Source organism: Scyliorhinus canicula, chromosome 12, assembly GCF_902713615.1.
Source record: "Scyliorhinus canicula chromosome 12, sScyCan1.1, whole genome shotgun sequence".
In the NCBI taxonomy this organism is placed as follows: Eukaryota; Metazoa; Chordata; class Chondrichthyes; order Carcharhiniformes; family Scyliorhinidae; genus Scyliorhinus; species Scyliorhinus canicula.
Genome location: NC_052157.1, coordinates 101,640,109 through 101,928,466, shown reverse-complemented (window position 1 = coordinate 101,928,466; position 288,358 = coordinate 101,640,109). Strand labels below are relative to the sequence as shown.

The 288,358-nt window shown below is 48.4% G+C and overlaps 3 protein-coding genes across 4 annotated transcripts; 2 read left to right on the top strand and 1 right to left on the bottom strand.

Moving 5' to 3' along the window:
• Positions 1-102,263: 102,263 nt before the first annotated feature.
• LOC119974605 (complement component 1, q subcomponent binding protein) lies at positions 102,264-128,693 on the top strand. Of its 2 annotated transcripts, XM_038813637.1 has the most exons (7): positions 102,264-102,543; positions 103,340-103,490; positions 113,978-114,065; positions 118,276-118,341; positions 121,485-121,580; positions 127,251-127,373; positions 128,201-128,693. In XM_038813637.1, exons 1-7 carry the CDS (start codon positions 102,297-102,299, stop codon positions 128,345-128,347), a joined length of 918 nt encoding a protein of 305 aa, XP_038669565.1. In that variant the 5' UTR covers positions 102,264-102,296; the 3' UTR covers positions 128,348-128,693. The 2 variants fall into 2 exon arrangements, with proteins under 2 accessions (XP_038669565.1, XP_038669566.1); XM_038813638.1 differs by lacking the exon at positions 118,276-118,341 and having other exon boundaries at positions 102,266-102,543.
• A 26,052-nt stretch (positions 128,694-154,745) lies between these two features.
• rpain (RPA interacting protein) lies at positions 154,746-192,781 on the bottom strand. The gene is made up of 7 exons (XM_038813619.1): positions 192,600-192,781; positions 183,582-183,770; positions 180,229-180,301; positions 161,106-161,220; positions 158,627-158,690; positions 156,778-156,912; positions 154,746-155,007 (listed from the first exon to the last, which is right to left on the bottom strand). Exons 1-7 carry the CDS (start codon positions 192,669-192,671, stop codon positions 154,978-154,980), a joined length of 678 nt encoding a protein of 225 aa, XP_038669547.1. The 5' UTR covers positions 192,672-192,781; the 3' UTR covers positions 154,746-154,977.
• A 53-nt stretch (positions 192,782-192,834) lies between these two features.
• Positions 192,835-269,542, top strand: nup88 (nucleoporin 88). The gene is made up of 17 exons (XM_038813604.1): positions 192,835-193,062; positions 205,727-205,896; positions 207,006-207,131; positions 207,957-208,043; positions 209,683-209,847; positions 221,182-221,368; positions 224,094-224,244; positions 224,511-224,609; positions 226,074-226,164; positions 226,502-226,606; positions 229,305-229,457; positions 237,782-237,907; positions 238,699-238,764; positions 241,464-241,544; positions 241,658-241,784; positions 248,269-248,387; positions 267,769-269,542. Exons 1-17 carry the CDS (start codon positions 192,856-192,858, stop codon positions 267,830-267,832), a joined length of 2,124 nt encoding a protein of 707 aa, XP_038669532.1. The 5' UTR covers positions 192,835-192,855; the 3' UTR covers positions 267,833-269,542.
• Positions 269,543-288,358: the final 18,816 nt, after the last annotated feature.

Here is a 288,358-nt window from a genome sequence, read left to right as displayed (position 1 = left end):
TCAAAGTTCTTTACTTTACTCGGTGTGGACTCCCTGTGTCCTTATTAAACAAATGTAACTTGTCGTCTATCAGCCCAAGCCTTAATGTTGCCCAGGTCTTACTGCTTATGGATAGAGACTGCTTCAGTATCGGTGGAATTACATATGGTGCTGAACCAAATCAGCCATGGTTTTATTGAATGGCGGATCAGGCTTGAAGGGCTGAATGGCCTACTTCTGCTCCTATGTTCTATAATCTTACATTGCGCAAACATCCCTACTACTTACTTTTTACTGGAAGGAAGGTCATTGAGTTGTATCGGATGGTCTGATTTATATTACAAGAACACTTGTAGCTAAAGCTATAAACAATTGATCAATCAGTTGTAATTTTTATGGATAATAAGATATGCTGGTCCAATGTGACCAGATAGCCCTTGACTTGTAATTAGTACCAACAGGAATAAAGAATGCCTCTTCCCGAAAGGGAACAAAGTCCCCGAGCGCGCACGTTTAGCCGCGTGTTTCCTGGTACTCGCAGTGCTGAGAAACACATGGCTATTCAATGCGGCTTGTGTTGAATAAGGGGCCTGAACAGGGAACGCACAGCCGAGGCTGCACATAGCCCCCTTTTATACAATGGGGAGCTCCACTCGCCGGAACTCCCCGTCGTACCGAGAGATCAGGATACCAGGTTTAAATCGTATCCCCAATCTCCGAGGCCTCCAAAAGTGTCCCCAACCTCCCGCCCAGCCCAAACACAATATGGGACAGTACCCCTGGCATTCTCCACCCCCCCCCCCCTCGCCCAACACGCATGCCAGGCAACCTCAGCCCGATTGTGCGCGTGCACAAGATGCCAGCTTGACACCACCCATGCCAGCTGGCCTTGTTCTGTATCACAAACCAGCTGTCTAGCCCACTGAGCTAAACCAGCCCCCTATGTGCTATGATCCAGCACAGATGTCTCACGGTCTCCCTGCTCAGCCACAATCAATCCGGCAGATCCTCGTACGACAGGTGTTGCCGGTAAACACAAGGCCTGATGCAAAGCCTCCGTCCCACCTCCTCCTTGGCCTGTTGGGTGGATGGCTTTCCATCCTCAATGGCTGGCACCTGCTCCTCTGGGGCAGGCTCCTGTTCTGCAGGGTCCTCACTGAGCAGTTTCTGCTCGTGCTGCCTCAGTGCATCCGCTAGGGCCACGGCAGCCAGGCAGATAGCAACCACTCCTTTCTCTGCAGAGGGTAAAAGGCAGCCATGTCAGCATGGTGAGTACTCCTGTGACCAACCAGGTCCAACGGGCTACATGTATGTTAACTCCCCCCTTTCTACCTCTACCCCCGGCCATTCCCCCTGACACTTTTCCCTCCGCACCACATCCTAGCCCCCTTTGGTGCCGGGCACCGGGGAGCCTCTCAGCCCTCAACCCATCCCTGCTGGCAGGGGTACCAGGGGTTGGTGCTACGCATGAATGAAAATGAACTGAAATGAAAATCGCTTCTTGTCACGCGTAGGCTTCAAATGAAGTTATTGTGAAAAGCCCCTAGTTGCCACATTCCGATGCCTGTTCGGGGAGGCTGGTACGGGGAATTGAACCGTGCTGATGGTCTGCCTTGGTCTGCTTTAAAATCCAGCTCTTTAGCCCTGTGCTAAACGAGTGCCAAATACCAGCATGCCAGTGGGATGCTCTGTGGTCTCCTGTGGGGTCTACTGTCCGGGTCCTTCTTGATTTGGCTGTGTGATATCCCGCCAACAGGGTGGTGCCAGGTTGTGGAGGGGGTTGGGCGCAGTGCGCCACCAACCAGCACTATGCAGGCAGGACCCGTGGATGGAGCTACCCAGGGGAGTGGGAACATATTGGGACCGTAGCTGCGGTGTGTTGTGGGTCCTTTGTACAGGATACCGGTTGTGCCTACCTGTCTGGGGGCAGGATAGATGGGGGCAGGATGCAGTGGGCTGGCACCCTCATGCGGGGTGGGCTAACTGTCACTAGCGGGACGTCTGCCTTGCGAGGGGCAGTGTGCCAGGGTGGGTGCCAGTGGCCACGGTACATGCATCCACCGGCCGGGTAACGTTCCACGTCTCCCCTCCTGCCGCTGCAGTGGGGCAGTGCCTCGGATGGTGGGTGCACTGGAGTGTGGCAGCACTTTCTGGGCCACGGGCTGTGCTGAACCACACCCATCCCGATGATGCAGGTCTGGGGTCTGTGGGCTTCCGGGGGGGGGGTTTGGCCGAGGGGTTGAGGGGGCACCCATACAGCCGGTGATGCTCTGCAGATCTACAGGCCACAGTGGGCAGCCAGTGGGGTGCGCAGCTCGATGGCTGCCGTGCAGCCGCAGAAGTGGCAGTCGGTGCCCAGTCTACACGGTCCCCCCATAGCCCATCTCCTGGACCCCCCCCCCCCCCCTCCCCCCCTCCGGCCCCTGGCAGGCAGCCCACCGTTGTGCCTTTGGTAACTTGGCTTGCCTCCTCTCTCTCCCTCAACAGCCACAGCACCTGTTACCCGAATTTAAATACAAGTGAACATGCACCGTCATCACTCCGCCTGGCGGCGGCGGAGAATCGCGGGAGGCCGGAGAATACCAGGCCGGGCCCATCAATGTTATGCTAACAGCCGTTACTTGCATGCCCAGGCCAGCACACGGCAAGGACCGCATTCACGCTGCTACTGAGGCAGCGGAGCATGGTGGTCTGTTAGGCCCACGGCTCCCGCCTCGATTTTCGGCTGTCACACCAGTCTCCACCCAATAGCAATTGCAGCGTTGCTGGACGGAGAATACCGCCCGTAGAATTCCGGAAGCACTGGGAGAAGTAGTGAGGAGCGGCCAAGCTAACAGGAAATGAATCCTTAAACTGCCGTGAACAGCTGAGGCATGCAGCAGAGCCTAAAGTTTGTATGAGAGGGACCAGATGACGGGCCAGTTATTGTTGGTTGGTCTGTTGGAAAAGAACTCTGGAATGTCACGCCATCGAAACTGAGAGAGTTTGTAGAGGAATGTAGAGGAGTCCTGGGGGGGGGGCTCGGCGCAATCTGGACCCGGGGAGTGCCCCCACAGTGGCCTGGCCCGCGATCGGGGCCCACCGATCTGCGGGCGGGCCTGTGCCATGGGGGCACTCTTTTGCTACGCGTGGGCCGTGTCAGCCTCTGCAATGGCCGACGCGTAGGTGAACCCCCCCCGTGCATGTGCGGGGATAATGTCAGCAGAAGTCCCTTCGGCCCCGGCTGGCGTGGCGCCAAAGGCCTTCCACGCCGGCTGGCAGGGCGCATACCACTCCGGAGCCGACGTAGGATTCTGCACCTTTGGGGCGGGCCGACCCCGGAGTGGTTCACGTCACTCCGTCCCGCCGGGACACCTCCCCCCTCCCCCCCCCCCCCCCCCCCCCACCCCCAGCCGGGTACGGGAGAATCCCGCCCCTCATTTCTGCTCATTGGTTCTTCCAATGTCAATCCTTGTTCTCCAATCCCATTCTCATCAGACCTCAGGAAGCCCCACAGAGCTTCACAGTCAATGACGAACTTGCTGAAGTGTAATTACTGTTGTAAATAGGGAAATGAAGGCGGCATGTGGCACCGTGGTTAGCACTGGGACTGCAGCGCTGAGGACCCGGGTTCGAATCCCGGCCCTGGGTCACTGTCCGTGTGGAGTTTGCACATTCTCCCCGTGTCTGTGTGAGTTTCACCCCCACAATCCAAAAATGTGCAGGTTAGGTGGATTGACCACGCTAAATTGCCCCTTAATTGGAAAAAAATTATAAATGGGTACTTAAATTTATTTAAAAATAAATAAATAAATACGGAAATGCAGAAGCCAATACAGGCACAGGAAGATTCCACAAGCAAACATTCAGTTCATCTCTTTGTCTGCTGTTTCTTTGAGAGTTACAAGTTGATAGAGCTCCCTCCCTTGCTGTTCTCAGTATTGCATGAAATACCAGCACTGTTACATACACAGGCCTCTGGAGTTGAACTTGAACCTACAACCTTCAGACACAGAGATTAAAATGTTGTCCAGTGAGTCAAAGCTGAGAACCAGGGCCGGAATAGCACAGTGCATCATCGGACAAAGAACAAAGGAAATTACAGCACAGGAACAGGCCCTTCGGCCCTCGCAGCCTGCGCCGATCCAGATCCTTTGTCTAAACCTGTCGCCTATTTTCCAAGGATCTACTTCCCTCTGTTCCCCGCCCATTCATATATCTGTCCAGATGCATCTTAAATGATGCTATCGAGCCCGCCTCTACCACCTCCGCTAGCAAAACATTCCAGGCACCCACTACCCTCTGCGTAAAAAACTTTCCACACACATCTCCCTTAAACTTTCCCCCTCTCACCTCTAAATCGTGAACCCGATGCAGTTGATTGAGGATTAAATATCGATCCAGATGCTCTGGAGAACTACCCCACTCTTATGTGAAATAATGTTCAAAAATGTTTACCTCTACCAGAAAAATAAAACAGGCACATCTCAACCGAAAGACTGCACCTCCAACTGCAGGTGTGTGAAATGATGAACAAAGAACAAAGAAAAGTACAGCACAGGAACAGGCCCTTCGGCCCTCCAAGCCTGCGCCAACCATGCTGCCCATCTAAACTAAAATCTTCTACACTTCCGGGGTCTGTATCCCTCCATTCCCATCCTATTCATATATTTGGAGTGGACTTGAACCCAGAAGCTCTTACTCAGAGGGAAGAATGCTACCCCACGGCACAGCTAATTGTGGCACTCACCATACCAGGAGCAGAATATATCCATGTAACAATTACCTTAAAGTGATGAATGAACGCTAACAGGCAAAACTAACCAGTAGGAAGAGCCATTCAATTTCAACACAGCAGGATTTAGTGTGTTGTCTCCCTAATTATTAATGATTATTTTTCTCTTTGCTACACTATGTTGCTCATACAATATTGGGGAAACATAGTGCGCGATTCAGCGGAACAAAGTTAAAGTCCGGTTTTGGACGAGTTTGGCGGGTAGGGAGTTTTGCGATGGCAGCATTGGCGAGATCGCGGCCCCTATTCAATGGCATTTGACGGCCAAAAATGAGCAGCTCCCACGAGATTCTTGCCATTACTAGCTGTTCCGCCATCTGATTCACCCGACCTCAGCGTCTCGCCGTTAACAAAATGGGGAGCTGCTTTTAAACACTCTCTCACCACTCACTCCCAGTCAATGCACAGCATTGGCAGCGCGCAGACCTGTTCCTCGCTTTGGTGATGCCGACCTGGCCAGGCTTCCTGATGCTGTGGATGAGAGGTGGGCCAACCCCTCCCAACACCAGCGCATCTCAAGGGCAGCAGGAAAAACAGGGTGGCACGGCAACACCAGAGGCCAGTAAGTCGGCCTTGCCCCCCCCCCCCCCCCCCCTCCCCCCAGGGTCCAGGCCCTCCAAAAGACGTCCACCAAGGGCATCAAGGGCCATGGGTACAGAAGGCACCAGGCTGCCTGCACCTGAGATTTGCATTCTGGAGACACAACTACATGCAGCAGTAGAGTAAGGAGCACGGCGGCTGGGCCGCACCCCTGCCCCCTGTTGCCCTCTGCTCCTCCCATCTCCTGCCCCCTTGGCATAGTGGTCCAAGAGCAAAAGCCCCCAATGCAGACCCCATTCAGAGGATGGGTATGAGCGCACTGTCAGCAGAAAGACAGGAGTCAGACTTTAGCAGAAACTGAGGAGCACCAGGGCTTCCCTCACCGTGAGTTTTCATCACTCCTCTGCCTTATATATTGACCCAATTACAGTGCTCACACAGGCCCATCATCCTGGGGCGATCTTACACAGACCCTTGGGGGGGGGGGGGGGGGGGTGGACAGGGTGGTCAGGGAGGGGGCAGTATGATGGGTGGACAGGGAATGGGGGAAATAGGGGTCCAGGGGAATGGGAGGGGCAGGGGGACATTGGGGGAGGACAGGAGGGTGGGGGGAGGTAAATGGGAAAGGGGAGAAATAAGGATGGAGGGGGGATTGGGGGTGGAGGGAGGGAAGTGCAGGAGGGGGGAGAGTGCTGAGCTGACGGACAAAGTCTCGTCCAAGGAAAATCTGAAGATATAGAGGGCCTCTCTGGTTCTTCTGACATGTCAGATCCTTGCCACCGCATGTCCTCCAGCCTCCAGCCCATCCTACAGCCCCTCCTGGGGCATCTCATCCTTCTCAGATGAGGCCTCCTCCTGCTCCTCTTCCTCCTCTTCCAGCATATTGCCCCACTGCTGTGTCACGTTGTGGAGGGCACAGCAGATCACCACAAAGCGGGCAACCCTCTGGGGGGTGTACTGCAGGGTACCACCAGAGCAGTCAAGGCACCAGAACCACATCTTGAGCTACCCGATGCAACGCTCATGACAGCCCTGGTGGCAACGTAGACCTTATTATAACGGGTCTCTGCCTCGGTCTCAAGCCTCCACATTGGCGTCACCAGCCATGGCCTCAGCGGGTGTACCTTATCCCCCACGAGTCAACCCTTCATCCTGGGATAGTTCTCGAAGACACCTGGAATCTCTGAGTGCCCCAGGATGTATCTGTCATGCATGCTCCCTGGGTAGCGGGCATACACATGCATGATTCGAATGTAGTGGTCATCCACGATCTGAATATTCAGGGAGTGGAACCCCTTCCTATTAATAAAGGGCACTCCCTGATGCCTTGGCGCTCACAGAGCGACATGTGTGCCATCGACACTCCACACAGACAGTCACCTGAAGCCGGAGTTGAACCTTGATCCCCGGCAATGTGAGGCAATAGTGCTAACCACTGTGCCACCATGCCCCCATTGAACGGCCAACGACGCCTGTACACCTTCAGCTGTCACTGGACTCCCCTTCTCGACTTCCTCAGCCTGATGGGCGGCCGGGTCTTCAGGGTGTGAGGCGGCCCCGTGCACATGGGGTGCTGTCTCCAGCCTGCATTGTCACTGCTGCCTTCTACGGCATCTGCCCGCCTCGGCTGCCAAAAACAATGTGAGGGCAGCTTCGGCATGAACCACACCAGCAAACATAGTTTCATCTGGAAGGAATTGCAGAAGGTGTTGCCTTTTTTTCTTCTTTTACTCTTTTTCACTGTCCTTTCTGTGGCTCTGTTCCAATTATGGCAATCAGTGGGTTTGCCCTCCTTTCTATGTTATCTATATTCTAATGCTTAGAGTTGGCAGGTATTAAATGATACCACCACAAGGTTCAACTGGCTATCGATCAAAGAGCCAAACACCAGTTAGTTAGTTCAAGGTTAAAGGTACTTTATTTACACACAATTAGTCATGCAACGTAAACACTACTAGTTAACTACACCTATCGACTAAGACAACCTGTACTTAACTTCGGGCACTCAGCTTAGGTCAGAGAAACAGTGGCCGCTGTTCAATTCTGGATCTATCGAGTCCGAAGGAGTAACTGCTGCTCAGCTAAGCTCATCCATCTGGTCGCGAGCGTTGAACTTGGACTTGTTTCTGGTGTTGCTGCAATTGGAGATGGTCCAAGAGAGGGCAAACATGTGACAAACTCTTCTTCTTATACTTAGGGGCTTTCGCGCTCTTTTGGGCCATCCTTCGGTTTGGGCCCCACTAATTGGGTGATCCCTGATCACTCTGATTGATTCCTAACCAATGAGTGTGCGGGGACCTGGATGGCTGGGTGTGTCCCAAGTGGTCACTGACCCCGTTGTTTGCGTTTCCCTTGAACAGGGAGTGGCACCGAAATGTCTGGGACTGTCCTGGTTGCTCGAGTACCAGTCCTTTGTCTCGGTGAAGATGGCTAATCGGCCCCATCAAAATGCTGATTGGTCGGAGTTTCGATACCGTCTGGACTTCTTGCTGACAAATATACATTTCAGGCTCTGAGCCTGCCTGAGTCTTGGCTTGTCCATTTTACCCACTAGGCTTTGCGAGTTTCTCTGTACCTAGTTGGTAGTGGCCATCCCAGATGGCTACAAAGGAAAGAGACCAACAATCCGTTAGGGCTTCCATCCCAGGACCCTCAAATCAACAAGTCCCCCTCACCCTTACCTTGACTGTCCCACCTTCTCTCAGAGTGCTATCCAGCGAGCAGTTGTGCTGGCAAACCTTGCTCTGCACACTCACCCTCTGCCATATCAGGAGCCCAGACCTCTGCCGGGAACATTAGGGGTGGTAGATGGTGGCTGATTTGCAAAGAGAGTTGCCCATTGGGTGTTCCATCACCATCAGAGGATACCAGGTCAGAGATAGCGGGCACATTGAATGGTAGGGATGGTGTATGCACCTACCTTAGCATGCAAGAAACATCTTCTGCTCTGTTAAAACATACTCTCTTCAGCACCCTCTCTGTCACCTCAACATCTTTCCAAATGTATTGTAAGCAAAATTGTACTTAATATTCTAATTGCAGCCTAACCAATGATTTGTATAAGTTGGACTGGGGTGAGCACAGTAAGAAGTCTTGCAACACCAGGTTAAAGTCCAACATGAAACAAACATGTTGGACTTTAACCTGGTGTTGGAAGACTTCTTATTGTAGAAGCTTAGCATAACCACTTCCTCCCGAAGTCTCCTTGCTCCTCTATTCCTTTTAAGGCGTTATCATTTGGTGTTTATTTCCTTTCTTTATTCTTCCTTCCAAAATATGTCCCCTCGTCTTACTTCGACTAATCTGTCCATGGTCTCCTGATGCCACTTACTCTCATCATAACTCTTCATAATTAACCACCAGAACAGGTCAGGAGACCCGAGAAGGTGAACCAAAATGGCGGCTTATTTCCAACCAAGAGAAAAGGCCGCAACATGGCGGACAGCACATAGGTCCCAACCGGGACTACTGATCATGCCGGTCTCAAGCCGGGCTGGCTTTTAAACGTTGATTCTAAGAGGCCCAGCTGATACGTCTCCGCTCCTCGTGTTCCATGAGCACCATGGGGAGATCAATCGAGCCTTCCCCATGTGTCTCGTGAGGGTCATTCCAACCACGCTCCTCAGTCTTGTTGCATCTGAAAATGTTTATATTTTTCCCTGATAATCACATCCAGATCATTTCGAAAAGGAATTTTCCCAAACCCTCGCTTCTGAAATAAAATACAATGAGCATCCGATAACCACAGCATTCTGCTTCGTGCGCGACAAGACCAATCTCATCTGTGTTATCCTCTGAAACCACTCCATTCCAAAAGGAACGGTAGAAAAGCTTAAACAAACATTGCTGGTTATTTGTTTTCCTCAGGATAATGCATGAAGTTTGAAAAGAATAAATTAATCCCTTGTGGAGAGTTTATAGAGCTTGAAACTTATCGCTGGTGTTACAATAAATACCTGTGTTATTCATGTGTTAAGCTTCAGTAATGTCTTGTACGTGCTCAGTGCTAAGTCACTGTGGGGTGGAAGGGGGGAGCATTTCATCACTAGAGTATTGGTATTGAAACTGTGCCCAAGACACGTTGAGCTTTTGGTTAATGCAGCTGTAATTGGTGCTTGAATCCCGACTGAATCATTTCCTTTCTTGTATTACAGTTTGTTCACCACTCGCATTTCCCGCGGGTTTCAGAGCAGACTCTGTAAAATCCTCAGATGCCTTTGACAGGTAGAGGGGGGGGATTGTCTCTCACAATCCCACCGGGAATTGCCTCTCTAACGAGATGGGATAGCAGACTATAGAGTGGAGGGAGAGGCGGCACGGTAGCACAGTGTTTAGCACAGTTGCTTCACAGCTCCAGGGTCCCAGGTTCGATTCCCAGCTTGGCTCACTGTCTGTGCGGAGTCCACACGTTATCTCGGTTATGTTATTCTCTAAGTCTGAATAAAGATTGTAGACTTCCAGTTAACACAAATACTTTATGCAATGGGTTCATTCTGTTTCCAGAGCTTAACTAGATATAATAGTCAAGAGGTATGACCAGTGAAGCTAAGGTAAGCTGCCTATGCTGAGCTATCTCTGTCTGCTGCTGCTCACTAGTGTTGTGCTTCTGAAACAGGCGGATCCTCCCTTGGGCTGGACCCGTCTCTGATGCTGCCCTCTAGTGATGCTGCGGCTGTTACAACTGTCTGTAGTCCCTGGTGTATGTGCAGATGTATGTACAGATGTACAGGTCACTCCACCAGTGTCTGTGTGGGTTTCCTCCGGGTGCTCCGGTTTCCTCGCACAGTCCAAAGATGTGCAGGTTAGGTGGATTGACCATGCTAAATTGCCCTTAGGCTAGGTGGGTTTACTGGGCTACGGGGTTGTGTGGGCTTGTGGGGGGGCTCTTTCCAACAGCCGGTGCAGACTCGATGGGCCAAATGGCCTCCTTCTGCACTGTAAATTCTGTGAACAATTCTTTAATAATAAAATCTTGATTTCATGGGGAAGGGTTTCTTCTGCTCTGTTGCCCGAGAAGAGACACTCACTATGATAATTTTCCTTTAATGACCCTTGAATACTCCAGTCATAAGTAAATGGGGGATTGAGCATGGAGAGAGGTTTCAGCATGGGGGAGGGGGGGGGGGGGGGGGGGGGGGGGGGGGGTGTTGAGCATGGAGAGGATGTTTGATCATAGCTAAAAACTGCCAATAGCAAGGCCCACCTATACACCCTGGCTGAAACAATAGGTGGAATTGGTTTATCCTCGCAGAGTAACCCTAGTAATGGCTTGTGGTCAGTTACAATGGAGAACCTGCGGCCGTAGCCGTATTGATGGAATTGTTTGACGTTGTATAGGCCCTGTTTCTCAAATTGTGTATACTTTTGTTCTGTGTTGGTGAGTGTTCAGGAGGTGAAAGCAACAGACCTGTCAGTTCCGTCCTCCATCTTTGTGGGACAGGAACACTCCGATCTTATAGGGCAAAGTGTCGTAGGTCAAAAGTATTGGTTAATCTGGATCAAAATGGAAGAATAACCTGGATGACAGTAGGCCTGTTTGACTTGATGGAAAGCGTGTTTTTGGTGGAACTTTCCAACACCAGTGTTGGTGTTTCTTTGAAAGGAGGTGCAGCGGCATTAATGTAGCTGTCAAATTAGGGATGAACTGGCCATGGTAATTTACCATGCCCAGAAACTATTTATTATGTGACATTCTTCAGCGCAGGAACTTCTTTAATGACCTTTACCTTGTCCTCGAAATAGTTCAAGCCTTTTGAGTCCACCTTCAAGCCAAAATATGTGACGACACTGCCTGAAATGTGTACTTCTTGCCTTTTAATCTAATGCCAGTATCTCTGAAACTATTAAGAATTTCTTCCAAGCTGGCCAGATGTTCTTCGTGTGAAGTTCCCGTCACTAATACGCCATCTACTTTTAAGATTCCGCAGAACAGCTTTTCTATCATCTTCTGAAATATTGCCCATCCAGATGCTATCCCAAAAGGTCTTCTGGTATATTGGAAAAGTCCCTTGTGCACATTGATGGTCACGAATTTCCTGGAGTCCTCGTCCAGTTCAAGTTATAAATCAGCATGACATAAGTCAAGCTTTGCATATGTGAGGCTCTCTGCCAACTTTGCATGGAGGTCTTCTATCCAAAGGATTAAACACTTGTCGATTTGGGCCGTTTGGTTAATGGTGAGTTTGTAATCACCACAGATACTAACAGAGCGTTCAGGTTTAAGACAGGGACGATAGGGGCCGCCCATTCAGAGAACTGGACTGGCTTATGATCCCTCGTTCTTCCAAGCGTGTCAACTCGGCTTCGACTTTCTGGGGCAGAGCATTTGGGATGGGCCGAACTCTGAAGAATTTTGGTGTGGATTTGGGGTTCACAGAAATGTTGGGCTTTACCCCTCATATTCGGCCAAGCTGGTTTTGAAACACATCTTCGTGCTTGCACAGGATTTCTTGGAAAATGGCATCTGATTTGAAATGGTGGCACAGTGGTAGCACTGCTGCCTCAAAGCATCAGGGACGCAGGTTTGATTCCGACCTCGGGCAACTGCCTGTGTGAAGTTTGCATGTTCTCCCTGTGTCTGCGTGGGTTGCCTCTGGGTGCTCCGGTTTCCTCCTGCAGTCCAAAGATGTGCAGGTTAGGTGGATTGGCCATGATAAATGCCTGTTAGTGTCCAAAAGATTCCCGTACCAGCCTCCCAGAACAGGTGCCGGAATGTGGCGACTAGGGGCTTTTCACAGTAACTTCATTGAAGCCTACTTGTGACAATAAGCGATTTTCATTTTCAATATTCATTTTCAAGATTAGGTGGGGTTACTGGGTTACAGGGATAGGGTAGAGGCATGGGATTAAGTAGGGTGCTCTTTCCAAGGGCCAGTGCAAACGCAATGGGCCAAATGGCCTCTTTTTGCACTGTACATTCTATGATTCTATGATATCCTGAAAATTTCTAGCCAGCCTAGCTTTATTTGAGATAGCCAATCTGGACCCATGGGGCTTGACCCTTGTCCTTTCACAACGACCATGGGTAATTGAGCAGGATGTTGTTGGTACGACACCAGTGACTTGGGGGTGCCTAAAATCTTTAAGGTTTCCCCTGTATACATTACTAACTTTGCAGTCATGCTACTTAAACTCAGGAGTAGAACTCCTCCACAAAGGTACTTGTTTGTTTTTTACTCACCGCTGTGGCCTACGCCCCTAGGCTCACTGGCCGCCCGTTGACCATAAAGACTATTTCTGTGAGAGCCGCCTTGCATACTTTAACCGTATTTATGATGCGGAAATGCCAGCGTTGGACTGGGGTGGGCACAGTAAGAAGTATTACAACACCAGGTTAAAGTCCAACAGGTTTGTTTCAAATCACTAGCTTTCGGAGCACTGCTCCTGCCTCAGGTGAGTGATATAGGAGCTGCACTCCAAAAGCTCGTGATTCCAAACAAACCTGTTGGACTTTAACATTTGTTGCAAAACTTCTTACTGTAACCATATTTAACCTGTAAATCTCAGATTCACCTTCCGGAATTCTTCTCTACTTTATGCACTGGAGACGTTGTGTGTATCTTTTAAAAACTGGATGCTCTCTATCTGGTGTGGCAACATGCTTAAATGTGGCCCTTCCCGGACTTCCGGTTGCGGTGATGCGGAGCTAAGCCGCACGTTCGGTAGCTCCCGCTATTTTCGGTCTTTTGGGCTCTTTTAAGGGCCCGTAGCGGTGCTGGCTGGACTTTTCCCGGTGTGGGAACACATCCACTGCGCTTATCTGCCGGTGGATGGACTGGACCAGGAGCGGAGCGGTTAAAAAATCGGCTTTGGAGCAGAGAAAGGTGCGAGGCAGGAGAAACAAGGTGGCGGCGGGTGGAGAACCTGCAGCGTGGCAGCAGTGGGCGCAGGAGCAGCAGGAGCTGCTTCAGCGCTGCTTTAGAGAGCTGAAAGCTAAGATCCTGGATCCGTTTAAGGCCTCACTGGACAAGCTCATGGCGACTCAGACGGCTCAGGGTGCGGAGATCTGAGAGCTACGGCAAAAGGCCTCGGAGAGTGAGGACGAACTCCTAGGCCTGGCAGTGAAGGTGGAGTCGCACGAGGCGCTCCACAAGAAATGGCTAGCGAGGATGGAGGAGATGGAGAACCGCTCCCGTCGGAAGAACTTGCGGATCCTGGGCCTCCCGGAGGGGCTGGAAGGCTCAGACCTGGGGGCCTATGTGGCCGTGATGTTGAATTAGTTAATGGGCACGGGGTCGTTCCAGGGGCCCTTGGAGCTGGAGGGTGCCCATCGAGCGCTGTTGAGGAAGCCCAAGCCGAACGGGCCGCCTAGGGCGGTGCTGGTCCGTTTTCACCGCTTCGTTGACCGTGAGTGTGTGCTGAGATGGGCGAAGAAGGAGAGGAGCAGCAAGTGGGAGAATGCACAGATCAGAATTTATCAGGATTGGAGCGCGGAGGTGGCGAAGAGAAGGGCTGGTTTTACTCGGACGAAGGTGGTGCTTCACAAGAAGGGGGTGAAGTTTGGCCTGTTACAGCTGGCTCGCCTCTGGGTCACTTATAAAGATCACCAGCTTTACTTCGATTCCCCGGAGGATGCCTGGGCCTTCGTCCAGGCAGAGAAGTTGGACTCGAACTGAGGACTGGGGGGCTGGGGACTGATGTACATAGTCCGGAGGCCTTGTCCTCCTGGGTATCCTTTCGTTTTTCTGGTTGTGTTTGTTAATGCCTTTTTGCTTTTTTTGCTTTTTCGCTTTTTGGGGCTGTTATTTATTTATTCTGGTGCTTTCTTGTTTTTCACTGGTGGAGGGCTGGGGAGCTGGTCGCGGTCCCGTTGGGTCACGCGCACTTCTTTTTCCCGCGTGTTGGGTTGTGGGGGCGGGGTCTGAGATGGAAGCGCGGGCTTTCTTCCCGCGTTGGAGGCGCAGTGGGTGGGACCGGCACTGGGTGGGGGAGTGGTGGTTGTGTTACACCGGGGGGGGGGGTCATTGGGGTGGTGGGAGCAGCCGGGGTCAGCAGGAGTCGGCTGACTTACGGAAGTACGATGGAAGTGATTACGCAGCTGGGTGGGCCCTAACTAGGGGAGGGGAGGGGGGGGGGGAATAAGGGGGGGGGGGGTACCGGGTTGCTGCTGGAGGGCCCGTAGGGGAACTTCTGGGGATGGGGGGGGGGGGGGGTCTGCCACCGTGGGGAACGGGCCTGGGGGGTCCTGCGGGCACGTGGTGAGCCGAGGGAGAGCTATGGCTGACCGGCGCAGAGGGAGGGGGAAGACCACCCAGATTCGGCTGGACACATGGAACGTGAGGGGGCTGAATGGACCGGTGAAGCGGTCTCGGGTCTTGCCGCATTTGAAGGGGCTGGGAGCGGGCGTGGCTATGGTCTAGGAGACGCACCTTAAGGTGGAGCATCAGGTGAGGCTGAGAAGAGGCTGGGTTGGACAGGTGTTTCACTCGGGGCTAGATGCGAAGAATCGAGGGGTGGAGATTTTAGTTTGTAAGAGTCGAGTGTGGTGGTGGACAGCTGTGGTAGATACGTAATAACGACTGGTAGGCTTCAAGGGGAGTGGGTGGTTCTGGTTAATGTGTACGTCCCCAACTGGGACGATGCGGGTTTGATGCGGCGAATGTTGAGCCGGATTCCGGACCTGGAGACGGGGGGGGGCTTGATCTTGGGAGGGGATTTTAATACTGTGTTGGACCCAGCTCTGCATCGTTCGAGGTCTAAGACGGGCAAGAGGCCGACGGCGGCCACAGTGCTGAGGGGGTTTATGGATCAGATGGGAGGGGTAGACCCTTGGAGGTTTTTGAGGCCGGGTGGTAGGGAGTTTTCCTTTTTCTCCCATGTCCACAAGGCTTATTCCCGGGTTGATTTTTTTGACCTCAGCAGGGCGCTAATCCCGAGAGTGGTGGGGGCAGAGTATTCGGCGATAGCCATATCTGACCACGCTCCGCATTCAGTGGACCTGGAGCTGGGGGAGGGGAAGGATCCCGCTGTGGAGGTTAGATGTGGGGCTTCTGTCAGAGGAGGAAGTAGGTGCATAGAGAGGTATTTGGAAGCTAATGACAATGGGGAGGTGCAAGTTGGGGTGGTCTGGGAAGCGTTGAAGGCGGTGGTTATCTATTTGGGCGCACAGGGAGAGGGGGGAGAGGGTTGAGAGGGAGAGGCTGGTGGAAGAAATGGTAAGGGTGGACAGGAGGTATGCGGATGTCCCGGAAGAGGGGCTTATGAGGAACCGTCGCAGTCTCCAAGCGGAGTTCGATATACTGACCACCCGGAAGGCGGAGGCGCAGTGGAGGAGGGCGCAGGGGGCGGTATATGAGTACGAGGAGAAGGCAAGTCGGATGCTGGCCCACCAGCTCCGGAAGCGGGAGGCAGCGAGAGAGATAGGGGGAGTCACAGATGCAGGAGGGAACCTGGTGCAGAGTGGGAGGGACATTAATGGGGTGTTCAGATCCTTTTACGAGGGCTGTACCGGTCAGTGCCCCCCTAGGGAGGTGGGCAGGATGGACCGCTTTCTGGATAAGCTGGAGTTCCCAAGAGTGGAGGAGGAGCAGGTGGAGGGTCTGGGAGCCCCAATCGAGTTGGAGGAGCTGATGGAGGCGCTGGGGAGCATGCAGACAGGGAAAGCACCGGGACCTGACGGGTTCCCGGTGGAGTTTTATAAGAAGTTCTCAGACCTGTTGGGCCCACTGCTAGTGAGGACCCTGAATGAGGAGAGGGAGGGGGGGGGGCCTTGCCCCCGACGATGTCTAGAGCAATAATCTCACTGATCCTGAAGCGGGATAAGGACCCCCTCCAGTGTGGGTCTTACAGGCCGATCTCGCTCCTCAACGTGGAATCAAAGTTGTTGGCTAAGATACTGTCCAGGAGGGTGGAAGATGTGGTCCCGATGGTTATCCATGAGGACCAAATGGGGTTTGTGAAGGGGAGGCAGCTGAATGTTAATGTTCGGTGGCTTCTTAATGTCATGATGATGGCGTCGGCGGATGGAGATGCGGAAATAGTAGCATTGATGGATGCGGAGAAAGCTTTCGATAGGGTGGAGTGGAGCTACCTGTGGGAGGTGTTGAGGAGAGTTTGGTGAGGGATTCATTAGGTGGGTGAGACTGCTGTATAGTGCCCCGGTAGCGAGCGTGGTGACGAATGGGAGGAGGTCGGAGGACTTTCGGCTGTCCCGGGGGATGAGGCAGGGGTGCCCACTGTCTCCCCTGCTCTTCGCGTTAGCAATTGAACCCCTGGCCATGGCGCTGAGGGATTCGAAGAACTGGAGGGGGATTGTGCGGGGTGGTGGGGGGGGGGGGGGGGGGGGGGGGAGGAGCACCGGTTGTCGCTGTACGCGGATGATTTACTGTTGTACATCGGGGATCCGGCGGGGGGGGGGGGGGGGGGGGGATGCCAGAGGTGTTGAGGATACTTGGGGAGTTTGGGGACTTTTCGGGCTATAAGCTCAACGTGGGGAAGGGTGAGCTGTTTGTGCTGCACTTGGGGGACCAGGAGAGGGAGATGGGGAGCTCCCGTTGAAGAGGGCGGAGAGGAGCTTTAGATATTTTGGCATCCAGATAGCTAGGAGCTGGGGGGCCCTACATAGGCTAAACTTTTCGAGGCTGGTGGAACAGATGGAGGAGGAGTTTAGGAGGTGGGATGTGCTGCCGCTCTCCTTGGCGGGCAGGGTCCAGTCGGTTAAGATTACGGTGCTCCCGAGATTTTTGTTTCTCTTCCAGTGTCTCCCCATCTTGATTCCGAAGGCTTTCTTTAGGAGGGTTAATAAGAGTATTCTGGGGTTCGTGTGGGCGCGGAAGACCCCGAGAGTGAGGAGGGTATTCCTGGATCGAGGCAGGGAGGTAGGTGGTTTGCCGTTTCCCAACCTGTGTGGGTACTACTGGGCTGCGAATGTGGCAATGATTCGTAGGTGGGTGATGGAGGGTGAGGGTGCCGCATGGAAGAGGTTGGAGGTGACGTCCTGTGTGGGCACGAGTTTGGAGACACTGCCCCGCTCCCACTCCCCCCGGCAAGGTATTCTACGAGTCCAGTAGTGGTGGTGGCTTCCCTCAAAATTTGGGGGCAGTGGAGGCGCCATAGGGGGGAAGTGAAGGCCTCAGTTTGGGCCCCGATACGGGGCAACCACCGGTTTGCACCAGGGAGAATAGATGGTGGGTTTTTGAGTTGGCATAGGGCAGGCATCAGGCGGATGGGGGACCTTTTCCTCGACGGGAAGTTTGCGACCTTAGAGGAGTTGGAGGGGAAGTGGGGTCTGCCCCCGGGAATACTTTCAGGTATATGCAGATTAGGGCGTTTGTTAAGCGGCAGGTAGCGGAGTTTCCGCTATTGCCGCCAATGGGGGTGCAGGATAGGGTGCTCTCGGGGACGTGGGTTGGTGAGGGTAGGATCTCGGCAATTTATCAGGTAATGCAGGAGGGGGAGGAGGCCTCGGTGGAGGAGCTGAAAGCGAAGTGGGAGGAGGAGCTCGGGGAGGAGATCGACGAGGGGACGTGGGCGGACGCCCTGGGGAGGGTGAATTTGTCCTCTTCTTGCGCACGGCTCAGCTTAATTCAGCTGAAGGTGTTGCATAGGGCGCACATGACTGGGGCCAGGCTGATCTGGTTCTTTGGGGGTGAGGACAGGTGTGGGAGGTGTTCGGGTGGCCTGGCCATTCACACCCACATGTTCTGGGCGTGTCCGGCATTGGAGGGGTTCTGGAAGGGGGTGGCTGAGACCTTGTCCAAGGTGGTCCAGGGTGGAACCGGGCTGGGGGCTCGCTATCTTCGGGGTAGCATCGGAGCCGGGAGTGCAGGAGGTGAGAGAGGCCGGTATCCTGGCCTTTGCGTCTCTAGTAGCCCGGCGTAGGATTCTTTTACAGTGGAGGGACGCGAAGCCCCCGAGCCCGGATTCCTGGATTAACGACATGGCTGGGTTCATCAGGCTGGAGAAGGTCAAGTTTGCCCTGAGGGGGTCGGTATGGGCGTTGGCAGCCTTTTCTTGATCTCCTGGCGGAGTGTTAGAGGGTGGCCAATCTCAGCAGCAACCCGGGGTGGGGGGGTCTGTTAAGGGGGTTTGTTTCTGCGACTGTATGTTTGCTACTTTCTTTTTTGTTATTAATGTATTGCTTTGTATTGGGGTGGGGGGGGGGGGGGGGGGGGCTTTTCTTTCTGTTTTCTCTATGCCTTGTTTATTTTATTGTTGGGAGAAAATTTGAATAAAACTCATTTTAAAAAATTAAAAAATGTGGCCCTTCCCGTTATACTCACAGCAAACAAAATCTCTGCAATGGTACATTAGTTGGGGGTGTTCTCCGCGCATCTGTGACACTCATCTTGCTGACATCTCACTTTTCTTCCTTGCCTCTGAACCACAACCCTGCTCCTGGGATCTCCATTCAGCCACTGTGCCTGTCACCTGGGCTACTTACCTTAACAGCCATTCCACTCCTCACCTACCTGTATATCAGAACTGCTCTTTTTTGGCACATTCAGTGGCTTGAACTATTTCTATCACTGTGTCTGGAGTAATTTTAATTTTGGTTAACAATTTCCTTTGTACATTGATATTGTTGATGCCACATACCAGACAGCCACGTAGCACATTGCTTAATGCCAAGCCGAATTCACAGTGTTCAGCCATTTGATGAAATATGGCAACAAAACCCACAATTGTGTCCCCGGGACCCTGATGGCTGAATTATTTTTATACCACTGCAGTACAATGGAAGGTCTGAGCTTGAAGTGCTCCTTCACAAGTGTCATCAATTGGTCAAATGATTTTGTGTCTGGAGCCTCCGGGGACTTAAATTGTGCTGTATTGGACAGTGGCTGCACATCTACTGTGTGGGGGAGTGACTGGTTAAAATGTTACCTGGACTCCTTGAATGCTGAAAATCGTAACAAGGTTAAGGAATTTGAAAGTTCCACAAGTTTCAGGTTTGGGGATGATAATACTCTGAAGTCGCTGAAAAGAGTGGCGATCCCTTGCAATATTGCCGGAGTGAATCATTTCATTAGCACGGATGATGTTTCAAGTGAGATACCTTTGCTTCTGAGCAGACCATCGATGAAGAAAGCACACATGAAACTGGATATGGAACAGGATAAGGCAACAGATTTTGGAAAGACAGTGGACTTACAATTTACACAATTCCATTATTGACGAATAATATTTCAAGTACAGTTGTTAAGGATGTGTTAATGGCAGTTGAAAATGGGACTTTAGCTGATAAAAAGCTTGTTGTATTAAAACTGCACCGTCTCCTCGGAGGCTGAAATATTTATTAAAGGATGCAGGAGTGAGGGATGAAGACTATACTAAGCTAATAGAGCAGGTTAGTGATCGCTGTGAAGTTTGTACAGAAGGACACCAGCACAACCGATAGTAACCCTACCTTTGGCCAGAGATATTAACGACACTGTGGCCATGGACCTTAAGATCTGGGATAAAGCCAATAATATATTTATTTTGCATTTTGTAGATTTAGCAACCAGATTTAGTCAATCAATGATTGTACAAAGTAAAGAAAAGAGAGTAATTCTGGATCAAACTGTGGAAAAATGGATAGGGACAGGAATGGGCCCAATGGCAAAATTCCTTACAGACAATGGGGGAGAATTTGCTAATGATGAGTTTAGGGATGTGTGTGAAAACGTGAATATCACAGTTCTGAAATTGGCTGCAAAAATCCCATTTAGTAATGGTGTGTGTGAAAGAAACCATGCGGTAATAGATGACATGCTTCGGAAAATTTTGGCAGATAGACCAAACTGCAAGCTAAATTCAGCTTTAGCATGGGTGGGACATGCAAAGATTTCATTGCAGATGGTTGGGGGCTATAGTCCCTATCAATTAGTGTTTGGTAGGAATCCTAAAATTCCGTCCATTTTGGATGACCAGCCTCCAGCTTGGGAAGGGACTACAATTAGATCTGCCTATGCTGAGCTTTTAAATGCATTACATAGCAGTAGACAAGCTTTTTTGGAAGCAGAAGTCTCTGAAAGAATTCGCAGAGCTTTAAGGCATAATGTGTGGCCATCAAATACCGTTTTTCAGCAAGGAGACATTGTATACTATAAGAGAGGCATTTTTAATGAATGGAAAGGCCCAGGGAAGATCATAGGCAAAGATGGCAAAACAATTATTGAGCAACATCGCAATAAAACTGTTAGGGTACATTCGTCAAGGATAATGGGTACAGATTACAAATTTTCTAATTTAGACAGAGCAGACAGACATGACGAGGAACCAGGGTCATCTGGTACGCACATGTTACAGAACTATGAGGACAAGTTAACTGATACAGACAGGGTTTCTGTAGAGGAACACAACACTTCTGATGATTTAGAACAGGCCATTTTTCCAAAAGGAAAAAGTTTGTACAAAAGTGACATACTTGCCTGAAGGGTCTAGTCAATGGAAGGATGTTATTAGTAGAGCAGGGAAGGCCACTGGGAAGTATAAACATTGGTTGAATGTGCAGCATTCAGGGGAGGGAGTCAAGACAATGGATTGGGAACACAAAGTTCAAAAATGGAGGGCACAGAAACGCAGTGCCAGGTCAGATAGCACATCAGATAGTGAACAGGTCCGGAGGAAAAAGTCGAGAACTATTGAAAGGACATCCCACAGCAGAAGGGAAAGATCAAGCAGTAGCAGTACAGAACGAGATACCAGGCGGGAAAGGGGACGTAGTTTATCAAGGTCTCGGAACATGAGTAAGACAACAATTACTAATAGGAGTAGATGCCCACATGCATGGGAGATTTTGGTGGCTTCCAATCAGTTAGATGAAAAAGTTATCAAAGGTGCCAAACAGCAAGAACTGCATAGTTGGAGTGAATTTGGGGTATGCACGGAAGTACCGGATAGGGGACAAAAAGCTCTATCCCACAGATGGATTTGAATGGAAAAGGTTCTTCTGGATGGGACTTATAAGGCAAAGGCCAGGCTTGTAGCGAGGGGATTTGAAGAAAACTTAGAAGATCAGGACTTAAGGGTAGATTCACCTATGGCAGGAAAGGTTATTTTAAAGATCTTCTTGGCTCTATTAGCCACAAAGGCATGGGAATGCAAATCTATCGGCTGCCTTCTTGCAGGGGCATCAGCTCCAGTGAGGCATTTTTCTCCATCCTCCTAAAGAGGCAACTAACACAGAAGGAGTACTGTGGAAGTTGAACAAATGTGTATATGGGTTAAATGATGCATCTAGAGTCTGGTATTGTTCGGTCAGGTCAGTTTTGTTCAAGTTAAGCTTTTGCCACTTGAAAGCAGATCCGACAATGTTTTACTGGCACTATAAAGGAAATCTTTCTGGCATATTTATGATGCATGTCGATGATTTTTTGGGGGGCGTGACTAGTGATTTTGAAGCTATTGTAATCTCTGGTTTGAGGAAAGAATTCAGGGTTGGAAGTCAGGCTTCTGGTGCATTTAAATATATTGGACTGGAAATCGGACAGACTAAGTTAGGGGCAACTTTACGTCAGCAATCTTATTTGGAAAGCATTAGTCCAATAGCAATTAGCCATGGCCAGGTTTCACAAAAAGATGCAATGGTTTCAAAGATGGAAAAAGAGCAACTGCAAAGTTTAATTGGGCAACTGAACTGGTTAGGTAGACAGACTGGACCGGACGTGAGTTTTGATGTCTTGGAGTTAAGTACAAACATGAATGATCCCAAATTGGAAGACATAATAAGAGCAAATAAAGCGTTGGCCAAACTAAAAATGCAGGAGTGTGTTTTGAGGTTCCCGGTTTTAGGTGACCTTAGGCACTTGAAACTCATCGTTTATAGTGATGCATCCTATGCAAATTTATGTGATGGAGTTTCAAGCGCAGGAGGCTTTATAATTTTCCTTTTGGGAAACAATGGTAAATGTTGCCCTCTTGTGTGGGAAACAAAGAAAATAAAGAGAGTGGGAAAAAGCACTTTGGCTGCTGAGACATTAAGCCTTGTAGAGGCGGTGGATATGGCCTTTTATATATCTCAGATATTGACAGAAATTTTGGGATGAGGGGATTTGGGTGATATACCTATTGAATGTCAAATTGACAATAAATCTCTGTGGGAAAATGTGCATTCTGCAAAAAGTGTCAATGAAAAAAGGTTAAGGATAGACATCGCAAGTTTGAAGCAGGTGTTGGACAGAGGGGAAATAGCAAAAATTAAATGGGTTGACAGTAGCTATCAATTGTCCAACTGTTTTACAAAAAGAGGGGCTAGCTCACAGAAACTTTTTGGATATTGTTAATGAAGGATGCCTGTTCCTGTGACTGTTTTATTCTTCCAAAAACAAATGGAAAAAAAAGAAGGGGAGAAATTGCGTGTGTGTTTTTGAGCTTCTTGTAATTTTGTTTTCACCGAATTATTTTTTTCTCCAAGGAAGGGGAGATTGTTAAGTTATGGGTAAAGAGACATTCCATTTAGTTGTCTCACTTATGTTAAGCACCCAATAATTGACACTGATTTGTAAAGGGGCTTCAGGTGGCCTTTGTGTCAGGTGATGTGATGTTAGAGTTTGTGCAGAGTCTGTTGAAGTAAATTAAAAGTGTTTGAGGAAAAGGAGCAGAACCTTTGACCCTTTATACAACAGCAGCTAAACATCACAGAATCATTGAATTGTTACGGTGCAGAAGGAGGCCATTCAGCCCATCGGGTCTGTGCTAGATCTCCAAATGAACATTATGACTTAGTGTTATTCTTCTGCCTTTTCCCTGTACCCCTCCACATTTTTCTACTCTGTTGCCTCAAGCCTGGAAGTGGCATGCTAATTCCTCATTAGGGTGAGTCAGGCAGTCATGAGGCACTCGCTTACAGGGGGAGTTCTGAGGTGCCAGACAAGCCCCATTTTGATGGCAAAGTTGTGGTGAACCACGTTCCCCTGTTACTCACTGCTATGTATATATATATATATATATATATATTCACTGTTATTGTTTGTTCCGTTGTTACTTACTGTTGTTGTTGTTGTTGTTGTTGCTACTGTTGGCTCCGCCTGTTGCTCCGCCCCTCGGGCTTTGTATATAGTTGGCTGATCTGTGGCCCTGCCCCCAGTGAGGGATCAGCAGCAGGCAGGCACACTGCCCAAGGCCCTGAAGAGATGCCTGGGGTTTTTTCTCTTATTATGCCCAGTGGGTCCCCAATTACGCGGACAAGGCCCACCCACTTATCAAATCCACCATTCGCCCCCTGATGGCTGAGGCCCGCCTGGCCTTCAACCGTATCAAGGCATACATTATCAAGGCCACGATGTACGAGGTGGACGAGTCCATCCCGTTCCAGGTGGAGAGCGATGCATCTGACTTTGACCTGGCCGCCACCCTCAACCAGGCGGGCAGGCCCGTGGCTTTCTTCTCCCATACCCCCCATGCCTCCGAAATTCAGCACTCCTCTGTCAAAAAGGAACCACAAGCCATTGTGGAAGCTGTGCGACATTGGAGACATTACCTGGCCGGCAGGCGATTCACTCTCCTCACTGACCAACGGTCGATTGCCTTCATGTTCAATAACACGCAGCGGGGCAAGATCAAGAACGACAAGATCTTGAAGTGGAGGATCGAACTCTCCACTTATAACTACGACATTTTGTATCGGCCTGGGAAACTCAATGAGCCTCCAGATGCCCTATCCCACGGTACATGTGCCAGTACACAAGTAGACCGACTTCGGGCCCTCCACAATAACCTTTGTCATCCGGAGGTCACCATGTTCCACTGTTACTCACTGTCGTATATATATATTCACTGTTATTGTTTGTTCCGTTGTTACTTATTGTTGTTGTTGTTGTTCTGTTGACTCTGCCTGTGGCTCCGCCCCTCGGGCTTTGTATATAGTTGGCTGATCTGTGGCCCTGCTCCCAGTGAGGGATCAGCAGCAAGCACACATCTCAGTGTATTAAAGCCACAATTTAGTTCTATAACTCGCTTTGTCTATTATTGATGGTCCATCAAAAGTCTACCCCATGAAGGCGTTGTTCCTCTTTTGGAAGATCCCTGTACGTTGTGTCTCACTTAAGGCAGCAATGCCAAGGTACCTGAGGTCCTGAGCTATATGGCAGTGCGGCACTGTGATCTGTCACTGTTTGGGTTGTCCATGAGGATCCTGGCATTCCAGATCCCAATAAATGCAATTCCATTTTCTTTTCAATTAGGCTCCTAATTCTGGGTTAACTCTCAACACTTGACAGTATGCTTCCTATAGGAAATCAAGGTTGTTCATCTATTGCACAGCACAAGGGATCTTTGGCATCATCCTCCAAGCACTGAGCTGCCCAAGAGACAAGAATATTTGGGGAGGAAAGCAATGGCCTCTCATCCATGGGAGATATTGAGGTGATACTTCCTGAGCCTGTGAGAAAATGTTCACCAAACTGCAGATATTTGATCGTCGGGCTGAAAACATCATTTTCATCCATGATAGACATCACACGCAAGCAATCTTATTCATGCAACAACAGTGTGAGAGAGCAAATCCAGGCTGGCCGAAAAACCATTGCCAAGTCATTTTTAAGTTTTGATTTTATCTTCTGCTGTGCACCAACCACCAGGGACCCCCATCACTTAGCAACAGATGTAACAAGCACGTTATGTTCTGGGCTTTGTTACAAATCCATTCTCCTCCCAAACAGAAGCTCCCAGCGAACAAATTGACTTTTCGCAGTATAATTGCCTGGATGCTGAACCTTCTGAATAGCCGCTGATGTGAAATTCTGGAAAAAATATTTGCCTTCCCTCAATCACTGATCGGGTGAGCAGACTGGAGATCAGAGATACAGAGAGCAGGAGGGCCATATTCAGTGCCTGCCCTGCGGGCTTGGTTGAACTCAGGAGGTCACAGTCAGCAGCCAGTCGGGTTGCTTTCTTTTATTTAAATTAATTTATGAGATGTGGGTGGTGCCTGTAATTTATCAGACACTTTGACCAGTTTATTCCAAAAACTGTGAAGCAACACTCATGCCTCATACCATCATATTATGAATTCCCCCGTTTCTGACTGTAAGGGGCCTAATTCCAATTAATATAATCATAACCGAATTGGTCTCTCATCATATGTCAGTCCCACCATCCCAGGAATCAGCCTGGTAAACCTTTGCTGCACTCCCTCCATAGCAAGAACATCCTTCCTCAGATAAGGACATCAAAACTGCACACGATACTCCAGGTGTGGCCTCACCAATGCCCTATACAATTGCAGTAAATCATCTCTATTCCTATACTCAAATCCTCTCGCTATGAAGGCCAAAATATAATTTACCTTCGTTACTCCCTGCTGTACCTATGCGCTTACTTTCAGTGATTGTTACACGAGGACACCAAGGTCTCGCTGAGTATCCACCTCTCTCAATTTACACCCATTCAGTAACAATCTGCCTTCCACTATTTGCTCCAAAGAGGTTTGACCCTGGATCCAACCAACGCTAGTTACTGCTAGTCACTCTCCTAAAGAAGGCCCTGGGGATAAAGATGGGCAGGCACTGAAAGAGGAACAAGAACCTCGGAAGCACCGTCATTTTGACGGACTGTACCCTCCCCGCCAACGATAACGGCAACATGTCCCACCTCTTGAACTCCTCCTCCATCTGATCTACAAGTCTGGTGAAATTATGCTTGTGAAGAGTCCCCCAGTCCCTGACCACCTGCACCCCCAGGTACCTAAAGTTCTCCCCTGCCTGCCTAAGCAGGGAGCCTACCAATTCCTTCCTCCTGGTCTCCAGGGTGCACCACAAACACCTCACTCTTGCCTAAATTTAATTTATAACCTGAAAAGGTGTGGTTTTCTTTTTTTAAATGCATTCATGGGGAATTGGCATCCCTGGCTCTGCCTGCATTTACTGCTCATCCCTATTTGCCCTGAGAAGGTGTTGGTGAGCTGCCTTCTTGAACCGCTGCAGTCCCTGAGGTATAGGTACACCTACTGTGCGGTTAGGGAGGGAGTTCCAGGATTTTGACCCAGCAACATTGAAGGAACGGCGATATATTTTCAAGTCAGATTTATGGGAGGATTTTGGAAGACTGTCGAACTATTGGGTCCAAGGTTAAGGACCGCCCCAAAGAGCGCGAAATCCCAGAGGGATAAAAGGGGACACGGACATGTGTTCTGCCTCTTTTGGACCCGGCCTGTGCCAGCCTCCTTTGAATCCAACCTGTGCCAGCCCGACTGCAGCATAATGACCAGGCAGCCAAGTTCAAGACCAACAATCGCTACCTGACGGATGAGCCCAGCAGAGACAGAGGCATTTCTTCAAACCAGCCATGTGAGATCAAGACAAAGGCCTTATCCACTTGCACAGTGCCAGTCGCCTGAAGTTAAGTACAGGTTATTGTAGTTGATAGGTGTTGTTTAACTTGTAGTATATTGTGCTTGCATGTCAAAGTAAACCTTGTGTGTAAATAAACCATCTTTGAACTTGAACTGACTAACTGGTTGTGTGGTCGTTTGACCGATATACAGGACACCTTGTGGTTCAGTAACAGAAACAGAAACACCCACAGTATTGGCGATGCTGTTGGGATAGTATTCCATTAAATTGGCAACAGCATGCCGGCGATCTTGCATGAGGATTTAGAACCCTGTCTCCTGGGGGTCATATTCGGGGTGTCAGGCTTGCTGGATTGCAGCGGGAGCGGGCAGATATTTTAATTTTTCCCTCGCTGATCACTCACAGGCAGGTTCTATTGGGTGGAGGTCAGCTTCTCCACCCTGGCATGGCTGGGGGATCTAATGGAGTTTCTGCATTTAGAGAAGGTGAAGTTTGCCCTAAGAGGGGTAAATGAGGGGTACCACAAAAGATGGGGCTTGTTTATTCTGCATCTCGGGGAGCTAGTTATCATCAACTGTTGGTGGTGGTGGTGGTGGGGGGTGGTGGGAGGTTGATTGGGGGACATGGGCGCGGGGTGGGGTTTGTGCTGGGTTTATCTAATTTTCTGCTGTAATGTTTTGTAAATGTTATAATGTTAAAATTCTGAATAAAAATACTTGATAAAATATATATTTCCAAGACAGAATGGTGGGTGACCTGGAGGGGAACTTCCAGGTGGTGATGTTCTCATGTATCTGCTACCCTTGTCCTTCGAGATCATAGTGGTTGTAGATTTGCAAGGTGCTGCCTAAGGAGCCTTGGTGAGTTCCTGCAGTGAATCTTAGAGATGGTACACACTGCTGATACTGTTCGTCAGTGGTGGAATTAGAGAATTAGAGAAATACAGCACAGAACAGGCCCTTCGGCCCACGATGTTGCGCCGAACTTTTGTCCTAGGTTAATCATAGAATTTTGGACAATTTTTCATGGCCAATCCACCCAACCTGCACATCTTTGGACTGTGGGAGGAAACCGGAGTACCCGGGGGAAACCCACGCAGTCACGGGGAGGATGTGCAGACTCCACACAGACAGTGACCCAAGTCGAAATCGAACTTGGGACCCTGGAGCTGTGAAGCAATTGTGCTATCCACAATGCTACCGTGCTGCCCTTAAGAAGTTAACCTACACTCCATTATTCTACCCTAATCCAAGTACCTATCCAATAGCCGCTTGAAGGTCCCTAACTTTTCCGATTCAACTACTACCACAGGCAGTGCATTCCATGCCCCCACTACTCTCTGGGTAAAGAACCTACCTCTGACATCCCCTCTATATCTTCCACCATTTATGTCAATGGAGTGCCGATCAAGCGGGCAAGTTTGTCCTGGGTGGTGTTGTGCTTCTTGAGTGTTGGTGGAGCTGCACTCACCGAGGCAAGTGGAGAGTACTCCATCATACTCCTGAGTTATGCCTTATAGACGGCTTTGGGGAGTCAGGAGGTGAGTTACTCGGTGCAGGATTCCGATGCATCTGACCTGCTCTTGTTACCACAGTATTTATTTGGCTGGTCCAGTCCAGTTTCTGGTCAATTATAGTGGGGGATTCAGTGATGGTAATGCCATTGAATGTCATGGGGTGATGATTAAATCCTCTCTTGTAGGAGATGGTCATTGCCTGGCACTTGTGAATGTAACTTGCCAGTTGTCAGCCTAAGCCTAGATATTGTCCCGGTCTTGCTGCATTTGGACATGGAATTCTTCTGTCCATAAGGAACAGGAGGTTCAACATCATCCAATTGAATGGATGTTCTACATAACATGGCCAGATCCATCCTTCACTATGGACAGGTAGAACCTCAGCACATGGTGGCATTTGATGTCTGCGCACTGAGGGCATACGGGCAACTTCATGGAGGCCATCAGGATGAGGGTACATTTGTTCGGTACATTTCTCGTTTTCATTCTCCAGACAAAGCGGAAGAAGGTTCAGGTCAACACCACAGCGCATGATCAGACTATCGACCAGACCTGCACCTCATAGAGCATCACCGTGAGTGCCTCGCACCTCAACACCAGTTTCTCACCCAGAATGGAGAGAAAACGTCACTGCTTCATGCCCAGTTTTTCTTTCAGCATAGCTACTTGCTCTATCCAGGTTTTTCGCACCTGCCACGATCGCCCACTAGCGGGGAAGCTTGTAGTCCACGAGTCCCATGGGGAGATCAATTGGGGTGACCCTATGGGTCCCGTGAGGGTTATTACAGCCAATGACACCCTGTTACAGGAGGGAGTGATCTAAATATTTTAGCAAACTGTTAATGTAAAATAATTGTAAGTGAGTCGAGAGAGCTTTACTTTGCATCTGACTGCTATGCCTGTGCTATAACTCTCCTGTCAGCACTTAACATGTGACTGGAATGAAAAGCCTTCCATTCCCAAGTCTTCGATAATTAAAATGAAAGGATAAGGAATTTGAATGCGCAGCTCCAAGGATTTGAAATTGCTGCATTTATTGAACAGCACCAGTCATCAGAATAATTTTTCCTTCCCCTGAGGATCATTCTTGACTTCCACGAATTTCTGTTTAACGATTTGAACAGATGCTGCACAGGAAACTAATTTGTGTTTCTCTGCCGAAAATTATCTATCAGATCTCAAACGGTTTGAACGACCTCCTTTATTTGAAACTTGTCTCCATGACAACCTCACAACATCCAAGATTTTCCTGCTTTCTCCCTGGATCCACTAGCTCGGTGAGAGAGCTGACATGGTCACTCCCAGTCTCGATCTTGGTGGATAAGAAATTACCTTTCGCATAGTTGAGCTGAAGGTTTCAAAGCTCAGGCAGCCAAAAGCTCAAAGTCAAAACCATCATATTATTTCAGTGTTTGGCTTTTCGTTGACGTACAACGGAAATATTTCAGTGACAGCAAATGGGACTGCAATCAGCTCCTGCTAATATTAAATATTAGTATATCGCATGGGTAAAAGATTGTGATTAATAGGAGTGAAACTAACAGAAGATTAAGAAGAATTTTGTTGGCCAGCTGTAATGTGCCAAGAGACTATGCTGATTTGAATGCAGTGGTATGTTGATGATGAGATAATAAGGAATGAGCTCCTATTTTACCATTGTGACAGATTGATATGGAAAGTTACCGAACCCATCAGTACATTAATAATAGTGTGCCCTCTGACTCAGCCTACACTGAAAAGTGAACAAACAACACAATCGGTGAAGATGAAAAGTGAGTCATGGTTGTATATGATGCACAACTCTGAGACAGGTGTTCTTTCTTTATTTAATACACATGCACACTCCACACTCACATACAGACACTGACATGGCACACACACACGCACACACAGGCATGACACAAACACAGACACAGGCACGACACAATTGCACAAACTTCCCTGCTCTTAAGCCATCTGTCAGGATCGAGGATGGCATCTTCCACTCCTGTTCAATGGGCTCTGAGATGGCTGATAAGTCCAAGGGATGATCTGCAGACTCTGCCACGTACAGGACAGGTGATGATGGAAGGGTCAGTCAGATTGTTTTTTTGGAGATTTGTGCGTCTCCTCCGACACCTCAAATTTGCCCCTGCATATTCGCGATTAAGTCTCTCAATATATTTGGTGCTTTTCCAAATAAGTCTTCTTCATTGTGGGGCGGCACGGTGGCACAGTGGTTACATAGATACATAGAAGATAGGAGCAGGAGGAGGCCTTTTGGCCCTTCGAGCCTACTCCGCCATTCATCACGATCATCACGGCTGATCATCCAACTCAATAGCCTAATTCTGCTTTCTCCCCATAGCCTTTGATCCCATTCTCCCCAAGTGCTATATCCAGCTGCCTCTTGAATATTTCAAAGTTTTAGCATCAACTACTTCCTGTGGTAATGAATTCCACAGGTTCGCCACTCTTTGTTTGAAGAAATGTCTCCTTATCTCTGTCCGAAATGGTTTGCCCTGAATCCTCAGGCTGACCCCTGGATTTGGACACACCCATCATTGGGTGTGCATCTTCTTCCCTGCATCTACCCTGTCTAGTCCTGTTAGAATTTTATGAGTCTCTGGTGGTTTGTAAGTCTCAGTTAGCACTGCTGCCTCACAGTGCCAGGGATCCGGGCTCGATTCCGACCTCGGGTGACTGTGTTGATTTTGCACTTCTCCCCGTGTCTGAGCGGGTTTCCTCCGGGTGCTCCGGTTTCCTCCAACAGTCCAAAAATGTGCAGGATAGGTTGATTGGATATATTAAATTGTCCCTCGATGTTGGTTACAAGGATAGGCTGGGAGAATTGGGCATAGATTAGGGCGCTCTTTCAGAGGGTCAGTGCAGACCCGGTGGCCGAATGGTGTTCACATTGTGGCAAATCAAAGAAAAATGCAAGGAACACCGATTGACATACACGTCATTTTTCATCTTCACAAAAAACGATGATCCTGTCAAATTTGGTCACCCTCACCAATTTGTCACCATCCTTTGCCAAACCCACGATGATGATATGAAGCCATGTCCCTCACTGACGCAACAACCTGTGACAATCCCCATAGAGACTGATAACTTTTTTAATGATATTTGAATTCCCAGTGACCAATTTAAAGGCACTGTTCAAAATTTCAAGTTATACGATTTTTACTGTAACAAATAAATTGAAAACAATATTGATTAAACATTCACTGAAAACTACAGAAAAGATTTATGGCGGGCAGCACGGTGGCACAGTGGTTAACATTGCTGCCTCTCAGCGCCGAGGTCCCAGGTTCGATCCCGGCTCTGGGTCACTGTCCGTGTGGAGTTTGCACATTCTCCCCGTGTTTGCGTGGGTTTTGCCCCCACAACCCAAAGATGTGCAGGGTAGGTGAAATGGCCACGCTAAATTGCCCTTTAATTGGAAAAAATGAATTGAGCACTCTAAATTTATGAAAAACAAATTGTGTCTTAACATGACCAATAGCCCCACACTGCCTACATGTACATTATTCCAGTTGGCTGGATGGCTGGTTCATAATGCAGAGCAACAAAAACAGCAATTCCTGTACTGGCTGAGATTAGCCATGATGGCCTTGCTTTCTCAACCTTGCCCTTCGACTGAGGTGTGGTCAGCCTCAAGTAAAATCACCACCCCTCAGCTCTCAAAGGAGAGAGCACTGTCCTCTGGGACGGTGGCAACATTTACATTACTCTCTCACATGCTGTCTGTAAATTATAAGACACTTCGACCAGTTTATTATTCAAATGTTTTACCCAGGTGCGCTCATTTGCGAGATGAACAAATGACAGACACAGGTTCACAATTCAACCCACGTTTATTTTCAAACACAGAAGAGTTAGACCCCAAATTATCCCAACTATAATATGCCCAAGATTCTAATGCTACCCGTGCCAATGAACTGGATCAAGCTGTGGGTCCAATCCTCTGAGCCTCAGTCATCTCAGGGCCATCGTCTGCAAAGGTGGGCCTCACACTCCTCTTCCGTCCATTCTCTGGTCTGCTTTTGAGTCTTCTCCGTTGCCTTTGCGTCGAGTCTTCGCTGGGGAGGGTCTCTGGGTGTCCTGTTCTTATCCTCCTCTTTGCACTCTTCCAGAAGTTTCTCTGGCCCTCAGCCAATGATGTCACTGGGCGGGGGTCGCAACACCCAGTGGAGTTGCCATTGCAACTCCACAGGATACCAGGAACTTCCCTTCAGGGGTCCATCCTCAGGTGCATTGTCTTCACATATCCTTATCCCATATAAGGTAATGACGGGAAATAGCTGCCAGAAAGTCTGGCCTCATCTGGGCAATCCAAACCATTGATTTATTTGAATGGGACCGATTAGCTTCCAATCTCCTATTTACTGGACAGGCCCAGACTTGCCCCAGCTGTATGTCTCAGCCCAGTGTATTTGAGTTTGGCTGTTTGACTTCCCATCAGGCCTGTCTGTGGTTTCAATTTAAAGTGTCCAGTTCTGTATTGGGCCTAAAATTTAGGCCATTGGCCATTTTACCACAAACAGGATGACAGTCTTCATAGGAAACAGTCTACAGTCACACCAAGCTACCAGTGGGTTCACGACTCCCTGTTTCAATGAGTCATAACACCAAGTGGCCATTGACAGGAACTTCCCTCAGTTTTCAGAAAATTTCCAAACGCAACGGAGTAGGGTCCACTCCAGCAATTTCTCCTCCCAGCCCCACCAGGGTAGTCTCCCACAGTAGCTAGTTTGCCATAGGATGTGTCCTTTTGACAAGAGGCCACCCTCCCTCCTGCATTCTGCCTGGTAGCTCTCAGAAGACTCACAGCCATCTCCACACCAGTTGTAACCTTTCTCCACTGAGACCTCACTCTCTCTGCCCAAAAACACAGAGACTGAAAGCCTCTCAATAGTTAGGTAACCTCCTCCTGCCTTTGTTCATAGGTGTGAACATTTTACACAGCGCTTCTAGTAAATATCAACATGGGCCCTATTGACCTCGTGGTAATCAAGCCACCCAGACTGAGGTAGAATTCAAAGCCAATCACATGACCCTTTTCATACCTTGAAATGAATTGAAGAGACGTCCAAAATATTGTAATCTTATAAAAACTTGCATTCACAATGCCACAGATCGTACCTCAATGAAGACTGGGGTCTCCCAAGGTCTCCCATTGCACCAACATTCTTCTCTATTTTCCTCATGACAATTCTGCATCTCAACCATTGCAATACAGCAAAACCTACAAGAAGAGATAACCTACAAGAAAGACATAAAACGGGCAGCAAGGTGGCACAGTGGTTAGCACTGCTGCCTCACGCCGCCGAGGTCCCAGGTTCGATCCCGGCTCTGGGTCACTGCCCTTGTGGAGTTTGCACATTCTCCCCGTGTTTGCTTGGGTTTTGCCCCCCCCCCAAACCCAAAGATGTGCAGGGTAGGCGGATCGGCTATGCTCAATTGCCCCTTAATTGAAAAAAATGAATTGGGTACGTTAAATTTATATAAAAAAAGAAAGACATGAAACTGTTCAATCTACACTGCCTTGATTCCAAAACCAACATCACTCCAACCTCAGCCAGTGAGCTTCAGTATGCACATGACACAGACATCAGATATACACATGCACTCACACACAAACATACACACACACACCCATATACACATACACTTAAACACTCACATACACGCACACTCATTAAAACACAGACAAGCACTCACGCACACACACTCACACACAAACACCCATGTATGCACACACACACACAATCAAACACCCACACACAAGTACTCATACATACACTCACACACACAAATACACACACATACAAACATACTCACACACACTCAAACATTCACATTTATACACACGCACACACAAACACTCACATATACACACACACACATGACATTATCATAAATGTAAAGAACTGTCAGGGTTAATGTTATGTCCAAATCAACCACTAGAGGGAGCTAGATGTAGAACAATAAAAGGCATTGATGCTAAGCCTTGTGGGTGAGGGGTTGAGAAGAAAGCTAGAGGACAGACTGTAGGAAAGATAGTGTGAGTGAGAGCAGATCATAGTTATTGTATTAGTGTAGATAGTAGTAGATGAGTGTAGATTGTATTTTTTTTATCAACTGTTTATTATATAAGAGTAAGTGTTGAATCCAATTAAGTAGTGTAAATAAATCTATAACTTTGTTCAATATAAAAGCTATTTTTCATTCATTTCATTTTCATTTTATTTTCATTCTGGTCTTTGTGAACACAACGCCAACCACCCTAGAACTAGCAACACAAAGAACACCACAACACACTCAATTACATACAGGCACACAAGCATTCACACACACACTCAAACACTCACATATACACACACAAACACATACAAGCACTCAAACACAAACACCCAAACATTCAAACACCCACATATACACACACAAGCACTCACACAAACACACACAACAGAAAGACAAGCACTCAAACACACACGTACATTCAAACACCCACATATACACACAAACACACAAACACTCATACTCAAACACACACTTGCATACAAACACACACTCAAACACACTCAACAGCTCATTAAATGGAGATCAGACAGGAGACATATCTCAGGAAGTTTCCCCGATCACTGGCTGTAACTTCATCGGATGATTGATTGAAAGCTTAGAGAAAGGAAGAAAAGGCTGTTTACTTGATTTGTCTGGGTCCTTGTTTAAGTAACGGTGGAAGGTTGGAAGAAATACCAGGCTCAGTGCACCACAACCTGGCCTCTGACTTTGTGGGTTTGAGGCCCACTCCACAGACCTTTAAACATAAAACCAATAGGCTGAGGCTCCAGTGCAGTCCAGAGGGAATGTCGGACTGTCAAGGATGTTAAACTGAAGCCTCTCAGGTGTACATAGCTCTATTTCTAAAATGAACACCCTGTTCTGGCCAATATTTATCCCTTAAGGAACACCATTAAAGACTGATTGTACAGTCATTTTCCCAAAAAAGCCCCCACCACTTACAGAGGCACATTTACGCATCTAGAATTTTCTCATGAAATACAATGGAGATAATAACATGGCAGCATTAATAATTGAATGGCTGCGGAACAGAATTTGTATTTTACAGTTTTACAGATTGCCGTAGAGAGAGAGAGACAGTTAACATTCACACCGCAGCATGTGCTAAATCCTCAAACACTGGTACAAAATACTGTGAATGCTGGAAAAACAGAAAATCCTGGAGAAAGGCTGCAGTCCTGGGAGCACCTGCAGAGAGAGAGAGAGGCAGAGTTAATAAAGAACAAAGAAAAGTACAGCACAGGAACAGGCCCTTCGGCCCTCTAAGCCTGTGCCAACCATGCTGCCCGTCTAAACTAAAACCTTTTACAATTCAAGGGCCGTACTCCTTTCTTCCCATCCGATTCACGTATTTGTCAAGATGCCCCTTGATGTGACCATCAATTCAACAGAGACACGAGTTGGAGTAAACTGTGGCTTTAATCGGCTTACAACTGAGCCTGCCTGCGACTATGCTGAACTTAAGGCGGACTCGCAGGACCGCAGCACTTATACTTCCTGAAGGGGGTGGAGCAGAGGGCGGAGCCCTGTACATGCTCCTCATCTTCCCCTGTGGGCAGAGCCGCGCAACGGCTTACAGACAGCCCACAGGGACACAGTAATGTACAGTGTGAATTATAGTGGTTACACATTCACCACATTCACCCCCTGTTAAAAAATAAAGTCCGGCAGGGGTGACGGGTCTACAAGTTCAGTCGGTCTGGCGCCCTAATCGTACGTTGCGACCGACGAAGCACCGGTGTTGCAGCCATCTCGGATGGCTGTGGAAGGATGTTCAGTGTGGGTCCGGGGGTGGACTCCAGGGATGGCTCTTCCTGAGCTTCGTTCCTGCGAACCGGTGTGTCGGGTGGAAGGGAGCGCGGGAAGCAAATAGGCGCAGGGGCGCAGGGCATGGGAAGTCAGGTGGGGTGTAGTGTGGGAGGTACATCGGCGGTAGTGGTAGTAGAGCCTGCGGGTGCCAGGTCCCGGAGGGAAACGGTGTCCTGTCGGCCATCGGCCATTCAACGAACGCGTAGTGGGGGTTCGAGTGCAGCAGTTGGACCCTCTCTACCAGGGGGTCGGTCTTATGTGTCCGAACGTGTTTTCAGAGGAGGACAGGGCCCGGTGTCCTCAACCAGGGCGGAAGCGAGACCCCCGTAGTAGTTCCCCTAGGGAAGGCAAATAGGCGATCATGAGGAGTCTGATTCGTGGCCGTACAAAGGAGGGACCTAATAGCATGGAGCACATCGGGGAGGACCTCCTGCTAGTGGGAGGTTGGGAGAGTCCTGGACCGTTAGGGTCAGTAGGACGGTCTTCCAGACCGTCGCGTTCTCCCTCTCCACCTGCCCGTTCCCCCTGGGGTTATAGCTGGTAGTCCTGCTCGAGGCGATGCCCTTGTCGAGCAGGTACTGACACAGTTCGTCGCTCATGAAGGACGAACCCCTGTCACTGTGGACATAGTTGGGGAAACCAAACAGGGTGAAGACACTGTGCAGGGCTCTGATAACTGTGTGGGAGGTCATATCGGGGCACGGGATCGCAAACGGGAAACGGGAGAATTCATCTATAACGTTGAGGAAATAAATGTTGCGATTAGTTGATGGGAGGGGCCTTTTGAAATCGATGCCAAGGAATTCAAAGGGCCGGATGCCTTTACCAGGTGTGCCTTGTCTGGTCTATTGCAGTGCGGTTTACACTCCGCGCAGATCGAGCAATTCCTGGTGACAGCTTTAACCTCCTCAGTGGAGAAGGGCAGGTGGGCCTTGATGTAATGGGCGAGCCGGGTGACCCCCGGATGGCAGAGGTCATTGTGGATCGCCTGAAGACGGTCGTCTTGCGCGCTGGCGCATGTGCCGTGGGACAGGTCATCTGGGGGCTCATTGAGCTTCCCAGGACGATATACGATATCGTAATTGTAGTTGGAGAGTTCGATCCTCCACCTCAAGATCTTGTCATTTTTGATCTTGCCCCGCTGCAAATTGTCAAACATGAAGGCAACCGATCTTTGGTCGGTGATGAGCGTAAACCTCCTACCTGCGAGGTAGTGCCTCCAGTGCCGCACGGCTTCCACAATGGCTTGGGCTTCTTTTTCGACTCAGGAGTGTCGAAGTTCGGAAAAGGAGAGGGTTCGGGAAAAGAACGCTACTGACCTGCCTGGTTCAGAGTGGCAGCGAGAGCAACCTCTGAGGCGTCGCTCTCCACCTGGAACGGGACAGACTCGTCTATTGCACTCATGGCGGCCTTAGTGATGTCCGCCTTGATGCAGTTGAAGGCCTGGCGAGCTCGGCTGACAGTGGGAAGAGGGTGGCCTTAAATAGTGGGCGGGCTTTATCCGCATACTGGGGGACCCACTGGTCATAGTACGAAAAAAATCCAAGGCACCTCTTGAGGGCCTTGGGATAGTGGGGGAGAGGGAGTTGTAAGAGGCGGCGCATCCGTTCAGGGTCGGGTCCTAGGACTCCGTTTTCCACGACGTAGCCAAGGATGGCTAGCCTGGTGGTGCGGAAAATGCATTTCTCCTTATTATAGGTGAGGTTGAGCTTTTCGGCGGTCTGGAGAAATCGGTGGAGATTGGCGTCGTGGTCCTGCTGATCATGGCCGCAGATGGTGACATTATCCAATACGGGAAAGTAGCCCGCAGCCCGTACTGGTCCACCATTCGGTCCATTGCTCGGAACACCGAAACCCCATTTGTGACGCCAAAGGCGACCTGGAGGAAGTGGAAAAGGCGGCCGTCTGCCTCAAAAGCCGTGTAGTGGCGGTCCTCCGGGCGGATTGGGAGCTGATGGTATACGGACTTCAGATCCACCGTGGAGAACATGCGATACTGTGCGATCTGGTTTACCATGTCCGCAATCCGGGGGAGGAGTTGAATCGGTTAATAGTCTGGTTGTAATCAACCACCATCCGGAGCTTTTCCCCAGTTTTGACGACCACTACCTGAGCTCTCCAGGGGCTGTTACTGGCCTTTATGAATCGTTCACGCAATGGGCGCGGACTTCAGATCTGATGAAGACCCTGTCCTGCAGAATATACCTCCTGCTACGAGTGGCCACTGGCTTGCAGTTGGCGGTGGCATTAGCGAAGAATGACGGGGGGGGTCGACTTTCAGGGTTGCTCGGCTGCATATAGTAATTGGGGGCAGGGGCCCGCCGAAGCTGAGTGTGAGGCTCCTGAGGTTACACTAGAAATCCAGTCCAAGGAGGAGTGGGGCGCAGAGGTCTGGGAGCACGAACAATTTGAAATTTGTGTAATTGGCGCCTTGTATCGTTAGAGTCGCTGAGGTGCGCCCTTGTATTTGGACTGAGTGCGACCCCGAGGCGAGAGAGATTGTTTGCCGCGTTGGGAATACCGGGAGCGAACAGCGCCTTACCAGGTCTGGGTGAAAGAAGCTCTCGGTGCTCCCGGAGTTGAAGAGGCACGGTGTCTCGTGGCTGTTGATCCAGACGGCCACCATGGAGCTGTTGAGGTGCTTGGGCCGCGACTGGTCCAAGGTGACGGTGCTGAGTTGAGGGTAGACGGCGGCGTGGTCGGCGGTGCTGGAGTGACCCCGCGATGACTGCTCGAGTTGGGTGGCGGGTGATGTCCAAGATGGTGGCCCCCGTTGATCGCACGTGGCGGGCGGCAAGGAAGATTACGTCCAAGATGGCCGCCCCATGGATCGCACGTGGCGGGCGGCGAAGAAGGTGGCGTCCAAGATGGCCGCCCCAATGGATCGCCCGCAGCTGCTGCAGTTCGCATTGCGGGCCGGGCATTGCCGTCAAGGGTGTTGGGGCTGGCCACAAAACTGGCACGATAGTCCTCCGTGGTGGGCGGGTGGCCGCGCGGCGCAGGCCTGGGGCAGCCTTTGGTCGGGGGTCCATGATGGGGTCGCGTGATCGGCCGGGAACGCAGTTAGGCTTTGGAAAGCGACCTCCAGCGAGGTTGCCAGTTTTACCGTGTCCTCCAGGTCCTGGGCCTCTTTCTCAAGAAGACGCTGCCGCACATAATTTGATCGGACCCCCGCAACGTACACGTCTCGGATGGCGAGTTCAATGTGCTGAGAGGCTGTCACGGCCTGGAAGTTACAGTCGCGTGCTAGTGCTTTGAGGTAGCGTAGATAGTCCTCTAGCGACTCCCCAGTGCGCTGGAGACGAGTCGTGAAGATGTGTCGCGCGTAGACTTCATTCACGGGCTGCACGTACAGGCGGTCGAGCATCGCGAGGGCCTCAGTATAAGAGTCAGCTTCATTAAGTTGAGTAGAAATACGATGGCTCACCCGTGCGTGGAGGAGACTTAGTTTCTGTTCATCTGTAACAGAGGAGGTCGTCGACGCAGCCAGGTAGGCCTTGAAGCACCGAAGCCAATGCAAAAAAATTTCCTTTGCTTCCGCGGCCTGTGGATCGAGTTCCAGCCGATCAGGTTTGAGGGCTGATTCCATATAGTTCTTTAAGCCGATTAAATTGATGCGACCATCAATTCAACCAGAGACACGAGTAGGAGTAAACAAGCTTTACAACTGAGCCTGCCTGCGACTATGCTGAACTGAAGGCGGACTCGCAGGACCGCAGCACTTATACTTCCTGAAGGGGGTGGAGCCGAGGGCGGAGCCCTATACATGCTCCTCATCGCCCCCTCTGTGGGCAGAGCCGCGCAACGGCTCACAAATGGAGCCCACAGGGACGCAGTAATGTACAGTGTGAATTATAGTGGTTACACATTCACCACACCCCTTAAACATCACTATCGTCCCTGCTTCCACCACCTCCTCTGGCAGCGAGTTCCAGGCAACTACTACCCTCTCAAGATACTTGCGATGGAGTGCCTCAAGAAACCCAACACAATCTTGCATCTCACCCTCATTGGCTCAAATAAGTCGGCACTTGGTTATCCCAAGGCCGGGGATCTAACGCCGTGCCTGGGAGACTGTGTCATGGCGTTGTTTAGCAATGGTCCACACACACGTGGACCAGGCTTAGCGGCTCCTTGGGGGTCTCCCAGGTCATTGGCAGCTACCGGGTTGTTGGGCACTGGGTAGAGTGGTACCTTGGCACTCTCACTGCCACCTGGGCAATTTGCCACTGCCAGCCTGAACCCAAGGGGGGGAGACACCCAGGCAACCAGGCAGTGCCATCCGGGCATACTGGCAGTACCACCCTGGTACTGGGTACCTGGGTGCCAAGTTTCCCATGCCAAGGATTGGGCCCAGGGCTGCCCTGCCCTTAAGAGGTGGGGTGAGGGTGGGGCTCGAAGACTTCCTGAGAGGTAAGTTGGGACAGTGGGAGCGGGGTCCACAGGTTGCGGTGGGGATGCCGGCGATGTGGGGGGGGGGGGGGGGGTCAAAAGATCAGGGCATCGTTTACTGGTGCCCCGATATCTGGATGAGGTAAGTGTGGCCTTGGAAGGGCAGAGGCCCCAAAAAACAAAGTCCCATTTGGTCACGGGGTTGTACTCAGTGCTGCAGGCACCGAGAAACATTCCGTTATTCGTGACAAAACAGGACAAAACTCTCTCATGAACAAAGAACAAAGAAAAGTACGGCACAGGAACAGGCCCTTCGGCCCTCCAAGCCCGTGCCAGCCATCCTGCCCATCTAAACTAAAATATTCTACACTTCCTGGGTCCTTATCCCTCTCTTCCCATCCTATTCGTGTATTTGTCAAGATGCCCCTTAAATGTCACTATCGTCCCTGCTTCCACCACCTCCTCCGGCAGCGAGTTCCAGGCATCCACTACCCTCAGTGTAAAAAACTTGCCTCGTACATCTCTTCTAAACCTTGCCCCTCGCACCTTAAATCTATGCCCCCTGGTAATTGACCCCTCTACTGTGGGGAAAAGCCTCTGACTATCCACTCTGTCTATGCCCCTTATAATCTTGTAGACCTCTATCAGGTCACCCCTCAACCACCGTCGTTCCAGTGAGAACAAACCGAGTTTATTCAACAGCTCTTCATAGCTAATGCCCTCCATACCAGGCAACATCCTGGTAAATCTCTTCTGCACCCTCTCTAAAGCCTGCACATCCTTCTGGTAGTGTGGCAACCAGAATTGAACACTATACTCCAAGTGTGGCCGAACTAAGGTTCTGTACAGCTGCAACTAGACTTGCCAATTCTTATACTCAATGCCTCAGCCAATGAAGGCAAGTATGCCGTATGCCTTCTTGACTACCTTCTCCACCTGTGTTGCCCCTTTCAGTGACCTGTGGACCTGTACACCTAGATCTCTCTGACTTTAAATACTCCTGAGGGATCTACCATTCATTGTATATTCCCTACCTGCATTAGACCTTCCAAAATGCATTACCTCACATTTGTCCGGATTTAACTCCATCTGCCATCTCTCCGCCCAAGTCTCCAAATGATCTAAATCCTGCTGTATCCTCTGACAGTCGTCATCGCTATCTGCAATTTCACCTACCTTGGTGTCATCTGCAAACTAACTAATCTGACCAGTTACGTTTTCCTCCAAATCATTTATCTATACTACGAACAGCAAAGGTCCCAGCACTGATCCCTGCGGAACACCACTAGTCACAGCCCTCCAATTAGAAAAGCACCCCTCCATTGCTACTCTCTGCCTTCTATGACTGAGCCAGTTCTGTATCCACCTTGCCAGCTCACCCATGATCTCGTGTGACTTCACCTTTTGTACCAGTCTACCATGAGGGACCTTGTCAAAGGCCTTACTGAAGTCCATATAGACAACATCCACTGCCCAACCTGCATCAATCATCTCTGTGACCTCTTCGGAAAACTCTATCAAGTTAGTGAGACACGACCTCCCCTTCACAAAACCATGCTGCCTCTCACTTATATGTCCATTTGCTTCCAAATGGGAGTAGATCCTGTCTCGAAGAATTCTCTCCAGTAATTTCCCTACCACTGACGTAAGGCTCACCGGCCTATAGTTCCCTGGATTATCCTTGCTACCCTTCTTAAACAAAGGCTATTCTCCTGTCCTCCAGGACATCACCTGAAGACAGTGAGGTTCCAAAGATTTCTGTCAAGGCCTCAGCAATTTCCTCTCTAGCATCCTTCAGTATTCTGGAGTAGATACCATCAGGCCCTGGGGACTTATCTACTTTAATATTTTTCAAGACGCCCAACACCTCGTCTTTTTGGATCTCAGTGTGACCCAGGCTGTCTACACACCCTTCTCCAAACTCAACATCCATCAATTCCTTCTCTTTGGTGAATATGCTGGGGAGCAATCTAAGTGAATGTTGAGTACACTGCCTTTGAGGTAAGTATATTTAACAAGGACACGGGGAGTCCAAACCGAGTAAGAACAAAGAACCTTGGCTTATTTACAGATATGTTATATACAGCTCCTGCTAGACACCTATCGGGTTTCCTCTGTCGGTACCTTACTGGCCGACCTTTTATACATAGCTGGACAGAGTTCCCCCTCCCCTCAGCGGGGGAGCTCGTACTCTGCGAGAGACACGGAGAAGATAATCATTCCCACTCCGTAAGTCCTGTGTGGGCTATGACATTCCTCCACCCCAAAGTCCGGAGACACCCTCAATGGCTGACGAGGAGAAGAAGGAGGAGCTGTGGAGGATGTTGCATCCTCTTCAGCTCCTGTGAAACGTTGAGCCCCCGACGTGCCAGATCAGGCGGCATTTACCTCCAAGTGGAATGTCGTCTGCAATCAGAACGCCGCGGTGGACGATCGGCAGGAGGCGGCTGAACCGTTGAATCTACATCCAAGATGTCAGACGTCTACGTCTCCATGTCTGAATCTGAATATACAATGTCGGACATGTCATTGTCGGTCGGTCAAGGCAACCGTGAGGAGGAGTTTATAGAATGTATCCGCGATAGTTTCCTAGAACAGTATGTAATGGAACCTACGAGGGAACAAGCGGTCCTAGATCTTGTCCTGTGTAATGAGACAGGATTGATTCATGATCTCATAGTTAGGGATCCTCTCGGAAGGAGCGATCACAATATGGTGGAATTTAAAATACAGATGGAGGGTGAGAAAGTAAAATCAAATACTAGTGTTTTGTGTTTAAACAAAGGAGATTACAAGGGGATGAGAGAAGAACTAGCTAAGGTAGACTGGGAGCTAAGACTTTATGGTGGAACAGTTGAGGAACAGTGGAGAACCTTCCAAGCGATTTTTCACAGTGCTCAGCAAAGGTTTATACCAACAAAAAGGAAGGACGGAAGAAAGAGGGAAAATCGACCGTGGATATCTAAGGAAATAAGGGAGAGTATCAAATTGAAGGAAAAAGCATATAAAGTGGCAAAGATTGCTGGGAGATTAGAGGACTGGGAAATCTTTAGGGGGCAACAGAAAGCTACTAAAAAAGCTATAAAGAAGAGTAAGATAGAGTATGAGAGTAAACTTGCTCAGAATATAAAAACAGACAGTAAAAGTTTTTATAAATATATAAGACAAAAAAGAGTGGCTAAGGTAAATATTGGTCCTTTAGAGGATGAGAAGGGAGTTTTAATAATGGGAAATGAGGAAATGGCTGAGGAACTGAACAGGTTTTTTGGGTCGGTCTTCACAGTGGAAGACACAAATAACATGCCAGCGACTGATAGAAATGAGGCTATGACAGGTGAGGACCTTGAGAGGATTGTTATCACTAAGGAGGGAGTGATGGGCAAGCTAATGGGGCTAAAGGTAGACAAGTCTCCTGGCCCTGATGGAATGCATCCCAGAGTGCTAAAAGAGATGGCTAGGGAAATTGCAGATGCACTAGTGATAATTTACCGAAATTCACTAGACTCTGGGGTGGTTCCGGTGGATTGGAAATTAGCAAACGTGACGCCACTGTTTAAAAAAGGAGGTAGGCAGAAAGCAGGAAATTATAGGCCAGTGAGTTTAACTTCGGTAATAGGGAAGATGCTGGAATCAATCATCAAGGAAGAAATTGCGAGGCATCTGGATAGAAATTGTCCCATTGGGCAGACGCAGCATGGGTTCGTAAAAGGCAGGTCATGCCTAACTAATTTAGTGGAATTTTTTGAGGACATTACCAGTGCAGTAGATAACGGGGAGCTGATGGATGTGGTATATCTGGATTTCCAGAAAGCCTTTGACAAGGTGCCACACAAAAGGTTGCTGCATAAGATAAAGATGCATGGCATTAAGGGTAAAGTAGTAGCATGGATAGAGGATTGGTTAATTAATAGAAAGCAAAGAGTTGGGATAAATGGGTGTTTCTCTGGTTGGCAATCAGTAGCTAGTGGTGTCCCTCAGGGATCCGTGTTGGGCCCACAATTGTTCACAATTTACATAGATGATTTAGAGTTGGGGACCAAGGGCAATGTGTCCAAGTTTGCAGATGACACTAAGATGAGTGGTAAAGCGAAAAGTGCAGAGGATACTGGAAGTCTGCAGAGGGATTTGGATAGGTTAAGTGAATGGGCTCGGGTCTGGCAGATGGAATACAATGTTGACAAATGTGAGGTTATCCATTTTGGTAGGAATAACAGCAAACGGGATTATTATTTAAACAATAAAATATTAAAGCATGCCGCTGTTCAGAGAGACTTGGGTGTGCTAGTGCATGAGTCACAGAAGGTTGGTTTACAAGTGCAACAGGTGATTAAGAAGGCAAATGGAATGTTGTCCTTCATTGCTAGAGGGATGGAGTTTAAGACTAGGGAGGTTATGTTGCAATTGTATAAGGTGTTAGTGCGGCCACACCTGGAGTATTGTGTTCAGTTTTGGTCTCCTTACTTGAGAAAGGACGTACTGGCGCTGGAGGGTGTGCAGAGGAGATTCACTAGGTTAATCCCAGAGCTGAAGGGGTTGGATTATGAGGAGAGGTTGAGTAGACTGGGACTGTACTCGTTGGAATTTAGAAGGATGAGGGGGGATCTTATAGAAACATTTAAAATTATGAAGGGAATAGATAGGATAGATGCGGGCAGGTTGTTTCCACTGGCGGGTGACAGCAGAACTAGGGGGCATAGCCTCAAAATAAGGGGAAGTAGATTTAGAACTGAGTTTAGGAGGAACTTCTTCACCCAAAGGGTTGTGAATCTATGGAATTCCTTGCCCAGTGAAGCAGTTGAGGCTCCTTCATTACATGTTTTTAAGGTAAAGATAGATAGTTTTTTGAAGAATAAAGGGATTAAGGGTTATGGTGTTCGGGCCGGAAAGTGGAGCTGAGTCCACAAAAGATCAGCCATGATCTAATTGAATGGCGGAGCAGGCTCGAGGGGCCAGATGGCCTACTCCTGCTCCTAGTTCTTATGTTCTTATGTTCTTATGTCGGCGTCGACACAGATTGGAGGCGTCACAGCAGCCTGGCTCGGCAATAAAGTTGGAGGATCCAGGACAGGATCCTTCCGAGGACCCTCATGAAGAACCAACCTCTGCGAGCCAATATGATCCAATTTCATCTCATCAGTTGCCCCCAGATCTGAACTTGGTAAGAGACGGGTCCCATTTGTAGGGGCTTAATCCCAGAGAGCCAGAGAGCACCTTCGGTGAAGTTACGAGTGACCACTGCGTTGTCAAGTGCGATGCTTTGGAGAGGTCATCGTTGAACCGGGGAATGCAATTGCAACTCCTGGTTACAGTGCTTCTTCACACCAATGTCTCGGAGGAGCAAATTGAGTCGGGTACAAAGCTGACAATCCATGAGCATCTCAGCAGGGGCCATCCCAGTTACGGCACCGGAGTCCTGTTCGAGAACAAAAAACACACCAGCCTGGTGACCATCGAGCCTGAAGTCTGATTCCCCATGCTTAACCGTCTGCACATCCCTCTCTGCCAAGCCATTTAATGGTGGATGGTATGGGCAGTGGGGACATGCCCTTCATGAAAGCGTCAAATTCGTGAAAGAGGCCCCATTATCTCTAAGGAGACTTCAGGATTCCATAGGTCGAGAAAGAAATCTGCAATCGTTCGACGGTCACCTGCAAGTGATCCTCGCCATCTTGTGGACTTCCAGCGAATGTCAAGCAGCCAATAAAAGCCCCAGTGCTGAATCCTTGAGGAAGCAATTAGTGGAAGCTCCTTGGCCGGGATTCTCCCCTACCCGGCGGGACGGGGGGCCCCAGCGTGTCAGAGTGGCGTGAACCACACCAGCGTCGGGCCACCCCAAAGGTGAGGGCCAAGCCCTCACATTGAGGGGCTAGGCCCGCGCCAGAGTGGTTCCCACTCCACCGGCTGGCGTGAACGGCCTTTGGCGTCACATCAGCCGGGGCCGGAAGGACTTCGCTGGCCGGCGTAAGTCCGCGCATGCGCCGGAGCGTCAGCGGCTGCTGAAGTCATACCGCACATGCGCAGGGGAGGGGGTCTCTTCTGCCTCCACCATGGTAAAGGCCATGGCGGAGGCGGAAGACAAAGAGTGCCCCTACGGCAGAGCCCAGCCCGCCGATTGGTGGGCCCCGATCGTGTGCCAGGCCACCGTGGGGGCACCCCCCGGGGTCAGATCGCCCCGCGCCCCCCCCCCCCAGAACCCCGGAGCCCGCCCGCGCCGCCAACCTCGCCGGTCAGGTAGGTGGTTTAATCCACGCCGGCGGGAGAGGCCTGTCAGCGGTGGGACTTCGGCCCATCGCAGGCCGGAGAATCGCCAACCGGCGCGGGGGGCCCGCCGACCGGCGCGCCGCGATTTCCGCCCCCGCCGAATTTCAGGACACGGACAATTCGGGACACGGCGGGGGCGACATTGACGCCGGCCCCGGATGATTCTCTGTCACTCCGGAAAGTCGGAGAATCCCGCCCCTGGTCTTCGCAGAAGAGGTCCAGCAACGGCTTGTAATCCGTGACAATTAAGAAATGGCGGCAGTAAATATAATGATGAAATATCTACCCCAAACACGACCGGCAGACCCTCTTTTACTATTTGAGCGTACTTAAGCTCAGCCGCAGCCAGCGTCTGGGAGGCAAAGGTGATCAGACATTTACAGTCATCGTTCATCCGATGAGACAGGACTGCCCCAATCCCATACAACGATGCATCACCTGTGATGAATAATGGCTTTGAAGGATTGAAATGCTTCAACACCCTCAAAGAGGACAACCATGTTTCACTTTTTCGAATGCCTCATCCTGGGCCTTGCTCCACTCCCAAGGCTGGTGCTTCTTGAGGAGTAAATGAAGGGGGGCCAGGACGGTCACCAAATTCGGAATGAATCTGCCATAATAATCGACCAATCCAAGAAGAGAGCGAAGCTCTGTGATGTCTCAGAGGGCGGGGCCAGTTGGATGGCTCTCACTTTCTCGGTGACCAGGTGCAGGCCGTCTCGATCTGCCTGACACCCCAAGTAGACAACTTCTTTTGTGTGTCCGTATGACGCAGGCAGCCCCCATATATCAGGAAAACGTTGCAACACCGCTTCGAGGTTCTGTCAATGCCCCTGGTCCGTGGTTCCCGTGACTAGCACGTTATCTACGTAAATCCCAACGGATGACATTCCGCACCACAAGATCGTCACAGGTGGGACGCTGACTTTCTAAATGTCCATTGACCTCAGGCGGGAATTTCCGGTCGCGGGTGGGCGCGGCCGGAGAATCCCAGCCTTTCTCTTTTATATTAGGTGAGATTCTCTGCCCTCCCTGCAGTGTGTTTCTCAGCAGTGGGAGGTGCTCACTGTTGGCCGGTGGTGGCATATTCCAGTCCCATTGAATCCATCCCACTCTGCCAGGAATCCCGTTGCTGGGGCGCATCACAAGCGGGGTTGGAAGCTCTCACCAGCATGAACAACTGGAAGATCTCGCCTGTTCTTCTTCCACTCCCCCTGTACTCTGCATTCTGCTGGGTTTGTAACTGTGCTCAGCACCTTTCTTGAAAAGTGACATTTTAATTACTTTCCTTTGTCATCCAGCGAACTCCAACTTCCCTCCCCATGGAAATATGCTTGAGGTTTTCCCAGCGTAGAGACAGTCTGTCCTGGCCGCCAGTGGGGTACTCCATTCCCGTCGATATTTAAACAGAGATTTACATCCCTCGTCCATGTCACCGTCAGAGAACCCACGGCTGGATCACCTTCGGCAGGACCCGAAGATCCTGCCAGCGGAAAGGGCTGGAAAATTCCCTCCTTTATACTCAAATCACCTCAGCCTTGCGATTTGATCATTTTCCATTGGCTGTTTTCCCGTCCAATCTTTTTCCCTCCTTCCACAAAGTTGGTTTCCGTCCAGTTGGATATTTTCACATTTGTTTTTTTTTAATCCCTTTTCATAATGAGATTAAATCTGATTACTTATGTTGGCTTTTAGATAAGTGAGACGCGATTCTCCGACCCCCACGCCGGGTGGGAGAATCGTGGGAGTGCCGGGCGATTCACGCCACGCCGCCCTGGCACCCACACGCGATTCTCCCACCCTCCCCCCCCCCCCAAACGGCGTGTCGTGTTTTGCGACAGGCCGCTCGGAGAATCGGCGCTCCAGTCGAGCGGCGATTCTCCGGCCCGGATGGGCCGAGCGGCCTGTCTAATATGACCGGTTCACATCGGCGCCAACCACACCTGGTCGCTGCCGGCGTGAACAGCGCACGACCGCTGCGTGTGGGGCCTGTGGGGGGCGGAGGGAGGATTGAGCACCAGGGGGGGTGCTCAGTGGGGGTCTGGCCCGCGTTCAGTGCCCACCGATCGTCGGGCCGGCGTCTCTGAAAGACGCACTCTTTTCCCTCCACCACCCCGCAAGATCAATCCTCCATGTCTTGCGGGATGGCGGAGGGGAGGACGGCAACCTGCGCATGCGCGGGTGACGTCATTTAGGCGCCGCCGGCCGCGTCATTCAGGTGGCGCCGCTTTGACGCGGGCGCCAAGGCCTGGCGTGCGAGATTGACGCGCTGCCGCTCCTAGCCCCCTGGGGGTGGGAGAATAGGGGGCGAGGAAACACTCCGGTCGGCACTTTGTCTCCCTCTGGGAGAATTGCGGCCGTGATCTCGCAATGCAACAAACGTCCAAATCAACATCAACACACGTAGATCTAAATCCAGCTGTGCTTCCGAAGAACTGTTGGTCCAGACACACTCTTCTGAATACGGAGGTTCCCCTGTTCCTATTTTAGGAATTCTTCACCCTCCTTATCCTCTACTCTGCTTTCCCCTCACTCGATACTAGGGTAAATCGAAGCCTCCAGCTTGTTTATTTGCACATTTCTCTGAAGTTCAGATATTAATGTGTTCCTCTCTCTCTTTCACGGTTTAGAGGTTTATCATACACACCCAGCAATGTGACACCTCTTCTTCTGTCTCTTAACTCTAAAAGATTCAGTCTGATCATCCAATGAATCGACCCTTGGTAGAATTGTAATATTATCCTTTCTCTTCCCCCCCCATCCCTCCTGGATATATTGCCGCCAGGAATGTTTGATTCCCAGGTCTGAGCCAGGCCTTTGTTATGGTGACTTTCAAAATCCTGTGTGGCAACTTGCCTGTAATTTGTCAACCATATTTGTAACACTCCTCACACTAACCAACACACATTCCAGCAGCATGCGAGTCAGCCAATCTGTCTAATTGCTGCTCTTTCTATCTTTGTTCTGTTTCTGTGCACCCTGTCTCTCCTCTCTGTGGCTGTGTCCTGGTGCTCTTCCCCAGATTTGCTTTCTGCTCGATTATTTTCTTTTGTTATTCCTCCCGTTGCCTCACGCCCACGCCAGTCCCATCCCCCACTGCTTGCCTTTTTATAGCCACAAGAGTGGAGATGGTGAATGTGTGTGTGTGTGTCTGTGTGTGAGAGAGAGAGTGCACGCACTTAGAGTTAAAGGATGTTTATTGAATAATTGCAGTGTGAGGGTGGTGAGCTTTGAGCAGCCTCTAGTGGCACCAAAAGCCTACTGCACCTGGTAATCCCAGGAGGTCTCCCATCCAAGTACCAAGTGAGTCTGTTAAGTTTAGAGATCATTTTGTTTGTTCTTTCATGGGATGTGGGCATCACTGGCTATTCAATTCACTCAAAGACACAAGTAGAAGCAAACCAAGTGTGGTGATATGACTAGGAGGTTTACAGTTCCTATCTGCCATTGGTGCAGAACACTCGCTGCCCATTGGCTCAGGCCGGTCATGTGCCTCTCGGCTGGTTGGTTGAGACTAGTCATGTGACTGCACACCGATTGGTCGGGAGGTAAGTAGTCCCGCCTACGAGGCGGGGTATAAGAACCCGTAGGACCCGGCAGTCAGTCTTTCTCTGTAAGTCGACTGCCGGGCACACAACTAGATTAAAGCCTAATGTTTGGATCTTCATCTCGACTCGTGTCCAATTGATGGTACATCAATTTAATCGACGAGAAATTTAAAATGGAGCTACGGATCAAACCAGACTATCTCCGCATCAGCCCACACGCTACAAACGCGTCAGCAACTTTTAAACACTGGCTAGCATGTTTCAACAGCTACCTCTCCACCACAGACAGCCAGCCCACCAAGGAGCAGAAACTTCACATCCTCCACTCGTGCGTGGGCACCGCCGACTACTCGATGATTGAGGATGAACGAGATTATGACGCGGCCATGGACCGTCTGAAAAGACATTTCCTCAAGCCTGTTAACCAAGGCTTCGGTATCTCCTAGCTACAAGGCAACAGTTTCCCGGTGAGTCCCTTGACGAATTTTATCGGGCCCTCCTTGTCCTGGGGAGAAATTGCTCCTGCCCACAATCAGGATGGACAAAACTTTCTGTGCTCCCGGAGTCTAGTAGGCAGCTCGCTTCGTGTCCATTGAGAAGTATCTGTGTCGTTGCCGTAGAGAGCGTGCATGGTCGCGACTGGTCGAGAGTCACTGCAGCGAGTGGCAGTAGGTCTGGGCGTCTTCATTTGCAGAGTAGTCACTGGTGGGGTCTTCTGTGTTGGTCAAAAATGGCGGCGCCCGTTGGCCGCACGCGGAGTCGGGGCCCCAAGATGGCGGCGCCCAGGTCCCGCACGTGGGGTCGCGGCCCCGTGATGCCTTCGTTGCAGGCATGCAACACTCTGCAATTCGCCAGAGGTTGCTAGAGAAGGACACCTTGAGCCTCGCTGAGGTACGGACCCTCACATCCTCCCTGGAGGCTGCCGACCGAAACGCCAGCGCATATGCCCCCGGCCGCGCGGCAGCCCCTTGGGCAACGTGGCATGCACCCCATTATCCCCCGCCGACTTCGATCCCCCCCCAGGCCTGCGCTGCGGGGTGCCCCGATAAGCTCACGAGGCCCCGCTGTTATTTCTGTGGCCTAGCAAAGCACCCCCACCCCGGCGCTGTCCAGCCCGCTCCGCACTGTGTAAAAGCTGCAGGAAGAAAGGTCATTACTCGGTAGCCTGTCAGTCAAAGTCGGTCGCTGCTGTTCTGCGCATCGACCGCGGATCGCCCCCCCTGTGCTCCCCCAGGGCCCCGCGCGGCACACAGGCCCCCCTACCGCCGCTCCCAGCCACTACGAGTGACCCACAGACTTCTCTGCCCCTGACTCCAGCCCCCACGAGTGACCCACGGGCGCCGCCATTTTGGGCCCCGGACGCCACGTGTGGGTCCCGGGCGCCGCCATCTTGGGGCCGCGACCCCACGTGCGGGACCTGGGCGCCGCCATCTTGGGGCCCCGACTCCGCGTGCGGCCAACGGGCGCCGCCATTTTTGACCAACACAGAAGACCCCACCAGTGACTACTCTGCAAATGAAGGTGCCCAGACCTACTGCCACTCGCTGCAGTGACTCTCGACCAGTCGCGACCACGCACGCTCTCTATGGCAACGACACAGATACTTCTCAATGGACACGAAACGAGCTGCCTACTAGACTCCGGGAGCACAGAAAGTTTTGTCCATCCTGATACGGTAAGACGCTGCGCGCTCCCCGTTCACCCAGTCAAGCATAAGATAGCTCTACCCTCAGGTTCGCACTCCGTCCACATCACCAGGTGCTGCGTAGCGGACCTCACGGTCCAAGGGAGAGTTTTTAAAAACTACAAACTCCTCGTCCTTCCACGCCTCTGCGCACCGGCACTCTTAGGACTGGATTTCCAGTGCAACCTGCAGAGCTTTACTTTCAAATTTGGCGGCCCTATTCACCCCCTTACTGTCTGCAGCCTCGCGCCCCTCAAAGTGGACCCCCCTTCCTTATTTGCGAACCTCACCCCGGATTGCAAACCAGTTGCCACTAGGAGCAGACGACACAGTGCCCAGGACCGGACCTTCATCAGGTCTGAGGTCCAGAGGCTATTGAAGGAAGGAGTCATCGAGGCCAGCAACAGTCCCTGGCGAGCCCAAGTGTTGGTAGTTCGGATTGGGGAGAAAAACCGAATGGTCATTGACTACAGTCAGACCATCAACAGGTTTACGCAGCTGGACGCATATCCTCTCCCCCGGATCTCCGACCTGGTTAACAGGATTGTGAAGTACAAAGTCTTCTCCACGGTGGATCTTAGTCCACCTATCACCAGCTTCCCACCCGCGTGAGTGACCGCAAGTACACCGCGTTCGAGGCAGATGGGCGCCTCTATCATTTTCTTAGGGTTCCATTCGGTGTCACAAATGGAGTCTCGGTCTTCCAACGGGAGATGGACTGAATGGTTGACCAATACGACTTACGGGCGACATTTCCGTATCTTGATAATGTCACCATCTGCGGCCACGACCAGAAGGACCACGACATCAACCTCCAAAAATTCCTCCGTACCGCAAAACTCCTTAACCTCACTTACAATAAGGATAAGTGCGTGTTTAGCACCGACCGTCTAGCCATCCTCGGCTACGTAGTGCGTAACGGAGTGATAGGCCCCGATCCCGAACGCATGTGCCCCCTGATGGAACTCCCTCTCCCCAACTCCCTCAAATCCCTCAAACGCTGTCTGAGCTTCTTTTCCTATTACGCCCAGTGAGTCCCGAATTACGCTGACAAAGCCCGCCCCCTCATCCAATCGAATACTTTTCCACTGTCGATGGAGGCCCGCCAGGCCTTCAGTCGCATCAAAGCGGATATCGCAAAGGCCACGATGCGTGCTATCAATGAGTCCCTCCCATTCCAGGTTGAGAGTGACGCGTCTGATGTAGCTCTGGCGGCCACCCTGAACCAAGCAGGCAGACCCGGGGCCTTCTTCTCCCGGACCCTCCACGCTTCCAAACTCCGCCATTCCTCGGTGGAAAAGGAGGCACAGGCCATAGTTGAAGCTGTGCGATACTGGAGGCACTATTTGGCCGACAGGAAGTTTACCTTCCTCACAGACCAGCGGTCATTGGCCTTTATGTTTGATAATGCACAGAGGGGCAAGATCAAGAACGACAAGATCTTGCGGTGGCGGATCGAGTTGTCCACGTACAACTACGATATCTTGTATCGTCCTGGGAAGCTCAACGAGCCTCCTGATGCCATGTCCCGCAGTACCTGCGCCAGCGCGCAGATTGACCGCCTCCGCGCCCTCCATGCAGACCTCTGCCATCCAGGGGTTACCTGCTTCTACCACTTTATCAAGACCTGCAACCTGCCCTACTCCATCGAGGAGGTCAGGACCGTGACCAGAGACTGCCACATTTGAGCAGAGTGCAAACCGCACTTTTACCGCCCCGAGCAAACGCATTTAGTAAAGGCGTCTCGCCCTTTTGAACGTCTTGGTATGGACTTCAAGGGTCCCCTCCCCTCCAACAATCGCAACACCTACTTCTTAAGCGTGGTTGACGAGTACTCCCCCTTCCCTTTCGCCATCCCCTGCCCTGACATGACCACAACAACCGTCATTAAGGCCCTCCTCTCCATTTTCTCCCTGTTCGGTTACCCCGCGTACATCCACAGCGACCGGGGGTCCTCTTTTATGAGTGACGAACTGCGTCAATTCCTGCTCAGCAGGGGCATCGTCTCTAGCAGGACGACCAGTTATAACCCCCGGGGTAACGGGAAGGTCGAGCGGGAGAGTGGCACAGTCTGGAAGACCGTCCTACTGGCCCTATGGTCCAGAGATCTCCCTATCTCCCACTGGCAAGAAGTCATCCCCGACGCCCTCCATTCAATTTGGTCTCTCCTCTGCACTACCACAAACCAAACACCTCACGAACGTCTCCTTGTTTTCCCTAGGAAGTCGTCCGCAGGATCCCCACTCCCGACCTGGCTGGCCGCCCCCGGGCCCATCCTACGCCGGAAACATGTGCGGGTGCACAAGTCCGACCCGTTGGTTGAACGAGTCCAGTTACTCCACGCTAACCCGCAGTACGCGTACGTGGAGCATCCCGACGGTCGGCAGGACACGGCCTCCCTTCGAGACCAGGCACCCGCCGGCGTGCGGCCTCAACCCCCCACACCAACGCCCTCCTCCCAGTCCCCATTCCCCCCGGCGCCCCCAGCGCCCCCGCAACCCAGCGCACAGGAACCCGCTCCCCCAGCCAGAGTTTCACTGGCACCGACCAGGGGTACGGACACAGGATCACAACCGCCGCTCCCGGAGTCAAGGACGGCCACCGGCCCTACGTCACCGGCATCGCTGCGACGGTCCAGCAGAACATCAAGGGCGCCCGACAGACTGATCATGTCGATCTGATATTTCCACTGGACTTTTATCGGACTCCTCGTGTCATTCAGAGTTCCAATGTACATGTTGCACATTTGTTTTCTCTCGTTTTACTTGTATACTGTTCATTGTTTTGCACAGTCGCCACGAGCCAGTGGGCAGCCACCAATTACCTTGGTACACCTCCCAAGCTCTAGTCATATCACCAGTCCTACAGCCCCCCCCCCCCCCCACCTTCCTACTCCTGCCCCCCCCCCCCCCCCGGCTTCTTTCTCCACAAGGGGTGAATGTGGTAATATGACTAGGAGGTTTATGGTACCTATCTGCCATTGGTGCAGAACACTCGCTGCCCATTGGCTCAGGCCGGTCATGTGCCTCTCGGCTGGTTGGGTGAGACTAGTCAAGTGACTACTCACCGATTGGTCGGGAGGCAAGTAGTCCCGCCTACGAGGCGGGGTATAAGAACCCGTAGGACCCGGCAGTTGGCCTTTCTCTGTAAGTCGACTGCCGGGCACACAACTAGTCGATTAATGTTTGGATCTTCATCTCGACTCGTGTCCAATTGATGGTACATCACCAAGGTTTTAATCAGCTTAGAACAGAGGCTGCCTGCGACTGGTACAATACTGTGGACTGCCTACAGGTCAACTGCTCTTTATACTTCCTTTCAAGGGGAGGAGCAATGGGCGGAGCCCGTACATGCCCCAACATATCCCCCTGTGGGTGAAGCCACACAATGGCCCATATGTGGAGCCCACAAGGTTAACAACATAACATAGCTGTAACACAATGGCACAACATGATACTAATACACTGGTGAATTACTAGTACTATACATTCACCACATTTGCCGGGCCAGCTTTTAATGCACGTCCCTCACTGCCCTTCAGAAAGTAATGGTGAGCCGCATTTTTTTTTTTAAAGAATTTTTATTCAAATTTTTCAACAACAAATTTTCTCCCAACAATAAAGTAAACAAGGTGTAGAAATAAACAAAAAGAGAGATCCCCCTCAATACAAAGCAATGAATTAATAACTTAATAACAATACAAAAATGAAGAAAATAGTGAACACACTGTCGAAAAAACAAACCCCCTGAACGGACCCCGGACCCACCCCCACTTACCCTCCTCCCCCCCCGGGCCGGGTTGCTGCTGAGATTGACCACCCTCTAACCCTCCGCCAGTAAATCGAGAAAGGGCTGCCACCGCCGGAAGAACCCTTGCACCGACCCCCTCAGGGCAAACGTAACCTTCTCCAGCCTGATGAACCCAGCCATGTCGTTAATCCAGGATTCCGGGCTCGGGGGCTTCGCGTCCCTCCACTGTAACAGAATCCTACGCTGGCTACTAGAGACGCAAAGGCCAGAATACCGGCCTCTCTCGCCTCCTGTACTCCCGGCTCCGATGCTACCCCAAAGATCGCGAACCCCCAGCCCGGCTCCACCCTGGAACTGACCAGCTTGGACAGGATCCCGGCCAACCCCTTCCAGAAACCCTCCAACGCCGGACACGCCCAGAACATGTGGGTGTGGTTCGCCGGGCCTCCCGAACACCTCCCGCACCTGTCCTCCCCCCGGCTCATCCTGACCCAGTCATGTGAGCCCTATGCAGCACCTTCAGCTGAATTAAGCTGAGCCGTGCGCAAGAAGAGGACGAGTTCACCCTCCCCAGGGCGTCCGCCCATGTCCCCTCGTCGATCTCTTCCCCTAGCTCCTCCTCCCACTCCGCTTTCAGCTCCTCCACCGAGGCCTCCTCCCCTCCTGCATCCAAGGATTCTATGGGAAGCAAGAAATGAAATTGCAGAGCCTTTGGCAATGATCTTTTCGTCCTTGCTGTCAACAGGGGTGGTACCAGAGGATTGGAGAGTGGCGAATGTCGTGCCCCTGTTCAAAAAAGGGAATAGGGATAACCCTGGGAATTACAGGCCAGTTAGTCTTACTTCGGTGGTATGCAAAGTAATGGAAAGGGTACTGAGGGATAGGATTTCTGAGCATCTGGAAAGGCACTGCTTGATTAGGGATAGTCAGCACGGATTTGTGAGGGGTAGGTCTTGCCTTACAAGTCTTATTGACTTCCTTGAGGAGGTGACCAAGCAGGTGGATGAAGGTAAAGCAGTGGATGTAGTGTACATGGATTTTAGTAAGGCATTTGTTAAGGTTCCCCATTGTAGGCTTGTGCAGAAAGTAAGGAGGCATGAGATAGTGGGAAATTTGGCCAGTTGGATAACAAACTGGCTAACCGATAGAAGACAGAGAGTGGTGGTGGATGGCAAATATTCAGCCTGGAGCCCAGTTATCAGTGGTGTACCGCAGGGATCAGTTCTGGGTCCTCTGCTGTTTGTGATTTTCATTAACGACTTGGATGAGGGAGTTGAAGGGTGGGTCAGTAAATTTGCAGATGGTACGAAAATTGGTGGAGTTATGGATAGTGAGGAGGGCTGTTGTTGGTTTCAAAGAGACATAGATAGAATGCAGAGCTGGGCTGAGAAGTGGCAGATGGAGTTTAACCCTGACAAGTGTGAGGTTGTCCATTTTGGAAGGACAAATATGAATGCGGAATACAGGGTTAATGGTAGGGTTCTTGGCAATGTGGAGGAGCAGAGAGATCTTGGGGTCTATGTTCATAGATCTTTGAAAGTTGCCACTCAAGTGGATAGAGCTGTGAAGAAGGCCTATGGTGTGCTAGCGTTCATTAGCAGAGGGATTGAATTTAAGAGCCGTGAGGTGATGATGCAGCTGTACAAAACCTTGGTCAGGCCACATTTGGAGTACTGTGTGCAGTTCTGGTCGCCTCATTTTAGGAAGGATGTGGAAGCTTTGGAAAAGGTGCAAAGGAGATTTACCAGGATGTTGCCTGGAATGGAGAGTAGGTCATACGAGGAAAGGTTGAGGGTGCTAGGCCTTTTCTCATTAGAACGGAGAAGGATGAGGGGCGACTTGATAGAGATTTATAAGATGATTATGGGAATAGATAGAGTAGACAGTCAGAGACTTTTCCCCCGGGTGGAACACACCATTACAAGGGGACATAAATTTAAGATAAATGGTGGAAGATATAGAGGCGATGTCAGAGATAGGTTCTTTACCCAGAGAGTAGTGGGGGCAGGGAATGCACTGCCTGTGGAAGTAGTTGAGTCGGAAACGTTAGGGACCTTCAAGCGGCTATTGGATAGGTACATGAATTAGGGTAGAATAATGGAGTGTAGGTTAAATTCTTAAGGGCAGCACGGTAGCATTGTGGATAGCACAATTGCTTCACAGCTCCAGGGTCCCAAGTTCGATTTCGACTTGGGTCACTGTCTGTGTGGAGTCTGCACATCCTCCCCGTGACTGCGTGGGTTTCCTCCGGGTACTCCGGTTTCCTCCCACAGTCCAAAGATGTGCAGGTTGGCCATGAAAAATTGTCCAAAATTCTATGATTAATCTAGGACAAAACTTCGGCGCAACATCGTGGGCTGAAGGGCCTGTTCTGTGCTGTATTTCTCTATCTATCTACCTCTACTACACGTGTTTTACCGTAATACATATAATACTGCTAGTGGTGACTACCACACTCAGTGTCTAATTCTTTGGCCTTACAGGCCCAATGGCTACGTTTAGGTGGTTTCCCAGATGGTGCAGCAGAACTGGAGATGGACTCCTGTGATTCCTGCCCTGTGACTAGATACCCCTTTGGCGGCCGTTTCCTGGGGCGGCCCGGCCTAGATCGGCCAGGCTGCAGCTCGGGCAACTGGGATAGCGAGCTGCCAGCCTGTCCTGCCCGTTGCCCACCAGATGCATCTGGGACGGAAGGGGGGATGGGGGAGTCCGAGGTGTCGCGGTGCTCCGGGACCTCCCCTACAGAGGGACCCGGAATGGGCCCCAGCACCTCCTACTCCCTCGGGGTGTCCGATGGCCCCCGGGCCTCTACATGGGTCGGGGAAGCGAACGGACCGAGCATCCGATGCCACACCGACACTTGGCGCTGCCAGTCCTGGACGCCCGCCCTGGTATCAACAAAGGTCTGCAAGTTTACAGCCATGGAGCTCAGGGAGTTGGCCATCCCTGTCTGTGTCTGGGTGACGTGGGCCAGCACATGGGCAATGGCGCCAATGCCCTCAGCGATGGCCTGCTAAGACTGGGCCATTGCCTCCTGAGACTGGGCCATGGCCTGCAGAGACGGCACCATTGCCTGCTGAGACTGGGCCATTGCCTACTGAGACTGGGCCATGGCCTGCAGAGACTGCACCATTGCCTGCTGAGACTGGGCCATTGCCTACTGAGACTGGGCCATAGCCTGCAGAGACTGCACCATTGCCTGCTGAGACTGGGCCATTGCCTGCTGAGACTGGGCTATTGCCTGCAGAGACTGGGCCATGGCCTGCTGAGACTGGGCCACTGCCTGCTGAGACTGGGCCATTACCTGCAGAGACGGCACCATTGCCTGCTGAGACTGGGCCATTGCCTGCTGAGACTGGGCCATTGCCTGCTGAGACTGGGCCATTGCCTGCTGAGACTGGGCCATTGCCTGCAGAGACGGCACCATTGCCTGCTGAGACTGGACCATTGCCTGCTGAGACTGGGCCATTGCCTGCTGAGACTGGGCCATGGCCTGCTGAGACTGGGCCATTGCCTCCTGAGACTGGGCCATGGCCTGCAGAGACGGCACCATTGCCTGCTGAGACTGGGCCATTGCCTGCTGAGACTGGGCCATGGCCTGCTGAGACTGGGCCATTGCCTCCTGAGACTGGGCCATGGCCTGCAGAGACGGCACCATTGCCTGCTGAGACTGGGCCATTGCCTACTGAGACTGGGCCATGGCCTGCAGAGACTGCACCATTGCCTGCTGAGACTGGGCCATTGCCTGCTGAGACTGGGCTATTGCCTGCAGAGACTGGGCCATGGCCTGCTGAGACTGGGCCACTGCCTGCTGAGACTGGGCCATTACCTGCAGAGACGGCACCATTGCCTGCTGAGACTGGGCCATTGCCTGCTGAGACTGGGCCATTGCCTGCTGAGACTGGGCCATTGCCTGCTGAGACTGGGCCATTGCCTGCAGAGACGGCACCATTGCCTGCTGAGACTGGGCCATTGCCTGCTGAGACTGGGCCATTGCCTGCTGAGACTGGGCCATTGCCTGCTGAGACTGGGCCATTGCCTGTTGAGACTGGGCCATTGCCTGCTGAGACTGGGCCATTGCCTGCTGAGACTGGGCCATTGCCTGCTGAGACTGGGCCATTGCCTGCTGTGACTGGGCCATTGCCTGCAGAGACGGCACCATTGCCTGCTGAGGCTGGGCCATTGCCTGCTGAGACTGGGCCATTGCCTGCAGAGACGGCACCATTGCCTGCTGAGACTGGGCCATTGCCTGCTGAGACTGGGCCATTGCCTGCTGAGACTGGGCCATTGCCTGCTGAGACTGGGCCATTGCCTGCTGAGACTGGGCCATGGCCTGCTGAGACTGGGCCATTGCCTGCTGAGACTGGGCCATTACCTGCTGAGACTGGGCCATTGCCTGCTGAGACTGGGCCATTGCCTGCTTAGACTGGGCCATTGCCTGCTGAGACTGGGCCATTGCCTGCTGAGACTGGGCCATTGCCTGCTGAGACTGGGCCATTGCCTGCTGAGACTGGGCCATTGCCTGCTGAGACTGGGCCATTACCTGCTGAGACTGGGCCATTGCCTGCTGAGACTGGGCCATTGCCTGCTGAGACTGGGCCATTGCCTGCTGAGACTGGGCCATTGCCTGCTGAGACTGGGCCACGGCGTTGAGCGTCTCTGCGATCTGCTGCTGGCTGTGGCTCATGGCTGCCTGTGAGAGGGCAGCCATGTCCTGGGCAACGGATGCTGCGTTCATGGAAATCCCCAAGCCTTGCATACTGTGACCCATGTCTGACACCGTTGCACCCATTGCCTCCACCGCGGACGCCACCCGTGCGGTGTCAAGCTGGGTGGCACGCATGACCGACACACATGGGTAAATCCCTGCCGGCAGGCTCCGACCAGTAGGCGGCGTATAAATGTGTGTGCTCGTCGGTGCTGCAGCCATTTTGGTTCCAGCTACAGGGGGACAACATCTTTGCTCAATAAGGCCTGATCCTGCACATGGGTGGACTCCTTCACCTGCGTCTGCAGCTGCCGCAAGCTGGCCGTCACTCCCTTCGATCATCCCTTGGTCCATGCATGCATCGGGTCTATGTGTGGGTGTGGTAACTCCAGGAACCCGGGACCCGTCTGGACGGCAGATGGTTGCTTGAGCCATGCTGCCCTCCGACTGCCCAGCCCCTCGGCTGCTCCTACCTCCACCTGCTGTACTGGGACGGCTGTGTTGTGCGCACCAGTTAGTGTCCCAGATGCCTCATCGCTAAAGTGCCCAACCGAGGTGAGTGGCTCTGCGATGGTGGAGGGTGTAGGAGATAGCAGTGGCGTAATGGCGTGCTCCTCATCCGATCCGAACTCTGGGGTCCCCTGGAGTGGTGACTCCTGTCCAACCGTCCCCTTTGTGTGGGTGTCGTGTGCGTCAGTGTCCTGTGTTTTAGGGTCCAGTGTGTTAGGGTCCTGTGTTTTAGGGTCCAGTGTGTTAGGGTCCTGTGTGTTAGGGTCCTGTGTGTCGGTGTCCTGTGTGTCTGTGTCCTGTGTGTCAGTGTCCTGTGTGTTAGGGTCCTGTGTGTCGGTGTCCTGTGTGTTAGGGTCCTGTGTGTCTGTGTCCTGTGTGTTAGGGTCCTGTGTGTCGGTGTCCTGTGTGTCTGTGTCCTGTGTGTCGGTGTCCTGTGTGTTAGGGTCCTGTGTGTCGGTGTCCTGTGTGTTAGGGTCCTGTGTGTCTGTGTCCTGTGTGTTAGGGTCCTGTGTTTTAGGGTCCAGTGTGTTAGGGTCCTGTGTGTCGGTGTCCTGTGTGTCTGTGTCCTGTGTGTCGGTGTCCTGTGTGTCGGTGTCCTGTGTGTCTGTGTCCTGTGTGTCGGTGTCCTGTGTGTTAGGGTCCTGTGTGTCTGTGTCCTGTGTGTTAGGGTCCTGTGTGTTAGGGTCCTGTGTGTCGATGTCCTGTGTGTCAGTGTCCTGTGTGTCGGTGTCCTGTGTGTTAGGGTCCTGTGTGTTAGGGTCCTGTGTGTTAGGGTCCTGTGTGTCGATGTCCTGTGTGTCAGTGTCCTGTGTGTCGGTGTCCTGTGTGTCAGTGTCCTGTGTGTTAGGGTCCTGTGTGTCTGTGTCCTGTGTGTTAGGGTCCTGTGTGTTAGGGTCCTGTGTGTCAGTGTCCTGTGTGTTAGGGTCCTGTGTGTCAGTGTCCTGTGTGTCAGTGTCCTGTGTGTTAGGGTCCTGTGTGTCTGTGTCCTGTGTGTTAGGGTCCTGTGTGTCAGTGTCCTGTGTGTCAGTGTCCTGTGTGTTAGGGTCCTGTGTGTCGATGTCCTGTGTGTCAGTGTCCTGTGTGTCAGTGTCCTGTGTGTCGATGTCCTGTGTGTCAGTGTCCTGTGTGTTAGGGTCCTGTGTGTTAGGGTCCTGTGTGTCTGTGTCCTGTGTGTTAGGGTCCTGTGTGTCAGTGTCCTGTGTGTCAGTGTCCTGTGTGTCAGTGTCCTGTGTGTTAGGGTCCTGTGTGTCAGTGTCCTGTGTGTCAGTGTCCTGTGTGTTAGGGTCCTGTGTGTCTGTGTCCTGTGTGTTAGGGTCCTGTGTGTCAGTGTCCTGTGTGTCAGTGTCCTGTGTGTCGATGTCCTGTGTGTCTGTGTCCTGTGTGTTAGGGTCCTGTGTGTTAGGGTCCTGTGTGTCAGTGTCCTGTGTGTCGATGTCCTGTGTGTCTGTGTCCTGTGTGTTAGGGTCCTGTGTGTCGGTGTCCTGTGTGTCAGTGTCCTGTGTGTTAGGGTCCTGTGTGTTAGGGTCCTGTGTGTCAGTGTCCTGTGTGTTAGGGTCCTGTGTGTTAGGGTCCTGTGTGTCTGTGTCCTGTGTGTTAGGGTCCTGTGTGTCGATGTCCTGTGTGTCAGTGTCCTGTGTGTCAGTGTCCTGTGTGTCGATGTCCTGTGTGTCAGTGTCCTGTGTGTCAGTGTCCTGTGTGTCTGTGTCCTGTGCGTCGGTGTCCTGTGTGTCGGTGTCCTGTGTGTTAGGGTCCTGTGTGTTAGGGTCCTGTGTGTTAGGGTCCTGTGTGTCGATGTCCTGTGTGTCGGTGTCCTGTGTGTTAGGGTCCTGTGTGTTAGGGTCCTGTGTGTCAGTGTCCTGTGTGTTAGGGTCCTGTGTGTCGATGTCCTGTGTGTCGATGTCCTGTGTGTCAGTGTCCTGTGCGTCAGTGTCCTGGGTCGGCTGCGACGGAGGCCTGTTGCTGTGGCTGCCCTCCTCGTAACTGCGTGTGGCCCACCGGCATCACCACACTCGCACTAGATGTGGGTGGCGTCCACCTGGTGCTCCGGGTCTGTCCCTGGCTCTTGGCCACCCTGGAACGTCTGGGGACGTTGTTGCCTGATGGGCCGGGTCTGTTCCCCCTTCCCCCTTATCCCCCCTCCTCCCATATCCCCATATCCCCCCTTCCCCCATATCCCCCTGATGTGTTGGGTACTCTGGATCTGTGGAGACTGCGTTTACCTTAGCAGTAACATAGACAGGCTACCAACACTTGTAATAGTACAACACTATTTTATTAAGCTAAGAACTGTTGAACATACTTGCACTGTGGGTCGACACTATGTTAGATTAACTGAAGACCTATGCCTATCCTGACCAGTCTAGACTGTTAGCATATGGTGGATGTTTGTGCTACTAGCTGTGAGCTCTGTCCGTCTCAGAGGCTGCATCCCGAATGAACGGGAAAACTAGTGCCCTCTGGCTTTATAGTGAGCGTGCCCTAACTGGTGATTGGCTGCTGTGTTGTGTGTGTTGATTGGTCTTGCAGTGTGTGTGTCCCTGCCCCATATTCCCCTTCCCCATATCCCCTTCCCCTATATCCAACCTTCCCCCTTCCCCCATATCCCCTCTTCCCATATATCCCCTCTTCCCCGATATCCCCCTTCCCCCATATCCCCTCTTCCCCCATATCCCCCTTTCCCCCCAAATCCCCTTCTGCCATATATCCCCATCTGCCATATCCTCCATTCCCCCATATCCCCTTCCCTTTCCCCATATCCCCCCTTCCCCCATATCCCCCATATCCCACCTTCCCCCATATCCTCCATATCCCACTTTCCCCCATATCCCCCCACATCCCCACATCCCCCTTCTCCCCACATCCCCCTTCCCCCCACATTCCCCTTCCTCCCACATCACCCTTCCCCTGATGTCTTTATGTTTTAAAGTTTTTTTTAAAAGTCTTATGGATGTTAAAAGGACAGCTTAAGCATTACTTAGTGTATTCTTTGGGGGTTGTATTTGAAATGATGGTCGCTAAGATGTTCACTGGATGTTTTAAAAAGGTTAACTTGAGTTCATAGAATAAACATTGTTTTTCTTTAAAAATACTTTTCTATTTCTGCTGTACCACACCTGTAGAGTGGGCCGTGTGCTCCCCATATCACAATCTATTAAAAGTTGTGGGTCAGGTGAACTCCATGATACACTTTAGGATTCTCTAAACCCTGGCCAATAACAACATACTGTCCAGTCCCTAGGCTGTAACACGCACAGCTGTCACCTGATGAGTGACCAAACAAAAGAAGGTTAAACAGAAAAAGAAGAGGGCACACAAGTTGATCAAGAGGAATCCCTCCCATCAGAAGCCAGTGAAAAATGACATAATTGGATGTGTCTCAATTGCCTCAGGATTAGTATCGGCCACTTGAAGGCCCTCAAGCAGAAATGGAGGTACAACAAAACACCACCATGACTGTAGAAAGGAAACCTAAATGATGAAAGAATGCCCCCCGCTACTACCAGGGTCATGCAGCCTTGAAAATCTGGAGGTCTTCAATTCTCGAGTCAGAACTTGCATAGAACGGTGGTGGGGGAACGTAGAGCGACACGTCAAGAAGGTGATTTATATGGATTTCCTGGAGCAAGGTAATAAGAGGCTGTTAACTAAACTGGAAGCTCGTGGAATTGAAGGCTAATTACCTACCTGTTTCAGACAATGGAGTTCCGCTTCTGCAACTTTTATATTTATCAACTCTGATTCCTGTGGGGATCATCACAGGCAACAGAGATTGCTTTCTCTCCATGTACAAGTCTAGTCAACAGCAACAGCACTTTCAATATTGCCTTGAGAAACATTTAAACGACTGGAATTTACTCCTCTATGCTCTGCTGTCATAAGTCTCATCCATCGCAACGTCGTTTGGAATCAATTTGTTCACTGACTGAGCTACTGAGGTACAAGCAGGATCTTATCGAAGATGGGCCATCAGAGCTACTGCAGAGTCCCTTCCGACAGTCATGAGCGCCTGCACATACTCCATACCAGGGTCTTTCAAAGTGCAGGTCACGCAGAGCGATTGGTCGCGCCGTTCCCGCAGTGGTCCCAATCACGGGAGAAGCTTCCAACATTTGTATGGCGGCATTTGTATTGAGAAAGGCAGCTACTGTAGCCTTTCAAATAAGTAGGAAATGAGGCAGTGTGCAGCCTTCCAACCAGAAGCGACAGCAGTGAACGAGCGCGTCATGCGTCCTGCACGTACACTTGAACTCAAGCGACCTGTATGTACATGCTTTTGCCAACAAATCACAGAGGAGAGGTTCTTCCATTTTCTAGGTGCTGGTAAGTAGATGAGAGGACTGTGAAAATTAATCATTTTCTTACAAGAGGGCTGGTTTAGCACAGGGCTAAATCGCTGGATTTGAAAGCAGACCAAGGCAGGCCAGCAGCACGGTTCGATTCCCGTACCAGCCTCCCCGAACAGGCGCCGGAATGTGGCGACTAGGGGCTTTTCACAGTAACTTCATTTGAAGCCTACTCGTGACAATAAGCGATTTTCATTTCATTCATTTCATTTGATTTCAAATAGGCAGTGTACTGGCCAGAATCGCACAACTGAAGCTAGTGAGAGCTGCACAGAAGAGTCCAGGGCAGGACAGAGCAGTGCCAGTTTCATTCTGTACGAAGCTCCAGGGCCTCTGGTAACAGCCTACAAAGAAGGAACTTAACTTGGGAACAAAGCGCTATAACGGTGATTATGAGGTGTGGTTTTGTTAATTGTGCCAACACAACTAAGGATGCAAAGTCTATGGGTGTTATATGCAGGCAAGTACTGGCAAATGAAGGAAGCTTCAGATTTTGAAAGAGAAGTGGTGAGTGAAAATTTTCTTTTGACGTTGAGATCCCAGAGTCAGTTATTAACTTACAGCTTACGCCAAATGGAAAGACTACACTACTGTACCTGACCTGTGATGATAACACATTAAAATCATGCCAAAATCCCATGATGCTGTCAACATTCTGGAGTAGCATCTCCCAGGTGTATCCAGTGCTGAGTAAAACAAGCATTTTGTTGCGATTGTCCTTCATGATGACCTACACGTGCGAGGTTGGCTTTTTCATACTCATAATGATGAAGACGGCACAAAGGAATGGGTGGAAATCTGCACCTGATATGTGCATTGCCCTCTCCTCCTGTGAACCTGATTGGAGTGAGATCACGAGGACCAAGCCCTTTCACATTTAAAGCAAAGCGAACATGGTGTGTGTCATGAAGGTTGGCTGGCGTGGGCCCCAAAGGTCGGTCGGTTGGCAAAAGTGGGTCCCGTGGAAAAAGTTTGAAAAACACTACTCTATACAACACGTGAATCAAACTAAGCTGACATCTACTACCTTATACGAACCTGCCTAACTGGTACTTTCAGCTTGGCTCCTACACAATTAAACAGTGACAAATACAAATGATAATATAAATATGATAATATAATATAAAACTTTCGACACAAACCATGAGATTCCTGCAATAGCTTTTGGAGCATTTACCACTTCAGGACCTGTCCCCTGAAGAACTTGAGGGCATTGAGTCAGTGGATCACTGCAACACAAGTTGATAAATGAGAGTGAGCCCATAGTCCAAGCCTCACAGCTCCTGAAACGTCACCTAGAGAAGCTCCATGTTAATAATGTAGTGCCTGAAAATAACACGAGGGGCGCGATTCTCCGCTTCCCAGGCCGGGTGGGAGAATCGCGGGAGGGCTGCCCTGGCGATTCTCCCACCCCCCCCAAAATGGCGTGTCGCGTTTTAGAACATAGAACATAGAACAGTACAGCACAGAACAGGCCCTTCGGCCCTCGATGTTGTGCCGAGCAATGATCACCCTACTCAAACCCACGTATCCACCCTATACCCGTAACCCAACAACCCCCCCTTAACCTTACTTTTTAGGACACTACGGGCAATTTAGCATGGCCAATCCACCTAACCCGCACATCTTTGGACTGTGGGAGGAAACCGGAGCACCCGGAGGAAACCCACGCACACACGGGGAGGACGTGCAGACTCCACACAGACAGTGACCCAGCCGGGAATCGAACCTGGGACCCTGGAGCTGTGAAGCATTTATGCTAACCACCATGCCACCATGCTACCGTTTTGCGACACGCCGCTCGGAGAATCGCGGGTCGCCGTTTTTCACGGCGACCCACGATTCTCCAGCCCGGATGGGCCGAGCGGCCTGCCGTTCCCGACCTGTTCATGCCAGTGGCAACCCCACCTGGTCGCTGCCGGCGTGAACAGCGCGCCACTCTTTCCCCTCCGCCGCCCCGCAAGATCAAGCCTCCATGTCTTGCGGGGCAGCGGAGGGGAAGACGGCAACTGCGCATGCGCGGGTTGGAGCCGGCCAACCTGCGCATGCGCGGCTGACGTCATTAGGCTCCGCCGGCCGCGTCATTCTCAGCGCGAGTTCCCCGCAACGCCGCTCCTCGCCCCCCCCCCCCCCCCCCCCCCCCCCCCGGGGGACGAGGAGCGGCCTCCGACGCCGTCGTGAAACAGTCCGGGTTTCACGACGGCGTCGGCCGTTGCGGAGAATTCCGCCCAGGGACTCTGATGAGAAAACTGATGCTGTATCCTTGAGAATTCTGTACATAATCCTGTCCATCCAGTTATTGCATGAAGGTATCAAACTAAATCAGGAAAAAGAGCAGTCAGTTAACCCTGACACTTCAGTCCTTCTTCAAACAAACTCTCTGATCACAGAGGTGATTTCTAAAATGTCTTCCAGGTGACCAGTGCTTCACCATCATCAAAGGATTGTTCGACCCACACTCCAGCTGTTCCAGTTTGGTCGCTGTGTTCATGCAAGTCAAAAGACACGGTAGTGAACTTGGGGAGCAGGTGTCACAGAGGCCTGATATGCTCAGTCAGTTATTTCCCTTTGAAGAAGTGAGACATTCAGTATCACCATACTGTCCTCAACAACACAGTGGCAGTTGTATTCTGTCTCCTCATCTGCCTAGTCCCGTTGACAGGTACATCAGTCAAGTGTGGAGATCACTGGTTGAGGATACAGAGTACATTGGGAGAGCTCCTGGGAGAGCACATTGAACAAAGTTACAATTGGGGACTTGCAGAGCTGCCCACTCAGTGAAACTGGGACAGTATGTTTGACTAACTGCCTCTACGGGCTGCATTAAGCCCAAGGCATTTAAGGCAGTGATGACGTTATTGTCACAACTGTTCAGTGCCCTGCTCATTCATCTCAGCTGCTGAGTTAGTGTTTGTCTGCCAGCAGCACGGTTCAATTCCCATACCAGCCTCCCCGAACAGACGTCGGAATGTGGCGACTAGGGGCTTTTCACAGTAACTTCATTGAAGCCTACTCGTGACAATAAGCGATTTTCATTTTCATTTCATTGGTTTTACTCTTGATGGGCATTTACAACAGAGAGAAGTCTGGATTACGGTTCAAACATCTGAAAGCTGCCATGTGTGTGTGTGAACTGGAGCAGACATTAGGGGGCCTGCTAGCTCGGGCTTAATAATAAAGCAATGTTTTAAGGTGTGGTGGTAAACTGAGTATGGGAGCAGATGTTGGGCCTCTGCAAGTCCGATAAGGGGGATTGAGCTGTTGGTCAGAGCCCCAGTTTGCCTGTCATCAGGAAGCAGCTCGGATTCCTGCTATAGAGCACTCGCGGAAGCCCAAGCAGCCAGCGGCATGAATCCCGGCCGAGTGTGGCGACGCTGGACATAGGCCTTAGCCACCACGCTGGGTACCCTACCGTTCAGACCACACGTCAACCGCGTGGTCGAGAACCCGGCCCTTTGGGGGCAAGCTTCGCAGGAGGGCCTACCGATGGCATGCCAAGGCCGTTGCAAAGGCGTGCGGCGTGCGATGCGAGGACGCCATTTCGGAGGGGGCGGAGACTTGAAAAGCGGCGTCAGACCAGCGCTACCCCCGATTTAGGCATCGGAAGGGATTCTTCGCCTGATCGCCGATTACGATATCGGCATCGGGCAAGGGAGAATCCCACCCAATGGCTTTGGAGAGCTGTTAAAATCTCCACTGCTGAGGTTTATAGCCATCTGTTCGCCAGAGTCTAAGATATTTGCTCCACACTTATCCGTCCCACAGATTCTATATGTCAATTGTGTTATAATTGGAGCACAGAAAAGATGGTCTTGAAAAAGTATTGGACATAATGATCAATTTGTCGGGGAGCAACAATAAACAGAAGGTGAGGCTAATATTGAGGTGTTGTCCTGCCTCTAAACATTTCATTCTGTTGAAAGCGAGGACCATCCAAGTCTTTGCAGGCAAAGAACTTGCCAGAAATCAACCTGTCTTCGAGGCAGAGTGATAAACTGTGGGCTGCAACTTTCATCAGGCTGAAGGGTGGTCAAGGGAGGGACCGGAGTTCCAGACTCCTCCTGTGGGCTGTTCCATTCCAATCTACTTCACTTCTTGTCACCCTGGAGGAGGTCAGCAGGTGAAGAGGTCACCAAGTCTTGTAATTCAACATTGTGGTTGGTCATCCCACTTATTGGATCTGCAACCACTTCCTGGTTGATTGAGGAATATCTGGAGAAATCCACCAGGGGCTACATGGGCTTCCGAAAAGGCCTTTCACACTTCCCCAAACTAATCACCGCATCGAACATGGAATGCAAGTTCTCGGTGGCACAGTGGTTAGCACTGCTGCCTCACAGCGCCAAGGACCTGAGTGACTGTCTGTGTGGAGTTTGTACTTTCTCCCTGTATTTGCGTGGGTTTCCTCGGAGTGCTCCGATTTCCTCCCACTGTCCAAAGATGTGCAGATTAGGTGGATTGGCCATGATAAATTGCCCCTTAGTGTCCAAAGCTGCTGTGTAGGTTAGGTGAAATTACGGGGGTAGGTTGGGGCAGTAGGATGCTCCTTCAGAGGGTCGGTCCAGACCCGATGCACCAAATGGCCTCCTACTGCACTGTAGGGATCCTATGATTCTAACCACCTAGAGTAACTGACCAGGCACAATGGCCGGCACATGTTTACTTCATCGACACTCAGTCTGTGTTCAGGCCGCCCAGAGGATCATCGAGTGGAGTAACAACATAATTGGGTGGCACGGTGGCGCAACGGTTGCATATTCTCCTCGTGTCTGCGTGGGTCTCACCCCCACAACCCAAAGATGTGTTGGGTAGGTGGACAGGCCACACTAAATTGCCCCTTAATTGGAAAAAAATTGGGTATTTAATTTATTTTTAAAATCAATCTCAAACTAAAAACTAAACACACAGAGAACCAACCTTCTCCACCTCTTCTTAATAGCAGCAAACTAACCATTCTTGAAACGTCATTTGTAAAAACATAATTTTCTGAATTGCAAGTGTCGGATCTCTTATTTTATCTTCTAATAAGAGTCAATTGTCCGGTTGATTGGAGATTTCCAAAAATGCAACTTTATCACTAATTATTCACTTGAATACACTTGAATAAGAACTGAATCAAAATTTAGAAACGAGATATCAAACACTATATACAAGGGTCAATCATATGGCAAAAAAAGCATTAAGCATAAAAACATAAAGAAATCACTTTAACCACAAACAAAGGCAGCACGGTGGCACAGTGGTTAGCACTGCTGCTTCAAGGCAGCACGGTAGCATGGTGGTTAGCATAAATGCTTCACAGCTCCAGGGTCCCAGGTTCGATTCCCGGCTGGGTCACTGTCTGTGTGGAGTCTGCACGTCCTCCCCGTGTGTGCGTGGGTTTCCTCCGGGTGCTCCGGTTTCCTCCCACAGTCCAAAGATGTGCGGGTTAGGTGGATTGGCTATGCTAAATTGCCCTTAGTGTCCTAAAAAATAAGGTTAATGGGGGGGGTTGTTGGGTTACTGGTATAGGGTGGATACGTGGATTTGAGTAGGGTGATCATTGCTCGGCACAACATCGAGGGCCGAAGGGCCTGTTCTGTGCTGTACTGTTCTATGTTCTATGTTCTAAGGCAGCGAGATCCCAGGTTCGATCCCGGCTCTGAGTCACTATCCGTGTACAGTTTGCACATTCTCCCCATGTTTACAATTCGCCCCCACAACCCAAAGATGTGCAGGGTAGGTGCATTGGTCACGCTAAGTTGTCCCTTAATTGGAAAAATTGAATTGGGTACTCTAAATTTAAAATAAACACAAACAAATGGATAGATGAGTAAATAATTCAGGAAGGCAGGAATTAAAGAACGAGTCCTTGACCACGAGGTCTTACTTTTGAGGGAATCCTTATCTATGGTCAAATCCCTCATTTACTCTCATTGGTTTCTAATTCTTAGCTGAGACCTCCTGATTTGTTCAAATAGATATCTGTAACTTAGGGGATGATTTATTAATTAAACATTGGCCATTGTTTAAGATTGACTGGTATCCGTCAGGAATAATTCAGTGTCTATATGCGCCGCCTTACAAGGATGGGATTCTCATGGCTAGCTACCAACCTTGCTGTAACTAATTATTTGATACATTCTTATTACTAAATGCACTGGAATACAATAGTCTATTCAACATTTGTTGAAACAATGTCTGAATTTCTGCAGCCATGACCCAAAATTTGAATATTTTAATCATTAGCTGAAACAATGTCCATCTTTTCACAGTCATTGCCTTTTTGAATAGTTCCATTCTCTAGCTGTGCACTCAGTACCTAAAGAAATCAATAAATCAATAACCTATCACAAGTAAGCCCTATTTAGCCTATTGCACCTATTGGCGGATCCTCAAGCTGTGAAGGACTGTAGGCGTAAGTGACTGTGTGAGTGTAGGCGTAAGTTCTCCTGATGCACGCACGCACGCAAATTCACTCTCACAGCATCACTCACCGTCACACATGTACACATCTCACAGCCGCCTACACATTCACACCACTGATGAAATGTGATTCTGTCCCTCTTTCCATGTAATTCCTTGCTATTTTATTTATAGACACAATTTCATTTGGGCAGATCTTGAGCTTCATCACCCCAGAGCAGAGAGCTGGGTGGGGGGGGGGGGGGGGGGGGGGGGGGGGGGGGGGGGGCTACAGGTTAGTAGAAGGAAGGTTAGGTAAAGGGTAGGGAGGGAGTCAGAGATTGTTTCCTGGTGAGATGGGCGATAAATGTATTAGATATATAAGGAAATAAGAAATTGTTGACCATTGTATGCAATCCAATTGGCCTCCCAGGAGCCAGAATGGATTTTCTGTAGTTTGAAGAGGTGACCAGCATTTTCAGAACCCGGTTAGTGAAGATGGAGCAGGATAAGATGTGTACAAAAGTAGCTCAACAGAGTTTCAGAGCAGTCTTAACTGGAAAGGTGCAATTCTCGAGAAGTGAACATTTACATGGGGTTTGAGGGGATAATCAGAGGGTTCCATCTCAGGGGTTACTGCCTAATGCGGTGCATCAAGCAAGAACATACTTTTTTGAAAATGAAATGATATTGACAAGGCATTCTACTAATCCCAGTCTTGGCTCATCCGGGTGTCGAGGAGTTCACCACAACCGATATTCCTCACCATGCAGACTGAGCTGTGCTCTGGAATTGAGACCACCTGGATAAGATAACAGAGAACCAGGAAGAATATAGCAACAATTTTTTTTAATGTCCAAGAAATGTTGAATTTAACCGAACTGTGAAGGTTTTCATCATTATGTTCCTCTAGGGCTCATGAATGAGATAGCATATTAATATAGTGGGTAAGTAAGTTGGACATGAGGATGTGATTGAGGGTCTAAGATATAAACAGGGAAACTACACCCCCAAATGGGTGTCTGAGATCATCACACTAGATGATAATGGGTGAATTTCAGGATCCAACCAATGGAGTTCGGGAAAGGTGGGTGAGTGGACCCATCAGAAGTATTAATCATCTGGACAGGATTCACAGGAGTTTTTTACACTTGATGGTGGGATCAATAACCAGGGGTCACAGATTTAAGGTAAGGGGCAGGAAGTTTAGAGGGGATGTGAGGAAAAAACCTTTTCACCCAGAGGGCGGTGGGAGTTTGGAACTCGCTGCCTGAAAGGATGGTGGAGGCAGAGACCCTCATGACATTTAAGAAGTATTTAGATGTGCACATGTGATGCCAAGGCGTACAAGGCTAAGGACCAAGTGCCAAAGGACAAAGAAAATTACAGCACAGGAACAGGCCCTTCTGCCCTCACAGCCTGCGCCGATCCAGATCGTTTATCTAAACCTGTCTCCTATTTTCCAAGGTCTACTTCCCTCTGTTCCCCGCCCGTTCATATATCTGTCTAGATGCATCTTAAATGATGTTATCGTGCCCACCTCTACCACCTCCGCTGGCAAAGCATTCCAGGCACCCACCACCCTCTGCGTAAAAAACTTTCCACGCACAATGTTTACCAAAATTCACTAGACTCTGGGGTGGTCCCGGTGGATTGGAAATTAGCAAACGTGACACCACTGTTTAAAAATGGAGGTAGGCAGAGAGCAGGAAATTATAGGCCAGTGAGCTTAACTTCGGTAGTAGGGAAGATGCTGGAATCAATCATCAAGGAAGAAATTGCGAGGCATCTGGATAGAAATTGTCCCATTGGGCAGACGCAGCATGGGTTCATAAAGGGCAGGTCATGCCTAACTAATTTAGTGGAATTTTTTGAGGACATTACCCGTGCAGTAGATAATGGGGAGCCAATGGATGTGGTATATCTGGATTTCCAGAAAGCCTTTGACAAGGTGCCACACAAAAGGTTGCTGCATAAGATAAAGATGCATGGCATTAAGGGTAAAGTAGTAGCATGGATAGAGGATTGGTTAATTAATAGAAAGCAAAGAGTGGGGATTAATGGGTGTTTCTCTGGTTGGCAATCAGTAGCTAGTGTTGTCCCTCAGGGATCCGTGTTGGGCCCACAATTGTTCACAATTTACATAGATGATTTAGAGTTGGGGACCAAGGGCAATGTGTTCAAGTTTGCAGATGACACTAAGATGAGTGGTGAAGCGAAAAGTGCAGAGGATACTGGAAGTCTGCAGAGGGATTTGGATAGGTTAAGTGAATGGGCTAGGGTCTGGCAGATGGAATTCAATGTTAACAAATGTGAGGTTATCCATTTTGGTAGGAATAACAGCAAACGGGATTATTATTTAAACGATAAAATATTAAACATGCTGCTGTGCAGAGAGACCTGGGTGTGCTAGTGCATGAGTCACAGAAAGTTGGTTTACAGGTACAACAGGTGATTAAGAAGGCAAATGGAATTTTGTCCTTCATTGCTAGAGGGATGGAGTTTAAGACTAGGGAGGTTATGTTGCAATTGTATAAGGTGTTAGTGTGGCCACACCTGGAGTATTGTGTTCAGTTTTGGTCTCCTTACTTGAGAAAGGACATACTGGCACTGGAGGGTGTGCAGAGGAGATTCAGTCGGTTAATCCCAGAGCTGAAGGGGTTGGATTATGAGGAGAGGTTGAATAGACTGGGACTGTACTCGTTGGAATTTAGAAGGATGAGGGGGGATCTTATAGAAACATTTAAAATTATGAAGGGAATAGATAGGATAGATGTGGGCAGGTTGTTTCCACTGGCGGGTGAAAGCAGAACTTGGGGACATAGCCTCAAAATAAGGGGAAGTAGATTTAGGACTGCGTTTAGGAGGAACTTCTTCACCCAAAGGGTTGTGAATCTATGGAATTCCTTGCCCAGTGAAGCAGTTGAGGCTCCTTCATTACATGTTTTTAAGGTAAAGATAGATAGTTTTTTGAAGAATAAAGGGATTAAGGGCCGGAAAGTGGAGCTGAGCCCACAAAAGATCAGCCATGATCTCATTGAATGGCGGAGCAGGCTCGAGGGGCCAGATGGCTTACTCCTGCTCCTAGTTCTTATGTTCTTATGTAATCTCCCTTAAACTTTCCCCCTCTCACCTTGAAATCGTGACCCCTTGTAATTGACACCCCCACTCTTGGAAAAAGCTTGTTGCTATCCACCCTGTCCATACCTTTCATAATTTTGTAGACCTCAATCAGGTCCCTCCTCAACCTCCGTCTTTCCACCAAAAACAATCCTAATCTACTCAACCTTTCTTCATAGCTAGCACCCTCCATACCAGGCAACATCCTGGTGAACCTCCTCTGCACCCTCTCTAAAGCATCCACATCCTTCTGGTAATGTGGCGACCAGAACTGCACGCAGTATTCCAAATGTGGCCTAAACACATGGGATTAGAATAGCGAGGTGGTTGTTTTTGACCAGGGCAGATGTGATGGGCCGAAGGCCCTCTATGACTCTATGCCATTCCATTTTCAACCCTGCCCGGCAGCACTAGCAAATCTCCCCCTCACCACCCCCCCCCCCCCCCCCCCCCCCCCCACCCCCGCCCCCCCGCCCCCGCAACGAGGAATTTGGTCACGGCCCTGCCCAGATGCGGCCCATCCTAGAATCCATCAAATCTCTACAGTGCAGGAGACCATTCGATCCATCGAGTCTGCACCAACCCTCGGAAAGAGCACCCTACCTTGGCCCACTCCCCCTGCCCTATCCACTTAACCCCAGTTAACCTGCACATCTTTGGACTGCTTGTTGCAGTCACACCTTCCCCAGAACTGGTCCCAAAGTCCCAGGAATCTGATTCGCTCCCTCCCTTCCCATTTCTCCAGCCACATATTCATCTGATATATTCTGTTATTTTTACTCTCCATAGCACGTGGCACTGGTAATAATCCTGGGATTACTACCTTTGAGGTCCGACTTTTTAATTTACTTTCTAACTCCCTATATTCTGCTTGTAAGATCGCAACCCTTTATTTTCCCAATGTCATTGGTACCAATGTGTACCACAACTACTGGTTGTTCGCCTTCCTCCTTGAGAAAGTCTTGCAGCCGCTCTGAGACAGCATTGATCCTGGCACACCAGGGAGTGAACACATTCTTCTGGAGTCACTTTTGCGGCTTCAGAAGCCGGTCTGTTCCCTGATCTAGTGAATCCCCCATCACAATAGCCCTGCCTGTCTTCCTCCTCTTGTGCAGCCAAGGACTTGGCTTCTGCTGCTATCGCCTGAGAAGTCGCCCACTTCCCCAATGGTATATAAATGGTATATCTGTTAGAGAGGGGTGGGTGGCGATAGGGGTCTCCTGCACTACCTGCCTTCCTCTACTCTGCCTGGTGGTCGCGCATCCCCTTTCTGTCTGCTCAGTCTTTACCTGCGGGGTGACGACAGTCTCAGCATCACAGATGCTCCCCAGTGAGTCCACCCGCCTCTCCATCTCTGAAATGCAGTTAGCCAGTATCTGCAGTTAGATGCACTTCCTGCACATGTGGTCACCAGGGACACTGGACCATGACTTCCCACATTGCGCAGGAGGAGCATATCAAGGGTGGCAGATTTTAGTAACTTGAGGATACCAGCGGATTCCTGGACTCAGGATCTAGGTCCAACTGCAAATAAGTATGGCTCATTAAAGAACATCCTCCAACCAGTTTGGCATACAAATCCTCCATTCTAGGTTTTGGGTACCGGTCTAAGCATGAAGCTCTGTTCACCGTGAGCTTAAAAGCCCCGCAGAGTTGGATAGATTTATTGGACTCCATTACCAGCACCAAGAGTGCAGCCCATTCCACAAATGGTACAGAGCATATGTTCCCCAGCTCCTTCATGCACAGAAGCTCCGCATCAACTTTGGATCCACTTAGGTGTGGGCCTTGGCACCCCTTATCCTGCCTAGACCATCCTGGAACACTTTGGGGTATTTGCCCATCCGAAATCCCTGTTGCTACTTGAAACAGAGGATTCGCAACTAGTCATGCTCCAGCAGACTGGGTCCCGGTCCCTGTACCACAACCAAGGGGAGATGGACCGATTGCTGCCCGCACATTATCAGAGTCAAACAATGTCCAAAGGTTCATCATTATAGGTCGGAACCTTGCTTTGTGTTATGCAATATTAGTGGCATAATCCCTGTGTGGAGTCACCGAAATGTCCGATGGTCCACGACGGAGACACCAGCTCCAGTGTCCATGTCCATCACAACAGGGAGACCATTGACTTGTAACATGAACCGGATCGGCAGTACCTTTGGGGCCATGACACAGTTCAGCTGCACCAAACAGTCCTCCTCATCAGGGAGGAGGCCCACATGTAAGGCTCTAATTCACGGTGATGTTGGCGGCTGCTGTGGACGGTGTTCTCTGCACCGAAACTGGCGGCTACGGCCATCACCACACATTTGGCAATGTGTCTGGCTCTTCCCTTCATCCTTGGGGGAGGAATCCCTTCGGTCAGCGGTAGCTCCCAAGAGCTTTGTCCGGCAGTGGAATTGTCTCTGGCACTGTCTTACCGCGTTCATCAATCGCACCGTGGCATTACTTCAGAGGGGGTTTGCTTAAGCTGCTGATAAAAAGCCAAAGCTGCTCAACTTGTAAAAACCAGGTGTCTATAACACAAGGTGAACAAACTGCATACTAGAAATAGGATTGGGCAGCAGGGTGGCGCAGTGAGTTAGCCCTGTTGCCTCATGGCGCCAAGGTCCCAGGTTCGATCCCGGCTCTGGGTCGCTGTCCGTGTGGAGTTTGCACATTCTCCCCGTGTTTGCGTGGTGAAGTAAACCAACTATTTCTGATAGGTAAAAGGGATCATTAATTAGCCTTGATTATAGATTTAAAAAGCTCAGTTTAAAAGTTATTTTAAAATGGATTCTTTCATGACACTGCAAATCAGTACAAATTTACAAAGTGCATGGCTTGCAAGAATGAAGTCAAGGCAAAATCCAAGCATTTAATTGAAAAAAAAACTTTAAAATAAATAAATAGATAAAAAGAAATAGGATTGATGAAGGCGCTGTGCTCTGATAGCTAGTGATTCAAAACAAATCTGTTGGACTTTAACCTGGTGTTGTAAGACTGCTTACTAGAAATAGGATAGTCAAGGGAGTTGGGTGGACTCTGTGGGAGGGAATTTAGAGCAAACTGGACCCCTACCCTGGTCGATTCACACATGCCCATGACAAACCCTAGAGAGAGATTGAGAGGGTTATACATGGGCAGCCGTGCTGAATGGGAGGAAATCCTTATGTGTTATTTAAACAAGAAATACATTTTCACTGACTTTTGAAAAATAATTGCTTCATCAAAAATATTGCAGGTTTCATTTGTGCCTTTTTCATTGAATTATATACAGTAGTATAGCTATCTCATAGTGACTATGTCAGTAGTTTTAAAATGGTTTACTCCAGCTATTTTACATGAAATTATAACTCTCCTTTGTGACCTCAATGTGACCTAAAGTAAGTCATACTTTTATGTTCTTTAACTTTGTGTTAATCCTCATTACTTTGTGAATCAAGGTAGCACTTTAACCCAGCTGTTGCCAAACTGGGTTTGGGTTCTGTGGGACTTCTCCAAGCATCTGTGGTAGGTCCGCCCCTTTTAAATTTTAAAAATAACTTTCTTTGCAGCCTACCCTATCAAAGGCGGTTGTTTCACCTTGTTGTCTACTGATCGGTGCACTAGTTCAGCCTAGTTCCACCTATCAGCAGCCAATGAACTGAAAAGCCGACCTCTATTGGATGAGCTAGAAATACTTTAATTTAAACTCAGTTAAGTGAGATTCCATGGCAAGGGGCCTGAGAGGGGCCGGGGACAGGGTTAGGGGGACACCGAGAGAACCCGGGACGAGGGGAAGGTGGGAAGCAAGGGTAGGGTGAGAGAGGGGAAGGTGGTGAGGATGTAGGTGAGGGTGGTGTGGGTGAAGGTGGGTGTGCGAGAGCGGGAGTTCCCATTAAAATGACAAAAAGGTAAGATTTAGAAATATGTTGAATAACAGAACTTGTTTATAATAATAAATTTACACACATTCAGAACTCTTGGGAGGTCAAAAGTGTTTTGCAGTTGGAAAAGTTTGGGAACCCGTGCTTTAACCAATCTGTTCGACAAAATGCTGAAATGCAAGTACTATCGAACACTACGCAATTAAAGGTATTTGTGACCAGCATTATTTGTTCAGATTCACCATTATCCTCATCCTCTTGCGCAGAACTCTCTTTGCCATGTGTCATTTCAAGCACTCTGGATCTCCACTTTGGATAGTCCATTATATAATGTTGCTTCGAGCTGCACCTAAAGCACCTATTAATTGTTCTTTGAGTATTCCTGGGATTCAGTCACCTATTACTGTAATAGCCAGATCTGCTAAATATATTTTCATCCTCAGTCTTTTGTCATAACCTTTTCATACAAGAGAACCTTGCATCCAATATGTAAACCATTTTGAAATCCAGAAATCACTGGGTTCTCAATTCTATCACTGAAAATTGTCCCATTTTTCCATAAAAGCTAGGAAATCAGCCCCCCCCCCCCCCCCCGCCCCGCCACTGCCTCCCCCGGAAATGCTTTGAAGGCGACAGATATCTAAGAACCAGACATCAGGAAACAGACCACATGAGACACCTTAGCACAATTCGCCAATATAACTGGATCCACAGATCCCCAGACTGAATTTTGTCAATATTTTACACAATCTGCTAAAGTCCATGATATATTGCTCCATGGAATAACCATCCGGAATCCATCAATCTTTGGCCAAGCTTCATAGGCATTTAATGAATCACCTTTCTTTGTCAATTTTATCCAAGAACTCTAATAAAGGGGTCTAAACCTTCACCAATACCCAGCTGAAATGAAAAATGAACATCGCTTATTGTCACGAGTAGGCTTCAATGAAGTTACTGTGAAAAGGCAAACAATTCACAAGTTACTTTATTTCAGATTTTACATCTGGTGAAAATGCCAAGGCCGTAGCTACTTCCTCTTTGGGAGGGGCATGAGCTTTTCCATATATTCACTTCATTCTTCCACTCACCACTTCCCAAGAACATTGAAGGGAAATCATACCTCCACAATATACACTTGCCTTCTGACATTTTTCACAATGGTCCAGGTTTTTGTTTTCTTTCTGAAAGTATTTTTCTTAGTTTCCAACTTTCTCTTTTAGGTAAACATTCTTTGCTAAATATTTTAGAAAGCCAGTTATTGATAGGGAAAACTTTAGCCAATCTTTACATCCTTTTAGAATCATTGATTTACTGATTTATTCATCACAAGCATATGTTACCTAACCCAAAAGCCACATATTCAACTTGTGTCTATTTATAAAGACACAAGAAAATGCCTATTTCATGTCCACAACGTACACCACTGATGCTTGTGATTGTCCTCACAGGACTTATAGCTGATGAATATAAACATTGCAGAAATGGTACTACACGGTCTGAAACAGTTCAGTTTCAATCCCATGAGCTTCAAATTTAGCAAATCTCTTGTGAGAGAGACCAGTGATTGACAGTTCTATTCTTCCAAAGACAGGTGCATGGTGGATTGTTCATCTATCTTTCCCTTTGTGCTTGAATGCATCTCAGGTACCCTGCTTTGATGCTAACCACAATGTTTATAAACACTCTTGCTATGATTGACAGCTCTTTGCCACATCAAAGCAGCTAAGTGCTTTCCACTAGAAAAAAAGAGGAAACTAGTGCCATAAAGGGACATGACTTCATTACTTCTAACTATTCAGTCCTCGACTGAACGTCACAAATGCATGCTTCCCTGCACAGATCTCGCCCAGTTGGAGTCGGAAAGTCGGTTGAGAAAGGATCGGCTGGAATTCTAGGTAAACTAGGAGCAGAGTTGACAATTGGACTCTGTGGCAGTTCAGGCCCATCAGTCTTTAATCCATAATATACCAAACAAGGACATCACCGAAGCACATTATACAATGCAATAAGTCAACAAATAGATTAAAATAGTTGATCATCTTTGTGTTTGAACCAGCCATTGCGCACGATGTATAATGGATCAATATGTACACTTCAATTCTGTACTCTAAGACCTTTTGAGGGAAAATAAAAGTTGCTCAATTACATATAACCTACACTGGATCAGGTAATTAAGTATAAAGTTTATTTCTGACAGGTTTAGCGACTTGTCTAATAACATGGTGACATGTTCGGGCTCCTCCCTTTGAATGCACAGACTGTTTCACGTGTGAACTCTGGGAAGCTTCCTGTGTTCTGGAGAATTTCAGAAGCAGCAGGTGTCGTCAGATGGAAGAGCCTGAAATTCCGGTCTCAGGACTTGAAGAGCAACTTTGAGTCACTGCAATGCATCCACAAGGCTCAGAGATTTGTGGATAGCATATGAGCATCCCACAGCTTAAAGTTTTTTTTAAATTTCATGCAATGTTGGCTTCGCTGGCAGGGCCAATATTGCCCTTGAAAAGGTAGTTGTGAGCCACCTTCTTGAACCGCTGTAGTGTAGGTACACCCCACAGTGCTGTTAGGGAGGGAGTTCAAGGATTTTGACCCAGTGAAGGAACAGTGATATATTTCCAAGTCAGGGTGGTGAGTGACTTGGAAGGGGACTTGTAGGTGGTGAGATTTCCATGCATTTGCTGCCCTTGTCCTTTTAGATGGTGATGGTCGTGGGTTTGGAAGGTGCTGCCAAAGGAGCTTTGGCGAGTTCCTGCAGTTCATCTTGTAGATGGTACACATGGTTGCCACTGTTCATTGGTGGTGGTGGGACTGTTTGTGGATGGGTTGCCAATCAAGTGGGCTGCTTTGTCCTGGATGGTGTGGAGCTTCTTGAGTATTATTGAAGCTACACTCATCCAGGCAAGTGGAATATATTCCATCACACTCCTGATTGTGCCTTGCAGATGGTGGACAGGCTTTGGGGAGTCAGGAAGTGAGTTACTCGCTGTAGAATTCCCAGATTTACCCTGTTGTAGTTATAGTATTTACATGGCTATTCCAGTTCAGTTCTGGTTAATGTAGCCCCCAGGATGTTGGTAGTGGGAGATTCAGCGATGGTAATGCCATTGAATGTCAAGGGGCAATGATTAGATTCTCTGATTAGAAATGTTTTGCCTGGCATTTGTGTGGCATAAATGTTACTTGCCACATGTCAGCTCAACCTGGGCATTGTCCAGGCCTTGCTGCATTTGGACATGGATTGCTTCAGTGTCTGAGGAGACTCGAATGGTGCTGAACATTGTGCAGTCATCCACAAACATCCCCACTTCTGACCTTATTATGGAAGGAAGGCCGTTGGTGAAACAGCTGAAGGCGGTTGAGCGTAGGGCACTCCTGCAGTGAGGTGCTGGAGCTGAGATGATTGACCTCCAACAACCACAACCATCTTCCTTTGTGCCAGGTATGACTCCAACCAGCAGAAAGTTTCCCCCCTGATTCCCATTGACTCCAGTTTAGCGAGGGCTCCTTGATGTCGTACGCGATCAAATGCTGCCTTGATGTCAAGGGCAGTCACTCTCACCTCTGCCATTCAACTCTTGTCCATGTTTGAACTAAGGCTGTAATAAGGTCAGGAACTGAGTGATCCTGGTAGAATCCAAACTGAGCATCATTGAGCAGTTATTCCTAAGTAAGTGCTGCTTGAAAGCACTGTCAACGACCTCTTCATTTTAATAATGATCGAGAGTAAACTGATAGGGCGGTAATTGGCCAGGTTGGTGCACCGACAATGAGGGAATGCTGACCTTGTGATGGAAGGGATCTCATTGATGAAGCAGCTGAAGATGGTTGGGCCTAGGACTCTATCCTGAGGAACTCCTGCAGTGATGTCCTGGAACTGAGATGACTGACCTCCAACCATCACAGCCATCCTCCTTTGTGCCAGGTATCCAATCAGTGGAGAATTTTCTCACTGATTCCCACAGACTTCAACTTTGTCCCACACCCCAGTTCTCTTCAAATAGACATCCAACTGCCGGGGATAATTCCTTTGGTTTGACCCTACACCTGTCAGTAAAAGTTGAACATCCCGAGTCTGATCTCTCGTGAAAAGAGAAGCTAGATCTTTACAATTCTGAATGATTTTGACAGAGTGGATCCAGAGAGAATGTTTCCTCTTGTGCGGAAGAACAGAACTAGAGTCCTTCGGTATAAATAATCACCAAGAAAACCAATAGAGAATTCAGGAGAAACTTCCTTACTCAGAGAGTAGTGAGAATGTGGAGCCAACTGCCACAGGGTGCAGTTAATGTGGATAGTCTATTCACTTAAGAGGAGCTGGATGAGTTAGAGCATCGAGGGTTACACTGATGGTGTTAGATGACATCTGTAGAAGCTTGAGAGAGCCAATGCAGACATGCCAAATTTCTTTAGCTGCCATAGGAAGTAGAGACGTTGTTGGGCTTTCCTAACTTGCATCAACGTGAGTGGACCAGGACAGACTGTTGGTGATGGTGACCCCAAGGAACTTAAAGCTATCGACCATCTCCACTTCGGAGCCATTGATGTAGACGGGGGGTGGTGACGTGCTGCACTTCCTGAAGTCGATGATCAGTTCTTTGGTCTTTCCAACATTTAGAGAGAGGTTTTCGGTACACCATGCAACCAAGTGATCTATCTCCCTTCTGTCATTTGATTTGTCGTTGTTTGAAATACGACCCACCACAGTTGTATCGTCCGCAAACTTATAGACTGAGTTGGAGTTAAATCTTGCCACAGTGCAGTAGAGGACTGAGCACACATCCTTGTGGGGCCCCGGTGTTGAGGCCTATTGTGGAGGGGGTCCAGTTGCACAGGGAGGGGTCAAGTCCAAGATTACGGAGTTTGGTTATTAGTCTAGTTGGGATAATGATGTTGAAGGCGGAACTGTAGTCTATGAACAGCAGTTTCATGTAGGTGTCCTTGTTGTTGAGGTGTTCGAGTGTTGATTGTAGAGCCAGGGAGATAACATCTGCTGTGGACCGGTTGTGGTGATAGACAAACTGCAGTGGATCGAGACCGTCTGGGAGGCTGGAGTTGATCCATCTCATGACTAGCCGCTCGAAGCATTTCATGATAACAGACGTCAGGGCCACTGGTCGGTAGTTGTTGAGGCAGGCTACCTTGTTCTTCTTTGGTACTGGTATTATGGTAGTTTTCTTGAAGGAGGTGGGAACCTCGGAGCGAAGAAGTGAGGTGTTGAAGATGTCTACGCATATACTCGCCAGCTGGTCTGCGCAGGCTCTGAGTGCTCACCCAGGGACTCAGTCGAGGCCCGTCACTTTCCGCAGGTTCACTTTCAAGAAGGCAGCTCTTACCTCTGAGGCTGTAACAGTGAGTATGTCCAGGGCTGTTGACATTGATGAATTGGCTCAAAGACGGATGCCCCAGCCCCAGATATTCCACCTGGCCTTGATTGAGAGTTACACTGATGGAGTTAAATGAGGAGAGAGTCGTGGAATACACTGATGGAGTTAGATGAGGGAGAGTGTCGAGGGTTACACTGATGGAGTTAGATGAGGATGAGATCGAGGGTTACACTGATGGAGTTAGATGAGGGAGAGTGTCGAGGGTTACATTGATGGAGTTAGATGAGGGAGAGAGTAGAGGGTTACACTGAGGGAGTTAGATGAGGGAGAGTGTCGAGGGTTACACTGATGGAGTTAGATGAGGGAGAGAGTAGAGGGTTACACTGAGGGAGTTAGATGAGGATGAGACCGAGGGTTACACTGATGGAGTTAGATGAAGATGAGATCGAGGATTACACTGAGGGAGATAGATGAGGGAGAGTGTCGAGGGTTACACTGATGGAGTTAGATGAGGATGAGACCAAGGAATACACTGATGGAGTTAGATGAGGATGAGATCGAGGATTACACTGATGGAGTTAGATGAGGATGAGATTGAGGATTACACTGATGGAGTTAGATGAGGATGCGACCGAGGGTTATACTGATGGAGTTGGATGAGGATGAGATCGAGGATTACACTGATGGAGTTAGATGAGGGAGAGTGTCGAGGGTTACACAGTTGGAGTTAGATGAGGGAGAGTGTCGAGGGTTACACTGATGGTGTTAGATGAGGATGAGATTGAGGGTTACACTGATGGGGTTGGATGAGGGAGAGTGTCGAGGGTTACACTGATGGAGTTAGATGAGGATGAGATCGAGGGTTACACTGATGGGGTTGGATGAGGGAGAGTGTCGAGGGTTACACTGATGGAGTTAGATGAGGATGAGATCGAGGGTTACACTGATGGAGTTAGATGAGGGAGAGTGTCGAGGGTTACATTGATGGAGTTAGATGAGGATGAGATTGAGGGTTACACTGATGGGGTTGGATGAGGGAGAGTGTCGAGGGTTACACTGATGGAGTTAGATGAGGATGAGATTGAGGGTTACACTGATGGGGTTGGATGAGGGAGAGTGTTGAGGGTTACACTGATAGAGTTAGATGAGGATGAGATCGAGGGTTACACTGTTGGAGTTAGATGAGGGAGAGTGTCGAGGGTTACACTGATGGAGTTAGATGAGGATGAGATCGAGGGTTACACTGTTGGAGTTAGATGAGGGAGAGAATCGAGGGTTACACTGATGGAGTTAGATGAGGATGAGATCGAGGATTACACTGATGGAGTTAGATGAGGGAGAGTGTCGAGGGTTACACTGATGGAGTTAGATGAGGGAGAGTGTCGAGGGATACACTGATGGAGTTAGATGAGGATGAGATCGAGGATTACACTGATGGAGTTAGATGAGGATGAGATCGAGGATTACACTGAGGGAGTTAGATGAGGGAGAGTGTCGAGGGTTACACTGATGGACTTAGATGAGGATGAAATCGAGGATTACACTGATGGAGTTAGATGAGGGAGAGTGTCGAGGGTTACACTGATGGAGTTAGATGAGGATGAGATTGAGGATTACACTGATGGAGTTAGATGAGGGAGAGTGTCGAGGGTTACACTGATGGAGTTAGATGAGGATGAGATCGAGGATTACACTGAGGGAGTTAGATGAGGGAGAGTGTCGAGGGTTACACTGATGGAGTTAGATGAGGATGAAATCGAGGATTACACTGATGGAGTTAGATGAGGGAGAGTGTCGAGTGTTACACTGATGGAGTTAGATGAGGATGAGTTTGAGGATTACACTGATGGAGTTAGATGAGGATGAGATCGAGGATTACACTGATGGAGTTAGATGAGGGAGAGTGTCGAGGGTTACACTGATGGAGTTAGATGAGGATGAGATTGAGGATTACACTGATGGAGTTGGATGAGGGAGAGTGTCGAGGGTTACACTGATGCAGTTAGATGAGGATGAGATCGAGGATTACACTGATGGAGTTAGATGAGGGAGAGTGTCGAGGGTTACACAGTTGGAGTTAGATGAGGGAGAGTGTCGAGAGTTACACTGATGGAGTTAGATGAGGATGAGATCGAGGATTACACTGATGAAAATGAAAATCGCTTATTGTCACGAGTAGGCTTCAATGAAGTTACTGTGAAAAGCCCCTAGTCGCCACATTCCGGCGCCTGTCCGGGGAGGCTGGTACGGGAATCGAACCGTGCTGCTGACCCGCTTGGTCTGCTTTAAAAGCCAGCGATTTAGCCTTGTGAGCTAAACCATGGACTTGGATGAGGATGAGATCGAGGATTACACTGATGGATTTAGATGAGGATGTGATTGAGGATTACACTGATGGAGTTAGATGAGGGAGAGTGTCAAGGGTTACGCTGATGGAGTTAGATGAGGATGAGATCGAGGATTACACTGATGGACTTCGATGAGGATGTGATTGAGGATTACACTGATGGAGTTAGATGAGGGAGAGCTCCAGTGTTGCACTGCTGGAGCTTAAAGATATGAGCTTCAGATCCCAACTCACAATGCCTGAAGTTTTTATGCTGAGTAAAAAAGGTTTCAAATGTACTTGTAGCTCAACAACGCTGCCACCTGAATTTGGGACACTTTATAAATGAAGATCAGGCACACTCTAGTGGTTGCTTTTGAGAAAAGCAATTGATGTTTAAGGGAAATAAAGTAAAGAAGCAAAACAAATTCATGCTGGAATCAAACAGAAATGTTCGATTTCTGTTTCTGTTTCTAAAGATAATGACCGGATTCTCCATTGCGATTTGCCCCACTACCGCTGATCGTGGGAATGGTATATCTGGCACTCAGACAAATCTCCCATTGACTGCAGGCAGACCAGAGAATCCCGCCCATTCTGAGAACAGTTTATTGAACCTTGAACTCCCTCCTGACAAACTGAACGAGAGAAGATGGTAATCATTACAGATGTAACATGGCATGAATAAATGATTAAGGGTAGGAGAAGAAGTTAGGGAATAGAGGCACAACATACAAACCTTTTCAGATAGCTGCATTTAGTAATAATAATCTTTATTATTGTCACAAGTAGGCTTACATTGGGGGAGTCTGGGATGAAACGGCTCCTTGATGGACCGGACATACCAGTTGTAGGAGAGGGCATAAACAGGGCCTGGAAGCACCACTAGCTCTGGGAGAGATCATGGACAGCATTAGTTCCACGCAGGTGGGGAAGGCACCGGGACCAGACGGGTTTCCAGCAGACTTCTACAAAACATTTGCAACAGCACTGGCCCCGCACCTGCGGGAGATGTTCACAAACGCGATGGCTAAGGGCACACTGCCACCCACGCTAGCACAGGCCTCAATCTCGCTGATACTTAAGAAAGATAAAAACTCAATGGAATGTGGGTCATACAGACCCATCTCACTGCTGAACGCAGATGCCAAAATACTGGCCAAAACCCAGCCAAAAGTCTGGAAGATTGCGTACCAGAAGTGGTCGTAGAGGACCAGACAGGTTTTGTCAAAGGTAGGCAGCTAACCTCGAACATCAGGCATCTGCTAAACGTGATAATGACCCCATCCGGGGAGAGAACACTAGAAGTGATCGTCTTCCTAGACACAGAAAAGGCCTTCGACAGAATCGAATGGAAATAGCTCATCGAGGTACTAGAACGGTTCGGACTTGGAACAGGGTTTACCTCCTGGGTAAAACTCCTATACAATGCTCCCATGGCAAGCGTATGGATCAACAATACCAACTCCCAATACTTCCAGCTGCACAGGGGCACCAGACAAGGATGCCCACTGTCCCCGCTGCTGTTCGCTCCAGCGATCAAACCATTATCAATTGTTCTCAGAGCAACAAAAGGCTGGAGGGGCTTCGCGTTGGCAATTGAGCCCCTGGCCATGGCATTGAGGGAGTCAGGGAACTGGAGGGGCATGGTGCGGGGTGGGGAGGAGCATCGAGTGTCACTGTACGCGGACGACCTGCTGCTGTATGTGGCGGACCCGGTGGGGGGGGATGCCGGAGGTGATGAGGATCCTTGGGGAATTCGGGGGTTTCTCGGGGTATAAGCTGAACCTGGGCAAGAGCGAGGTGTTTGTGGTGCATCCGGGGGATCAAGAGGAGGGGATTGGTAGGATCCCACTGAAGCAGGCAGGGAAGAGCTTCAGGTACCTAGGGGTCCAGGTGGCTGGGAGTTGGGGGGCCCTGCACAAGCTCAACCTCACAAGGTTGGTGGAGCAGATGGAGGAGTTTAAGAGGTGGGATATGTTACCGCTGTCACTGGCGGGGAGGGTGCAGTCCGTTAAGATGACGGTGCTCCCGAGGTTTTTGTTCTTGTTCCAGTGCCTCCCCATCTTTATCCCAAAGGCCTTTTTCAGGAGGGTCAACAGCAGTATCACGGGTTTTGTGTGGGCGCATGGGACTCCAAGGGTTCGAAGAGTGTTCCTGGAACGAGGCATGGATAGGGGGGGGCTGGCGTTGCCCAACCTCTGTGGGTACTACTGGGCGGCCAACGCAGCGATGGTGCATAAGTGGGTAATGGACGAGGAGGGGCCAGCGTGGAAGAGGATGGAGGCGGCGTCTTGTGTGGGCACGAGCCTGGAAGCGCTAGTAACGGCGCCGTTGCCGCTCCCTCCAGCGAGGTATACCACGAGCCCGGTGGTGGCGGCTACCCTCAAAATTTGGGGGCAATGGAGATGGCACAGGGGAGAAATGGGGGGCTCGATGGAGACCCCGATACGGGGGAACCATCGGTTCGCCCCAGGGAGCATTGATGGCGGATTTCTGGGCTGGCACAGGGCAGGGGTTAGGAGGTTGAGGGACCTGTTTGTGGAGGGGAGGTTCGCGAGCTTGGGGGAGTTAGAGGGGAAGTTTGGGCTCCCCCCGGGGAACATGTTTAGGTACATCCAGGTGAGGGCGTTTGCCAGGCAGCAGGTGGAGGGGTTCCCCTTGCTGCCCCCACGAGGGGTGCGGGATAGGGTGCTCTCGGGGGTGTGGGTCGGAGGAGGGAGGATCTCGGACATATACCGGGTAATGCAGGAGGTAGACGAGGCCTCGGTGGAGGAACTGAAGGGGAAGTGGGAAGAGGAGCTGGGGGAGGAGATTGAGGAGGGGACGTGGGCGGATGCCCTGGAGAGAGTGAATTCCTCCTCTTCCTGTGCGAGGCTTAGCCTCATACAGTTCAAGGTGCTGCATAGGGCCCACATGACTGGGACAAGGATGAGTAGGTTTTTCGGGGGCGAGGACAGGTGTGCTAGGTGCTCGGGGAGCCCAGCGAACCACGCCCATATGTTTTGGGCGTGCCCAGCGTTGGGGGAGTTTTGGAAGGGGGTAGCAAAGACGGTGTCGAGGGTGGTGGGATCCAGGGTCGAGCCAGGCTGGGGACTCGCAATTTTTGGGGTTGCAGTGGAGCTGGGAGTGCAGGAGGCGATAGAGGCCGGGGTCCTGGCCTTTGCGTCCCTAGTAGCCCGGCGGAGGATCTTGCTCCAATGGAAGGATGCGAGGCCCCCAAGCGTGGAGGCCTGGATCTCGGATATGGCGGAGTTCATTAAATTGGAGAGGGTGAAATTTGCCCTGAGGGGATCAGTACAAGGGTTTTTCAGGCGGTGGCAGCCCTTTCTGGACTTCCTGGCGGAACGGTAGGGAAACAGGCCGACAGCAGCAGCAACCCGGGGGTGGGGGGGGGGGGGGGGGGGTAAGGATTGGGGGGAGGGAGAACTGTGCACAAGGGTTTGTGGAGGGTGCTATCTCTCTCCTTTGTTTGTTTTTTTTTCTTTTCTCTTTTTCTTTGTTTTTGTTTCTTCCTTTTGTTTGAAGTTGCTCTTGAAGCTGGGGGGCATTGTTTATGGGGTGTTACCCGTTGTTACCCGTTGTACGTTAATAGAGTTAAGATGTTTATATTTTGTATTTTGTAAAAATTTCAATAAAAATTATTTATTAAAAAAAAAGGTTGGAGGGGGGTCCAAAGGGGCGGCAGAGAGCACAGAGTCTCACTCTATGCAGATGACCTGCTCCTCTACATTTTGGACCCACAAAACAGCATGGACGGAATCATCAGGGTCCTGAAAGCGTTTGGCCCCTTCTCGGGCTCCAGTTCAACATGAGCAAAAGCAAGATCTTCCGGGTACACCCAGAAGGAGGGGGGGCAGCACTAACGGGGCTGCCGTTTAAACAAGCCCAACACCAATTCCGCTACCTGGGGATCCAAATAGCCCATGACTGAAAAGGGATCCACAAATGGAACCTCACCAGTCTGACGGAGGAAGTCAAAAAGGACCTTCAAAGATGGAACACACTCCCTGTGGTGATATAACCACTGTAGTGACGTGTACTTGCAGTAGGGGGATGTATGCCTGTAATACAGGTTCCTCCGGTAAGCCCCTGCCGGCTAGCTCCGCCCACAGGGAGCTTGTGTATAAATATGCGTGTGAGTCACTCAGACCCTAGTCTACAGTTGCAGAGTCTAATTGTTAGTGCCACAATTTATTGCTGTGTGATTTTCCGTTCACCATGGACATCAGAATCAAGCCTGACCATCTGCAGCTGGATCCGCATTCGCCTCACGCCAGAAAAGACTTTGTTCACTGGCTGGCAGTCTTCGAGGCCTACATCTCTTCAGCGGACCCTCCCCCGACGGAGGCTCAGAAAAAGCAACTCCTGTACTCCAGACTTAGCTCCAGTGCCTTTCCGCTAATTCGAGATGCGACTGACTACACCAGAGCTATGGAACTGCTCAAGGAGAACTATGCACAGTCGGCGAACACCTTGTTTGCGAGGCATTAACTCTCTACTCGCGTCCAGCAGCCGGGTGAGTCGATTGAGGACTTCTGGAGGGCCCTTATACCTCTGGTACGAGACTGCGATTGCCGGGCCCTCACTGCCACGGAACACTCTGACTTACTCATGCGCGATGCCTTTGTCACAGGCATTGCATCGGACCCCATCCGGCAACGACTGCTGGAAGGGGCCGCCCCCGATCTCGCGGCAGCAAAGGCTCTGGCGCTTTCCAAGACGGCCGCCTCCCATAGTGCGCGATATTACTCCGCTAGCCACTCGGCCCACTGGTCCTACCCCTCGTGGGCCCCGCAAACGGCCCCGCCAGCAACCGCCCCCGCGCACTACGCCTGCGCTGCTCGCCTCATCGCGCTCCCTGGGGGTCCCCACTGTTACTTCTGCGGTCAGCAGAAGCACCCCCGCCAGCGCTGCCTGGCCCGCACAGCGACCTGCAAAGCTTGTGGCAAGAAAGGCTACTTTGCAGCGGTGTGTCAGTCCTGGACGGTTGCCGCTATCGCGCCCCTGGTCCCCTCGCCTCAGCCGTGTGCTCAATGGGCCCCGCCGTCCGCTTCCCCCCGACCCCACGTGCGATCAGTGGGCACCGCCATCTTTCCCCGCCCCCGCCACGTGCGCTCCATGGGCGCCGCCATCTTCATCCACCACCGCGATGTGCGTTCCATGGGTGCCGCCATTTTGTCCCGACCCCACAACGTGCGCTCCATGGGCACCGCCCTTTTACCCACAGGTACTCCAGACGCCGCCATTTTGTCCTCCCCAGGACGGGGCCACGGGACACGGGTCGCTACCGCTCCTCGCCGGACTCATCTGACTCGACCGCCGATCGCCTGCTACTCGCCTCCGTTACGCTCGACCAGTCGCTTCCTCGCAACCTGGCTCCCTCTTCCACATCGGTGCTGGTTAACGGCCACGTGACCTCCTGCCTCATCGACTCCGGGAGCACCGAGAGCTTCGTCCACCTGGACACGGTAGATCGCCAACCGGCAGATCTCTCTCGCCTCCGGGTCCCACTCTGTCCCGATCCGGGGTTTCTGCCTGGTTAAACTTACTGTACAGGGCGTGGAATTCTACCGTTTCCGTCTGTACATTCTCCCCAACCTCTGCGCGTCACTCTTACTAGGCCTGGATTTCCAGTGCAATTTCCAGAGCTTCACCCTCAAATTCGGCGGACCCCGACTTCCCCTCAAGGTCGAACCTCCCTCACTCTTTGCCAATCTGACCGCAGACTGCAAGCCCGTCGCTACCAGGAGCAGACGGTACAGCACCCAGGACAAGGCCTTCATCAGGTCCGAAGTCCAGCGGCTGCTTCGGGAGGGTATCATCGAGGCCAGCAACAGCCCTTGGAGAGCCCAGGTGGTAGTGGTTAAGACCGGGGAGAAGCACAGGTTGGTCATGGACTACAGCCAGACCATCAACCGGTACACGCAGCTCGACGCGTACCCCCTCACCCGCATTTCTGATATGGTCAATCAGATTGCACAGTACCGGGTCTTCTCTACTATTGACCTGAAATCCGCCTACCACCAGCTCCCCATCCGTAAATCGGACCATCCCTACACTGCCTTTGAGGCAGACGATCGTCTGTACCAATGTCTTAGGGTTCCCTTCGGCGTCATGAATGGAGTCTCGGTATTTCAACGAGAAATGGGCCGAATGGTTGACCGGTACGGACTGCAGGCCACCTTCCCATACCTCGACAATGTCACCATCTGCGGCCATGACCAGCAGGACCATGATGCCAACCTTTCTAAATTCCTCCACACCGCATCGCTCCTTAATCTCACGTACAACAAGGAGAAGTGCGTGTTCCGCACAGACCGCTTAGCCATCCTCGGCTACGTACTCCAAAACGGACTACTGGCGCCCGACCCCGACCGCATGCGCCCCCTCATGGAGCTCCCCCTCCCCCACTGCCCCAAGGCCCTCAAACGCTGCCTTGGGTTCTTTTCTTATTACGCCCAGTGGGTCCCACAATACGCGGACAAGGCCCATGCACTTATCCAGTCCACACATTTTCCCCTCTCGGCCGAGGCACAACAGGCCTTCGCCCGTATTAGAGCAGACATAGCCAGGGCCGGGATGCACGCAATAGACGAGACACTGCCTTTCCAAGTAGAAAGCGATGCTTCAGATGTCGCCCTTGCCGCCACGCTGAATCAGGCAGGCAGACCCGTGGCATTCTTTTCATGCACCCTCCACGCCTCCGAAATTTGGCATTCCTCTGTTGAAAAGGAGGCCCAGGCAATCGTTGAAGCGGTGCGGCACTGGAGGCATTACCTGGCAGGCAGGAGATTCACTCTCCTCACTGACCAACGGTCGGTAGCCTTTGTGGTGGTATGATTAACATAGCTGCCTGCCATTGGTGCAGAACACCGGCTTACCATTGGCCCTGGTCGGTCATGTGCCTCTCGACCGATTGGGTTGAGACCAGTCATGTGACGGCTCCCCGATTGGTCGAGAGGCTGAGCTAACCCCGCCTCCAGGGCGAGGTATAAATACCCAGCACGCCCGTCGGTCGGCCATTTACTGTAGTCGGCCGTAGGGCTAACTTCTAGCTTATTAAAGCCTAACTTTTGTACAGCAACTCGTCTCGCGTTCGATTGATGGTTCATCAATTTAATAAGCTAGAATTTTGAAGATGGAGCTCTGGATCAAGCCCGAATGCTTCCGCATCAGCCCGCAAACTCAGAACGCTTCAGAAATCTTTCAACATTGGCTGGCATGTTTCGATGGTTACCTGGCGTCCGCAAACAGCCCCCCCACCATGGCATAGAAGCTTCATATCCTCCACTCCAGCGTGGGCATGGCGGCCTACGCGATGATTGCGGAGGAAAAAGATTACGACGCGGCCATGGTTAAGCTGAATGGACAGTTTCTTAAGCCGGTAAACAGAGCATTCGCCCGACATCTGCTGGCTACCAGACAACAGCTCCCCGGTGAGTCATTAGACCAATTTTACCAGGCCCTCGCTGTCCTGGGGAGGAATTACTCCTGCCTCCAAGTTTCAGCCACGGAGCACATGGAACTTCTGATCAGAGATGCTTACGTGGCTGGGATGCAGTCTGCCGCTATCCGCCAGCGGATGCTGGAGAAAGACCACCTCAGCCTAACTGAGGCACGGACTCTCTCCACCTCCCTGGAGGTCGCCGATTTAAACGCCAGCGCCTATGTCCCCAGCCACGCTGCAGCACCCTGGGCCTCCTGGCACGCTTCCCCACCGCCATCCGCCGCTCCCGACCCCCCTCAGGCCTGCGCCGCGGGACGCCCCGACAAGTCCACGGGGCCCCGCTGCTATTTCTGTGGGTTCGCAAAACACCCTCGCCTGCGCTGCCCGGCCCGCTCCGCCCTCTGTAAGAGCTGTGGGAAGAAGGGTCACTTTGCGACGGTCTGCCAGGCCAAATCAGTCGCTGCTGTACCGCACAACGACCGGGGATCCCCCCCCTCTGGGCCCTTGCACGCCCTTCCAGCACACCGCGCCAATCTCTCCCCCCGCCCCCGGGCCCCTGCGCCTGGCCCGCGTGCCTTCCCCTCTCCTCCGGGCCCTTCCGGGCCCTTCCAACGCACCGCGCAAATCTCTCCCCCCCCCGCCCCCGGGCCTCTGCGCCCGCCCTGCACGCGTCTTTGCCCCTGCTCTCAGCCGCTCCGATCGGCCCGCCGGCACCGCTAACCCCGCCCCCAGCAACCACGAGGACCCCGTGGGCGCCGCCACCTTGGGCCCCGGACGCCACGTGCGGGTCCTGGGTGCCGCCATCTTGGGGCGCCGACTCCACGTGCGGGTCCTGGGCGCCGCCATCTTGGAACCCCGACTCCATGTGCGGGTCCTGGGCGCCACCATCTTGGGGCCCCGACTCCACGTGCGGGTCCTGGGCGTCGCCATCTTGGGGCCCCGACTCCACGTGCGGATCCTGGGCACCACCATCCTGGACTGGCACGCAAGGTTCTGCCAGCATCTACTCGGCCGACGACGACTATGACGATGGTTCTTCTCCACAGCTCGCGGCCATTCAACCCAACCAGTCGCGGCCACGCACGCTCGCCAAAACAACGACGCTGATCCACCTCAACGGCCACGAGACGGGCTGCCTGCTGGACTCTGGGAGCACGGAAAGCTTCGTTCACCCTGCCACGGTAAGATGCTGCGCGCTCCCTGTCCATCCAGTAAAACACAAAATCGGGTTAGCCTCAGGTTCGCACTCCGTCCGCACCGGCTGCTGCATCGCGGACCTCACGGTCCAAGGGAAGGTTTTTAAAAATTACAAACTCCTTGTCCTCCCTGACCTTTGCACACCGGCACTCCTAGGACTGGATTTCCAGTGCAACCTGCAGAGCTTGACCTTCCAATTCGGCGGCCCTATTACCCCCCCCCCTCACTGTCTGCAGCCTCGCGTCCCTCAAAGTGGCCCCCCCCCTCCTTGTTTGCTAGTCTCACCCCCGATTGCAAACACGGAGCAGACGGTACAGTGCCCAGGACCGGACCTTCATCAGGTCCGAGGTCCAGAGGTTGCTGAAGGAAGGGGTCATCGAGGCCAGCAACAGTCCCTGGTGAGCCCATGTGCTGGTGGTCCGGACTGGGGAGAAAAACCGGATGGTCATCGACTATAGCCAGACCATCAACCGGTTTACGCAACTGGACGCGTATCCTCTCCCCCGTATTTCCGCCATGGTAAACGAGATTGCGAAATACAAAGTCTTCTACACTGTGGACCTCAGTCCGCCTATCACCAGCTCCCCATCCGTGCGAGTGACCGCAAGTACACCGCGTTCGAGGCAGATGAGCGCCTCTACCACTTCCTTAGGGTTCTATTCGGTGTCACAAATGGGGTCTCGGTCTTCCAAGGGGAAATGGACCGAATGGTCGACAAGTATGGATTACGGGCTACCTTCCCGTACCTTGATAATGTCACCATCTGCGGCCACGACCAACAGGCCCATGACACCAACCTCCGGAAATTTCTCCAAACCGCAAAACTCCTTAACCTCACTTACAATAAGGATAAGTGCGTGTTTAGCACCGACCGTCTAGCCATCCTCGGCTACGTAGTGCGTAACGGAGTGATAGGCCCCGACCCTGAACGCATGCACCCCCTGATGGAACTCCCTCTCCCCAATACCCTCAAATCCCTCAAACGCTGCCTGGGTTTCTTCGCTTACTACGCCCAATGGGTTCCCAATTACGCCGACAAGGCCCGTCCCCTCATTCAAACCACGACCTTCCCGCCGTCGACAGAGGCCTGCCAGGCCTTTAGCCGCATCAAAGCGGGCATCGCAAAGGCCACGATGCGCGCTATCGACGAGTCCCTCCTCTTCCAGGTCGAGAGCGACGCATCAGAAGTAGCTCTGACGGCCACCCTGAACCAAGCGGGCAGACCCGTGGCCTTCTTCTCCAGAACCCTCCAGGCTTCCGAACTCCGCCACTCCTCTGTGGAAAAGGAAGCCCAGGCCATAGTCGAAGCGGTGCGACATTGGAGGCACTATTTGGCCGGCAGGAGGTTTACCCTCCTCACAGACCAGCGGTCAGTGGCCTTCATGTTTAATAATGCACAAAGGGGCAAGATTAAGAATGACAAGATTTTACGGTGGCGGATCGAGTTGTCCACGTACAACTATGAGATCTTGTATCGTCCTGGGAAGCTCAATGAGCCTCCTGATGCCCTGTCCCACGGTACCTGCGCCAGCGCACAGATAGACCGCCTCCGCTCCCTCCACGCGGACCTCTGCCATCCAGGGGTGACCCGTTTCTACCATTTCATAAAGTCCCGCAACCTGCCTTTCTCCATCGAGGAAGTCAGGACAGTAACCTGTCTGCCACATTTGCGCAGAGTGCAAACCACACTTCTACCGCCCCGAGCGCGCACATCTAATCAAAGCATCCCGCCCCTTCGAACGTCTCAGCATTGACTTCAAGGGGTCCCTTCCCTCTAGCAACCGCAACATTTACTTCCTGGCAGTAATCGACGAATATTCCCGCTTCCCCTTCGCCATTCCCTGCCCCAACATGACCACATCGACCGCCATTAAGGCCCTCCTCTCCATCTTCTCCCTGTTCGGCTACCCCGCATACATACATAGCGATCGGGGGTCCTCATTTATGAGCGACGAGCTGCGTCAATTCCTGCTCAATAGGGGCATTGCCTCTAGCAGGACGACCAGCTATAACCCCGGGGTAACGGACAGGTCGAGCGGGAGAATGGTACCATCTGGAAGACCATACTACTGGCCCTCCGGTCCAGAGATCTCCCTATTTCCCGATGGCAAGAGGTTATCCCCGATGCCCTACATTCTATCCGTTCCCTCCTCTGTACCACAGCAAATCAGACACCCCATGAACGTCTTCTTGTTTTCCCCAGGAAGTCGTCCTCCGGATCCCCTCTCCCGACGTGGCTGGCCGCCCCCGGACCCATCTTGCTCTGGAAGCAAGTCCGACCCGTTGGTGGAACAAGTCCAGTTACTCCACGCTAACCCGCAGTATGCGTATGTGGAGTACCCCGACGGTCGGCAGGACACGGTCTCCCTCCGGGACCTGGCACCCGCCGGCGTGCGGCCTTCCCCCCCTTCACCACAGACCCCCCCACTGTCCTTTTTCCCACAGAGCCCCACCCAGCCCAGCCCTCCCCCATCCATGGCGTCTCCCCCACCAGCCCAGGGTACGGAGACGGTTCAAGGACCATCGCTCCCGGAGTCCAGGACATCAGCTGAACCACCACTATCGGCTGAATCAACGTCACCAACTCCACTGCGGCGGTCTGCCAGGACGTCACGGGCAACGAAAAGGCTGATCGAGTCTATTTAATTTTCAACAACACCATGGACCATTGTATGGACAATATGTACTGGGCCAGTGGGAAGCCAAAACTTTTTTTTTCTCCCTTCTCTGGCTACTACTCATACCACCAGTTCTCACCCCCCCCTCCCCCCAGCTCTCGTTGATACTCCCCCCCCCCCCGGCTTCTTTCTCCGCAAGGGGTGAATGTGGTGGTATGATTAACATAGCTGCCTGCCACTGGTGCAGAACACCGGCTTACCATTGGCCCTGGTCGGTCATGTGCCTCTCGACCGATTGGTTGAGACAAGTCATGTGACGGCTCCCCAATTGGTCGAGAGGCTGAGCTAACCCCGCCTCCAGGGCAAGTATAAATACCCAGCACGCCCGTCGGTCGGCCATTTACTGTAGTCGACCGCAGGGCTAACTTCTAGCTTATTAAAGCCTAACTTTTGTACAGAAACTCGTCTCGCGTTCGATTGATGGTTCATCAGCCTTCACGTTCAACAACACACAGCGGGGCAAGATCAAGAATGACAAAATCTTGCGGTGGAGAATCGAGCTCTCCACCTTCAACTACGGGATCTTGTATCGCCCCGGCAAGCTCAACAAGCCCCCAGACGCCCTCTCCCGAGGTACATGTGCCAGCGCACAAGTGAACCAGCTCTGTGCCTTGCACGAGAGCCTTTGCCATCCGGGGGTCACTCGCTTGTACCATCTAGTCAAAGCCCGCAATCTGCCCTACTCCATCGAGGAAGTACGGACAGTCACCAGAGACTGCCAGGTCTGTGCCGAGTGCAAGCCGCACTTCTACCAGCCAGATCGCGCGCGCCTGGTGAAAGCGTCCCGCCCCTTTGAACGCCTCAGCGTGGACTTCAAAGGGCCCCTCCCCTCCACCAACTGCAACGCCTACATTCTTAGTGTGGTCGATGAATTTTCTAGGTTCCCCTTCGCCATCCCATGCCCGGGTATGACGTCTGCCACCATCATCAAGGCCCTGGATTCCATTTTCGACCTGTTCGGTTTCCCCGACTACATCCACAGTGACAGGGGATCCTCGTTCATGAGCGATGAGCTGCGTCATTTCCTGCTCAGCATAGGCATCGCCTCCAGCAGGACGACCAGCTACAACGCCCGGGGAAAAGGGCAGGTAGAGAGGGAGAACGGGACGGTATGGAGGGCCGTCCAGCTGGCCCTACGGTCCAGGAACCTCCCAGCCGCTCGCTGGCAGCAGGTCCTCCCTGACGCGCTCCATTCCATTCGGTCGCTACTGTGCACCGCAACTAACAGTACACCCCATGAACGTGTTTTTGCCTTCCCTAGGAAGTCTACATCCGGGGTGTCGCTCCCGACGTGGCTCACGACTCCGGGCCCAGTCCTTCTCCGTAGGCATGTCCGGCACCACAACACGGAACCCCTGGTGGACAAAGTACGCCTTCTCCACGCCAACCCTCAGTATGCCTACATGGAGTTCCCCGACAGCCGCCTGGACACAGTCTCGCTCCGGGACCTGGCTCCCTCAGGTGCCGATCCCATGCCCACGCCCCCTTTTCCCCCCGCGCCACCCTCCTTTTCCCCAGCGCCCCCCTATTCGTCCCCACCAGGTCCATCCCTTGTCCCCCTGCCCACACTGGAGGACACGGAAGATTTTGGCTCGCTCTCGGAAGATTTCGGCTCGCTCTCGGAGTCATCCCGCCAGCAGCCAGCACCAACACCGCCAGCACCTGCACAGCCGTCTCCACCACAGCTACGCCAATCACAGCGGAACATTTGACCGCCGGTTCGGCTCAACCTGTGACCTGCTGACAGGATGGACTCTTGGTTTTCTTTGTTTGGACCCTCTTGTAAATAGCTCATCCTTTGTTTTATAGTTGCACGTCACCCCCGCCGGACTCATTTTTTTTACAGGGGGTGAATGTGGTGATATAACCACTGTAGTGATGTGTACTTGCAGTAGGGGGATGTATGCCTGTACCTGTAATACAGGTTCCTCCGGTAAGCCCCTGCCGGCTAGCTCCGCCCACAGGGAGCTTGTGTATAAATATGCGTGTGAGTCACTCAGACCCTAGTCTACAGTTGCAGATGGAGGAATAGCATCGCACAGCAATAAAGCCTCTATTGTACTACACTCTCGTCTTTGAGCATAATTGTTAGTGCTACACTCCCACTCTCCCTCGTGGGGAGAGTCCAGACGATCAGAATGAACGTACTGCCCAGGTAACTCTTCCTACTTAGATCCATCCCGATCTACATCCCCAAGGCCTTTTTCAAAACACTAGACAAACTAATCATGGCGTTCGTATGGTTGGGGGGGGCCTTTAAAAAGTGGGGACAGGACGGGGGGCACGGACGGCGGGATCGCAGCAATGGAAGAACTGATAAAGAAATTCCAGCTAGCCAGGGGAAACGAGCTAAGGTACCTGCAACTCAAAAACGTCCCACAAAAAGAGACGAGGATGTATCCACAACCGCCACAACAGACATTACTGGAAGAGTTACTGGACGCAAGCATCCTAGATAAAGGGAACTGTAGCGACATGTATGACCGACTGATAGAAAGGGCTGAACCGTACTGGACGCAACAAGAATGAAGTGGGAGGAGGACCTGGGGATCGAAATAGGATGGGGACTCTGGAGCGAAGCACTGCATAGGCTCAGCCTGACGCAACTAAAAGTGGTACATAGAGCCCACTTAACAAGAACAAGGTTCTTCCCGGAGGTGGAGGATAGATGTGAATGGTACCAAGGAGGCCCGGCCAACCACGCCCACATGTTCTGGTCTTGCCCCAGACTTGTGGAGTACTGGACTGCCTTCTTCGAGGCAATGTCCAAAGTGGTGGGGGTGAGGGTGGATCCATGCCCGAAAGTGGAGGTCTTCGGGGTTTCAGACCAGCTAGATCTATTCCTGGGGAGGAGGGTGGACGCCCTTGCCTTTGCCTCCCTGATCGCCCGCCGTCGAATCCTGTTCGGCTGGCGGTCAGCAGCACCACCCAAAGCTGCAGACTGGCTGTCCGACCTCTCGGAATCCCTCCAAATGGAGAAAATCAAATTTGCTGTCCGAGGGTCAGATGACGGCATCCACAGAACGTGGGAGCCATTCATCCGATTGTTCCAGGACTTGTTTGTGGCCAACAAACAAGGAGAAGAATAGCCAGGTAGCCAGGAACCAGGGAAAAGCAGCCAAAGCATGAGAGGGAAAGGTAGACCCGGGGGGGGGGGGGGGGGGGGGGGGGGAGACAACTCAATCTAAGAGGAAGGAAATGCGAACCGCAGGGGGGGGGGGGGGGGGTAGAGGAGGGAAGAGACAGGGAACAATAGAGGATAACCAGGGAGGCAGGGCAGGCAGGGAAATGTTAACCAACTTGACATCCACAGGAACAGAGAAAAAGGAGAACACAGGCGGAGGACGGGAGGGCCGGATGAAGATGCAGCGTGCACGAGAAGACAACGCCGCCGAAATCCGACCGGAAGAAGCGAGGGGCAACACCGGCACCAAACCCACTCGAGGATTGCCCTCCTGAAGTGCCTCGCCGGCACAAATGGATGCCTACTTACATGTATATAGATATATCATATCCTGTGTACATAACGGTGAAGTATACTCTGTACAAAAACCCAATAAAAAATGTTAAAATAACATGGGTGGCAACTTTGAGGGATCTATGTAAGTGGACCCCAGATCACTTTGTTCCTCCAGAATCCTGCCTTTTACCCTGTATTCAACATTCAAATTCGACCTTTCAAAATAAATCAGGTTAGAGACAAATGTGAGGTAATGCATTTTGGTGGGGGAAATATACAGTCAATGGCAAAATTCTTAGGAGTATAGAAAGACAGAGAGATCTGGGCGTGCAGGTCCATAGATCTTTGAAGGTGGCAACACAAGTGGACAAGGTAGTCAAGAAAGCATACGGAAAGCTTGCCTTCATCGGATGGGGTATCGAGTGTAAAAACTGGCAAGTTATGCTGCAGTTATGTAGAACCTTGGTAAGGCCGCACTTGGAATATTGAGCCACACTACCAGAAGGATGTGGAGGCTTTGGAGAGAGTGCAGAGGAGGTTTACCAGGATGTTGCCTGGTCTGAAAGTTGTTAGCTATGTGGAGAGGCTGAATAGACGCAGGCAGTTTTCATTAGAAAGACGGAGGTTGAGGGGTGACCTGATAGAGGTCTACAAGATTATGAGATTAAAGGACTTTAACCTGGTGTTGTAAGACTTCTTACTGTGCTTACCCCAGTCCAACTCCGGCATCTCCACATCAAGATTATGGATAGAGTGGATTGGCAGGCACTCTTTCCCAGGGTGGAAGGGTCAGTCACCAGGGGGCATAGGTTTAAGGTCCGTGGGGCAAACTTTAGAGATGTGCCAGGCAGGATTTTTACGTGGAGGGTGGTAAGTGCCTGGAACACGTTGCCAGGGGAGGTTGTGGAAACAGATACATTGGCGGCGTTCAAAAGGCATCTTGACAAACACATGGATAGAAATACAAGGAAGTGCTCAGGGTTTTGGCGAAGGTTGGTATCATAACCGGTACAGGCTTGGAGGGCTGAAGGGCCTGATCCTGTGCTGTATTGTTCTTTGTTCTTTCGGCCGACTCATTCGCCAGCCTGCTCTCTCATTATACCGGAAACATATTGCCATAGAATATGGTCCTGAACTCTTGCCCTACTATTCCTATCCCAGTCTACAGCATCTGATTGGTTCCTCAGTCCCAGCATCTGATTGGTTCGTCAGTCCCAGTAGCTGATTGGTTCCTCAGTCCCAGTAGCTGATTGGTTGCTCTTTACCAGTATCGGATTGGTTTCTCACTCCCAGCAGCTGATTGGTTCCTCAGCCGGCGATGACCCCCCCCCCCCCCCCCCCAGCTGCTGCTGATTGGTGGAGGCTGGCTGCCGGGGAGTTTCTGGTTCCGGTTCCCGTCCTCCCCATGCTGCCTGCCGCCATGCTCAGGGTCCTTTCCCGGGTCGTTTCTTCATCCTCCCGCCTGGCCTCCCGGGCCGCCCCGCCGCGGATCCACTCCACCCTGCCGGCGGCCGGTGCCAGTGCCGGAACCCCGGGGATCCGCGGCCTCACTCGCTCCATGTGGCTGCTCTGCAGCTCGGGCCGCGGACCGCTCAGCTCCAGCCGCCGCCTCAACGGCTTGTCCTGTAGCTGCGGGGCGCTGCACACCGAGGGTAAGCGGCGGAGTAAGCAATCTCCTATCCTCCTTCTACCCCAACTACCCTCCCCTCAATCCCCTGACCCCCTCCCTCAATGCCGCTCAAGGGCAGCACGGTAGCATTGTGGATAGCACAATTGCTTCACAGCACCAGGGTCCCAGGTTCGATTCTGGCTTGGGTCACTGTCTGTGCGGAGTCTGCACATCCTCCCCGTGTCTGTGTGTGTTTCCTCTGGGTGCTCCGGTTTCCTCCCACAGTCCAAAGATGTGCAGGTTAGGTGGATTGGCCATGCTAAATTGCCCTTAGTGTCCAAAATTGCCCTTCGTGTTGGGTGGGGTTACTGAATGAAATGAAAATCACTTATTGTCAAGAGTAGGCACCAATGAAGTTACTGTGAAAAGCCCCTAGTCACCACATTCCGGCGCCTGTCTGGGGAGGCTGGTACAGGGTTATGGGGATAGGGTGGAAGTGTTGACCTTGGGTCAGGTGCTCTTTCCAAGAGCTGGTGCAGATTCGATGGGCCGAATGGCCTCCTGCACTGTAAATTCTATGATAATCTATGAAATCCCCTGCCCCCTGCCCCTCAATCCCCTGCCCCTCAATCCCCTGCCCCTCAATCCCCTGCCCCCCTCCCCTCAATCCCCTCCATTTGCCCCCCAAATCTGGCTCTGATTCCAATTCTGGGGCCGCCTTGTCTTGGTCTAGTTTTGTTCTCTGTTTAATGGTTAAGCTAACAGGAGTCTTGAGGTGCTGTGTTTATGCGTGCAGAACATGCTAGTTTAATGCTACTGGTTCTACGTTCACTTTGCAGGTGACAAAGCATTTGCAGAATTCCTCACAGATGAAATCCAGGAGGAGAAGAAAATTCAGAAGAGTTCAAACCTGCCGAAGATGTCAGGAGGCTGGGAGGTTGGGCTGAATGGGACTGAAGCGAAACTTATAAGAAAAGTTGATGGTGAAAAGTAAGTAAAGTCAGTCAGGCTGCAGTGAGGGGACCAACCAGATAATACATTTTTAATGACGTTAGTTTGGGGCAATTTTGGACAGAAGTTCTCTGCTCTTCAAATAGTGCCATGGGACCGTTTAAATTTCACATGAACCTGTAGGTGTGGTCTTGGGATAGTGGCTCCACAAAACATGGCACCTCCTACTGTGCAGTACTGTACTGAAATGACAACCAGAGTTATGTAGACAAACCCCTGGAGTGAAACACGAAGCAACAACCTACTCAATCGGATAAGAGTGCTTATCACCAAGCCAACTATCTAATCCTTTCACTTAATTACCAATGAATTGAATGTTGAACAAATATATATTGTATATTGGGAAATTATTTTACCAGAAAATATTTCATTGAAGCATTTGTAATTTTCACAATTTGCAGTTTAACACTAACATTCCTTAAACAACTGCGTGGACCGACACACGCACAAAACCTAAAAACAATGTCCCCCTCGTACCCCGCCCTATTTCCTAATTACCCCATCCCCCTCTTCCCCCCCCCCCCCCCCCCCCCACTGCTGATGTTCAATTTTCCTTGAAGAAGTCGATGAATGGCTGCCACCTCCGGGTGAACCTCTGAATTAATCCTGTCAAGGCGAACTTAATCTTTTCCAGCCTGAGAAACCCTGCCATGTCGTTGACCCACACTTCTGCCATTGGAGGTTCTGGGTCCCTCCCTCCCCAGCAAAATCTGTCTCCAGGCCACCAGGGAGGAGAAGGCCAGAACATAGGCGTGCGTTTTCTCATCCCCCCCCGGATCTTCCGATACCCCAAATATTGCTGTTTCTGGACTCATGAGTCACCCTCCCTTCCCTGACATGATGTCCGCAAATCCCTGCCGGAATACCCTCAACTTCGGACATGCCCAGAACATGATTCGCCGGGCTTCCCCCACAGCGTGCACCTATCCTCCACTTCCTCAAAAAAACCTGCTAATCCGGGCTACCGTCATGTGGGTCCTATGAACCACCTTGAACTGGATCAGGCCAGTCTGGCACAAGACAAGGATGAATTAACTCTCTTCAAAGTCTTTTCCCATAATTTGATTTCCAACCCTCCCAGCTCCTCTTCCCACTTCTTCACCTCTCCAATAGGGGCTCCTTCCCACTTCATCAACTCGTATATCTCCGAGACCCTCGCCTCCCCCAACCCCTGCTTTTGACATCATCTTATCCTGTAGTCCCTTAGAGAGAGGCGAGGGAAGCTTGGAACCTGCTTCCGGACAAAGTCCCGTACCTGTAGGTACCGAAACCTGTTCCCACCCGGCAACTCAAACTCCTCCTCTAATGCCTCCAAGCTCGGGAAACCCTCCTGAATGAAGAGATTCCCAAATCTCTCAATCCTTGTCCGCTGCCATTGCCTAAAGCCCCCATCCAGCCCCCTCAGACCAAACGGTGATTGTCACAGATCGGTGACCACACTGACGCCCACTCCAATCCCGTGTGTTGTCTCCATTGTCCCCACACCCTCAGAGTTCCCATCACCACTGGGCTTGTGGAGTACCGAGCCGGCGAGAAAGGCAGGGGCGCTGTCAATAATGCCTCCATACCTGTACCCTTACAAGTTGCCGCCTCTACTTGCTCCCAAGCCGACCCCTCCCTCACTATCCACTTCCTGACCATCGATATATTGGCCGCCCAGTAATAATTGATTAAGCTCGGGAGGGCCAAGCTCCCCTCCCCGCGACCCTGTTCCAGGAGTGCCTTCTTCGCCCTCTGGATTTAACCAGCGCACACAAAACCCAAGATCGCCGCATTCATTTTCCTAAAAAAGGCCTTCGGGACAAAAAATAGGAGACATTGAAAAATAACAGCAGCCCTGAGGCTGAACCCTCCCCGCCAGTGTCAGCGGGAGCATGTCCCACCTGTGGAAATCCCTTTTCATCTGCTCGACCGCTTTACCCAGATTTAACTTGTGGAGCTGTCCCCAATCCTTAGCCACCTGGACCCCAGATACCTAAAGCTCCTCCCCACCACTTTAATAGGTAACACCCTTACTCTCCTTTCCTGCCCCCGTGCCTGAATCGCAAAAACCTCGCTCTTTCCCATGTTTAACTTGTAACCTGAAAACCACCCAAATTCTTCCAGTGTCTCCATAATTCCAGCCATCTCCCCCCAACCCACCCCCCCAAACGGGTCTGTGATATAAAGCAGTAAATCATCCGCGTAGAGCGAGAGAGACCCTGTGCTCCACCCCCCTCACTCTCCCCCGCCAAACATTCGATGACCTAAGGGCCATTGCCAGGGCAAACAGTAGTGGGGAGAGTGGGCACCCCTGTCTTGTTGCCCTACAGAGACTAAAATATTCTGACCGGACTGGTTGGTTCTTACATTCGCCACCGGAGCCTGGTATAGCAACCGGACCCAATTCGCAAATCGCTGCCCAAACCCGAACCTGTCCAGAATATCCCACAGGTACTTTTCTCCACCCGGTCAAAAGCCTTTTCTGCATCCATAGCTCCTACCACCTCAACCTCCCACCCCTCCGCTGGCATTATTATAACATTCAGGAGCTGTCTAATGTTGGATGTCAGGTGCCTGCCCTTCATAAATCCCGCCTGGCCCTCCCCGATTACCTCTGGGACATAATCCTCTATACGTGTGGCCAAGATCTTTGCCAGCAATTTAGCGTTTCATAAGGGAAATTGCCCTGTACCATCCACAACTCTCTGGGTCCTTGTCCCGCTTCAAGATGAGAGAGATCGATGCCTGTGATAGCGTTGGGGGGAAGCACTCCCAGCTCCTTAGACTTGTTAAAGGCCTTAGCCAGGAACGGACCCAGAAAACTTTTTATAAAACTCCACTGGGTATCCATCACCTTACCCGATTGTATCGCCCCAACCCATCTATCACCTCCCCGACCCAATTGGGCCCCCCAGGCATTCCACCAGCTCTTCATCTGCGTTCGGGAACTCTAGCCTCTCCAAAGATTGCTCCTCCCCGGCTGGGGGTTCCAATTCATAGAGTCGACTATAGAATTCATGAGACACATCATTTATCGCCCCCGGGTCCACCACTACCTTCCCCCTCATATCCTTTACTTTCCCAATTTCTCTCGCTGCCTCCTGCCTCTTCAGTTGATGTGCTGACATCTTACTGGCTTTCTCCCAATATTTGTATATTGCCCCTTTCACCCCCTCAACTGCCCTTCTGCCTTGGTTGTGGACAGGAGCCCAAATTCCACTTGGAGTCTCTGATGCTCCTTCAGGAGCTCCTCATCCGGAGACTCTGCATATCTCCTGTCCATCTGTTAAGATTTCACCTACCAGCCTGTCTAACTCTGCCCGTTCAGTCTTCTCCCTGTGGGCCCGAATCAAAATAAACTCCCCTCTAATAACTGCCTTCAGTACTTCCCAAACCACCCCTGCCGTGGTCTCTCCCATGTCATTTCTCTTTTATGTACCCACGAATGGCCTCCCTCAGCTGCTTACAAACCTCATCCTCTGCTAACAGCCCTACATCTAACCTCCACTGCGGATGCTGGGTTGTTGCTGTGCTCACCCGTAGGTTTGTCCAGTGTGGAGTGTGGTCTGACACCACGATTGCTGAATACTCCGTTTCCTCCACCCCCGCTAACAGCGTTTTGTCAAGTACAATAAATTCTATCCTGGAATATACCTTGTGCACATGGGAGTAGAATGAATACTCCTTGGCCTCCGAATCTCGGATCCAACCCCCCCCCCCCCTTGCGCTCCATAAACCCCGCAGTTCTCAGCCATGACCTTTACTAGGCCAGCCCTTGGCCCATGCCCCGCACCTCACCTGGCCCGCCCCTCGGCAGCTGCCGTCATCTACTCTCCTCCTCCAACCTCCTAAAAATCCCCTCCTTGTTAGCACCCCCCCCCCCCCAACTCCCCCACTACGTTAATCTTCAGCTCACCCCCCACTTTGCTTCCGTGAACTAGCCCTCCCAGCTAGCCTTGCAGCTCCCGCCCCCGGCGCCTAGCATCCTACCATCTGCTGGTTCCCCACCCCACCCACTCTTAGTATAAGTTCCCAGAACAATGGTAAAAAGCACAAAAAAAACCAATCCCTCCCAAGGTCGAAGCACAGAGGCCCACCCCTCCTCCCTTAACAAAATCTTATCTATTCTAACACCTTCAAGCAGGACCAAATAGAAAAGACCGGACAATTAGGAAATAATTTTACAGAATATAGTACAATTCTGGTCGCCACACTACCAGAAGGATGTGGAGGAGAGGGTACAGAAATGGGCAGCATGGTAGCATAGTGGTTAGCACAATTGCTTCACAGCTCCAGGGTTCCAGGTTAGATTCCTGGCTTGGGTCACTGTGCGGAGTCTGCACATTCTCCCCATGACTGTGTGGGTTTCCTCCGGGTGCTCCGGTTTCCCCCCACAGTCCAAAGATATGCAGGTTAGGTGGATTGGCCATGATAAATTGCCCTTAGTGTCCAAAATTGCCCTTAGTGTTGGGTAGGGTTACTGGGTTATGGGGATAGGGCAGAGATCTGGGCTTGGATAGGGTGCTCTTTCCAAGAGCTGGTGCAGACTCGATGGGCTGAATGGCCTCCTTCTTCACTGTAAATTCTATGAAAGTGGTTTACTAGGATGTTGCCTGGTATGGAGGGCATTAGCTATGCGGAGACGTTAGATAAACTCAGTCTGTTCACACAGGATTGAGTGGATAGACAGATGCTCTTTCCTAGGGTAGGAGAGTCAAGTACTAGGGGACATAGGTTTAAAGTGCGTGGGGAAAAGTTTAGACCAGATGTGCGAGACAAGTGTTTTTTACACAGGACTTCTGGTTGCGGCTATGCCGAGGTAGGTCACAGGTTCGGCAGCTCCCGCCAGGAACAGACTTTGGGCTCTTTTGAGGGGCCCCAACAGCATTTGTTCGACGGTTCCCAGTGTGGGAAGGTGACAGTACGGTTCCCCCAGCACTGTATGGATTGGACCAGGAGTGGAGCGGTCAAGTGATTTTAGTGCAGCGAAAAGTGCGAGGGAGGAGAAGCAAGATGGCGGCGGGTGGAGACCAAGCAGCGTGGGCGCAATGGTCACAGGAGCAGTAGGAGTTCCTCAAACGCTGTTTTGCGGAGCTGAAGGCAAAAATGCTGGCGCCAATGAAGGCGTCGATTGAGAAGCTTGTTGAGACCCAGAAAGGCCCAAGGGGTGGCGATCCGGGAGGTGCGGCAAAAAGCCTGGGAGAACGAGGACGAGATCTTGGGCCTGCCGGTGAAGGTGGATGCGCTGCATAAGAAGTGGCATGAAAAATTTGAGGAACTGGAGAATCGGTCGAGGAGGAAGAATCTTCGGATTCTGGGTCTCCCTGAGGGAGTGCAAGTGTCCGATGCCGGGGCATATGTGGTCACGATGCTCAATTCGTTGATGGGCACAGGAGCTTTCCCGATGCCCCTGGAGCTGGACGGGGCTCATCGAATCCTGGCAAGGAGACCCAAAGCCAACGAGCCGCCAAGGGCTGTAGTGGTGAGGTTCCACTGCTTCATAGACAGGGAGTGCATCCTGAGATGGCCAAAAAAGAACGGAGCAGCAGGTGGGAGAATACGGAGATCCAAATCTACCAGGACTGGAGTGCTGAGGTGGCCAAGAAGAGAGCTGGTTTCAATCGGGCTAAGGCGGTTCTCCATCAGAAGGGGGTGAAGTTCGGGATGCTGCAGCCAGCAGGATTGTGGGTCACATTTCAGGATCGACACCACTACTTTGAGACGCCAGATGAGGCGTGTACCTTTATTCAGTCTGAAAAGTTGGACTCTAACTGAGGGTTTGTTGTGGAGGGGAGCTTATGGGGTTTACTGTGTTTTGGGAATGTTCTGTTTTTGTTGGGTGCTGGGTGGGGTTAGGTGAATGGATTTGATGTGAGGGCTGTGAGAGTGTGGGCGTCTGAGTTGGAGGGGCAGGGCCCCGCGGAGGAAGAGGGGGGGTTGGAACACCCTGAACGGGTGTTCGCGCACTTAAAGGGACTGAAGGCAGATGTGGTTATGCTCCAGGAGATGCATCTGAAGGTGGCAGATCAGGTTAGGCTGAGAAAGGGGTGGGTTGGGCAGGTCTTTCACTCTGAGTTAGATGCGAAGAATAGAGGGGTGATGATTCTGGTGGGGAAGCGAGTGTCGTTCGAGACACTGAACATCGTGGCGGATAATGGAGGTCGGTATGTGATGGTGAGTGGTAGGTTTCAGGGGGTGCGGGTGGTGCTGGTGAACGTATATGCCCCGAACTGGGATGATGCCGGATTTATGAAATGCGTGTTGGGTCGGATTCCGGATCTGGAGGTAGGAAGCTTGATAATGGGGGCGGACTTCAATACGGTGCTGGACCCAGCACTGGACCGTTCTAGGTCCAGGGCGGGTAGGAGGCCGGCTGCGGCCAAGGTGCTTGGGGGGGGGGGGGGGGGTTTATGGACCAGATGGGGGGAGTGGATCCATGGAGGTTTGCTAGGCCGGTGGCCAGAGAATTTTTCTTTTTTCCCCACGTTCATAAAGCCTACTCCCGGATAGATTTTTTTCATCATGAGTAGGGCACTAATCCCGAAAGTGGAGGGAACGGAATATTCGGCCATATCCGTCTCGGATCATGCCCCGCATTGGGTGGAGCTGGAGCTGGGGGAGGAGACGGACCAGCGCCCGTTGTGGCGCCTCGATGTGGGACTGTTGGCGGATGAGGAGGTGTGCGGGCGGATTCGGGGGTGTATCGAAAGATACTTATAGAGGCCAATGACAATGGGGAGGTGCAGGTGGGGGTAGTCTGGGAGGCGTTGAAGGCGGTGGTTAGGGGAGAGCTAATTTCCATTAGGGACCATAGGGAGAAGAGGGAGAGACTGGTGGGGGAGATTTTAAGGGTGGACAGGAGCTATGCAGAGGCCCCCGAGGAGGGGCTACTTAGGGAGCGACGGAACCTCCAAACGGAATTCGACTTACTGACTACGGGGAAAGCAGAGGCGCAGTGGAGAAAAGCGCAAGGGGCGGCATATGAGTATGGGGAGAAGGCGAGTCGGATGCTTGGCACATCAGCTTCGTAAGAGGGAAGCGGCGAGGGAGATTGGTGGAGTTAGGGATAAAGGGGGGAACACGGTGCGGTGAAAATAAACGAGGTATTTAGGGACTTCTATGGGGATCTGTATAGGTCTGAGCCTCCAGTTTGGGGGGGGGGGGGGGGGGGGGGGGGGTGCGATGATTCCTAGATCAGTTGAGGTTCCCGAGGGTGGAGTAGGAGCAGGTGGTTGGGCTGGGGGCACCGATTGGACTGGAGGAGCTGGTTAAAGGATTGGAGAGCATGCAGGCGGGGTAGGCCCCGGGGCCAGATGGGTTCCCGGTTGAATTTTACAGAAAGTATGTGGACCTGCTGGGCCCGTTGCTAGTGAGAACTTTTAATGAGGCGAGGGAGATGGGGACCTTGCCCCCGACAATGCCCAGGACGCTGATTTCTTTGATTTTGAAGCAGGACAAGGACCCATTGCAATGTGGGTTGTATAGACCGATCTCGCTCCTCAATGTTGATGCTAAGTTGCTGGCGAAGGTTTTGGCCACAAGAATTGAGGGCTGTGTCCTGGGGGTGATTCATGAGGACCAGACGGGATTTGTGAAGGATAGGCAGCTGAATACTAATGTGCGGAGGCTCCTCAATGTGATTATGATGCCCTCAGTGGAGGTAGTGGCAGTCATGGACGCGGAGACGGCCTTCGATCGGGTGGAGTGGGAGTATCTTTGGGAAGTGCTGCGGAGGTTTGGGTTTGGGGAAGGGTTCATAAGTTGGGTCAGGCTACTATACAAAGCCCCTGTGGCGAGTGTGGCTACAAACCGGCGGAGGTCGGAGTACTTTCAGTTGTACCCCTTGTTGTTTGCACTGGCAATTGAGCCGTTGGCCATGGCACTGAGGGAGTCCAGGAACTGGAGGGGATTGGTCCCCTCCAGGAGGAGGAGGCCTCGGAGAGAAACACCGGGTGTCGTTGTATGCCGATAGAATAGAACAGTACAGCACAGAACAGGCCCTTCGGCCCTCAATGTTGTGCCGAGCAATGATCACCCTACTTAAACCCACGTAACCCGTATACCCATAACCCAACAATCCCCCCCTTAACCTTGCACTACGGGCAATTTAGCATGGCCAATCCACCTAACCCGCACATCTTTGGACTGTGGGAGGAAACCGGAGCACCCGGAGGAAACCCACGTGCACACGGGGAGGATGTGCAGACTCCACACAGACAGTGACCCAGCCGGGAATCGAACCTGGGACCCTGGAGCTGTGAAGCATTGATGCTAACCACCATGCTACCGTGAGGCCCCTAATGACCTGTTGTTGTAGACCCAGTGGAGGGGATGGCGGAGGTCATGTGGATCCTTGGGAAGTTTGGGGACTTTTTGGGGTATAAACTCAACGTGGGGAAGAGTGAGCTCTTTGTGGTGCATCCAGGGGACCAGGAAAGGGGGATAGACGAGCTTCCGGTGAAGAGGGCGGAAAGGAGCTTTCGGTACCAGGGGATCCAGGTAGCTAGGAGTTGGGGGGGGGCCCTGCATAAGCTCAATCTGACGCAGCTAGTGGAGCAGATGGAGGAGGATTTTAAAAGATGGGATATGTTGCCACTCTCTCTAGCGGGTAGGGTGCAGTCGATTAAAATGACGGTCCTTCCGAGGTTTCTCTGTGTTCCAGTGCCTTCCCATTTTGATCCCTAAGGCCTTTTTCAAACGTGTAAGCAGGAGCATCATGGGATTTGTGTGGGCGAATAAGACCCGAGGGTGAAGAGGGTGTTTTTGGAGCGTAGCAGGGACAGAGGGGGGCTGGCGTTGCCGAACCTATGTGGCTATTATTGGGCAGCCAATGTGGTGATGATTCGTAGATGGGTAATGGAGGGAGAGGGGGCGGCGTGGAAGAGGCTAGAGATGGCGTCGGGCAGGGATCAAAAGAATGGGGGACCTGTTCATTGATGGGGCGTTTGCGAGCCTAGGGGTGCTGGAGGAGAAATTTGGGCTACCCCCAGGGAACGCTTTCAGGTATATGCAGGTGAGGGAATTCCTGCTGCTTCCAGCACGCAGGGTTCAGGACAGGGTGATCTCGGGGGTATGGGATGGAGAGGGCAAGGTCTCGACGATTTAGCAGGAGCTGCAAGAGGAGGAGGAGGCCTCGGTGGAGGGGCTGAAGGGCAAGTGGGAGGAGGAGATCGATGAGGGGTTGTGGGCTGATGCCCTGAGTAGGGTTAATTCTTCCTCCTCTTGTGCCAGGCTCAGCCTGATGCAGTTTAAAGTTGTTCACAGAGCGCATATGACGGGCGAGTATGAGTAGGTTCTTTGGGGTGGAGGACAGATGTGTGAGGTGCTCTGGGAGTCCAGCAAATCACGTCCATATGTTCTGGACGTGCCCGGTGCTGGAGGGGCTTTGCGAGGACTATGTCCAAGGTGGTGAACACCCGGGTCAAGCCGAGCTGGGGGTAGCATTATTTGGGGTATCGGACGAGCTGGGAGTGCAGGAGGCGAAAGAGGCCGGTGTTCTGGCCTTTGCGTCCCTGGTAGCCCGGCGGAGGAGTTTGCTACTGTGGAAGGTTGCGAAGCCCCCTAGCGTGGAAGCTTGGATTAATGACATGGCTGGGTTCATCAAGCTGGAGAGGATAAAGTTTGCCTTGCGAGGGTCTGTGCGGGGGTTCTTCAGGCGGTGGCAACCATTCCTAGACTTTCTCGTGGAGCGTTAGGAGGAGGTCAGCAGCAGCAGCAACCTGGGGGGGGGGGGGGGGGGGGGCTTTCCTGTTGGGGGGGGGGGGGGGGGGGGGCTTTCCTGTTGGGGTTAGGGTGGGGTGTTTCCCGATCTGTGTTATTGTTATATGGGGGGGCTATTGTATTTTGGGGAAATCCCTATTTATAATTCTTGCGCGTTGTGTTCATGTTTTTTTTTTCTGTGGGGGGGCGGGGGGAGGGGTTCTGTTGAAAATCGGCTGAAAACTTGAATAAATATATTTTTTTTTACACAGAGGGTGGTGAATATATGGAACGTGCTGCCTGGGGAGGTGGTTGGAGCAGGTACGATAGTGGCATTTCAGGGACAGCTAGACAAATATATGACTAGGGTGGGAATGGAAGGATACGGGCTCCATGAGTGCAGACGGTTTCAGTTTAGGCAGGTACATGGCCGGCGCAGGCTTGGAGGCCCGAAGGGCCTGATCCTGTGCTGTATTGTTCTTTGTTCCTCAAAGCTCCCAGTATCAAACAGGTTACAATGCTAACCATTACAAATGAGTCCTGGTCACCTCCACCCTGTTTCTGCAGTACCAGCATTGATTGTATCCCATGCTATTCTTGATGACAACTTCAATATCGTTGGCACCTTCTCTACCAATCCCAGGTTTTAAATTAACTTGTTGCTATGAGCAGTCTGTGATCAACATGTTCTCACTCACCTTCCTGCTTTTGGTCATTCTGGGCTGCAACTTGGCCTACTTGCTGTTTATTCCTATGGTGACCATTCACATCCTTCCTGTTTGTAGGGTTACAGTCTCCTTCAATATCAACAACAGTATTCCACCAACAATGGAGGAGGAGCCGCAGGAAGGACAGAAGGGTGCAGAGAATGAGGTGAGACGGATTGGTCTTCCACAGCACACTTGGTGACTGATAGTTAAATCTGTTGTGTAATGTTCATCCTCTGTGCGGGTGGGCTTCTTTAAATGTGATTTTTGAATTGATAGGAGCTGATGCTGGAGTTTGACTGGCCATATTACAGACTATATTTAAAACACATTTTGCAATCGCTTCTTTCTGCACGACGAAGCACTGGAGATGACAACCGCATTCCTAACGCTGTCGACCCTCCAAGCCCTCCTAATCATAGATGTTTACAGCATGGAAACAGGTCCTTTGCCCAGCTGGTCCATGCTGCCCAGTTTCTATCACTAAGATAGTCCCACTTGCCCACATTTGGCCTGTATCCCTCTATACCCACCCTGCCCATGTAACTGCCTCTACCACTGCCTCTGGCAACCCATTCCCGATGCTCACCACCCTCTGTGAAGAGATTTCCCCTCTGGTCTCTTTGTATCTCTCCCCTCTTACCTTAAACCTATGCCCTCTAGTTCTAGACTCCTGTCCCTTTGGGAAAAGATGTTGACTATCTACCTTATCTATTCCCCTCATTGTTTTATAGACCTCTGTAAGATCACCCCTGAGCCTCCTACGCTTCAGGAAAAAAGTCCTTACTGACACCTGGGAACCTGTGCCAAAAATAGGAAAGCTGTCCCACAGGCCAGTCAAAACAACAGCCTGACAGAGGTATACTCATACATTCATGCTTTATAGACGAGTGCTCCACACATCACTATCACCGTACCAGGATATGTCCTGTTTCACCAGCTGACAGGCCTGTCAGAAGTGGCAGCGCATTGCACATTGGCATACAGCTGGAAGGAAGTTGTCAGTGACTCGGGACCCCATGAAGTCTAATGGCATCAGGTCAAACTTGGGTACGGGCAGCTTGTAGCCCACCCCATCCCCATGCTGATCAAACTGTGCTCCTTCGTGTTAAAAACCACTTGGAGGAAACACTGAGGGTGACCAGGGCACAGAATGTACTCTGGGTGGGGAACTTCCATGTCAATAGCACCTCTACTGACCAAGCTGGCTGAGTCCAAAAGCACATAGCTGCTAGACTGGGACTGCGACAGGTAGTGAGGGGCCAACAGGAGGGGTAAACATACTTGACCTCATCCTCACAATCTGCCTGCGGCAGATGCATCTGTGCATGACAGTATCGGTAGGAGTGACCACTGCACAGTCCTTGTGGAGACAAAGTCCTTTCTTCACGTTGAGCATACCCTCTATTGTGTTAGCACTACCACTGTGCAAAATGGGCTAGATTTTTAATCATTCTTTAATGGGACTTGATTATCGCTGGCAAGGCCGCCGTTTATATTACCCTGGTGTAGGTTGTGGTGAGCCGCTGCAATCCATGAGGTGCATCCACCGTGCTGTTAGGAAGTGAATTCCAGGATTGTGGCCTTGTGAGAGTGAAGGAATGTCGATATGTTTCCAAGTCAGAGTGGTGAGTGATTTGAAAGGGAACTTTCAGGTGGTTGTGTTCCCTTGTACCTGCAGCCCTTGTCCTTCCAAGTAGCAGAGGTTGCTGGTTTGGAAGGTGCTGTCTAAGAACCCTTGATGAATTCCTGAAGTGCACCACTGCTCTCTGTGTCGGTGGTGGAGGAACTGAATGTTTGTGGAAGGTGTGCCAATGAAGCGGGCTACATTGTCTGAATGGTGTTGATTTTCTTGAGTGTTAATGGAGCTCCACTCATCCAGGCAAGTGGAGGGTATTGCCTCTGTCCTTGTAGATGGTGGACAAGGTTCGGGGCATCAGGAGGTGAGTTACTCTGCACAGAATTTCCAGCGTCTAAACTGCAATTGTAGCCACAGTATTTTATGTGACTGGTCCAAATCTGTTTTTGGTCACTGATAACCCCCGGGATTTTGATCGTGCAGATGTTTGCTGATGATTTTGCAATGTTCACCATGCACGATTCCTCAGATACTGAAGCAGTCCATGTCCAAATGTAGTAAGTCATGGACCATATTCAGGCTTGGGCTGATACGTGGCTAGTAATATGGTGCCACACAAGTGCCATGTAATGACCATCTCCAACAAGAGACAATCTAACCATCACCCTGTGACATTCAATGCCATTACCATTACCTGAATCTGAGTTGGATTTGTTGTTTTTGTGGACTGGGTGTGCTTGGACAATCTTCCACACTGTCGGATAGACGCCTGTGTTGTGGATGTCCTGGAACAAGTTGCCTCGGGGTACTATTAGTTCTGAAGCACATGTCTTCGGTACTATTGCCAGACTGTTACCAGGGTCCATTGCCTTTGCTGTATCCAGTGCCTTTTCATTTCTTGATGTCATGTGGAATGAATCAAATTGGCTGAAGATTGACACGTGTGACCTCAGGTTGCGGCCAGGATGGACCATCCAACTGCCCATGACTCCAAACAGTCTTCTGCATCAGGCATCAAAGGTGTATTCAGCGGAATGAAAGTTAGTGAATAGGAAGCTGATAACAGTCTGTTAGAAACTTGCCCAACTTTTAATTTTCTTCTGTTTGTCTGCTACCAAAAGGTTCCAGGGCAGGGACAGCCTGCCTGCTTTTACTGGCCTCACCTCCTGCACAGAGGTAATCCAGCCCAAAAACCCTCTGCAGGGCAGTAACGGCTTCAGCACACAGCTCTCATCTAGGCCGTGTGCTGCAGGGCTGGAGGTAGCTGAAGAACCCATCTGGGAAAGGGGATATTAGGTAGATGAGCTATTCATTCGGCACCCTGAGTTGCAGTTGATACAGCCAAACAAGGAGGTGCACTCCAGCACGACTGACCATGGTACCGGGGCTCCTGTCCGCATGGGACTTGCCATCTTCTAGGGAGAAGCTCAGTTGCTGGTCGAAATCAATCCGTGCTCTTCCACCTTGAATACCACTTGGAGGAAGCACTGAGGGTGGCAAGGGCATAGAATACCCTCTGGCTGGGGGACTTCAATGTCTTATCATCAAGATGCACAGTAGCACCCCTGCTCAGGAGGAGACTCCATAAATATTCCTATTGTCTTTTATTTTATAAATGTAGAATACTCTATGCTTTTTTTTCCAATTAAGGAGTAATTTAGAGTGGCCAATTCACCTACCTGGCCCATATTTTTGGGTTGTGGGGTTGAGACCCATGCAGCCACGGGGAGAATGTGTAAACTCCACATGGACAGTGACCCAGGGCTGGGATCGAACCCGGTTCCTTGATCCCGTGAGGTAGCAGTGGTAATCACTGCACCGCCGTGCTGCCCCAAATATTCCCATTGTCAATGGTTAAGGCACCCAGTGCATCAGCACAAAAGACAAAGCTGATGCATTTACGACAGTATTCACCAAAAATGATCAGAGTGTGCATGATCCATCCGAACCTCCTCCTGGAGTCGCGTATATCAATCTTCAGCCAATTTGATTTGTTCCACGTGATATCAAGAAATGACTAATTACACTGGATACTGGCAATAGTACTGAAGACTTGAACTAACTGTGCCCCTAGGCAAGTTGTTCTAGGACAGCTACAACATGGGCATCTATCCGACAGTGTGGAAAATTGCCCAAGTATGCCCAGTCCACAAAAATGACAAAACTAGACATTAAAGTCGAAGTAGATGGTTAGGTGTTCTCTACTTGGAGATGGTCACTGCCTGGCACGCGTGGCGCAAATGTTGCTTTCCGCTTATCAGCCCAGGCATGGGTATTGGGTCTTGCTGCATTTGGACATGGACTGCGTCGGTATCTGAGGAACCACCAGTTCAGATGTAGTTATGAGATATACCTGCACTCGGGAGGGACCGTGAAGACCTTTCTTTCTCTTTTTGGCCAAGCAAACAGCAGCATTTCAAAAGTCTTGAGTTGCTCCCTTTAAATGACCGTGCATGCAGGGCAGCAAAGGAGATAGGCCAAACACTGGGGCATTGGGAAGGAATACAAGGGAACAATGCTCTCGTTTATCCTCAAATTAACTTATTCTTTTCTCATCTTATTCGGTTTTTGATGTTGTTATTCACATAGTTTTCCCCCCATTCTGTCGTCTTTGTTCTTGAATATTTTCCTTCTCCCCCCCCCCCCCCCGCCCTGATTCTGTCTGCTTTGTTCTTGAATATTTTCCTTCCATCTTCCTAACTCTTCCTCTTTATATTACCTCCTTTATCCATTTATTTCTTCCTACCCTATCTCTTTTTCAACATCTCTCGCTACAATCCCCCCCTCCCACCTGAAGGGCCATGCTGGTAAATGGAGGAAGTCTGCTGACAGTGCCCAGAAGCTGCAGGGACAGAAGGAGCAGGTAGGGGAAAGTATAAGTTACTGCATTTCCCAGGCACAAGCTTGGCCATATGCAGGCAGATTCATCAGCAAGTTCAGCTGAATTGCTCCTTGAAGGAAATGTCCATTGCGAGGGAATCTAGTCCTAATTCTCTGCAGTTGCTAGATATTTGAGGTGTGGTATTGAGGTAAATTGGAAGTTAATTAAACATAGGAGCAGGAGTAGACCATTTGGCCCCTCGAGCCAATTCGATCATGTCTGATGTCTTCTATCTCAACTCCATCTTTCCTCATAATCCTTGATGTCATTGGTATCTAGAAATCTCTCGACATCTGCTTCAAACATACTCACTGACTGACCCTCCACTGCCCTCTGGGGTAAAGAATTCCCAACAATTCCCCAACCTCTAACTGAAGAAATCCCTCCTCAGCTTGGTCCTAAATGGCCTACCTCTTATTCTGGGACTGTCTCCCCTGGTTCTAGACTCTCCAGCCAGGGGAAACAACCATCCTGTTGAGCCGTGTAAGGATTTTGTACACTGCAATGAGGTCACCTCTCATTTCTCTAAACACTATAGAGCGTACAGGTCCAGTTTCCTCCGTCTCTTCCGTGGGCAATCTCACCATCCCAAGGATCAGTCTGATGAACCTTCGCTGCATTTCCTCTATGGCCAGTAATCCTTCCTTGGGTAAGGGGACCAAAACTGTACACAATACTCCAGGTGTGGTCTCACCAAGACGACACAATTGCAGCAACACTTCTTTACTCCTGTATTCTCATCCTCTCACAGTAAAGGCTAACATACCATTTTGCCTTCCTAATTGCTTGTTGCACCTGTGTGTTGACTTGCAGTGACTCATCAACAAGGACACCCAGGTCCCTTTGGACATCAACACATCCCAATCTCTCTCCACTTAAGAAATACTCTGCATTTCTGTTCCTACCACAGTGGATTATTTCACGTTTTTTCAAATCTGCCACGTTTATGTCCACTCACTAAGCCTGTCTAAATCCTTGTGAAGCCTCTATGCATCCTCCTCAACTCACATTCCCAGAAAACCTGGCAATATTCTATTTGTTCACTTCAAATCACTGATGTGGATTATGAGTAGCTGGGGCTCAAGTACTTGCCGTACAATGCTCAAGACCCTTGCCGTACAATGCTACAGAGCTTTTTCCGCTTCAAAGATAAAGTTTCCCATGGCAGGTTGATGGAAAAAGTGAAGTCGTATGGGGTTCAGGGTGTACTAGCTAGATGGATAAAGAACTGGCTGGGCAACAGGAGACAGAGAGTAGTGGTGGAAGGGAGTGTCTCAAAATGGAGAAGGGTGACTAGTGTTCCACAGGGATCCGTGCTCGGACCAATCCAGGCAAATGCGAGGTGATGCATTTTGGAAGATCTAATTCAAGAGCGGACTATACGGTCAATGGAAGAGTCCTGGGGAAAATTGGTGTACAAAGAGATCTGGGAGTTCAGGTCCATTGTACCCTGAAGGTGGCAACTCAGGTTGATAGAGTGGTCAAAGAAGGCATACAGCATGCTTGCCTTCATCGGACGGGGTATTGAGTACAAGAGTCGGCAGGTCATGTTATAGTTGTATAGGACTTTGGTTCAGCCACATTTGGAATACTGTGTGCAGTTCTGGTCGCCCATTACCTGAAGGATGTGGATGCCTTGGAGAGGGTGCAGAGGAGGTTCACCAGGATGTTGCCTGGTGTGGAGGGTGCTAGCTATGAAGAAAGGTTGAGTAGATTAGGATTGTTTTCGTTGGAAAGGCGGAGGTTGAGGGGGGACCTGATTGAGGTCTACAAACTTATGAGTGATATGGACAGGGTGGATAGCAACAAGCTTTTACCAAGATTGGTGGTGTCAATTACAAGGGGTCGCGATTTCAAGGTGAGAGGAGGAAAGTTTAAGGGAGATGTGCGTGGAAAGTTTTTTTACGCAGAGGGTGGTGGGTGCCTGGAACGCTTTGCCAGCAGAGGTGGTAGAGACGGGCACGATAGCATCATTTAAGATGCATCTAGACAGATATATGAATGGGCGGGAACAGAGGGAAGTCGACCGTGGAAAATAGGAGACAGGTTTAGATAAAGGATCTGGATCGGCGCAGGCTGGGAGGGCCGAAAGGCCTGTTCCTGTGCTGTAATTTTCTTTGTTCCCCATTAGTAACAGTCTGCCAGCCTGAATATGACCCGATTATTCCTACCAATCCTCCATGCCAGTATATTTCCCCCAATCCCCTGAGCTCTAAATATTGTGTTTTAAAAACCTGACGGTTGGAGGAGTTGTTAAGGAATGACTTGGAGAAAGATGAGTTAAAATAGGAGGTTGCACAACAACAGTTCAACACATCTGAAATACACGGGGTAAAGTATGAATTTGAATCTTTGAAGGAAACAAAGGAAAAAGCTCTGTAGCATTGTTCCTGCTGTTAATACGGAGAACACCTCTGCTGGTCCAACACCTCTGCTGGTCCAAAGTGACATTGGAGTTAGTTACATTGGCTGCCTGCGATGGGAGCTTTTTCTAATGTTCTAACCAGGTATGCACTGCATTCCATGCTTGGACATACTTTGGCTTTTTATAGTTGTGGTGAAGCCTTGTTCACAGTTGAGTTGGTGGAAAAGCCAAAACAGTACTCTAGTGGCAATGTCAACAATGCAGAAGTTGTGCATCCCAGGAAGTAGGCCGAGAGTGCCGTAAGTAAAAGACGGTTGATCGCCCTATGAAATGGGAGGGGCAGCCCAGCTACTGTTTGAGACATTAAATTGTATCTGGACGTTCAGTACTCATTGCCGAGAGCACAATGTCGTGATTGAAGTGTACAGAAGCTCTATCTGCTAAATAGCAGAGAAAGGTGATTGACTATAAAGTGGAATTATCAGCAAAAAAGGGTTGGGCAGAGAGTGTCATTGGAAGAAAGAATACAACTGGCAGTGGGGGGTTAGGGTAAAGCAAAGAGTCTGAGAATCCATTGATTTTAGCTTTTTATTTTATTTGCTTTCCCAATTCTCTTCTCCCACCCCACTCAGAAAAGTAGGCGAATCTGGCAGGAGGTTGAGGCTAACGTGTTTAGGTGTGCACAATGCTAGGATTGCAATAAAATCAAAAGTAATGTCTAAAATGTCATGTATCTAACAAAGATGTAATTTCTTTTCAGCCGGAAATCGTCTCAACCCCAAACTTTGTGGTGGAAGTGACCAAGCTATCGAATAACCAGAGCCTGGTGTTTGACTGTCACTACCCCGAGGACGAGGTGAGTATTCATACTGGAGGTGATTAGGTTGGTCCGGCAACCATTTGCAGATTTTCACCTTGCAAAATAGATGCTCTGTGGTACTCCCAGGTCCGTTTACAGGTGGATGTTGGAATGTGTTTTGTTTAATACTTAGATTACATTGTACTACAAGTGAAAATATTTCTTAAAACACTGATCCACCCTTTCATTGATAGCCTTCAGCCAATTAGGCATCCTGTAGATAATATCACCGGGGAGCAGTATCTAATTGGAGAGTGATCACAGATAGATCCTTGTGGAATTCTGGCTGCGATGGGAGACATAAGTCAGGCTGTTAGTGGAGGTTGTCTGGCTATTTTTGGATATGTGGGATTGGAATCGAGTGAGTACAGTGTTATGGAGAAGGACGACAGGTGTTGGAAGTCCATTGAATTGAAGATCATCTTCCAGTCCATTGTGTCTATTCTGGCTCTATCCCGATAGTCCTGTATTTTCTTTTCCTTCTGTGTATTTATCCAATTCCTTTATGAAAGTTACGGCTGAATCTGCCTTCCACTGCTCTTTCAGGCAGCACGCTCCAGATTTCTTGACCACCATGTTCAACACTAGACTGAGAGGACACTGAGCGATGATGCACAGGTCAGGAGATGGTACTCATTCTACTAGGACGGCCTTGGTGCTAGGATAGTGGTGGAAGAGGTGTGCATTGCGATTACTGCATGTTCACAGATTTTGAGGAAGGATTGGGGTAGCCTTTTTTTCCTGAGGTGGGAATTGTGATTCTTTCACGGGAAGATGGGATGGTGCCTAAAGAGCTATTTCCAACGTCAACTGGTGTGGGGCCGGGCAGAGATATTGGTGGTCAGGAATTATAGGAATGGGATTGGAGTAGCCGGGGTGGATGTTATGGTGATGCAATCTTGGTGCAGGAGTTCAAGACAGAGTGAGTAAAAGACTCTGATTTGTTTGGGATGAGAGGAAGATGTGGGAGGTAACTGGCGAGACCAGCATTTGCCCTTGAGAAGGTGGTGGTGAGATGCTGCCTTGAATCCTTGCGATCCCTGAGCTGTTGCAACCTACAGTGATGTTCGGGAGGGAATCCCAGGATTTTGACCCAGCGACAATGAAAGAACAGTGATATATTCCCAAGCTGGGGTGATGAGTGACTTAGAGGGGAACTTGAAGGTGGTGGTGTTCCCATGTACCTGCGGCCCTTCTAGATGGTAATGGTCATGAGTTTGGAAGGTGCTCGGTGAGTTTCTGCAGTATATCCTGTAGGTGGCACACATGGCTGCCAGTGGTGGACGGAGTGATTGTTGAAGGTGGTGGGTCGGGTATCAGTCAAGCAGCTTCTTTATCCTGGATGGTGTTGAGCTTCTTGTGTTGTTGGAGCTGCATTCATCTAGGCAAGTGGAGCGTATTCCATTGAGGGAAGAGCTGTAGATATCATATATATGGACTTCAGTAAGACATTGGGTTCCCCATGGTAGGCTGATGGAGAAAGTGAAGTCTCATGGGGTCCAGGGTGTACAAGTTAAATAGATAAAGAACTGGCTGGGCAACAGGAGATAGAGAGTAGTAGGGGAAGGGAGTTTCTCAAAATGGAGAACTGTGACCAGTGGTGTTCCACAGGGATCCGTGCTGGGATCACTGTTGTTTGTGATATACATAAATGATCTGGAGGAAGGTATAGGTGGTCTGATTAGCAAGTATGCAGATGACACTAAGATTGGTGGAGTAGCAGATAGCGAGGAGGACTGTCAGAGAATACAGCAAAATATAGATAGATTGGAGAGTTGGGCGGAGAAATGGCAGATGGAGTTCAATCCTGGCAAATACGAGGTGATGCATTTTGGAAGATTCAATTCAAGAGCGAACTATACGGTAAATGAAAAAGCCCTGGGGAAAATTGATGTACAGAGAGATCTGGGTGTTCGGCCCCATTGTACCCTGAAGGTGGCGGCACAGGTCAATAGAGTGGTCAAGAAGGCATACGGCATGCTTTCCTTCATCGGTATTGAGTACAAGAGTTGGCAGGTCATGTTACAGTTTTATAAGACTTTGGTTCGGCCACATTTGGAATACTGCGTACAGTTCTGGTCGCCACATTACCAAAAGGATGTGGATGCTTTGGCAAGGTGCAGAGGAGATTCACCAGGATGTTGCCTGGTATGGAGGGCGCTAGCTATGAAGAGAGGTTGAGTAGATTAGGATTGTTTTCATTAGAAACAGTAAGAAGTCTTACAACACCAGGTTAAAGTCCAACAGGTTTGTTTCAAACACGAGCTTTCGGAGCACGGCTCCTTCTTCAGGTGAATGTCTCCTACATTCACCTGAAGAAGGAGCCGTGCTCCGAAAGCTCGTGTTTGAAACAAACCTGTTGGACTTTAACCTGGTGTTGTAAGACTTCTTACTGTGCTCACCCCAGTCCAACGCCGGCATCTCCACATCATGGCTTTCATTAGAAAGACAGAGGTTGAGGAGGGGCCTCATTGAGGTCTACAAAATTTCTTGTGACGATTGAAGGATTTTAGATATATATTGGATTATAAACACTTGGCAATTCAAGGCCTGCGGTTAGTGTGTGTTTAACTGCAGTAGTCATTTTTATAGAAAGAATCTTGTTTCGGAAGACTCTAAAGCTTTTGGGAGCCGAGGTGAAATTGACCAGAGTAAAATGTCTGGGCTGATGGGCTGTTGTTTAACTGGGGGAGTCCCTGGGAGTCTGTGTTTTCAACCTGGGGCAGTTGACGTGTTTTCAGCCTGGGGCAGTTGACGTGTTTTCAGCCTGGGGCAGTTGACGTGTTTTCAGCCTGGGGCAGTTGACGTGTTTTCAGCCTGGGGCAGTTGACGTGTTTTCAGCCTGGGGCAGTTGACGTGTTTTCAGCCTGGGGCAGTTGACTTGTTTTCAGCCTGGGGCAGTTGACGTGTTTTCACCCTAGGGGTGAATTGTGTTTTCAGCCTGGGGCAGTTGACGTGTTTTCAGCCTGGGGCAGTTGACGTGTTTTCAGCCTGGGGCAGTTGACGTGTTTTCAGCCTGGGGCAGTTGACGTGTTTTCAGCCTGGGGCAGTTGACGTGTTTTCAGCCTGGGGCAGTTGACCTGTTTTCAGCCTGGGGCAGTTGACGTGTTTTCACCCTAGGGGTGAATTGTGTTTTCAGGCGGGGGGGAGTTGACAGGTTTCCGGCCTCGGGGGGTTGACGGGTTTCCGGCCTCGAGGTGTTGACGGGTTTCCGGCCTCGGGGAGTTGACGGGTTTCCGGCCTCGGGGGGTTGACGGGTTTCCGGCCTCGGGGTGTTGACGGGTTTCCGGCCTCGGGGAGTTGACGGGTTTCCGGCCTCGGGGAGTTGACGGGTTTTCAGACTGGGGAAATATTGTCATTGCTGGATGGAGTTACGGTATTCATTTTGACAAAGCCTTTTGAGTTGAGTTGTGATCTGACTGACCCTTTAGACCACAAGTAGGGTATTTTGCTCCCAATAGGATAGTTGAAGAGTAAGAGTTTGCAGGGGTTCTAACAGGAGCCAAATCTGTTCTGGAAAGTCATTATTCTGAGTCATTGGGATGGGTGGAGAGCTGTAATTTTTTCTTTCCTGTTGTTTAACTGGGAACAGTGGTGGTAATTGAGGGTATTGTATTTACTGTATTGAATAGGAGTGTTTATAGGGTAATTGTAAGCTGTTTTCTGGTGTGATGTTCGAGTTTAATAGTGCGTTAATAAAGTTTTGTTTTAAAAATACCAAATCCCTATTTTCTTTATGTAACTACTCCTGGAGCAAGGTACCTGCCCTTACAGTCTTACATAATAAACTAAAATATTGGGGTTTCTGTCCAGTATAGAAGACTCTGGGATCGTAATATTCTTCAAACTTGATGTTTGATGTGGAAGTATCGGAATGGGAAGGTTTATGGAAACATATTATTCAACAACAGCCAAGCCTCGTTGCCTCTTGCCCTCTGGAAAGATTGTGCTTTAGTTTTATTTGCCATAAGGGTAACACTTCTGGTTAGAACCATAGAAATGTAACGGTACAGTGAGGCCATTCAGCCCTTTGTGACTGCGCCGGCCGAATAAGAAAGAATAGCCAACTAGCTGTGCAGTCCAATCCCACTCTCTAGCTCCTTGCAGGTTACAGCATTTCAGGCGCAGATCCAGGTATTTTAAATAAGTTGAGTATTTCAGCCTCACACCAATTCGCAGTGAGTTCCAGACTCGCACCACACTCTGGGTGAAAACGTTTTTCCTCCCCTCTAATCCTTCGACCGTAAATCTGTATGCCCTGGTATTTCACCATTTGCTCAGAGAAACTGGTCTTTCCCGTCCAGTCTATCTGGGCCCTGCAGATTTGGCAATGTGAGAGCTCAGCAGTTGAATGCAAGTAAGGGTGGCACGGTAACACAGTGGGTAGCACAGCTGCTTCTCCACTCCAGGGTCTCGGGTTTGATTCCCGGCTTGGATTACTGTTTCTGCAGACAGAGTCTGCACGTTCTCCCTGTGTGTGCATGGGTTTTCTCCGGGTGCTCCAGTTTTCTCCCACAGTCCAAAGATGTGCAGGTTAGGTGGGTTGGCTGTGCTAAATTGCCCCTTGGTGTCCAAAAAGGTTAGGTGGGGTAGCTGGGTTAGGGAGATAGGGTGGAGGTATGGGCTTGGGTAGGGTGCTCTTTCCAGTGGCCGTGCAGACGAGATAAGCTGAATGGCCTCCTTCTGCACTGTAAATTCTATGAGTAAGTTAGTTTGTATGTGACTGACTTCGGATTGTGGGGGGCTGTGAGAGTACATAGAATCCCTACAGTGCTGAAGGAGCCCATTCAGCCCATCAAGACCGTGGAAAAAGCAGCATGCTTAAGCCCACGTCTCCACCCTATCCCAGCAACCCTACCTAACCTTTATACACTAAGGGACAGTTTAGTATGGCCAATCCACCTAAACTGAACATCTGTGGATTGTGGGAGGAAACCGGAGGAAATCCACGCAGACACAGGGAGAAAGTGCAAACTCCACACAGACAGTAACCCCAGGCTGGAATTGAACTTGGGTACCTAGAGCTGTGAGACAGCAGTGCCACCCTAAGTTAAGTGAAAACTATCATAGAATGATAGTTTTCCTGGGAACAGGAAAATTGGAGAGGGATGAACAAGCGGTGAAACGGGTCAATAGTATCCTGCTGAGTTGGATGGGCAGATGAAGTTCAAAGGGACAAGAGTTTTATTTGTGTGGGGATAGTTAGATTGGTGCAGTGTTGAATAGGCGATGAGGGTGTGGACAAAGATGACCACTGGATATAAAGACTGGAAGTTGAAGCTATAAATGCTGAGGTTGAAGTAGTAGCTCGTAATGTGAGGTGGGCACTTGTTTGACCAATTCAGTGCTGTTGAGGCCTCATTCATTGACCATTTCTACTTGCCCTCAGAGGATGCAGCTGAGTCTTGAACTATTGCAATCCTTGGTTGGTGCTCTCACAATGGTGTTGGGATCATGATCAATCCATCCAACAGGTGGATTGGTGATCCTTGTGCAAGTCTTGATTGGTGAATGCAAGTTGATGATGCTAGCATGATCCTGCAGCACTCTGATATTAAGCTTGGTCAAAACCTGCATATTGAATGTACACCATCACACAGCCACTCGGTACAGTGTTTAAAGTGATAATTATTAAAGCATTATGCCTTTTCACATCCCCAATGACAGGTTGGACGTGACGATGAGGATGACAGTGACATCTTTGCCATCAGGGAAGTCAGCTTTCAGCCCACTGCTGAAGAAGATTGGAAAGACACCAGCTTTACCCTTAACACAGACTCCCTAGACTGGGTGAGTGGGGAGATATCCTGAATGTCAAAGCAAGTTCTGAATGTGGTTGGAATTCTGGAATGAGCTTCCTACACCACAACTTTCTCTCCTATGGTTATTGGTTTGATCATTGTGTTTTCTGCTCCATTTTGCTGCATGCCTTTGTCCCTCATCTGCAGTTGGGTTTCTCATGGGATTTATGTGTTTCCCCAGGGAAGATGGTAACCTTTTTTAATGTTGTCTAATTGGCTTCCTACGTGTAAACCTTCAAGGTTCTGGAATGTTACTTAACTACAAAGGACATCGTAGAACCTGATCTCCCTTGGCACCCATGTGGCTGAGTCCCATACGATTGGCACTGGTTGTCGAGGTTTTCAAATTGAAGCTAATATAGGGGAAACATGCATTAAGTTAATAAATTAACTACGTGGATTGGCCATGATCAATGTGCTGAGGGGTTATGGCGGGGAAGTGGGACTAGGTTGAATCAAAGAATCATTACAGTGCAGAAGGAGGCCACTTGGCCTATCGAGCCTACACACACGCTCTGAAAGTACATCTTGCCCAGACTCATGGCCCCACCCTATCCCAGTAACCCCACCTAAGACCCACTTTCGGGGGGTCAGTGCAGACCTGATGGGCTGAATGTCCTGCACTGTAGGGATTCTATGGATTCAAAATGGTTTTTACCATTTTCTATAAGTGCCTTGTTCTTACAGACTTGTATTTAGGGCCAAATCTTCCGTGGAGACCCGGCGATCACTGGTATCGGGGTGGGGGAGTTAGTGTCAGAGTGGCTCCTTATTGAATACACATGCAGACCTTAACTCCCCTCTTGTCTCCCACAGGCCCTCTATGACCATCTGATGGACTTTCTGGCTGACCGGGGGATTGATAACACTTTTGCTGATGAACTCGTTGAGCTGAGCACAGCCGTGGAACACCAGGAGTACATAAAGTTCCTTGAAAATTTGAGCAGTTTTATCAAGTGCTAATAATTAGTGTATATTAATTATCAGTGTCTCCCAGCTTTCTGGCAAAGATTACTTTGCGATGGTAATGTTAGTGTCAAATGGCAGAATTAGCCTGGGCTTTAAATTATTTTACAATAGATTTTGTACAAAGATATTCTCTGGTACTGAACAACTTTCTGTAATTAGCATCCATCTATGTATTATGTATAAAGTAGTTTGAGATGCTAAAATATCCAAAATGGTGTCTCTGAATTGTACACTAATTATGGAAGTGTGTGAACACGACTAGATTATGTTCACTTCATAATGCCACAAACCTCCGATGTTCCATAAAAGATGAAGTCTTGATTAAACATGTTGTCAGAAGTGAGTTCTCCTGACTTCTTTGGTTGTGTTGTGTTGGGTGGGGTGGGAGAGGGGAGGGAGACTTGGCTTCTACAGCAGCACACATTGAACAAAGAAAGGTAGATCACAGGAACAGGCCCTTTGGCTGTCCAAGCTTGCACCGATCATGCTGCCCATCTAACACTTCCGGGGCCCATAATACCTCTATTCCCATCCTATTCATGTATTTGTCAGGAAGCCCCTTAAACATCACTATCAGGGCAACACGGTGGAGCAGTGGGTAGCACTGCTGCCTCATGGCGCCGAGGTCCCAGGTTCAATCCCACCTCTGGGTCACTGTCCATGTGGCGTTTGCACATTCTCCCCATGTTTGCGTGGGTTTTGCCCCCACAATCCAAAGATGAGCAGCAGTAAATTGAAGGAGTGTAGGTTAGGTTGATCTTAGATTAGGATAAATGGTCGGCAGACATTGTGGGCTGAAGGGCCTGTACTGTGCTGTACTGTTCTATGTTCTCTGTGCAGGATGGGTGGATTGACCAAGCTTTAATTGCCCCTTAATTGGGAAAAATGAATTGGGCACTCTAAAAAAAAAAAAAAAAAAAAAAAAAAAAAAAATTTTAAACTTCACTATCGTACCTGCTTCTACCACCACCTCCATCAGTGAGTTCCAGGCACCCACTAATTACCTTTTGTGTTTAAAAAAAAACTAAATAAATAAATTTAAACCAGTGCCCCCTAGTAATTGACTCTTCCACTGTGGGGGGGGGGGAAGCTTCTGACTATCTACTCATCCATGCCCCTCAGAATTTTGTAGACTTCTATCAGGTTGCCCCTCAACCTCTGTTGTTCCAGTGAGAACAGACCAAATTAATCCAACCTCATAGTTGATGCCCTCCACACCAGGCAACATCCTGGTAAATCTCTTCTGTACCCTCTCTAAAGCCTCTACATCCTTCTGCTAGTGTGGCAACCAGAATTGAACACTGTATTCCAAATGTGGCCGAACTATGGTTCTATACAGTTACAGCATGACTTGCCAATCTTTATACTCAAATGCCCTGGCTGATGAAAGCATGTATGGATTCTTGACTACCTTCTCCACCTGCGTTGCCACTTTCAGTGACCTGTAGACCTGTACACCCAGATTCCTCTACCTAGCATTACTCTTGGAGTTCTGCCATTTCCCACCTGTATTAGACCTTTCAAAATGTCTTTGTCTATATTAAACTCCATCTGCCCGCCCAAGTCTCCAACCAATCTATATCCTGCTCTGTCCTATTAACAGTCCTCATCGCTATCTGCTATTGCACCAACCTTTGTGTTGACCATTTATGTATACGACAAACAGCACTGATCCCTGCAGAACACTACTTGTCACAACCCTCCATTTGTCAATTTGTTTTCAGTCCGTGGCAACACTGCATCATTGTGTAAAACAAAAGCAAGAAGCTTTCCAATCCTAGTTTCTACATTTCTAGAAATTACAGCTATTGGGGGGGGGGGGGGGGGGGGGGACCTTATTATGTTATAGGTGAGTTGGGACATTTGTTCTGCATCTTTGCTCAATGATTGATTCCAATGTGGCCTTTTCCATGGCATCCTTAAATTCTTCAAATGGAATTTAATGATTTGAAAAAAGTGAAAGGATATGTGGAGCATGGGACTACAGAAAGACAGGCAGACTTTTATTTATATAGAACTTGCATTTATATAGAACCTTTCAGCACTTCTGGATGCCTGAAGTGCTTTGCAGCCGATTATATTTTTTCAAAGTAGTCACCAGTACAGGAAACACATTGAGCAGAGTCTGCAATGATGTGATCCTAATTGGTTACTCTGAGCTCTGAAGAAACAGAAAATAGGAGCAGGTGGAGGCCATTTGGCCCTTTTGCCATTCTTTATGATCATGGCTGATCATCCAATTTAATGGCCTAATCTCTCCCACCCTGTATCCATTGATCCCCTTTGCCTTAAGTGCCTATCTAACTGCTTCTTAAAATCTTGCAATGTATTGGCCTCAGCCCTCTGACAATGCACCACTCCCTCAGTTCTGACCCTTTGAGAGTGCAGCTGACCCTCTGACCTGATTCTGGACACCCACTATCGGGAACATCCTGCATCTACACTGTCTAGTCCAGTTAGAATTTTCTGGATTTCTATGAGATCCTCTGCCCACCAATATTATTCTGAACTCCAGCAAATACAATCCTAATCAATTCAATCTCTCCTGTCATCTGAGGAATCAGTCTGGTAAACCTTTGCTGCGTCCCTCTACAACAAGAATACCCTTCCTCCGATAAGGAGATCAAAACTGCACACCATATTCCATGTGTGGCCTCGTATAATTGCCGTGACGTGGAGATACCAGCTTGGACTGGGGTGAGCACAGTAAGAATTCTTACAACACAAGATTAAAGTCCAAAAGGTTTGTTTTGAATCACTAGCTTTCGGAGCACAGCTCCTTCCTCAGGTGAATGAAGAGGTGGGTTCCAGAAACATCAGGGCTGAAGGGCCTGTTCTGTGCTGTACTGTTCTATGTATGAGGTAGACAACGTTGGCTGAGTCGCACGAGTATGTACCATGTAACTGGTGGGTGGTGTTCTCATGTGTAATGGTGGTACCCATGTCGATGATCTGGCACATCTTGCAGAGATTGCCATGGCAGGGTTGTGCGGTGTCGTCGCTGTTCTGAAGGCTGGGTAGTTTGCTGCAAACAATGGTCTGTGGTTGTGCAGATGTTTGAAATAGTGGGGATGACCTTGGCAAGACGTTTGTCTTCATTGATGAAGTGTTGAAGGCTGCGAAGAAGATGTCATAGTTTCTCCGCTCCGGGTAAGTACTGGATGACAAAGTTGTGTCCCGTGTTTATCGTTGGAGGAGGTCGGTGCAGTTTTTTGCTGTGGCGCGTTGGAACTGTCTATCGACTGTATAATTGCAGCAAGACATCCCTGCTCCTGTACTCGAATCCTCTCACTATGTAGGCCAACATACCATTTGCCTTCTTTACTGCCTGCTGTACCTGCGTACTTTCTTCCAGTGATTGGTGTACGAGGACACCCAGGTCTTGCTGCACGTTCCCCACCTAATTTATGGTCATCTCATTTTTTTGCTACCAAAGTGGATAGCCTTGCATTTATCCAAATTATACTGCACCTGTCATTTATTTGCCCACTCATTCAACTTGTCCAAATCACACTGAAGGATCTCTGCATCCTCATCATAGCTCACCCTCCCTCACAACATGGTATTATCTGCAAATTTGGAGATATGACATTTGTTCCCTCATCTAAATCATTAATATATATTGTGAATAGCTGGGATCCTAGCACCACCCATCCAAAGAAAAAGAAAAGCGAGCACAGGAACAGCCACTGAGACCCAGGGGCTGGTTTAGCTCACTCAGCTAAATCGCTGGCTTTTAAAGCAGGCCAGCAGCACGGTTCGATTCCCATTCCAGCCTCCCTGGACAGGCGCCGGAATGTGGCGACTAGGGGCTTTTCACAGTAACTTCATTGAAGCCTACTCGTGACAATAAGCGATTTTCATTTCATTTCAAGCCTGTGCCAATCATGATGCCCAACCGTAGAAATAAAACCTTCCCTTTGTCTGTATCCCTCTATTTCCTCCCTATTCATGTACCCATCCAGATACCTCTTAAATGTTGCTAATATGCCTGCCTCCACCACCTCTGGCAGTGCGTTCCAGGCACCCACCACTCTGTGTGCAAAACCTACCCTGCACATCTCAAACTTTGCCCCTCCCACCTTGAACCTGTGCCCCCTTGTAATTGGCACTTCCACCCTTGGAAAAAGCCTCTAAGTAACCACCCTGTCTATGCCTCTCAATTTTGTCGACCTCGATCAGGTGTCTCCTCAGCCTGTGTTTTTCCAATGAAAACAATCCTAGTTTATTCAACCTCTCCTCATAGCCAACACCCTCAAGACCAGGCAACATCCTAGCGAACCTTATTTGTACTCTCTCCAAAGCTTACACGTCCTGATAATGTGGTGATCAGTACTGCACCCAATACTCCAAATGTGGCCTAACCAACATTTTATATAGCTTCCCAAATCCTGTATTCAATGCCCCGGCTGATGAAAGAAAGCACATAATTTGCCTTCTTAATCACCTTGGCCACCTGTGTTGCCACTTTTAGGGAACTGTGGACCTGCACGCCCAGATCCCTCTGTATGTTAATGCTCCTCAGAGTTCTTCAATTTACAGTATAATTCATACCTGGATTTGATCCTCAAAAATGCATCACGTGACATTTGTCCTGATCTGGGGCAACACAGTGGTTAGCACTGCTGCCTCACAGTTCCAAGGTCCCGTGTTCAATTCCGACCTCGGGTGACTGTAGAGTTTGTACTTTCTCCTCGTGTCTGCGTGGGTTTCCTCCAGGTGCTCGGGTTTCCTCCGGGTGCTCCAGTTTCCTCCCACAGTCCAAAGATGTGAAGGTTAGGTAGATTGACCATGCTAAATTGCCCCTTAGTGTCCAAAGGATTAGGTGGGGTTTCTGGGTTATGGGGATAGGGTGGAGGCATGAGCTTAAGTAGGGTGCTCTTTCCAAGGGCCGGTGCAGATTCGATGGGCCAAATTGCCCCCTTCTGCACTGTAAATTCTATGATTCTAAACTCCATCTGCCATTTCTGTGCCCATCTCGGGGGGCATGGTGGTGCAGTGATTAGCACTGCTGCCTACAGCGCTGAGGATCGCGTTCGATGCCGGTCCTGGGTCATTGTCTGTGTGGAGTTTGCACATTCTCCTCGTGTCTGCGTGGGTTTCACCCCCACAACACAAAGATGTGCAGGTTAGGTGGATTTGTGATGTTGTACAAAATAAATAATGTCATGATGGGAAAACTGGTCAATTACTTGGTACAATGTAAGAAAAGCTGACTTCGCGTGACCTAAAGCCTGAATAAGATCAGAGAAGGTCAAGCTGATCCGAATTGCCTGAGCTCCACAAATTCTGATAAGACTAACTCGTCATAACCCAAGGCAGTCTAAATATGACAAGATAAGGTCAGGATGGAACAAGTCTCCTCCGACTTTTAAATATTCCATCAAAGGACAAAATAATGGTCTGAGTGATGAGACAAAGAGTCCTGAAAGGTCAGCAAGGTTACGCCTGTTTTATGATATTGCTTATGTTTGTACTTCTGATTGAATTCCTGACCAAGCTGACGTCACGTAATCCTGATTCTGATAATGTATAAATGATAATGTATAAATACTGAGCTAATTTTCTGTGAAAGCGTGAACTTGACAAGGAATCAGCAGTGACATTAACTGCTCTCTGACCTCAAGTTTCAGCCATAATTACAGTCTGTTCGTAAATAAAGTCTTGTTATGTTTTCTTAACGAGCATTGTTGAATCTTTCTGCCACAGTTCAGAAGCGGGAAAAATATTGACTCTACAGATTGGCCACACTAAATTGGCCCTTAATTGGAAAAAATAATTGGGTACTCTAAATTTTTTTTTTTAATTTTTGCCCATCTCCAATCTATATCCTGTTGCTCCCTCTGACAATCCTTGGCACTATCAGCAACTCCGCCAATCTTGGTGTCATCCGCAAACTTATTAATCAGACCACCCACATTTTCCTCCAGATCATTTATATATACTACAAACACCAAGGCCCCAGCATTGATCCGTGCAGAATACCATTAGCTACAGATCTCTAATCTGAAAAATACCCTTCCAACGCTACTCTCTGTCTTCTATAACCAAGCCAGTTCTGTATCCATCTCGCCAGCCCATCCTGCATCCCATGTGATTTTAGTTTTTATACAGTCTGCCATGTGGAACCTTGTCAAATGCAATACTAAAGTCCATATAAACTACATCCACAGCCCTTCCCTCATCAACTTTCTTTGTTATCTCTTCAAAAAACTCAGTCAAGTTGGTGAGACGTGACCTACCCCGTACAAAACCATGCTGCCTGTCACTAACTAGTCCATTTTCCTCCAAATGTGCATATATCCTGTCCCTCAGTATCTTTTGCAAAAGCTTCCCCAGGCCTATAATTTGCTGGATTATCCTTGCTTCCTTTCTTAAACAAGGGAACAACTTTGGCTATTCTCGAGTCTGCTGGAACCTCGCCTGTGATGAAAAAATTGTGAAGATATTTGTTAATTCTTTCTCCACTTGCTTCCCGCAATAACCTGGGTTAGATTCCATCCGGCCCTGGGGACTTGTCAACCTTAATGCTGTTTAGGATAATCAACACTTCCTCCTTTGATATACTCACATTTTCAAGAGCGTTCACACACCTATCCCTGACCTCAACATCCATCATGTCCTTCTCCCTGGTGAATACCGATACAAAATACTCATTAAGGATTTCACCCACTTCCTGTGGTTCCACGCATAACTTCACTCCATTGTGACCTACATTTGCTACTTTCTTGCTCCTAATATATGCATAAAAAGCCTTTGGATTCTCTTGACCATGTTTGCTAAAGACATTTCATGGTCCCTTTTAGCCTTCCTAATTCCATGTTTAAATTCCTTCCTACTTTCACTGTACTCCTCAAGGCCTTGTTAGTTTCTAGATGTCTGGACCTATCGTATGCTTCCTTTTTCCTTTTGACTAATCTTACGATTTCCCTTGTCATCCATGGTCCCCGAATCCTGCCATTTCTATCCTTCATTTTTGCCAAGACGCCCTTATTCCTGAGCTCCACCCATAATGCCTCACTACACGATCCTCCAATATGTCCTCCCTCAACACAGCTGTGATCTGCTCCCTAATCAGCAACAAAGCTCCCCCACCACTTTGTTTCTCTTTCTGTCCCGCCTAAAATAACGATATCCCAGAATGTTCAACTGCCAGTGCTGTCCCTCCTTTAATCATGTCTCTGTAATTGCAATTGCGTGCAGTAATCCAGGCTCTCAGTTCATCTGTTTTACCTGTTTTACTTCTTGCACTGAAGCAAACACACTCCAGACCTACAGTCCCGCTGGGCCCTGCGGGACGGCAAGTCACTGCCTGCCAATTTGAAGAAGACCCATTAATTCCTACTCTTTGTTTCCTGTCTGCCAACCAGTTTTCCGTCCATCTCAAGAGACTGCCCTTAATCCCACGCACTCTAATTTTACACACTAATCTCTTATGCAGGACTTTGTCATAAGCCTTCTGAAAGTCCAAATACACCACATCCACTGGCTCCCCCTCGTCAGCTCTGCTAGTTACATCCTCAAAGAATTCCAGTAGATTTGTCAAGCATGATTTCCCCTTCATAAATCCATGCTGACTCTGTCCGATCCTGCCACTATTTTCTAAGTGCTCTGCTATAAAATCTTTGATAATGGAATCTAGAATTTTCCACACTCCTGACGTCAGGCTTACTGGTCTATAATTCCCTGTTTTGTCTCTTCCTCCCTATTTAAACAGTGGAGTTACATTAGCTACCTTCCAATCTGCAGGAACTGTTCCAGAGTCTATAGAATCCTGGAAGATGACCGCCAATGCATCCACTATTTCTAGAACCACTTCCTTCAGTACTCTGGGATGTAGATTATCGGGCCTTGGGGATTTAGCATCCTTCAATCTCATCAATTTCCCCAACACCTTTTCTCTACTATTATTGATCTCCTTCAGTTCCTCCCTCTCACTAAACCCTATATTCCCCAACATTTCTGGTATCTGATTTGTGTCCTCATTTGTGAAGACAGAACCGAAGTATGTATTCAGTTGCTCAGCCATTTCTTTGTCCCCTATTATACATTCCCCTGTTTCTGACCGCAAGGAACCTACATTTGTCTTCACCAACTTTTCTTTCTTTGCGTACCTATAGAAACTTTTACAGTCAGCTTTATGTTCGATGCAAGCTTACGCACGTACTCTATTTTCCTCCTTGTTAATCAATCCCTTGGCCAATCCCTGTGGAATAATCATACGGACTCGAAACGTTAACTCTGTTCCTCTCTCCACAGACCTGAGGTTTCCCAGCATTTTCTGTTTTGAATTGGTGGAGGGATAAGTAATGGCTGAGATGCTGGAGACAACTCGTCTGCTCTCTCATCTCCACTTGTGGGGATTTTCACTCGGAATACAAAGTTACTCTAACTTAAAACTCCATAAATCACTGGAGCCTGATGTTCAGAGAAGCTGGGGAAGTTCTAACAAAGACACCCACTGTAAAATTCCACAAATTTTGCACAGGCAGCACGGTAGCATTGTGGATAGCACAGTTGCTTCACAGCTCCAGGATCCCAGGTTCGATTCCTGGCTTGGGTCGTTATCTGTGCGGAGTCTGCACATCCTCCCCGTGTCTGTGTGGGTTTCCTTCGGGTGCTCCGCCTTCCTCACACAGTCCAAAGATGCGCGAGTTAGGTGGATTGGCCATGCTAAATTGCCCTTAGTGTCCAAAAAGGTTAAATAGGGTGATGGGGTGGGGGTATGGGCTTGGGTGGGGTGGTCTTTCTACGTGCCGGTGTAGACTTGATGGGCCGAATGTCCTCCTTCAGCACTGTAAATTCTATGATTCTATGAAATCTTCGGGTAGGAATTGTGCCAAGAAGTGGCATAAAAAGAAAGACTTTCATTTAAAAGCACCTTTAGTGCCCTTCATGCATTCTGAGGTGAACTGAAGAGGCACTGAGGGTTGTTTGAGCCAAACTTACAAAAGAGAATTGACATATACTTGAAAAGGAATAATCTGAAAGGCTATGGGAAAAGAGCGAGGAGTGAGATGAAATATATGATGGATTGAAGGGCAGGCACTTCCTTCTCTAAATTCTCTTGGGAAAGCAAGGAAACAGATCATAGTGTCACAACTAGCTTTATCCAGAAGCGGATATATTCCTTGTTAATGTGTGTATTTAAAAGATATATTATTACAGAGAGCAGCAGGAGGATAGAAAATTAGCAAAATGTGAATGGACAGTAGCAGTAATATGACTTCCTATAAACATATCAGTAGCAAGGAGATAGTTAATAGTTAAGCGAAGTTCACTACAGACAATGGAGACAAGCTTGGAGCGGAGAATTACCAAATGAGAAGAGCTATGGTTAAAAAGCTGGGAGTGGAACCAGCTAAATTATTCTTGCAGAAAACTGGCACTCGATGGCCTGATGGGCTTGTGCTGTAACCATTCTCTGATTTACATCCTGGCTCAATTTTCACAAGGAAAACAAAATTGTAGAGGTCAGTCTGAAGTTGCTGTGGGGGTTTCCATTCCCGATTTTACTGAAGGAGTAACTCTTAACTTAAAAACGCATAAATCATTGGAGCCTGAGGTTAAGAGAAGCTAGGAAAGAGCTAGCAAAGACTTCCACAAATCTTCGGGTAGGAATTGTGCCAAGTGTCTTAAAAGTAGGTCTTTAACAGGGCTTTAACCCAAAAGTGTACACTTTATTCTTCATAGAATCCAATAGTGGATAAATGTATTGAGCAGTAAGAGATAGATACAAGGTAATTAGGGGCATGTCTTTCTACACCCACCAAAAGGAAAGGGTTCATTTGTAAAGTACTTTTCAGAACACTTGGAGGTACCAAAGCAATTTGAAGTTGATGAAATACTTAAAGTGTTGTGACTGTTGTGACATACAGCAGCCAGTTTGTGCACAATAAGGTCCCACAAACAGAAATGATAAATAATTTGTTTTCAGCAGTATTGGGTTGTGGAATTATTGGCCAGGACTCTTCTGCTCTTGTTGGAATGGTGCTATAGGTTCTTTTACTCCCACCTAAGATGATGGACGAGTCTCTGTTTAATATCTCATCTGAAGGATGGGTGACTGGTAGAGAACAGACATAGACTTGTTAGCCAAATGATTTGTTAAATAAATTGATTGCATCTGGAAATAGTGTTGAGAACAATTTTGTCTCCTGTTGTTGTGATGTTCCTTGTATAGTTTGCCAAGATAACTAAAAGTCGTAGTGTTTACCACTATTTTGAATCCCCGGAGGAGGCGTGGGCCTTTCTTCAGGCCGAAAAACTGGGCTCGGACTGAAGGTTGGGGACGAGGGGTCGCAGTGGAGGGATGGTTGGGGTTTGGTGTGTTGTGTTCCGTGGGGGGGTTCTTTGCTTTCCGGGGGTTGATTGGGCATTGTTTTGATTAGGTCCGCCGGGTGGGCTCGTGGGGGGAGGGGGGGGGGTGGCTGGGGTAGGTAAACAGCTTGGGGGGGGGGTTGATGGTCGATGGGGGTAATGGGGCCCCGCGGGGGGGGGGGGGCTGAGGTTGGGGGTAGTGGGACCGGGCCTGGAAAGGGAGCAGCGCCAGAGGAGGCGGGGCCAGGCGAGTGGAAAGCGCGGGATTTTTCCCACGCTAAGGGTTGAAGGGGGCGGGGCCGGAGCTGGGAAGCGCGGGTTATTTCCCGCGCTGGGAGTGGAATGGGGAGGATGAGAGCCTGCTGGTGGACAAGGGGGGGAGGGGAAGCTCTACACTGGGGAGGTTGGGGGCGGGGGGGGGGGGAGGTCGATGGACTGGTGGGAGTGGCTGGGGTAAGCAGGAGTCGGCTGACTTACGGGAGTGCAATGAGGGGGGAGTAACGCAGCTGGGGGGGGGACCTAGCTGGGGGGGTGGGGGGGGGGGGGGAAGTGGGGGGGAACCGTGTTGCTGCTGGAATAGCCAAGGGGGAGCTGCAGTTGGTAGAGGAGGTCGGGGCAGGGGTCTGCCGCTGTGGGGAACGGGTCGTGCGGGGGGCGCGGGCACGTGGCCCAGGAAGGGCTATGGCTAGTCGGTGGGGGACGGGGCAAGTAGCCCCCTGATCTGACTGATAACCTGGAATGTAAGGGGACTGAATGGGCCGGTCAAGCGGGCCCGGGTGTTCGCGTACCTTTAGGGGCTGAAGGGGGCCTAATAATGGGGGGGTTGTATTTCAACACGGTGCTGGACCCGGCACCTGATCGCTCCAGGTCTAGAACGGGCAGGAGGCCGGCGGCGGCCAAGGTGCTGAGGGGGTCCATGGACCAGATGGGAGGGGTGGACCCATGGAGGTTTGCGAGGCCGGGGGCCAGAGAATTTTCATTCTTCTCCTATGTCCACAAGGCCTACTCCCGGATTGACTTTTTTGTCATGAGCAGGGCGCTGATTCCGAGGGTGGAGGATACGGAGTACTCGGCGATTGCCATCTCTGAGCATGCTCCACATTGGGTGGACCTCAAGTTGGGGGAGGAGAGGGACCAGCGCCCGCTGTGGCGCTTAGAGGTGGGGCTGCTGGCGGACGAGGAGGTGAGCGGGCGGGTCCGGAGGTGTATAGAGAGGCAACTGGAGGCTAATGACAAGTAGTGCAAGTAGGGGTGGTCTGGGAGGCGCTGAAGGCGGTGGTTAGAGGGGAGCTGATCTCCATTAGGGCACACAAGGAGAGGGGGGAGAGGAGAGAGAGGGAGAGGTTGGTGGGGGAGATGGTGAGGGTGGACAGGAGGTACGCGGAGGCCCCGGAGGAGGTACTGCTTAGGGAGCGGCGTAGCCTCCAGGCTGAGTTCGATCTGTTGACCACCAGGAAGGCGGAGGCACAGTGGAGGAGGGCGCAAGGGGCGGTATATGAATATGGAGAAAAGGCGAGCCGGATGCTGGCACACCAGCTTCGGAAGCGAGAGGCAGCTAGGGAGATCGGGGGAGTTAGGGATGGAAGAGGGAGCACGGTGCGAAGTACGGTGGGTATCAATGGGGCCTTCAGGGACTTCTACGAGGAACTGTACTGGTCTGAGCCCCCAGGGGAGGAGGGAGGGATGGGTCGCTTCCTGGACCGGCTGAGGTTTCCGAGGGTGGAGGGAGGGGCAGGTGGAGGGACTGGGGGCGCCGGTTGGGCTGGAGGAGTTGGTCAAAGGGATAGGGAACATGCAGCCGGGGAAGACACCGGGGCCGGATGTATTCGGACCTGCTGGGCCCGCTGTTGGTAAGGACCTCAATGAGGCAAGGGAAGGGGGCGATGTCTAGGGCACTGATTTCCTTGAAGCGGGACAAGGATCCCCTACAGGATCCTTAGGCTGATCTCACTTCTAAATGTAGATGCAAAGTTGCTGGCAAAGATTTTGGCCATGAGGATAGAGGAGTGTGTGCCGCAGGTCATACACGAGGATCAGACGGGGTTCGTGAAAGGGAGGCAGTTGAATACTAATGTACGGAGGCTCTTGAATGTTATAGTGACGCGGTGGAAGGGGAGGCGGAGATAGTGGTGGCGATGGATGCGGAGAAGGCCTTTGATAGGGTGGAATGGGGATACCTGTGGGAGGTGCTGAAAAGGTTCGGGTTTGGGGAGGGGTTCATCAGGTGTGTGAGGTTGCTATATGAGGCCCCGGTGGCGAGTGTGGCCACGAACAGAAGGAGGTCAGAGTATTTACGGCTGCTCCGGGGGACGAGGCAGGGGTGTCCCCTGTCTCCCCTGCTCTTTGCGCTGGTGATTGAACTCCTGGCAATGGCGTTGAGGGAGTCGAGGAACTGGAGAGCGTTAGTGCGGGGTGGGGAGGAGCATCGGGTGTCGCTTTATGAGGATGATCTGCTGCTATATGTAGCGGACCCGGTGGGGGGAATGCCGAAGGTGATGAGGATTCTTAGGGAGTTTGGAGATTTCTCCGGGTGCAAGCTCAACATGGGGAAGAGCGAGTTGTTCGTGGTTCACCCAGTGGACCAGGAGAGGGGATTGGCGAGCTCCCGCTAAAAAGGGCGGAGATGAGCTTCAGGTACTTGGGGCTCCAGGTGGCTAGGAGCTGGGGGGCCTTGCATAGACTCAACTTCACGAGGCTGGTGGAGCAGATGGAGGAGGAGTTTAAGAGGTGGGACATGCTGCCACTCTCCCTGGCAGGTAGGGTGCAGCCAGTTAAAATGACGGTGCTCCCGAGGTTTTTGTTCCTGTTGCAATGCCTCCCCATCCCTAAGGCCTTCTTCAGGCGGGTTAACAGGAGCGTTATGGGGTTTGTGTGGGCGCAGGGGACCCCGAGGGTGAGAAGGGTGTTCCTGGAGCGGAGCAGGGATGGGGGGGTTGGCATTGCCTAACCTCTGTGGGTATTATTGGGCCGCCAACGTGGTGATGAAGGAGGAGGGGGCGGCATGGAAGAGGTTGGAGATGGCGTCTTGTGTGGGCACGAGCTTGAAGGCGCGGGTGACGGCGCCGTTGCCGCTTCCTCAAACCCTCAAAATTTGGGGGCAATGGAGATGGCACAGGGGGGAGGTGGGGGCCTTAGTGTGGTCCCCGATACATGGGAACCACCGGTTTGTCCTGGGGAGAATGGACGGAGGGTTCCTGAGTTGGCACAGGGCAGGTATTAGAAGAATGGGGGACCTGTTTGTGGACGGGAAGTTCGCAAGCCTGGGTGAGCTGGCGGGGTCGTTCAGCCTCCTCCCCTGGGGAACACCTTCAGATATATGCAGGTAAGGGTGTTTGTTAGGCATCAGGTAGTGGAGTTCCCACTGTTGCCGCCACAGAGGGTCCAGGACAGGGTGCTTTCGGGGATGTGGGTTGGAGAGGGGAGGATCTCGGCAACGTATCAGGTGATGCAGGAGGAGGAGGCCTCGGTGGAGGAGCTGAAGGGTAAGTGGGAGGAGGAGTTGGGTGAGGAGATCGACGAGGGGACGTTGGCGGATGCCCTGGGGAGGGTGAATTCCTCCTCCTCTTGCGCGAGGCTCAGCTTAATACAATTCAAGGTGCTGCATAGGGCGCACCTGACTGGGGCAAGGTTCTTTGGGAGAGATGTGTTAGGTGTTCAGGGAGCCCAGCAACCCACACCCACATGTTCTGAGCGTGCCCAGCGCTGGAGGACTTTTGGAGGGAGTAGCAGAGATGATGTCAAGGGTGGTTGGTTCCAGGGTTGAGCCTGGCTGGGGGCTCGCAATATTTGGGGTGGCAGTGGAGCTGGGAGTGCAGGAGGCAAAAGAGGCCGGTATTCTGGCCTTTGCGTCCCTGGTAGCCCGGCGCAGGATTCTTCTTCAGTGGAAGGATGCGAGGCCCCCAGGCGTGGAATCCTAGGTCAACGATATGGCTGGGTTCATCAAATTGGAGAGGGTCAAACTTGCCTTAAGGGGGTCGGTGCAAGGGTTCTTCAGGCAGTGGCAACCGTTTCTAGACTTCCTGGCGGAGCGTTAGGTGATGGTCAGCAACAGCAGCGACCCGGGGGGGGTGGGGGGTGGAGTTCGGGGTGGGTGGGGGGCTTGTGTGAGGGTTCGTTTGTTATTCTTGATTGGGCATGTACATTTGCCTATATGTTGATTATTTCTATTAATTTATTATTTGTGTATACGGGGAAGGGGGTTTGTTCTTATTTCTTTGTGTCTTTGTTGTTGATAATTTGTGAAAACTTGAATAAAAATTATTTATAAAAAAAAACAACTAACACTATCTCAACCTTGCACTATCCTTCTCCATAAGTTTCTCCCAGAATGCTGAGAGACGAAGCCTTTCATAAGGCTACTCAGTGATGCCATCTAGTGTTGAGATACATGAACATCATCTTGTTAACCTTCTACTCTCCTTAGATTATACATATCATTACAGGAGTCAGAGGCCACAAATGGGTAGCCTGGTAGCCTGTCAGAAATCAATAGTCTGAATGTATTTGTCCCATCTTTGGAGCATGACAGTCAATGAGAAAATGCCGTTTATCAAGAAAGCCCCACTACAAATCTTTGTTTGTCTTTAACACAAACTTCGCTCTACCTCACTCTTGATCCTATATCATACAGGAGGACTGTTCTTCTCATGGACTCCCTACAGGACAGAAGGAGGCCATTTGGCCTCTCGAGTCTGTACCGACCCTCAGAAAGAGCTATCTAGACCCACTTCCCACCATTCTATGTTCATAACCTCACCTAACCTTTGGACACTAAGGGACAATTTAGCATGGCCAATCCACCTAACCTGCACATTTTTGGACTGTTGGAGGAAACAGGAGCACCCTGAGGAAACCCACGCGGACACGGGGAGAAAATGCAAACTCTCCACAGTCACCCAAGGCTGGAATCAAACCCGGATCCCTGGCGCTGTGAGCCAGTAGTGCTAACCACTGTGCTACCATGCCGTCTTCTTTGGGCAGATCCAGATAAAGTAAGCAGCTTTTGTGACTGAAATCTTCAGTCCTCACTCCCAATGGATCCATAGAATCCCTACAGTGCAGAAGGAAGTCATTCAGCCCATTCAGTCTGCACCGACCCTCTGAAAGAGCACCCTACCTAGGCCCACTCTCCTACCCTATCCCCGTAAACCTACCTAATCTAACCTGCGCACATTTGGACACTAAGAGGCAATTTAGCATGGCCAATCCACCTAACCTGCATTGCTTTGAATGAAGGCTGATAAATCCCCAAACCAAAACTGTTCCCTGCTTTTGGGCAGGGGATTTCAGATAATTAGCTTTGTTTTCAGACTTTCAAATGTTGCGTTGTTCCTCCACTCATGGGATGAAATAAAATGCTTATTCATTTAACCCTCATTGTTACCTTTCATTATTTTGGAGATGATCCTCAAATTGCCCTCATAACGACAGTATACCTTTTCTGATAAAGTCCAATTCCCCCCATTGTGTCTGGATCAGCACCTTCTTGGGATTAAAGTTACTGCTTATGTAGAGGATAAGTACCAACAACGGTGATATACAGGAATGAAGTAACAGGAGAAAGTTAGATGGTTCTGCTGGAGGTCTAGATTACTTGTTTCTGTGCTTAAGCTAAGTGATATGTTTCCATCATAAGATCATAAGAAATACGAGCCAGAGTTGGCCATTTGGCCCCTTGAGTTTGCTGTACCATTCAATAAAATCATAGAACATAGAACAGTACAGCACAGAACAGGCCCTTCGGCCCTCGATGTTGTGCCGAGCCATGATCACCCTACTCAAACCCACGTATCCACCCTATCCCCGTAACCCAACAACCGCCCCCTTAACCTTACTTTTATTAGGACACTACGGGCAATTTAGCATGGCCAATCCACCTAACCTGCACATCTTTGGACTGTGGGAGGAAACCGGAGCACCCGGAGGAAACCCACGCACACGGGGGAGGACATGCAGACTCCACACAGACAGTGACCCAGCCGGGAATCGAACCTGGGACCCTGGAGCTGTGAAGCATTTATGCTAACCACCATGCTACCCTGCTGCCCACTCATGGCTGATCTGATTGTGACCTGACCACTACTTTCCTGCCTACCCTCCCATAACCTTTCACTCCCTTGTAGACCAAATACCTGTCTTGACATGGCCATGAATATCTCCAATGGCCCAACCTCCACTGCTCACTCGGGGAGAGGATTCCAAGAAGAAACTCCTCATCTCATTTGTAATTGGGGCACGCTTTATTTTTAAACTGTGCCCTCGATTTCCAGACTTCCCCCATGAAGGAAACATTCTCTTAACATCTACCTTGTCAAGTTTCCTCAGAATGTTGTATGTTTCAATAAGATCACCTCACGCTCTTCTAAACTCCAATGAGTATACACTCAGCCTGCTCAACCTTTCCTCATAAGGCAAACCCTTCATCCCGGAATCAGCCTAGTCAACCTTCTCTGAACTATTTCCAATGAAAGTATATTCTTCGTTAAGTAAGGAGGCCAAAATAGTCCACTTTAGGTGCAGTTTCAACAATGCCCTGCATAGTTGTCGCAAGACTTTGGGCGGTATGGCGGCACAGTGGTTAGCACTGTTGCCTCACAGCCCGGGACCCGGGTTCAATTCCGCCCTTGGGTCACTGCCTGTGTGGAGTTTGTACATTCTCAACGTGTTTGCTTGGGTTTCCTCCGGGTAATCCGGTTTCCTCCCACAATCCAAAGATGTGCAGGTTAGGTGGATTGGCCATGCCAAATTGCCCCTTGGTGTCCAGGGATGTGCAGGTTGGATTATGCGGTTACGGGGATAGGGGGGGTTGGGCTTGGGTAGTCGTGCGAAGGGTCAGTGCAGACTCTATGGGCCAAATGACCTCCTTCTGCACTGTAGTGATTCCATGATGGCTTGACTTTATATTCCATTCCCCTTGCAAGAAAGGCCAACATTCAATTTGCTTTCCTAATTACTTGCTGTACGTGCAATCCAACATCTTGTGATTCATGTACAAGAACACCCAGGTCTCTCTGTACTGCAGCGTTCTGCATTCTCTCCAGTAAAACAATATTCTGCTTTTCTATTCTTCCTGCCAAAGTGGACAACTTGCCATTTTCCCACATTATACTTTAACTGCCAAATGTTTGCCCTCTGGCTTAACCTATCAATACTCATTGTATCCTCCTCAAAAATTATATTTGTCTCAAATTAAATGCTTTGTTCATTTTGGTGATCACCGGCACTGTAGTAATATGTTGGCCAAATTAGGCAGGGCTCCTCCCAACAGTTGGTCACTATCTTGTAACACGGGTGCCCCCTGAGAACCAACATGCAGTGTCTGTTGCAAATCCTCTGACACAAGAGGCAATCCTTGAGGTTTTAATTAGCCATCCAATCATATGGTGCCTCAATTTTAAGAATGGGCTACCTAACCCAGAAGAGTTGGTCTCCACTCAATCTAACAATCCCAATGGAAGGTGGCAGGGCCGGATGGGTTTCCGGTGGAATATTATGAAAAATTCAAGAATAAGTTGGCACCCCTGATGGTGGGGATGTTTGAAGGGCAGCACAGTGGCACAGTGGTTAGCATTGCTGCCTATGGCGCTGAGGACCCGGGTTCGAATCCTGGCCCTGGGTCACTGTCTGTGTGGAGTTTGCACATTCTCCCCGTGTTTGCGTGGGTTTCACCCCCATAATCCAAAAGATATGCAGGATAGGTGGATTGGCCACGCTAAATTGCCCCTTAATTGGAAAAAACTGGGCACTCTAAATTTTTAAAAAAAAATGTTTGAAGAGGCGATAGGGAAGGGGGTGTTGCCACAAACCTTGGGGCAGGCATCGATTTCACTGTTGCTAAAAAAAGATAAGGATCCGACGGAGTGTGGGTCGTATAGGCCCATATCACTTCTGAATGTGGACGCAAAAGTATTGGCGAAGGTACTGGCGGGTAGGCTGGAGGAGTGCCTCCCGAAGGTGATAGGTGAAGATCAGATGGGATTCATGAGAGGGAGGCAGCTTTTTTGGAAAATTATGAGGGTTTTGAACGTCATTATGGCACCGGCGGAAGGGAATGAAACAGAGGTGGTTGTGGTATTGGACGGGTTTGAACGGGTAGAATGGGGGTACTTGATGGCAGTTCTGGAGCGGTTTGAGATTGGATCAAGATTTGTGAACTGGGTAAAGCTACTATATAAGGAGCTGAAGGCGAGTGTCCGCACAAACAACATCAGCTGGAGATACTTTTCTCTCCACCGTGCGATGAGGCAGGGATGTCCTATGTCCCCCCTGCTGTTTGCACTCGTGATTGAGCCGTTGGCCATCGCATTAAGAAGGTCGGGAGCATGGAAAGGAATAGTGACGGGGGGGGGGGATAGAACATAGGGTGTCCTTATATGCCGACGACTTGCTGCTGTATGTGTCGGAACTGAGTGTGTCGATAGGGGGAATATTGGAGCTACTGCGAGTATTTGGGTCTTTCTCGGGGTACAAGCTGAACCTGGACAAGAGTGAGTATTTTGTGGTGTCTCAGCCGGGGGTGGGGGCAGGGGTGGAGGGGCTGCCATTCTGTAGGGCAGGGACTCACTTTAGGTATTTGGGGGTTCAGGTTGCCCGGGAGTGGGGAAGGCTTTGCAGGTAAAATATCACTAGTTTGGTGGGGAGAGTGAAAGCGGATCTGGCAAGGTGGGATGGTCTCCCTCTGTCACTGGCGGGTCGGGTACAGGCAGTTAAAATGAATGTGTTGCCACGATTTCTGTTTATTTTTCAATGCCTACCGATTTTCCTGCCAAAGGCTTTTTTCAGGGAGTTGAGGGAAGGATTACCTCGTTTATTTGGGGAGGGAAGGTGGCCAGAGTGAGGAAGGTGCTGCTACAGAGGGGAAGGCAGGCAGGGTGTTGGGGTCTTCTGAACCTGATGTACTACTACTGGGCGGCGAATGTGGAGAAGGTGCGGAGCTGGGTCAGAGGGGTTGATTCCCAGTGGGTCAGAATGGAGGAGAGTTTGTGTAGGTTGTCGGGATAGAAAGCACTAGCAACAGCGCCACTCCCGATAGCTCTGGGGAAATACTCAGGGAGTCCGGTAATAATAGCTTCATTGAAAATCTGGAGGCAGTTTCGCCAACACTTTGGGTTGGGGCAGGGTCAAGGGAAATGCTGATTCGGGGCAACCACAGATTTGAGCCAGGGAGGTGGGATGGAAATTTTCAGAAATGGGAAGAGAAGGGGATTAAGATGCGAAAAGATTTGTTTCTTAGGGGTGGGTTTGCAGGATTGAAGGAGTTGGAAGCGAAGTATGGGCTGGAGCAGGGAGAAATGTTTAGATACATGCAGGTTTGAGATTTTGTCAGAAAGGAGATACGTAGCTTCCTAGAGGAACCGGCCTCCACATTGCTGGAGGAGGTGCTGATGACAAGGGGACTAGAGAAGGGGGTAGTGTCAGCGGTGTACGGAGCTATTTTGGAAGAGGATAAGGCACCACTGGAAGGGATCAAAGCAAAGTGGGAGGAAGAGTTGGGCGAGGTTATAGAGGGGGTCTGGTGTCCGGAGAGTAAATGCCTCCATCTCATGTGCGAGGTTGGGGCTGATACAGCTGAAGGTGGTATACAGAGCACACCTCGCGAGGATGAGCCGATTCTTTGAAGGAGTTTAAGATGGAGCATTGCGGGGGGGTGGTGGGGGGGGCACCAATCACGTTCATATGTTTTGGTCCTGTCCAAAACTAGAGGATTACTGGAAGGAGGTTTTCAGGGTCATTTCCAAGGTGGTGCATGTGAAACTGGACCTGGGTCCCCGGGAGGCCATATTCGGGGTGCCGGATCAGCCAGGGTTGGAAACGGGTGTGGAGGGAGATATCGTAGCCTTCGCCTCGTTGATCGCCCGAAGGCGGATCCTGTTGGGATGGCGAGCAGCCTCTCCACCCTGTGCCCTGGCGTGGTGGGGGGACCTGTTGGAATACTTGACCCTTGAGAAGGTTAAGTTTGAACTGAGGGGAAGGAAGGAGGGGTTATACAAGTCATGGCCATTATTCATTATGCACTTTCAGGAACTGGATAATATCGAACATTAGTTGGGAGAGATGGGTGGGAGGGTTGGGGGGGAGGGGGGGCTGTGTGTATTAAGGGTGACTGTGGGTAATCCCTGATTCCTTTTTGTCATTTGTTTATGTAAACATGCGGGCTGATGTTTGGGGGTTGGTGGGAGGATGGGATCGTTGTTATTGTTATGGGGATTGACATATTTGTTGCTGACTATTGTTTGTTGCTGGTTTGTGTAAATTTGGGAGAAAATGTGAAAAAGGAGAATAAAAATATATATTTTTTAAATCTAACAATCCCAATTGCATGTGTTAAAATAGGGCTTTTAGGTTAAAAGCCCCCTATCCTGCTTTGTATATTATACTGCTTCGTGTCCATTCAATTGTGAGACCAGAAGAAACTGCTGCCACTTTGGAGTTTTTTGTGAATATGAAGAAGTAATAAGTGGGAATTGGATGAACAGTGTGGATGGAGATCTAGGATCGCTTGTTTCTGTGACGGTTTTTTTGAGATATGGAAGAGGGAGATGGTGAAGAAAGTATTTTATAGTAAGACGTCTCACATCACCAGGTTAAAGTCCAACAGGTTTGTTTTGAATCACTAGCTTTTGGAGCACAGCTCCTTCCTCAGGTGAAGGAAGAGGTGGGTTCCATAAACATATATATATATATATGGACAAAGTCAAAGATGCAAGACGATACTTTGAATGCGAGTCTTTGCAGGGAATTAAGTCTTTACAGGTCCAGATGGAGCAACTGGGGAAAGGGATAATCAAAGGTTATGAGGTGTGAATTGTCTCAAGCCAGGACAGTTGATAGGATTTTGCAAGCCCAGGCCAGATGGTGGGGGGTGAATATAAGGTCCCGGTTGAGGCCGTACTCATGTGTGCGGAACTTGGCTATAAGTTTCTGCTCGGCAATTCTGTGCTGTCACGCGTCCTGAAGGTTTCTTTGGAGGATGCTCACTCGAAGATCAGAGGCTGAATGCCCTTGCCTGCTGAAGTGTTCCCTGACTGGAAGGGAACATTCCTGCCTGGCAATTGCCTTTATTCAAGAAAACATTAAGGACAAACCTCGCAACTACAGACCAGTCTAACATTAATCTGGGTATGGTTTTAGAACCAATAGTCAGGGCACAAATTAACAGACTCTTGAAGACGTTTGGGTTAATTAAGGAGAGCCAGCACAGATTTTCAAATCAAATTAAATATTTTGATGAAGTAACAGAGAAGGTTAATAAAGGGAGAGTAATCGATGTTGTTTGTATGGATTTTAAGAAACATGTGGCAGAGTCCCACATAAAAGACTGGTTAACAAAATTGAATGTCATGGAATATGTGGATCAGTGTCAACTTAGATTTTAAAAAATTGACTTTAGAACATAGAACAGTACAGCACAGAACAGGCACTTCTGCCCTCGATGTTGTGCCGAGCCTTTTCCGAATCCAAGATCAAGCCAACTCCCTGTCATTCGGGTGTGCTCCATGTGCCTATCCAATAACCGCTTGAAAGTTCCGAAAGTGTCCGACTCCACTATCAGAGCAGGTAGTCCATTCCACACCCTAAACACTCTCTGAGTATAGAACCTACCTCGGACATCCCTCCTATATCTCCCATCCCGAACCTTACAGTTATGCCCCCTTGTAACAGCTTCATCCACCCGAGGAAATAGTCTCTGAACGTCCACTCTATCTATCCCCCTCATCATCTTATAAACCTTTATTAAGTCACCTCTCATCCTCCTCCGCTCCAAAGAGAAAAGCCCTCGCTCCTTCAACCTTTCCTTATCAGACCCATCCTCCAAACCAGGCAGCATCCTGGTAAATCTCCTTTGCATCCTTTCCAATGCTTCCACATCCTTCCGATAGTGAGGTGACGAGAACTGCACACAATACTCCAAATGTGGTCTCACCAGGGTCATGTACAGTTGCAGCATAACTCCACGGCTCTTAAACTCAAGCCCCCTGTTAATAAACACTAACACACTATGGGCCTTCTTCACAGCTCTATCCACTTGAATGGCAACCTTCAGAGATCTGTGGACATGAACCCCAAGATCTCTCTGTTCCTCCACATTCCTCGAAACCCTGCCGTTGACCCTGTAATCCGCATTCAAACTTTTCCTTCCAAAATGAATCACCTCGCACTTATCAGGGTTAAACTCCATCTGCCATTTTTTCAGCCCAGCTCTGCATCCTATCAATGTCTCTTTGCAGCCCACAACAGCCCTCCACCTCATCCACTACTCCACCAATCATGGCATCATCAGCAAATTTACTGACCCACCCTTCAGCCCCCTCCTCCAAGTCATTGATAAAAATCACAAATAGCAGAGGACCCAACACTGATCCCTGTGGTACACCGTTGGTAACTGGCCTCCAGTCTGAAAATTTTCCATCCACCATCACCCTCTGTCTTCTATGTGATAGCCAGTTACTTATCCAATTGGCCAAATTTCCCTCTATCCCACACCTCCTTACTTTCTTCATGAGCCGACCATGGGGAACCTTATCAAACACCTCACTAAAATCCATGTATACGACATCAACTGCTTTACCTTCATCGACACACTTCATTACCTCCTCAAAGAATTCAATCAAATTTGTGAGGCAAGACTTATCCTTCACAAATCCGTGTTGACTATCCCGGATTAAGCTGCATCTTTCCAAATGGTCATAAATCCTATCTTCCAGGACCTTTTCCATTAACTTACCGACCACCGAAGTAAGACTAACCACCTATAATTACCAGGGACATTCCCACTACTATCCTTGACCGGACCTAACCTCACCCTGGTCATTCTTTTACTTCTCACATAAAAGTAAAAAGCCTTGGGGTTTTCCTTGATCCGACCCACCAAGGACTTCTCACGCCCCCTCCTAGCTCTCCTAAGCCCTTTTTTCAGCTCATTCCTTGCTACCTTGTAACCCTCAAGCAACGGAATTGAACCTTGTTTTCTCATCCTTACATACTCTTCCTTTTCCCTCTTGACAAGGCATTGAACTTCATTTGTGAACCATGGTTCCATCACACTGCAATTTCCTCCCTGCTTGCCAGGGACATACCTATCAAATGGGGCTGGTTTAGCTCACTGAGCTAAATCGCTGGCTTTTAAAGCAGACCAAGAAGGCTAGCAGCATGGTTCGATTCCTGTTCCAGCCTCCCCGGACAGGCGCTGGAATGTGGCGACTAGGGGCTTTTCACAGTAACTTCATTGAAGCCTACTCGTGACAATAAGCGATTTTCATTTTTCATTTCATCAAGGACACGCAGTATTTGTTCCTTGAACAAGCTCCACTTTTCATTTGTGCCTTTCCCTGACAGTTTCTATTCCCATCTTATGCTCCCTAATTCTTGCCGAATCACATCATAATTACCCCTCCCCCCAATTATAAACCTTGCCCGGCCGATGGCCCTATCCCTCTCCATTGCAATAGTGAAAGACACCGAATTGTGGTCACTATCTCCAAAGTGCTCTCCCACAAACAAATCTAACTTGGCCCGATTCATTACCCAGTACCAAATCCAATGTGGCCCCACCTCTTGTCGGCCTATTCACATATTATGTCAGGAAACCCTCCTGCACACACTGTACAAAAACTGCCCATTCGAACTGTTCGACCTATAGAGGTTCCAATCAATATTTGGAAAGTTAAAGTCACCCATGACAACTACCCGGAGACCTCCACACCTACCCATAATCTGTTTTGCAATTTCTTCCTCCACATCTCTATTACTATTTGTGGGCCTATAGAAAACTCCTAACAACGTGACCACTCCTTTCCTATTTCTAACTTCAGCCCATATTCCTCAGTAGGCAGCTCCCCCCCGAAATGCTTTTCTGCTGCCGTTAAATTATCCTTGATTAACAATGCTACTCCTCCACCTCTTTTACCACCTTCCCTACTCTTACTGAAACATCTATACCCCGGAACTTCCAACAACCATTCCTGTCCCTGTTCTAACCATGTCTCCGTAATGCCCACATCATAGTCCCAAGTACCAATCCACGTTATTCCGGATGCTCCTTGCGTTGAGGTAGACACACTTCAACCCACCTTCCTGTCTGCCGGTACACTCCTGCGACCTTGATGCCCTCCTCAGTACCTCACTACTCTCAACACTGGCTTCTGGACTACAGCTCGTTTTCCCATTCCCCCTGACAAATTAGTTTAAACCCCCCGAAGAGCCATAGCAAATTTCCCTCCCAGCATATTGGTGCCTCTCTGGTTCAGGTGCAAACCGTCCTGTCTGTTAAGGTCCTACCTTCCCCAGAATGTGCTCCAATTATCCATGTAACTGAAACCCTCCCTCCTACACCATTCCTGCAGCCACTTGTTTATCTGCACTCTAGCACGTTGCACTGGCTACAAACCAGAGATGATAACATGGTTTGTCCTGGCTCTCAGCTTGTTACTGAGGGGAACGACCAGAGGATCCCTGCACTAACTGCTTCCTCCCAGCCCCTCTCACCGTCAACCATCTATCTTGATTCTTCGAAGTAACTACATCCTTGAAGCTACTATCTATGACCACCTCTGCCTCCTGAATGATCCAAAGTTCATCCAGCTCCAGTTCCCTGATGCAGTTTCTGAGGAGCTGGAGATGGGTGCACTTCCCCCAGGTGAAATCAGCAGGGACACTGACGGCGTCCCTCACCCTTTGGACAAAAGTTGTGGTAAATGGATATTTTTCGGACTAAAGGATGATAGACAATGATCTTATCCAAGGGTCATTGTAAGAATCAGTTTTTTTTGGTAAATAGATTAATGACTTAGACAGTGCAAAACAGATAGATAAATTTGCCAATTATACAAAATTTAGAGGTGAGGCAGACACTGAGGATGATACCAGTCACCGGCAACTGAACAAGAGAGGCTAGCAGAATGGGCAGAGAGGCAGCAGATAGAATTTAATGTGAAATTATACATTTTGGCCAAAGGAATAGGAAGAGGGAATGTCAACTGATTGGCACAGTTGTAAAGAGTGGAGAGAGAGAGAGATCGGGTGGTGCATATGCATTGATCTTTGAAGATGGCTGGACAATTTTAAAAACATATATTTTTTATTAGGGTCTTTGAAATTTCATTGCCAGCTTCACAGGGCCAGACATGGCCAAAAAGTATTTACAGTAATTTAAATATATTGTGGGTCAGGCAGTAATTTGCCAGCAACTGTCTCTTGCAGTCGTCTTCTCTTCTGCCTGTCGCGGGTTCTTCTTGGGTGCGTTTCCCACCCTCCCTTTCCGTTTTCTTCCTTATTCCATGACTTGTCCCATCTCTCTTCCCCTTCTACTTTATTGTTTGCTGACTACGAACAGGTCTTGAAACAAGTTGGTGAATGGCTTCCACGTCCTGTGAATGCCCTCTTCTGACCCACGGCTGGCGAATGTATCTTCTCCAACCTGAGAAATTCTGCCAGGTCAGACAGCCTCTCTGCAGCCTTGGGTGGTGTGTATTAAATGTCTTTAATCTTATTGATGGGGTCAGGGTTGATGCAAATTCTCAATTTTACTCATGCAGCCCACGGACATGATGTGGGGGGGATGGTGGGGGGCACTCACGCAGCCCACTCACTAGCCTGGGTTTCCCATTACTGTTCTACCGGGTTTATAAATCATGTTTTCCTTTTAATTCTACCACCTTTACTCATGCTAGCCATTTAATATTTTTGAACCAAGTCACTAAGTTAAGTTAAAATCCAACACCCTCTTCAATTCAGACACATGGGGCAGGATTCTCCATCCCGCCAGCCGTGTTTTTCTGTGTGGCGCGCCCTCGCCGGCAGCGGGACCCTTCATTCCGGCCAATGGGATTTCCCTTTGTCGCCATCCCATGCTTTCGGGAAACCCGCGGGCGTGTGCTACCGGAGGGACAGAGGATCCCGCCGACGGAGAATCCCGCAGATGATATCTCAGTCTCCAGGGCTGGGGTTAAAATATTTCTAACACAAGGTAAGTGACCGTATACTTTACCTATTACTCTTCCTATTCCACCTCACAAACATAACCAAAATCACGCATAGTTAACTTACAAATGGAGAGTCAATTTCATCCAAAGCCTTCGCATTTTTGTCACTTTTTATTGAACAATCTTGCTGAAAACAAAACATGCAATTCCAGCAAGAACATACAGCCACTTTAAAAAAATCTTCATTGTATTAGAGGTAGAACACAGAATTCACAATAAAGTGCCATGTGACCCAGTACGGGCTAGTCTTATTGTGCTGATTTAAAATCCGACAACCAGAATTCATTGTTACTCCTGCAAGAGATCGGGAACACTCAAGCTTAACTATAGGACAACAGTCAGGTAATCACAGGCCTGAAAAGAAACAGAAAATGGTTTAACACAAGTTACAGTAAACCAAGACAAAGGTAACATCTGAAAGGGATTGATTTGAAGACATCCAGAAAGTATTTATACAATAACTCTGAAATTACATTAAACTGTGATTTACTGGCAATGTTGTTGTGAGGTTGTGTTGGAGAGTTTATGCTGAATGGATTTGAAAAGAGTTTTGAGAGATGCATTCAGAGATGGAGAGCTCTTCTCCGATTATAAGCAATGTTCACCTAATAGATAAATAAATGAGTAAATTTGTTCACTCTCACAAAGTTATGTTAAACGAATCGGTCAGAATCTCCCTGCTCATGGTGAGATGGAGGCTATGTTGTTTTACATTGTGTAACAAAGTACATCAGAGTACCTGATTTGACAGTGACTGAGCGATACTGGGTTTTCATTGCAGAGTATCAACCAGAATTTTGGATCAAAAGTGGTTCGCGGCTGGGTGGCATGGTGGCCCAGTGGCTAACACTGCTGCCTCATGGCGCCAAGGACCCAGGTTAAATCCCGGTCTGTGTGGAGTTTGCACATTCTCCCCGTCTGCGTGGGTCTCGTCCCCACAACCCAAAGATGTGCAGGGTAGGTGGATTGGCCACGCTAAAATGCTCCTTAATTGGAAAAAAAGAATTGGGTATTCTAAATTTAAAAAAAAAGCAGTTTGAGGCTATGTGGGGCTGCCCCCCTCAAGGTGAACTTAACCTTCTCCAAATACAGGAACTCCATCAGGTCCCCCAGCCATACTGAGGCACTGGGCGGAGACGCTCCCGATTGTTGGGAGAACAATCGGAGACTGATGAGTGGGAGGTTAGCAGCAACAGTAATGAGTGAGGTTGTCTTAAAATGCTTTATTTATTGTTGTCACTGAGAGACGGGTTACAGGTAGCTTTGTTATTTATCCTGAGTTGCTGAAAGTAAGACTCAATAATAAGCCAAAGAGAGATTTGAACACAATTTTAAAATCAAAGCCTTGATCAACTTTTTTTTGGGGGGGTGGGGAAGAGAGAGAGAGAGAGAATTTTGATTAGCGCGCACAGAGTTCTGGATGCATAGATCCAGGGGTGAATTTGATAGCAGAGCTTTGGATCAGCTCAGGTTTATGGAGTTGGGAAGGTGAGTAGCAGACCAGGGAAAACTGGAAGAATGTAATCTGGAAGTAAAAAAAGCCTGCAACAGCAAACAGATTAAATTGGGGGAAAGAGATGGGTTATAGAATAATTGGTCTTAGCAATGGAGAGGATGTGTGCTCAGAAAGCCAGCTGAGATTGCTTCAACCTCTAATAGTAGCCAGGAAGGGAGAATGGAATTTGGGGCTAAGAAACAGAGTTTGTGATGGGTACCAAAGACAAGAGCTCAAGTCTTTTTAGGGTTTGACTTCAGGGAACTTTGACACATCAAAGCTGAAGGTCAGAGAAGCAGTCTGACAACCTAAGGGCAGTGGAGGGCGGAGATGACGTTGAGGTAAAAAATCGACGTGTTATCAAGAGGCAGCAATGATGAGATGCTGGGTGACAAAGATTGGTCCTTGGGAGACTCCAGAGGTAGTGATACAGGCGCAGGAAGGCAAGTACCGACAAACATTTAACAGAACGGCATCTGTATGCTCAGCTACTGAATGGACAACTTTGCAAAGGGAGGCAGTTTAACGAATTCTATGAGAGAATAGCATGAAGCCCCATCCTTCCCAAAAGCTGAAATGCTGTTGCACATCATTTTTAGCACGGCCACCTAGTAAACCTTCACACTCACCTGACAACTCATGAGAAGCGTGGGTTCTGCTTCTCTACCGTTTACTACAGTGAAGCTTGGACAACTTGCACATAGAGTACTATGTTCAGCGACACTGTGCTCAAGAAGAGCTCGAAATTGCTGCACTGTCACCTCCTGTAAATAAACAGGTGAAAACCTCAAGCATTTCAACAGAGTGAAGTTACACTGGGCTGACATCATGTGCTCAACCGGAACTTAAATAGGAGAAACCCACCGGTCAGCCTGCACCCAAGTGTTATCAACAGTGCTAGCAAGCGACACATTGGCACTAACTGCCTGCTCGCTGTTACTCAGTTTGAGGTCCATCAGAATGACTCAGCTCCAGACCTCAATATAGCCATAGTTCAAAAATGGGCATAAGACTGGAATTCCAGAAGCAACATTAATCAAGTTTGTCATCAAGGAGCCGTGGCTCAGTGGGTTAGCCCTGCTGCCTCACGGCGCCGAGGTCCCAGGTTCGATCCCGGCTCTGGATCACTGTCCATGTGGAGTTTGCACATTCGCCCCATGTTTGCGTGGGTTTTGCCCCCACAACCCAAAGATGTGCAGGCTGGGTGGATTGGCTATGCTAAATTGCCACTTAATTGGAAAAAATGAATTGGCTACTCTAAATTAAAAAAAAAAGAAATAGCATCAAGGAGCCGTAGTTAAACAGGTGAATAGGGATCAGAGGAAAATATCTCCACCAGTTGGAGTCACACCTGGCACAAAGGAATTTGGCTATTGTTGTTGGATACCAATCATTCATATCCAGGACATATAGGAGCAGCAACTTGGGTTCAGACATCTTAATCCATTACATTCCCCCCCCCCCCCCACCATCTGGCCTGGGCATGCAAAATCCTACCAACTGTCCTGTCGAGACAATTCACACCTCTTTAACCTGTGATTATCCCTCTTACAGTTGCTCTGTCTGGACCTGGAACAACTTAATTACCTGCAGACTCGCATTCAAAGTATCACCTTGCATCATTGACTTTGTCTATATGTGTTTCTGGAACCCACCTCTTCATTCACCTGAGGAAGGAGCTGCACTCCGAAAGCTAGTGATTCGAAACATGGACTCTAACCTGGTGTTGTAAGACTTCTTACTGTGCCCAACCCAGTCCAACGCCAGCATCTCCATATCAAGTGCAATGAAACCTGGATAACATCTCAGCTTGATGGCTGAGTGATAACTGCATCACACACATGTTATGCAATAACTAGTTCAAACAAGAGAGCCTAACTTCCGTTGACAGGAATTACCATTAAGGCACCACCATCAACATCCTGTGGCTGCTCCTGCCCAGAAACTAAACTGGACCAGTTTTGTAAATGCCATGGCCACAAAAGCAGGTTGGGTAATCTGCATCAAGTAGCATATTTTTCAACTCCTTAAAACTTCTCCACCACCAATAGGGAACAAGTAAAGGTGTGAGGGAGTAACCATGAGTGACTGGTCTTCCAACAACACTCAAGAAGACACCTTACAAGATGGAGAAGTCCATTTGATTGGCACTTCATCCACTAGCTAAACATCAATTTACTACACCACTGGCCAGTTAGCTCAGTTGGCTGGACAGCTGGTTCGTGCAGAGCCAATCCTTCACTATTGTTAAGTCAAGCTCCAAAAACTCTCTTCCTAACAGCGAATGTACCTGCACCAGATAGATTCCAGTGGTTCAAGCAGGCGGTTCACCACCATTCTCAAGGGCAATTAGAAATGGGCAGCAAATGTTGGCATTGCTCGCGATGCCCACATCCCATGAAAGAATAAATAAAATGTGTACCAATGCGGGATACAAGCCCAGTAAGGAAGTCAGATTGCTATGTGCAAGAAACTTACCTTTGTATTAATGCACATCCCACACAAGCAAGTTATAAAGTCACCGCTCGCAATCAGGTAGTTCCTGTAAAAGGAAAGCAGTTTTTGTCAGATTATTGTTGCTTTTTCTTGAACCAAATTCTGACAAGCAGAAACCATAGTCAACATACATTGTAGTCAAAAACATGTTCTACTACTTTCAACCTCAATCTTCTCACTTTAGACCTCCTCCCTTGAATTCATGTACAGTTCTAACTTTGATCTCGGTTTATGAAGCTCTTCACCAAAAGACTTTACAAAGCCAGCTCCCAATGGGAAAGAGTTGCATAATTGACCCCTTTTTGCAATTATTTTGCACCTATGCCAATATCCGTATGCTCTGCAAAGCAGAAACCCACCCCCAAAGCTAGTCAAACTAAATTACAAAGATTCTAATTATAGAAAAGCAAACAAATTCAGCAGAATAATCAGAAGTATAATTTGTACAGTTCACATTGATTTTGAAAGTAACTATTTTTGAACATCAGAGTCCTGTCTGATTGTTTGGTTATTGCAGCCTTGGCATTTTTACGCTTTGGAGAGCTGTAGGCTGATAGAAACCGACAAAGAGGAATGGTGAAGGGTCCGCCGTATATATTCCAGGTGAAGAACCCTCTGAACAAGCAAGTAGGCACATCTCGGCCATGACATGGTTATGTTATTGTACTGGACTAATAATCCAGAGAATGCTCATTCATGTTAACCCCACCACAATGGCAGTTTGCAAACACATGTAATATTCAGGGTGTTGTCCTGGGCAGATTATGTGATTTTTAACATCTTCATTAGTGGATGGTTACACCTGTGTTGACTGTACATTGCTATTTTAGGTTTTAGCCTAAATCAATGCCTCGCGACAAGTTTTTTTTGCTTCCTAATGTCAAAGAAAATCACGTTATTAACTATCAGCTAAAATACAGCGGCGAAGATTCACAATTTAACCTCTGGGCCTAATTAAAATTCTCAAAATAATAAGGCAGGTGAAGACTCAATTTGGATTGAGGGCTCACATAAGGAGCGGTCTTGGCACCAGAGAACATATCTGGAGTTAAGTTTTAAAAAGATGGGCAAAAGATCAAACAGCACTATCATCAGCCTCACGGTGCCGAGGACCAGGTTCGATCCCGGCCCCGTGCCACTGTCCGTGTGGAGTTTGCATTCTCCCCGTGTCTGCATGTGCCTCACCCCCAGAATGTAGTAGGGTAGGTGGATTGGCCATGCTAAATTGCCCCCTATTTGGAATTTTCTTTCTTTTTAAAAGTCTCAAAAAGATGCAAAATTTAGCTCCACTTCCATCACGTTCCTCTCTAGAATTCATGCTGGATTTTAGTTTTTCTCTCACTGGCAATCAGCCTAAGTAACCATTCACCACGTATAAATAGTGGGTGTCTAAAGGCTATCACACTCAGTGCAGTCTCTACCCAGAATTTATAGAACAGTCAATGGGAATATGACTAGATATTAAACAGGAGTTGAAATGCTTGGGCACTTCATTTTGTTGAAACAAGGAATACAAATACCTCACCGTATCAGCTAATCATACAAAGACCCGAGATGGCACGTTGGCACAGTTGCTAGCACTACTGCCTCACAGCTTTAAGGTTCAATTCGGCCTCGGGTAACTGTCTGTGTGGAGTTTGAACTTCCTCCCCGTGTCTGCGTGGGTTTTCCCCAGTTTCCTCCCATAGTCCAAAGATGCGCAGGCTAAGTGGATTGGCTATGCTAAATTACCCCTTAGTGTCCAAAAGGTTAGGTGGGGTTATGGAGTTGGGGTGGAGGTGTAGGGTTTCTCCCCAAGGGCTGGTGCAGACTCGATGGGCCGAATGGCCTTCTTCTGCACTGTAAATTCTATGATCTATGATAAAACTGGGACCCCACAGGAGTGCCATGTAGGCTCCAAAGTCACACAGCTTCAAACCAGCAATGCATTGGTTGTAATGTTTCCTATTTGAAAACTATACATTTACTTTTCTCTCCTGTTCCTCTACTACAATCTTTTATAAGCTTTAAAACTGTTAAATTAGGAAAGCAATAAAAAGTAGATTGTTCACCCCCCCCCCCCCAGTCTTTTCCATCATTCAATGGTTGATCTCTATTGTATCTACATCCACCCACAATTCTGTAAACCTTAATACCCTTATCTAACAAAAAAATATTAGTCTCAGTTTTGAAATTTCCAATTGACCCCCAACCACAACAGCTTTTTGAGGAAGGGTTCAAGATTCCCACTATCCTTTGTATGAAGAATTGCTTTCTGACATTTCCTGAAGGTCAATATATCCTGCCCACGGTGCAGTGCCCAAATTAGAACAGTTATTTTAAACAGGGCTCATCAGAACTTTATATAACTCTAACATAACTTTCATCCCTTTGTACTCCAGTCCCCTTGAGACAAATAGCTTTCAAGAGAGTCAGAATTCAGCTAGGAATCCAATTCATGGCCGGATGTCAGCATACTCACCTGTTACAAACAGGGCATATGAGCCTGTCAGGAACATCAAAACCATCAAGAATGGCATTCAAACAGGCTTCATCGAAACACAAGCTTGCCTCGTACTCCTCTATGATGGCCTGTTCTACAAGAAATATAGCAGGCATAATTTAGTACTAAAATTTAAAAAAAAATGCCTATGATACAAATGAATAATGCGGTACATGAACTTCAGTGCCAGTGTGATGTCAGGTACATAGGCTACATGGTCCAACAACTAGTGGATCGTATCAAATCGTATCTCTTCAGCAATTTGCAACAGGCAAACTACAGACTGTACCCAACCAGCTTATGCTTGAAAAACTCAGACATAGGAGGGATTTTCCACTGCCGATTCTATTCAGTGGGTTTGGCGATGAGAGGGGAAAATGTTGCGTGAAGTCCAAACCGCATTATTTAGCCGGTGTAAATGTGTGACGCGATTGGCTTCTCCGCCTGTCGATAACATATTGCATTTCCTGACGCTCAATATGGAGAACATCATTTGAATATATTATCATCTCATTATCAGGCCTCTACGCCTGAATCACTCCACACTGTAAGAAAGTCCATTCACATCAGTGTGAGGGCGGAACAGCATGAAACCCCACTTGTCTCCTAACGTGTGCATCTGGTGAGAAGAACTCCCAGGGGAGCTCAGTGGGAGAGGATCAGGGGGTAGTGTTCAGAAGGGGGGCGTTCCTGGTGACTTGTGCACAGAGGCAGTCTTTAAAAAAGGTGCTAGGTCGCTTGCAGGGCAGGCTCAATTAAAACCTCTTCCACCAGCATTACATGGCGAGTCCTGACCTCTTTATATTTTTCTGATTATGTCCTGAACGACATGGCAGAGAAATCCATTGCGCGGCCAGCGGCTTATAGAGAATTTATAGAGAAATACAGCACAGAACAGGCCCTTCGGCCCACGATGTTGCGCCGAACTTTTGTCCTAGGTTAATCATAGAATTTTGGACAATTTGTCATGGCCAATCCACCCAACCTGCACATCTTTGGACTTCAAATCCGCTTTTTCCACCCACTATCAGCCCATGCAAATATCCTGGAAAACTTCAGGGTAGCACAGTGGTTATCACAGCTGCTTTACAGCTCCAGGGTCAATTCCTGGCTTGGGTTACTGTCTGTGCGGTGCATGCACATTCTCCCCATGTCTGAGTGGGTTTCCTCCGGGTGCTCCGGTTTCCTCCCACAGTCCAAAGATGTGCAGGTTAGGTGGATTGGCCAAGATAAATTGCCCTTAAATGTCCAAAAAGGTTGGGTGGGGTTACTGGGTTAGGGTGGAGGCGTGGGCTTAAGTATGGTGCTCTTTCCAAGGGCTGGTGCAGACTCGATGGGCCGAATGGCCTCCTTCTGCACTGTAAATTCTATAGTGTCCAATATTAGATGTGATTCTGCACTTGCTAAACAATCTTGATTGTGCTAAGAATTACACTGACAACTTAGAACATAGAACATAGAACGATACAGCGCAGTACAGGCCCTTCGGCCCTCGATGTTGCACCGACATGGAAAAAAAAAACTAAAGGCCATCTAACCTACACTATGCCCTTATCATCCATATGCTTATCCAATAAACTTTTAAATGCCCTCAATGTTGGCGAGTTCACTACTGTTGCAGGTAGGGCATTCCACGGCCTCACCACTCTTTGCGTAAAAAACCCACCTCTGACCTCTGTCCTATATCTATTACCCCTCAATTTAAGGCTATGTCCCCTCGTGCTAGCCACCTCCATCCGCGGGAGAAGGCTCTCGCTGTCCACCCTATCTAACCCTCTGATCATTTTGTATGCCTCTATTAAGTCACCTCTTAACCTTCTTCTCTCTAACGAAAACAACCTCAAGTCCATCAGCCTTTCCTCATAAGATTTTCCCTCCATACCAGGCAACATCCTGGTAAATCTCCTCTGCACCCGTTCCAAAGCTTCCACGTCCTTCCTATAATGAGGCGACCAGAACTGTACGCAATACTCCAAATGCGGCCGTACTAGAGTTTTGTACAACTGCAACATGACCTCATGGCTCCGGAACTCAATCCCTCTACCAATAAAGGCCAACACACCATAGGCCTTCTTCACAACCCTATCAACCTGGGTGGCAACTTTCAGGGATCTATGTACATGGACACCGAGATCCCTCTGCTCATCCACACTACCAAGAATTTTACCATTAGCCAAATATTCCGCATTCCTGTTATTCTTTCCAAAGTGAATCACCTCACACTTCTCCACATTAAACTCCATTTGCCACCTCTCAGCCCAGCTCTGCAGCTTATCTATGTCCCTCTGTAACCTGCAACATCCTTCCGCACTGTCTACAACTCCACCGACTTTAGTGTCGTCTGCAAATTTACTCACCCATCCTTCTGCGCCCTCCTCTAGGTCATTTATAAAAATGACAAACAGCAACGGCCCCAGAACAGATCCTTGTGGTACGCCACTCGTAACTGAACTCCATTCTGAACATTTGCCATCAACTACCACTCTCTGTCTTCTTTCAACTAGCCAATTTCTGATCCACATCTCTAAATCACCCTCAATCCCCAGCCTCCGTATTTTCTGCAATAGCCGACCGTGGGGAACCTTATCAAACGCTTTACTGAAATCCATATACACCACATCAACTGCTCTACCCTCGTCTACCTGTTCAGTCACCTTCTCAAAGAACTCGATAAGGTTTGTGAGGCATGACCTACCCTTCACAAAACCATGCTGACTATCCCTAATCATATTATTCCTATCTAGATGATTATAAATCGTATCTTTTATAATCCTCTCCAAGACCTTACCCACCACAGACGTTAGGCTCACCGGCCTATAGTTACCGGGGTTATCTCTACTCCCTTTCTTGAACAAAGGGACCACATTTGCTATCCTCCAGTCCTCTGGCACTATTCCTGTAGCCAATGATGACCTAAAAATCAAAGCCAAAGGCTCAGCAATCTCTTCCCTGGCTTCCCAGAGAATCCTAGGATAAATCCCATCCGGCCCTGGGGACTTATCTATTTTCACCTTGTCCAGAATTGCCAACACTTCTTCCCTACGCACCTCAATGCCATCTATTCTAATAGCCTGGGTCTCAGCATTCTCCTCCACAACTAATTTGAGATCAATCAGGCTTGCAATGTAGCTACATATATTCAAACTCACAGCCCTGGCCTTTGCAGGCAGATGAAGGAGGTGCACGCTTTGCACCTTTTGTAATGAAACAAAATTTTGGGGGACAGCCATTCCCTGGTTCACTCCCCAGGTCAATGCCTTGACCAATCAGAATTGATCTGCTTGGTTTTGAATTTAAACAAAAGCTTGGCAGTTAACTTTTCTGCAGTGCATTCACCATAGCAACACCTCTCCCAATCAAAGTCCACTTGCCAACCATTCAGCACTCTCTTCTCACGAAGTATAAATTGTAGTTCCCTTTACAATCGGTATCCTTGCAAATCAGTCCCGATGAATGCATATCTCTTCTTTCAGGAATAAAGAACTGCTGTTCTGCGAATTGGTTACTTAGCTCATTTTCCACCAGCCTCATCAATTACTTTGCACCTCAGTTGTTGCCGCATTTGGAAACATATGTTCATTATTTATTGGGGTACTTTCAAAATCAAGCTCTGAGCCGTTTCAATATTTCCGAAGCCCGAGGTTGCGTTAAGAACAACTTTCATTGCATAATAACCTATAACACTTAGATAATTTAGAAGAATAAACTATCACAAACATATATTCAAAGATAGAGTACCCAATTCATTTTATCCAATTAAGGGGCAATTTAGCATGGCTGATCCCCCTACCCTGCACATCTTTGGGTTGTGGGAGCAAAACCCACCCAAACACGGGGAGAATGTGCAAACTCCTCACGGATAGTGACCCAGAGCTGGGATCAAACCTGGGACCTCAGTGCTAACCACCTCACCACCGTGCTGCCCCTCAAAGATACATTTTTAACTGCAATAATTGTAAAGGATTTGAATATATTGAACAATAACAGAAGTGGGAATCAATATTTGCGAACTGATTCCCTGAAGCCATACCCTTAAGAACCATTACCATTAAAGGTGTAGCAGAGGAGTTAACCAGATTATGGTTTACCAAAGGAAATAAAAGGTTCAGATTGTATGTCAGGACTGGGCCCCCGGATCTTCCGATCCCCAAATATTGCCCTTTCCGGACTCAGAGTCACCCTCTCTTCCAGGAACTCTGACATGACGTCCGCAAATCCCTGCCAGAATCCCCTCAACTTCGGACATGCCCAGAACATATGCACATGATTCGCCGGGCTTCCCCCGCAGCGTCTGCACCTATCCTCCACTTCCTCAAAAAACATACTCATCCGGGCCACAGTCATATGAGCCCTGTCGACCACCTTGAACTGGATCGAGCTAAGCCTGGCACACGACGAGGATAAATGAACTCTCCTCAAGGCCTGTTCCCGTATTCCGACTTCCAACTCCTCTCCCAACTCTTCCTCACACTTTCTCTTCACCTCCCCGATTGGGACCCCTTCCCACTCCATTAATTCCTTGTACATCTCCAAGACCCCCCCCCCCCTCCCCAACTCGTTTTTGACATCACTTTATCCTGTAGTCCCCTCAGGGGGAGGCGGGGAAAGCTTGGAACCTGCCTCCAAACAAAGTCCAGTACCTGCAGTTCCACCCGGCAACTCAAACTCTTCCTCCAATGCCTTCCAGGCTCGGGAAACCCTCCTCAATGAAGAGATCCCCAAATCTCTCAATCCCTTCCGCTACCACCTCCTAAAGCCCCATCCAGCCTCCCCGGAGCGAAACGGTGATTATCACAAATCGGTGACCACACAGATTGTATGTCACACAGATTGTATGTCACACAGATTGTATGTCAGGACTACTCAAAGAGGTTATGAATAGCCTGGAGATCAAACAGCACTATCATCAGCCTATCACACTCCAGTCCCACGTGCTGTCTCCATTGCCCCCACACCCTCAGGGCTGCCACCACCACCGAGAGACTAGCTTTTTAGACTATGCCTCAAATCTCAGAGAAAGGGGGGGGGGGGGGGGCAGCACGGTGGCGCAATGGTTAGCACTGCTGCCTCACAGCTCCAAAGACCCGGGTTCAATTCCAGCCCCGGGTCACTGTCCGTGTGGAGTTTGCACATTCTCCCTGTGACTGCATAGGTCTCACCCCCACAACCAAAAATGTGCAGGGTAAGTGAAGTGGCCCCGCTAAATTGCCCTTTAATTGAAAAAAATAATTGGATACTCTTCAATTTTTTTTTTTTTTTTTTAAAGTTCTGGGAAGGACTAACTGGGGTCTGTGGGGTGGTGGGAAAACGTTGAAAGACAGCTCAATAGGAAATTAAAGCAAGGGCTGATAGGAAGGCCCAGACTTGTAGTTATACAACAGGAGAGAGAGTGCTCGTGTTATTATCTGAAAGCTAGATTCAGTGGCCATATCACTTTGAAAAGAAATTGAGCGAGGTATACATCCCAGATAGACGCAAATCACAGAGTGTGTCATGTGAACATGTTAAAGAAGTATTGGGTTAGAGCGGATGAGAACAAGCAGGAGTTTGTGTTAGTAATTAAGTAATGAAGCAAGGAGAAGACGAGGAGTCAAATTCTGACAGTGACTTCCCCATAATTCATTTGGGCAGTGAGGAAGTACTAGAAAATTTAAACCAGCAGTTACGACTTCTCCCAGAAAAGAGCCATAGCAAACTGAGATTTACTGCAGACCTTTAAATGCAGAAGAAAACTAGGTAGAAAGAAGTTAGTAGCGCATGATGTAGATGTGGGGGCCACTTTCCAATCAATCAACATCCATATAGATTAAGTCCAGCTATGATAAACGCAGATGCAGAAGGCATTGAGTATATGCTCTAGAATGACCTTATTGGTTCTAGTGATTGGAGCTCCCCTATTGCCATGGTGCTCAAACCAGATGAAACTCAGACATGTGTGGACTTCAGGCAGATAAATGCCGTAGACAACAGGGACCATTCCATGTTTGGAAGACTGCATTGAAAGAGTGACGGTCAAAATTAATCAACAAAGTAGACTCGTTAAAGGGCAAGTGCCTTTGACAGAGAGGGCAAAGGAGATCTCTGCCTTTGTGACACCTCAAGGATTTTATCAATTCAAAGTTCTGCCGCTTGGGTTGAAAAACGCCCCCACAAAGTTTCAGAGGCTCACGGAGTGATTCGAGGATTGAGTCACTGTGCCGTATACATTGATGACTTAGTGGGTGTTCAAGTACTCTTGAATTTTGTAACGTTCAATCAGATAGAAGTAGTAAAAAAAGGTTGAGAAATTAAACAACTTCCAAATTAAGACATTTCAATTAAAAAAAAAGGGGGAGGAAAGGTGTCATGGATCTGCCCAGCAACAGGTAGACATTTGCCTAGCAATATGAATGTAACAAGGCATGATGGGATGTGATCTGTCCAGCATCAGGTGTCACTGGACTGCCCAGCAACAGGTAGAAATCTGCCATCGACAGGAGGAGACAGCATTCAAAAGGCATAATGAGATGTAAATTTAAAAATAACAAGATGCTAGATAAATTATTAAAGTATTTTTATTAAGGTTTTGCAGAATTTTTCATAAAACAGTAGTAACCATAATAACAAAACAAACTAGAGTGAATATTAACATAGTGTTAAAAGAGAATATAGAATAACAATTAAATAGACATTACCCCACGCGACCCAGTCTTCCCACACCATCCCAATGAAGCACTCATCACCCCCCCCCCCCACGGATTCCTGCTGCTGCTGACATTTTAATTTTCCCCAAGATAGTCGACGAACGGTTGCCACCTCCGAGAGAACCCTAGCGTAGATCCTCTTAAGGCAAACTTTATTTTCTTGAGGCTGAGAAACCCAGCCACATCGTTAACACAAGTCTCTACACATGGGGCTTCGAGTCACTCCACATTAATAAAATCCGTCTCCAGGCTACTAGGGAGGCAAAGGCCAAGACGTCAGCCTCTTTCGCCCCCTGAACTCCCAGGTCTTCTGACACTCCAAAGATCGCTATCTCTGGACTCGGCACCACCCGTGTGTTAAGCACCTTGGACATTGCCCTCACGAACCCTTGCCAGAACTCTCTAAGCTCCGGGCACGCCCAAAACATGTGGCCCTTGCACCTCATACAACTGTCTTCTACCCCAAAAAACTTGCTCATTCTCGCTGCCGTCATGTGTGCCCGGTGGACGACCTTAAATTGAATTAGACTCCGCCTCCTGTAGCTCCTGGTAGATATCCGATACCCTCCCCTCCCCCACCCAGGTTCCGGAGACCACCCTGTCCTGTATCCTCAGTGGCGGCAGTGTCGGAAAGGCCACTACCTGTTTTTTTCAGGAAGGCTCGTACTTGCAGATATTTAAAGGCATTTCCTGGCGGCAGATTAAATTTGTCCTCTAGCGCCTTCAAACTGGGAAAGCTTCTGTCTATGAACAGATCTCCCATCCTTCTGATGCCTGCCCTCTGCCAGCTCTGGAACCCACCATCCATCCTACCCAGGACAAACCTGTGGTTGTTGCATATCGGGGTCCAGACCGACACTCCTTCCACCTTCTTGTACCTCCTCCACGGTCCCCAGATCCGCAGTGTCGCCACCACCACTGGACTTGGAGTAACAGGTCGGCGAGAACGGCAAAGGAGCCGTTATCAAAGCTCCCAGACTAGTACCTTTACATGACGCCGCCTCCAGCTGCTCCCATGCCGCTCCCCCCCCCCATCGCTCACTTCCTAATCATAGCTATATTGGCCGCCCAGTAGTAGTTACGAAAGTTAAGCAGCGCCAACCCCCCCCCCCCCCCCCCCCCCACCCCCACCCCCACCCCCCGCCCCCCACCCCCTGCACTCCAACAGCGATTTCCTTACTGCGGGGTCTTATTCGCCCACACAAAGCCTGTAATGATCCTACTCACCCACTTAGAAAAGGCCATAGGTATGAAGATGGGGAGGCACTGAAAGACAAACAAAAATCTGGGGAGGACAGTCATTTTCACGGTCTATACCCTCCCTGCCAGTGTCAGCGGGAGCATGTCCCACCTTTTAAAGTCGCCTTCCATTTGCTCCACCAACCGGGTCAGGTTGAGCCTGTGTAGGGCATCCCATTTCCTGGCTACCTGTATACCCAGGTAACGAAAACTTTTCTCTACCATCCTGAGCGCCAGCTCTTTCAGTCTCTCCTCCTGCCCCTTGGCCTGGATCACAAACAACTCACTCTTTCCCATATGTTCAGTTTGTACCCTGAAAAACTACCAAAATCCCTCAGGATCCGCGGAACCTCCCCCATCCCCTTCACAGGGTCCGAAAAGTACAGGAGCAAATCATCCACTTATAGCGAGATCCAATGTTCCACCCCCCTTCCACCCCATCCCCCGAACCAGTCCCCGCCAGTTCCTCGAGGCTCTCAGCGCCATAGCTAAGGCAAATAGTAACGGGGAGAGGGGATACCCCTGCCTCGTTCCCCAGTGAAGTTCGAAGTCCCCCGACCTCCGATTGAAACATACACTTGCTACAGGTGCCTGGTACAGCAATTTCACCCAGCCAATAAAGCCCTCACCAAACCTGAACCTCCCCAGCATTTATAAGAACATAAGAACTAGGAGCAGGAGTAGGCCATCTGGCCCCTCGAGCCTGCTCCGCCATTCAATGAGATCATGGCTGATCTTTTGTGGACTCAGCTCCACTTTCCGGCCCGAACACCATAATCCCTTTATTCTTCAAAAAACTATCTATCTTTACCTTAAAAACATGTAATGAAGGAGCCTCAACTGCTTCACTGGGCAAGGAATTCCATAGATTCACAACCCTTTGGGTGAAGAAGTTCCTCCTAAACTCAGTCCTAAATCTACTTCCCCTTATTTTTAGGCTATGTCCCCTAGTTCTGCTTTCACCCGCCAGTGGAAACAACCTGCCCGCATCTATCCTATCTATTCCCTTCATAATTTTAAATGTTTCTATAAGATCCCCACTCATCCTTCTAAATTCCAACGAGTACAGTCCCAGTCTACTCAACCTCTCCTCATAATCCAACCCCTTCAGATCTGGGATTAACCTAGTGAATCTCCTCTGCACACCCTCCAGTGCCAGTACGTCCTTTCTCAAGTAAGGAGACCAAAACTGAACACAATACTCCAGGTGTGGCCTCACTAACACCTTATACAATTGCAACATAACCTCCCTATTCTTAAACTCCATCCCTCTAGCAATGAAGGACAAAATTCCATTTGCCTTCTTAATCACCTGTAGCACCTGTAAACCAACCTTCTGTGACTCATGCACTAGCACACCCAAGTCTCTCTGCACAGCGGCATGCTTTAATATTTTATCGTTTAAATAATAATCCCGTTTGCTGTTATTCCTACCAAAATGGATAACCTCACATTTGTCAACATTGTATTCCATCTGCCAGACCCTAGTCCATTCACTTAACCTATCCAAATCCCTCTGCAGACTTCCAGTATCCTCTGCACTTTTCGCTTGACCACTCATCTTAGTGTCATCTGCAAACTTGGACACATTGCCCTTGGTCCCCAACTCCAAATCATCTATGTAAATTGTGAACAATTGTGGGCCCAACACGGATCCCTGAGGGACACCACTAGCTACTGATTGCCAACCAGAGAAACACCCATTAATCCCCACTCTTTGCTTTCTATTAATTAACCAATCTTCTATCCATGCTACTACTTTACCCTTAATGCCATGCATCTTTATCTTATGCAACAACCTTTTGTGTGGCACCTTGTCAAAGGCTTTCTGGAAATCCAGATATACCACATCCATCGGCTCCCCATTATCTACTGCACTGGTAATGTCCTCAAAAAATTCCACTAAGACTTCCGATGTGCATCATGAAGTGAGTGAGCACACAGAGGCAGCTCCTGCCTAAGGTTGCAGAAAAGAGCTCTTTTTTGGGCAGCACGGGTTGGAATTTCGATGAAAAGGCGTGGGTGAATGTTCAAGGAGTATTTTCCCCCAGGAATAGGATGTTTCTTGGTTATCAGACCCTCAGAATTAGTGCAAGATTTGTCTGAACAGCAACAAACAAAAGCCTCTGCAAGCATGCTAGCGGGGGAAGGGCCAGCTTATAGGTCTCAAGCTGACCTGAGGGCCTTTATGAAAGCTGAATTCTAGCAGCAGAGGGAAGAACTGTGAAAAGATCTCACCAAGGCCATTGAAGAAGCGGAGATGGACTTCCGGTAGTGGTGATGCGGAGCTAAGCCGCACGTTCAGTGGCTCCCACTATTTTCGGACTTTGGGGCTCTTTTAACGGCTCGTAGTGGTGCTGTTTGGAATTTTCCCCGTGTGGGAACACTCCTTCTCAGATTCTCCACCGGTGGATGGCCTGGACTAGGAGTGGAGCGGTCAGAAAACCGGCTTTGCAGTTGCAGCTAAGCCGCACCGCAGCTCCCGCTACTTAAGGACTTTTGGGCCGATTTGAGGGCCCCAAACGGCGCTGTCTCGACGAATCCCGGTGGGGGAAGGTGTCTAGAGGAGCATTCCCCATAATTTATGGTGCTCACCCGGGGTGGGGCAAAGGAAAAGGCTGCAGCAGCTCCACAAGAAAAGCGGGGGAAGGAGGACAAAATGGCGGCTGGCGGAACACCTGAGGACTGGTGGAAGTGGGCGCAGGAGCAGCAAGCTGCTCTTCTGCGCTGTTTTGCGGAGCTGAAGGCTGAGTTGCTGGACTCACTGAATGCGACTACCAACAAGCTGCTTGGAGCTCAGGCGGCCCAGGAGGTGTCTATCCGGGAGTTGCAGCGGCAGGCCGCTGAGCGGGAGGAGGAGGCCGTGGTCCTCGTGGGGAAAGTGGAGTTGCACGAGGCACTTCACAAAAAGTGGCAAGACCGCTTGGAGGAGCTGGACGTTCGCACGAGGCGAAAGAATTTGAGGATCCTGGGCCTGGCGGAGGGGCTGGAGGGGTCGGATCTCCCGTGGTACGTGACCACGATGTTGAGCTCGTTGATGGGAGTGGGGTCCTTACATTTGCCCCTGGAGCTTGAGGGAGCTCACAGACTGCTGGCCAGGAGGCCCAAGGCAAATTAACCCCCGCGGGCGGTGCTGGTGCGGTTCCATCGATTTAGTGACCGGGAGTGTGTGCTGCGCTGGGCCAAGAAAGAGAGGAGCAGCAAGTGGGAGAATTCGGTAGTACGAATCTACCAGGACTGGAGTGCGGAGCTGGCAAAGCGGAGGGCCAGGTTCAACCGGACGAAGGCGGTGCTGCATGCCAAGCAGGTCAGATTTGGAATGCTGCAGCCTGCGCGTCTGTGGGTGACATATAAGGACCGGCACCACTACTTCGAGTCCCCGGAGGAGGCGTGGGCCTTTGTACAGGCGGAGAAACTGGACTCGAACTAGGATCTGGGGCCACACTATGGCCGTTGCTGTTTTCGCTGTTGCTGTTCTTCAATTTTGACACGTGTTTTTTTAATGCTGCTTTTCTTTTTGCTCTGTTTCCGGGTGGGTTTGTCTGTTGGGTATGTGTGTGGGGTATGTGGGGAACGTTGGGGATATGTGCTTTATATGTTCTCTTCTGTACGGGGCCGGGGGTTGGGGTGAAACTGGATTTTGAGGAGCTGCGTCGGAAGGGTGGGGTGTGGCAGTGTGAAAGCGCGGGCTTTCCTCTGGTTGTCCGCGCTGCGGGGCAGGGGGGGCGGAGCTGGAGGTGGGGGCGTGGCCTCTACTGGTTTTCTTTCCCGCGCTGAAGTGGTGCCAAGGAGGTGTGGCAAGAGGGGGATGACCCCATGCCGGGAGGAGATGGATTTTGGCAGGAGCTGCCGGGTCAGCAGAAGTCAGCTGACACACGGAAGTACCATGGAGGGTGCGTCGCGGCTAGGTGGGGTCCTAGCCTGGGGGGGTGGGGGGGGGATACCGGGTTGCTGCTGGAATGGCCAGGAAGGAGCTGGCGTGGGCCGGGGGGGTGGGGGGGGGGGGGGGGGGGGGGGGGGGGGGGGGTAGAGGAGAGGCGTTATCGCCATGGGGAACGGGTCAGGCCGGGCGAGCTGGCCTGGGGCGAGCAGTCAATAAGCTATGGCTAGCCGGCGGGGGAGAGGGGCAGGTTGCTCTCTGATTCGGCTGATTACCTGGAACGTGAGGGGGCTGAATGGGCCGGTTAAGAGAACCAGGGTATTTTCTCATCTGAAGGGGCTGAAGGCGGACATGGCTATGCTCCAGGAGACCCACTTGAAGGTGGCGGACCAGGTTCGTCTGAGGAAGAGGTGGGTGGGGCAGGTTTTTCACTCAGGATTGGACACGAAGAACCGGGGGGTGGCGATCCTGGTGGGGAAGAGGGTGGCGTTCGAGGCGGCTGAGGTGGTGTCGGACAAGGAGGGCAGATATATTATGGCGAAGGGTAGGCTGCAGGGAGAGAAGGTGGTGCTGGTTAATGTATATGCCCCGAATTGGGATGATGCCGGCTTCATGAGGCGCTTGTTGGGCCACATTCCGGACCTGGAGGCAGGGGGCCTGATCATGGGGGGAGACTTTAACACAGTGCTGGATCCCCCACTGGACCGGTCCAGTTCAAGGACGGGTAGGAGACCGGCGGCGGCCAGAGTGCTGAGGGGGTTTATGGACCAGATGGGAGGGGTGGATCCCTGGAGGTTTGGGAGGCTGAGAGCGCGGGAGTATTCCTTTTTCTCCCATGTCCATAGAGTCTATTCCCGAATAGATTTTTTCATCCTGAGCAGGGGATTGATCCCGAAGGTGCAGAATGCAGAGTATTCGGCCATAGCGATCTCAGACCATGCTCCGCACTGGGTTGATCTGGAGATGGGGGAGGCGCGGGACCAGCGCCCGCTCTGGCGCCTGGATGTGGGGCTGCTGGCTGATGAGGAGGTGTGTAGGAGGGTCCGGGGAAGTATTGAGGGGTATCTTGATACCAATGATACGGGGGAGGTCCGGGTGGGGATGGTCTGGGAGGCTCTGAAAGCAGTGATCCGGGGAGAGCTGATCTCCATCCGGGCCCATAGGGAAAGGAGGGAGAGGAAGGAGAGGGAGAGACTGGTGGGAGAGCTCCTGGATGTGGACAGGAGATACACGGAGGCACCGGAGGAGGGGTTGCTGGGGGAACGGCGAAGTTTGCAGGCCAAATTTGACTTGTTGACCACCAGAAAGGCGGAGACACAGTGGAGGAGGTCGCAGGGCACGGTATATGAGTATGGGGAGAAGGCGAGCAGGATGTTGGCGCATCAGCTCCGCAGGCGAGATGCGGCTAGGGAAATTGGTGGAGTGACGGATAGGGGTGGGAATGTAGTGCAGAAGGGGACAGAAGTAAATGGGGTCTTTAGGGACTTCTACGAGGAACTGTACCGGTCAGAACCTCCGATGGGGAGAGGGGGGATGGAGAGCTTCATGAACAGGCTACGGTTCCCAAGGGTTCAAGAGGAGCTGGTAGAGGGGCTGGGGGCGCCGATAGAGTTGGAGGAGCTAGTCAGCGGGATTGGACAAATGCAGTCAGGTAAGGCGTCGGGGCCGGATGGGTTCCCGGTGGAATTTTATAAAAAGTATGCGGATCTGTTGGGCCCCCTGTTGGTGCGAGCCTTCAATGAGGCATGGGAGGGGGGGGCTTTGCCCCCGACGATGTCGCGGGCACTGATCTCTCTGATCCTAAAGTGGGATAAGGACCCCTTGCAGTGTGGATCATACAGTCCTATCTCGCTCCTCAATGTTGACGCTAAGTTGCTGGCGAAGATCCTGGCCACCAGGATAGAGGACTGTGTGCCAGGGGTGATACATGAGGATCAGACAGGATTTGTCAAGGGACGGCAGCTCAACACGAATGTGCGGAGACTGCTAAATGTTATTATGATGCCGGCAGTGGAGGGGGAGGCGGAGATAGTGGTGGCGCTGGATGCGGAGAAAGCGTTTGATAGAGTTGAGTGGGGGTACCTGTGGGAGGTGCTGGAGCAGTTCGGATTCGGGGAGGGATTCATCAAATGGGTGAGGCTGCTCTACGCGGCTCCGATGGCGAGTGTAGTTACAAATGGAAGGAGATCGGAGTACTTTAGGCTCTACCGTGGCACCAGGCAGGGGTGCCCCCTGTCCCCCTTGCTCTTTGCACTGGCGATTGAACCTTTGGCTATGGCGTTGAGGGAGTCAGGGAGATGGAGGGGTCTGGTGCGGGGTGGGGAGGAACATCGGGTATCGCTGTATGCGGACGACCTGCTGTTGTATGTGGCGGATCCAGAAGGGGGAATGCCGGGGGTGATGGAGCTGTTAGCGGAATTTGGGGGCTTTTCGGGCTATAAGTTAAATTTAGGCAAGAGTGAGGTATTTGTAGTACACCCGGGTGATCAGGAGGAGGGAATTGGGAGACTCCCATTTAAGAGGGCAGTGAAGAGTTTCAGATACCTGGGGGTGCAGGTGGCCAGGAGTTGGGGGACTGTCCATAAGCTTAATTTTACCAGGCTGGTGGAGCAGATGGAAGAGGAATTTAAAAGGTGGGACATGGTGCTGCTATCGTTGGCGGGTAGAGTGCAGTCTGTCAAAATGATGGTTCTCCCGAGGTTCTTGTTCCTTTTTCAGTGTTTGCCCATCTTTATCCCTAGGGCCTTTTTTAGAAGGGTGACTAGCAGCATCATGAGCTTTGTTTGGGCGCATGGGACCCCGAGGGTGAAGAGGGTCTTCTTGGAGCGGGGTAGAGATCGGGGGGGGGCTGGCGTTACCCAATCTCTCGGGGTATTATTGGGCGGCCAATGTGTCGATGGTGCGCAAGTGGGTAATGGAGGGGGAGGGGGCAGCATGGAAACGGGTGGAGAGGGCGTCCTGTGGAGATACAAGCCTGGGGGCCTTGGTAATGACGCCGTGGCCGCTCCCTCCTACGAGGTATACCACGAGTCCGGTGGTGGCGGCTACCCTCAAGATTTGGGGGCAGTGGAGGCGACATAGGGGAGAAGTGGGGGGCTCGATGGAGGCTCCGTTAAGGGGGAACCATAGGTTCGTCCCCGGAACATTGATGGGGGATTTCAGGGTTGGTACAGAGCGGGCATCAGACAGCTGAGGGACCTGTTTATTGATGGGAGGTTTGCGAGCCTGGGGGAGTTGGAGGAGAAATTTGGGCTCCCCCCGGGGAACATGTTCAGGTATCTGCAGGTAAAGGCATTTGCTAGGCGGCAGGTGGAGGGATTCCCTTCGCTTCCCGCGAGGGGGGTGAGCGAAAGGGTGCTTTCGGGGGTCTGGGTCGGAGAGGGGAAGATATCTGATATCTACAAGGTTACGCAGGAGGTGGAGGAGGCGTCAGTAGAGGAGCTGAAAGCTAAGTAGGAGGGGGAACTGGGAGAACAGATCGAAGACGGGACATGGGCTGATGCCCTGGAGAGGGTTAATTCTTCCTCCTGCACCGGGCCCACATGACTGGGACAAGGATGAGTAGGTTCTTTCGGGGTGAAGACAGGTGTGTCAGGTGCTCGGGGAGTCCAGCGAACCATGCCCATATGTTCTGGGCATGCCCGGCGCTGGAGGAGTTCTGGAAGGGGGTGGCGAGGACAGTGTCGAGGGCGGTGGGATCCAGGGTCAAGCCAGGATGGGGACTCGCGATTTTTGGGGTTGGGGTGGAGCCGGGAGTGCAGGAGGCGAAGGAGGCCGGTGTGCTGGCCTTTGCATCCCTAGTAGCCCGGCGAAGGATCTTGCTACAATGGAAGGATGTGAGGCCCCCAAGCGTGGAGACCTGGATCAATGACATGGCGGGTTTCATTAAGCTAGAGAAGGTCAAATTCGCCCTGAGAGGGTCGGTACAAGGGTTCTTTAGGCGGTGGCAACCTTTTCTCGACTTTCTGGCTCAACGATAGGGTACGGGGACAGTAGCAGCAGCAACCCGGGGGGGGGGGGGGGGGGGAGAGAGAGAGAGAGAGGTGGGGGGGGCGGACGATGACTATGTTTGTTTATTTAATTTAAATTTATTTTGAAGTTCTTTTGTTGTTCATTGGGGTTGGGGGGGTGGGGGGATGTGATACATGCGTCGATACGGTCTGGTGGTGGTACGGTTATTATGGATTATTTTGTTGCATTTCATTGTTTGTCGTTATGTTTTATATTTTCTGTAAAAAATTCCAATAAAAATTATATTTTAAAAAAAAAAATTCCACTAAATTAGTTAGGCATGACCTGCCTTTTACGAACCCATGCTGCGTCTGCCCAATGGGACAATTTCTATCCAGATGCCTCGCTATCTCTTCCTTGATGATAGATTCCAGCATCTTCCCTACTACTGAAGTTAAGCTCACTGGCCTATAATTTCCTGCTTTCTGCCTACCTCCTTTTTTAAACAGTGGTGTCACGTTTGCTAATTTCCAATCCACCGGGACCACCCCAGAGTCTAGTGAATTTCGGTAAATTATCACTAGTGCATCTGCAATTTCCCTAGCCATCTCTTTTAGCACTCTGGGATGCATTCCATCAGGGCCAGGAGACTTGTCTACCTTTAGCCCCATTAGCTTGCCCATAACTACCTCCTTAGTGATAACAATCCTCTCAAGGCCCTCACCTGTCATAGCCTCATTTCTATCAGTCGCTGGCATGTTATTTGTGTCTTCCACTGTGAAAACCGACCCAAAATACCTGTTCAGTTCCTCAGCCATTTCCTCATTTCCCATTATTAAAACTCCCTTCTCATCCTCTAAAGGACCAATATTTACCTTAGCCACTCTTTTTTGTTTTATATATTTGTAAAAACTTTTACTGTCTGTTTTTATATTCTGAGCAAGTTTACTCTCATACTCTATCTTACTCTTCTTTATAGCTTTTTTAGTAGCTTTCTGTTGCCCCCTAAAGATTTCCCAGTCCTCTAATCTCCCAGCAATCTTTGCCACTTTATATGCTTTTTCCTTCAATTTGATACTCTCCCTTATTTCCTTAGATATCCACGGTCGATTTTCCCTCTTTCTACCGTCCTTCCTTTTTGTTGGTATAAACCTTTGCTGAGCAGTGTGAAAAATCGCTTGGAAGGTTCTCCACTGCTCCTCGGTGCTTCCACTCCACCCGGTCAAAGACTTTCTCTGCATCCATCGCTGTTACCACCTCCACCTTCCCTCCCTCTGAGGGCATCACAACAATATTCAAGTCTCCGGACATTGGTATTGAGTTGTCTGCCTTTAACAAACCCAGTCTGGTCTTCCTCTATCACCCCTGGGACGCAATCCTCAATTCTTGTGGTCAGAATCTTAGCTAACAATTTGGCATCCACATTTAAAAGCGAAATCAGTCTGTATGAGCCGCAATGTTCTGGATCCTTCCCAAGTTTAAGAATGAGTAATATCAAAGCCTGTGACATTGTTGGGGGGAGGTTTCCTTTCTCCCTAGCCTCATTGAAGGTCCTCATCAGGAGTGGGCACAATATTTCCGAAAATTTCTCACAGAATTCTACCGGGTAACCGTCCGGCCCTGCGGCTTTACCCGATTGCATGCCTCTATACCCTTGACAATCTCCTCCATTTCAATCGGGTCCCCCAGCCCTTCCACCAGGTCCTCTTCCTTCCCCCTTTGGAAACCTCAACTGGTACAAATATTGCCTCATCCCTTCCGCTCCCGTCGGGGGCTCCGACTCATATAGTTTACTATAGAATTCCTTAAAGACACGCTCCGCACGCCGCTGTCGGCCACTTCACCCGGCCACTCCTGGTCCAACTATCCATACAACAGAGGGAATCCTTTTGGCAGTGTTCACTTCACCAATCTGCCCCAAAAAGTCTGTGAAAACTGAAAAAGGACTGGGAGTCCGTTCCAGATGGGGGCTGTCGAATGTGCGACTTACTCCTCCGTGGCTGCCACCAGAAGTCTCGACACCGCTTCTTCAATGGCCGTGGCAAGATCTTTTCACAGTTGTTCCCTCTGCTGCTGGAATTCAGCTTTAATAAAGGCCCTCAAGTCAGCTTGAAGCCTTTAAGCTTGCCCTTCCCCCGCCTGCATGCTGTAAGAGGCTTTTGTCTTTGCTGCAGCTCCAGCCAAATCTTTCACTGTTTCTGCCGGGTCTGGTAACCAAGAGGCATACCATTCCTGGGGGAAAGTACTCCTCCAACATTCACCTACATCTTTTCATCAAAATTCCACCCCGTATTGATTAAAAAAGAGCTCTTTTCTGTAACCGTGGGCAGGAACTGCCTTGTGTGTGACCACTTATTCCATGGTCCACACCGGAAGTGTCCTAGATAAATAATATATAGATGCCAGTACCCTCAGAAACAGAGAGGCAGTTTACACCTAACAACCAGCGAGGCCAGTCTCCAATTGTAAGAAGTCTTACAACACCAGGTTAAAGTCCAACAGGTTTGTTTCAAACACGAGCTTTCGGAGCACGGCTCCTTCTTCAGGTGAAGAAGGAGCCGTGCTCCGAAAGCTCGTGTTTGAAACAAACCTGTTGGACTTTAACCTGGTGTTGTAAGACTTCTTACTGTGCTCACCCCAGTCCAACGCCGGCATCTCCACATCATAGTCTCCAATTGAACAGCCAGGAGCCTAGGCTAGCATCAAAGTCTTCGAGCCAAGGTCATGCAGCAACCTTCTTAAAGGCAGTTTAACTATCTTTGCTGGACCAGGAAAATACTTTTCCCAGACTTGACTATCAGCCCTGTATTGTGTGGTAACGATAAGCAGGATTTGACTTATAGATTTACTTAATTTGGATGATGTTTGGGGAAAGGGGAAGGCTTAAGGAGTCCAGGAATAATAGATATCGTTTGGAACATGGGTATGTTCTACATAAACTGTGTGTTTAGTGATTCATATACTTAACTGTCCTAGAGTATTGTAGTTCCGTTTGTGTATATTTGTCTTTAATTTAATAAATGATGTTTACTAATTGTTACATGACACCTGGGTTGGCTACTGTCATTGGGGTTTCACTTGACTCCTCACATCAAAAATAAAACTTATATACCCTCACGAACAGGTGCCCCAAGTTGGTATACCCTCAGCGTGGTTCGTGTCAGTAGGAATAAGATATTTCACACAGCAAAGTCAATTTAAAAGATTGAAGATTAAAGATTTAAAAAATTGACCATATTTACTTCGCCTCAAGCTCATTAGCAGAGTAGGCATCAAGACACTATTGTAGCAATTTATGCCGGTCCTCTATGATATATAGTGCAGAGGTATGGTTTATAAGTAGTTTTACCTTCGTTGAGGAGCTCCTGTTGAATTTCCTCAAAATCTGCCAATTCATTTATATTCTCCAATGGATTCAGAACCTGATGAGCAAATCAAACCAGAGAAACATCATTCCAATGATGGATTTCTAACAAGGTGAATGCCTTAGGATTCGCATTAACGAGGGGGTTGTATATATAACTATGCCAGTTAATTTCCTCATGCAAAAGGCAAGTGGGCATGGAACACATTCCCAGAAAATGGCAGGTGCAGAATCAATTCAAGCATTTAACAAAAAGGAAAATAGCAAGGGTTAAAGGAGTGTAGGCGTGGCTCGGTGGTTAACACTGCTGCCTCACGGTAGTTGAGGACCTAGGTTCGATCCCGGCCCCAAGTCACTGTCTGTGGGGGTTTGCACGTTCTCTCCGTGTCTGTGCGTGTCTCATGCCCACAACCTAAAGATGTGCAGGGGAAAGGGGAAGGCTTAAGGAATCATAGATATAGTTTGGAACATGAGTATGTTCTACATAAACGGTGTGTTTAGTGATTCATATACTTACCTGTCCTAGAGTATTATAGTTCTGTTTGTGTATATTTGTCTTTAATTTAATAAAGGATATTGTCCACTCTAAATTGCCCCTTAATTGGAATTTTAAAAAAAAAGGGTAGGCAATGGGCATTCAAGGAATAAAAAAAACTGTCACGGCCAAAAGCAATAAACTAAGTGGCCTCCAGTTGTTTCCATGTTGCGAAGAGTTGGAAGCATAAAATTCTGGGTTATAACTGAACAGCCCATTAATCTGTAATTGTTGTTATTATGATGCCGGCTGTGGAAGGGGAGGCAGAGATAGTGGTGGCATTAGATGCGGAGAAGGCCTTTGATAGGGTTGAGTGGGAGTATCTGTGGGAGGTGTTGGCGAGGTTTGGGTTTGGGGAGGGGTTTATCCGTTGGGTGAGGCTGCTCTACGAGGCCCCGATGGCGAGTGTAGCCACAAATAGGAGGAGGTCGGAGTACTTTTGGCTCTACCGGGGGACGAGACAGGGGTGCCCCCTGTCCCCCTTGCTCTTCGCGTTGGCGATTGAGCCCCTGGCCATGGCGTTGAGGGAGTCAGGGAACTGGAGGGGCCTGGTGCGGGGTGGGGAGGAGCATAGAGTGTCGCTTTATGCGGACGACCTGTTGCTGTATGTGGCGGACCTGGTGGGGGGGATGCTGGAGGTGATGAGGATTCTTAGTGAATTTGGGGGTTTCTCTGGGTATAAGTTGAACCTGGGCAAGAGCAAGTTGTTCGTGGGCATCCGGGGGATCAGGCAGAGGGGATTGGTAGGCTTCCACTGAAGCAGGAAGGGAAGAGCTTCAGGTACCTAGGTGTCCAGGTGGCTGGGAGTTGGGGGGCCCTGCACAAGCTCAACCTCACAAGGTTGGTGGAGCAGATGGAGGAGGAGTTCAAGAGGTTGGGATATGTTACCGCTGTCACTGGCGGGGAGGGTGCGGTCCGTTAAGATGACGGCGCTCCCGAGGTTTTTGTTCCTGTTCCAGTGCCTCCCCATCCTGGCGTTACCCAACCTCTGTGGGTACTATTGGGCTGCCAACACAGCGATGGTGCGTAAGTGGGTAATGGACGAGGAAGGGGCAGCATGGAAGAAGATGGAGGTGGCGTCATGTGTGGGCACGAGCCTGGAGGCGCTGGTAACGGTAAACTGCCACCGCGGTTGCCGCTCCCTCCAACGAGGTATATCACGAGCCCGGTGGTGGCGGCTACCCTCAAAATTTGGGGGCAATGGAGACGGCATAGGGGAAAAGTGGGGGGCATTGATGGCAGATTTCTGGGCTGGCACAGGGTAGGGGTTAGGAGGTTGAGGGACCTGTTTGCGTAGGGGAGGTTCGCGAGCTTGGGGGAGTTAGAGGGGAAGTTTGGGCTCCCCGGGGAACATGTTTAGGTACGTGCAGGTGAGGGCGTTTGCCAGGCGGCAGGTGGAGGGGTTCCCCTTGCTGCACCCACGTGGGGTGCGGGACAGGGTGCTCTCGGGGGTGTGGGTTGGAGAAGGGAGCATTTCGGACATATACCGGGTGATGCAGGAGGTAGACGAGGCCTCGGTGGAGGAACTGAAGGATAAATGGGAGAGGAGCTGGGTGAGGAGATTGAGGAGGGGACGTGGGCGGATGCCCTGGAGAGAGTGAATTCCTCCCCTTCCTGTGCGAGGCTTAGCCTCATACAGTTCAAGGTGCTGCATAGGGCCCACATGACTGGGACGAGGATGAGTAGGTTTTTCGGGAGCGAAGACAGGTGTGCTAGGTGCTCAGGGGGCCCAGCGAACCACGGCCATATGTTTTGGGTGTGCCCAGCGCTGGGGGAGTTTTGGAAGGGTGTAGCAAGGACGGTGTAGGGGAAAAGTGGGATGGTGGGATCCAGGGTCAAGCAGGCTGGGGACTCGCAATTTTTGTGGTTGCAGTGCAGAAGGCGAAAGAGGCCGGTGTTCTGGCCTTTGCTTCCCTAGTAGCCCGGCGGAGGATCTTGCTCCAATGGAAGGATGCGAGGCCCCCAAGCGTGGAGGCCTGGATCAATGATATGGCGGGGTTCATTAAATTGGAGAAGGTGAAATTTGCCCTGAGGGGATCAGTACAAGGGTTCTTTAGGCGGTGGCAGCCTTTCCTGGACTTCCTGGCGGAACGGTAGGGAAATAGGCCGGCAGCAGCAGCAACGGGGGGGGGTTTGGTTCGGTGGGAGGGAGAACTGTGGACATGGGATGTGGCGGGTGTTATCTCTTTCCCTTTTGTTGTTTGGGTGTTCTTTTGTTTTTTTCTTTTGTTTGTAGTTGCTTTTGAAGTTGGGTGGGTGTTGTTCTTGGGTTTTTACCGCAGTTGTTTTGTTAATATTGTTGTGATGTTTATATTTTGTAAAAATTTCAATAATAATTATTTTTAAAAAATAATAATAATCTGTAATTGTTAAAAGTAGTCCATTGAATCCCTGCAGTGCAGGATAGGGGCATTTGGCTCATGGGGTCTGAATTGACTCCCCGAAGCACTCCACCAAGGTCCACTCCCCTGCCCTAGCCATATAATCCATGGCCAAACCACCTAACCTGCACATCCTGTAATATGCTAACCTGTAACATGCATCAGATCCATTCCAATCACATCATTGCAGAAGGGTGACAAGTTTTAGCAGTTTCCATCATAAATGTGGACACGGAAATTGATATTGAAAAGGTAGTCAGGAATTCTGCAAGATTTGGATGACATTACAGATTTCAAGGGGTTATTTCAAGGGGTATCTGCCATCCCTGTTTATTTTATGATTTACAACACAATTTCAAAATATACAAAATTAAAATCTAGAATGAGATCCCATCATCAGAAGGGTGCCGAGATGAACAAACCTCTGTTAAACCTCCCTTCTTCCACAGTGATTGGAAATTGCTATCGAGTACTTTCAGAGCTCGCCATTCTTCTTCCATCACCTCTTGCACAAGCAAGGATCCATTTGGGCTGCAGTTTGGATTGTCTCCCACATGCCTGTACCTGTCTAACAGCTTTGCCCGGCTGTTCTTCAGTCTTTCTACGCACCTCTGGGAAGACAGAACACGGGGAACGAAAGTTACTGTACACAATAAAGCAATAAATATTTCTTGCTGCAAATCAGAGAGATAGGAACATCCCTGCAATTTCTCGGCAAAGATATGGGCAATACTTATTGCTAAACATTTGTTCAATATTTCCACATTTAAATCAAAAGCTGTAGATCGGGATGGCTCTGAATAGGAAGAGGTACCTGGGCAGCACGTTCATTCTGATCGTCTGGACTCTCCCCACGAGGGAGGGTGGGAGTGTGTTCCATCTTTGCAGGTCCTTTTTTACTTCCTCTGTCAGACTGGTGAGGTTCCATTTGTGGATCCCTTTCCAGTCATGGGCTATTTGGATCCCCAGGTAGCGGAATTCGTGTCGGGCTTGTTTAAATGGCAGTCGCGTTAGTGCTGCCCCACCTACTTGTGAGTGTACCAGGAAGATCTTGCTTTTGCTCATGTTGAGTTTATAGCCCGAGAAGGCGCCAAACTCTTTCAGGAGCGCGATGATTCAGTTCATGCTGCTTTGTGGGTCCGAAATGTAGAGGAGCAGGTCATCAGCATAGAGTGAGACTCTGTGCTCTCTGCCGCCCCTTTGGATCCCCCTCCAGCTTTTTGTTGCTCTGAGCGCAATTGCTAGTGGCTCGATCGCTAGAGCGAACAGCAGCGTGGACAGTGGGCATCCTTGTCTGGTGCCCCTGTGCAGCTGGAAGTATCGGGAGTTGGCGTTGTTTGTCCGTACGCTCGCCATGGGAGCACTGTATAGGAGTATTACCCAGGAGGTGAATCCAGATCCAAGCCCGAACCGCTCCAGTACCTCTATGAGGTCTGGGGAGACGATCACCTCCAGTGTTCTCTACCCGGATGGGGTCATTATCACGTTCAGCAGGCACCTAATGTTCAAAGTAAGCTGTCTACCTTTGATAAAACCCGTCTGGTCCTCTGCTACCACCTCTGGCACGCAGTCTTCTAGCCTTTTGGCTAGAACCTTGGCCAGTATTTTGGCATCCGCATTCACCAGTGAGATTGGTCTGTCTGACCCACATTCCGTTGGGTCTTTGTCCTTCTTAGGTATCAGCGAGATAGAGGCCTGTGCTAGCGTGGGTGGCAGTGTGCCCTTAGCCAGAGAGTCTGTGAACATCTCCCGCAGGTGCGGGGCCAGTGCTGTCGCAAATTTTTTGTAGAAGTCCGCCGGGAACCCGCTTGGTCCCGGTGCCTTCCCCGCCTGCATGGAGCTAATGCTGTCCATGATTTCTCCCAGTGTTAGTGGTGCTTCCAGTTCCCGTTTTCTGCCCTCCCCCACGACTGGTATGTCCAGTCCATCAAGGAGCCGTGTCATCCCGGACGCCCCCCTTGGGGGCTCTGAGGTGAACATTCCTTTCTCAACAAACACAAAAATAAGCAACTAATTTTTCATCTCATTGCGGCTAGGGGGCATTCCTTACTACAGAACTGCTGCCACAATTATGAGCACTTCATTAGTAATTTACTGTATGGCATGTTGAGATTTTGGCAAGAGAAAGCACTCTCCACATTTAATTTGTTTCTTTACAAGTTAAGGCAGATACATTATAGCCGTGAGGTTAAACACTTCAAATCAATATCAAAGAGAGATTTATATAAAACCCCAATTCAGTCACAGGGCTTTGAAAGGGAACTTACCTTAGCAATGCTGCTCTAAAAAGGGGTAACTCTAAGAGGTCCAGTTTGAGATGACTATCAGACTCCAGAAGTTAAACAGCAAGTGATCACTGGATAAGAATGTTTCTATTCCTCATTCTTCCTCAAGATATTGACTCTTTTCTGAGTGGCTTCATGGACACTGGACATCTTCTGATACTTCTTCATGCAAAGGGCTTTCACTCATGTAATTAGAACATGCTTCACAGCTCTGGTCTTCACATTACAAGAAGGGTAAAGGAGCATTGGGTATATCTTCGAGGATTCTATAGACTCTGGAACTGTCCCTGCAGAATGGAGGGTAGCTCACGTCACTCCAATATTCAAAAAGGGAGGGAGAGAAGGCAGGGAATTATAGTCCAGTAAGCCCAACATTAGTAGTGGGGGAAATGCTTGAATCCATTATCAAGGACTTTATAGCGGAACATTTAGAAAGCAGTGGCAGGATCAGTCAGAGTCAGCATGGATTTATGAAGGGGAAATCATGCTTGAAAAATCTGCTGGAATTCTTTGAAGATGTACCCAATACAGTTGACAAGGGGGAGCCAGTTGATGTGGTATATTTGGAATTTCAGAAGGTGTTTGACAAAGTCCCGCAAAAGAGATTATTGTGCAAAATTAAAGCAGATGAGATTGGGAGAAACGTATTGAGGTGGGTAGAAAACTGGTTGGCAGAGAGGAAACAAAGAGTAGGGATAAATGGGCCCTTTTCAAATTGGCAGGCAGTAACTAGTGGGGTACTACAGGGATTGGTGCTGGGTCCCCAGCTATCCACAATATATATTAATGATTTGGATGAGGGACTAAAATGCAACATCTCAAAGTTTGCAGACGATACCAAGCTGGGTGGGAGGGTGAACTGTGACAAAGATGCAGGAATCCTACAGCAAGATATGGACAGGTTGGGCGAGTGGGCAAATCAATGCCAGATGCAGCATAATTTGGTAGGTGTGAGGTTATTCACTTTGGAAGCAAAAACAGGAAGGCAGATTACTATTTGAATGGTTGTAAATTGGGCGAGCGGAGTGTGCAGTGGGACCTGTCGCACCAGTCGCTGAAGGTAAGTATGCAGGTACAGCAGGCGGTAAAGAAGGCTAATGGTATGTTGGCCTTCATTGCAACAAGTTTCCAGTATAGAAGCAGGGGTGTGTTGCTGCAATTATACAGGGCCTTGGTGAGGCCACAGCTGGAGTATTGTGTGCAGTTTTGGTCTCCTTTTCTGAGGAAGGTTGGTCTTGCTCTTGAGGGAGTGCAGCGAAGGTTTACCAGACTGATTCCAGGGATGGCGGGACTGTCATATAAGGGGAGATTGACTCAGTCGGGATTGTTATCACTGGAGTTCAAAATAATGAGGGGATCTCATAAAGACTTATAAAATTTTAACAGGACTAGACAGGGTAGATGCAGGGAAGAAGATACCAATGATGGGTGTGTCCAGAACCAGGGGTCACAGTTTGAGGATTCAGGGTAAACCGTTTTGGGCAGATATAAGGAGACATTTCTTCACCCAAAGAGTGGTGAGCCTGTGGAATTCATTACCACAGGATGTATTTGCTGCTAAAACATTGAATATATTTAAGAGGCGGCGAGATATAGCACTTGGGGAGAATGGGATCAAAGGCTATGGGGAGAAAGCGGGATTAGGCTAGCAGGTTGGACGATCAGCCATGATCATGATGAATGGCAGGGCAAGGTCGAAGGGCCAAAAGGCCTCCTCCTGCTCCTACCTTCTATGTGTGTGTGTATATATATATATATATATATTATATGTATCTATGAATTAGACAAAGCTCAAACTTTGAGAGGGGAAGAATAACAAAAATAATGGTTTTAAATTTGTGGACTGAACATCAAAATACCAATGTAAACAGGATGCAGTGAATTGAACTGTTACGCAGGACAATTTGGATGTTTGGCTGCTGGAGATTCCCTTTATGATCTTGGACATCAAAAGACATGCAGACCTGGAAGCAAATTGAGATCAGCCTGAACAGAGTGATTTAGAGCCTGTTTCCAAATTATCAGCGTTTTCCCATTGACTTCAAAGAAGGGCAAAGAAACTCCTGAATCCAGAACGTAAAAAGGGGTGTGACAGGAGATTTCACCTCGAGTTAGTTTATGTTCGCTAATACACAGAAACCAGCTGGTTTGCCAGCAAGGCTGTTCTTGACAAAACTTAACCAGACTGAACAAATTATGAAACCTTTATCCCTGGTTCCAGAATGTGTACAATCCAATACTGGTTTTCATAAGTAACATGAAGAATGCAAATGTTGGTACAATTTTCACAGTAACTTCATTACAGTGTAAATGTAAGTCTCCTTGTGACAATAATAAATATTATTATTTCATAAGACTGTGGAAAACTATATAGGATACGCAAAATGAAAAAGGGGATCTCTTGTAGAGACTAAAATAGAGTAAATCGGCTAGTAAAAGAAATTCACATTTACAAGAGACTCAAGACTATAAGAACTGACACTCATTGGATTTGAAATTTCAATCGTCACATTCAGATGGTTGTTACAGGTTAAATATTATAATGTTGCCAAGACTAAATGCACAACGATGAGATGTACCAAAAGAGAAAATAATGTTACCTGTACTGTATGTAATATTTTAGCTATTAACATGTTTACAATATTGTATTTTGATACTGTTATGGAAAAACAATTACTGCCACAGTAATACTATTTTCATTTTTTTCGGGGGGGGGGGGGGGGGGGGGGCGGTGGCAGGTGTTTGAATGTGAGACTTTACAAGAATTGTAGAATCACTACAGTACAGGAGGCCATCTGGCCCATTGAGTCTGCATCAACCCTCTGAAAGAGTACCCAAACTAGGCCCAATCCCCCGTAACCTTTACCTAACCTTTAGATACAAAAGGGGCGATTTATCATGGCAAATCCACCTAACCTGCACATCTTTGGACTGTGGGAGGAAACCGGAGCACCCGGAGATAACCCTCAGACACGGAAGAAAGTGCAAACTCCAACAGTCAGCCGAGGTCGGAATCGAATCGGTGTCTCTGGCGCTGTGAGGCAGCACTGCTAGCCACTGTGCCACCAAGATGGCTATGCTTTAAATGGCATCTTTCAATTTAAGATAAAGCAGGATGTGCTGAATGGGGGACGGTGATCATACCAATTCTACCTAGGGACGGGCCTCTTGTGACCTGTAACCCAAACCCATTGAAACAAATTTCTCACCTTGACACAGAAATGAGGCAGTGATGTTTGTAAGACAAGAGTGACACAGAGGAACAAAAAAACGTTTTACTGCTGTGGGGTCAATTAGTGCCTATTGCTATAAAGACTAGGGAGAACAGTTTTTGTGTTAACAGCTAAGCAGAATGTCTGTAAAATCTGAATTTCTGTTCAAAGGGAAGGGAACAGGACTAATGGGGCATTGAGATTTAAGGAACAAGGAGGTGGGCCTTGCTGGTGGAAGTATTTTGTGGATTGCTTCATCTTAGTAGATGGATTTCCGAAGGACACTGGAAGATTCAGTCAGCTGTGACAGGGAGCAGAGAGCCTGTTGGAAGCTGGGAGTTAAGCTTTATTGCTACTCATCTGCTAGAAGCATGGCATAAAGTAAAGTCTTGCCAAACAATCAGCACTCTTTTTCCCTGTAGCATAAATTGTGAGATTGTTTGAAACTTGGCATTCTTGTGTTTGGTCCCGATGAATCCAAGATGAAAAGCTTAAGTAACACATCCCTTTTTGGCAATATTCAGGTTCTGTAGTACGAAGCGACCATTCTAATATATGAAATGAAAATCGCTTATTGTCACAGGTAGGCTTCAAATGAAGTTACTGTGAAAAGCCCCTAGTCGCCACATTCCGGCGCCTGTTCGGGGAGGCTGTTACGGGAATTGAACCGCGCTGCTGGCCTGCCTTGGTCTGCTTTCAAAGCCAGCGAATTAGCCCTGTGCTAAACAGCCCCATTACCCCAATCCCGTGAGCCCCAACCTTGTGTAAAACCTCATGTTCCATCTTATAGATTGCTTTTGAAAAGACAATGACACACTTCCAGAGGGTTGGTGCAGACTTAACGGGCTGAATGACCTCCTTCTGCACTCCAGGGATTATAAAGTGGGCGGCATGGTAGCACTGTTGCTTCACAGCTCCAGGGGCCCAGGTTTGATCCTAGCTTGGGTCACTGTCTGTGCAGAGTCTGCACGTTCTCCCAGTGTCTGCGTAGGTTTCCTCCGCAGCTCCGGTTTCCTCCCACATTCCAAAGATGCACAGGTTAGGTGGGTTGGCTATGCTAAGTTGCCCTTAGTGTCCAAAAAGGATAGGTGGGGATAATAATAATAATCTTTATTGTCACAAATAGGCTTCCATTAACACTGCAATGAAGTTACCGTGAAAAGCCCCTAGTCGCCACACTCCAGCACCTGTTCGGGTACACGTGATGTGGAGATGCCGGCGTTGGACTGGGGTGAGCATAGTAAGAAGTGTTACAACACCAGATTAAAGTCCAACAGGTTTGTTTCGGAGCATGGCTCCTTCCTCAGGTGAATGAGGAAGTACCCTTCCTCAGGGTACACAGAGGGAGAATTTAGAATGTCCAATTTACCTAACAAACACATATTTCTGGACTTGTTGGAGGAAACCTACGCAGGTTTACAAGGTCCCACAAAGGGACATGCTTCTAAGAAGTCGTTTCTGTGCCAGGTATAGGTTCCCCACTTCAACTCAATCAAATACTACAATTATACTTAGGACAGAAAGAATACTAAATATTATTTGTCAGCAGTTCAGAAGAATATTTTCCATTATATGCATTAATTAATTGATCATCTGTTCCTGGCTTTACACACAAAAAAATCACACTTAACCATTGGGAAAAAAATGACAGCAGCTCAAATAAGGTCTCCTCTCCTCCCGGGTAGTAATGATAAAGTAATCTTTAGCCGACCGCAGAGAAACGCAAACCCAAGGTGAAGAATAATGAGAAAATGTAAACTCCAACCGGTATTAGTCAACTTCAAACAGAACGACAGGACAGTCTCACAAGATCAATTTTGTGCATGGCATGAGTCCATAGAAGGAAAGCCTTGTATTTATACTGAGCCTTTCAGGGGATCCAAACTAACTTACAACCAACATTTAAAAGTGTGGTCACGTGGGTCGGAGGGGGGAGGATATCGGACATCTACAAAGTAATGCAGGAGGCGGAGGAGGCATCAGTAGAGGAGCTGAAAGCCAAGTGGGAGGGGGAGCTGGGAGAACAGATAGAGGATGGGACATGGGCTGATGCCCTGGAGAGGGTTAATTCTTCCTCCTCGTGTGCGAGGCTTAGCCTCATTCAATTTAAGGTGCTACATAGAGCCCATATGACGGGGACAAGGATGAGTCGGTTCTTTGGGGGTGAGGACAGATGTGTCAGGTGTTCGGGAAGTCCAGCGAACCATGTCCATATGTTTTGGGCATGTCCGGCACTGGAGGAGTTCTGGAAGGGGGTGGCAAGGACGGTGTCGAGGGTGGTGGGATCCAGGGTCAAACCAGGATGGGGACTTGCGATCTTTGGGGTTGGGGTGGAGCCGGGGGTACAGGAGGCGAGAGAGGCCGGAGTACTGGCCTTTGCGTCCCTAGTTGCTCGAAGAAGGATATTAATACAGTGGAAGGACGCGAGGCCTCCAAGCGTGGAAACTTGGATTAATGACATGGCAAGCTTTATTCAGTTGGAAAGGGTCAAATTCGCCCTGAGAGGGTCGGTACAAGGGTTCTTCAGGCGGTGGCAGCCTTTCCTCGACTTTTTGGATCAGAGATAGGGTACAGAGGTCGCAGCAGCAGCAACCCGGGGGGGGGGGGGGGGGGGGGGGGGGGAGGGGGAGGTGGCAACAACGGGTGTGGTGGGTTATTTACGGTTGTAAGGCGGGCAAATTTGTTCGCGGTTCATGTTTGATGTTGATTGTTGCTTTGTTTGTTTTTGGGGGGGGAGGGGGGGAGGGGGGGGAGGGACAACGCGCGCGAGATCGGGCGGGGGGGGATATTTGTTAAGAGGGAATATTTTGTAATATTCTATAGTTAGTTGGGGCAAATATTTTCATGTAAAAAATTTTTTCAATAAAAATTATTTTAAAAAAAAAGTGTGGTCACGCTTGCAATGTTGATAACATCGCTGCCAATTTGACCATCAGAGTTTGTGGAACCTTGCCATGTGTTAATGACAAAATAATGTTTTAGTCATGTTGGTTGAGAGAGAACTATCATACAGGATATTGGGGAGAACTTTTCCTCTTTGCACTGTGTCATGGGATATTTTACATCCATCCAAAAGCACAGATGGGGGTCTGATAGGTGGCACCGCCAATAGTGCAGCACTCCTGCACCGGACTGCCAGCCTAGCTTTCTGAGCTTAGGTCGATAGAGTGGAACTTGGATAAATAATTTTCTGTCTCGAGCCATGGCTGCCTTGGTTAGAGAATACAGATTGGAAATATCAAAGTATGCAGTATCTCAGAATTTAGAGCAAACAGCAGGGATTGCACTTTTAGAAATTCCACCTTGGTGCAACATTGTGGTGCAGTGGTTAGCACTGCTGCCTCACAGCACCAAGGGCCTGGGTTGGATCCCGGCTCCAGATTACTGTCCATGGGGAGTTTGCACATTCTTCGTGTTTGCGTGGGTCTCACCTCCAGAACCCAAAAATACTGCACGCTAAATTGACCCTTAATTGGAGAACAAAAGAATTGGGTACTCTAAATTTATACCAAAGAAATTCTGCAACACACAAGCTAAAAGGAGAAATTCTGAATGGAAAAATTGCCAAATGTCTCTCCTGGTGCCAGCCCTGGTACATTAACAACATAGCAGGAAACTGTCAGAGCAACCAATTGAATGTTTGGGTGGTACAGTGTGATGCGCAGAGGGAAGTGGAAGGTATATCCAGCTGACTGCCTCCTGGCCTGTCCCCAGGCCCACCTGCTCCAGCCTGTCCCACCTTTGCCCCCGTCCCTCACCGTTCCTGCACAGCCAAGTCTGAGCCATCCCAGCCCACAGCCTGAGCACACTGGCAGGTTGACCCACCCTGTCCTGCCTCATCTCTCCTCCGATGGAGAAAACATTGCTTCAAACAAGGGAGGTCTACCATTTAACCGCTCCTGCCCCGGTCCCGCTGACACCAGTATTTCTCCGAGCCTCTCACCTTCCTGTATGTCTCCTTCCAGGGGGCAGGCCGGGTTTTATATAGAGCTCTGTGCCTGGGATCCGCTTCCATCCTCTGGCTCAGATCCGGCTCTCACCCAGCAACCGGCGCCATGGCCGCTTCCACTGCGCATGCGCAATAACCGTCAGCGCCGGCACCACACGCGCGTCCCGTGGCGGAAGGGGGCGCATGCGCGCCGCGCGATCACCTATTGGCCGGCAATGATAGTGACGCACTTCCTGGTGGTTCCGGCAAGATGGCAGATGGCTGTGAGCACTGGTGGGCGGAGCTGCTCAACCATCCCGTGTTAGACCGGCTGAAGAGGGGGGAAAGGAATTGGGATGGAGCGGCCAAGAATATCATCTCGTGCGTCAACAATGATCTTTTCTTCTGGGATTCGGACCAGTGCGTGTTGTTCACAACCAACATCAGGAACCTGAACAACGGCGTCAATACCTACCAGGTTCATGGCCCGCGGCGCGGGGGCGGGGTGGAATGTTGTATGGGGGGTGGGATATGGTATTGGGAGATGGTATTGGGATGGATAAGGGGCGGAATGTGATGTTGGGAGAGATATGGGAGTGGAATGTGGTGTTGGAAGGGATATGGGAGTGGAATGTGATGTTGGGAAGAATATGGGAGTGGAATGTGATATTGGGAAGAATATGGGAGTGGAATGTGATATTGGGAAGAATATGGGAGTGGAATGTCATATTGGGAAGAATATGGGAGTGGAATGTGATATTGGGAAGAATATGGGAGTGGAATGTGATATTGGGAAGAATATGGGAGTGGAATGTGATATTGGGAAGAATATGGGAGTGGAATGTGATATTGGGAAGAATATGGGAGTGGAATGTGATATTGGGAAGAATATGGGAGTGGAATGTGATATTGGGAAGACTATGGGAGTGGAATGTGATATTGGGAAGAATATGGGAGTGGAATGTGATATTGGGAAGAATATGGGAGTGGAATGTGATATTGGGAAGAATATGGGAGTGGAATGTGATATTGGGAAGAATATGGGAGTGGAATGTGATATTGGGAAGAATATGGGAGTGGAATGTGATATTGGGAAGAATATGGGAGTGGAATGTGATATGGGAAGAATATGGGAGTGGAATGTGATATTGGGAAGAATATGGGAGTGGAATGTGATATTGGGAAGAATATGGGAGTGGAATGTGATATTGGGAAGAATATGGGAGTGGAATGTGATATTGGGAAGAATATGGGAGTGGAATGTGATATTGGGAAGAATATGGGAGTGGAATGTGATATTGGGAAGAATATGGGAGTGGAATGTGATATTTGGAGGGATGTAATGGGAATGGGATATGATGGGAGGGGGATATGATGTTGGAATGGCTATATGGGTGGACTATTGGGAGGGATATGTGGTGCGATATGATGGGGAATATAGGGTGAGATATGATGTTGGGATATGGGAGGTGGAATAAGATGGGGGTGGAATATGACGCTGGGAAAGATATGGGGAGTGGAGTATGTTGTCTGGAGGGATATGGGGGGGGTGGGTGGGGTATGATGTTTGGAGGGATATGGTTGGTGGAGTATGATGTTTGGAGGGATATGGTTGGTCTAGTATGATGTTTGGAGGGATATGGTTGGCGGAGTATGATGTTTGGAGGGATATGGTTGGCGGAGTATGATGTTTGGAGGGATATGGTTGGCGGAGTATGATGTTTGGAGGGATATGGTTGGTGGAGTATGATGTTTGGAGGGATATGGTTGGTCTAGTATGATGTTTGGAGGGATATGGTTGGCGGAGTATGATGTTTGGAGGGATATGGTTGGCGGAGTATGATGTTTGGAGGGATATGGTTGGCGGAGTATGATGTTTGGAGGGATATGGTTGGCGGAGTATGATGTTTGGAGGGATATGGTTGGCGGAGTATGATGTTTGGAGGGATATGGTTGGCGGAGGATGATGTTTGGAGGGATATGGTTGGCGGAGAGTACGATGTATGGAGGGATATGGTTGGCGGAGTATGATGTTTGGAGGGATATGGTTGGCGGAGTACGATGTTTGGAGGGATATGGTTGGCGGAGTATGATGTTTGGAGGGATATGGTTGGCGGAGTATGATGTTTGGAGGGATATGGTTGGTGGAGTATGATGTTTGGAGGGATATGGTTGGTCTAGTATGATGTTTGGAGGGATATGGTTGGCGGAGTATGATGTTTGGAGGGATATGGTTGGCGGAGTATGATGTTTGGAGGGATATGGTTGGCGGAGTATGATGTTTGGAGGGATATGGTTGGCGGAGTATGATGTTTGGAGGGATATGGTTGGCGGAGTATGATGTTTGGAGGGATATGGTTGGCGGAGTATGATGTTTGGAGGGATATGGTTGGCGGAGTACGATGTTTGGAGGGATATGGTTGGCGGAGTATGATGTTTGGAGGGATATGGTTGGCGGAGTACGATGTTTGGAGGGATATGGTTGGCGGAGTATGATGTTTGGAGGGATATGGTTGGCGGAGTATGATGTTTGGAGGGATATGGTTGGTGGAGTATGATGTTTGGAGGGATATGTTAGATCATGCCTCACAAACCTTATTGAGGATTGCGGGGGGGTTGCGGAGAGGGGTGGCATGTGAGAGGGGTGTGTATGGGGAGAGACGAGGGATGGATGGACGGAGAGGGGTGGAGGAAAAGGGTGGGTGGGTGGACGGAGGAGAGTGATGATGTCCTGCAGAAGTTCAGGGAGTTGGGCAGTAAGCTAAGAAGCAGGACTTCTGGTTATAATCTCAGGATTACTCCTTGTGCCACGTGCCAGTTAGGCTAGAAATAGGAGGATGGTGCAGCTATAAATGTGGCTAAACCAGTGGTGTAGGAGGGAGGGTTTCAGATTTCTGGACCATTGGGATCTCTTCCGGGGCAGATGCGACCTGTACAAGAAGAACAGGTTGCATCTAAACTTGAGAGGCACCAATATCCTGGCTGGGAGGTTTGTTGGGTCACTCGGGATGATTTAAACTACTATGGCATGGGGGTTGGAACCAGAGTGTTAGCTTGGAAGGTGTCATAACTGAAGGGGAAATAGCGAACAAAAATAATAGAATATCACCCTCTGGCAGAGCAAAAAAGGGACAAGTGTGCGAAGCGAGGTGGTCAATGCAGGACTGAGGGTATTGTGCCTTAATGCACGCAGTATACAGAACAAGGTAAATGAGCCTGTTGCGCACATTGAAATTGGCCGGTACAGTGTTGTGGGCATCACAGAGACGTGGCTGCAAGGGGATCAGGGCTGGGATCTAAATATACAAGGATATGTGTCCTATCGAAAGAGCTCCAGGAGAATCAGGGGGCAGAGGTGAGTGCAGTGGCCATCACTAAGGACAAGGTTCTGGGGAAACTGAAAGGTTTGAAGGTTGATAAGTCACCTACACCGGATGGACTACACCCCAGGGTCCTAAAAGAGATAGCTGAGGAGATTGTGGAGGCATTGGTGGTGATAAGACCATAAGACCATAAGACATAGGAGTGGAAGTAAGGCCATTCGGCCCATCGAGTCCACTCCGCCATTCAATCATGGCTGATGGGCATTTCAACTCCACCTCCCAGCATTCTCCCCATAGCCCTTAATTCCTCGCGACATCAAGAATTTATCTATCTCTGCCTTGAAGCCATTTAGCGTCCCGGCCTCCACTGCACTCTGCGGCAATGAATTCCACAGGCCCACCACTCTCTGGCTGAAGAAATGTCTCCGCATTTCTGTTTTGAATTTACCCCCTCTAATTCTAAGGCTGTGCCCACGGGTCCTCGACTCCTCGCCTAACGGAAACAGTTTCTTTGCGTCCATCCTTTCTAAGCCATGTATTATCTTGTAAGTTTCTATTAGATCTCCCCTTAACCTTCTGAACTCCAATGAATACAATCCCAGGAACGGCAGCCGTTCCTCATATGCTAGACCCGCCATTCCAGGGATCATCCGTGTGAATCTCCGCTGGACACGCTCCAGTGCCAGTATGTCCTTCCTGAGATGTGGGGCCCAAAACTGGACACAGTACTCCAAATGGGGCCTAACCAGAGCCTTATAAAGGCTCAGTAGCACATCGCTGCTTTTATATTCCAACCCTCTTGAGATAAATGACAACATAGCATTCGCTTTCTTAATCACGGATTCAACCTGCATGTTTACCTTTAGGGAATCCTCGACTAGCACTCCCAGATCCCTTTGTACTTTGGCATTATGAATTTTCTCACCGTTTAGAAAGTAGTCTATGCTTGGATTCTTTTTTCCAAAGTGCAAGACCTCACATTTTCTCACGTTGAAATGCATCAGCCATTTCCTGCACCACTCTCCCAAACTGTCTAGATCCTTCTGCAGCCTCCCCACTTCCTCAGCACTACCTGCCTGACCACCTAACTTCGTATCATCAGCAAACTTCGCTAGAATGCCCCCAGTCCCTTCATCCAGATCATTAATATATATGGTGAACAGCTGCGGCCCCAACACTGAACCCTGTGGGACACCGCTGGTCACCGGCTGCCATTCCGAAAAAGAACCTTTTATCCCAACTCTCTGCCTTCTGTCAGACAGCCAATCCTCAACCCATGCCAGTAGCTCACCTCGAACACCATGGGCCCTCACCTTACTCAGCAGCCTCCTGTGTGGCACCTTATCAAAGGCCTTTTGGAAATCCAGATAGACCACATCCACTGGGTTTCCCTGGTCTAACCTACTTGTCACCTCCTCAAAGAATTCTAACAGGTTCGTCAGGCACGACCTCCCCTTACTAAATCCATGTTGACTTGTTCTAATCCGACCCTGCTCTTCCAAGAAATTAGAAATCTCATCCTTAACGATCGATTCTAGAATTTTACCAACAACCGAGGTTAGGCTAATTGGCCTATAATTTTCCATCTTTTGTCTTGATCCTTTCTTGAACAAGGGGGTTACAACAGCGATCTTCCAATCGTCCGGGACTTTCCCTGACTCCAGTGATTTTTGAAAGATCTCAACCAACGCTTCCGCTATTTCTTCAGCCACCTCCCTCAGAACTCTAGGATGTAGCTCATCGGGGCCAGGAGATTTGTCAATTTTAAGACCTTTTAGCTTTTTTAGCACCATCTCTTTTGTAATGGCAACCATACTCAACTCAGCCCCCTGACCCTTTATAATTTTTGGGATATTACTAACGTCTTCCACTGTGAAGACAGACGCAAAGTACTTATTAAGTTCTCCAGCCATTTCCTCATCTCTCATCACTAGCCTTCCAGAATCAGTTTGAATTGGCCCAATGTCTACTTTGGCCTGACGTTTGTTTCTTATGTATTGAAAGAAACTTTTACTATCATTTCTTATATTACTGGCTAGCCTGCCTTCATATTTGATCCTCTCCTTCCTTATTTGTCTCTTTGTTAACCTCTGTTTGTTTTTGTAGCCTTCCCAATCTTCTGATTTCCCGGTGCTTTTGGCCACTTTATAGGATCTCTCTTTTTCTTTGATACATTTCCTGACCTCCTTTGTCAGCCATGGCTGTCTAATCCCTCCCTGGATAATCTTTCTTTTCTTGGGGATGAACCTCTGTACAGTGTCCTCAATTATGCATACAAACTCCTGCCATTTTTGCTCTACTGTCTTCCCTGCTAGGGTCTGCTTCCAGTTGATTTTCACCAGTTCCTCTCTCATGCCCTCGTAATTACCTTTATTTAACTGTAACACCATTACATCCGATTTTGCCTTCTCTCTTTCAAACTGCAGACTGAACTCAACCATATTATGATCGCTGCTTCCTAAGTGTTCCCTTTACTTTAAGATCTTTAATAAAGTCTGGTTCATTACATAGCACTAGGTCCAGAATAGCCTGCTCCCTTGTGGGCTCCATGACAAGCTGTTCCAAAAAGCCATCTTGTAAGCATTCCATGAATTCCTTTTCTTTGGATCCACTGGCTACATTATTTACCCAATCCACCTGCATATTGAAGTCCCCCATGATCACTGTGACCTTGCCTTTCTGACATGCCTTTTCTATTTCCCGGTACATGTTGCGCCCCTGGTCCTGACCACTGTTAGGCGGTCTGTACATAACTCCCATTATGGTTTTTTTGCCTTTGTGGTTCCTCAATTCTACCCACACAGACTCCACATCATCCGACCCTATGTCGTTTAGTGCCATAGATTTAATTTTGTTCTTAACTAACAAGGCAACCCCACCCCCTCGGCCCACCTCCCATCTTTCAGGAATCACTGGAGGCAGGAAGGGCCCCAGAGGACTGGAAAGAACTGATCTAACACCACAGTTTAAGAAGGGAGGGAGGCAGAAGATGGGAAATTATAGACTGGTTAGCCTGACTTTGTTCATTGGTAAGATTTTAGTCTGTTATTAAAGATGAGATCGCAAGGTACTTGGAAGTGCATGGTAAAATAGGACTGAGTCAGCACGGCTTTGTCAAAGGAAGGTCATGTCTGACAAATCTGTTAGAGTTCTTTGAGGAGGTAACAAGGAAGTTAGACAAAGGAGAACCAGTGGATATGATTTATTTAGATTTCCAGAAGGTCTTTGACAAGGTGCTGCATAGGAGACTGTTAAATAAGTTAAGAACCTTAAGAACCCACGGTGTTGAGTGTTAGATCCTGGCATGGATAGAGGACTGGCTGACTGGCAGAAGGCAGAGAGTGGGGATAAAGTGGTCTTTTTCAGGATGGTGACTTGTGGTATGCCTGAGGCATCTGTGCTGGGACCACAACTTTTCACAATATATGTTAATGATCTGTAAGAAGGAACTGAAGGCACCGTTGCTAAGTTTGCAGATGATACAAGGGACAGGTAGTATTGAGGAAGCAAGTGGGCTGCAGTAGGATTTGGACATGCTAGGAGAGTGGGCAGTGAAGTGGCAAATGAAATACAATGTGGGAAAGTGTGAGGTTATGCACTTTGGAAGGAGGAATTTAGGCATAGACTATTTTCTAAATGGGGAAATGCTTAGGAAATCAGAATCACAAAGGGACTTGGGAGTCCTTGTTCACGATTCTCTTAACATTAACGTGCAGGTTCAGTCGGCAGTTAGGAAGGCAATGTTAGCATTCACGTTGACGGTTAGAATACAAGACCAGAAATGTACTTCTGCGGCTGTACAAGGCTCTGGTCATACCCATTTGGACTATTGTGAGCAGTTTTGGGCCCCGTATCTAAGGAAGGATGTGCGAGTCTTGGGAAAGGATCCAGAGGAGGTTCACAAGAATGATCCCTGGAATGAAGAACTTGTCGTATGAGGAATGGTTGAGGACTCTGGGTCTGTACTCATTGGAGTTTAGAAAGATGAGGGGGGATCTTATTGCAACTTACAAGATACTGTGAGGCCTGGATAGAGTGGACGTGGAGAGAGTGTTTCCACTTGCAGGAAAAACTAGAACCAGAGGACACCATCTCAGATTAAAGGGACAATCCTTTAACGTAGAACATAGAAAATTACAGCGCAGTACAGGCCCTTCGGTCCTCTGTTGCGCCGACCTGTGAAACCACTCGAAAGCCCATCTACACTCTTCCCTTATCATCCATATGTTTATCCAATGACCATTTGAATACCCCTAGTGTTGGCCAGTCCACTACTGTTGCAGGCAAGGCATTCCACGCCCTTACTACTCTCTGAGTAAAGAACCTACCTCTGACATCTGTCCTATATCTTTCTCCCCTCAATTTAAAGTTATGTCCCTTCATGCTAGACATCACTATCCGAGGAAAAAGGCTCTGATTGTCCACCCTATTTAATCCTCTGATCATCTTGTATGTCTCAATTAAGTCACCTCTTAACCTTCTTCTCTCTAATGAAAACAGCCTCAAGTCCCTCAGCCTTCCCTCATAAGATCATCCCTCCATACCAGGCAACATTCTGGAAAATCTCCTCAGCACCCTTTCCAATGCTTCCACATCCTTCCTATAATGCGGCGACCAGAACTGCACGCAATGCTCCAAATGCGGCCGCACCAGAGTTTTGTACAGCTGCAACATGACCTCATGACTCCGAAACTCAATCCCTCTACCAATGAAAGCTAACACACCGTACGCCTTCTTAACAACCCTATCAAACTGGATGGCAACTTTCAGGGATCGATGTACATGAACACCGAGATCTCTCTGCTCATCCACACTACGAAGAATCTTACCATTAGCCCAGTACTCTGTCTTTCTGTTATTCCTTCCAAAATGAATCACCTCACACTTTTCTGCATTAAACTGCATTTGCCACCTCTCAGCCCAGCTCTGCAGCTTATCTATGTCCCTCTGTAACTTGTAACATCCTTCCGCACTGTCCACAACTCCACCGACTTTAGTGTCACCTGCAAATTTACTCACCCATCCTTCTACACCCTCCTCCAAGTCATTTATAAAAATGACAAACAGCAGTGGCCCCAAAGCCTTGTGGTACACCACTGGTAACTGGACTCCAGTCTGAATATTTCCCATTAACCACCACCCTTTGTCTTCTTCCAGCTAGCCAATTTCTGATCCAAACTGCTAAATCACCCTGAATCCCATGCCTCCGTATTTTCTGCAATAGCCTACCGTGGGGAACCTTATCAAACGCTTTACTGAAATCCATATACACCACATCAACTGCTTTACCCTCATCCACCTGTTTGGTCACCTTCTCAAAGAACTCAATAAGGTTTGTGAGGCACGACCTACCCTTCACAAAACCGTGTTGACTATCTCTAATCAAATTATTACTTTCCAGGTGATTATGCATCCTATCTCTTATAAACCTTTCCAAGACTTTTCCCACAACAGAAGTAAGGCTCACTGGTCTATAGTTACCGGGTTTGTCTCTACTCCCCTTTTTGAACAACGGGACAACATTTGCTATCCTCCAGTCTTCTGGCACTATTCCTGTAGACAAAGATGACTTAAAGATCAAAGCCAAATGCTCAGCAATCTCCTCCCTAGCTTCCCAGAGAATCTTAGGATAAATCCCATCCAGCCCAGGGGACCTATCTATTTTCACTCTTTCCAGAATTGCTAACACCTCCTCCTTATGAACCTCAAGCCCTTCTAGTCTAGTAGCCTGTATCTCAGTATTCTCCTCAACAACATTGTCTTTTTCCTGCGTGAATGCTGACGAAAAATATTCATTTAGCACCTCTCCTATTTCCTCGGACTCCGTCACAACTTCCCACTACTGTCCTTGACTGGCCCTGCTCTTACCCTAGTCATTCTTTTATTCCTGACATAGCTATAGAAAGCTTTAGGGTTATTCTTGATCCTACCTGCCAAAGACTTCTTGTGTCCCCTCCTGGCTCTTCTTAGCTCTCTCTTTAGGTCCTTCCTAGCTAACTTGTAACTCTGTAGGGCCCTAACTGAACCTTCACGTCTCATCTTTACATAAGCCTCCTTCTTCCTCTTGACAATTAATTCAACTATTTTAGTAAACCATGGTTCCCTCGCTCGACCACTTCCTCCCTGCCTGACAGGTACATACTTATCAAGGACACGCAGTAGCTGTTCCTTGAACAAGCTCCACATTTCCATTGTGCCCATCCCCTGCAATTTCGTCCCCATCCGATGCATCCTAAGTCTTGCCTCATCGCATCATAATTGCCTTTCCCCCAGATATAACTCTTCCTCTGCGGTATATACCTATCCCTTTCCATCACTAAAGTAAACGTAATCGAATTGTGGTCACTGTCACGAAAGTGCTCACCTACCTCCAAATCTAACACCTTAGATCTTAAATCAAATCATAGAATTTACAGTGCAGAAGGAGGCCATTCAGCCCATCGAGTCTGCACCGGCTCTTGGAAAGAGCACCTTACCCAAGGTCAACACCTCCACCATAACCCAGTAACCCCACCCACCACTATGGGCAATTTTGGACACTAAGGGCAATTTATCATGGCCAATCCACCTAACCTGCACATCTTTGTGACTGTGGGAGGAAACCGGAGCACCCGGAGGAAACCCACGCACACACGGGGAGGATGTGCAGACTCCGCACAGACAGTGACCCAAGCCGGAATCGAACCTGGGACCCTGGAGCTGTGAAGCGATTGTGCTATCCACAATGCTACCACCCTGTCCTGATTCTTTACCCAGTACCAAATCCAATGTGGCCCCTCCTCTTGTTGGCCTATCTACATACTGTCAGGAAACCCTCCTGCACACATTGGACAAAAACGGACCCAACTAAAGTACTCGAACTATAGCGTTTCCAGTCAATATTTGGAAAGTCCCCCATAACAACTACCCTGTTACTTTCTCTGCTATCCAGAATCATCTTTGCAATCCTTTCCTCTACATCAGCACGGTAGCATGGTGGTAGGGCAGCACGGTAGCATGGTGGTTAGCATAAATGCTTCACAGCTCCAGGGTCCCAGGTTCGATTCCCGGCTGGGTCACTGTTTGTGCGGAGTCTGCACGTCCTCCCCGTGTGTGCGTGGGTTTCCTCCGTGTGCTCCGGTTTCCTCCCACAGTCCAAAGATGTGCGGGTTAGGTGGATTGGCCATGCTAAATTGCCCGTAGTGTAAAAAGTAAGGTTAAGGGGGGGTTGTTGGGTTACGGGTATACGGGTATAGGGTGGATACGTGGGTTTGAGTAGGGTGATCATTGCTCGGCACAACATTGAGGGCCGAAGGGCCTGTTCTGTGCTGTACTGTTCTATGTTCTATCTCTGGAACTATTCGGAGGCCTATAGAAAATCCCTAACAGGGTGACCTCTTCTTTCCTGTTTCTTACCTCAGTAGACGAGTCCTCATCCAACATCCTTTCTGCCACTGTAATACTGTCCTTGACTAACAATGCCACCCCTCCCCCTCTTTTACCACCTTCCCTGAGCTTACTGAAATATCTAAACCCCGGCACCTGCAACAACCATTCCTGTCCCTGCTCTATCCATGTCTCAGAAATGGCCACAACATTGAAGTCCCAGGTACCAACCCATGCCATAAGTTCACCCACCTCACTCCGGATGCTCCTGGCATTGAAGTAGACACACTTTAAACCACCTTCCTGCCTGCCGGTACACTCCTGCAACTTTGAAACCTTAATCATGACCTCAATACTCTTCAACCTCCTGTACACTGGAGCTACAATTCAGGTTCCCATTCCCTGCTGAACTAGCTGAACCGAAGAGCATTAGCAAATTTACCCCCCAGGATATTGGTACCTCTTGTCCAGGTATAGACCATCCTGTTTGTAGACGTCCCAGGTACCCCAGAATGAGCCCCAATTATCCAGGAATCTGAAACCCTCCCTCCTGCACCATCCTTGCAGCCACGTGTTCAACTGCTCTCTCTCCCTATTCCTCGTCTCGCTAGCACGTGGCACGGGTAACAACCCAGAGATAATAACTCTGTTGGTCCTAGATTTAAGTTTCCACCCTAGCTCCCTGAATTCCTGCCTTGCATCCCTTTTCCTACCTATGTCGTTGGTACCTATGCTCCCCCTCCCCCTTAAGGATCCCGAAAACACGATCCGAGACATCGTGGACCCTGGCACCTGGGAGGCAACACACAGAATCTCCTATCTATCCCCCTAACTATGGAGTCTCCAATGACTAATGCTCTACTCCTCTCCCCCCTTCCCTTCTGAGCAACAGGGACAGACTCTGTGCCAGAGACCTGTACCCCATGGCTTACCCCTGGTAATTTGTCCCCCCCACCAGTATCCAAAGTGGTATACTTGTTACTAAGGGGAACGACCACAGGGGATCCCTGTACTGACTGCATCCTCCCAGCCCCTCTCACCATCACCCATCTATCTTTATTCTTCGGATTAACTACATCCCTGAAGCTTCTATCCATGACCACCTCTGCCTCCCGAATGATCCGAAGTTCATCCAGCTCCAGTTCCCTAACACGGTTTCTGAGGAGCTGGAGGTGGGTGCACTTCCCACAGGTGAAATCAGCAGGGACACTGACAGCGCCCTCACCTCAAACATTCTGCAGGAGGAGCATTGTACTGCCTTCCCTGCCATCCCCTCTAGATAAAACAAGAAAAAGAAAGGAAGAGCTTACCTGATATTCACGCAACCCCTTAGGTTAGAGGAGGTGGAAGGGTGGGGGACACTACAAGTGTAGTGTCTCGGGTTTAGCAACCGCCCAATTTATATGCAGGTACTAAATCTTCCCAGAAATCCCCACGGCCGACCTCCTGCAGTTCTAAAGGTAAGTTTTTAAAGAGGTAAACTTACCTTCCTGACAGGCCCCTAGACACTGCTCCAGCCGAAAATCTGGAGGCCGCTTCTCCTGTCAGGTAAGTTTTTAAAGAGGTAAACCTACCTTCCAACAGGCCCCTGGGCACTGCTCCCGCCGAAAATCTGGAGCTTTAAAACAGAGTTGAGGAGGAATTTCTTCAGCCAGAGGGTGGTGAATCTGTGGAACTCTTTGCCGCAGAAGGCTGTGGAGGCCAAATCACTGAGTGTCTTTAAGACAGAGATAGATAGGTTCTTGATTAATAAGGGGATCAGGGGTTATGGGGAGAAGGCAGGAGAATGGGGATGAGAAAAATATCAGCTATGATTCAATGGTGGAGCAGACTCGATGGGCTGAGTGGCCTAATTGTGCTCCTATGTCTTATGGTCTCACGGATGGGGGAGAAGGGTGGGTGGACGGACGGATGGGGGAGAAGGCTGGGTGAATGGACAGATGGGGGAGGGGTGGGTGGCGGACGGGCAGGGGAGAGGGGTGGACGGACAGACGTGGGAGAGGGACGGGTGGACGGATGGACTGGGGAGAGGGGTGGGTGGGCGGACAGACGGGGGAGTGGGGTGGGTGGACTGACGGACGGGGAAGAGGGGTGGGTGGGCGGTGGATGTGTGGGCGGACGGATGGAGTTGGGGGAGGGGGGTCCGGTTGTTGGAAGGAGGAAGTTGGAGATTATTTTCCTTACTTGCTCCGGAAAAGTCTACCTCGAGTTTTAAAATTACTATTGAATCAACAAACGTTTGTTGCAGTTGTTGGCTCAAACCCTACCCCCATAACTAAATTCATAATCTAGCCTAAAAATCCGATGTGGGGCTGATGCAATACGAAGGAGCAACCATATTGCTTCAAAGGCATTAATTGTTTATGAATTCCTGAAGACATTTCCAGGTGATGTACGTAAGTGCACAGATTACACATCACAAAAGTTTTAACTGTTTCTCTTGTTCATCTGCAGATACTCCTGTGTATAAACACACCCTTGTTTGAAGTTAATGAAGTTCTGCTCAGTCCAGCACAGCATCATGAGCTACTGATTGGAACTAAAGGTGCGATGGTGTTGGAGCTGCCCCAACGATGGGGCAAGGGGTCTGAATTTGAAGGTGGAAAAGATAGGGTCAATTGTAGGTGAGTCTTTGTATAATTGCTTTTTAAACTTGAAGAAGTGAAACCACTTTAGATCAAGATATGGATATTCCATGTGCATGGTGGTCCTCAACAGAAAATAACAATGGAGAATTTTCTATCCTGCTGAAGTATATGTGAAATAGAGAGTATGAAAAGCACCGCATGTGAACTAACATTAGCTACACTACTAAGCAGTTAATTTCTGAAGTTCACTCAATTGAATGAAATTTGTCACGGCAGTCTTTACTGTGATTGCATTGCAAAAAATAAAAGCCAAATACTGCGGATGCCAAAAATCTGAAATAAAACCAGAAAATGCTGGAAAAACTCAGCAGGTCTGGCAGCATCTGTGGCAAGGGAAACAGTTAATGTTTCAAGTCTGTATGAAGAGCTGAAGAGAGGTAGAAATGAGGAGGATTTTATACTGTTGGGGGGGGGGGGGGGGGGGGAGGGTGTGTGAGGAGAATTAGTATGCTGCTATATATTACTCGCTGGTTGCCCTAAATGTTAAGTTTTGTTTAATCAGTTACAAACTGGCCATGTTACTTCTAACAAATCTGCTTGATGATATATCCCAATTTTGGCCTTGGGCCACTGTCTGTGTGGAGTTTGTGCATTCTCCCTGTGTCTGTGTGCGTTTCCTCTGGGTGCTTCAGTTTCCTCCCACAGTCCAAAGATGTGCAGGTTATGTGGATTGGCCAAGCTAAATTGCCTCTTGGTGTCCAATGGTTGGCTGAGATTATGGGGATGAGGCAGGGGTGTGGGGTGCTCTTTCAGAGGGCTCGATGGGCCGAACGGCCTCCTGCACTGTAAGGATTCCATGATTCTAACCCTGACTATATCAACAAGCTGGAATATTTTTGAGTTGAAAGGATTACAATATCCTGTTCAAGCTTCAGTTTATGGCTATCTTTGAACCAAGATCATTTATTGACTGCTTGAAATTCTTTCCAGTGTCTTTACGTTTGTGGGCTGGGCTCAGTGGTTTTAGTGACGAAGAACATTTCTTATTAAAACTGTTTAAATGCTTACCTTTTGTTTTATCATGGTTTCATACAAAGAAAAAATATTTTGGGCACTAAACTATTTTGTGTTATTTGAAACTGCAGAACTGTTGCTCTAGCAGAAAGGCTCTTTACCAGTTCGACGTCACTGACATTGAAGCACGTTGCTTGGTACCCCAGTGAAACAGAGGAACCACATGTTGTCATGTTGACTTCTGATAATTCTATACGGTAATGTACTGCATCAGCACAATCAATCAATTAAATTGTTTGATCTGAAAGCTGTTTTATACTGATGCTCTGTAACTTGGTTATTCTCCTATTGAATCATCAAACCACCTCTCTGTACATCGGATTCAAAGATATCATGAAGCATTTAAAACCATTTGCTTTCCATCTTTTGTGAAAAAGTTTTGTTTAGCAGCTCTCCACTAATTTCCCGTTCGGCAGTGAGAAATTTAATTCCACATACCGGGCAGACTGCTTTAGATGAAAGCCTGTGGCTGCAAGAATGCTGTGTGTCAGTCATTCTCCAGTTCCCTGGTTATTGGAACAGAGTAGCTGGTAGATTTACTCCATGTTGAACCATACTGTAATGATCTGGGAGTATTTAATGTTGAAATCGAGTCCCTGAGGGGTTGCACAGTAGCACAGTGATTAACACTGTTGCTTCACAGTGCCCGGATTCGATTCCCGGCTTGGGTCACACTCTGTGCGGAGTCTGCAGGTTCTCCCTGTGACTGCGTGGGTTTCCTCTGTGTGCTCCGGTTTCCTCCTGCAAGTCCCAAAAGACGTACTTGTTAGGTGAATTGGACATTCTGAATTCTCCCGCAGTGTACCTGAACAGTCGCCGGAGTGTGGCGACTAGGGAATTTTCATAGTAACGTCATTACAGTGTTAATATAAGCCTGCTTGCGACACTATTAAAGAATATTATTCTTTTTTGTCATTTGTTGCTCAGTTGTCACCTGCTTTCCCAGGATGAGGACAAATATTGCAAGCAAATTAGCTATTTATTTGTTCTTGAACCATAACTAATTAATTCTCTCATTATAGGATCTATGATTTAAAGCAGCCACAGACTCCAGTGAAGATGTTCAGCCTCAGTCAGTGCGAAGAGGAAAGTATTGTACCAAACACAAGGTAATTTGTTGCTTTGGTAGTTCTGCAGACATAATCTTTACTGTCCCATGTTTTGAATAAAGAAATTGTAAATTAAAATGGTACCTACTGTCTGACCAGTTTGTAATCTCCATTTGTTCACCCTTCCCTGTCTTGACCAAAACTATAAATTATCATAGGTTTATTTTATGCTTGTGTGATTTTTGTTCCTCTGTTTCTGTTGAAAATACAAAGCCAACTATTGTATAATCAAAGGACCTGCATTTCTCCAGCTTCTTTCCTGTCCTGAGGACCACCCGAAGCACTTTACAGCCAGAGAAATACTTTGTAACAGTGACTGGGCTTGTAGTATAGGTAAATACAGCAGTCAATTTATGTGCAGCAAGGTCCCAGGCACATTCATTCATAAGGTGGGTCAGATTAATTGTCTGACTCATTTATCGACTCAAAGTTGATGTTGATGTTCAAACTGCATTCTCGGACCTGAACACAGAATGTGGGTTGACACTCTGAAATGAAATGAAATGAAAATCGCTTATTGTCACGAGTAGGCTTCAAATGAAGTTACTGTGAAAAGCCCCTAGTCGCCACATTCCGGCGCCTGTTCGGGGAGGCTGTTACGGGAACTGCTGCATAAACTAATAAGCTGCTGCAGATACCTTACTTATATAACAGTAGGCTGCACTTCAAAGTAACTTGAATAAAACGTTGGGTCATATAGAGTAATAACAGCATAAAATAATCTAAAATTTCATATCATTTGTGAGATATCGTTTTTGCAGGCATCCAGTGCTGTCCCTACAACTGAATAGCTTGCTAGGTCACTTCGTATTTGGCTCTTAATTTCTCTCATGTTCGACTGGAGTCAAACATAGTGAAATGGGATAAGAATGGGAGATTTCCTTTCCTAAAGCGCAGTGATGAATCAGTTTGTTTTTTTGCAGGAGACAACTTCAGATTATTTCAGTTTTTATTTCTGGTTTAAAAAGAAACTGAATTCGAATTCAGTGGGATTTGATCTCAGTTTTTTGATTATTAGTCAATACCTTTTGATTACTTGTCCAGTAACAGAACACTACTGTACCCAGTTTGTGCAATGATCTTTAACATTTCATGCAGTGGGCAGCACGGTAGCACAATGGGTAGCACTGTGGCTCCAGGGTCCTAGGTTCGATTCCCGGCACACTCTGTGTGTCTGCACGTTCGCCCCGTGTGTGCGTGAGTTTCCTCCGGGTGCGCCGGTTTCCTCCCACAAGTACCGAAAGACGTGCTGTCAGGTGAATTGGATAATCTGAATTCTCCATCTGTATACCCGAACAGGCGCCGGAACATGGCGACTAGGGGATTTTCACAGTAACTTCATTGCAGTGTTAATGTAAGCCTCCTTGTGACAAAGATTATTATTATCTAGGCTAGTTATTTTTAAATTTTATTGATACTGGCTATTTTGGTCTGTTTCTTCTCCTTTTATTTTGAACTAAATCATGTTGTTTTCCTAGTTGTTCACTGGCCCTCGGATCTTCTCCCGTTTCCACATCATTTCCTGTGCTGGAACTGCTGTGTTCTTTGAATGAAAACATAACTTTATAAATGCAAATTATTATGCAGAAAAGATATCCAGTTTCTTCGTACGCTAATATTCCTCACTGTTTCACTGTAGGTCATATACAGCATCACTGGGTGAGATTGCAGTTGCATTTGATTTTGGCCCTTTGACATCAGCTCCTGGGCGTCGTTCCAAAGAAGGGGATCGGGTCTATCCGCTTTACATCTTGTATGAAAATGGCGAGACCTTCTTGATATACTGCAACCTTACCCACAACAGGTAACCAATCTAAAGGTGTGTCATTGACCATGGCACTGGATATAATTGTGGGGAAGGGGTGCATGAGATTGAAATTATTTACCTCCTTCGTATTGCTAGCTCTTTTTATTACCTATGTCCATCCAGACTAGAGGACCTTTTTTGTTTACATGTACTTCTGAGGTGAACTAGTTAGTTTCTGGAACAGGTAGAACTGGAGCTGCAGGGACAAAATAGCTGATTAGTATGATAATTGGATCTCCTGAAAGTTAACAAACCAATAACTTATCCTTGATGATTTTCTTTAAAATAAATTTGAAGTGTCCAATTCTTTTTTTTTTCCCAATTAAGTGTCAATTTAGCCTGCACAATCTTTGGGTTCTGAGGCTGAGACGCATGAAGACACGAGGAGAATGTGCAAACTCCACACGGACAGTGACCCGAGGCTGGGACCGAACCTGGTCCTTGGTGCTGTGAGGCAGCAGTGCTAACCACTGGGCCACCGTACCGCTCGCATCCTAAATGATTTGCTTATCTTCCTACATTGTTACAACATTACAGACTGCCGCTAGGGACTCAATTATGTAATGTTGGGAGGGAAGATATTTTTGATATGGAGAAAGCATGAGTTGGCTTCGTGGGTCAGTCAACTTTTAACAGTTCCACCTGTCAACTTTCATCCAGTGAAGAGATCCGAGCACAAGTCCTTAAACTTTTATCCAGAGGGGCAACTAAATACAAAGCATTTTGGGTCAATTGAGTGACAATGACAAGTAAAGGCTTAGGCTCGTCAGGCACCGAGCAAGTTTTGGTCCAAATTAGTGATGGGACTGATTACCCAGGACTGTGGAATGACTGGTTATTTTCTTGATTGTAGGACAGATTTGACATTAACTCGGCAATAATTTGTATTCAATTTCCATCATACGAACTCTGGACGGAAGTAGGCCATTCAGCCCCTCGAACCTGCTCCACCATTCATTAAGATCAAAGCTGATCTGTTTGCATTGAGTTCCACGGTTCCTTGAACTCCGATAACCATAGATTCTCGTTGGACAAGGGAATCAATTCACCTTTGCCTTCTCAGTCAGAGAGTTTCAAAGTCCCACAACCCTCAGAATATTTCTCCCCTTTTCTGTCCTTATTGGACGACGCCTCATTTTTAATCAGTGCGCCCTGGTTCTGGACTCACCTACAAGAGGAAACATCTTTTCCAGGTCCACCTAGTCAGTAATATTCAGGATCTTGTATACTTCAATCAAGTTACCCCTCAGTCTTCAAAACTCCAGTGAAAGAAGTCCAGCCTTTCCAACCTATCCTCATAAGACAAACCGATCATTCCAGGTCAGTCTCCTCTGAACCGCCTCGGACGCATTTACATCCTCCCTTACATAAGGAGACTAAAACTGCAGGCAGTATTCGAGATGTGATTTCATCAATGCCCTGTATAACTAGCAGCACTGTAGCACAGTGGTTAGCACAGTCGCTTCACAGCTCCAGGACCCCAAGTTCGATTCCCGGCTTCGGTCACTGTCTGTGCGGAGTCTGCACATTCTCCCCGTGTGTACGTGGGTTTCCTCCGGGTTCTCCGGTTTCCTTCCACAGTCCAAAGATGTGCAGGTTAGGTGGATTGGCCATGATAAATTGCCCTTGGTGTCCAAAAAGGTTAGGTGGGGTTACGGGGATAGGGTGAAGGTGTGGGCTTAGGTAGGGTACTCTTTCCAAGGGCCAGTGCAGACTCGATGGGCCAAATGGCCTCCTGCACTTTAAATTCTATGACTATGATAACATACTAACTTTTATGTTGCATTCCTCTTGTAATTAAGGACAGCGTTCCATTAGCCTTCTTGATTACTTGCTGCTCTTGCATAGTAACGTTTTGACTCATGCACAAGAACACCTAGATCCCTCTGCATCTCAGCATTCTGTAATTCTCCATTTAAATAATAGTCTGCTATTTTACTTTTCCTACCATAGTGAACCACTTCACATTTTCCCACATTGTACTCCACCTGCCAGATTTTTGCCCACTTACTCAATCTAACCATATTCATCTACAAACTCCTTATGGCTTCACAACATACTTTCCTACCTATCTTTGTGCCATCTGCAAATTTAACTACCATGTATTCCCTCCCCTCATCTAAGTCATTAATGTGAATTATAAAAGGTTGAGGCCCCAGCACAGACCCCTGCGGGACTCCACTTGTCACATCCTCCCAATCAGATAAAGGTCAATGTAGGGCAGCACGGTAGCATAGTGATTAGCACAAATGCTTCACAGCTCCAGGGTCCCAGGTTGGATTCCTGGCTTGGGTCACTGCCCTTACGGAGTCTGCATGTTCTCCCCGTAGCGGCGTGGATTTCCTCCGGGTGCTCCAGTTTCCTCCCACAGTCCAACGATGTGCAGGATAGGTGGATTGGCCATGCTAAATTGCCCTTAGAGTCTAAAATTACCCTTAGTGTTGGGTGGGGTTACTACATTATGGGGATACGGTGGAGGTGTGGGCTTGGCTAGGGTGCTCTTTGCAAGGGCCGGTGCAGACTCGATGGCAGAATGGCCTCCTGCACTGTAAATTCTACGATTATGCATACTCTGTTTTCTGCCAACCGATCGTCAATTGAGGCTAATATGTTCCACCCTACACCACAAGCTTTTATTTTTTGCTTTCTGGAACTCCCAAGTTCAGTACGTCGACAGGCTCCCCTCGATCCACAACACAGTTATACCCACGCCATACCAGTATGAAAACGCCCAATCTTGTCATATCTTGGTAGCCAAGCAAACTCGGGCCTGGGTAGTACTTGGATGGGAGACTGCCTGGCAATACCAGGTTCAGTAGGTGACTAGTACTGAGATGGTGGTTTAGAGGTAATGTCATTGGACTAGTAATGCAGCAGTCCTGGTTTAAATTTGTCCTGCATGGGAGACTGATCAAGAATGAATGGGATCCAGGGCAACTTGATAAATTGTATCCAAAATTGGCTTAGTAGCAGGATGCAGAGGATAGTGGTCGAAGGTTTTTATGACTGGAAGCCTGTGTCCAGTGGTGTACCGCAGGGATCAGTGCTGGGTCCGTTTCTGTTTGTAATTATCTAGATGTGAATGTGGGGGGTATGACCAGTAAGTTTGCAGATGACACAAAAATTGGGGATGTGGTAAATAGTGAGGAGGAAAATCTTGGATTGTAGGGAGATATAGGTGGGCTGGAAAGATGGACTGAACAGTGACAAATGGAATTTAACCCTGAAAAGTGGAGGTGATGCATTTTGGGAGAACTAACCGGTAAAGGAAATGTACAATGAATGGTAGGACAGCAGGAAGTAGAGGTCCAGACGGACCTTGGGGTGCAAGTCCATAGATCCTTAAAGGCAGCATAGTCATAGACATTTACAGCTTGGAAACTGGCCCTTCAGCCCAACTTGTCCATGCCACCCAGTTTTTACCACTGAGCAAGTCCCAATTGCCCATATTTACCCATCTACACCCATCTATACCATATAACTGTCTAAATGCTTTTTAAATGACAAAATTGTACCTGCCTCTACTACCTATGGCAACTCGTTCCAGACACTCATCACTCTGTCTGAAAAGATTGCCCCTCTGGACCCTTTCGTATTTCTCCCCTTAAACCTATGCCCTGTAGTTTTAGACTTTTCCCTTTGGGAAAAGATGTTGACTATCTACCTTATCTATGCCCCTCATTATTTTATAGATCTCTATCAGATCATCCCTAAGCGTCCTACACACTAGGTGAAAAGATCCCCATCTATCCAGTCCCTCCTTATAACTCTCCCTAACACCGTACCATTAACTGAAAAGTCCTGCCCTGATTCGAGCTACCGTAATGCATCACCTCACATTTATCTAAATTTAACTCCATCTGCCATTCATTGGCCAACTGGCCCAATTGATCAAGATCCTGTTGCTATCCTAGATAACCTTCTCTGTCCACTATGCGACCAATCTTGATGTCACCTGCAAACTTAGTAACCATGCCTCCTAAATTCTTGTCCAAATCTTTAATATAAATAGCAGTGGACCTAGTACTTATCCCTGATAAGTTGGTCACAGGCCTCCAGTTTGAAAAACAACCCTCTACAACAGTGTTCTTCAAACTTTTTTTTCCATGGACCCATTTTTACCAACCGGCCAACCTTCGCGTCCCATGCCAGCCGACCTGCGCGACCCAAGCTTTTCTCTTACCTTGTTTGCTGCTGACAAAAATGGGGGAAATGATTTTGGGTCCCTTTGGCCCTCGGACACGCTCCTCCAATGGAACCTGCTGGATGAAGATGAAGCTTTCCGGTGTCGGAAAATATGGAGTCTCCACCGGTCCAAAGTTCTGAATTTTGTTCCTGTAAAATTTCAAATTAAACCCCCCCCCCGAACTTGTAAAATAAAATGAGTAAAATAAATGAAATAAATAAAAATTAAATAAATTACATAAATGAATAAAGGAAGGATATTGCAGGTTACAGAGGGACATAGATAAGCTGCAGAGCTGGGCTGAGGTGGGAAATGGAGTTTAATGCAGAAAAGTGTGATGTAATTCATTTTGGAAGGAGTAACAGGAAGACAGAGTACTGGGCTAATGGTAAGATTCTTCGTAGTGTGGATGAGCAGAGAGATCTCGGTGTCCACGTACATAGATCCCTGAAAGATGCCACCCAAGTTGATAGGGTTGTTATGAAGGTGGACGGTGTGTTAGCTTTTATTGGTAGAGGAATTAAGTTTCGGAGCCATGAGGTGTTGTTGCAGTTGTACAAAACTCTGGTGCGGCTGCATTTGGAGTATTGCATGCAGTTCTGGTCGCTGCATTATAGGAAGGATGTGGAAGCATTGGAAAAGGTGCAGAGGAGATTTACCGGGATGTTGCCTGGTATAGAGGGAAGATCGTATAAGGAAAGGCTGAGGGACTTGAGGCTGTTTTTGTTAGAGAGAAGAAGGTTAAGAGGTGACGTAATTGAGGCATACAAGATGATCAAAGGATTAAATAGGGTGGACAGTGAGAGCCTTTTCGTTAGAGAGAAGGTTAAGAGGTGACATAATTGAGGCATACAAGATGATCAAAGGATTAAATAGGGTGGACAGTGAGAGCCTTTTTCCTCGGATGGTTATGGCTAGCACGAGGGGACATAGCTTTAAATTGAGGGGAGGTATAGGACAGATGTCAGAGGTAGGTTCTTTACTCAGAGTAGTGAGTGTGTGGAATGCCCTGCCTGCAACAGCAGTGGACTCGCCAACATTAAGGGCAATTAAATGGTCATTGGATAATCATATGGTTGATAAGGGAATAGTGTAGATGGACTTTATAGTGGTTTCACAGGTCAGTGCAACATTGAGGGCCGAAGGGCCTGTACTGCGCTGTAACGTTCTATGTTCTATTTGCTACCTTCCAATCTTCTGGCACCTAACCTGTGGCTGTCAACGATTCAAGTATCTCTGCTAGGTGATGGGCAATTTCCGCCCTTGCCTCCTCCCTCCTCCTGAGAATATCAAACTAAGCTAGAGTCACAGACAGACTCTCGGCGGTTGTGGCAAGGACTAAACAATATAACGGGCTACAAAGCGAAGCAGAACAGTATCTCTGGCAGCAGCGCACCCCTGCCCGATGAACTTCATGCATTCTATGCTCGATTCGAGCAGGTAACCAACAATCTGCTGTCGAGTGCCCCAGCAGCCCATAATTCACCCATACCCACCATCACAGCTTCCGAAGTCAGATCGGCCTTCCTAAAAGTGAACCCACGGAAGGCGACAGGCCCGGATGGGATCCCTGGTCGTGCACTTAGAGCCTGCGCAGACCAGCTGGCAGAGGTATTCACAGACATCTTTGACCTATCCCTCCTCCACTCCGAGGTCCCCATCTGCTTCAAGAAGACCACCATCATACCGGTACCAAAGAAGAACCAGGCAACGTGCCTCAATGACTACTGCCCGGTGGCCCTGACGTCAGTTGTAATGAAGTGCTTCGAGAGGCTGATCATGAAGCGCATTACCTCCATACTCCCGGAACGCCTTGACCCACTTCAATTCGCATACCGTTGCAACCGGTCCACATCAGACGCCATTTCCCTGGCCCTACACTCCTCCCTAGAGCATCTCGAAAACAAGGACTCCTACATCAGACTCCTATTTATTGACTACAGCTCCGCCTTCAACACCATAATCCCAGCCAAGCTCATATCAAAGCTCCAAAACCTAGGACTTGGCTCTCCACTCTGCAGCTGTATCCTTGATTTTCTGACCAACAGACCACAATCAGTAAGAATGAACACCAGCACCTCCTCCACAATAGTCCTCAATACCGGTGCCCCGCAAGGCTGCGTACTTAGCCCCCTACTCTACCCCCTGTACACACACGACTGCGTGGCAAAACTTGTTCCAACTCCATCTACAAGTTTGCTGACGATACGACCATAGTGGGCCGGATCTCAAATAACGACGAGTCAGAATACAGGCGGGAGATAGAGAACCTAGTGGAGTGGTGTAGCGACAACAATCTCTCCCTCAATGCCAGCAAAACTAAAGAGCTGTTCATCGACTTCAGGAAGCAAAGCACTGTACACACCCCTGTCAGCATCAACGGGGCCGAGGTGGAGATGGTTAGCAGTTTCAAATTCCTAGGGGTGCACATCACCAAAAATATGTCCTAATCCACTCACGTCGACGCTATCACCAAAAACGCACAACAGAGCCTATATTTCCTCAGGAAACTAAGGAAATTCGGCATGTCCGCATTAATCCGTACCAACTTTTACAGATTCACTACAGAAAGCATCCTATCTGGCTGCATCACAGCCTGGTATGGCAACTGCTCGGCCCAGGACCGCAAGGAACTTCAGAGGGTCGTGAATACCGCCCAGTCCATCACACAAACCTGCCTCCCATCCATGGACTCCATCTGCACCTCCCGCTGCCAGGGGAAAGCGGGCAGCGTAATCAAGGATCCCTCCCACCCGGCTTACTCACTTTTCCAACTTCTTCCATCGGGCAGGAAATACAGAAGTCTGAGAACACGCACGCACAAAAAGGCTGGTTTAGCTCACTGAGCTAAATCGCTGACTTTTAAAGCAGGCCAGCAGCACGGTTCGATTCCCGTACCAGCCTCCCCGGACAGGCGCCGGAATGGGGCGACTAGGGGCTTTTCACAGTAACTTCATTGAAGCCTACTCGTGACAATAAGCGATTTTCATTTCATTTTCGAACAGACTCAAAAACAGCTTCTTCCCCATTGTCACCAGACTCCTAAATGACCCTCTTATTGACTGACCTCATTAACACTACACCCTGAATGCTTCATCCGATGCTAATGCTTATGTAGTTACATTGTATATCTTGTGTTGCCCTATTATGTATTTTCTTGAATTGTGTTTAGTTCCCTTTTCTTCCATGTACTGAATGATCTGTTGAGCTGCTTGCAGAAAAATACTTTTCACTGTACCTCGGTACACGTGACAATAAACAAATCCAATCCAACATCCTGGGATACATTCCGTCAGGTTCCGAGGATTTATCTATCTTGATGCACTTTAAGGCTTCCAGTAATATGTACACTCCTCCAGACATCACTATTTCCCTAACATCCATGCCTTTCACAACAGTAAATACTGTTGAGAAATATTCATTTAGGATCTAACCCAACTCTTGTGGATCCGCACATAGATGACCTTGTAGATCCTTAACCGGCCCTACTCTCTCCCCCGTTACTCTTTTGGCCTTTATGTATTTGTAAGAAGCTCTTTGGATTCTCCTTTGCCTCATCTGCCAAAGCAATCTCATGTCCCATTTTTGCCTCTCTTGACTCGACCCTGACAACCTCCTATACTCTTCAAGGGATCCACTTGATCCCAGCTGCCTGTGCATGTCAAGTGCCTCCTTTTTGACCAGGGCCTCGATATCACGAGTCATCCAGGGTTCCCTAATTCTACCAGCCTTACCCTTCACTCTTAAAGGAATGTGCTTACACTGAACCCTGCTAACACACTTTTGAAAGCCTCCCACTTACCAGCCGTCCCTTTGCCTGCCAAAAGACTCCCCCAATCAACTTTTGGAAGTTCCTGTCTAATACCATCAAAATTTACCTTGCCCCAATTTTACATTTTGGGCCAGACCTATCATTCTCCATAGCTATCTATAATGGGCAGCAGGGTAGCATGGTGGTTAGCATAAATGCTTCACAGCTCCAGGGTCCCAGGTTCGATTCCCGGCGGGGTCACTGTCTGTGTGGAGTCTGCACGTCCTCCCCCTGTGTGCGTGGGTTTCCTCCGGGTGCTCCGGTTTCCTCCCACAGTCCAAAGATGTGCGGGTTAGGTGGATTGGCCATGCTAAATTGCCCGTAGTGTCCTAATAAAAGTAAGGTTAAGGGGGGGGTTGTTGGGTTACGGGTATAGGGTGGATACGTGGGTTTGAGTAGGGTGATCATGGCTCGGCACAACATTGAGGGCCGAAGGGCCTGTTCTGTGCTGTACTGTTCTATGTTCTATCTTAAAACTAATGGAATTATGGTCACTGGTCCCAAAGTGATCCTGCACCTTCTGTCACCTGCCCTTCCTTGTTTCCCAAGAAGAGGTCAAGTTTTTAACCCCCCCCCCCCCCCCCCCCCCCCCCCCCCCCCCCCCCCCCCAAATCAGGCCATCCACATACTGAATGAGTAATTCCTCTTGAATACACTCTAAATTTGAATACAGATTTTTCTCCATCCAAGCCCTTTATGCTGTCCCAGTTGATGTTGGGAAAGGTAGATAAGACCTCTAAGTTAGAGGGGCTGGTTTAGCACAGTGGGCTTCTAATGCAGAACAATGCCAGCAGCGTGGGTTCAATTCCCATACCGACCTCCCCGAACAGGCGCAGGAATGTGGCGACTAGGGGCTTTTTACAGTAACTTCATTGAAGCCTACTTGTGACAATAAGCGATTATTGTTATTAAGATGATTAAGAAGGCATATGGGATATTTACGTTTATTAGCCAAGGCATAGAATATGAGAGCAGGAAGGTTATGATGGAGCTGTTTAAAAATCCAGTTATGCTGCAGCTGGAATAGTGTGGTCACCACACTATAGGAAGGATGTGATTGCACTAAGGATGCAGAGGACGTTCACTGGGATGTTGCCTGGGCTGGAGCATTTTAGCTATGAAGAAAGGCTGGATAAGCTGGGGTTATTTTCCTTGGAGCAGGAGGGGCTGAGGGGTATCCTGATCGAGGTGTACAAAAATGAGGGATGTCGATAGGAAGAAACTTTTCTCCTTGGTAAAGGGGCCAATAACCGGGGGCACAGATCTAAGTTAACGGACAGGAGATTTAGAGGGGATTTGAGGCAAATCTTTTTCACCCAGAGGGTGGTTGGAATCTGGAACTCCCTGCCTGCAAGGGTAGTAGAGGTGGGAACCCTCAACCTTTAAGGAACATTTAGATGAGCATTTGAAACGTCATAACATAAGGTTATGGACCAAGTTCTGAAAAATGGGATTAGAATAGATAGGTGTTGAAACATACAAGGGGATCTCAATAGGATTTGATAGGGTGGATACCGTGGCACAGTAGTCAGCACTGCTGCCTCACAGCTCCATGGACCAGGGTTCAATTCTGACTTCAGGTGAATGTCTGCGTAGAGTTGGTACATTCTCCCCATGCATGAGTGCCGTTCCTCTGGGTGTTATGGTTTTCTCCCACAGTCCAAAGATGTGCAGGTTAGGTGGATTGGCCATTCTAAATTGCCCCTTAGGGTGGGGTTGCAGGGATTGGGCCTGGTCCTTTGAAGGGTTGGTGCAGACTTGGTGGGCTGAATGGCCTCCTTCTGCACTGTAGGGATTCTATGATACCAGGAGGATGGTTCCTCTTGCGGGGGACGATTAGAAGAAGGAGGCAAGGTTTAAAAATAAGAGGTCTTCCTTTTAAGATGGGGAGCATTTTTTTTTCTGAGAGTAGTCTGAGGAATGCTCTTTCCCAGAAAGATGTGGTGGCTGGGACATTGAATTTATTCATGACCGAGTTAAATATATTTCTGATAGACAAAGGAGGCAAGGGCAAAGGGTGGGGGGGAACATACAGGTAAGTGGAGTTGAGACCACAACCATATCATCAATGATCTTATTGAATGGTGAAACAGGCACAAAAGGGTCCCAAGTTCAAAGGTTCCACGAGTGCTTTTCTGGGCATGACAATAGATTGTAAATAATTTTTTTATTTATAAATTTAGATTAGCCAATTATTTTTTCCAATTAAGGGGCAATTTAGTGTGGCCAATCCACCTACTCTGCACATTTTTGGGTTGTGGGGGCGAAACCCACGCAGACACGGGGAGAATGTGCAAACTCCACAGGGACAGTGACCCAGAGCTGGGATCGAACCTGGGACCACAGCGCCGTGAGGCGGTTGTGCTAACCACTAGGCCACCGTGCTGCCCTGATTGTAAATAATTGAGGCGTGAGCACAGATCCCTATGATATTGCACTAGGTATAGTTTGCCAACTGAAAATGATCCATTTACTCTAATTCTGTTTCCTGTTTGTTAATCAATCTTCTATCCATGCTGATGCATCGGAACCAACATCACGAGCTCTTATCTTGTGTTGGTAATTTCAAAATCAATAGTTTAGTCCGACTATCATTTTTTAGTCTGAATTAAGCATTTGTGCATTTTTGGAAACCAGCCGGATTAGTTAAATAGTCGGCCTTAATATGAAGACAGCTAAGGTATTTTAGGTTCTTTGCCATTTTCCATTCCCCATTATAAATTTCCCTGTTTCTGTCTGTAATGGGCCCCATGTCCGTCTTTGCCAATCTTTTCCTTTTTATATACCTTTAACAGCCTCTATTTGTTTCTTGTTTGTTTACTTTCATGTTTTATTATCCCTCTCCCTGGATCTGTAATGATTTGATTACCTGCAAATCCCTGCATTCCAAGCATTGTCCAGCATCTCTGACTTTGTCTATATAAATGTTTCTGGAACATACCTCGCCATTCACCTGAGGAAGGAGCTGCGCTCCGAAAGCTCGTGTTTGAATCAAACCTGTTGGACTTTAACCTGGTGTTGTAAGACTTCTTACTGCGCTCACCCCAGTCCAATGCCAGCATCTCCACATCATGTTTTATTTTGTCATTCTTTCAGTTTATTTGTCCCTCTTTGCGGAATTGTAAAATGCTCCCAATCCTCAGACACACTACTTTTCTGGCAACTTTATTGGAGAAGTAATTCTCTACCTGCTCATACCCATGACATTCACAATTTGGCTGTTTTTTACACTTGTAATAGAGCTGCTCTGACTCCCTGCTCAGGTTAGAATTTAAGGTATCCTTGTTGGTGTGACAAAATGTGACATTTGCTTTCCTGCAATCTTCTCTCCTAGCACTGGTCTTATCGGGAAGTTACTGGGTCCTCTGCCGATGCACCCAGCTGCTGAGGATAATTATGGTTATGACGCATGTGCAATACTATGCCTTCCCTCTACCCCCAACATTCTTGTTATTGCTACACAATCCGGCATGTTGTACCACTGTGTGGTTCTTGAAGGGGATGAAGAAGAGGATCAGATGGTAAGATGGTGTGTGGGGTTTGCGATCCCGGTCTTGGTATACCTGTAGTGTTTCGTCCTCCTTGTCTCTGTGACAATTAAACAAATGTGTCCATTAAACAAAAATGGCTTTGCCCTCCATCCGCTTGTCTGCCCATTGTATTGTGAGATAGCTTGACACATGCACAAACTAATTGTAGATTAAAACAACATTTTTGCTGACAGAATGAACAAGCTATTGTTCTAATAAACAGATTTTCAAAGTCAGTTTGACATTAAGAAATAAGCTAATGCTGTCATGTCCACCATCAACATTATGTTCAATCTGTAGTCCCCAAGCAGTCCCAGCTGTTTGCAGTGTGTGGCAGAAGACGAAATTACAAAAACAAATACAGATAAAACAACGAGCAAATAATATGATAGAGTGCAATCGATCAAATGGATTGGGGGTATGAAGAGATCTACTACCTGGATCTAGTGAAGTCTCGCAACACTAAAACTCAGTAGAAATTTGAGTTAAACGTCTCAGTTGCAAATAAGAATCGTTTATTGCCTCTACTTGATTACAATTGAGAGAAACGTAAAACTATTCTCGATTGAAGTCCGGCCAGCAAAAGGACTTTAACTGTCAATCCTCAATGTGCAACATAAAAGTTCTGAATGTTTCATGTTTGAATATTTGTGTATGTTATGGAATGTGATTTTGTGCTTTTATTAAGACTGGTTTTTACTGCTTTTCTGCTGACTTTGCTTTATCCACATTCTAGCAATGGTGCCTTCATATTACTATGGTGCTTACTTGGCCTTGATCTGATTACTGGTACAGCTTATTTCTTAATGTCAAACTGACTTTGAAAATCTGTTTATTAGAACAATAGCTTGTTCATTTTGTCAGCAAAAATGTTGTTTTCATCTCTAGTTAGTTTATGCATGTGTTAGGCTTTTGTGCTTCTGTTGAAGTTGTGTTTTGTCATGGTCTGAGGTTATGAGTACTTTAATATTGACATTAAAATAGCCTTTTTACCCATCAGTGAATAGTAAATCCCCTTCAGGGTACGCATATGCAAATCACTAAAATTAACGACGGAGGTAAAGACAATTAAACACTGGGTTTATTTGTAGAGGGATATAATTGAAAAGTGGTAAAGTTATGCTAAATCTGTATGGAACCTTGGTTAGACTATGCACAATAGTCTCTGGATTATAAAAAAGGATGTGAAGGTACAAAAATGGGTCATACGAGAGGTGAGGTTATAACTATCCGGAAGGACTGAACACAGTCTCCTTTCTCTCAAACAGCTGAGGAGTCACTTGAGTTGGACTTGGAAAGTGGGGAAAACCAAAATTAAAGACCATCAATAGAAGATGGTCATTCATTTAAAAATAGGGCGGCATGGTGGCACAGTGGTTTTCACTGTTGCTTCACGGGGCATAGGCCCTGGGTTGAATTCCAACTTTGGGTCAATGTTTGAGTGGAGTTTGTATGTTTCCCCCGTGTCGTGTGGGTTTTCTCCGGGTGCTCCGGTTTCCTCCCACAGTACAAAGATGTGCAAGTTAGGTGGATTGGCCATGCTAAATTGCCCCTTAGTGCCCAAAGGATCAGATGGAGTTACAGGGGTAGGGCAGGGGACTGGGCTCAGATAGGGAGTTCTGAGGGTCAATGCAGACTCGATGAGCTGAATGGCCTCATGTACGTAGGGATTCTATGAAATCTAGTAGGGAATTCAGAGCGACTTCTTTACTTAGAAGGTGGTAAAAATATGAAATGTGGTAGTGTTGTTAAGCCAAATATAATGGGAACATTTAAGGGAAAGCTTGATAGGTGCATAAGGGAGGACGGGATAGAAGTGATTGGATTAAATTTAGAAAGTGAAGGAACATGTGTAGCTTGTTATGGGCCAGGGTTTAGAGAACCCCAAAGTGTATCAGGGAGTTCACCTGACCCACAACGTTTAATAGATTGTGGTATGGGAGCGCACAGCCCACTGTACAGGTGTGGTACAGCAGAAATGGAAAAGTACTTTTTAAAGCAAAACAATGTTTATTCTATGAACTCAAGTTTTTTTAAAACATACAGTGAACATCTTAGCAACCATTAATTCAAATACAACCCCCAAAGAATACAACACTGAGTAATTCTTAACTTCCCAAACAACACCCAGAAGACAAAAGAAACACATTTTAACAGAAGCATATCAGGTTTACATTCACTACTGAAAACTTTTATAATTCTAAATTCACCAAATGATCAAGGGATAGTCTTTCCATGACAGAGAGATCAACAGTACACCTGCTTTGTCTGGCTTCAGCTCCAACACTGAAAACGGAACCAAAAAAACACAGACACACCCAAGCTTTTCTCAAAATGAAACTAAAAAGCAGAGCTCAGCTCCACCCACTTTCTGACATCACTGCAGTAACATGAGCAGCCAAACATTTCTTAAAGCGACATTCTCATGACAAGCCGAATAGCCAGTTTCTGTGTTGCAGGCTCTAACTATGGAGGGTATCTCAGTATCTGAAATATTTTCAGACCCTCGAGTTATGGCTACCCATGAAACGGCTGCCCCAATTTAGCTGTAGCTTCCAGTTGAAGATGTTTCCCAATGCTGATTTGATTTTGGTAGTGTATTAATTGTATAATTTTAGCCTGTAACTAAACTGCTTTGAATTGTGCTGTTCAGGATAATGTAAACATTATTAATTGTTTTACAGTTGAAGGTTCATTCTCTCCATATTAACTTTAGGCTAATGAATCTTGGGACCTGAGGTGCGAGTCTCTTCCTTCTCTGTATGTGTTTGAATGTGTGGAACTGGAATTGAGCCTGAAGCTGTCATCAGGGGATGATTATGAGCAGTTGCAATCTGATTTCTCCTGCCCAATTGCATTGCATGAAGGTATGGTTTCATTTATTTTTGTGCAATGCTACATATATGCATTTATATGGATGATAAACTGAATACCTGACAGCTTGGGTGAATGCAATTAAGCTCCTAATGTTGTTCCAGTACATGTTCTATTTGTATGAGAAGCTGATACAAATCCGTCCTTTTTTTTGCCAGATGTTTCTCTATCTGTCATGATTTAGACCTACCAAAGCTGTTCCACTATATCCAGTGATGGATAGTAGCTGCTATTCATTTATGTAATGTTCTCATTCTAGATCCATTATGTCCAACACGGTATCATTGTACGCACTTAGCTGGCATACACAGCATTGGACTGACATGGGTCAATGAACTGGAACAATTCTTCAGCACAGGTAGGTCTATAGTCTCCCTTGCTGCAAAAGAGAGAAAAAACTCGAGAAAGCTAGGGGAGAGAGCGAGCTTTCAAATCGAGGATAAATAAGTCACATGGGTTACTATTACTCCTTATGTATGCACTCAGTTGACTAGATGATGAGAGAGACGGCAGAATGGCACCAACGGCGTCGGCTCGAATCCTTGTGGTAGTTCACAGACCCATTTCCTTGACCCATGCTTGATATGGAGTGGTGTCCCTCAAGCTATATAACCATTTGTTTGCACAAAAGGAGAGAGCTGCCTATGGGTTATGCTGACTGTGACTGAGAACTGCAACTTTACAGTGACAGGATTTCCTATAGGTTCAATTAGATTGTACGAGGAACTGTTCAGGGCACCAGTTATGTCAACACAAGTTCCAAACATTCAATGTGGAATATTGCTGAAAATCAACAGTGCACCATAATCAAATGGGTGCTGCCTCTCTGGGAGTTGCTCTGACGCCATAATTTTAAATCCGTCCATTACAGCCGCACTCTTGATTCAGGAAAGTTTCTAGGAAACTGTCATAACAAGCTACAAATTCTTGACTGTTTGAACTAGCTGATGTTTTTGGTTTAAGCTAAGAACACTAATAATAATCTTTATTAATGTCACAAGTAGGATTACATTAACACTGCAATGAAGTTACTGTGAAAATCCCATAGTCGCCACATTCTGGCACCTGTTTGTGTACACGGAGGATGAATTCAGAATGTCCAATTCACTTAAGCACATCTTTCGGGATTTGTGGGAGGAAATTGGAGCACCTGGAGGAACCCACGCAGACACGGGGAGAACGTGCAGACTCCGCACAAACAGTGACCCAAGTCGGGACTCGAACCTGGGACCCTGGCGCTGTGAAGCAACAAAGCTAACCACTGTGCTACCATTCTGCCCTGGCACGAAGAGATCTTAAGCCTGCTCCACCATTCAGTATGATCATAACTGATCTTCTGCCTCAACAGTACTTTCCCACTGGGCCCATTCTAGATACGAGGGAATTTTGGACAATCACAACCAGTGCGGCTCTGCATCTGCCTCATTTAGAACTGTAGAGTTGTAGGTCTAAGGTCTTGAGGATCGCTTCTTTGCTTCTCCGACTGTTTCTTCAGTGTTATGTATCAGTTTGGTTGCCCTCTATTTCAATTTCAAGACAGGCACAAAATATTTGTTGAATGCCTCTGCCATTTACCCAAGATAATTTGGCCTGTCTCTAGCTTCTACCTCCTAAGGGACAAATTTTAGCTACCGTCCTTTTTATATAAAGGGAAAGTCGCCATTGTCCCAGATGACCATAGGCTGCTTTCCCCTTGAGGGGGGAGAGCTGTCTAGTGGTGATTTAACCGGAGGATCACCGCACCTCAGGCAAGGGGCAGGAAACAAGGGCCTTTAGTTTCTCCATGTGAAAAACAGCTCATCATTTGCTTTTGTGCCTATAGATGATGAAGATAAGAATGCATTGCAGGAGCTGGCAGCGGAGCAGAAATGCCTAGTAGAACATGTCCTGTGCACCAAGCCACTGCCATGCAGGTATCATCTCCCTATCTTCTCCATTACTAAATAACTGAAAAATACATGACTGGTTTTATGTTGCTGTATTATGGTTTTGACCTTTTTTTGTGTTGTTTAGCTCCCACAACCATTTACAAAATCAGTCTTCAAGATTAGATTGGATAGGCCGATAAAGGTTAAAAAGATGTGGGAGAGGGTGGGGAGGAATGATTGAGACTATGTGCTAATTGAATGCGTTCCTTTATTACAAAGTAATGGCAGTCATGCCATTTTCTCTGGTCACACTTGTTTGTTTAGAAATATGGCAGCAGCATTGTTTTCACCAGCTTTGTATGTGTTTTTATAATCCTTACAGCCCACCTGCACCAATCAAAGGATTCTGGATCATTTCGGACCTGTCCCTAGGAGCCACAATGATTTGTATCACCGATACATTTGAATGCATAATAAGACAATTGCTGTAAGTACTTTTCTTGTATTAACAGATTAATTGGAAAGCTCTCTTTTAAAGGATCAGAAACGTACAGTGGGAAAGTGAGCACCTGATTTATTACAAATTATACTGTCAAACAAAAAACTTGTGCATTCTAGACCAGGGAAGTCCCAGGTTTCATCTTGAGCCTCAAACCTAGTGGGGACACTTTTTAGATCAGCAGACAGAACTCCTACTCCTAATTGCTCTCATATTCTCCGTTTAAAAAGTTGTGTGTGCATGAGTTTTGGATGAAAATAGATATCCAGCTCTTCTGAAACAACCCACAGCCTGGCTGGCATCAAAAAGATGGGGCCTTTGGGTACCGTATCAAAGGCTAGCTGGTGTCTGTTGTGATGAATACAAGTAATTGTCATATTTACATTTGCAGTAATGTTATTAAAAACTGTGTTAAAATATATATAGACAGTATGACTGCTAGGGCAGTGATTAACGTGTGGTAAAAGTCAGGTAATCATTGATTTTCAGGTGAAGTGTTCTGCTAATAGACCTTGAGAACCATTTGTTTTTTTACAGATGACTAGCTAATGAAATATTGTTTAGGTTTGATGGATCCCTGGGGTGTTGATAATTTGAGGGGCATTGATTGGCCCTGGCTGAACAAGTCAGGTGACATCTTGTCAGAGACAAAAAAATTCCTTATGCTTTTGGTACAGATTATGTAGTTAATGTGAGGAGCGAGCTCTGAAAAATCAGTTGGCCCTAGAACTCTCATCTGAGCAGAGATGTTTTAGTTTGGTTCTGAAAGGTTCTCTTTCCAAAGACTCTGCACAGAGAAATGAAAGTAGAAACCTGGTTATTAACTTTATTCATGAGGGGTATTTGAAATATATTGGTTTACTTTATTGGAATATGAGTGGCAGGTTTAGGAAGTAAGAAAGTTTTCTCTTTTACTTAAGAACTGTTGTAACTGTTAATTGTAAAGCTATTTTATTGCTAATGTGGTTAATTTTGTGTTTAAATTAAAGTTTGTTTTAATAACCTAGTAGTCAGAGTCATCACTCCTGTGGAGCAGTAACATTTCCTCACAGTTTTACAAATTGCAAATAGTTTGCTTCTTGTTCGGGATCCGAACACTCTGTAACTGTACCTCGGCATGAATGATCAACTTCATGGCGTAGCAAAGAGGCAAACGTTTAAGTTGGGAGAGTCTGCAAAGGAATACAGTAAGTTGAGTGGTGGATAAAGATTGGCAGATGGAGCATAATGGGGAAATGTAATATTATCCATTTGTAAGAAGAGCAGAAAAGCAAAATATATGAATGGTATCTTGAGCGTGTCGTCTCGGGATTTGTCTAAGTGGTACAACTCCCTCATTAAATCAAATTCTTATCAGTGATTCCTTTAAGGGCTTGTTCTTCTCATTGGGAGTGTTAGAACTTGGAATGAGTCACTTTACTTTTAAAACAAAGGATAGTGTGGTAAATGTTTACAATGCAGGTTGCAATTATATTATACTCATTCTGTATAACTTTTAGTGCAAAGCAATAGGCATTGTTTAAAATGGATATACTGTTGAATAATAATGACCTAAAGAACTGTACTATTTCAAATTAATCAGAAACTGTTACAAAGTTAAAGGTAATTGCTTCTTAACATTTGAAGTAAACTAATATGAGAGACATCTGTTGTTCTGCTTTTCTCCTGCGTACCCACAATCTCCTGTTGATGATTCCTTCTGCTGATAACAAATGTGAGCATTCCGCAGCAGCTGAATGCTTCAGCTCCTGCGGAATTCTATCTGGGGCCTCCTTCATATATCCTAAGACCAGCTCGTCCACTATTAGCTTATTTGTCTAAAATTCTAAGATGTCACGTGAAGCTCAGAAATTGTCCCATGATGGGAAAAACACGAACAGTCCACTACAAGTTCAGTCCGAATTATATATTAATCATCACTGCACTAAACTATTCATGTTATATCAGTTTCCCTACAGGGGCATCTCTACTTTCTCATGCATGAAACAGAAAAAGTTAGTCTGCAATACTACAAGTAATTAGGAAGGTAAATTGAATGTTGGCCTTTATTGCAAAGGGAATGGAATGTAAAAGTAGTGCTGTCTTGGTGGAACTAAGAAGGGTGTTGGTGAGACTGGCCCTAGAGTACTGCATACAGGGACGTGCTTGTATTAGAAACATTTCAGAGGAAGTTCACTAGGTTTATTCCTGGGATGAAGGGATGCCTTCTCAGTAAGGATGAGCAGGTTGGGCCTGTACTCCATGCTTGATGGTCTAGATCCTGAGAGAACATTTTCCTGTGTGGGGAAATCTAGAACGAGGGATCATCGTTTCAGAGTGGGGAGTTTCCCATTTAAGATGGGGATGAGATGGAATTTCTTCCCTAAGAACATCGGTAATCTTTGGAATTCTTTACCCCAGAGAGCTATAGTGGCTGTGTCATGGAATAGGTTCATTGCTCAGACACGGAGGTTTGAACTGTGGGTGAGTCGAGAGTTAAGGGAAACTGACCGGGAAGTGGAGTTGAGTCCATGATCAGCTCAAAACTTGATTTACTGATTGTCGAAACTGACTCCAGTGACCATGTAGTTTACTCTTCATTTCTCATGTTAAATAATGTATGCCTGACCTACATCTGATACTTTCAAGTGTTCAGCTTGAATGACTTGATTGCTGTGTAATAGATTTGTTAACTGTATGATTGCAGGACTACAACACGGCCAGTATCGCCACCGCTATTGTGTTCCAACCCAGACGTCGGCTGTGTGGTATCTCCACTGCGAAACTTCGCAAGCAATTCCTTTGAACAACACATTAGGAACATTTTGCGTCGCAATGTAACCAACCCATTGCTTCTGAGGTACTGTGATCATCTGGATTACTCGCCCAGTAACATGTTTCCATTCAAATTATTTAATTGTAGGCGACAAGGTTTTGACTCTCCCGAATCTGAAACAATGAAATGGTGTTAACAGCACAATATGCCACTGAGGCAGTATAGGACAGAACCAAAGCAAGTTTGATTATTGACCTGTGGTGAATTAGCTGATTTTAGTTGGGCAATTGCAGCCACCTCCATGGCTCCATTCTTTAAATCTGAAGCATGCGAATGTTGATTAGATCCGGATTGGGTAAAGCTGTGAGGCAGCGTCTAGGCTCCTACAAAGGTTGGTCAATTTTGGTGAATTATTCATGAATTGTTGCCTTCATAAAATTGATCCATTGAGTTGACACAAACAGTGATCTTGATTGAGGTTTACATTTGGATATGTCTTGGGCTAAGATTTGGGGTTTCTGAAACTAATTCTTGAGATGGGGCAGCACGGTCGCATAGTGGTTAGCACAATAGGTTCACAGCTCCAGGGTCCCAGGTTCAATTCCCGGCTTGGGCCACTGTCTGTGCGGAGTCTGCACGTTCTCCCCATGTGTGCGTGTGTTTCCTCCGGGTGCTCCGGTTTCCTCCCACAGTCCAGATGTGTAGGTTAGGTGGATTGGTCATGATAAATTGCCATTATTGTCCAAAATTGCCCTTGTTGTTGGGTGGGGTTACTGGGTTATGGAGATGGGGTAGAGGTGTGTACCCCATCTACTAGAGGGTATGGTGCACTTTCCAAGAGCCGGTGCGGACTTGATTTGCCGAATGGCCTCCTTCTGCACTGTAAATTCAATGATGTGGGTGTCACTAACAAGGCTGCCATTAATTACTGAACCTTGGTTTCCCTGAGAAGGTGCTGATGTAACTGACTGGCTACTGGGTCACTTCAGAAGTTGCTGTGGGACTGGAACCATATGTAGATGAAGCTAGATGCGATTGGCAGCTTTTCTTCCAAACTATTTCTATCAAACTATTCGGAAGGACAGAGTGGAAGGTAAAGGAGATGGTGTAGCTCTGTTATTTAAGGATGATATCCGGGCAATAGTAAGAGATGACATCGGTGCTATGGAGGATAAGGTTGAATTTATTTGGGTGGAAATCTGGAACAGTAAGGTGAAAAAGTTACTGGTAGGCGTAGTCTATAGTCCACCAAATAGTAATATTATGGTGGGGCAGGCAATAAACAAAGAAATAACTGATGCATGTAGAAATGGTACAGCAGTTATCATGGGGGATTTTAATCCACATGTCGATTGGTTTATCCAGGTCAATCAAGGCAGCCTTGAGGAGGAGTTTACAGAATGTATCTGCAATAGTTTCCTAGAACAGTATGTAATGGAACCTACGAGGGGACAAGCGGTCCTAGATCTGGTCCTGTGTAATGAGACAGTATTGATTAATGATCTCATAGTTAGGGATCCTCTTGGAAGGAGCAATCATAATATGGTGGAATTTAAAATACAGATGGAGGGTGAGAAGGTAAAATCAGACACTCGTGTTTTGCGCTTAAACAATGGAGATTAGAATGGGATGAGAGACGAGCTAGCTAAGGTAGCCTGGGAGCAAACTTTATGGTGAAACAGTTGAGGAATAGTGGAGAACCTTCCAAGCGATTCTTCAGTGCTCAGCAAAGGTTTATACCAACAAAAAGGAAGGACGGTAGAAACAGGGTATATCGACCATGGATAGCAAAGGAAATAAGGGAGAGTATCAAATTGAAGGAGAAAGCATACAAAGTGGCAAAGATGAGTGGGAGACCGGAGGACTGGGAAATCTTTAGGGGGCAACGGAAAGCTACTAAGAAAGCTATAAAGAAGAGCAAGATAGATTGAGAGTAAATTTACGTAGAATATAAAAACAGACAGTAAAAGTTTCTACAAATATATGAAACAAAAAATAGTGGCTAAAGTAAATATTGGTCCTTTGAGGATGAGAAGGGAGATTTAATAATGGGAGATGAAGAAATGGCTGAGGAACTGAACAGGTTTTTTGGGTCAGTCTTCACAGTGGGAGACACAAATAACATGCCACTGACTGATAGAAATGAGGCTATGGCAGGTGAGGACCTTGAGATGATTGTTATCACTAAGGAAGTAGTGATGGGCAAGCTAATGGGGCTAATGGTAGACAAGTCTCCTGGCCCTGATGGAATGCATCCGAGTGCTAAAAGAGATGGCTAGAGATATTGCAAATGCACTAGTGATAATTTACCAAAATTCACTAGACTCTGGGCTGGTCCGGGGCGGATTAGAAATTAGCAAACATGACGCCACTGTTTAAAAAAGGAGGTAGACAGAAAGCGGGTAATTATAGGCCAGTTAGCTTAACTTCGGTAGTAGGGAAGATGCTGGAATCTATCATCAAGGAAGAAATAGTGAGGCATCTGGATGGAAATTGTCCCATTGGGCAGACGCAGCATGGATTCATAAAAGGCAGGTCGTGCCTAACTAATTTAGTGGAATTTTTTGAGGGCATTACCAGTGCGGTAGATAACGGGGAGCCAATGGATGTGGCATACCTGGATTTCCAGAAAGCTTTTGACAAGGTGCCACACAAAAGAATGCTGCATAAGATAAAGATGCAAGGCATTAAGGGTAAAGTAGTAGCATGGATAGAGGATTGGTTAATTAATAGAAAGCAAAGAGTGGGGATTAATGGGTGTTTCTCTGGTTGGCAATCAGTAGCTAGTGGTGTCCCTCAGGGATCAGTGTTGGGCCCACAATTGTTCACAATTTACATAGTTGATTTGGAGTTGGGGACCAAGTGCAATGTGTCCAAGTTTGCAGACGACACTAAGATGAGTGGTAAAGCAAAAAGTGCAGAGGATACTGGAAGTCTGCAGAGGGATTTGGATAGGTTAACTGAATGGGCTAGGGTCTGGCAGATGGAATACAGTGTTGACAAATGTGAGGTTATCCATTTTGGTGGGAATAACAGCAAAAGGGATTATTATTTAAATGATAAAATATTAAAACATGCCGCTGTGCAGAGAGACCTGTGTGTGCTCATGCATGAGTCGCAAAAAGTTGGTTTACAGGTGATTACCAAGGCAAATGGAATATTGTCCTTCATTGCTCGAGGGATGGAGTTTAAGACGAGGGAGGTTATGCTGCAATTGAATAAAGTGTTCGTGAGGCCACACCTGGAGTATTGTGTTCAGTTTTGGTCTCTTTACCTGAGAAAGGACGTACTGGCGCTGAAGGGTATGCAGAGGAGATTCATTAGGTTAATCCCAGATCTGAAGGGGTTGGATTACGAGGAGAGGTTGAATAGACTGGGACTGGATTCGTTGGAATTTAGAAGGATGCGGGGGGGGATCTTATAGAAACGTATAAAATTATGAAGGGAATAGATAGGATAAATGCGGGCAGGTTGTTTCCACTGGTGGGTGAAAGCAGAACTAGGGGACATAGCCTCAAAATAAGGGGAAGTAGATTTAGGACTGAATTTAGGAGGAACATCACCCAAAGGGTTGTGAATCTATGGAATTCCTTACCCAGTGAAGCAGTTGAAGCACCTTCATTAAATGTTTTTAAGGTAAAGATAGATCGTTTTTTGAAGAATAAAGGAATTAAGGGTTATGGTATTCGGGCCGGAAAGTGGGGCTGAGTCCAAAAAAGATCAGCCATGATCTCATTGAATGGCGGAGCAGGCTTGAGGGGCCAGATGGCCTACTCCTGCTCCTAGTTCTTATGTTCCCATAGGATATTAGCTAACTGAATTCAAATTCTTAGATTCTCTGGACACTAGTTCAGTAACTTAACAGTACACAACTGAATTTTGGGCAGCACGGTAGCACAAGTTGCTAGCACTGTGGCTTCACCGCGCCAGGGTCCCAGGTTCTATTCCCCGCTGGGTCACTTTCTGTGCGGAGTCTGCACGTTCTCCCCCAGTCTGCGTGGGTTTCCGCCGGGTGCTCCGGTTTCCTCCCACTGTCCAAAGATGTGCACGTTAGGTGGATTGGCCATGATAAATTGCCCTTAGTGATCAAAAAGGTTAGGAGGGGTTATTGGGTTACGGGGATAGGGTGGAAGTGAGGGTTTAAGTGGGTTGGTGCAGACTTGATGGGCCAAATGGCCTCCTTCTGCACTGTATGTTCTATGTTCTGTAGGGTGGGTGAGATGGCACTTTAATGTTGAAGTGGTCCTCCCCTACTGCCTGTATTAATCAGCCTAGTAAATGGAGTTCCCCGCATCTGGGCAACTAATGCTAACGATATGGTGATGCATATCATAATAATTCATGTCTCCCTTTGTCAGTAATCATGTTGACATCGTACATCTAAGGTGCCATTGTATCTGACCCTTTGTGTGACTTTTCAATTGCACCCTGCCCTAATGTAACTGAACTTCCGTGGATTGAGAATATCTTTTGTTCTTGGCTAAACTAGCGTTTACTGCTCATCCCTAATTGCCCTTGAAAGGTGATGGTGAGTCACCTTAAATCATTGCAGTCCATGTGGTGTAAGTGCATCTTTATGCCCATAAAGAGAGGAGGTTGTAGGATTTTGTCCCAGTGATCTCCCTGGTCATAGAACATTACAGCGCAGTAGAGGCCCTTCGGCCCTCGATGATGCGCCGACTTGTGAAATCACTCTAAAGCCCATCTACACTATTCCCTTATCATCCATATGTTTATCGAATGATCATTTAAATGCCCTTAATGTTGTCGAGTCCATTACTGTTGCAGGCAGGGCATTCCACACCCTTAGTACTCTCTGAGTAAAGAACCTACCTCTGACATCTGTCCTATATCTCCCCTCAATTTAAAGCTATGTCCCCTCGTGCTAGCCATCACCATCCGAGGAAAAAGGCTCTCACTGTCCACCCTATTTAATCCTTTGATCATCTTGTATGCCTCAATTACGTCACCTCTTAACCTTCTCTCTAACGAAAAGGCTCTCACTGTCCACCCTATTTAATCCTTTGATCATCTTGTATGCCTCAATTACGTCACCTCTTAACCTTCTCTCTAACGAAAACAGCCTTAAGTCCCTCAGCCTTTCCTCATAAGATCTTACCTCCATACCAGGCAACATCCTGGCAAATATCCTCTGCACCCTTTTCAGTGCTTCCACATCCTATAATGCGGCGACCAGAACTGCATGCACTACTCCAAATGCGGCCGCACCAGAGTTTTATACAGCTGCAACATGACCTCATGGCTCCGAAACTCAATCCCTCTACCAATAAAAATTAACACACCGTACGCTTTCTTAACAACCCTATCAACTTGGGTGGCAACTTTCAGGGATCTATGTACATGGACACCGAGATCTCTCTGCTCATCCACACTTCCAAGAATCTTGCCATTAGCCCAGTACTCTGCATTCCTGTTACTCCTTCCAAAATGAATCACCTCTCACATTTCTGCATTAAACTGCATTTGCCACCTCTCAGCCCAGCTCTGCAGCTTATCTATGTCCCTCTGTAACCTGCAAACATCCTTCCGCACTGTCCACAACTCCACCGACTTTAGTGTCATCTGCAAATTTACTCACCCATCCTTCTACGCCCTCTTCCAGGTCATTTATAAAAATGACAAACAGCAGTGGCACCAAAGCAGATCCTTGTGGTACACCACTAGTAACTCCAGGCTGAACATTTCCCATCAACCACCACCTGTCTTCATACAGCGACCCAATTTCTGATCCAAACTGCTAATTCACCCTGAATCCCATGCCTTTGTATTTTCTGCAATAGCCTACCGTGGGGAACCTTATCAAACGCTTTACTGAAATCCATATACACCACATCAACTGCTTTACCCTCATCCACCTGTTTGCTCACCTTCTGAAAGAACTCAATAAGGTTTGTGAGGCACGACCTACCCTTCACAAAACCGTGTTGACTATCTCTAATCAAATTATTACTTTCCAGATGATTATGCATCCTATCTCTTATAAACCTTTCCAAGACTTTGCCCACAACAGAAGTAAGGCTCACTGGTCTATAGTTACCGGAGTTGTCTCTACTCCCCTTCCTGTAACAGCCTCCCCGAACAGGCGCCGGAATGTGGCGACTAGGGGCTTTTCACAGTAACTTAATTGAAGCCTACTCGTGACAATAAGCGATTTTCATTTCATTTCATGAACAAGGGGACAACATTTGCTATCCTCCAGTCTTCTGGCACTATTCCTGTACACAATGACGACATAAAGATCAAAGCCAAAGGCTCAGCAATCTCCTCCCCAGCTTCCCAGAGAATCCTAGGATAAATCCCATCCGGCCGAGGGGACTTATCTATTTTCACACTTTCCAGGATTGCTAATACCTCCTCCTTATGAACTTCAAGCCCTTCTAGTCTAGTAGCCTGTATCTCGTATTCTCCTCGACAATATTGTCTTTTTCCTGCGTGAATACGGATGAAAAATATTAATTTAGCACCTCTCCTATCTCGTCGGACTCCACACACAACTTCCCACTACTGTCCTTGACTGGCCCTACTCTTAACCTAGTCATTCTTTTATTCCTGACATACCTTTAGAAAGCTTTAGGGTTATCCTTGAGCCTTCCTGCCAAAGACTTGTCATGTCCCCTCCTGACTCTTGTTAGCTTTCTCTTTAGGTCCTTCCTAGCTAACTTGTAACTCTGGAGCGCCCTAACTGAACCTTCGTGTCTCATCTTTACATAAGCCTCGTTCTTCCTCTTGACAATTAATTCAACTATTTTAGTAAACCATGGTTCCCTCGCTCGACCACTTCCTCCCTGCCTGACAGGTACATACTTATCAAGGACACGCGCTAGCTGTTCCTTGAACAAGCTCCACATTTCCATTGTGCCCATCCCCTGCAATTTCGTCCCCATCCGATGCATCCTAAGTCTTGCCTCATCGCATCATAATTGCCTTTCCCCCAGATATAATTCTTTGAACGAGCTCCCTATCCCTTTCTATCGCTAAAGTAAATGTGCTCACCTACCTCCAAATCTAGCACCTGTCCTGGTTCATTACCCAGTACCAAATCCAATGTGGCCTCACCTCTTGTTGGCCTATCGACATACTGCGTCAGGAAACCCTCTTGCACACATTGGACAAACACGGACCCATCTAGTACTCGATCTATAGTGTTTCCAGTCAATGTTTGAAAAGTTGAAGTCCCCCATAACAACTAACCTGTTACTTTCGCTCCTATCCAGAATCATCTTTGCAATCCTTTCCTCTCCATCTCTGGAACTTTTCGGAGGCCTATAGAAAACTCCCAACAGGGTGACCTCCTTTCCTGTTTCTAACCTCAGCCCATACTACCTCAGTAGACGAGTCCTCATCAAACGTCCTTTCTGCCACTGTAATACTGTCCATGACTAACAATGCCACCCCTCACCCTCTTTTAAGGATCCCGAAAACACGATCCGAGACATCACGGACCCTGGCACCTGGGAGGCAACACATCAACCGCAAGTCTCTCTCGTTCCTACAGAATCTCCTATCTGAAAATGAAATTAAATGAAAATCGCTTATTGTCACAATCTACCCCCCTAACTATAGAGTCTCCAATGACTAATGCCCTACTCCTCGCTTCCCTTCCCTTCTGAGCAACAGGGACAGACTCTGTGCCAGAGACTTGTACCCCATGGCTTACCCTTGGTAAGTCGTTTCCCCCCCCCCCCCCCCCCCCCCCCCCCCCCCCCCCACCCACCCCCCCCGAATCCCTGAAGCTTCTATCTATGACCACCTCTGCCTCCCGAATGATCCGAAGTTCATCCAACTCCAGCTTCAGTTCCCTAACACGGTTTCTGAGGAGCTGGAGGTGGGTGCACTTCCCACAGGTGAAATCAGCAGGGACACTGACAGCGTCCCTAACCTCAAACATTCTGCAGGAGGAACATTGTACTGCCTTCCCTGCCATCCCCTCTAGATAAAACAAGAAAAAGAAAGGAAGAGCTTACCTGGTATTCACTCAACCCCTTAGGTTAGAGGAGGTGGAAGGGTGGGGGACACTGCAAGTGTAGTGTCTCGGGTTTAGCAACCGCCCAACTTATATACAGGTACTATATACCTTCCCAGAAATCCCCACGGCCGACGTCCGGTTTCCTGCAGCTCTGAAACAAAAAAAACAACTCCGAAAGAAAAAAGTTAGTTAAAAAAACAAAGGCCGCTTCTCCTGCAATGCAAGTTCTTAAAGCGGGAAACTTACCTTCCCAACCGTACCTTGGTCAGGATGGTATTGACCTGGAGAGGAACTTGCAGGTGGTGGTGTTCCCACCTGCTGTCTTTGCTTTCCTTAGTGGTCGAGGGTTTGAAAGGTACTGTTGGCAAGTTGTCACTTAGCTGGAACTCTTCAATGATGGGAGTTTCATTCTTCACTTCAGGGCCTCCGAGGCGGATGTTCCTCCACCACCACAGGAATGTCTGCAGCTCTTAAGTCGAGCCACCCAGGTATTCCGAGAAGAGTATATCCTTAAGCAGGCTCTCGCACGTGATGAGATCGTCCGCAGGTAAACCTCTTGTTGGTTTTAAAGTAGCAAATTGCATTTATATGGTGCTTTTAACCTTGTAAAATGCCCCAAGGCACGCAAACTAGTGTAATCAATAAAAAATTGATACCAAATCAAGCAAGATATTAGAACCAGTGAGGTTGGTTTTAAAGAGAGATGTGGCAGAGATGGAGAGGTTCGAATACAAAGATAGGGAAGGATGAGCCCTTGGAGGGACTTGAAAGTTGGACAAGGTTTTGCCTGATGGTATCCACAGGTGATGGGTAAAACAGATAATTGGGTACTCTGAATTTATTTTTTAAAAAGTGAGAACACGAGTGAGACAACTAACCGGATTTATTTCAACTTTTTAAAGAGTGTTCCTTAATTGTGCTTTCCTTGGTGCTATTTTGGATTTCCCAACTTTGCTATTTATTCTAATTATTATTGTAGACACCACTTTAGCCGCCAAGAAATCTGCTCTTTCGCCTTTGTCAGGCTTCAAACTTTGGTGAAGAGAGTCTGCGATTGACCTGCCCAGATTCATTCTCTAAAATTAGGTTCAGAACCAGCCCTTGTGTACTGGTTAAAAGCATTGCCTACAGGCATTTTAAGAATTCTGCTCCCTCTATGCCTTTCACAATAATTCTATCCCAGTTAATATTAGGGTCGTTGAATTCCTGCACTCATTACTGCCCTACTGCGGCATAACTAGCTTTAATTACCATTGTACGCTGCAGTGTTGCAGTAATATTTAATTAACTACCACTAAGAGTTTGATGGTAAAAGGAGAAACCTGTTCCACATTCCAGGGTGAAGCTTCTGGATAGTCAGAAGAGGAAGCAACAGCAGGATCTTGTGCAGTGCATCAAGGACAAGTAAGTACATGCTGTCCTTTGAATGGCTATACATTGAGATATTTCTAAGCTACTGTATATTGTGAAACACGGTGAAGCCACTACTGTGATGGCTCACCTGATTTAATACTGTGAGCACACGTTTCATTTATTTTTCTTTGCCACTGAAATTAGGTAAATTTCACTTTTAATAGTTGATACGCCAATGTGGCACACTGGCAATCTCAGTTTTTGCAACTCTGCCTCCACTACATAGGATTTCTCACTTCCCATTTCCATTCAATCATTTCTTTCCTTGAGTCATATTTACCAGCAGCCACGTTTCATCTAAAGTCCCGAGAGGTGTATGCTTGGGTAGGGTGCTCTTTCCAAGGGCCGGTGCTGACTCGATGGGCCAAATGACCTCCTTCTGTTCTGTAAATTCTATGGTGACCACCAACGAGGCACATGTCTAGGAACCCTGCCTCACTTGGGTCACAACAGTCCTGGTGTCCTAGAATCTCCAGAGATTCCTTTGTCCTGAACCTTTAAACAGTCTGATGGACTTTGGCAACACTGAAACAGCAACAATGGCCCTTGTCCAATCCAGACTCCTTTGCCCTTCCTGTCTTCAGCTCTTCTCTCTCTCCAATTGTGTAATGCACCGTAATCTCTGCTCTGTTCTCGGAGAACTTTAACACCTGAGCCTTTTTGAAAACCGCCAAACGGTAAACTGTTCCACTCAAAGCGAACCTTGCTTACTTCCTTTTTACACAAATTCTGTGTATTCTGAACTGCCAAACACCGAACCCAACTGCTTACCCAACCCCAGTGCAATTACCTTTCTATTTACCCATTGCTTCTTTGCTGGTCATCTTCCTGGCAACTTTGGATCACCCTGACATTTCTTGGAATCTAATGATGGCATAATCAAGTAATTAATCATCCCTTTTTCAGATTATTCCTTTGTTCTCCCTGACTTTAAAAGGGACATGCACAAAAAGAAAATACCATGCTTTTCCCAAAGCACGAGTCATATTCTCAATTTTAAACAATATTCTCAATATAAGCTATTACTCTTAGGAATCGGCGATGTGTACTCTTAGGAATCTTATAGTCCTTTCATTGTAATCTTTAACTGTGGAAGTTAGCCAGTTTATCTTGGAGAAGTCAGTCTACTAACACTGCTCAACTCCACTGTCTGCTACCTCCTTTTTTAATACCCTTCAAACAGATGGTACCCTTCAAAGCTTGATAGCTTTATCATAGTTGTGAATCATAAAAGTAATTTGCACTGATAACAGCCAATTGTGTCTATTTTAAATTTGTGGCTTAGACCCTCATTCAATCATTTGTGATGGAAATATTCAATACTATTTTGCAATATTGATGTTTATTCAGGCTAGAATACAGCAGAGTAATTTTAAACCACATTGTGACTGGATTAAAGGGACAGCTGTCAGACTAAAACTTTTGTTAGAGGCTGACTATGGGACCATTGCAAAGCTATGGACAAATGTTTCTGGGGCTGTGGCTGGAAATAGGCAAAAACGTGGAGTTTGATACTTAAACTTTGTGGCGAATAGGACAGAGGATGTGTACCTCCAGGTTCAGTCTGAGTCAGCAACCGGGGAAGGCGACATTTGAATTAAATACAGAGTCAGAGATTTACAGCATGAAAACAGGCCCTTCGGCCCAACTGGCAGCTCGTTCCAAACACCACCCTCTGTGAAAACATTGCCCCTCTGGACCCTTTTGTATCTCCCTTCTTACCTTAATCCTATGCCCTCTAGTTTTGGACTCTCCTACCTTTGGGAAAAGAAGCTGACTTTTGATTTGCCAATTAAAAAAAAAAAAAAAATTAGAAGTACCCAGTTCACTATTTTTTCAATTAAAGGACAATTTAGTGTGGCCAATCCACCTACCTGCACATCTTTATGTTGTGGGGGTGAGACCCACGCAGGCACGGGGGGAATGTGCAAATTCCGCACGGACAGTGACCTGGGCCAGGATCGAACCTGGGTCCTTGTTGATTTGTCAATTCTGGCCAGCCTCCAGCATTCTACCGTTTGTAAACTTGAGGTTATTTAAAATTGCTGCTTGGACCTAAGCTCTGGAATTCCAATTCTAAACCTTTCCACCTCTTTGACAAAGCCTTTGGTCCTCTGCCCTAATAGCTCCTTGTATGGCTCAGAGAATCAACTACCGTGCAGAAGGAGGCCATTCAGAATAACAAGTCTGCACCTACCCCCTGAAAGAGCACCCAACCTAGGCCCTCTTCCCCTGCCCCACCCCATAAACCCCACTTAACCTTTTTGGACAAGGGGCAATTTAGAATGGTCATTCCATCTAATCTGTGAATCTTTGGAATCTGGGAGGAAACCAGAGCACGCGAGGAAGCACTTTAGGATGGTTGATTATTACATGAAAGGTGCCATTTAAATAAAAATTGTTAAATCTGGCTATTGCCTTAACATCTGTTAAGACCATTATATATCACTGTGGCCTACATTGTGTGATGGGGAGATGGAGAAAATCAACCTGAGCCAGGAGCAATGATCTCAGTATATTGATGTTTTTCACCACTTGCTTTTCAATACATTGTATTTACAAAATGTATCAGTTATTTTAATTGGATTCATATTCCACCAGCAATTGTTGCTAGAGCTAGAACAACTTTCTTTTAAACTGTTGGCAATTCAGCTTCAGAAGTGCTGATCAAAACTAACTTCTTCCACCAGGAAGGCCATGCGGGAAATGGCAGAGATAATTGCTGACAAATTTGAAGCCGCAAGAGACAACCAAGAAGACATCATGAGTAGGTACGGGTCAAGAATAGAACAACGTCTTCTTTCCTACTGTCAATGAAGAAATGGGTGGGCTAGTGTGTGGTTATTAAGAAAAAGATTTACTTTGAGATACCTCCACTTTACAGGATGAAGAGAGTCCTGCACAATTTTAATTCCAAGCTTCCTGTGCTGTCGGACAATGAGAAAGACATGAAGAGAGAACTTGAATGTATCCAGGAACAGCTCATGGACCTGGGAAACAGCGTTAAGCAGGTATCAATAATCATCTTTAGTATTTTATAAATGGCTGCTTCTAAGGAATTTGGTTTCTTCTTAAAAATGAAAACCAAGGGTGGCACAGTGGTTAGCATTGCTGCCTACGGCGCTGAGGATCCGGGTTCGAATCCCGGCCCTGGGTCACTGTCCACGTGGAGTTTGCACATTCTCCCCGTGCCTGCGTGGGTTTCACCCCCACAACCCAAAGTTATGCAGATTAGGTGAATTGGCCACGCTAAATTGCCCCTTAATTGGAAAAATAATAATTGGGTACTCTAAAATTTAAAAAACGAAATAAAAATTTTATTTTTTTTAATGAGAACCACACCAACTTCATATATTGCTACTAATTACACAGCAACACAACTCCTGACATTACTGCTTTAAAATGCACTTCCACCGTGACTCTTCAGAATGTTATACAGAAATTGCCAGCATAGCTCAGTGGATTTCATTCTTGCTTCTGAGACAGATTTTGTGTTAAAGCTCCTTTTTTGAAATTGATGTAGTTTTGGAATTAGAATTGCCAATTCAGTGGAATACTGGATCACTGCTGCATTGTGGTAGTTGCCACCATATGGATGTAATGTTCCATATTGCTGTTTAGGAGAAGAAACCGATTTTGTGGCTTTAATCAACAAAGAGCTGAGGGTGTTCTACCAGTGCCCTTTGGCCAATCTTCAATCTATGCTATTACCCATAATATTACAACCTCTTGTGTGGCAGCTTGTGCGTCTGAAAATCAAAATATATTACACCCACTTGTTTCCCCTTATCTACCCCGCTAGTTGCTTCATTTTAAAAAATCTAATAGATTTGTCAAATGCAATTCTCTTTTCATAAAACCATGGCAACTCTTCCTAACTGTATGGTGATTAATGAAGTTCCCTGTGACCACAGCTCAGCCTAACTGGCAATTATCATTTCTGCTTTCTCCCTTTTCTTGAATAGCTGATTTGCATTTACTACCTTCTAATCTTTGGGGACAGTTTCAGATCCAGGGAATTTTGGACGATCACAGCCAGTGCATCTATTATCTTTGCAGCCAAGTTTTCTTTCTAAACCTTAGGATGTAGACCATTAGAACAAAGAACAATACAGCACAGAAACATGCCCTTCGGCCCTCCAAGCCTGTACCGGATATGATACCAACCTTTGCCAAAACCCTCAGCACTTCCTTGTGCTGTATCCCTCTATACCCATTGTATCCATGTGTTTGTCAAGATGCCGTTTGAATGCCACTAATGTATGTGCTTCCATAACTTCCCCTGGCAACGCATTCCAGGCATTCAGCATCCTCTGCGTAAAAAAAAAAACCTGCTTCGCACATCTCCTCTAAACCTTGCCCCGCGGACCTTAAACCTATGGCCCCTGGTGACTGACCCCTCCACAATGGGAAAGAGTGCCTGCCCATCCACTCTATCCATACCCCTCATAATCTTGTAGACCTCTCTCAGGTCACTCCTCAACCTCTGTTTTTCTAATGAAAACCAACCAAGACTATTCAGCCTCATCCTGGTGTTGTGGCTATGGTTTAGAAAACTCCAAAATATATCATGAGAGTTCACTTGACCTACGTTTATTGATTTTGGTTACAATGGGCCTGCCTTTCAGGTGATATTCAACAGAGTCCTGAAGCACTTTTAATCAAAAAGTAGATTAAAAATTTTAATCTACGAATTTAGTTCACATTTTTATAAACACACAGTAAGCATTTGTATCAACTACAAACATAAATACCCCACACTGCTACAGTACTCCTGGTATAACCCTTAATAAATGTCCCTCTTTAGCTGTTCCAATTTAATAACAAGATCCCATAAACCAGAAAACAACAAACAAAGTTGTGGCCCAGCACATAGCACTCAAGACCTGGTATGGATACTTTTGTGTCCTTTCTAAAACAGCAGGTTTCAATTTCTTCCAGAAAACAATTATTTATTTTCAAGTTATCAAGTAGTCTGGAAACAGCTTTTAAAATGCTAATAGAGAGACACTCCAAGATACTTATCTGTCTGAAGACAGCAGCCAAATGTGAAAACGAAAGTAAAAAAAACTCGAGCCACCAAAACGAGCCCAAACCAAAACAAAAGTAAAAATCCGAGACACAGCCCAGCTCCACCCACATGATGACATCACTGAAGCCATGTGATAAGTCAAAAACATTTCTTAAAGGTGCAGTCATGACGCAGGTAAACCTCCTCTGCAACCTCTCCAAAGCCTCCACATCCTTCTGGTAGTGTAGCGACCAGAATTGTGCGGAATATTCCATGTACTGCCATACCAAGGTTCTATACAACTGTAGCATGACTTGCCAGTTTTTATACTCTGCCTCGTTCAATGAAGGCCAGCATTCGGTATGCTTTCTTTTTTTTATTTAAAAATAATTTTTATTGGAATGTTTTGAAAAATATATATCAACAAAACAATAATAATAAACACCCCCCGGCACCCATAACAACGCATATAACAAACCCCCCCCCCCCCCCCACCCCAATAAACAACAAAATAAATTAACAATAAGCAAATTAACTTAAACACTATCCCCCTAACCCCCACCCCCCCCCCCCGGGTTGTTGCTGCTGCTGCTGACCTAGTACCTTATCGTTGAGCCAGAAAGTCGAGGAAAGGCTGCCACCTCCTAAAGAACCCTTGTACTGACCCCCTCAGGGTGAACTTGACCCTCTCTAACTTAATGAATCCCGCCATGTCATTAATCCAGGTCTTCATCTGAGGTCTCGCATCTTTCCACTGCAGCAAGATCCTCCGCTGGGCTACTAGGGACGCAAAGGCCAAGACATCGGCCTCTTTCGCCTCCTACACTCCTGGCTCCACCCCAACCCCAAATATCGCGCGTCCCCAGCCTGGCTTGATCCTGGATCCCACCACCCTCGACACCGTCCCCGCCACCCCCTTCCAGAACTCCTCCAGTGCTGGGCATGCCCAGAACATATGGGCATGGTTCGCTGGACTCCCTGAACACCTAACGCACCTGTCCTCACCCCCAAAGAACCTACTCATCCTAGATCCGGACATGTGGGCCCGGTGCAGCACCTGGAACTGGATGAGACTAAGCCTCGCACATGAAGAGGAGGAGTTCACCCTCTCCAGGGCGTCCGCCCATGTCCCCTCCTCAGTCTGCTCCCCCAGCTCCACCTCCCACTTAGCCTTCAGCTCCTCTACCGACGCCTCCCCCCACCTCCTGCATTACCTGGTAGATGTCAGACACCTTCCCATCCCCCACCCAAACCCCCGAAAGCACCCTAAGGGAACCCCTCCACCTGTCGCCTAGCAAACGCCTTGACCTGAAGGTACCTGAACATATCCCCCGGGGGGAGCTCAAACTTCTCCTCCAGTTCACCAAGGCTCGCGAACCTCCCGTCAATAAACAGGTCTCCCAACTTCCTAATGCCCGCCCTGTGCCACCCCAGGAATCCGCCATCCATGTTCCCTGGGACAAACCGGTGGTTCCCCCGCAGCGGAGCCTCCACCGAGCCCCCCACTTCCCCCTTGTGTCGCCTCCACTGCCCCCAAATTTTGAGTGTAGCCGCCACCACTGGGCTCGTAGTGTACCTCGTTGGAGGGAGCGGCAGCGGCGCCGTTACCAGTGCCTTCAGGCTCGTGCCTCCACAGGACGCCATCTCCATCCGTTTCCATGCTGCCCCCTCCCCATCCATTACCCACTTACGTACCATCGAGACGTTAGCTGGCCAATAGTGCCCAGAGAGGTTGGGCAGCGCCAGCCCCCCTCTATCCCTGCCCCGCTCCAAAAAGACCCTCCTTACCCTCGGAGTCCCGTGCGCCCAAACAAATCCCAGAATGCTGCTGTTCACCCTCCTAAAAAAGGCCCTCTGAACGAAAATGGGGAGGCACTGAAACAAAAACAACATTTTAACGGACTGTACTCTACCCGCCAACGACAACGGCAGCATGTCCCACCTTTTAAATTCCTCCTCCATCTGCTCCACCAACCTAGTAAAATTGAGCTTGTGCAGAGTCCCCCAGCTCCTAGCCACCTGAACCCCCAGGTACCTAAAACTCCTCACTGCCCTCTTTAGCGGGAGCCTACCAATCCCCTCCTCCTGATCTCCCGGGTGTACGACAAACAGCTCACTCTTGCCCAGGTTCAATTTATATCCCGAGAAACTCCCGAACTCAGCAAGAATCTCCATCACCTCCGGCATTCCCCCCACCGGGTCTGCTACATACAACAGCAAGTCGTCCGCATACAGCGACACTAGGTGCTCCTCCCCACCTCGCACCAAACCCCTCCACCTCCTCGACTCCCTGAGAGCCATGGCAAGAGGCTCAATTGCCAGCGCAAAAAGCAAGGGGGACAGCGGGCACCCCTGCCTCGTCCCACGGTGGAGCCTGAAGTACTCGGACTTCCTCCCATTTGTCGCTACACTCGCCATCGGGGCCTCGTACAGCAACCTCACCCATTTAATAAACCCCACCCCAAACCCGAACCTCTCCAACACCTCCCACAAGTACCCCCACTCAACCCTGTCAAAGGCCTTCTCCGCATCCAATGCCACCACAATCTCCGCCTCTCCTTCTGCTGCCGGCATCATTATCACATTTAGCAGCCTTCGCACGTTAGTGTTCAGCTGCCTCCCCTTCACAAAACCCGTCTGATCTTCATGTATCACCCCCGGCACACAGTCCTCTATTCTAGTGGCCAAGATCTTCGCCAGCAACTTGGCGTCTACATTCAGCAGTGAAATCGGCCTGTATGATCCGCACTGCAAGGGGTCCTTACCACGATTCTGGATCAGAGAGATTAGTGCCCGAGACATCGTTGGGGGCAGAACACCCCCCTCCCATGCCTCGTTGAAGGTCCTAACCAACAGGGGGGCCAGCAGGTCCGCATATTTCTTATTAAATTCAACCGGGAACCCATCCGGTCCCGGTGCCTTCCCCGACTGCATGTGGCCAATCCCACTGACCAGCTCCTCCAACTCGATCGCCGCCCCCAGTCCCTCCACCTGCTCCTCCTGCACCCTTGGAAATCGGAGCCTGTCCAAAAAACTCTCCGTTCCCCCTCCCACCGCCGGCGGCTCCGACCGGTACAGTTCCCTATAGAAGTCCTTAAAAACCTCATTGACCTCTTCCCCCTGCCGCACCACATTCCCATCTCTATCCTTCACTCCACCAATCTCCCTAGCCACGTCCCGCTTACGAAGCTGGTGCGCCAGCATCCTGCTCGCCTTCTCTCCATACTCATAGACCGCTCCCTGCGCCTTCCTCCACTGTGTCTCCGCCTTTCTGGTGGTCAATAAATCAAACTTGGCCTGCAAGCTACGCCGCTCCCCCAGCAATCCCTCCTCCGGGGCCTCCACGTACCTCCTATCCACACTCAACAGCTCCTCCACCAGTCTCTTTCTTCCCCCCCCCCCCCCCCCCCCCCTCCCTATGGGCTTGGATGGAGATCAGCTCCCCCCTAATCACTGCCTTCAGAGCCTCCCACACCATCCCCACCTGGACCTCCCCAGTATCATTGACCTCGAGGTACTTCTCGATACATCCCCGAACCCTCCTACACACCTCCTCATCAGCCAACAACCCCACGTCCAGACGCCAAAGTGGGCGCTGGTCCCGCACCTCCCCCATCTCCAGATCCACCCAATATGGAGCATGGTCCGAAATCGCAATAGCCGAATACTAGGCCTCCTCCACCCTCGGGACCAGTCCCCTGCTCAAAACAAAGAAATCAATGCGGGAATAAACCCTGTGCACATGGGAGAAAAAAGAGTACTCCCGAGCCCTCGGCCTCCCGGGTGGAGTTACTGTGGTGTCAGTAGTTGGCAGCACTTCTGCCTTTGAGTCAGAAAGTCCCGCTCCATAAAAATCTCGGCTGACACTCCAGTCTAGTGAGGGAGTGCTGCGCTGTTGGAGGTGGCAACTTTCAGATGAGATGTTAAACTGTGACCCTATCTTCCTCTCGGGTGGGGGTCCAAAGATCTCATGGCACTATTCCAGAGAAGGGCTGGGGAGTTATCTCTGGTGTCTTTTATATTTATCCCTGAATCAAAAATCATTAAAAATAATTATCTTATCATTATCACATTGCTGTGTGTAAAATGGCTGCCACTGTGACTCAACTTCAAAATAAAAGTACTTTGAGCCATCGGTGGTCATGAAAGGTGCTATATAAATGCAAGTCTACTTTTTAAATTAGCTACAAGATTAACTGAAGCTGTTGCATTTAGTTGAGCTGGGAGTGGATGTGAAAGAGTTCAAATCATTTACACGCTATGATTTTGCTGAAATTTAGTGAGCTGAAACAAATGAGCCAGGTTTCTATTAGTATGTTTCTTATACAGCTGGAAAGAGCAACCAATTTGAGAGTTCCACTTAAATCTGAAAGCATGAGCTACATCCTCAATATCGGCCGGTGTCTAAACAAATGCAATCAAATATGTTGTTGATTTCCCCCCCCCCACTTCAAATAATGTAATTGGAACCCTTTTGATTTCAGGTGCATATGAAGAATGGATATCAACAGAGGGAAATACATGGGGAAGATAGTCCACGGAGAAAGAGCATCTCTCTCAGTGCATCCCAGAAGAAGTGCATCCATTCAGTACTAAAGGAGCAGTAAGTATCAAAGGAGCTTTCTAATTCATCAGCTGAATTTTACAGAACAGGCACAATTGGTCAGCAAGCCAACTTCAATCATACCATAAGCCGAGTATCACACTGTCTTTTTCTTTAAAGAAAGCGAATGGTGGAGAACTTAGGGTGGGACTTGAGTAAAAGAAAAATACTGCGGATGCTGGAGATCTGAAATAATAGCCAAGTGCTTGGGAAAAAAAGTAAATAGGGTTTAAAATATTCTCTTTCAAACTGGTAGAAGATGGAACCGCAATCCGTAAATCTTACTGTACCAGTACTGAAACAAGCCGTTCGACTCCCTATCTCTGTGCTGATATTTTTCTCCTCATAAACCAGTCTAATCCTACTGCTGTTTATTCACCATACCCATTAATATTTTCTCTTTCGTGTAATGATTTTCCTACTCAAAGAACTCTAGGACTTTGCTTCAATTTGTATCAGAGAATTCCATGTCCTAACCATTTTTACTCTCCTACGAACCCGTCTTCCTCCAACATTAACTCTTTTGGGATTATCTTAAACTGGTGTAATGTCTCGCTGCTCAATGTGACTAGTTACCTTGTTGCAACCTTCATAACTATGTGCATCTTCATTATGTTGCCCATTTACCTCCTGTACTCAAGTGGTAAGAACAGTCCTAAAAGTTTTCCAATTTTGTTTCATAAGTGTACCCACCCTTCTCTTGTAACATCCTACTAATCTGTCCTGTACGTTTTCCATTGCTTTGATATATTTCCTGTAATGGGATGACTAAGCAGTACTCAAATTGCAACTGCTGCAGTAATTGTATTTATTTGACTTCAGCATGGGTTCAACATCAAGTAAGCTCAACTCTTGGGTTGGTGAATCAATTTTTACCAAAAATCAACACCAGAGGAGAGTATTTCCTTATTAAGGAAATAATTATGTTAGAAAGGCAGCCTAATGTTTGGAAAAAATGCAGTGAGAATGATTTTAGAAAATGACTAGATTACAAAGAGAGACAATGTTGTGTTGTTGGCTGGTCGATAGACTGCATTATTCGGTTTAAGAAAGATTACCTCTGAGTGGGGATAGTATTGTATTTTCTTCACTTTATATCATAACTCAAATTGTACTAATTAAATTGAATTTAAGCAATGTTTCGCTCTCCATGGCCTAATTAAAAAAAAAAAAAAATTTAGAGTACCCAATTCATTTTTTCCAATTAAGGAGCAATTTAGCATGGCCAATCCACCTAGCCTGCACATCTTTTTTGGTTCTGGGGTGAAACCAATGCAAACAGGGGGAGAATGTGCAAACGGCACACGGACAGTGACCCAGAGCCGGGATCGAACGTGGGACCTCGACCGCGTGAGGCAGCAGAGCTAACCCACTGCACCACCATGCTGCCCTCTACCCTCCTAATTTCTAATCTTAGTCCTACAACCCTCTGGGATATCTGCACTCCTTCAATTCTGGCCCCTTGCGCATCCCCAATTTTAATCACATCATCATGTTGGCCTTCATTGCAAGAGGATCTGAGTTCAGAATTAGAGGTGGCTTGCTGCAGTTATATAGGGCCTTTGTGAGACCGCACCTGGAGTATTGGGGTAGTTTTGATCTTACCTAAGAAAGGATATACTTGCCATAGAGGGAGTGAAACGGAGGTTCACTAGACTGACAGCAGTGTTGGCGGGATTGTCCTATGAGGAGAGGTTGGTTCGACTGGGCCTGTATTCACCAGAACTTAGAAGGATGAGAGGATTCGGATTAAAATGTATAAAATTTTTAAGGCTGGACAGACTAGATGGATGGAGGATGTTTTCCCTGGTTGTGGAATCTAGAACCAGGGGACACAGTCTCAGGTTACGGGGTAGACCATGTAGGATTGAGTTGAGGAAAAACTTCTTCACTCAAAGGATAGTGAACCTGTGGAATTCTCGACTACAGAAGGCTGTGCAGGATTAGCCATGATATTGAACAGCAAAATAGGCTTGAAGAGCCAAATGGCCGACTCTTGCTCCTATTTTCTATGTCATTGATGGTTATGCTTTCGATTGCCTCGGCCCCAAGTTCTGGAAAGCCCTCTATACTCTGTTTCGCTCACTTTCTTCAAGAAGCTTGTTAAAACCTATCTCTGATCCAGTATTTGGTCACCTGCCCCACCACTCTTTGTGGCTTGGTGTCAAGTTTTGTTTGATAATGCTTCTGTGAAATGCCTTGGGACATTTTGTTTTATTTAAGGCACTTTTAATGTAGAAACAAGCAGCTTCCAAGTGAAGTTAAATGCTCCTTGATTAGCATTGAAAATAGGAGTAGGCCATTCAGCCCTTCCAGCCTGCTCTGCCATTCAGTATAATCATGACCAAACTTCTGCATCAACGCCATAATCCCATTTTCTCCCCATAACCCTTGACACCTTTAGAGTCTAGAAATCTATCTATTTCCTTCAATGTACTCAGCTGTATATTAAATGTGTTGTATATTAAGTGTTAATCAACCTTGCAAGACATAACAAGTTCTACTGGTACACAGTCTGAGTAAGTGTAGGGTACCTTGGAAGGAATGTAGGAGTGGGATGCGCTGCCCCACTCATTGGTGGGACGGATGCAGACAGTAAAGATGATGGTGCTGCCAAGGTTCCTGATCATATTCAGAACCTCCCGATCATTTGTCCCAAAGGCGTTCTTTAAAACGGTTAACGTTGATCTCTGGGTTTGTATGGGCGGGGAGGACCCAGCGGATCAAAAGGTTTTTTTTTGGAATGGGGGCAAGGGGGGGGGGATTGCGATTCCGAATATAATGAAGTAGTCCTGGGCAGAAAACATCGCCATGGTTAAGATATGGGTAGTGGGGGACAGGTCAGCATGGAGGCGGCTTCTTATAGGGGAACAGAGGGCAGCAGAGCAGAGCTACTGATCAGCTGTTCTGGGGAAATTTGCATACGTGCAGTGCGGTCAGCCTAAGTTGAAGGTGAACCGGCGAAGGAGACCCAAGGAGTTTGAGTGAACATAAGAACTAGGAGCAGGAGTAGGCCATCTGGCCCCTCGAGCCTGCTCCGCCATTCAATTTGGGGCCTCACGGTAGCATGGTGGTTAGCATCAATGCTTCACAGCTCCAGGGTCCCAGGTTCGATTCCCGGCTGGGTCACTGTCTGTGTGGAGTCTGCACGTCCTCCCTGTGTGTGCGTGGGTTTCCTCCGGGTGCTCCGGTTTCCTCCCACAGTCCAAAGATGTGCGGGTTAGGTGGATTGGCCATGCTAAATTGCCCGTAGTGTAAGGTTAATGGGGAGATTCTTGGGTTACGGGTATACAGGTTACGTGGGTTTAAGTAGGGTGATCATTGCTCGGCACAACATCGAGGGCCGAAGGGCCTGTTCTGTGCTGTACTGTTCTATTCTATGTTAATGAGATCATGGCTGATCTTTTGTGGACTCAGCTCCACTTTCCGGCCCGAACACCATAACCCTTAATCCCTTTATTCTTCAAAAAACTATCTATCTTTACCTTAAAAACATGTAATGAAGGAGCCTCAACTGCTTCACTGGGCAAGGAATTCCATAGATTCACAACCCTTTGGGTGAAGAAGTTCCTCCTAAACTCAGTTCTAAATCTACTTCCCCTTATTTTGAGGCTATGCCCCCTAGTTCTGCTGTCACCCGCCAGTGGAAACAACCTGCCCGCATCTATCCTATCTATTCCCTTCATAATTTTAAATGTTTCTATAAGATCCCCCCTCATCCTTCTAAATTCCAACGAGTACAGTCCCAGTCTACTCAACCTCTCCTCATAATCCAACCCCTTCAGCTCTGGGATTAACCTAGTGAATCTCCTCTGCACACCCTCCAGCGCCAGTACGTCCTTTCTCAAGTAAGGAGACCAAAACTGAACACAATACTCCAGGTGTGGCCGCACTAACACCTTATACAATTGCAACATAACCTCCCTAGTCTTAAACTCCATCCCTCTAGCAATGAAGGACAAAATTCCATTTGCCTTCTTAATCACCTGTTGCACTTGTAAACCAACCTTCTGTGACTCATGCACTAGCACACCCAAGTCTCTCTGAACAGCGGCATGCTTTAATATTTTATCGTTTAAATAATAATCCCGTTTGCTGTTATTCCTACCAAAATGGATAACCTCACATTTGTCAACATTGTATTCCATCTGCCAGACCCGAGCCCATTCACTTAACCTATCCAAATCCCTCTGCAGACTTCCAGTATCCTCTGTACTTTTCGCTTTACCACTCATCTTAGTGTCATCTGCAAACTTGGACACATTGCCCTTGGTCCCCAACTCCAAATCATCAATGTAAATTGTGAACAATTGTGGGCCCAACACTGATCCCTGAGGGACACCACTAGCTACTGATTGCCAACCAGAGAAACACTCATTTATCCCAACTCTTTGCTTTCTATTAATTAACCAATCTGTGAAGACAAGCATCCAGCAGAGGGCAGCAGAGCAGAGCTACTGATCAGCTGTTCTGGGGAAATTTGCATACGTGCAGTGCGGTCAGCCTAAGTTGAAGGTGAACCGGCGAAGGAGACCCAAGGAGTTTGAGTGAAGACAAGCATCCAGCAGAGGGCAGCAGAGCAGAGCTACTGATCAGCTATTCTGGGGAAATTTGCATACGTGCAGTGCCGTCAGCCTAAGTTGAAGGTGGTTTGTGGAGGGCCTGTTGTCAAGTGACAGTTAAACCCGAAACACTTCGTGAGTGTTTCCCACCCTACCTCCTCCTCTAACCAACCCCCCCACCCCACGGTGGTTGGGAAGCGGGAGCAGGGGCTTGTTGTGAAGGTGAGTGAGTGCCTTTAAATTTGCTTACCTTTCAGCGGGAGCAGGGTTTGAGGGAATATCAGGTAAGCTCTTCCTTTCTTTTTCTTTTTCTTGTTTTTTTTTAAATCTAGAGGTGATGTCAGGGAAGGCAGTACAATGCTCCTCCTGCAGTATGTTTGAGGTGAGGGATGCCGTCAGTGTCCCTGCTGATTTCATCTGTGGGAAGTGCACCCAACTCCAGCTCCTCAAAAACCGTGTTAGGGACCTGGAGCTTGAGCTGGATGAACTTCGGATCATTCGGGAGGCAGAGGGGGTCATAGATAGGAGCTTCAGGGAAGTAGTTACACCAAAGACTGGAGATAGATGGGTAACTGTAAGAGGGACTGGGACGAAGCAGTCAGTGCAGGGACCCCCTGCGGTCGTTCCCCTGAGTAACAAGTATACCGTTTTGGATACTTGTGGGGGGGGGGGACGTACCAGGGGTAAGCCATGGGGTGCGGGCCTCTGGCACGGAGTCTGTCCCTGTTGCTCAGAAGGGAAGGGGGGAAAGGAGTAGAACATTAGTAATTGGGGACTCAATAGTCAGGGGCACAGATAGGAGATTTTGTGGGAGCGAGAGAGACTCACGTTTGGTATGTTGCCTCCCAGGTGCAAGGGTACGTGATGTCTCGGATCGTGTTTTCCGGGTCCTTAAGGGGGAGGGGGAGCAGCCCCAAGTCGTAGTCCACATTGGCACTAACGACATAGGTAGGAAAGGGGACAAGGATGTCAGGCAGGCCTTTAGGGAGCTAGGATGGAAGCTCAGAGCGAGAACAAACAGAGTTGTTATCTCTGGGTTGTTGCCCGTGCCACGTGATAGTGAGATGAGGAATAGGGAGAGAGAGCAATTAAACACGTGGCTACAGGGATGGTGCAGGCGGGAGGGATTCAGATTTCTGGATAACTGGGGCTCTTTCTGGGGAAGGTGGGACCTCTATAGACAGGATGGTCTACATCTGAACCTGAGGGGCACCAATATCCTGGGGGGGAGATTTGTTAGTGCTCTTTGGGGGGGTTTAAACTAATTCAGCAGGGGCATGGGAACCTGGATTGTAGTTTTGGGGTAAGGGAGATTGAGAGTATAGAGGTCAGGAGCACAGATTTGACTTCGCAGGAGGGTGCCAGTGTTCAGGTAGGTGGTTTGAAGTGTGTCTACTTCAATGCCAGGAGTATACGAAATAAGGTAGGGGAACTGGCAGCATGGGTTGGTACCTGGGACTTCGATGTTGTGGCCATTTCAGAGACATGGATAGAGCAGGGACAGGAATGGTTGTTGCAGGTTCCGGGGTTTAGGTGTTTTAGTAAGCTCAGAGAAGGGGGCAAAAGAGGGGGAGGTGTGGCGCTGCTAGTCAAGGACAGTATTACGGTGGCGGAAAGGATGCTAGATGGGGACTCTTCTTCCGAGGTAGTATGGGCTGAGGTTAGAAACAGGAAAGGAGAGGTCACCCTGTTGGGAGTTTTCTATAGGCCACCTAATAGTTCTAGGGATGTAGAGGAAAGGATGGCGAAGATGATTCTGGAAAAGAGCGAAAGTAACAGGGTAGTTGTTATGGGAGACTTTAACTTTCCAAATATTGACTGGAAAAGATATAGTTCGAGTACATTAGATGGGTCGTTCTTTGTACAATGTGTGCAGGAGGGTTTCCTGACACAATATGTTGACAGGCCAACAAGAGGCGAGGCCACATTGGATTTGGTTTTGGGTAATGAACCAGGCCAGGTGTTAGATCTGGAGGTAGGTGAGCACTTTGGAAACAGTGACCACAATTCGGTGACCTTTACGTTAGTGATGGAAAGCGATAAGTATACCCCGCAGGGCAAGAGTTATAGCTGGGGGAAGGGCAATTATGATGCTATTAGACATGACTTAGGACGTGTAGGTTGGAGAAGTAGGCTGCAAGGGTTGGGCACACTGGATATGTGGAGCTTGTTCAAGGAACAGCTATTGCATGTTCTTGATAAGTACGTACCAGTCAGGCAGGGAGGAAGGGGTCGAGCGAGGGAACCGTGGTTTACCAAAGAAGTGGAATCTCTTGTTAAGAGGAAGAAGGAGGCCTATGTGAAGATGAGGCGTGAAGTTTCAGTTGGGGCGCTTGATAGTTACAAGGAAGCGAGGAAGGATCTAAAGAGAGAGCTGAGACGAGCAAGGAGGGGACATGAGAAGTCTTTGGCAGGTAGGATCAAGGAAAACCCAAAAGCTTTCTATAGGTATGTCAGGAATAAAAGAATGACTAGGGTAAGAGTAGGGCCAGTCAAGGACAGTGGTGGGAAGTTGTGTGTGGAGGCTGAGGAGATAAGCGAGATACTAAATGAATACTTTTCGTCAGTATTCACTCAAGAAAAAGATAATATTGTGGAGGAGAATGCTGAGACCCAGGCTATTAGAATAGATGGCATTGAGGTGCGTAAGGAAGAAGTGTTGGCAATTCTGGACAAGGTGAAAATAGATAAGTCCCCGGGGCCTGATGGGATTTATCCTAGGATTCTCTGGGAAGCCAGGGAAGATATTGCTGAGCCTTTGGCTTTGATTTTTAGGTCATCATTGGCTACAGGAATAGTGCCAGAGGACTGGAGGATAGCAAATGTGGTCCCTTTGTTCAAGAAGGGGAGTAGAGATAACCCCGGTAACTATAGACCGGTGAGCCTAACGTCTGTGGTGGGTAAAGTCTTGGAGAGGATTATAAAAGATACGATTTATAATCATCTAGATAGGAATAATATGATTAGGGATAGTCAGCATGGTTTTATGAAGGGTAGGTCATGCCTCACAAACCTTATCGAGTTCTTTGAGAAGGTGACTGAACAGGTAGACGAGGGTAGAGCAGTTGATGTGGTGTATATGGATTTCAGTAAAGCGTTTGATAAGGTTCCCCACGGTCGGCTATTGCAGAAAATACGGAGGCTGGGGATTGAGGGTGATTTAGAGATGTGGATCAGAAATTGGCTAGTTGAAAGAAGACAGAGAGTGGTAGTTGATGGGAAATGTTCAGAATGGAGTTCAGTTACGAGTGGCGTACCACAAGGATCTGTTCTGGGGCCGTTGCTGTTTGTCATTTTTATAAATGACCTAGAGGAGGGCGCAGAAGGATGGGTGAGTAAATTTGCAGACGACACTAAAGTCGGTGGAGTTGTAGACAGTGCGGAAGGATGTTGCAGGTTACAGAGGGACATAGATAAGCTGCAGAGCTGGGCTGAGAGGTGGCAAATGGAGTTTAATGTGGAGAAGTGTGAGGTGATTCACTTTGGAAAGAATAACAGGAATGCAGAATATTTGGCTAATGGTAAAATTCTTGGTAGTGTGGATGAGCAGAGGGATCTCGGTGTCCATGTACATAGATCCCTGGAAGTTGCCACCCAGGTTGATAGGGTTGTGAAGAAGGCCTATGGTGTGTTGGCCTTTATTGGTAGAGGGATTGAGTTCCGGAGCCATGAGGTCATGTTGCAGTTGTACAAAACTCTAGGACGGCCGCATTTGGAGTATTGCGTACAGTTCTGGTCGCCTCATTATAGGAAGGACGTGGAAGCTTTGGAACGGGTGCAGAGGAGATTTACCAGGATGTTGCCTGGTATGGAGGGAAAATCTTATGAGGAAAGGCTGATGGACTTGAGGTTGTTTTCGTTAGAGAGAAGAAGGTTAAGAGGTGACTTAATAGAGGCATATAAAATGATCAGAGGGTTAGATAGGGTGGACAGCGAGAGCCTTCTCCCGCGGATGGAGGTGGCTAGCACGAGGGGACATAGCCTTAAATTGAGGGGTAATAGATATAGGACAGAGGTCAGAGGTGGGTTTTTTACGCAAAGAGTGGTGAGGCCGTGGAATGCCCTACCTGCAACAGTAGTGAACTCGCCAACATTGAGGGCATTTAAAAGTTTATTGGATAAGCATATGGATGATAAGGGCATAGTGTAGGTTAGATGGCCTTTAGTTTTTTTTCCATGTCGGTGCAACATCGAGGGCCGAATGGCCTGTACTGCGCTGTATCGTTCTATGTTCTATGTTCTAAGCTTAACAGCTGTTAATGTAAAGCGGGTATTGTTAACAGCACTTCTGCCGTTCTCGCCGGCCCGGTACTCCGTGAGCCCAGTGTCGGCCTCGAGGGTATGAGGGCAGTGGAGGCAGCGTTTGGGACTGGAGGGTGCTTCGGCGTGGTGTGTTAATCATAGGTTTGCACGAGGGGGGGGGGGGTGGTGGATGTGAGGTTTCTGGGGTGGCGGCAGGCAGGCATTGAACGATACGCGAACTTGTTTGTACGGGGCAGCTTTAGAACAGTACAGCACAGAACAGGCCCTTCAGCCCTCGATGCCGTGCCGAGCAATGATCACCCTACTTAAACCCACGTAACCCGTAACCCAACAATCCCCCCATTAACCTTACACTACGGGCAATTTAGCATGGCCAATCCACCTAACCCGCACATCTTTGGACTGTGGGAGGAAACCGGAGCACCCGGAGGAAACCCACGCACACACGGGGAGAACGTGCAGACTCCACACAGACAGTAACCCAGCCGGGAATCGAACCTGGGACCCTGGAGCTGTGAAGCATTGATGCTAACCACCATGCTACCGTGAGGCCCGATATTAGAGGACCTGGAAGAAGAGTATAGTATGAGCTGTCTGGGGAATTGTTTCAGGCATTTGCAGGTTTGTGATTTTGTGAGGAGGGACGTGCGTCCTTTCCCGGGTTGCCGCCCTTGGGGTTGCAAAACAAGGTACTGTCAAAGGAGGAGATGGAGAAGGCGAAGGTGTCTGAGGTTTACAAGGAGCTGATAGATTGGGAGGCACTAAGAGGAAGTGGGAGGAGGAGCTGGGTGGGGAGGTGGAGGCTGGGATGTGGGAGGAAGCCCTGTGAAGGGTGAATGCGTCCTCATCGTGTTCGAGTCTAAGCCTTATTCAGTTTAAAGTAATTCACGGGTCACATATGACGGCTGTGTGGATGAGTAGGTTCTTTGAGGGAGTAGACTATGGGTGTGGGCAGTGCACAGGGAGGCCTGCAAATCATGTCCACGTGTTTTGGGAATGTCCGAAGCTAAAGGGGCTCTGGCAGGGGTTTGCGGATGTACTGCCCGAGGTGTTGGGGGTAAAGGTGACCCTGAGTCCAGAGATAGTGATATCTGGGATGTCGGAAGACTGGGGGTCCAGGGGGTGAGAGGCCGATGTCTGAGACTGAATAGATTCAGACTGTTTTCATTGAAACGACGGAGGTTTAGGGGTCACCTGATAGAGGTCTACAAGATTATGAGGGACATGGATAGAGTGGATGGGCAGGCACTCTTTCCCAGGGTGGAGGGGGTCAGTCACCAGGGGGCATAGGCTTAAGGTCCGTGAGGCAAAGTTTAGAGAAGTTGTGCAAGGCAGGGTTTTTTAATATATATATATATATATATATATATATATATAATATATTTTATGTTCTATCGGTACAGGCTTGGAGGGCCGAAGGGCCTGTTCCTGTGCTGTATTCTTTGTTCTTTATTTGAATGGAGGACTTGGAGCCGCCGAAAGCTGGGTGTGGGTGAGTGACTTGGCAGAATTCCTGAGGCTGGAGAATGCCAAGTTACTTCTGAGGGGATCGGTTGATGGGTTCGTTCGGAGGTGGAAACCGCTCATTGATTTCTTTAAGGGGGATTGAGGTGTCAGGTGTCAGCAAAAGAGGAGGAATATGGGGGTTAAAATGGAGAAGGCATTACTGGAGGAGGGGGTGTGATTGGGGAGCATGGGGGGGGATAATGTTGCAAAATTTTACTACTGCTTCGGTTTGTTTTTTATGAAAATGCCTGAATAAAATATATTTTTATAAAATATCAATTATTTAGGATTGAGTTGAGAGATTTGTGGATTTTTGGAATTCTCTCCCCCAGAGGGTTCAGCACTGAGTTTAAGGCTGGGATAGACAGGTTTCTGCTGTCTCGGGGAATCAAGGGACATGGGGAGCGGGCGGAAAAATGGAGTTGAAGCCCAAGATTAACCTTGATCATATTTACTGGTGGAGCAAGCTCGATGGGCCAGATCTCTGCTCTTGAGTTCTTGCATTCCTAAGCAATGGTCCATTTTTGTATTGGAAAATTAAGTAATAAAACCAAGGGTGTATCTGTCTCTGGTAGCAATTATTAAGCATGATTTTTTTTTTTGAAAAGTGTATTAAAAAAATTTCCATAATAAACAAAAACCTACAACACAATTAACCAAATTATGCAATAGCAGAAAGAGACTAACAAGCAAAAGCACATATTAACTTTAACTCCCAAAACAAAACTAACCCATCCAACAGCTGACGGTGACTAACTCTTTTATAAAACAAAAAAGGAAATGAATGGCTGCAAAGGTAGAACCCTTCTACCAACCCTCCAATGGTGCACTTAGCCATCTCCAAATGTGAAAAAGACATGAGGTCACCCAGCCAAGCCAAGGCACTAGGCAGAGTAGGAGACCTCTATCCAGGACATCTGCTTTCACATAATCTTTATTGTCACAAGCGGGCTTACATTAACACTGCAATGAAGTTATTGTGAAAATCCTCTAATCGCCACATTCCGGCGCCTGTTTGGGTACACGGAAGGAGAATTCAGAATGTCTAAATTACCTAACAGCACGTGTTTCGGGACTTGTGGGAGGAAATCTGAGCACCATGCAGACACGAGGAGAACGTGCAGACTCCACACAGACAGTGACCCAAGCCCGGAATCGAACCGGGGGACCCTGGCCTAGCCGAGCACATGAAGACCTGCGAAGGGCCTCACTCCACACCTCGCCATCCAGAATTGGACCCAAGTCACCTTCCCATTTCATCCTCTCGCTCAACGGAGCTGACTCCGCTAAGAGGATATGGCCATATATGCCCAAAATAGTCTCTCTCTTGTCCCCCCCCAGCAAACCTTGCCAAAGATTAAATCCTCTTCAGCAGGGAAGAGGGTGGTGCCATGGGAAAGGAGGGGAAGGTTTACGTGAATAATAATAGAGAATCTGAAAGTACCTGGAAAGGCTGGAACCAGGCACTTGGAATTTCTCCACCAACTCCTTAAAAATGACAACAGGTCTCCAAACCCTTCTCCTCCCATGACTTAAACGTCAAGTCCAAACTCACTGGCAGAAAAAGGTGGTTGTTTGCAGATGGGGGCTAGCGAAGGCCGGGAACGGAGCTTAAAATTCTGCCTGAATTGCTTCCAAATTCTCAGGGTTCGGGGAAAATCTTACCGAACGACAATGATGCTGTAACTATTGCACCAAGTCTAGAAGCAGTGCAGGAGCTCGCTTTCATTTGTCCCTATGTGGAACCAGGATCACTGAACCGTAATATCTTCTGAATATTGGCTGTCCAAGAGTAAAACAATAAATTGGGTAGAACCAAGCCCCCTGACTCGCTCTTTGGAGCAAAGCCCCACGGATCTTTGGAGTCTTACCTGCCAAATAAAGGACATTGATTTGTTGTTTTTGACAAAAAAAGGACTTCGAGAGAAATGGGGAGACATTAAAAAATAAATAAAAATCTTGGGAACATGTTAATTTTAACCCTGTCTGAACCCTGCTCGCTAAGGAAAAGGGGAGGTTATCCCACTTCTTAGTCTGACTTGACACTAACAAACTGTGTAATTTGATTAATGAAGTGATGGTCAGCTGTGGGCCACCTGACCTCCAGATAATGAAAGCTAGTCTTGGCAAGTGGAAACGGTGGCGTTCTCAGTTGAGCTCTTCTCCTGGGGGGTTGACTGGGTAACATTCACTCTTGTCCAAGTTCAACTTGTGCCCAGAGAATGAGCTAAAACTCCCAGCAGCTTCATTATCTCGTCCATAGAAGGTGCTGGGTAGTAATATAGAGAAGTAGGTCATCCGTGTAAAGGGACACCCGTGCTCCACCCCACCCCAATTTATACCACTTCGCCTAATTGAGAACCCGTTATCGCAAGTGGTTCTATTGTCAAAGCAAACGGAGTGGAGTCAGTGCACACCCCTGCCTCGTGCCCCTATTTAATGGGAAATAGCCAGCTTTTTGATTGATTTGATTTATTGTCACATTGTACCCAAGTACAGTGAAAAGTATTTTTCTGCGGCCGAGGGAATGTACACAGTACGTACATAGTAGACAAAAGAATAATCAACCGAGAACATTGACAAATGGTACATCGACAAACAGTGATTGGTTACAGTGCGGAACAAGGGGCCAAATAAAGCAAGAGCAGCATAGTGTGTCATGAATAGTGTTCTTACAGGGAACAAATCAGTCCGAGGGGAGTAGTTGAGGCGTCTTGTAGCTGTGGGGAAGAAGCTGTTGCTATGTCTGGATGTGTGGATCTTCAGACTTCTGTACCTTCTGCCTGATGGAAGGGTCTGGAAGAAGGCAATGCCTGTGTGGGAAGGGTCTCTGACAATACTGTCTGCCTTCCTGAGGCAGCGGGAGGTGTAAACAGAATCAATGTGGGGGTGGTAAGCTTGTGTGATGCGTTGTGCTGTGTTCACCGCACTCTGCAGTTTCTTGCGATCTTGGACCGAGCAGTTGCCATACCATGCTGTTCAGGGCATTAGTATGCAGACTAGCAGTATACTAGTCAAATCCAGGAAATAAACTTGTGGCCAAATCTGAACCTACCAAGGATCGCGAGCAGATATCCTACTCCATTCTATCGAATACCTTTTCGGCATCTAGGAAAACAATCACCTCTGGTTCAGGCACTGAGGAGGGGGGAAAGGACCATGTTTAACCGGCTACGTACATTGGCCGACAATTATCAACCCGTAACAAAGCCTGTCTGATCCTACAAGATCACCTCTGGGATGCACGGCTCCAACCGCAGCTCCAGTACTTTGGCAAGTAATTTAACATCTGCATTTAAGAGTCTGATAAATCGATATGATCCACACAGTGTTGGGTCTTTGTCTTTCTTGAGAATCAAGGAGATAGAGACCTATGTAAGGGTATTGGGCAATGAATCCTGCATGAGGAATCATTGTCCAGAATTAATGCACCAACTGTTCTGAGTTTCTTATAAATTTCAATGGGGAAGCCATTTGAGCCAGGTGCTTTACCTGTCTGCATCAATCCAATACATTTCCTAATTTCCTCCGGGCCCAGCGGGGATTCCAACTCCTCGTTCCTCTTCCCCCTCCCACAGCTGGGATGGGGGTAAGCTGTCCAGTCATGACCGATCCCTCAAAGAACAAAGAAACATTACAGCACAGGAACAGGCCCTTCGGCCCTTCAAGCCCGCACCGATCCAGATCCTCTATCTAAAACTGTCGCCTATTTTCTAAGGATATGTATCCCTCTGCTCCCTGCCCTTTCATGTATCTGTCTAGATACATCTTAAATGACACTATCATGCCCGCCTCTACCACCTTCGCCGGCAATGCATTCCAGGCACCCACCACCCTCTGCGTAAAGAACTTTCCCCGCATATCTCCCTTAAACTTCTCCCCTTTCACCTTGAACTCGTGACCCCTAGTAATTGAATCCCCCACTCTGGGGGAAAAAGCTTCTTGCTATCCACCCTGTCTATACCTCTCATGATTTTGTAGACCTCAATGAGGTCCCCCCTCAACCTCCGTCGTTCCAGTGAAAATAATCCTAATCTACTCAACCTCTTTTCATAGCTAGCGCCCTCCATACCAGGCAACATCCTGGTGAACCTCCTCTGCACCTTCTCCAAAGCATCCACATCCTTTTGGTAATGTGGCGTCCAGAACTGTACGCAGTATTCCAAATGTAGCCTAACCAAAGTCCGATACAACTGTAACATGACCTGCCAACTCTTGTACTCAATACCCCTTCCGATGAAGGAAAGCATGCCGTATGCCTTCTTGACCACTCTATCGACCTGCGCAGCCACCTCTGGGTGCAAAGGACCTGAACACCCAGGTTGCTCTGTGCATCGTTTTTTCTCGGGGCTTTTTCATTTACCGTATAGTTCGCTCTTGAATTGGATCTTCCAAAATGCATCACCTCGCATTTGCCCAGATTGAACTCCATCTGACATTTCTCCGCCCAACTCTCCAATCTATCTATATTCTGCTGTATTCTCTGACAGTCCTCCTCGCTATCTGCTACTCCACCAATCTTAGTGTCATCTGCAAACTTGCTAATCAAACCACCTATACCTTCCTCCAGATCATTTATGTATATCACAAACAACAGTGATCCCAACACGGATCCCTGTACACCACTGGTCACAGTTCTCCATTTTGAGAAACTCCCTTCCACTACTACTACTCTGTCTCCTGTTGCCCAGCCAGTTCTTTATCCATCTAGCTAGTACACCCTAGATACCATGAGACTTCACCTTCTCCATCAGCCTACCATGGGGAACCTTATCAAACGCCTTACTGAAGTCCATGTATATGACATCTACAGCTCTTCACTCATCAATCAACTTTGTCACTACCTCAAATAATTCTATTAAGTTGGTAAGACATGACCTTCCCTGCGCAAATCCATGTTGCCTATCACCGATAAGCCCTCAGCCGGAGACTTCGATCTACAGTCGCCCTGATAGAACGCTTCAAAAACCGTATTAACGGGAGGGGCGTACACCAGGCTGCTGCTCGTTATACACCTGTACGATCTCCCGGGAAGCCACCGGTCGCTTCAGTTGGTGAGCTGGAAAGTGACTGACCTTTCGATATTCATAAAAGATGCCCCTCGAGTGTCACAGCTGGCCCACTGCTCTGTCTGCTGACAATAGCTCGAATGGTGTCAGCAGCTCTTTCCTATTTGCCAACAATGGAGTCCACGCGCCTCTGCTGCTTCGGCCTCACTGCCTTCACCATGTGCACTTTATAGGAGTTAATCTCCCCCTTGAGGACCACCTTAAGAGCTTCCCACAGCGGGAAATGACTCACTTATTAAATTTTATGTAGTCCCCAATGGCATTAACATTTCTCGTCCACTAATAATGCTGTGTCCAACCTCCATGGCAGACGCTGGGAGGGACCCAGTGGCAAAATCACAAAGTGTGGGACATCACCAAAATCACAACCACACCCCCCCCCCCCCCCCCAACCCCAAAATAAAAAATCGATCCATGAGTATACCTGATGCACATACGAGAAAAATTAAAAATCTTTATCACCTGGGTGCAAAAAGCGGCAAGGATTTACCCCACTCTGGCCACCCCTGATGGAGTCAGAGATTTGAGCTTGAACTGATCCAGACTAGGGTTCAGAACACAATTTAATTCCCCACCCAAAATAAGCTGATGCGAATCCAAATCGGGGATGGAGGTCAGCAGATTATTAATAATATTTGTATTGCCCCAGTTTGGAGCATGGATATTAATCAGAACCACCGGAGTGTTCAGCAGAGAGCCACAGCCAACAACATGTCTGCCATTGGGGTCAGCCAGGTTCTGAGCAGCAGAAAACTTTTATTAAGTTACCCTTTTATTAATTTAAAAAAATATAAATTTAGAGTGCCCAATTCATAATTTTACAATTTTACAGGGGCAATTAAGTGTTGCCAATCCACCGTGCCTGCACATCTTTGGGTTCGGGGGTGATGCCCACGTGGACAATATGGGTGGCACGGTTGCATAGTGGTCAGCACCGTTGCTTCACAAGGTTCCAGGTTTGATCCCCGGCTTGGGTCACTGTGCAAAGTCTGCACGTTCTCCCTGAGTCTGTGTGGGTTTCCTCCGGGTGCTCCAGTTTCCTCCCACAAGTCACTAAAGCCGTGCTTGTTAGGTGAACTGGACATTCTGAATTCTCCCTCTGTGTACCTGAACAGGTGCCGGAGTGTGGCAACTAGGGGCTTTTCACATTAACTTCATTGCAGTGTTAATTATAGTAGTTAGACCTTATAAAAGGTTAATGTAAGCCTACTTGTGACAATAATAAAGATGATTATTATGTGCAAACTCCACATGGACAGTGACCCGGAGCCTGGATCAAACTCGAGTCCTCAGCACCACGAGGCAGCAGTCCTCACCACCGTGCCATTGTGCTGCAGCAAACCCTTTTATTGAATGAAATGAAAATGAAATGAAAATTGCTTATTGTCACGAGTAGGCTTCAGTGAAGTTACTGTGAAAACCCCTAGTCGCCACATTCCGGCGCCTGTTCGGGGAGGCTGGTACGGGAATCGAACCGTGCTGCTGGCCTGCTTGGTCTGCTTTAAAAGCCAGCGATTTAGCTCAGTGAGCTAAACCAGCCCCTGTTAAGTACTGAAAGACTTGTCCTGCCCACCCCTTCTGCCTTGTCTGGTCTCTGACCTGGAAATGGGTCTCTTGCAAAAACACCACATCGGAATTTAAACTCTTATGGTAAGCAAACACTCTCGACCTTTTCACTGGGCCATTCAATCCCCTGATGTTACAGGTAACCAAACGAATTGGGAATCTCTCACCCTATCTTAAACCGGAGTCGGCCATTTCTGCCGAGAGATTACCCAAACAATACATAGCAGGTACAGCAACTAGGCCCACCCAAGATGGCTGCCAAACCAAATCACAAGATTACACAAAAAGCTGCAGGCCTCACAGCAAACTACTCCCACCCCCTTGCCCTAGCCCTCAGATACTACCGCAACCAAACAAGCATGCACATAGAAGCCAAATAACTAAAATCTACTTCTAACAGACATAAACAAAACAAGAACTCTAAGCTCATTATCTAAAGCATTACAATAATGAGCTGCAATCAAGCTTTCAACGTCGCTCCCGTTAGCTAATTTTTGGGTTAGAAGGGATGCTCCCAACGAGAGTTAAGAAAAATGGTTACAAAGAAAGTACTAAAATCTCATAAACCATTCCTCTCGGACAGTGAGCTATATATTTTTATTTGTCAGAACAAAACCCCGCATAAAGCTAAACCCCAAACCTAAGCCCTAACTGTAAAATTCAATCCCAACAAGAACAGGAAAGTACAAAAATAAACATGATCCCCAACCATTCAACATGCCCATCCCCAGCACCCAAAAAGCTCAATCCCACCGCCCAATCCGTGCTTCTTAACAAAGGAGTCCGCCTCTCCCGGCACATCAAATAAATAGTTCTTTCCCTCGAAAGTCACTGTTAGCCGCACAGGGTACACCAACCAAATCGGACTCCACTTTTGAACAGGGTGGCCTTGGTTTTGTTGAACAGTCTTCGCCAGCTCCGCACCCGCGTCTTTGTAAAACCTGATGGGTGTGGCCTTCCCAGTTTAAAGTCACTTTGTTTCTTCGCCTATCTCAGAACCTGCTCTTTCTCTTTGAAGCTATGCAACTTCACTATTGCCGCGTGTGGTTTATCCTCGGGAAGAGATCTCTGCCGGAGTGTACAGTGAGCTCGGTCCAAGTCCATACGGAATGTGAATCCACCCTCCCCCACCCTTCCCGAACATCTCTGCAAAGTAACTCCTTGGGTGTTAGGCTTTCCATACCCTCTGGCAGCCTCTCAATTCGAACATTTTACCTCCTGGACCAATTCTCTAAATCATTTACCTTGGCCTTCAGCGAATGTATTCGCTTATGCCACCAAAGACACCTCCGCTTCTAGTGAGGCAATCTGATCACTGTGTCTAGAAAGGACCACTTCCTTATCTTTTATCATGGCTCCATGGACTTTTCACGATTTTGTTGGTCTTTTCCAGAGCCACTCGGATGGGGGCCAAGGCCTCCTCCATTGATTTCCAGAGGTCCTCCGACACAACCCACCAGTGCCCATCAAATTTCTTCGCCACGGTACTCAAAAGTACTTCGGCTGTTAGGAGAGTGGCCTTCGCCATTTTATCTGCCGACAAGCTCTGAGAGGCCTTCTATTCCCTCAACGAACTCAGCTGTCTGCCTTTTTTCCCTGACTTTACCTACCATTTGAAATGAAATGAAAATCGCTTATTGTCACAAGTAGGCTTCCAATGAAGTTACTGTGAAAAGCCCCTCGTCGCCACATTCCGGCGCCTGTTCGGGGAGGCTGGTACGGGAATTGAACCTTGCTGCTGGCCTGCCCTGGTCTGCTTTAAAAGCCAACTATTTAGCCCTGTGCTAAACCAGCCCCTACTCATGTTTCACTCATATAGGATCCCTATCCCATTAATTGTGAGTTTTCAAAGAAAATAACCCCTGAAACTGAGGGAAATGGGCAAAAGTAATCTAGCGGGCACCACCTCATACACGTCTTCCCCTACAAAATGCCACCAGAAGTCTAGCAAGTTATTTTTTTTTAATAGATGATGACCCATTCTAAGTACAATAATTCTGATTTTCAATAGAATGTCATTGATTCCATAGACATTACTCCCTTCATTATCTGACAAAATTCAATATAAGGTTAAGATACAGATTGATCGGGAAGGCACAATGACGCAGTGGTTAGCACTGCTGCCTCATAGCGCTGAGGACCCGGATTCGATCCCGGCTCCGGGTCACTGTCTGTGTGGAGTTTGCACATTCTCCCAGTGTCTGCCTGGGTCTCATCCCACAACCCAAAAATGTGCAGGGTAGGTGCATTGGCCACGTTAAATTGCCCCTTAATTGGGGGGGAAAAAAAGAATTGGGTACTCTAACTTTAAAAAAGATACAGATTGATCATGTTCTAATTGAATGGTGAAACAAGCTTCAGGGTTTAATGGCTGACAGTAAATTATTTTAACATTATCTTAAATTTCATTTTCAGGAGTGACCATATTACTGAAATGGTGAAGAAGATTAATGACATCCGAATTCATGTGAACTTTTAAGTTTTGAACTTCTGCCTATACTGCCAGGTTATTTTTCAAGCTGCAACTTTTGAAAGTGGGGTGGCCAGTGACCCAATTTCTCTGAAGCAAGAAAAGCAAAACAACAGCATTTTGACCACAGCTGACCTGCCCTTGACCAGGCATTCTGTTTACAGCATGCATAAAGACCAAAATTGTTTTAACGTTACATCTCTCGGATATTTGTGCTATTTATCTGCAGTTCATCAATTAAAAAATCATTGACAGAGGTACTGGTGCTGCGCCAAGAATTAGTGGAAGGACTCCCATCAACCAGGGATTATTGAACTAATTCTTCTGTATTTCGTGTATTTCATTCTTTCTAAATGATTAATGAATGACCTAGCTTGTGCTGAACTAAATTATACCAGTAGAGGGAGCTTTTCCTTCTCTGACTCCTGGCTGGTGCCATGTACAGTTCCACAGTCCTTCCTGTGTAAGTTAGAGTTTAGGCATCAGCAGGCAATTCAAGCAGAGCCTTATTCTTGAATTGTGTTTCGCTCCAAACAACAGAATCTTCACTTTCTCCACTAATTTGGTAGCTGCTTTTCCAGAGGAAATGTACCCCTCCCTTGAATATCTGTGCAGTGCACTACTTTATACTGTGGGGATAGATAAACCTTCCTCACCACTGCTTAGAACCAGGCCTCTGGCATTTCCTTTTCCTGCTGTGTTTACGACTGTTAACAGCTTTCTGGTTTCCAAAGCAGGAGTACAGTCTCAGCACAACTCGACCCATATACTGTATTTGCTCATTCGTGCTGCTGATTTTCAAATTTTTAGATCAATCATTGTATCAAGGAAGCTTGTACAACTTTCACCAGATTTTCTTTTCATACTTTAATGCCTATGTTTGGAAGGCCCATCCCAGAGTAACTATATCTCTTAAAATGGCTTCAAACTTCAGTCTGCACACATTCTGTTTAGACTGTTTAGAAGAAAGATGTCTGTGTGCATCTACTGATGTCTTTCTTGGCAGTAGCAGGTCTGCTTTTGGTCAGCTCAGTGGGAAAACAGGACACATTCACTCTAGCCCGTGGTCCTGTGGCTCCTGCTGGAAAGACTGTGTACATTTGGTGAAAATGCGATAAGAATTTTCTGCTATCCATATCCATCATGAGAAATGGCCACATGGGTGAGATGATGGGAAGCAGAGGAGCGAGAGGACTGCTGGGCACATATGGAACTCTGCATGGCATAAAACTGGTTTCAGGAAGAAGAGGCAACTCATTCAGGTTTCTTTCTATAATTATCCAAAGTGAACATTTTTAAATGCTTGAAATATTTTGAAACTCTTGTAATTGAAGCCATCAGTTTGTACTCTGGCATCTGGTTTATTTTTGCATCTCACAACTGTAACTGATTTATGGAAAGCAAATGCTCCTTCTGGAGGGGCGATGGCGACTGGACCTATTTCATTCCAACCCTGTAAACGCCATGAAGAAGGAAATTATTTTAATAATGGCACCCAATGGGATCAGATTCAAAAACTGGTTTTATATTTGTCCTTTGAAGTTCGTTTCCCATCAAATGCATTAGATTAAAATTACTTGCAAATATTTTGTTAAAAGTAATATTTAGATATTTTGACCCAAAACAAATGAGTAAGAACCTTTTTTTAAAAAAAAAGTACCTTGATATGTAATTTTGTGTACTTTATACATCTGTATGAATAAATGCTTTTCTATGGGACATGAGGTAGTCTTGTTGATGAAAGTGGATAAAACGGCTGTGTATCGGGAGGTTGTACAGTATGACTGAAGGAAGATGGTGTTGCTTCTCATCCCTCAAGTGGAGGCGCAAGGTTTGGAAAAGAAAAGCTAGAAATACTCAGGCAGTCAGGTGTCATTTGCGGCTAGAGAAAGATACTTAACATTTTAGATTGACCTCATCAGTCAGAGTTGTAAAGTTAGAAATCAGTACAGAGGCAGGGAAAGGAAGGGAACATGGGGACAAAAGACCAAAGGACTGATCGGGTGGAATGTAGGAGAGATTGAATGATAAAGGGGTGGTAATCGGATGGGTCTGTTGTAAAAACTAAATAACGATAATGGGATCATTACCTGGAGAAAAAAAAATTGGGTCCGTAGTTATGATCTGGTATTGTTGAATTCAGTGAATCTGGAAGTCTACGACGTGCCTGATTGAAAGATGAGCTGTAGTTCCTCCATTGGAATGGTATAAGAGGCTAAGAATAGAGGCCAGAGTGGAAGTGAGGAAGAGAATTAGTCACAAGTGACCAGTAGCTCAAGGCCACTTTTATGGACCGGAACAGAGCAGCCCACAAAGTGATCACCCAATCTTATCGTTCTAGGGTCATTAAAAAAAATAGTAGTAGGAGTAGGCCTTTTGGCGCATCAATAGAAAAGGGAATCAAGGGTTATGGGGAGCAGATGACAAAGTGAAGTTGACGCCACAACCAGATCAGCCATGGTCATATTGAATGGTGGAACAGGCTCGAGAGGCTGAATAGCCTGCTCCCCCTCCAAAATCCTTTGTTTCTATAAAATCTGTAACTCCGCCGTTAATATATGCAATGACCCAGCCTGTGAATTCCAAAGATTAACTATCCTCGGAATAAATTCCACATCATTTTCATTTCAAATGGGATACCCCTTATGGGGGGTGGTGGTGTAGTGGTATAGTCACTGGACTGGAAATTGAATCCAATAAATATCTGGAATTAAAAGTCAATGATGACCATGAAACCATTGTCGAATGCCATAAAAAACCTAGCTGGTTCACTAATGTCTTCAGGGAAGGAAATCTGCTATCCTTGCATCTGCGACAGGTGTTGAGGAAGCTCACAAGAGGGGAAAACATACAAAACTCCCATCCTCACCTACTTGCCTGCCACAGATGCATCTGTCCCTGACAGTATCGGCAGGACTCCTTGTGGAGACAAAGTCCCGTCTTTACTTTGAGGATATCGTCCATCGTATGTGGCACTACCATTGTGCTAAATGGGATAGATTCAGAATCGATCTCTCAACTCAAAACTGGCGCCATGAGGCGCTGTGGGCTACCAGCCGCAGCAGAATTGCATTCGACCATAATCTGTAACCCCATGGCCCGGCATACCCTCCACTCTACCCTAACTACCAATCCAGGGGATTAACCCTAGTCCAATGAAGGGTGCAGGAGAGCATACCAGGTACAGCACAAGGCATACCTAAAAATGAGGTGTCAGCCTGGTGAGACTGCAACACAGGACTACTTGCATGCCAAACAACAAAAGCAGCAAACGATAGAGCTACACAATACCACAACCAACGGATCAGGTCTAAGCTCTGTAGGTCTGTCACAGCCAATCATGAATGGTGGTGAACAACTGAACAATTCACTGGAGGAGGAGGCTTCACAAATAGCCCCATCCTCAATGGTGGAAGAGCCCAGCACATCTGTGCAAAAGACGAGGCTGAAGCATTCACAATAATCTTCAGCCAGAAGTGCCGAGTGAAGATTCCATCTTGGTCTCCTCCAGAGGTCCCCAGCATCACAGATGTCAGTGTTCAGCCAATTTGATTCACTCCACATGATATCAATAAACAGCTGAGGCACTGAATACTGCAAAGGCTATGGGACCTGACAATATTCTAACAATAGTACTGAAGACGTGTGCTCCAGAACTCGCTGGATCCCTAACCAAGCTGTTCCAGTACAGCTACAACACTGGTAAAGTGGAAAATTGTCCAGATGTGCCCTTTACACAAAAAGCAGGACAAATCCAACCGAGCCAATTGCCGCCCTATCAATCTACACCATCAGCAAAATGATGGAAGGATCATCAACTGTGCTTGCAAGAACTTACTCCGCAATAACCTGCTCACTGACATTCAGTTTGGGTTCCGTTAGGGTCATTCAACTCCTGATCTCATTACAGCCTTGGTTCAAACATGGACAAAAGAGCTGAACTCCAGAGGTGAGGGGAGTGACTCCCCTTGACATAAAGACAGCATTTGATTGAGTATGGCAGAAAGGAGTCCAAACAAAACTGGAGTTAATGGGAACCAGGGGGAAACTCTCCACTGGTTGGAGTCATACTGAGCACACAGGAAGATGCTTGTGGTTGTTGGAGGTCAGTCATTTCAGTCCCAGGATATCACTGCAGGTGTTCCTCAGGGTAGTGTCCTAGGCTTCCACCATCTTCAACTGCTTAATCAATGCCTTTCTTCCAACGTAAGTTCAGATGTGGTGAAGATTGAACACACAATTTTCAGCACCATTCGTGACTCCTCAGACGCTGAAGCAGTTCACATGCAAATACAGCAATACTTGGACAATATCCAGGTTTGGGCTGACAAGTGGCAAGTAACATTTGCACCACACAAGTGCCAGGCAATAACCAAGAGAGAATCAAACCATTGCCCCTTAGGCACAGCTTCCAAACCCGCGAGCGCTATCATCTAGAAGGACCAGGGCAGCAGACATTTTTTTTATATAAATGTAGAGTATCCAATTCTTTTCTTTCCAATGCAGAAACTCCACACGGACAGTGACCCAGAGCTGGGATCGAACCTGGGACCTCGGTGCCGTGAGGCAGCAATGCTAACCGTTATGCCACTGTGCTAAGGGCAGCAGACATATCGGGACACCACCACCTAGATGTTTCTTACCATCCTGACTTGGAAATATATCACTGTTCCTTCACTGTCACTTGAGTCAACTTCCTGGAACTCCCTCCCTAACAGCACAGTGGGTGTACCTACACCACATGAACTGCAGTGATTCAAGAAGGCAGCTCACCACCATCTTCTCAAGGGCAATTATTAATGGGCAACAAATGCTGACCTAGCCAGCGAAACCCACATCCTGTAAAAATGGGGGGGGGGGGGGGAAACTGCCCCCTCGTTCTAGATTCTGCTGCAAAGGAAAACATTGTCTCAGCATCAATTCTGTCAAACCCCCACAGAATCGTTTATATTTCAACAAAATCACTTCTCCTTCTAAACTCCAATGTGTATAAAGATCCAACTTGCCAATCCTTTATAAGACAACCCCTTCATCCCAGGAATCAGCCTAGTGAACCTTCTCTGAATTGTTTCCAATGCAAGAATATCTCCCCTTAAATAAGGTGATCAAAGCTGCTCACAGTACCCCAGGTACAGTCTCAGCAACAGTTTTCTTCCTTACTTTTATACTTGGTTACCCTAGTAACAAAAACCAAAATTCAATTGACCTTTCTTATTGCTTGCTGGACTTGCATGTTAACTTTGTGGTTTGTGTACAAGGACATGTACATCCCTCTGTACTGCAGGATTCTGCAGTCTCTCCACTTTAATGCTCTGCTTTTCTATTTTTCCTGCTGAAGTGGACAGTCAGACCCATCATCCATTAATATAGATCATAAATGGTTGAGTCCCCAGCACTGATCTTTGCAATTTATTCAAACTCTGTTACCTGTTAGCTAGCTAGTCCTCTATTCATGCTAATATATCACCCCAACACAATGAGCCCTTACCTTTTATGTGGCACCTTATCAAATGCCTTTTGGAAATCCAAATACATCTACTGGTTCCCCTTTATCCACTCTCTGTTTGTTACAGCCTCAAAAAACGAATACATTTGTAGGACCATAATTTCCCTTTCACAAAACCATGTTGACTCTACCTGATTTTCTAAATGTTCTTAATAATGGATTTGGGCACTTTCCCAATGGCAGGTGTTAGGCAAACTGCCCTACAGTTTCCTGCTTTCTTCCTCCCTCTTTTCTTGAATAGAGGTGTTAATTTGCGGTTTTCCAATCTGCTGGGACCTTTACAGAATCTGGGGAATTTTCAAAGATCGCAACCAGTGCATCCCCTGTCTTTGCAGCCAACTCTTCTGGGAAGCTAGCATGCAGGTTCAGGGGACTTGTCAGCTTTCAGTTTTGGAAGCAAGTATAGTGTACCAAACTGAAAGACAAACAAATAAATCCCAGTTTCACCTGGATCAAGAAATTGCGAACTTTGGGAAAGGTGAAAGGCAGGTGTTGCATTACTATGCTTTTTTAAAAATGTGTTTATGGGATGTGGCCATTTCTGTAAAGGTCAGAATTTATAGCCTATCCCTTATTGCCCTTGAGAAGGTGGTGGTGAGCCAGTGTCTTGAACTGCTGCTGTCCCTGTGGTCAAGATATATTCCCAGTGCTGTAAGGGAGGGAGTAACTCAGCGAAGGCACTTTGATACCTTTCAAATCAGGATGGTGTGTGACTTGGAGGGCAATTTGAAAGGGATGTTTCTGTGCATCTGCTATCCTTGTTATTTTAGGTGGTAGAAGTTGCAGGTTTGGAAGGTGATGCTGAAGGAGGCTTGGCAAATTGCTGCAGTGCACCTCGCAGATGGTACGCACTGCTCCCACTGCTTCAGTGGTGAATGGGGTGCCAGTCAAGCAGGGTGCTTTGCCCTGGATGGTGTTGAGCTTCTTGAATGTTAACTCAGCTGCTCCAGGAAAGTGGGGCGTATTCCATCATTGGATTGGATTTGTTTATTGTCATGTGTACCGAGGTACAGTGAAAAGTATTGTTCTGCGGGCAGCTCAACAGATCATTAAGTACATGAAGTGAAAAGGAAATAAAAGAAAATACATAATAGGGCAACACAAGGTATACAATGTAACTACATAAGCACCGGCATCGGATGAAGCATACAGGGTTGTAGTGTTAATGAGGTCAGTCCATAAAAGGGTCGTTTAGGAGTCTAGTAACAGCAGGGAAGAAGCTGTTTTTGAGTCTGTTTGTGCGTGTTCTCAGACTTCTGTATCTCTTGCCCGATAGAAGAGTGAGTAAGCCGGGTGGGAGGGGTCTTTGATTAAGTTGCCCGCTTTCCCCAGGCAGCGGGAGATGAAGGTGGAGTCAATGGATGGGAGGCAGGTTTGTGTGATGGACTGGGCTGTGTTCACAACTCTGAAGTTTCTTGCGGTCCTGGGCTGAGCTTTTGCCATACCAGGCTGTGATGCAGCCAGATAAGATGCTTTCCATGGTGCATCTGTAAAAGTTGGTATGGGTTAATGTGGACATGCCGAATTTCCTTAGTTTCCTGAGGCGCAGTTGTGCTTTCTTGGTGGTAGCGTCGACATGGGTGGACCAGGGCAGATTTCTGGAGATGTGCACCCGTAGGAATTTGAAACTGCTACCCATCTCCACCTCGGCCCCATTGATGCTAACAGGGTTGTGTGTGTAAATACTTTGCTTCCTGAAGTCAATGACCAGCTCTTTAGTTTTGCTGGCATTAAGGGATTGTTGTTGCTGCACCACTCCACTAGGTTCTCTGTCTCCCTCCTGTATTCAGACTCATCGTTATTTGAGATCTGGCCCACTATGGTCGTATCGTCAGCAAACTTGTAGTTGGAGTTGGAACCAAATTTTGCCACACAGTCGTGTGTGTATTGGGAGTAGAGTAGGGGGCTAAGTACGCAGCCTTGCAGGGCCCCGGTATTGAGGACTGTTGTGGAGGAGGTGCTGTTGTTTATTCTTGCTGATTGTGGTATTGAGAGTATAGAGGTCAGGAGCACAGATTTGACTTCGCAGGAGGGTGCCAGTGTTCATGTAGGTGGTTTGAAGTGTGTCTACTTCAATGCCAGGAGTATACGAAATAAGGTAGGGGAACTGGCAGCATGGGTTGGTACCTGGGACTTCGACGTTGTGGCCATTTCAGAGACATGGATAGAGCAGGGACAGGAATGGTTGTTGCAGGTTCCGGGGTTTAGGTGTTTTAGTAAGCTCAGAGAAGGGGGCAAAAGAGGGGGAGGTGTGGCGCTGCTAGTCAAGGACAGTATTACGGTGGCGGAAAGGATGCTAGATGGGGACTCTTCTTCTGAGGTAGTATGGGCTGAGGTTAGAAACAGGAAAGGAGAGGTCACCCTGTTGGGAGTTTTCTATAGGCCACCTAATAGTTCTAGGGATGTAGAGGAAAGGATGGCGAAGATGATTCTGGAAAAGAGCGAAAGTAACAGGGTAGTTGTTATGGGAGACTTTAACTTTCCAAATATTGACTGGAAAAGATATAGTTCGAGTACATTAGATGGGTCGTTCTTTGTACAATGTGTGCAGGAGGGTTTCCTGACACAATATGTTGACAGGCCAACAAGAGGCGAGGCCACATTGGATTTGGTTTTGGGTAATGAACCAGGCCAGGTGTTAGATCTGGAGGTAGGTGAGCACTTTGGAAACAGTGACCACAATTCGGTGACCTTTACGTTAGTGATGGAAAGGGATAAGTATACCCCGCAGGGCAAGAGTTATAGCTGGGGGAAGGGCAATTATGATGCCATTAGACATGACTTAGGATGTGTTGGTTGGAGAAGTAGGCTGCAAGGGTTGGGCACACTGGATATGTGGAGCTTGTTCAAGGAACAGCTATTGCGTGTTCTTGATAAGTACGTACCAGTCAGGCAGGGAGGAAGGGGTCGAGCGAGGGAACCGTGGTTTACCAAAGAAGTGGAATCTCTTGTTAAGAGGAAGAAGGAGGCCTATGTGAAGATGAGGCATGAAGTTTCAGTTGGGGCGCTTGATAGTTACAAGGAAGCGAGGAAGGATCTAAAGAGAGAGCTGAGACGAGCAAGGAGGGGACATGAGAAGTCTTTGGCAGGTAGGATCAAGGAAAACCCAAAAGCTTTCTATAGGTATGTCAGGAATAAAAGAATGACTAGGGTAAGAGTAGGGCCAGTCAAGGACAGTGGTGGGAAGTTGTGTGTGGAGGCTGAGGAGATAAGCGAGATACTAAATGAATACTTTTCGTCAGTATTCACTCAAGAAAAAGATAATATTGTGGAGGAGAATGCTGAGACCCAGGCTATTAGAATAGATGGCATTGAGGTGCGTAGGGAAGAAGTGTTGGCAATTCTGGACAAGGTGAAACTAGATAAGTCCCCGGGGCCGGATGGGATTTATCCTAGGATTCTCTGGGAAGCCAGGGAAGAGATTGCTGAGCCTTTGGCTTTGATTTTTAGGTCATCATTGGCTACAGGAATAGTGCCAGAGGACTGGAGGATAGCAAATGTGGTCCCTTTGTTCAAGAAGGGGAGTAGAGATAACCCCGGTAACTATAGGCCGGTGAGCCTAACGTCTGTGGTGGGTAAGGTCTTGGAGAGGATTATAAAAGATACGATTTATAATCATCTAGATAGGAATAATATGATTAGGGATAGTCAGCATGGTTTTGTGAAGGGTAGGTCATGCCTCACAAACCTTATCGAGTTCTTTGAGAAGGTGACTGAACAGGTAGATGAGGGTAGAGCAGTTGATGTGGTGTATATGGATTTCAGTACAGCGTTTGATAAGGTTCCCCACGTTCGGCTATTGCAGAAAATACGGAGGCTGGGGATTGAGGGTGATTTAGAGATGTGGATCAGAAATTGGCTAGTTGAAAGAAGACAGAGAGTGGTAGTTGATGGGAAATGTTCAGAATGGAGTTCAGTTACGAGTGGCGTACCACAAGGATCTGTTCTGGGGCCGTTGCTGTTTGTCATTTTTATAAATGACCTAGAGGAGGGCGCAGAAGGATGGGTGAGTAAATTTGCAGACGACACTAAAGTCGGTGGAGTTGTAGACAGTGCGGAAGGATGTTGCAGGTTACAGAGGGACATAGATAAGCTGCAGAGCTGGGCTGAGAGGTGGCAAATGGAGTTTAATGTGGAGAAGTGTGAGGTGATTCACTTTGGAAAGAATAACAGGAATGCAGAATATTTGGCTAATGGTAAAATTCTTGGTAGTGTGGATGAGCAGAGGGATCTCGGTGTCCATGTACATAGATCCCTGAAAGTTGCCACCCAGGTTGATAGGGTTGTGAAGAAGGCCTATGGTGTGTTGGCCTTTATTGGTAGAGGGATTGAGTTCCGGAGCCATGAGGTCATGTTGCAGTTGTACAAAACTCTAGTACGGCCGCATTTGGAGTATTGCGTACAGTTGTGGTCGCCTCATTATAGGAAGGACGTGGAAGCTTTGGAACGGGTGCAGAGGAGATTTACCAGGATGTTGCCTGGTATGGAGGGAAAATCTTATGAGGAAAGGCTTATGGACTTGAGGTTGTTTTCGTTAGAGAGAAGAAGGTTAAGAGGTGACTTAATAGAGGCATACAAAATGATCAGAGGGTTAGATAGGGTGGACAGCGAGAGCCTTCTCCCGCGGATGGAGGTGGCTAGCACGAGGGGACATAGCCTTAAATTGAGGGGTAATAGATATAGGACAGAGGTCAGAGGTGGGTTTTTTACGCAAAGAGTGGTGAGGCCGTGGAATGCCCTACCTGCAACAGTAGTGAACTCGCCAACATTGAGGGCATTTAAAAATTTATTGGATAAGCATATGGATGATAAGGGCATAGTGTAGGTTAGATGGCCTTTAGTTTTTTTTCCATGTCGGTGCAACATCGAGGGCCGAAGGGCCTGTACTGCGCTGTATCGTTCTATGTTCTATGTTCTATGTGGTCTGTGGGTCACAAAGTCGAGGATCCAGCTGCAGAGTGAGGAGGCAAGTCCTAGGTTTTGGAGCTTTGATATGAGCTTGGCTTGGATTATGGTTTTGAAGGCGAGCTGCAGTCAATAAATAGGAGGCTGATGTAGGTGTTCTTCTTGTCCAGATGCTCCAGGGATGAGTGTAGGGCCGGGGAAATGGCGTGGACCGGTTGCGGCGATATGCGAATTGCAGAGGATCAAGGCATTCTGGGAATATGGAGGTGATGCGCTTCATGACCAACCTAACGAAGCACTTCATTGTGACTGAAGTTAGGGCCACCCGATGGTAGTCATTGAGGCACATTGTCTGGTTCTTCTTTGGCACCGGTATGATGGTGGTCTTCTTGAAGCAGGTGGGGACCTCCGAGTGGAGTAGGGACAGGTTAAAGATGTCCGTGAAAACCTCTGCCAGCTGGTCCGCGCAGGCTCTTGAGTGCACAGCCAGGGATCCAGTCTGGGCCCGTCGCCTTCCGAGGGTTCACTTTCAGGAAGGCCAATCTGACTTTGGAAGCTGTGATGGTGGGTATGGGTGAGTTATGGGCTGCTGGGGCATTCAACAGCGGATTGTTGGTTTCCTGCTCGAACCGAGCACAGAATGCATTAAGTTCATCGGGGAGGGGTACGCTGCTGCCGGAGATAGTGCTCGACTTCGCTTTGTAGCCCGTTATGTTATTTAGTCCTTGCCACAACTGCCGAGAGTCTGTTTGTGACTCTAGCTTGGTTTGATATTCTCTCTTGGCATCTCAGATGGCTTTGCGGAGATCGTACCTGGATTTTTTGTATAGGTCAGGGACGTCTGACTTGAACTCCTCAGACCTGTCCTTCAGTAGTGGCAGGGCAGTGCGGTGTTTACCGGGTTTACCGGGCAGTGCGGTGGCACAGTGGTTAGCATTGCTGCTTACGGCGCTGAGGACCCGGGTTCGAATCCCGGCCCTGGGTCATTGTCTGTGTGGAGTTTGTATCGAATAACGTATCTCTCCATTACCCAACGTTCTTTCAATTTTGGGGCAGCAGGGTAGCATGGTGGTTAGCATAAATGCTTCACAGCTCCAGGGTCCCAGGTTCGATTCCCGGCTGGGTCACTGTCTGTGTGGAGTCTGCACGTCCTCCCCCTGTGTGCGTGGGTTTCCTCCGGGTGCTCCGGTTTCCTCCCACAGTCCAAAGATGTGCGGGTTAGGTGGATTGGCCATGCTAAATTGCCCGTAGTGTCCTAATAAAAGTAAGGTTAAGGGGGGGGGGGGGGTTGTTGGGTTACGGGTATAGGGTGGATATGTGGGTTTGAGTAGGGTGATCATGGCTCGGCGCAACATTGAGGGCCGAAGGGCCTGTTCTGTGCTGTACTGTTCTATGTTCTATGTTCTAAGTAGGGAGTCAATCTTGCGATTGAGCCATGTTTTCTGGTTGGGGAACATACGTACTGCTTTCTTTGGCACGCAGTCGTCCACACATTTACTGATGAAGTCTGTGACGGTGGTGGCATACTCATTTAAGTTGGTCGCTGAGTTCTTAAATATGGACCAGTCCGCTGTCTCTAAGCAGTCACGTAGGAGCTTCTGTTTCCTCGGACCAGCACTGTACAACCATCTCAGCTGGATTCTCCCGCTTGAGTTTCTGCTTGTGTGCCGGGAGAAGGGCACCGTCTTATGGTCTGATTTCCCAAAGTGCGGTTGGGGGATGAAACAGTAGGCGCCCTTGATTTTTGAGTAGCAGTGGTCAAGAGTGTTGTCGCCCCTGGTGGGACAGGAGATGCGCTGGTGGAACTTTGGCAGTACACTCCTGAGGTTGGCCTTGTTGAAGTCTCCGGCCACGATGAACAAGGCCTCTGGGTGTTCTGTTGTAGTTGAACATAGAATATGAACATAGAACATACAGTGCAGAAGGTGGCCATTCTGCCCATCGAGTCTGCATCGACCCACTTAAGCCCTATCCCCGTAACCCAATAACCTCTCCTAACCTTTTTTGGTCCCTAAGGGCAATTTATCATGGCCAATCTGCACGTCTTTGGACTGTGGGAGGAAACCGGAGCACCCGGAGGAAACAAACACAGACACGGGGAGAACGTGCAGACTCCACACAGACAGTGACCCAGCAGGGAATCGAACCTGGGACCCTGGTGCTGTGAAGCCACAGTGCTAATCACTGTGCTACCGTGTTGCCCGGGAAGCCTTTAAAAGCGAGCAGAGGCCAACTAAAAAAGCAATAAGGGGGGAGAAGATTAAGTACGAGTGCAAGCTTGCTAGTAATATAAAGGAAGATGGGAAGAGTTTTTTTAATATATAAAAGGTAAGAGAGAGGCAAAAATAGACATTGGACCACTGGAAAATGTGGCTGGAGAAGTAATAATAGGAAACAAAGAAATGGCAGATGAACTGAATAGTTACTTTGCATCAGTCTTCATGGTGGAAGACACCAGTGGGATGCCAGAGCTCCAGGAGAACCAGGGGGCAGAGGTGAGTGCAGTGACCATTACTAAGGAGAAGGTTCTGGGGAAACTGAGAGGTCTGAAGGTGAATAAATCACCTGGATCGGATGCACTACACCCCAGGGTTCTAAAAGAGATAGCTCAGGAGATTGTGGAGGCATTGGTGATGATCTTTCAGGAATCACTGGAGACAGGAAGGGCCCCAGAAGACTGGAAATGCTAATGTAACCCCACTGTTTAAGAAGGGAGGGAGGCAGAAGATGGGAAATTATAGGCCGGTTAACCTGACTTCAGTCATTGATAAGATTTTAGAGGTGCATGGTAAAATAGGACTGAGCACGGCTTCGTCAACGGGAGGTCATGTCTGACAAATCTGTTAGAGTTATTTGAGGAGGTAACAAGGAAGTTAGACAAAGGAGAGCCAGTGGACGTGATTTATTTAGATTTCCAGATGGCCTTTGACAAGGTGCCGTATAGGAGACTGTTAAATAAGTTAAGAGCCCAAGGTGTTAAGGGTAAGATCCTGGCATGGATAGAGGATTGGTTGACTGGCAGAACGCAGAGAGTGGGGATAAAGGGGTCTTTTTCAGGATGGCAGCCTAGTGGTGTACCTCCGGGGTTGGTGCTGGGACCACAACTTTTTACAATATACATTAATGATTTGGAGGAAGGAACTGAAGGCACTGTTGGTAAGTTTGCAGATGATACAATGATCTGTAGAGGGACAGGTAGGATTGAGGAAGCAAAGGGGCTGCAGAGGTTATTGAGAGGAGTTATAGGGAGGTAGTCACACCTCAGGTAAAAGAAGAAGGTAGATGGGTTACCGTCAGGGGAGGGAGAGGGAACCGGCAGGCAGTGCAGGGATCCCCTGTGGTCGTTCCCCTCTATAACAAGTATACCGTTTTGGATATTGTTGCGGGGGACGACTTACCAGGGGTAAGCAATAGGGCACAGGTCTCTGGCACAGAGTCTGTCCCTGTTGCTCAGAAGGGAAGGGAGAAGAGAAACAGAGCACTTGTCATCGGGGATTCCATAGTTAGAGGAACAGACAGGAGGTTCTGTGGGAACGAAAGAGACTCACGGTTGGTGTGTTGCCTCCCAGGTGCCAGGGTTCGTGATGTCTCTGATCGTGTTTTTGGGATCCTTAAGGGGGAGGGGGAGCAGCCCCAAGTCGTGGTCCACATAGGTACCAACGACATAGGTAGGAAGAGAGATGGGGATTTGAGAGAGAAATTCAGGAAGCTAGGGTGGAAGCTGAGAGCTAGAACAAAGAGTTGTTATCTCTGGGTTGTTACCCGTGCCACGTGCTAGCGAAGTGAGAAATAAGGAGAGAGAGGAGTTGAACACGTGGCTACAGGGATGGTGCAGGAGGGAGGATTTTGGTTTCCTGGATAATTGGGGCTCATTCTGGGGTAGGTGGGACCTCTACAAACAGGATGGTCTTCACCTGAACCAGAGGGGTACCAATATCCTGGGGGGGAGATTTGCTAGTGCTCTTCGGGGGGGGTTAAACTAATTCAGCAGGGGGATGGGAACCTAAATTGTAGTCCCAGTGTACAGGATGTTGAGAGTAGTGAGGTCAGGGATAGGGTTAAAAGTTTGAAAGAGGGCACCGGCAAGCAAGACGCTGGTTTGAAGTGTGTCTACTTCAACGCCAGGAGCATCCGGAATAAGGTGCGTGAGCTTGGAGCATGGGTTGGTACCTGGGATCTCGATGTTGTGGCGATTTCGGAGACATGGGTAGAGCAGGGACAGGAATGGTTGTTGCAGGTTCCAGGATTTAGATGTTTCTGTAAGAACAGAGAAGATGGTAAAAGAGGGGGGGTGTGGCATTGTTAATCAAGGAAAGTATTACGGCGGTAGAAAGGACGTTTGAGGACTCGTCTACTGAGGTAGTATGGGCCGAGGTTAGGAACAGGAGAGGAGAGGTCACCCTGTTGGAGTTGTCTATAGACCTCCGAATAGTTCCAGAGATGTAGAGGAAAGGATTGCAAAGATGATTCTCGACAGGAGCGAGAGTAACAGGGTAGTTGTTATGGGGGACTTTAACTTTCCAAATATTGACTGGAAATACTATAGTTCGAGTACTATAGATGGGTCAGTTTTTGTACAGTGTGTGCAGGTGGGTTTTCTGACACAGTATGTAGACAGGCCAACAAGGGGCGAGGCCACATTGGATTTGGTACTGGGTAATGAACCCGGCCAGGTGTTAGATTTAGATGTAGGTGAGCACTTTGGTGATAGTGATCACAACTCGGTTATGTTTACTTTAGCAATGGGCAGGGATAGGTATATACCGCAAGGCAAGAATTATAGCTGGGGGAAAGGCAATTATGATGCTATTCGGCAAGATTTAGGATGTATAGGATGGGGAAGGAAACTGCAGGAGATGGGTACAATCGAAATGTGGAGCTTTTTCAAGGAACAGCTACTCCGTGTCCTTGATAAGTATGTACCTGTCAGGCAGGGAGGAAGTTGTCAAGCAAGGGAACCGTGGTTTACTAAGGAAGTTGAAGCACTTGTCAAGAGGAAGAAGAAGGCTTATGTTAGGATGAGACATGAAGGCTCAGTTAGGGCACTTGAGAGTTACAAGTTAGCCAGGAAGGACCTAAAGGGAGAGTTAAGAAGAGCGAGGAGAGGACACGAAAAGTCGTTGGCGGATAGGATCAAGGAAAACCCTAAGGCTTTCTATAGGTATATCAGGAACAAAAGAATGACTAGTAAGATTAGGGCCAATCAAGGATAGTAGTGGAAAGTTGTGTGTGGAATCAGAGGAGATAGGGGAAGCATTAAATGGATATTTTTCGTCAGTGTTTACACTGGAGAAAGACAATGTTGTCGAGGAGAACACTCAGGTTCAATCGACCAGGCTAGATGGAATGGAGGTTCAAAAGGAGGAGGTGTTAGCAATTTTGGAAAATGTCAAAATAGATAAGTCACCTGGGCCAGATGGGATTTATCCTAGGATTCTCTGGGAAGCCAGGGAGAAGATTGCAGTGCCTTTGTCCTTGATCTTTATGTCGTCTTTGTCGACAGGAATAGTGCCGGAACACTGGAGGATAGCAAATGTTGTCCCCTTGTTCAAGAAGGGGAGTAGAGACAACCCTGGTAATTATAGACCTGTGAGCCTTACTTCGGTTGTGTAATCGCTCACCCTAGCGATTGCCATTGAGACGAACTCCACGAACACGCCACCAGTCGGTATTCCCACATCCAGGTGGCTGAAACGCCGTGACAAGCTCCCCACGAGGCAGAACGAGTCCAAGTCATCAAATCGCTCCAGGACCTCAGCCTGGATGAAGGCGGCCATTTTGCATGCTTTTCGCGGGCTCCCGTGCTTGGACGCACCGAGCGAGGGGACGGCAATGTCGACAAACGTAATGCGCAGGCGCGCACAACGCTGGATCGCACTGCGCATGCGCGATGGTGCAACGAACACACTGACGCAACAGCGTGCGGCAACTGTGGCTCGGCCCATTTAAAGCGGCAATGTCCTGCCAAGTCCCGATGATGTTTGCAATGTGGCAAACTTGGCCAATATGCTTCTTTATGCAGATCAACTCAGCCTGCTAGCTTTCGTCGCTCCAGCCAGCCTCGCAGGGATGTCCGGGCCATTCAGCCCACAGTCACCGAGCCTGACCCAGACCTGTCTCCAGATTTTGACAGCGATGACCCGAAGGCGCCTTTTCAAGTCGGCATCATAACGAAGAACAGGATGTCTCCAAAGCACAGCATCAAGCCCATTCCGACACACAGCATCGATCCGGATGATGAGTGGTGTGCCACCCTTACGGTCAACCGCTCCCAAATACGATTCCGCCTGGACACCGGTGCCTCCGCCAATCTCATTGCGTTGTCCGACCTCCAAAGCCTTCGTGTCCAACCAGCCTTCCTGCCATCTGCATCCCAACTACTTGATTACAATGGAAATGCCATTGCTGCCAGCGGCTCATGCCAACTGGAGGTTACGCATCGTGCACACAGAGCCATCTTGTCGTTTGAAATCATAGGTTCCTCGAAAGCCTCCTTGCTGGGCGCGCAGACATGCAAGCTGCTGAACCTGGTGCAGAGAGTTCACTCTCTCCCTCCTGTTGATACGTCTGCCTGTCCAGACACTGACTTCAGGGCGCAACTCAATGCCATTATCCAACAGTACCATGACGTCTTCGAGGGCATGGGCACGCTCCCGTATACCTACAAGATTCTACTCAAGCCGAACGCCACACCTGTGGTACACGCACCTCGCAGGGTCCCAGCGCCCCTTAAGGACCGCCTCAAGCAACAGCTCCAAGACCTCCAGGACCAAGGAGTGATCTCCAGGGTCACGGAACCAACCGACTGGGTCAGTTCCATGGTATGTGTAAAGAAGCCGTCCGGTGAATTAAGAATTTGTATAGATCCCAAGGATCTTAATCGCAATATCATGAGGGAGCACTACCCAATTCCCAAGCGTGAAGAGCTCACTTGTGAAATGGCTCACGCCAACCTCTTTACCAAGCTCAATGCCTCAAAAGGCTTCTGGAAAATCCAGCTAGATGAATCTAGCAGAAAGCTATGCACATTCAATACTCCCTTTGGAAGATATTGCTACAACAGATTACTATTTGGGATCATCTCGGCGTCCGAGGTGTTTCACAGAATTATGGAACAAATGATGGAGGGAATTGAAGGTGTTCGCGTCTACGTCGATGACATAATAATCTGGTCCACCACCCCGCAGGAGCACATCAATCGCCTCAAGCGCGTGTTCAAACGCATATACAAACATGGCCTCCGCCTCAATAGAGCTAAATGCTCTTTCGGTCAGTCAGATATCAAATTCCTAGGGGAATCTCCCAATTGGGTGTGTGGCCGGATGAGGACAAAGTTGCTGCAATCACAGCTATGAGAACGCCAGAAGATAAGAAAGCGGTCCCCCGGTTCATGGAGATGGTAAATTTTTTAGGGAAGTTCATCCCTAACCTCGCCTCTCATACCACGGCTCTCAGGAACCTGGTCAGGAAGACGATGGACTTCCAGTGGCTCCCTGCCCACGAGCTCGAATGGAGGGAACTAAAGGCCAAATTAACCAGTTCTGGCCTTCTTTGATCCGGCAAAGGAGACAAAAATCTCTACGGATGCCAGTCAGTCTGGTATTGGAGCCGTGCTTTTGCAGCGTGATGAGGCCTCGTCATGGGCCCCTGTTGTGTATGCGTCATGGGCAATGACCCCCACGGAGCAGCGCTACGCGCAGATAGAAAAGGAGTGCCTGGGCCTTCTGACCGGTGTTGTGAAGTTTCACGACTATGTCTATGGGCTTCCCCAATTCACTGTCGAGACCGACCATCGCCCGCTCGTCAATATAATACAGAAGGACTTGAACGACATGACGCCTCACCTCCAGCGCATTCTGCTCAAGCTACGGCGGTATGATTTCCAACTGGTGTACACCCCAGGCAAGGACCTCATCGTTGCGGATGCCCTCTCCAGGTCAGCCAACACTCCGTATGACCCAGAGGGGTTCGCTGCCAGGTCGACCCCCAGGCAGAGTTTGCTGCCTCCCATTTACCTGCATCGGATGAACGCTTGATCCAAATTCGCCGCGAAACGGCGGCTGACCCCCTGCTACAGCGTGTCATGCGCCACATGATGGACGGGTGGCTCAAGGGCCAATACCCGCAGTTTTATAACGTATGAGATGATCTGGCAGTCGTTGATGGGGTTCTCCTGAAACTGGACCGCATTGTCATCCTGCATAGCATGAACCAGCTTGTCAAGGTACAGTTATACGAGGGCCATCTGGACGTAGAGAAGTGTCGCCGACGGGCCCGTGAGGCTGTGTACTGGCCCGGTATCAATGACGACATTGCCAACGCAGTACTCAACTGCCCCACCTGCCAGCGCTTTCAGCCGGCCCAACCACGGGAGACTCTGCTGCCCCATGAGGTGGTCACGTCGCCTTCAACCAAGGTGGGCATCGACCTGTTCCACGCATTGGGTAGGGACTATATCCTGATTGTCGACTACTTTTCAAACTACCCGGAGGTAATCAGATTGTACGACCTCACTTCGTCCGCAGTCATTTGGGCGTGCAAAGAGACAATTGCTCGGCACGGCATCCCGCTCCATGGTGATGTCGGACAATGGCCCCTGCTTCACCAGCCAGGAATGGGCCAGCTTTGCCCGACGGTACAATTTCGCCCACGTGACATCCAGTCCCCTGTACCCTCAGCCCAATGGCAAAGCAGAAAAGGGGGTTCACATAGTCAAGGCTGCCGAAGCCGGGTCTGACTTCTATCTAGCCTTGCTGGCCTATCGCTCCACCCCGCTCTCCACTGGTCTGTCGCCCGCACAGTTGTTAATGAATCGCACCCTGAGGATGATGGTGCCGTCTATCCATGTGCCAAATCTCGACCATGTTCCAGTTCTTCGCAAAATGCAGAAGTCTCGGCCGCAGCAAAAGGTGACGCATGATTCCCGTGCAGCTGATCACCCCGCTCTCACTCCAGACGACAATGTTCACGTCCATCTCCCGGATGGTGGCTGGTCTGCAACTGCTGTTGTCCTTAGGCAGTGGCCCCCCCGCTCATTCCTGGTTCGGCTACCAGATGGTTCCATTCTGCACCGCAATCGGCGTTCCCTTCACTTTGTTCTACGATCGCCATGGGATCCCCCGGATCGCTCACTTGCTGACCTTGCAATGGACTGTGCAGAGCTTCTGATCACTGCCTCCTCCCGACTGTGATGCAGTCCAACCAGCTTCCGACCTGGCAGCTCTCGACCCACCCTTGATGCGGTCAACCAGAATTCGCCGCCCACCTCAGAGACTGAATTTATGAACTTTGAAAATTTATGGACTCTCTGAGATGTTTCCCTGCCTTGTTTAATCTTTTTTTCTTGGTTTGTATACAGTATTGTTCTCGTCATTTTGTTGCATACCAGTTCTCTGCACCAGGCACCTTCCCTTATATATAGCTTAGTTTCCCTGTACATAGTCCTGTAAATACATCTTCGCACCCCACATAGTTAGGAACATTGTCCACGCACTCACACTATTCATTGACACATACATACAAGTTTTTTTTTAAAAGGGGGGGGCGGTGTCATAATATACACCCGTATATCATGGTGCAGACCCACACACTGATGGACATACAATAGGACCAATCAACATGCACAAACACCGCAGCCAATCACCAGTTAGAGCACACTCACTATAAAGACAGAGGGCATCAGTTTTCCCGCTCACTCGGGAGGCAGACTTTCAGAAGCACAAGAGTATATAGTTTACAGCACAGATTCTCACCACATACTGAGTGATTCGACTGGATAGGACAGGCACAGGTCTTTCGCTAATCTAACATTGTGTAACCCACAGTAATAGTATGTTCAGCAGTTTATAGTTTAACAAAATAGTGTTGTACTATTTTAAGTGTTGGTGGCCTGTATGTGTTTCACGGATCCAGAGCACCCAACACATCAACGATGTTTAGGGCGACAAAGACGGTTACGGACCCAGGGTGACGGTACGTCATGGTCAGCGGGGCCCTGGATGGGGCACCGGTAGTACTAGTTAATGTGTACGCACCCAACTGGGACGACACGAGCTTCATCAAGAAGACTATGGCAGAAATCCCTGACAGAGTGACGCACCGACTAATCATGGGGGGGGGGGCTT

Bases quoted from the DNA above. Each gene is read 5' to 3' on its own strand.
- LOC119974605 (XM_038813637.1), top strand. From the start codon at position 102,297: ATGCTGCCTGCCGCCATGCTCAGGGTCCTTTCCCGGGTCGTTTCTTCA. The intron at 102,544-103,339 runs GTAAGCGGCGGA...TTCACTTTGCAG, and splicing joins CGGGGCGCTGCACACCGAGG to GTGACAAAGCATTTGCAGAA. The intron at 103,491-113,977 runs GTAAGTAAAGTC...TCCTGTTTGTAG, and splicing joins AGAAAAGTTGATGGTGAAAA to GGTTACAGTCTCCTTCAATA.
- rpain (XM_038813619.1), bottom strand. From the start codon at position 192,671: ATGGAAGCGGATCCCAGGCACAGAGCTCTATATAAAACCCGGCCTGCC. The intron at 180,302-183,581 runs GTTTGTTCATCT...TTTGCTCATCAG, and splicing joins AGAAGGGAGGTTTAACAGAG to GTTCTGAATCCATTGGAGAA. The intron at 155,008-156,777 runs GTGAGTGTGAAG...GTTTCTTTTCAG, and splicing joins CGCTTCTCATGAGTTGTCAG to GCCTGTGATTACCTGACTGT.
- nup88 (XM_038813604.1), top strand. From the start codon at position 192,856: ATGGCAGATGGCTGTGAGCACTGGTGGGCGGAGCTGCTCAACCATCCC. The intron at 193,063-205,726 runs GTTCATGGCCCG...GTTCATCTGCAG, and splicing joins ACGGCGTCAATACCTACCAG to ATACTCCTGTGTATAAACAC. The intron at 241,785-248,268 runs GTATCAATAATC...TTTTGATTTCAG, and splicing joins TGGGAAACAGCGTTAAGCAG to GTGCATATGAAGAATGGATA.